At 38.9% G+C, this 243,793-nt stretch overlaps 1 protein-coding gene across 21 annotated transcripts; it reads left to right on the plus strand.

Annotated features, from left to right (window-relative positions):
* Positions 1-85,175: 85,175 nt before the first annotated feature.
* On the plus strand, positions 85,176-242,278 carry MEF2C (myocyte enhancer factor 2C). 21 transcript variants are annotated; one of them, XM_030567804.1, is made up of 14 exons: positions 85,176-85,346; positions 101,270-101,368; positions 104,321-104,358; positions 157,934-158,130; positions 171,491-171,694; positions 200,279-200,422; positions 207,408-207,594; positions 208,833-208,880; positions 225,218-225,390; positions 226,624-226,647; positions 227,526-227,655; positions 228,440-228,575; positions 232,828-232,860; positions 237,615-242,278. In XM_030567804.1, the coding sequence occupies exons 4-14, from the start codon at positions 158,077-158,079 to the stop codon at positions 237,934-237,936; spliced, it is 1,455 nt and encodes a 484-aa protein (XP_030423664.1). In that variant the 5' UTR covers positions 85,176-85,346; positions 101,270-101,368; positions 104,321-104,358; positions 157,934-158,076; the 3' UTR covers positions 237,937-242,278. The 21 variants fall into 21 exon arrangements, with proteins under 21 accessions (XP_030423664.1, XP_030423668.1, XP_030423667.1 ...); XM_030567808.1 differs by having other exon boundaries at positions 157,937-158,130; XM_030567807.1 differs by lacking the exon at positions 104,321-104,358 and adding an exon at positions 155,179-155,242.
* The last annotated feature ends 1,515 nt before the right edge of the window (positions 242,279-243,793 follow it).

Genomic DNA, 243,793 nt, shown 5'->3' on the forward strand with positions numbered 1-243,793 from the left:
TACACCTTTAAGTTTTGTACAAATCCATTTTCCAGCCAAAGTCAGGAAAAATAAATGACCCTGACCTTGCAAATGATCCAATTCCCTTGCAATCACATAGCAAAGATTTAAAAAGAAAACCACCCAAAACAAAACCCTTCTAAGACACAACACTACAGTGCACAAAGTGCTTCCCTTGGGGAGATGAAGAAGAAAATGAACCACTGTAACAGGCATTAGTCACATAACTTAATGAACTGTTGGAAGGTGCTCAGATACTACAGTATTGAGGGCAATATAAGGACCTATACAGAAAAGAAAGAAGCCTTCAAAAGAGGTTAAGAACACTAAGGCTTTTTGAGATGACATTTTAGATCTACTTTACATGTTGTTCTTCATTGTACTTTATTACTAAGTACTGTAGAAAAAAGTACTAAATATGGGAAAGACTGATGCGTTGATTAACCCCATGCACTATGTTCTACCTAAGTCACAGAAAAAATGTACATTTACTGTATTTTGTACTTTATGGGTGAAGTTCTTTCAACAGGAGGTTTTCACAAATGTATATGTTCACTGATGTTGCACATATTTTAATTGCACATGTAAAGCAGTTGATTGTGAGTATAAATGTTTAGTGAATTGCCTAATTAACTATTTGTGTGAATAATTATAACTGTGCATTCAAATGCAAGTGCACAATTACATACATCTTGTGTACGCAAGATAGCTTCCCTTTTAAAATAATTTGGTCCCATATTTTCAAAATTTATAGACATTAACAGATTACTTACAATACCCCTGTGGCATCTAGAAGCATAGATATACTCATTTAAAAGATTTGACATCTAAGGGAGAAAACACAAATTATTTGCACAAGGCCTCAAACTGAGTCAGAGAGGAAATTAGATAGACTGGAGATATAGAACTGAGTGACTACAAGCATACAGAAAACTCTGCAACCCATCCTGACTCTCTCAAGGATATCATATACAGCCTGAACAGGAAGAATGACAGTAGAGACCCATGTGGAACGCCACACTGGAGCCCCCATGGCCAAATAACCAACTGTCCCACGCTACTTTCTGGAATGGTGCCATTCAACTCTAGATAATCCTGCAAGGGTCTAAAGATTTGTCAATGGTATCAAAGATAGATCTAAAAGAATCTTCCTCAATGCTGTATCATTATCTATGACCAGAAGGGGGTGATCAACAAATAAAACCAGTGCAATCACTGTCCCACACCCAGGTCTATGCTAAAATAGCTGAGGTGGGGCAGAGGGGTGTCAAAAAGTCCTGAGGAACATGGCTGTTACTGAAGCTGTCACAAGCTCCTTAGTAATCTTTCTTAAATATCAGTAATTCAAAACAATAACTGGAGGATTTTTCAGTGTCAAGAGATAATTTCCAGAGTAAGGTATCAATAATTGCTTCCTTAAGGAAAGCCAACCTCAAGCTCTCCCTAGGGAAGGCATTAAAAGTCAATTCCAATAATGGCCTCAGCAATCTCCCACTGGATGTAACTCATTAGTGATAAATCACAGCTCCACCAGCATCCCTACAACCTCAGCAGGCAACTCCACATAGAATTCAAGCTGAGAAACCTGTATTTGTCACAAACACACAGTTCCCAAGGACATGAAGCTCCGTCTGAATTTTGACTCCTGGATCCAAATTTGAGAGAGCTTGTCCTCAAAGTATTTCAACAACTCACAGAGAACATTATTAACTTTTGTTTACCCGTTTGACAAGCTGGTCACTTTATATTATGTTTACAACAATATTTTCTCAGAACTGTGGTCACTTTATTTTTATCCTTCCAGTTAGAGGAGAATGCTTTGGAGTAACACCCTCCCTTTATGAAGCAGTCCATTTTTATGGGCCATTTGTCACCATCAGACTCCATTCCAACTTAATCTAGTCCTTTTAGTGTTTGACTCTTATATTGTTAGTTGTGGGTCAACCCCATGACTGGAGAAGCCTATCTTTCAGTATATGTACAATACAAGTTCAGCATTTCACCATCTCTTTATGTGAACATCATCAATTTCCTGCAGATCTCAAGAAAGTTTTCATACTTCTCATTCATTATAAATGCCAGATAACCAACACAGATAACATAAGTTTTGTCTTCCTTTCAATCTTGTAGAAACTGTAGGTCTTCAGAACAAGGCTGAAGCATCTAATATTCTTTCCATATAATTCAGAAAGCCCGTTCCCACAGAGATGAAAACTATGTCACATAGCTATGACTCTTCTGTTCAGCCTGATAGCCATTTAACTGTATTCTGATTGTCATTTTAATATACCTACTGTATCAGAAGATTGTGGAGAGACAATGCAGACAATTCCTGAACTAGTCTGTCATTTGGTTTGCAGTTTAGACCTCTAACTACTGTTTTACTGTATCTGAAATTATCCATATAAGCATGCAAAACAACCCTAACTCTGACACTATATCTCACATCTGCTTCTGTTAGAATGAAAATCTCTCTAAGAATCAAAGAAGAGGGTCTAATTAAATCCCTATGCCATTTCCTTTAAAACTGCCAAGCTGCAATTGTTATCTTGCATTCATTCACCTCCAATGGTGGTGTGGTAATTTTAGAAGTGGGTGTAGTTAAGCAATAAGACAGGACAGCATGCTGGGATCGTGCCACACCTTGAGTTGTGAGGTTGGAAACTGAAGGCCAAGTGCCACAGTCACTCAAGAAGATGTTGTAAATGTTTGAGACACACTGAGGTGTCTTACTGAGATTTTAAAATGCCCTGCAGCTATATTATTGAGAGGGAGAATAACACTGAATAACCTGTGGGTTAACATATTTTACATCAATAAAATAGTTGGAAATTAAAGTGATGTAAACAAACGTAGTGAAATATTTTAGGTTTATTAACATTACTTTAATTTGTTTTCTCTACTTTTCCAAGTTCCCTGGTATATGACTTCTTCATACCCTTTCCAAGCTTCTCCTTTTCCATCACCTACCAATTCCTGTCCCTCCACTGCTTTCTCTCAGTTGTCTTCCCCTCCTTCCTGGGAAACTTTTTGGTCTCAAATCCATTCTGCATCCCATGCATCCAACACATATGGCCCTAAACATTTCCTCTGAGTGTAGGAAAAAAGAAAATCCAAAACAATTCAGATTTTTTGGTTTAACTTAGAAAAGGAGCAGAGCATTTCATGTTCTTTACTCCAATTGAAGCACTACTGGGAGCTGCTTTGAGCAACTGAGAATCACTGTGCTGAGTGTCATTCACTGCATTTCCTGCTACAGTAAAAAATCTTGTTCCGCTTCCATGTCATTTTTTTAAACAAGGCTACAGCTAGTCTTTAGAGTTACAGAACATATGGTAATATTTTGTTTTTTTCCCTCTCTTTTCAGTTGATTAGCATCTTCACTAGCTAGCTGAAGATCCAGAATATGTCTCTACTTGTATTTTACAAGAACGTGCATTAGTGCCAGAATCAGAGAATATGGAGCTGACTAGTTTTTTGTAGCATTAGGAGCATCTGCCATGAGCCCATTGTGCTGAGTAGGGTGATCAGATGTCCCAATTTTATAGGACAGTCACGATTTTTGGGTCTTTTTTCTTATATAGGCTCCTATTACCTCCCACCCCCTGTCCTGATTTTTCACACTTGCTGTCTGGTCACCCTAGTGCTGAGGCAGTTTTTCTCTCATGAATCCAGGCAGTTCTTATGCATTCTACACTAGTGGTAGCTGCCTCATTGGTGGAGGGAAGGGGGGAAAACACCTCTGCAAAACAAATAATTACATAAAATTGTGAACTATTTCTTTATCAGATCAAAATAAGGAATGTTGTGTGGATTCTTTTAATATATATAGATGCTCTGAAATGTGAAGTGCTATATACAGCTAAACAAATATTTATTTGCTTTAATGCAATTTTGGTGGAAGACATGAATAGACATGAGTGCAAATGCTGCCATAACTCAGGAAACTCTCTCATGAATTCTAATAGCAAGATGTCCTATGTATTACCTTGAAAAACATTTTACACATGCAGGGTGGGATTTTCAAACATGCTTCATACTGCTTCTATTCTGCTTCTATTGAAGTTAATGGCTGATTTCAATAACAGCTGGTAGGCCAATGGTGTGTACTTTTGAAAATTCTATCTAAAGAGGAATCTAATGGAAACCCACGCTCGTAGAAAATAATAACTGTACAGTTGTACAATAATCCTGTATAGGAATCCACCACTGTGGTTCACTGTGCCATGTGGACTCCCACTGAAGTTAATGGGACTCCAACATAGCTGCAGAGGATTTTATAAATAGATTCCAGTTTAGGATTGGGCATATGTGATTTAGTTTTTCTTACATATATTTTCATATTAGATAAGATTCATTTATAAATGCAGCACCAGACAAACTGGTACACTTAGACTGCTTTGAACCACTCCAGTGGTAGCAAAGATCCAGATTGCATCAATTTCTCTGGCCAACAATATGATTAACATCTGAAAAACAAATGAGCCAGCTACAGTGCAAGCAGGTTAATTATGAAAAATAATTAGTTATGCAATTAGTCTCTGTCCAGATGAGATGCACGAAGACTAAATGCAGGTCTAGGCATTTTAGATTACGGAACACGTGACTTGCCTAGAGAGAGAAAAATAATCGAAATGTGTTATGAGCTCTGTTCTTTTAATTAGAGTCCTGTGCAGTACTGAGAGATTCTTGGTTTGTTATTTTACTTCTGGTCAAAAATCACATGGTTCGTACTGATTTTTTGGCCTGCTAAATTCCCAAATTCTGGACTAGCAAACACTGGACATTAATATCATTGTGTGTGACTGAACCCAATTTCAGCAAAATATAAAACAATTCAGTGATCGTTATTTTCAGATTTTGAATATTAATGAAGTAATAGCACTCCTGGGCATGTCCAGGACATATCAGAGCATACTTCTAGAAGCTGTGAGAGTGTCTATATTTATAGAAATCTGAACTCTACATCAAAAATATTCAAAACTGATGAAATGTCAGTTTCAATAAATAATTTTAGTAATTGTCAATTGAACTACTTGGCACAATTTCAGAAGCCCAATTATTATATGTGCACAGCTACCTCTGACTCTAGTGTGAGCTGTGAGGCTCTGGACAAAGATTTTGATCTAAAAGATAATGATAAGAATTGCAGATAGTCATTCAGTTAAACATAAATAAAAGAAATAATTTTTAAAAGAAAGATAAAATAAAATCCACTCACTATCAATTTGATGAGCTTGTCCCAATATAAACCTCACTCCTAACAAAATATCTCTCCATCCCTAAGTTTTGAATAACTGTATTAAAACAGTAAAAAGCCCTATTGTTATTTCAGACATTTTGTGAAGTACCATGTTCAAAAAAAGGTAAGGCCATGTCAAGTAGGAACCCTGAGTTTGGTTCCAAATACAGGAGATATCACTCTCTGCTCTTCCCAGCCTCATTCTCAGGGCTGGCCTTATCATGAGGCGAAATAAGGTGGCCGGCTCAGGTGCCAGACTTGGGGTGGAAGGGGAGCCGCCACTAGAGCCCAGGGTGTAGAAAATTGTGTCTGCTGCTGGTGCATATGTATTCTCTCTGCTCTAGATCTACAGAGATGGCGGAGTGCTATGCTGGGCACAAAAGACATAACAGGCAGGAAGGAGAAAAAGTGACAGGGAATAACAGAAAGCAGCAGGAGCTGCAGGGAGAGAGAGGAAGGGGAGCCTCTTATGTACCTCTCTAGCACCCTCAGGAGCTTGGACTTATTAACACCAGCTTCTCAGGGACCTTCCTGTTTCCTGCTGCTTCCTTGAACCCACTTGAGGAGAACAGGCAGTCAACTGAAGTGGTAGGAGCCAGTTAGGCCCTTAAGACGCTGATATCTTCCCTCACTAAGGCCCTGCTACCAGCCTGCTTATTTGTCACTTTCAATTGAGTGTTGAGAGCCACTACAGCTGGCACAGAACATCAGTCATGCGTGAAAGAAGAAAACACCCCTCTAGGGCAGCATTCAGAAAAAGAAAGAAAGCAAAGGAAACTTTTCTACCTAAGCAGGAAGGAACTCTCCTGAGATACATAGACACAAATGTTCACAGTGAGCCTTCCGGCCCCAGTGAGGATGTGAGTGGTGAGGACATGACTGATCTTCCAGTTAGTCAGAGTGCAGGTGACCTGGCAGCTACTGCAGCATCCATATCTCTACCTCAAATGGATATAACCATGCACATTCCTGAAGTAAAGTGTAGATCAGAGAAGATTGTGGTGGAGGCTCAAGAAACAGCTGCTGCTGAGTTTAGTTCCTTAAGTCTAGATGATCCCGGACTGTTGACCCACTTGAGCAGTAGCCTGAGGGACTTGTACTGCATGGGCCACAGCAAGTGAAAAACTTCATGTTCCCCAAAGACAATGAAAACAGAAGTTTCCATCCAACACATTGCTGGCGTGCAATTCCCAATGGTGATAAAGTGCAGAGGCTATGGCTTATGTACTCAAAAACCCAGAATGCTGCATACTGTTTTTGCTGCAAACTCTTCCAGTCTAATGTGCAGACACATTGGGTTCTACAGGAACAAAGGACTGGAAAAATCTGGCTAGAAATCTGCCATGCCATGACAAGGCAGCAAATCACCAGAGTACATTCTATAGGTGGAAAGAGCTTGAGATGACACTAAGGTTAAAGGCCACCATAGATGATCAGCATCAAGAGAAGATTGCATCAGAGTCTCTTTACTGGCAAAATGTTCTGAAAAGGCTCATTGCCATTGTGAGATTGCTTGCTACCCAAAACCTAGTACTGCGTGGCACTTCAGATCAGTTGTATGTGCCAAACAATGGAAACTTCCTCAAAATTGTGGAGCTGATGGCTGAGTTTGATGCTGTACTCCAGGAGCATCTAAGAAGAGTCACCACCCTAGAAATGTACACACATAACTACCTTGTAAAAACAATTCAAAATGAGATCATGCAGTTACTGGCAACAAAAATCAAACAGAAGATTGTGGCAGATCTGAAGTCAGCAAAATAATACTCTGTTATTCTGGGCTGCACACCTGACATCAGCCATATAGAAGAAATGACTTTAATGGTGTGTTTTGTAATAACAACAGAACCTAGTGAAAACGTCCCTGCAATGGTGACTGTCAGAGAGCATTTTCTAGAATTTACTGACATTGATGATACTACAGGAGCTGGTAGGACAAATGTGCTTCTTAAAAAGCTGGAAGATACGGGAATTGCGATAGCTGACATGAGAGGTCAGGGCTATGATAATGGTGCCAACATGAAAGGAAAGAATAGAGGAATGCAGACACGGATCTGAGTTAAACCTTCAAGCTTTTTTTGTCCCATGCAGTTCTCATTCATTGAACTTGGTGGTCAGTGATGCAGCATCAGCTTCTAGTGAGGCTGCTGAATTTTTTAGTGTAATTCAAAGCATCTATGTATTTTTCTCTGCATCAACTCATCAATGGCAAATTTTGAAGCAACATCTGCGAACATACTCTTTTACACTGAAACCACTGAGTGCCACATGATGGGAAAGTTGAGTGGAGTCAATAAAGCCTATCAAACACCAAATTGAGAAGATAGATAATGACATAGCATTATCCTCCATAATGGCAACTATGACAGGAACTGTTCGTGGGAGAACAGTGGCAGAGAGAAATGGAATCACCAGAAAGATACATAACTTCAAATTTCTGTGTGGCTTAGTGTTGTGGCATGACATACTGTCTGAAATAAATGTTTTAAGCAAGAAACTCCAAGGTGTTGACCTTGATATATCTGGAGCAATGGAACAACTGGACAAAGCAAAGTCATACCTACAACTGCAACAGTTGGGCTGCAACATCCTCCTCCCATTGTAATAACACTTCATTAAAAAACATAGAAAATGCTCACAATACTTCCATGCCTCACAATCTGTATCTGGTAAACTGATTAGAAAATTAAATGATCTGTTTTCTTCAGGTTTTTTGGATTAAATATCTATCATAAAGTGTGCAAGAATCACTTGAGTGACATGCACATCTCTAATTCAGCACATGAAACATAATTAAGTGTGATAGTTATAAGCAGTGATACTACTTTATGTTAGAGTTTGCACGTGAAAAGATAAGAAATAAAAAGAAAAATATGGCTTTTGTATTTTCTCTTTTAAAGATGTGACAACACACCATACAACAACAGAAGCTGTGTGATGATATTGCACATCATCTAGTCATCTTCCATGCCCACAAGATGATCATTCACTCCTCATGAAGTGTAAAAATCATCTCACGACCAGCTGGATAAAATGGACTGCAGCAGTGGTTCTCAAACTTTTTTTTTCACGGACCACTTGAAAATTGCTGAGGGTCTCGGAGGACCACTTAATGATCTTTCCAATTGTTGTTTGTACCATTAGTTAACTATTGTAAAGCACTTTGGATAAAAATTCTATATAAAAAAATTAACAATTAACTTTTTTTGTTCTACAAATAAAAGCACACAATTCAGATTTTAATATCAGTAATCTTATCTTTCTAATGCGATGGATGTGCCCTCTCTCCCCTGCTGCAGCAGTCCCTGAGCTGGGGCTGGGAAGGAGAGGGGTTTCTCCCTTTATCCCCCGCCACAGCAGCCACAGAGCTGAGGCTGGAAAGGAGGGGCTGTCTCTCCCCAGCAGCCACAGCCCTGGAGCTGGGGAAAGTCTCTTCTCTTTCTCTGGAACCACAGCCCTGCACATCTCAAATTCCCCACCCTGCTTCTCACCCCACTACCCCCTCCCACCACCACCACCCCCGAAGGCCACCACTTCAACTTACATGTGCATCTTCTCCAGGGTACAGGCAACTAATTTGTGGAGCCATGCCTGCGCACACCTTAGAGGGAACTATCTGTGGACCACTGAATGGAGCTCGTGGACCACTGGTGGTCCATGGACCACAGTTTGAGAACCTCTGGACTACAGGGTTAAAGTCTAAAGATCAACTTGTACCAATATATTGGGTAAAATCCTGGTCCTGCTGAAGTCAATGGAAAAACTTCCATTGACTTCAGTGGGGCCAGGTTTTCACCCCTTCTTTCTAATAACCAACTTGCTGTGGACTGGGCATTTGCCCCACTTTCCTCAAGGGTAACAGTTCATAGAATTGTTTATTTTAAGTTTTTCTTTACTGCAAAGGATTGGAGTGCATAAATGGATTCTTTTGGCTTATTTCCCCAAACCCTTTAAAATATCATTTCTACAATGCTGTTCTCAAAACTATTTAATTTATTTAGAATTTTATCTAAATAACATATAAAACAACTGCATTTTTAACTTACTGTCATGGAGTGAACAAATATTGTGAGGAGATGGGTCTCCTAAATGTGACTTCAACATGCAGTTCAGTTTGCCCAGTTCAACTAGCTGATCTTTCTAATTTAAACCAGAAAGACTTTTCTTGGTTATTGCTGAGGTCTGCATATAAAAGACATACAGTTTTCTGAAGGAATAGAGACATGTGTACCTAAAGTTGAAATAGTGACAGCCTTGCAAATCCTGTTTATCCAAAGGCTAGGTACAAGGTAGGCAGCTACCGTACAAGCATAGGGTACCTCCGTTACCCTGTCAATGACAATATTTCGAGCTGACTGGTAATGCAGTTCCCATGTCAGCTCGACACACAAATACAGCCTGCTGACTGAGTCAAACTGCCTGAGACAGATAACCATCAGTGAGGAACCTTCTCTCTCTAAGAAATCAATTCTCTTGGCGACTGCAAATTTTATACCTCCAATCCTCTTTTTTTTTTAAGAGAGCAGTGTAAATTATCCAAAATAAAATAAATTTTCTGTCAGGGGTATGAGTTTGATTTCTTTTACTTAGATGAAAACAGAAAGTCCAATGGGGCTCTTCCCCTGTAAAATGTTGCTACTTTGATATAGAGTCTGGGGAAGAAGAGCATCTTTGAGGAATCTTGGAGCAGATTCTCTGCCCCTGTTTCAGTGGGAAGAAGCTGGAATCTGATAGCAGCTGCCAGTCTGAGGGAAATTCTCCAATGGCATAAAGCCAGCAAAGCTGGCTCTTCTCCAATTGTACACCCTGACAAAGGGGTGTTCCAGGAGAGGGAAGAAGTGGATTGGTATATTGTCCCTCTCAGCTGTTTTACCTTATGTTGGGGCCAAAGCAGTTTCAGAATCATGGAGCCAAAACTGGGTCCCTGAGCCAAGAATCTGGCCCTGTGTAATCTGGGATATCTGTACTACTCCTTTGCAGCTATCAGGGGATTTCACATGCAGGGTTGGAAGGTATTAATACATACCTCCCTAATTTGAAGAGGCCTAAAAAAGGATGGCTGGATTTCAGATAGTTGTATTTTTGAGCCTCACAAGCCCATAGCTTTAGATCACAACTATCTCTGAAAAACAACTTCTTCCAAAACAACTGTCTTATTTTAGGTATCATACATGGCATATGACCAAAATACTCTGAGCCTGATTCTGATCTCACTTGCATAGCTTTTACACTGGTGTAAAATAACATACTATAGTGGAGTTACACCTGATTGACACTGGTGTGAGTGCAGAATTAGATCCTCCATTATATCTGTGCTATTTATGCTATATCTGGATTACATGCAAATTGGCACATGTACAGGGAAATCTGAATATCTCAGCATCCTTCAATGCTGCCTACAAAAATGATGCAATATAGTCATTTTCCCAATGCAACATAACATATAATATGACATACCCCATCATACTATAGTAACTGAAATGTACTTCAACCCAATGGAAAATATTCCTAAAAATAGCTCTGCCGTTTCTGGGCAAAAGGAGTAGTATTCGACATTTCCTTGAAAATGTTCCCACCTGACTCTGCTTGAACAGCAGCGCAAGGGTTCAGTGCCAGGAAGCTCTCTGGTAAGGAACTTTCTCTTCAGTATTACACCCTGCTTTCCCAAAACCACTGCTAACAGGGCTCACAGCAATTCTTTAAAATACTGGACATGAAAGTTACATTAAATTGTTTAAGTGCTCCACTGTGTAGCACTCTATTAGGAGCTTTCTGCTGCTCAAGCAACTTTATATCGTAAAGTATTATAATACTGTGCTATTCTAGTAGTGATCATTTTGGAAATACAATACAAAAGATTCTCACATGAAACTCACCTAAATCACATCAGTGAAAATAAACACCACTGCAGCAGGACTTTCTGATTTTGCTAAGACATTTTATAGCATATTAGCATAGAAATACTACTGCTGCCTTTCAGGTTCACCCATACCACTGCTTTTGAGCTTAAGAGCACTGGAGGTATTACAGTTACAAATGACTTTGGCAGCATGCTAATTTGTAAATGCATATTTGCAAACTTCAAGTGCTCTTAGTCGGCCCTGACATACACACTCAGTAACTCATAGAATTTTACATAATTGAAAGAGAGAAGGGTGGGGGGGAGGCTTAGTTAGCTTTTCCCTTGAATGTATGTAGAAATGCCACTCAGCCACCTGTCACATAAGATAGGGACAAATCCTGCCTGTCCATCCACCCAGTGGCTTCAGAAGGTCCTGAACTTAGAAGAACCAATGTGGCCCTGCTTGCAAGGGCCCCTGGGAGGTAAACTGTGGAAAAGATAATACTGCTGAGGCTGTTTGATCTTTTCTGACTGACTTCCACAGGCCTGGAAAGAATATAATATGCAGTTTCTACACTCCCTTCCCCTGCTGTGCCTATTACCTACACATGGTCCCCATTATCACAGTATCTGAGTACCTCAAAATTTTCAATGCATCCATCCACATAAAAGCCCTGTGAGGTAGAGTCTCAGTCTGTTACTCCTTCATGGAAATGGAGCCCCTCAGCCCCTACTTACCTCCAGGACCATGCTGATTCCCAAGAAACTCCAGTAACATAAACACACCCTCTCCCAGAATCCCACTGAAGGTGTGAGACTTCTGCATTGCTCTCTAGGGAGCTACATGGTAAGAGTGGTATATAGCTAGGTCCCTACCAAATTCACGGTTCATTTTGGTAAATTTCATGACAGGATTTTAAAAATCTGAACTGTAACAGTTTCAGATATTTAAATCTGAAATTTCACGCTGTTGTAACTGTGAGGGTGCAGACCCAAAAGGGAGTAGTGGGGGGGGGGGTATTAGGGTATTGTAGAGGGGATCAGAATATCGCTACCCTTACTTCTGTGCTGCTGCTGGCGGTGGCACTGCCTTCAGAGCTGGCCTCCCAGCTAGCAGTCACAGAGCTTCCTGCAGCCAGGAGAGGTTCATTGAGATGGTTCTGACCCGGCTCTGAGAGCAACCCATGTTGAAAAGAGGAAGTCCCGTACCTGCCTGGCCAGGACTAGTTGTTGAGCCTGATGCACGATAGGAACCACTGGCCAGGGCGACTCCAGCCCTGCCCCTCCCTGGCTGTGGACCCAGCACTCAGGGTTAAAGGGGCCTTGGGATGGCCGTGTGTATGTAGGAGGATGACCTTGGCACCCACCTGACCATGCTGCCCTGGGCAGTCACCCACAGCGCCCATCCATAAGGCCAGCCCTGCTTCCCCGAAAAGTGACAACCTCCCCCACCATACCATGCCATTCTCACTTCTGCTTTGCTGCTGGCAGTGGTGCTACCTTCAAAGCTGGGCACTCGCACAGCAGCCGCCACTCTCTGGCCATCTAGCTCTGAAGGCCACGCAGAAGTAAGGGTGGCAATACCAGGACCCCCCTACAATAGCTAGATTTCATGGGGGAGACTAGATTTCACAGTCTGTGATGCATTTTTCATGGCTATGAATTTGATAGGGCTCTATATATAACAGAAAAACACTTTGCACAGGATTTGCACTTTGCTCTTTTACTTAACAGATAAAGAACAAGAAAGTACAGTGTCACGCTGTCTGGAGTGGCTCACGTGAATGCCTGCCTGAGGGCAGATTGTCAGAAAATAGGGCAGACACCCTAAACTTGTGGTGTATTCTATCATTAGATTTCACCAAGCCAGTAACAAATGTGAACTCCTGGATCACTGCACTAGTCTTATCATGGAGTCACAGACAGTCCCCTTAGACTCTCCAGTCTATCTTACCACCCAGACAAACTGGACTTCATGATAAAAAAAATCACTTAAACCAAAAATCACAACAACATCAGATTCCTCCCAGTCCCAAGAGACCAGTTTCTTACTCCAGATCAATTGACACTTTAGATCTTACAAAGACAACGCAGGCAGCCAATTCTATAGTAAACTAACTAAAGGCTTATTAGCTAAGAAAAGGAAGCGAGAGTTATTGAGAGGTTAAAGCAGGTAAAATATATGTACAGGTGAGTCACAATTTGTAGTTCCAAATGATGGTAGTGATTTAATAAACTGCCAGTTTCCCAAAAGTATTTTCAGGGTTCCCAGATTGTCTGTCTCCATTTTGCATCTGGTATACTTCCATGTAAGAGTACAAACAGTCCAAAGTTGAAGGATCTTTCCTTGAATCCATACTTATAGATTCTTGTGACAGAAAACTGCCAGTGTCACTGCTCACATGGGCTTTTCCTTTGATGGTGGAGAGTGAGGAATGCACTTTGAGTCTTTGACTTCAATGACCACTTGCTTTGAAAGTAGCACTTTTCTGTTAAAGTTTTTTATTTGCATTCTACAAGGCTTCTTTCTCATTTTATGGCTTTTCGATAGTTATTTAGTTATAGGGATATATACACAATGTAAATGTTTGCTATTATAACAGGATACAGATAAGTGAAAACAATGCAAGTAGCATCCCACTAGTTTTCATGAAGTTTAAACACTTAATACATTTAACAGTCACTTTGCTCTACACTAATACACAAGTGAATTGGCCTACAGCTTCGGCATGAGCTATCACCTTGAGCTGCCAAGTGTCACACACAGACCATTTGGAAAACAACAAACATCATAAATGCAGTGCTTCTCACTGTCTCACCATTCCCTTGGGAACCCACTTGCGTTCAGAAAAGAGAGTTCTGATTGTCTCATCAGGCTTCTTTCAGCCTGAGCTAGTGAAAAATGGCCAGGGAAGCCCTGACTGAGGCATCTCCTGCCCTTTTATTATTTTCGAGTCCCCTCTGTCTGGTGACTGAGTTCAGTGTCATCAGGAGACCAAAGTCTCTCATCAGGTGATCTATTGCTTAGTTACCTCACCTCCGGAGCTCTGATCTGAAAACCTGGTGTACTCTGGACAGCAACCATCTCTTTGTTGAAAGTGCTTTATTTGAATGGATGGTTGTTAAAATTTAACAACCATCTACTGTCAGCCCTGTTCCCATTGGAATTTCAGTCTAACATGAAGGTAAAAAAGACATCAGGAAGTAGGGTTACCAAATGTCCCGATTTTATAGGGACAGTCCCAATATTTGAGGCTTTGTCTTATATAGGCACCTGTTACCGCCATCTCCCCCAACCCCAATTTTTAACACTTGCTATCTGGTCACCCTACCAGGAAGGCAAAAGCAGATTTACAGTCAAAATGGGATTTGCAGTCTGACACATACGGAGAGTTCATAATCTCACACAGAATTTATAAATAGTACAGATTCTCCAAATCACACTTTTATCCCCATGTTACAGACAGGGAACTGAGACTCAGAAAGACTATGTGACATGCCCAAGTTTACAAAAGAAGTCAGGGGCAAATTAGTGAATGGAACTTAGATCTCCTAAATCCCAGGCTAGTGCCCTAACCCCTGGACCATTCTTCCCTTCACTGGCCTAGTCATCCCACTGGATTGCCCTGCTTCTGCTCTTTTCTCCAACAGGGACCCCAGACTGTGAGGCAAGACTTCTGAAGGGTCCTGATGGACGGTGACATCCTCAGAAGGGTTAAGGTCTGTGCTTATAAAGTCCTATCCATGCATTGATCTAAGGGGCATAATCTGGCTCAGTGAGAGGAGCTGAGGACCAGGAAAGGTCCCACTACCTGCAAAGTCTCGATGTTCAATTTGACTTGTGCTGATTCCTTGTCCAGTTCTGATAGTTGGAATACAAGATATGAAATGACTTGCATTAAATTAATGCTACATGTCTCAGTCTTTATGATACACGATATTTTTAGATTATATTCCATTTCCAGCTCACAATGCTGCAGACACAAGAAGAAATACAAAATGTGACAAATCTTAAAATGTTTCTTGTTGTATATAAATCCCCAGTATTGTACATTAATGTAGGAAGAACTGGAAACAAAACATTATACATTGATACAGAATTTCACTTTATTCTTTAAAAACAAGTTTGTCTGCTTGGTTCTAGACAATAAACACCAAAGAAACTTTATGACTATAGAAAGCTTAGCTGGGCCCAATGGAAAACTGCAGACCCATATAAATCAAAGATCTACTACACAGCTTACCTGAAAACCAATTACACAAAAGTGTGAGGTACTCCTCCACTTTATGCCCTTGCATATAGCTCACCATATAGAGGGACAACTCCCCTTTATAGAGCCTAGCTCATTATTTACCTGGAAAACTTGAAAATATTAATGGAAAATCTTTGTTTTAAGCTGGTTTTCCATGCTATTTTCTTACAACCACATCTTTCCCAAGTTCCTATGTATTCAAAATCTTTTAATAAGAAATTGGATCAAGAACTAGAAATCACACTTTTTCTTATTGCAAAACCAGCCATTTCTGTTTAATAGACAGAAGCATAACTAGGCAAGAAGGGCTACATATCAAACATTTAGTGAAAAGTGAGAGAGACTAGGTATTCATTTCTTCAGCACTGCACTTGGAAGTTTTGTGGAATTCTATTTAAAACATGGATATGAAATCAGATAATTAGCTGAGACTGCTGTTAACCCTTCATGACCATTCATGAATTTAAAAAACTAAAATACTGCATAGATTTGCTGAATCATAATGAAATAAGTTGGCTAAGGAATTCTGACATTGTAGTACCACTGTTATGCATTTGTGGGCCATGTTTCACTAAATTATTACTTACAGTACATTAATGGCCAATGGCCCCTGTCATGTTCAGACCCGCTTTATGCTAGGTGCTGTCCAAAGAGTGTTAGACAAATTCCCTGCCCTGATGAGTTCTTCAGGGCAACAGTTCTGCACAGTCTTGGGGGCATAATTCTGCAACTGCTTCCACATGGGCAGACTCCTGTGCCAGGGAGAACCCCATTGACTTCAGTGGGGATCCATACAGATGCCAGGGTCCATCAGGCTAGAAGACTTTGAAAATCTGAGCCTAAATCTCCTGTATCATACAACTGATGTCAAAGTTAAACATCACTTTGCCCTAAATATATGATTGTTTTTATCCATCTTTTGTCCATAGTCTTACACTTAGACTGCGAGCTCTCTGAGCAGGAACTCTTTATGTTTGTACAGTAATTAGGGCCATAATGGGTTCCTTGCCTCTAGGTGCTAGGTCATATACATAATTAAAATAATAATAATAATATCCCTTCTGTATTTCACTCTCCAAACATATGTAGGGTCTGCTACAAAACACCAATGAAATGTAGTCAAACCGAAATGTCTGGATTCCAAGAACAGAAATAATTCATGACAAAAATTACTTAGGCAGGCAAAATTCAAGTGGTAATATGTTGGATGATTATAATGTCTGTTAACCAGGCAAGGAACTGAACTAGTAAAAGCCCATATGAGTGAATTGAGTCATTTTTTTATGTGATTATTTTAAAACTTCCTTGCTTCAAAGATAAGGAAAATTAATGCCGATTTGGAATGGTCCACCAGCATAATTTCCACATTATTACTATTTACAAAATCAAGAATATGGGTTGGTTTTACATTTTGTAATGAAGGGTTTATAATTAGGTGGAAGACAGGTACATTTTCCCAAGTGGATTGACCCCCTTCTTCCCATCAAAAGGCATTTCCTGTAGAGGAAATTCTTTAAGCAGCACTATCTGGTTTCTTGGTGAGCATGACAGAACAGTGTTAGTTACTTTGGAATCACCTCTGGTTTGTTCTGTGGTTAAGCTGTTGATGGACTGTCTGGGCTTAGGTTGGCCACCCATCTAGTTTTTGACCTGAATACCCAGTTTTATGGGTGCCTTTCTGCCCTGTGTTTTTGAAGTTGTGCTTGATTTTCACTGCCCTCCTGTCATACTGATCTCTGAAGTTAAAAAGTCAGCTCCACCTCTCATGTGCAGTTTGTGATGGTATAAAAGCAAATAAAGTGCAGGGAAGAAAAGGGAAAGCTTTTATATTTTTAGTGGAAACTGGCTGTCAAGAAAAAATAAAGTGTACAAATGCATCAGAAACCTCACTAGGACGCAAAATATATAAACACCAAGGCAGTCAGTCGACCCCTCTCATGATTTTTGGCTTCTAAGAAACACCCTTCAAGTGTTCGTTTTGAAATGAAACCCAAACACTGCTCCTACATACATGACAACATCAATTTGCACAACAGGATCACTCTGTACAGTTGGTTAATTTTTTTTTAATTCTACAAAATAAAATGACTTTAATCACTTTATTTTGTGGATACTCACAGATTGTATTCTTTAAATAGGGATGTTTGTCTGGGTATTAACTTTTTCTTACAGAATTTCTTACAGTACAAATACTTATATTTCCTTAATTCAGATTTAGGAGAAATCTAACTACAGTAGAATCTCAGAGTTACGAACACCAGAGTTACAGACTGACCAGTCAACCACATACCTCATTTGGAACTGGAAGTATGCAATCAAGCAGCAGCAGAGACGGAAAAAAACAGCAAAGACAGTACAGTACTGTGTTAAACATAAACTACTAACAAATAAAGGAAAAGCAGCCTTTTTCTTCTTCATAGTAAAGTTTTAAAGCTGTATTCCGTCAACGTTCATTTGTAAACTTTTGAAAGAACAACTATAACATTTTGTTCAGCTTTACAAACATTTCGGAGTTACAAACAACTTCCATTCCCGGGGAGGTGTTTTAACTCTGAGGATCTACTGTAAACAGCAGCTGTGAGTCTGTTTACCTTTGGGGGGTGGGAGGTGCAGGCAGACTTTACAAAGCCTGCCAATAGCAGTAAGGCCCCAATCCTGCAAATTTATGCATGTTTCATTTTATACACTCCGAGTATTCCCCACTGAGGGCAATGGAACTATTCACAGGTTCACTCTCCACCCTGTCTGGGAGCAGCTTTGATGTAGTGGAAAGAGGGGTTGCAGACAGTCCATTACAGCTCCCTGATTCAAGGCTGCTGGCCTTGACACAAGCAGAGGATCAGGTATACCTACCTGATCATGTCACACCATACCCCATGGACACCCTTTCACACTGCTTCGCCCCTTTACCTCAAGGGTGCAGAGGATTGGCAGGGGCAGTAGTTGGTAGGAATGTCTCTGCCATCTTTACACCCATGGAGAATTCTCCTCCAGAGAGGGAAATATCCACTGGGCTTACCTGGATGCTTTAAAGCCACTTTCTGCTGTTTATGTGGCATAAACAGCCTTGGTGGACCAGAGAATCCAGCCAACAGTGGTAAAATCAACTTAGCGTGTGCCTAAATCCTTAAAAGACTGGTGCATTGGTTTGAACTGTTTCTTTAATCTGTTTAGGGCCAGATTCTGGTATACTCAGATACATGTAATAATACCTTACTCTAGGAGCAGCCCCAGTGGTTTGCTCCTAGAATAAGGTACCCTTCAACATGAGTAACAATATCAGAATCTAGTTATTGTACAGGCTAGTGAAACAGAGAGTCCAGCTGGCAGACAGAAGCAGCCAAAACAGGGACTTCTGCACTGGAAGAGAGAGAAAATGGGGCCCAGCCACGCTACCCTTCCCCTCAAAACACCCACATTTGGGGAGGAGGAGGGCTAGGATCCCTTCCTCACCCTGCCACCGGTCATATGGCCTTAGGGGTAAATTTCAGAGAGGAATCAGCCAGAGACTCCGGCTGGTAGAAGCAGAAGCAGCCAAAGCAGGGGCCTTTGGACATTCAGAGAACTTTCTACAGTTTTGGCTGGACTTTCTCTGTCCTGTGAGTGGCTGTTTACTCCAACCCTCCCCTCTCTCTCTCTCTTCAGATTCTCTTCATCTCAGTTTCACTCCACACTTGCCCCTCTTTTCCCCTGCCACGATCCCCCCTCATCCCACATTTGTTTTCCATGTGGCTTATCTCCTTCTCATTAAACCCACCCTCCCCCCTCCCACAAAAAACTGTGGTGCTAACATGCCCTTTGCTGCCATCACATTGTTCGCTCTGCTTGTGTGCTCTAAACCCCCCCACCGGGGTCTGTGGTCTTGGCTATTTAGACAGTAAGGTCTTCGGGGCAGGGATCATCAACTACCGTGTTTGTACAGTGCCTAGCACAATGGAACCCTATTTTTGGTTGGCTTGTAGGCACCAGCATAATAAACATGATTATTATGATTAATAATAAATACATGGACTAATTTGGAGAGGTTTCTTCATGAGAAAAAAAGTTGCTTCTGCTTGCTAGCCAGCTTTCTATTACAGAACTGTCAGACTGTTCCCAAATCCAAACAATTTCCTGTGAACTATAGGATTTTTATAAATAACCACTGTATGTGTAAAAGTACTGAATAATGGAATAAGTTACTTTGCATTGGTAAGCATTACCCTAGAACCCACTGACACCACCTCATGATTTATATAGCACCTACAGTCCTTAGCAAACAGGCGCTGATTTATAAAATTCAAACAAGAACAAACACAAAAAACAACCCTGCACTGACAACCCACAAAGAGTGACCCATAAAATGACCACTGTGGCTGGCAAAGATATGTTAAATATCCTAATTAAGGGAATTGAGTTAACCAACCCAAAACAAGTAAAACAAAATCAACCATACGTTAAACTAAATAGCTATACCTTGCATTCACCTTCCAGACCACTGAACTCTAACTTTAATAATCGCCATAACAAGGGCCTGTACCTGCCAATGGTTCTGCTGAGTTCTGCCCCAGGAGCCATCCCAGCAACAGTATTCCAGTTATCCCTGTGTGCTATACATTTTGCTCTGGAAGGCAAATGGTATTACTAGAGTATTACAGATTTGCATTAGCAGTGCATGTGATCAGTCGGTAAATAGCAAAAAAATGAAACAAAACATTTTTCATCGTTTCATTTTTGGTGCTGATGTTTAGGGAGTTGACAATGCCCCTTTAAGAAATAGAATATAGTTGATCAAACCAATTTTAATTTTGAAACTCACCAAATTCAATCTCGTCACTCATTTTCACTTTTGAACATTGTTTGCACTCCAGCTTTGTCGAGGTTGTATTGATTTTAATCACAGAGATTACCAGTGACATCCTGTGTAAGCATACGTCTACACTTAAACTGCTACAGCAGCACAGCTGCAGTACTGTACCTGCGCCGCTGTACTGCTTCAGTGTAGACACTACCTATGCCAACAAGAGGAGTTTTCCTGTCAGCATAGATAATCCTCCTCCGCAACATGGAAGAATTCTTCTGTTGACCTAGTGGTGTTTACACTGGGGGTTAGGTTGTTATAGCTACATTTCTAAGGGGTTATAGCTACATTTCTAAGGGGTTATAGCTACATTTCTAATCTCTCACAAACCTGAGAGATTTAGCTATGCCGACATAATTTCCCAGTGTAGACCAGTCCTCAGTCCTAGTCTGGCTTTCCCCTTTCCTCTGATCACATTTATCAGTATCCTGAATGAGCTCCTGCTAGATCAGTCAGCTGACCATTTTGATCATGCTAGATCCCTCAGTTACCTCTCATATGTTTGACTTTAGGGATGTCATTGGTGTGAAGGTGATATTCAGTGGTTCAAGTCATCCCTAGGAGATATGGTTCAGTCCATAATAATGGGCAATTGTGTGTCATCACTAGGGAATTGAACCAAGCCAATCCCTTCCCACCCCCCTCATTTGTTTAAATGTCTGCATTCTTATTGTTTTATAGTATTCACTTGTTTTACGGTTTTTTACTCTGTTGTGGTGCATGCTGAGTGCCTTGGCAGGGGTGGAAGCTGTGGAGGATTGGGGCATAGGTCGTACTGCGCAAAGGTAAAGCCCAGATCTGACACCCTTACTCACAGTAATTTAAAAGACACTTCTGATAGGGTAAATTGCTACTCAATATAAGACTGGCAGAATAGGGCCCTTAATTGTCACTATTGTGGAATTTCAAGCTGACAAGCTGAAGTTCTCAGCAGTTTTTCAGATTTCAGAATTCCACACTATACTCACACTATCCTGAGAGTTTCTTGTAGGGTAGACTGATAATAAACAGGAAGAGGAAAATAGCACTACCACAGAAATACCATTCATGTTATACAGGAACATTGCAATGATATATTCTGTTATTTGTACCTAAATATTGGCCTGGAATTCCTTTTTCCTTGCAAACTAAGAAGGAGGCAAACTTGGTAAAGTACTGAACTGTTGTTTGGGAATCTTAATACATTCCCATGATCTCAGTAGTCTCTTGCTATATCCTTTGCATCTCACATAATGCTGTATCACCATCAGTCTTCCAGCCTCGGTAACTGTGCTGGGAAGACACTGATTCTTGTGTGGTCTTTTCCCACCTATCACATGGTATCTAGACATTATTCAAAGTGACAGCAGACTATGATTACAGATCCTTCTAATGTCATGGATCACATCACCTTGAAAGTAGGGGAGGTTCAAGATGACAGACTAAATATAGCTTGCCGCTATCAACTCTCTGGGATCAAATATCAACCTTTTTACTAAAGAAAAACAAACAGTATCTGTTCTGACAAACAAGGAAAGAAGGAGAAAAACCACAGGCTGAAATATTAACTTAGAGATAAAAGCCCTACCTATCACCTCTACTATCTACATTACTGTTACTTTACTACAGTACTTTGCATGTATAACACACTTCTTCCCAGGAGATCTCAAAGCACTTAACAAACTTAAATTAATTAAGCTTTGCAACACCTCGGTGAAATATTATTACACCCATTTTACAAATGGGTAAATCATAGTCAGTGGCAGAACTCAGAATGAAATCTGGACATTCTGACTGCTTTAACGACAGTTACATCAGCAAAATGAACTGAGTTACTGACAGAAAGTGTCAAAAAGCTGGAGCTAAAATAACTAAACAAAAAGCTTTGGTAGGCCAGGTGTTACAAGTATTCTGAGTCATACAGAACTTGAAAGATGAATGCTTAATATCAGCAACGAAGTCTAGGATACCATGGCCTCATGGCTAGCCATATAAGGTGACTTTAATTGGAAAAAGTTGCATATGAGAAAGGTCTAGAATTAGTTTTCAGATAACTGATACATTTTATTAAACTTGTGTTTGTGAAAATTGAAATAAATGCTTTTCTTTTGTCAATTCCAACCTGTGTAAATGATTTACACACTACATCTGCTCTAACAATCTTTGTTTCCATATTACATGTGTGATCACTAGTGACTGCTATTGCTGACTGTTAATCAAGACCAGTGGATTTAGCTTTCACAATACAAATAGTTACTTGTTCTCAACTTCTCAAAGTTCATAATTCATTCTTACTGTCATTTCTTTCCTCCTCGTCCCTGTGCTTTCATGAAAGGTAAACCTGAATAGAAAGAAACCAGAGTTATTAGCTATTGGAAACTTAAATATGCTACTAAACCAGAATTAAAAGCGATAATGAAATTTCCACTGCTGAAAGCAAACTTTGCTAACTGATGTATGTAGTGAGAAAGATGGTCACATAACCAATGAAAATAAAAAACATGCTCATTTTTAATATGCCTCATTCATTTTTGTTTGACTTGGCAGCACACCAAATTAGTGTTTACATTTTAATTTTTTGTAATTAAAATTAATAGACATTTAACCATTTGTTTTGGAGTCTTCCAAACTCTGTATTTCTGATCAAGAGGTTTGTTGACAAATCATCTCAGTTGTTTTAAAACAATGCTTACCAAAATCGATAAGCATTATTAAAACACCACATAAGAATAAAATTAATCACACGCCGAAATCTAGTCTCCGATCCTACCAAAAAATAAAAAAATAAAAAGAAATTCACAGTGGTGAGTAACCTTACTCCAGAGAATAATACAGATCTTAATAGATGAGATTTAGAAATGTTCCTCAGCGACCGAGGAGCACAACTCACTCTGAAAGACATTTTGAAAAGCCCGCTCAGTGGGCTTAATACTACAGCCACTGAATCAATAGTAGTTTTGTAATGGACTTCAATGGAAGCAGGATTTGACTCAATGGGACTTTCACACAGATGAACTTACATCAATAGTCTGATTAAGCAGTATAGCTTGTCCAAATATCCTGTCACAACTTCTTTCTGACAGAAAACACCTTTTGTACCAAAATGAAATTTTTCATTTTCATTGACGTTTTTCTCTTTCAACAATAATAAAAAAAAATCAAAACAAAAACTGGTTCATTTTAGTGGAGAAAAGAGTGAGAGAGTGTGTTTTTCTTTCTACCAAAACAAAATGAAAATGTTCATGCAATGTCCCCTACTCTAAATTAACTTAAAATTTCAAATGAAACTAAAATATATATATGAACAATATTTTTGTTTAATTTGAAATATTAAGTTAATTGTGGGAGAAGGTTTGCATGAATATATATAAATATATAATATTTAGGCCAAATGGTACACCAAGCAATAGCTTCTTTCTGAGCTTTGAATTTTCTGCAAGATTTTATCTGACAATATTGTGTTCTATTTTTCCTTATTTATTCTGTAAGAAGCTGTAAGCTATATCTCTTTACTTAAAAAAAATCATAGGGTCAATATCATAGGGAAAATATTAGGACTGTCAATAACAGTTAGTGCATATGATTAATGAAAAACAAATTAACTAGATTAAAAATTAATGCTCACTTTATATTATTATTTTTGTTACAAATATTTGCACTGTACACTTTGTATTGTGTGTTATAATTGAAATGAATATATTTGAACATGCAGAAAAACATTCAAAAATATTTATAAAACATTTGAATTGGTATTCTATTATTGTTTAACAGTGTGATTAAAACTGTGATTATTTTTTTTAATCTGGCCATTAATTGCAATTTTTTAACTCATTTGACAGCCCTAAAATAAATATTTTATTTTAAAAAAGGTCTGAAGTATTTTTCACAATACATTTAGGCTTTGTGAAAATCATCAGTTCTACAGGTTTTCTTAACTCTGATCCAAAGTAGAAGGACGCATCATTGTGGGATAGATTCTGGTATGCTTAATAAATTTCAATAGTACTTTCTTCCAGAAGTATTGAATTCAGTGGGGCTGGTCATATGGTAAAAAACTATTCAATGTGAGTAGGGGAATCAAGGTCTGGACCAGAGTGAATTGTGGTACTGATAATGGATAAGATTGTTTTTAATAATTATTTTCTAAATATTATGTTAACATTTCAAATACTGGCATTTTCCAGATTATCATCCAAGAAATATACTAAAGAGAATGGATATCCTGTAACTCAGTATCCAAAATGTTAACAAAGTTCTATAGTTGGTGTTCTGTCTTCCAGAATCTGACCATGCTCTTCTTTTCATAGCTGCCAGCTTCAACAAAATGTTGGACATGTTCATTTTACCTCTATAATTTAAAAAAAAACCCTCCTGTAGTTTTCACACAGTTCCTGCACAAACACAGGCAGTATATGAGCTAAGCTTTAAGCATACAGTAAGGTTGGCTAGTTCAGCTGTCAGCTGTGTAGAATTTTGACTGAATGGTACACAAAGCAGCAGCTTCTTTCTGAGCTTTGATTTTTCTGCAAGATTTTATCTTGCAATATTTTCTCTCACCCGCGCCTTCCTCTATAGCCTCAAAGTAAAAAGAGGAAGCGGTAGGTATTACACCAAATAAATTTCATACAATCTAAGCAAATTTTTGGCATGTCACAGAATCTGTATGTAAGTAATTTAAGATGAAACCTTGTTAAAGTTTTCAGAGCAATCAGCCTCGCTCTCATTTTTTAATGTTAACTAGGCTTTAGCTCGCCACGCTGTTTTAAACTGCCACAAGGTGTTTTCTTGTGTCTTTATTTTGGCTACTCAAAATTCTGAATCGATTATCCGAGTTAATTCATGTTTATTTCACAGAATAATTCCATTGACATAGCAAAACTCTTAATATGAGCTGTCTGTAAAATTTCCAGCGGCAAGGGATACAATGCACATCTATTATTTTGCCTCTTATTCCAACGGCAACCCCACTTCCCTATTGCTACATAGCACACAGGTGACCTTTAGCTTTAAATCATTCCATACACCTTTAACACACTGCACAGAGTTAACTATGGCTAGGTGAATGCTAAAGTGCAATTAGATTCTTTCAACTATCTATCTATATTACTGATGTTGCAAAACTGTACCAAAAACCTCCTGGTCATAAATAGAGTTCTGTCAAAGTATGTGAATTAACTGTGATTAATGTACCATCTTTAGGCCACCATCTTCAGATGGAAAAACAAACAAAAGGCAAAACACCACCAAACCAACACTGGCTACAACCAAAGTGCTGCTTTAGATTGTCTCTCCCCCCCCCCCGTCCCCCACACACATCTCCTGTGGTGGGACAGAAGGCTCAAACAGAGCTGAACCACTATAGTTTCTCTGGACTCAGGTTAGGTTGTCATGAACAGCCTGTTCAGGGAAGCTCTGAACCCCTGCTTTCTCTTCTTTCCACAGCAGAGGGGCTGGTCTTGGGGAAAGATTCATATGGTATGGTGTGGCTAATGGTTCTGTGACTATGTGGGTCCTCAAACCTCACACCAACACTACCAGAAAACCATGTGTGTAGTGTGTCCTAATAAATCCTTTTTGTAGAAAGCCTGTTTACTTGTGCATTGAATGTGGGAAACAGCATTTGCTCCATAAAAAAATACTAGCCTTTCCATGGTAGTTAAATGTTTGTACTGGCCTGAAAGTAGAAAGTTCAACTGTACTCATGCAACACCAGCCAGTTGACAGACTGAGTGGGGTTTCCTAAATCTCAAAGGCAACACTCAGATTAATGTCCTGATACTTTGGGGGTTTTTACCACTTCCACTCCAAAAATCAGAATAGATACTTACCATCTTAAGAATCACAATAGCACAATAAGTGAAGGGGAAAGCAGCTAAAGGATATGAACATATCATGATTATTGGCAACCTCTCCATATATGTAATATACATGTCTGAGCTAACATACACAAACAGGAAAAGCTTGTTCAGTTGTAAGATGGAAGAGCTGGGGAACAATGTGTTCCCCATTCAGAACCATGTAACTTACTACTAAGATGGAAATGTAAATGAATATACATGTAAATTAATGCTACTTGGAACACTGATGGTGTGCCAGGGAGTCAATGGCCAAGAAACATGTGTGCTATCATTGCTTTAGAGAAAGAGAGGCTGGGAAGTGTGCATTGGGGGTACTTACTCCATGCAATTGGACAGATATCTGACAGATACGAGGTATCTATCCCCAGGGATCTCTGGCCTGGGCAGTTGTTAGAATCTTCCCTTCCTGCCTGTTCCAGACTCCTGTGAGTCCCACCCCAGAGGAAATCATGTTGCAGTACTCCATTAGCACCCTAGTCATAGATTTATTCAGGTAAAATCTCCTCTTCCTCAAAATTTTACCTGCAGCATATAAAACATTAATTACACTAGGTGAAGGCGGAGAAAAGCTACAGTATTAGGAAATCTAGTCAATTCACATACCAGTACAGGATTGTTCCTTAATCTTTACCTAAAGAATAGGTATCCTCTTTTAACCCCAGTTGATAAATTGCATTAAACTACATGACAGCAAGTAATTCTTCTCACAATGGCAAGTTAGAGACACAGTAAGACTAGGGCACAATATGATTTTACATAACCTGTGTTTTCTGTGGAACATATAAGGGAAAAACATAGTTATATCTTCTCCTAAGATCTGCTAAGGGGGTGGGAGATATGTGGCAAATAACTCACTGTACCTTATTGCAATAAGGAATGTGGCTTTACCGAGCATTCCCATTAATAGATTTCTGCAGTCTTTGCACAACACATCCTTTTCATCCAAGGAGGGGTTGTGATGAATATGTGGATGCTCAGTCATGAATATTGACCTGTACCTCAAAATGAGTTTTATTCATATTTATGAGGTGATGTGTTAAAATGTCTGGGGAGCAGTTTCATCACACTCCCCCACAGCTACAAGGCCTGTGATTGCAAGCCAGTGAGGCTGAAGGGGTCTACCTGTAAAACAATGGCGCAACCATCAATGGGGTATGCACTTAAATGGCCTGGCTAGCAAACTGGGGGAAAAAACCCTATGGCAAAAGGAAAACTTCACCCTTAGGCTTTGTAATGAACCAATGTGAGCTATATGATAATTGGCTCAGGCATACAGAGGCAGGGTGGGGCTTAGAGAAAAGGCAATTTCCCTGAGAGAGGGGGAGCAGACTGAGGGACACACTCTTTACAAGGAAAACTGAGACCAAGCTGAGTTCCAGGAGCCACATAGCTTCCCAAAAAAATGCTAGTTGGGTCTGTTCTTTTCCTATAACCCAAGAGGGAAGCCCATCTGATTTAGCTTGTAGTAAAGCCTAAGATTAGGTTAGATTAAATATGTACGTGGGTTGTTTGTTGTTTTGAAATAATTTTCTCTAATGCTATGTTCCATATGCTAATAATGTTTAAAGAAGGCTGTTCATCACTCTTTAGCACTGGTCACCAGCACCCAGTTAGATCTGGACAGTAACAAGTAGTTGGTAGAGAAGCCTGTTGAACTTGGGTTCTGGTCTAAAAGTGGGAGAATTGCAAAATTCCATCTCAGAAAGGTAAAAGCAAAAGGCCTAGCACCTGAGGCAGTGCAACTGGAGACACCAAAAAGGGGACAGATGTGCAAGCAGCCCTGTACCCATGACATGAGTTCTCATCAGCTTGCTGCAAATAATGTGAGACCAGAGTGAAAAGTGAATTAGGTCACTTGAAATATATGAAAACAAAGGTTATAAAGGCTCCTCCTCAACCTAAAAAGCTCCAACTGTTGCTCAGCAGCTTCTGAAGAGCCTCTATATAGAATCAAAAATCTCTATTAATATTAAAGTCACAAAAACAGCCTTAGGAAACAAGAACAACAAGTAGATTGTGGATGCTTGCAGGAGATACATACACAATTGCTCTGAGGAAAGAAGAGCCTCTACATATCTGATTATAAAAGTCATAGAGAAATTTGTCTGTGCTCTTCACAGCAGTACTCAGAAATGTCCAAAGACTCACTTCTTCCAACATGATGAAACAGAGATAAAACACCAGTGAGAACTGACTATGCATCACCACTGAAATATTTACAGCTCACTGAGGAACTAAATGGGGACAGTAGGCTGACTACTGTAACAATGTAGAACATCATTTGTGAGGGAACCCTATCAAATACACTAACAATACAGGACTTTTGCTTCAATTGGGGTATGTGACAAACTTCATCTGTGACCTCTCCCACATATATATATTCAGTCACATACCTAAAAAGCTTTTTGTGGCTTGAAAGCTTTTCTCTTTTACCAACAGAAGTTGGTCCATTTAAAGATATACCTCCCCAATCTTGTCTCTAGAGTTAGAGACATTTTTCTTCTGCAGTGCTTGATGTTATGCCAAGTGGACACAGTGTTCCTTTATTTAGAAGATGTGTGGTATATTGTGCCCCATTTCTGTGTATCCCAATTTTGTTCTAGTAAAGCTGACATGCTACATGGTCATTACAGATTGATTGCATGACTCTGGGAAGTCTCTTACTGTCACTGAACCTTCTTTAGTTTGCCCTTCAGCAAAATATATATTACAATAGTTCTTAACTACGTTACTAGGCTGTTGTGAGATAATGCAGTTTAGTTGAGAAAAATAAAGGGGAAATTCTAAGCTAGGAACTCCTGAGTTCTCATACTGATTCTGCTATTGAGTTGTGTGACCTGGGCTAGAATTCAGCTCTTATATTTCATTTTCCCTATCTGCAAAGTAAACATAACATTTACTGTACTTATGTGAGTATTTTGAGGCTTCATTCATTAATAAAGTTTATAAAGTGCTTTGAGGTCCTCAGACAGAAGATATTATAGAAGGCAAAGCATTATTATATAAGTGTAAAGTATCACTAATATTTTTTTTCCTGTACTGGGTTTATACTGCTGATGTTGATTATCCATACCACATGGATAATCCTATACTGTTGTTATATTCCTTATTTTGAGATCTTATTAGGTTATGTCTTTTTCTTAACAACAATACCTTGCACTAATAGAGATCAATACATCTGAGGATCTCAAAGCGCTGTACAAAAATTGGTATATATTATCATCTCCCTACAGGACATCTCAGAGTGTAAGTGGCAGAGTTAGGAACAAATTTCAGGTCTCCTTCCTCTCAATGCCTTTGTCTAACCACCAGACTACGTGCACAGTAACATGGTTGTCAGGTGGTTGGCCTCTTCTCTCTCTCTGCAGCTTATCCCTAGCTGATCTCATACACTTTCATGGTTTCAACTCTACACTAATAACTCTCAGATTTGTCTCTTGACCCATGACCTTTCCTACTCTGTTCTATTTTATATCTGATATTATTTCTTACATAACACTTCCTGGATGTCTCTCCATTAGCAAATTCAACATAGCAAAACCAAATTCCCTATTTTCCTCTCTGACGTTTTCCCCTCTTCTCTTTTTTTATCATGGTAGATAATTTAATTATTATTTCTTTGGTCTGCAACATCAGCATCAACCCTGGCATCTCTCACTTTTTAGCCCTAAATCCTGATGATTTTTCCTTTACAACAAATGGAGAATCCATATCTTCTTATTATTGTAACTGTTAAAATTCTTGCCCTTGCTTTGATAATCTCCTCCTGCCTGATCTATTGGAATCTCCTTCTCTCTGGCCTTCTGACATCTACTTCAATTCCTAAGGATCTATTCAAAAGACTGTCTCCAAACTCATCTTCCTGGCACATATCCATCAGTTTCACTGGCTCTGCATCCATTAGTTTCAAATGCCTCACAATCACTTCCAAGGCTCTGCACAGCCCTGCCTCTGTCTCTCTGTCTACATCTCATCATTGGGCACTCACTATTTTTCCTGATGGAACTCAGTGGTCTGCCATTTCTACCTTGTTCACTCTCCCTTTATTTTCACCTCCCACAAGTGCATCCATGTTCCTCCTGTGCTGCCCTATATGTCTGGAATGTTCTCCTTGATCTTACATGCCACACAAGTTGCATCCCCTACTTCCAAATCCCTTCTCAAAACTTGCTTTTTCCTATCAGAATAACTGTAGGGATGGGGGACACAGATAGTCATGCCTAATGGTTTGAGTTAGGAGTCTGGAACCAGAGCCAAAGGTCAGAGCCAGAGTCAGGTGCCAAGCCAAGGGTCAGAACTGAGTTCACATGTCAAGGGTAGGGTGTAGGAGCAAGATCCTGGAATAAGGCAGAAATTGGGAACAGATGGGGGTGTCTGGGATCCGGGGAGCAGGAACCAGGAACAGGTTGGGAGGCAGGGCTCAGGAGGCAGGGACCATAGCAACAGCTAGATTGATATTCACCTAGCTGCTTAGAAAACTTCCTCTGCCTCTTTCTGATTTAAGTAGTGCATCCCAGCCAATCAGTGGGGCTGGACATCTCCCCTAATCTAAAGTTTTATGAGTGGGCCCCTTTGTGGGTTAGAGCTTCACTGGCCACTTTCTCTACCAATTTGGGAGAACTGCTGCATGGTGGCCACAGTCTGAGCAGTTTCTAGGCACCATGGTTTCTGCCTCTGATTACTCACAATAATGATCTAATGAATTTTCTTTAAATCGCGCAAAAAATGTGCTTTTAAAGAACAACAGACAACTAAGAACATGCATAATAGCACCCCAGCAACCCTATAATCATATCCTGTTTATTTCCTCCTCCATCCATTCACTCTACCTTAGATTCTTCTTGATAGGGACCATGTCCATAGCCACTATGCATAGAGTCATGCATATATACAAATACTAATTAATTAATGTAATAATAATAATAATAATAACAGGGCTTCATAATGATGCTGGATATCAGATGCTCCTTGACACTGCTATTTAACTACACAAATAGCTATCTACGCCACAAAGCTGGTTTTGCTAGATAGGGTGATAATCTGTACACTGAGATGAGGCAAGGTGCAATGTCATATGAGAACTCTTAGTTTGCTTTTTGAGTCCCAGGATTTTGTATCAGCAATGCACACACAAATTCAGCTCTTCACAGCAGACTAGATTCTGGTTAACTCCTGACAAGAAAGAATGTGGCTCTGGAAAGCCAGGCTAGTGAGACAGCCGTAACCATCAGACCCTGCCTAACAGACATATGACGTAGTAGGCTGCAAGTACCCTGTTGGTATACACTGATTATTTGAGTTAAGAGTCGCATGTGGATTTCCACCACATAAGGATAAAGGGCTCAACTGTTCTTCCTTTGAAGTCAATGGCAATTTTCCCATTAACTACAGTGGGAGTTGATTGATCCCATAGTCCATAATTCTCATGTCAGATGTATATATAGTATTGCATGTACCAGTTCTGATCTATGTGACCTCTCATAGTCAGAAACCTGTCCCTGACCTAGTCCACAGGGCTGGCCTTACCATGAGGCAAACTGAAGAGGCCACCTCAGTTGCCAGACTGTGTGTGGCAGGGTGCCACTAGGACCCAGAGTGTAGAAAATTGTGTCTGCTGCTGGTGCATATGTATTCTCGCTGCTCTACATGCACAGAGATGGTGGAGTGCTGTGCTGGAGGAAGGAGGTCACAAGAGACATAACAGGCAGGCAGGAGAAAAGGTGAGAGGGAATAACAGAAAGCAGTAGGAGCTGCAGGGAGAGAGAGGAAGAGGAGCCTCTTATGTACCTCTCTAGCACCTCCAGGAGCCTGGACTGATTAACATCAGCTTCTCAGGGACCTTCCTGTTTCCTGCTGCTTCCCTGAACCCACTTGAGGAGAACAGGCAGTCAACTGAAGTAGTAGGAGCCAGTTAGGCCCTTAAGATACTGATATCTTCCCTCACTCAGGCCCTGCTACCAGCCTGCTTCTTTGTCCCCTTCAACTGAGTGTTGAGAGCCACTGTAGCTGGCACAGAACAGCAGTCATGAGTGAAAGAAGAAAACGCCCCTCTGGGGAAGCATTCACAAAAAGAAAGGAAGCTTTTCTATCTAAGCAGGAAGGAGCTCTCCTGAGATACATAGACACAAATGTTCACGGTGAGCCTTCCGGCCCCAGTGAGGATGTGAGTGGTGAGGGCATGCCTGATCTTCCAGTTAGTTAGAGTGCAGGTGACCTGGCAGCTACTGCAGCATCCATATCTCCATCTCAAATGGATATCAGACTAGATGATCATAATGGTCCCTTCTAACCTTAAAGTCTAAAGTCTATGCACATTCCTGAAGAAAAGTGTAGATCAGAGAAGAGTGTGGTGGAGGCTCAAGAAACAGCTGCTGCTGAGTTTAGTTCCTTAAGTCTAGATGATCCCAGACTGTGGACCCACTTGAGCAGTAGCCTGAGGGATTTCCTAGTACTGCATGGGCCCCAGCAAGTGAAAAACTTCATTTTCCCCAAAGACAATGAAAATAGAAGTTTCCATCCAAGACATTACTGGCATGCAATCCCCAATGGTGATAAAGTGCAGAGGGTATGGCTTTTGTACTCAAAAACCCAGAATGCTGCATACTGTTTTTGCTGCAAACTCTTCCAGTCTAATGTTCAGACACATTGGGTTCTACAGGAACAAAGGACTGGAAAAGTCTGGCTAGCAATCTGGCATGCCATGAGATGGGCAGCAAATCACCAGAGAGCATTTTATAGGTGGAAAGAGCTTGAGATGAGACTAAGGTTAAAGGCCACCATAGATGATCAGCATCAAGAGAAGATTGCATCAGAGTCTCTTTACTAGCAAAATGTTCTGAAAAGGCTCATTGCCATTGTGAGAATGCTTGCTACCCAAAACCTAGTACTGCATGGCACTTCAGATCAGCTGTACGTGCCAAACAATGGAAACTTCCTTAAAATTGTGGAGCTGATGGCTGAGTTTGATGCTGTACTCCAGGAGCATCTAAGAAGAGTCACCATTCAAGAAATGCACACACATAACTACCTTGTAAAAACGATTCAAAATGAGATCATACAGTTACTGGCAACAAACATCAAACAGAAGATTGTGGCAGATCTGAAGTCAGGAAGATAATACTCTGTTATTCTGGACTGCACACCTGACATCAGCCATATGGAAGTAATGACTTTAATGGTGTGTTTTGTAATAACAACAGAACCTAGTGAAAATGTCCCTGCAATGGTGACTGTCAGAGAGCGTTTTCTAGAATTTATTGATGCTGATGATACTACAGGAGCTGGTATGACAAATCTTCATCTTAAAAAGCTGGAAGATACGGGAATTGCGATAGTAGACATGAGAGGTCATGGCTACGATAATGGTGCCAACATGAGAGGAAAGAACAGAGGAGTGCAGACATGGATCTGAGAGTTAAACCTTCAAGCTTTTTTTGTCCCATGCAGTTCTTATTCATTGAACTTGGTGGTCAGTAATGCAGCATCAGCTTCTAGTGAGGCTGCTGAATTTTAAATGTAATTCAAAGCATCTATGTATTTTTCTCTGCATCAACTCATCAGTGGCAAATTTTGAAGCAACATCTGGGAACATACTCTTTTACACTGAAACCACTGAGTCCCACATGATGGGAAAGTTGAGTGGAGTCAATAAAGCCTATCAAACACCAAATTGGAAAGATAGATAATGACATAGTTGCTATTATGGAGGATAATGCTATGACAGGAACTGTTCGTGGGAGAACAGTGGCAGAGAGAAATGGAATCACCAGAAAGATACATAACTTCAAATTTCTGTGTGGCTTAGTGTTGTGGCATGACATACTGTTTGAAATAAAAGTTGTAAGCAAGAAACTCCAAGGTGTTGACCTTGATATATCTAGAGCAATGGAACAACTGGACAAAGCAAAGTCATACCTACAGTCTCTTTCCGGTCAAATGAGGGATCTCAAAACGTTCTGAAGAGTGCACAGAAGTTGGCAGAGGAACTTCACATGGAAGCTATTTTCCCAGCCATTCAAGAATACAAGAGTCACCGAAGAAGAAGACGACATTTTGATTATGAGGCACAGGATAATCCCATAGACCCCAAACAACAATTCAAAGTTGAATTCTTTAACCAGGTGCTAAAATGTGCAATACAGTCAGCTGAAGAACGCTTTATGCAGCTCAAGGAACACAGCAGTATATTTGGGATGTTGTATGATATTCCAAAACTCCTCACTATACCTGAAGAAGACCTACACCAGCAATGCAGAGCACTAGAGTCAGTGTAGACACATGATGACATGCATGATATTGATGCGAGTGATTTAGGTGATGAACTGAAAGCCCTTTCAAGATACATTTCAGCAGGATCAACTCCAAAGGCTGTTCTGGAATGTATGTGCACAAAAAAGATGACCATCCTCTTTCCAAATGCTTTTGTTGCTCTGCGCATACTTCTAACACTTCCTGTAACAGTTGCCAGTGGAGAACACAACTTCTCCAAGCTGAAGTTAATAAAAACACATCGACACTCCACAATGACACAGGAGAATCTGTTCGGCCTTGCAACCATCTCAATAGAGCACAAGCTGGCCCATATTGTGGATCTTCAGGATCTTTGCAACCAAGAAGGCACAGAAAGCACCACTTTGATAATTCAAGATAAAATTCCAGTGTTTACTATGCAGACAAGAAAAGTTGCATTTGCTGTTCAGGCGTTTGAAAGTTAAGTGTTACTTATAATTTTTGAACAAGGCATTTTAAGTTGTTCTTCTTTATTGAGGTAGGTAGCAGAGCAGTACCATGAGAGAAGAACAGGAAGAAGGCAGAATTGAGACTTTTCAAAGTTTTGGCCCAAGTGAGGGCGTATGGGGGCTGTCATTTGAGCTCCACGCCTCAGATGCCAAAATGTTGTGGGCCGGAACTGCCAATCCAACACACCTCCCTCCACAACTCCTTCAAACCCTTTATTAATTAAAATACACTTCTTTTATGAGATTATAAACTCTAGTTCTTCTTTCAAATAAGAGTAAAAGAAATTGGAAAAGATCAAGCAGAGAAAAACCATGGAACTAATAAAATAAGTGCTCAATCACTTACCTTTTCCTTTCTGCCCACCTGCTATCATTTAGATCTATGTTGACTGTTTAGTTTGCATGCTCTTGGTGATGGAGGCCTTGTTTTAGCACACTATATGTACTATATGTTTTTAAAATAGAGACCCTATAAGAAAAAAATATGTGATCTGAGGTATAGGAAATCACTGTAAAACACACATGCAGCACTTTACTGTTCACAGGTCTAGTTAGTAATTCTTTTAGCATAAACATCAAGCTTATCCTTATGATAAGATGAAAAAGTACATCTGAACGTCATGAAAGATTATGAGTTAACATTTTATTTGCATAAAATACATTTTCAGCACAAGCTCACTCAGGTGTAGCACTGTTCACCACCAGAAATGCAATTCAGTGTGAGCTGTTTCCTAAAGGAAAAGTACATGTGAGAATTTAGATTATTTTGTCTAGCACAGCTGCTGCTGTACTGCAAAATGAGAGCTGCAGCTGATGACAAGGTAGTATGGAACTTGACACCTTTGTTGGCATTTATCCAAAAACACAGAATGTTTTAGCCAGTCTGCGGCATGTGATACATTTCTTAATTGTTGATAACATATAATTAGGACAATCTAAGCCTAGTTTAATGAATGCAATAAGTTAAACTGAAGAGCTTGACTATACTTGGATAGACTTTGTTAGTCTTGGAGCATGAATCTGCAGAATCACATTTTATAAACAGTACAAAATGGAATCTTCCCTTTACAAACTATCAGCCTAGAATTATGGCTGACACCCTAAGCCACAGGATAAATTCTGTGCACAGTATAAACCGTCAGCTGAACTTCACGGCAAAGGTACCTAAAATAAACTTCTCTCCTTAAAGATTATAAATACAAATTTTATACGAAGATTTCTGGCACATAAAAGGATGACTGTCTAATACTTCAGTTAAATGTGCTCTATTTATTTTCATAACCTCCAGTCATGTCCAGAAGGTAGGTAACCCATTCTACTGTACCTCAGCAATGGGCAGTTGGATGAGGGATAATGCAAATCACAGGGGGTTATAAAAATCATAAAATGATTAATAACATTTTATTAATATTTTCATTCCTAAGCTTTTCACATACCATAACTGTCAATTTTGTAAACACTTAATGCATTCAGGAACTTAAATACCTGTGTATCATCTCTACCTCTACCATGAATCATTTCAGCATGAGTTTTACAAAAGCTTTTGGAAGAAGAATAAAAAGCTGGTAGATAATCCAGCCTGGGAAGTAAAGTACTGGTATTTCAGTTAAATAAAAAATTACACAGGGAATAAAGATCTCCCCATTTATTCATCACATGCTTTCTGAGGCTTTTTGCTCTTTAAATTTGCTCTAATGTTATCAGAATTGATTTTTAGTCTCTGTGATCCCAGAGGAAATGTCTTTAGCGATGCTCTCAATGGATAACTGTAATGAAGAATCAGCTTGTAGAGCTGTTACTATAGTGCTCTCAATTCTAGAGCTTCTGAAAAATTTTATTTAGCTGATAAAAAAGCTCTGAATTCCAAAGCTCTAAATTTAGAAGTATTTCCTTTCCCAATTTTTGGCATAAAATGAAATTTTTTGTAATATTCCATCAACAATATCTTTAAAATTAACATTCACAAGCTTTTAAATAAATACTGAACCTAACTAAAAGCACACATACAAAACTTATAATGATACTAGAAACAAAATCTATCCACATTTTCACTTTTTTTTGACATTGTGGGACAAAAAATCTATTAGGCTTTACTACAAAATATCTATGTACAAAGAGCTCTGCTTGAATGTTTACTTCTACCATGTATTTAAGAAAGGCATTTTAACAGGGGTACTACTTTCTGGCTCTCTTGGGCAAAGAGCCCAGCTCTATTTTTAGATGTCAACGTCCTAAATTGTATACTATATCACACAGGGCAATGAAAGCAAAAATGGCAATTCAGCTTCCTATTATTTTTGAGAGAGAGCCAACTCTGCCTCATTTCTGCTGAAAAGCTCCACTTTAAGCTGTACATAATCTCCAATAAAATCACTATAAAGAATATAGGCTTCATACACACACACAATTTAATTTTACATATACAGTACATATTAGGTGGAGAAGAGTGAAGCCATAGTAGCTGAAAATAACATCAACATATACATATTTTTATTTTCTATATTGTTATGAATAAGTTTACAACAACTTTCATTTGCATCATTTTTATTAAAAACAAAATCCTTCTTCACAGTATTCAGAACTGAATCTCCCACCAGTGCACAATTCATTTCCTCAAAATCTGTTCAACTATGCACTTAATATGAAACCCTCACCTCTGTGAGTAGTCCTTACAGTAGCAGTTCCACTTTGTGGGAGTAAAACTTGCAGTACTGGGTCCTATAATAGTTCTCTTGTACCACTTACAAATAAGGCAAATGCTTGATAATGACACTTTTTTAGTGTTGGCCACCTGCACTTGTCTACAATCACTTGAAACTCTACCCACACCTCTGACAATCAAATTCCATCCTACAGATGTTTCCTAGAGAGCCAACACACAGACACAGAAATGGACAGCATGCAGTGGGAGGAAGTGAACAAAAACTTGACCACTTCTGATAATTAGACAAAGGTAACATTGAAAAATGCTGTAGCATAAGCACTATGCAATGCAATGTGTGGCAGTAATTTTACCCTCACTGGGTCCAAAGCAAGAGGAAAAATTATAATGAGATGACAATAAAATAATAACAACATTTTGCACTTACAAGAGCACTTTATGTTTTCAAAGATCTGTGGAAACAAAAACTAATTCAGACTTTTAGCATTCAAGTGAGGTAAGCAAGTATTAACTGGGAGGCAGGAATGTATTGCATATAACTCCCAAGAGGTTCCCGAGGGAGGTATGTATCATAGTCCCTTCACCAATTTGTCAGTGGGTGGGGATTATAATATTGCACTATCATCTGTAACAGCATATTCTCTGGGGTGAAATTTCCCCTTTCCCCCAGAAAGCACCATTACTGAGGTTGAGGAATGGAATTCACCACACACATACCATTTACAGGCAGGACTCAGGGCTGCATCACAGCACCTATGTGTCCTCTGTTTCATCCTACTGGTTAGAATGGTTTCCTCCACTACTGGAAGCCCCTTGGTATGACCCCTCTGCCCCAGCAAATATGGAGAAAGTGGTACTCCTGTTGTGTGGAGTCTTGCCTGGGAGCAGAAGGACTAGTGCAGTCCATCTATGGGTGAGCTTCCCACTCACTCTGCAGAGAAGCCTGCTAGCTCTAAAGCCTGCAGACCACTTATACTGCTTTGTTCTACTCTCACATTATGAACACATTCAGGATAATAAGCACTATGTCCAGTTATAAAAGTTTGCAGGATCAAGCCTTTTGAAAGCATTGTTTGTTTACTAGCTGACTTTGTGTATCCAAATTCTATTTGCTTTACTCATGTGAGTAGTTCCGTTGAAGTTAACGGAATTACTCACTTGAGAATGGGCAGCAGAATGTAGCCCCAGATGCAATTAGGTTTATGAAGAGCTTTAAAAAGCAATGTTTCTTGCCTATTATATTTGTGGAATTTAAAAATTTTACAACATACTATTTGCATTTATTTGTAACATGAGAGTACAGAAAGGTGCCTGATTTAGGTCTCAATCTCATGAAGATTTACAACACATTTACAACTTTACTCAGTGTGAGTAGTGCCACTGACTTAATTGGAATTACTCACAATGCATAACGTTAAGCATGAGTGAATGTCTTTACATCCTTTAGAATCAGGGCTCTTGTGGGGAATCAGAAACCCTGAAATCCAAAGTCACAGCAATTAAGGGGCAGAGCCAACAATAGATGAGTCATTTCACCTCTCTGTGTCTCTATTTTCCCATCTGTAAAATAGGATAACAACACTATCTCACAGTGATATCTGAAAATTAAAGTTTTTAAGCACTTTGAGATTCCCAAATAAAAGCAGCAGATAATTGCACAGTGTTTTTGTGGTTGTTGTTATTATTATAATCTGTCAGTCACTCAACAATTCAGGCTGTTTAATTAAGAAACATTTTCCTCCTGATACTTTTGCACAATGTTTAGTTATTGTAGGGTTGCTCATCATTGCTGAGTTGCAGGCATCAGGAGCTGCTCTTAAAACAAGCTTTGAAATGGTGCTTTAAAGGAAAAATCCAGAAGCAATTACATGTGTCTATGGAGTAAGTCTTCCAGGAAGTTTAGACGTACACAATAGATGCAGTATTTTGTTTCCTGGGACATACTTCTTGCTGGGGCAGAAAAAATAAAGAAGCAAGACAGGTAGTGGCAGACTGCAGCTACACCGAGGCGTAGAAAATGTTGTTACTTCATTGCTGTACATAGTCGTGTTCACAATAAAGGAGTTAGCTTGATACCAGTCTGCTTGTCAGTAACAAATAACAACATGGGCTTTGCAAAGAGATTGAGAAAATGTATTAGGTCAAATTTAGGCTTGATCAATCTTAACTTTTTTCCTTTAGAGGAAAGAGCTCTTTGCAACAAGTGTACCTATGTCCATATTGCCATACATTCTTCTGATATCTATGGAGTACAAGACAGTGGGTTGCTGGAAATAAATGTTCAGCATTTTCATGAAGAGATTTTCCACCCATTCACCCATCCAGCCAAATAAGTCTTTCCACCATGACTAGGAAGGCTGACAATTCAGCCACATGTAAAAAGCTTTAATTGAGATGTGGAAGGTGATTTCTACTCCGGCTGGGTTTGAGGGATCAGACTTCTTTTTTTGAAAGACATTTTTAGACTAGGCCTAATTTCAGTGGTTGAATAGGAGTCGGTTTCTTGTTTTGTTTTTCTCTCTCTCTGCCATATGCACCTGATTTGTGAGAGGTCTGTAAAGGATGGAATATTCCATATAATTTGAAAGGATTGCCACTACCAATGGAGCATGGCAATTTAAAAAATGTTATTTAAAACACATCCTCAGCAATGTGCTATATTTGCATGAAGCTTGAAGACAGTGCATGTTATCAACTATTGTATAAATACGTATGTGTATAGTCTACTCAGTATGGCTGATTCTCTCATCAACAATGTGCAGAACTTGCATTTATGTTAATGGAAGTTATGTATACTTTAAGAAAGGAGAATAGACTCCCACGTGTATAAATTCATTGTCTGCCTCCTTCTCTTCGAAATATTACGTTTTTAGAATCCTGGTTTTAAAAACGCACTATAAATCTGACAGTGAGCGTTACTGAAGTCTCAACTCTAAATAAATAGTTTAAAACAAAAGTTGTATAAATATCCATCTGTGCCAACGATGCGATTTGAAAGGGAGTGCTGTAAACACAAAGTAAATTAAATGGGATCGACTTTTGTGGGGTAAATGGCTACTTAGACTAGTTATTATAGAGAAGATGTTGTTGTGTGGTGCGACAGCACGTACCCATGTGGTTAACCTACAACTGGTAGAAGAAACAAGCCTCACCCATACCTAGGAGCAGTGCCATAGCCAGACCACAATTCCTGTGAGGCAGAAACTTAATTTGCTGAAAATGAAGCACAGGTACTATCACAGCTCATTAGCTGGTTACAGACATATTGCTAGGGAAGAAAGTGGAATTTGGTGGATGGTCCAACTTCCACATGTGCTGTGAATAAAACAGACTATTGTTTTTTGATAAAGAAGTATTGTTTTGAATATGCCGAGTAACTAAGTCAAGCCAGTGGAGTTTTTTTGCCAAATATAGTCTCTTGCTCACTGCTAAAAATCCTAGCTTTTAAATTAGGAGCTGAAGTCATTGAAAAAAAGGGTTTACATTCCTGCAGCCTGCTGCAGCAAAGCCAAACAAATGTTTGGTTTAATAGTCATCTCTTTCATGAGTCTCACTTAAACATCTAAGTGAGAAAATGCTATTTCTATTATCAAGTAATTTAACGCGGAAAGCATTTTTTTTCACATGTTCAGAGAGATGCAATAGGGACACTGCTGTGGTATTAGCCTATGAAACATTTTTTAATTTAGAGAAACTATGGTTTCAGCTTCTGGCCTTAAAAACTGTAGGTCACCAACACTAACAGTGTGGGTTTTTTTATACTCTCAAACCACAGAAATAGAGGAAAAGTGTCACAGTAGTCAGCTTCAGTGATATGTGCCGGAAGAGCTGGTGATATATCTAGGATTCAGAGCTCACCTAGGAAAACCAACTTTTAAATTCCATTGCCTTAAGTCAATTCTGTGTGGACGCCCTGTCACAATCTATAAAAGGAGATACTGCAGATGCTGGCAGACTGAATTTTCTTCCATAGACTGAGGCATGTATTTTGTGCTTTCTGCATTTATGGTCTCCACTAGGAGAAGCAGCTTTTCCAGGACCATTCATGACTTAAGTCTGGACTCCTGTGACAGAAAGTCAGATTCAATATCACATCTGCACAAGCTCCAATGCAGAGACAAAGGGGAAGTGGCTTGTGCTTACCTATTCAGGAGCTGCTGGGGCCTACTGGCTCCTGGAGCATGCTGGGGCAGCCATGCGATTTTTAATCACACTGGAAACCAGCCACAAGTTGAAATGAATTAACAACTCAACCAGTTAGGTACTAAAAGCATTCCTACTTAACCCTCTGTGGCTTGAAGGTGGTGTGAGGAAGGCAAAAATCTCCCTGGTCCTCTGCTAATTGGTTCCTGGGAGAAAAAATTTCTTCCTGACCCCCAAACAGCCAGACCTGCAGCCTTGAGATCAGGACTGCCCCAGCCACTGTCTTTCTTACTATTTCTCCCCTTCTATCCCTATGTCGGGAATATTCCCCAGTGGGAAGGGAGTTGCAGTGCATGTGTGAATTCTCTTTTTATAACCTAATAAACACTGCTGACATCTGTAAATAAATATCAAATGATCAGTAGTAAAACGGCATTCTTTTGTGGAAGCATCCTTTGTAGTGGGGTGCATGCTCTACCCACTTGGGGTCAGACATGAAATAGTGACGGGGGAGGAACTCAAAATATTCAGAGATCAGTTCAAATATTTGGACGTTTAAGGGAAACTCACCCACATTAGCTAAACCTTTGCCCTAAAATAGAGAAAGCAGCCTTGCTATATATCAATTCATTAGCAACTCTTTTCTTTTTCAGAACTCGGAAGTGTGGGAAGTGCTCTTGAGGCAATGCACAGACTGCCATATTGTCTCCCAACAAAGTACATTATGTGGATGGAAGCGTGTCTGTGTCTGTAGAACACATTTTTCTTTGTGCTTTCTCTGTTTTAATGCTGCTAACCAAGTTTTATTTTGAACGTTCTCAGTCTCTTGCTCGTAGCACTACAGGCTGGTGGTTTGTCTGTGTTCTGGACCTATTTGAAGGATGGCAGAGCTAGACACTGAAGGACAGATAGGAGCACAGTGGGCTTGTGCTGGGAGAACTAATTGTACTACTGCAGCAGCAATGTTTGCATTTTCTGTGCACAGCAAATAGCCAGAGTGAGCAGCTGTAGGATGCAGGAGAGTGCTTAAGCCTTGCTCACACCAACTGCAGTCACAGGGTGGTGTTAACACCTGTGCATGGTGGTAAGATATTTTGTGAGGACATGAGACATTTTACAGGCATGCTGAAGGGTTCCTATGGTGGCTACAACATCAAAATACTCTACTGCAGCCAGGGCTCTGAACACACCATTTCACCTCACTTTCTCTGATTCCCCATCTGTAAAATGGAGATAATGTCAAGATCACGTGAGTATTATTAATTAGTATTGGTACAGTGCTTTAAAATCCTTGAATGAAAGGTTCTATAGAAGTGCAAAGTGTTATTATGGTGGTAATAAAAATGCTATAATTCAAGAAGGATACTAATAAATTGGAGAGGGTTCAGAGGAGAGCCACAAGAATGATTAAAGGATTACAAAACATACAGCAATAGAGTCAAGGCCTCAATCTATGTAGCTTAACACAAAGGAGGCTAAGAGGTGAATTGACCCCTGTTTACAAGTACCTACATGAGGAACAAATGTTTGATAATGGACTCTTCAATCTAGCAGAAAAAGGTATAACAAAGTCCAAGGGCTACAAGATGAAGCTAGACAAATTAAGGCTGGAAATAAGGCACATATTTTTAACAGTGAGGGTAATTAACCATTGGAACAATTTACCGAGGATTTTGGTAGCTTCTCTACCACTGGTAATTTTTAAAACAAGATTGGATGTGCTTTAAAAGATATGATCTAGTTCAAAAGGAATTATATGAGGAAAGTTCTATGGCCTATTATACAGGAGGTCAGACTAGATGATCAAAATGGTCCCTTCTGCCCTATGAATAACAAATATTTTTGTAATATATGTTTTTACATTCATGATTGCTGTGGGTTCACTTATCCAGCCAGCTGATTCCTATCACACAGGGAAAGCTCTGTATGGCGTAAAGCTGGGGTAGACAGTACTGGGGATGAGGCTTTACCTATACCTGCACTCAAAAAGTGTGTACTCAAGTTAATTTCATTCCCCCCATCTTATTTTCCCCTTTTAAAATGTAGGAAGTTAAATACGAAATTATGATTTTATATATAAAAATAATAATAAATATATATAATCACAATCATAACGTGTGTGTATATATATGTGTGTGTGCTGTCAATTAATTGCAGTTAACTCACGCAATTAACTCAAAAAAAATTAATCATGATTAATAACAGTTTTTACTGCACAGTTAAATAACAGAATACCAATTGAAATTTATTAAATATTTTGGATGTTTTTCTACATTGTCACATATATTGTATTCTGTGTATATTATTTTATTACAAATATTTGCATTGTAAAAATGATAAACAAAAGAAAGTATTTTTCAATTCACCTCCTACAAGTACTATAGTACAATCTCTTTGTCATGAAAGTGCAACTTACAAATGTAGATTTATTTTTGTTCATAACTGCACTCAAACACAAAACAATGTAAAACTTCGGAGCCTATAAGTCCACTCAGTCCTTCTTCTTGTTTAGTCATTCGCTAACACAATCAAGTTTGTTTACATTTACAGGAAATCATGTTGCACTCTTCATATTTACAATGTCACCAGAAAGTGAGAACAGGCAGTGGCATGGCATGTCTGTAACCGGCATTGCAAAGTAGTTACGTGCCAGATATGCTAAACATTCGTGTGCTCCTTCATGCTTCGGCCATCATTCCAAAGGACATGCTTCTATCCTGATGACACTCATTAAAAAAATAATGCGTAATTAAATTTGTGACTGAACTCCTTGGGGTAGAACTTTAAAAGTGAACTCTTCTAAGGCAACTTTTACTCAGCCATATTGCAGATATGTAATTATTGTAATTCATGCTTTTTTAACTAACTTTAGGTCCTGACCCTCCATTTTTTGCACACCGGCCTCAATATACTAATGTTTATGTGACTTCAATGGTACTACTGAGAGTGTGTAAGGTTAAGCACATGTATAAGTCTTTACAGAACCAAGAACTATGTTTTAAATAGATGCCACAAAATAGAAATCACTCAGTGTGGCTAAGTTAATGTTACTGGACTTTAGGAAACAGCTTTTACATCTTTTGCCTTTATTCATTTCAGTTCTGCAACTTTAACATTGCATTAACATAATTTTATTCACTATTTGTTTCTTTTTTATGGTAGAAGATACTGCTTGTCATATTTTAAATGAGATCCTTGTGGATTTGAAAAAGTTTTTTTTTTAAATAATCTACTGCACTAATATGCAACAGTGATGCATATTGAATTATTTTTGAGATAAAATAATAAAAAGCCTGCCAATTCTTGTAATTTTATCACAAGTCTCAATATATTTGACATTTTTCTTAAAGCTTCAGCTCCTGGAATTGTGGGATTACATGACTGTCAGCTTTCATTACAAAAACCATTTCTAGACTGCCTGATTATAGAGAAAATCTTGAAAATTTGACACCAAAATGCTCAAAAGTCAGAAAGAGGATAAAAAGAACTAAAAATATATTGGGTGAAATCCTGGTCTGTCTCAATGGCATAGACTTCAACAGGGCTAGGAAGTTACTTATTTTTTAAAATCTCAAAGTTCTAAAAACTTTTAAATCTCACCTTTGGTAGCCTGACTTACGAGTTTTGAAAACCTGAGGTTTGCAACACTGCTAATACCATAACATCATTTGCTGTGTAACTACTGGGTCTCTTCCCCTCACCCCAGAGTTCCAGGAGCAGTACTGGAAGATCCATGCTATTCTTGAAATGCCTGACAAAACCCAAATGAAAGGCTCCAGCATCTGAAAGGCTAAAGTTTCTTAGATTTCAAGTAACACCGGGGACCATGAAATGCTGGCTATACCACCCATGACCACTGTATTGACTATCAGACTTTTGCTCACACAGCTGATCTCTAATAGAGAATGAAAACTCTGGTGGAAGCAGGTGATTAAAAGACTTGAAAAAAAAATTGAAAGTGACAGCTCACTCATGTTGAGTTAATAGCCTGTAGTTCTTCAGGGTGGATTAATTTAACATGAGAACATAAGAATGGGCATACTGCATCAGACCAGTGGTTCATTTAACCCAGTATCCTGTCTTCTGACAGGGGCTGGTGCCAGATGCTTCAGAGGGAATGAAGAGAAAAGTGTAATTTATTGAGTGATCCATCATCTGTTATCCAGTCCCAGCTTCTGGCAGTCAGACAGCCAGACCACGGAGTTGCATCCCTGCCCATCTTGCCTAATAGCCATTGATGAACCTGTCCTCCCTGAACTTATCTAATTCTCTTTTGAACCTAGTTATACTTTTGACCTTCACAATATCCCCAGGCAATGAGTTCCACAGGTTGACTGAGTGAAGAAGTACTTCTTGCTGCCTTTTAATTTCATTATGTGACCCCTGATTCCTCTGTTATGTGAAAGGGTAAATAACACTTCTTTATTCATTCGACACCATTCACAATTTTATAGACCGCTATTATATCCCCCCCCCCGTAGTCTTTTCCAACCTGAACAGTCCCAGTCTTTTTAATCTTTCCTCATATGGAAGCTGTTCCATACCCCTAGTCACTTTTGCTGCCCTTCTGTTTATTTGTTCTAATTCTAATATATCTTTTTTGAAATGGGGTGACCAGTACTGAATGTAATATTCAAGGTATGGGAGTACAATGGATTTATATAGAGGCATTATGATATTTACTCTTATTAGCTATACCTTTCTGAATGATTGCTAATATTTGGTTAACTTTTTTGACTGCACATTGAGCAAATGTTTTCAGAGATCGATCCACAATGACTCCAAGATCTCTTCTTGAATGGTAACAGCTAATTTAGACCCCATCATTTTGTATGTATAATTGAGATTATGTTTTCCAGTGTGCATTACTTTGCATTTATCAACACTGAATTTCATCTGCCATTTTGTTGACCAGTTGCCTAATTTTGAGAGATCCTTTTGTAGCTCTTCGCAGTCTGCCAGGGACTTACTTATCTTGAGTAGTTTTGTATCATCTGCAAACCATCTGCCACCTCACTGTTTACCCTTTTTTCCAGATCATTTATGAATATATTGAATAGGACTGGGCCCAGTACAGACCCCTGATGGACACCACTATTTACCTCTCTCCATTCTGAAAACTGACCATTTATTCCTATCCTTTGTTTCCTATCTTTTAACCAGTTATCAATCCACCAGAGGACCTTCCCACTTATCCCATGAGTACTTACTTTGCTTAAGAGCCTTTAGTGAGGGACCTTGTCAAAAGTTTTCTGAAAATCCAAGTATTCTATATCCACTAGATCACACTTGTCCACAAGTTCATTGACCCCCCAAAGAATTCTAATAGATTTAGAGAAGCATGATTTCCCTTTACAAAAACCATGTTGACTCTTCCCAAACATATCTTGTTCATCTAGGTGTCTGATAATTCTGTTTCTATTATAGCTTCAGCAATTGGCCTGGTACTAAAGTTAGGCTTGCTGGTCTGTAATTGCCAGAATTGTCTTTGGAGCCTTTTTAAAAAATTGGTGTTACATTAGCTATCCACCTGATTTCTGATACAGAAGCTAATTTATGCAATAGGTTACATGCCACAGTGAGTAGTTCTGCAGTTTCATAGTTGAGTTTCTTTAGAACTCTTGAGTGAATAACATCTGGACCTGGTAACTTATTACTGTTTATCAATTTGTTCTGAATCTGGGAGAGTTCCTCAACTTTGCTTAAAAAGTATGGCTCATGGATAGGAATCTCCCTCACATCCTCTGCAGTGAAGACTGAAGCAAAGAATTCATTTAGCTTCTCCGCAACAGTTTGGCCTTCCTTGAGTGCTCCCTTAGCACCTTGAGCGTCCAGGGAGCCCACTGATTGTTTGGCAGTGTTCCTGCATCTGATATACTTAAAAAAAATATGGCCACCCTTTTGCCAGCATAACTATTACTGATCATGCTGCCATGCCAGCACCGATCTTTTGAGCAAAGTAGTAGTTCAGAAGGAAGAGTGGTGGAAATTTCCAAAATATAGACAGTCTCTTTGTATAAAGACAGGCTTTTATATTTAATTGCTAGGCCTGGACTGCTTGGCTACTATGATTACTGGCTCTGTATGAGTATACTTTGGTCAATTTATGTCGGTGCAATCCCTCAGTGAATGAAGCACTCCCTTCCCCCACTGCCATTTACTCTTGGCATATCGCTATGGGGAGGGGTAATTAAACAGGAAGGAAATTGTCAACAACTTTGTAGTTAACATATTACACTGACTTGGAGTGTGCTTAGTTTAGGGCATAGAATGGTTGTATTGTCTCCTGTCCTAGTCAAAGCAAGGGGAGAAGGTAGGGATAAAATTGTGCTTAAAATGATGCTACTGTTAGGAGGGAAGTTTTCTCTAACACAGTGGTTCTCAACCAGGGGTACGTGTACCCTTGGGGGTACAACAGAGGTCTTCCAGGGAGTACATCAACTCATCTAGATAGTTGCCTAATTTTATAACAGGCTACATAAAAAGCATTAGCAAAGTCAGTACAAACTAAAATTTCATAAGACAAAATGAGAAAGAAAGCAATTTGTCAGTAACAGAATGCTGTGATATTTTTGTATTTCTATGTCTGATTTTTAAGCAAGTAGTTTTTAAGTGAGGTGAAACTTGGGTGTATACAAGACAAATCAGACTCCTGAAAAGGATACAGTAGTCTGGAAAGGTAGAGAACCACTGTTCTTGCACACAGAACTCTGTGCCAAGCAACAGCACATAGTAAAGTATGAATTTGAGGCTTGACACAAAGACCACTGAAGTCAAGGGAAAGCCTCCCACTAATTTTAATGGATCCAGGACATGGCCCTCATATCAGACATCTACATTCTTTATGTACGCATGTCAAGTATCATAGTGGAGTCAAAGCTATCCCAACTACCACAAATACAAAGTACCTTGCAGATGGCTCATTGATAATTTAACATGAGGATGTTACATTTTAAAATTTAAATAACAAAGTTCTTTTAAATGTGTCCTGCTTGAAAACAGAAAAACAGATCCTATGTTTTAAAAAAGGTTAAACTTAAAGGTTCTTCAGAAAAAGGGAAAGGAATCTTCACCCCTATCAGTTCCAACAGAAACCAACAGTCAGGGTTAGGGGGAGGGATAGCTCAGTGGTTTGAGCATTGATCGGCTAAACCCAGGGTGGTGAGTTCAATCCTTGAGGGGGCCACTTAGGGATCTGGGCCAAAAATTGGTCCTGCTAGTGAAAGCAGGGGGCTGGACTGAATGACCTTTCAAGGTCCTTTCCGGTTCTAGGAGATTGGTATATCTTCAATTACATTTTATATATATATTTTTAGACTCTTAAAATCTATGGCATGTTCACATTTAAAGGTTTTAAAAAATCTTAAAATAAAACTTAGCACATACTTGTTTATGCTATTTCCATGAATGCAAGTTTATCAGGGTGAGTAATGTGGCTTATAAATCACCAAACTGTATAATTCCAGGAGATCCACGCACTTAAAGGCAGATTATGATTTCAGTTACACTGATGTAAATCAGGAATAACTCCACTAATTACAGTGCAGTTGCTCTGGATTTATATATGTGTCACAGATTAAAACTGGCCACCAGTTTATACTAAATAAAAATCTCTCAGTCTTCAAAAATGAAACTTCTAATAATATGTACGATTGGAAATGTCCACAACTTTTTCACTGTAACTGTTACCTAGTGACTCCTACGGTTCTCTGGTACAAAAAGCCTGTCAGTTCTTTTTACTACCAGTCTGCTTTAATACCAGTCTGTGGATTGGGGCAGCTGAAATAGCAGTCATTGAGAACATTTTTAAGCCATGATTATGGAACTCACATCACTTATCACCATGTCAGAATATTTTCCTCAGCACATCAGAAACTGACTTTTCCTTGATGTTCTTTTCAAAGATTGCAAAGGTTCATTCACAATGTCAAGGTACTATAAAATCAGCATAATGTGAACCACTCTCTGATACTGCCTTTCCCTACTGCCTTTCAGTTGCAGAGTTCTAAATGCAATAAAAAAGAAGTTATTTTGAATGGAAGTGATACAGAAATTGGTAACACTCCTAGAGTTTAAAAATCACATAATGTTGCTAATAAATAAGGGAAGTATTTCCCAAGTTGGATGTTGGCTACATATGTTTGAATATCTGAGTAATTATTTTTAAATAAGATGATTTCAAATGCTGAAAAGGGATACAATAATAGATAATATTATCTTGTTAGCACATTTAATATAGCATAGATTAATCCATCCCCTATTTTGTCTAACACTAATGCCGAAAATAATATAGTTCTGAACAGCAAACCCAAGCAGAAATGTGGTCATGGGAAACTGGAACAAATGACCACTTTCTTGGGAAAGCAGCACACTGTGAGTTTGAAGTCGTTCTTGTTTACATAGTGGCTTGACTCTCAGCAACAGGTCATACGCACGGAAACAAGAGCAGCCTGAAATATCATGTAGGGCCAGTAAACCCAGGAATGCTCTCTGAGCTGCCAAGAGTGCCCCAAATGATCTCAAGCAGTCTGCCTTCTTGAGATTCTGGTGAATTTCAGACTTTGCTGACTGGCCCAAGGTGAGCTTTAACAGAAGATAACAGAACTGGCACACAATGTAGCCTGGTTTTTCTTCTTTCAACTGCTAAGCATCATAATGGCTCTATAACACAGATTCTGTTTACTGCTAGGGATTAATAGTATTGCCAATGTAAGAGTCCGTTTAAAAATGTAGCTAATATAAATATTTGATGTCTTTTTCAAGAGGCAAAAGAATCCACTTTGAAAAAAAACAAAAAACCAAAAACCCTAAGCTGGTCTGTAGATAACTAAAGACACAAATCTGTGTTTTCTCCCTAAATGAAAGTAAACGTAAAAAGCCAAGATTTCGTTTAATGAGTTATTGTGTTCAAATTTGAACCGAGGATAAAGGTTTCCTGTTACTGGCTCACACTTCAGGATAGATTCTCCATACTTTGCGTCGGGTGTTACACAGAGTTTTCCAACTAACAACTCTCTGTGCATCAGGCTTAAAATGAACCCCTTCATTCCTGTTCTGAGAAACAAAACAACAAAAAACTACTGTATTCTGCAGCAGCAAAATTATCCCCTGTGATAAACCGCTGCCTCTCCAGACTACTGCAAAGTTTTTTACCACTGTGATGAGTGCCTCAGCTCATTAGTTTGTAAGTCCATGCTGCTGCTCCCACATCTCCCCACCTCAACCCTTGCCACTGAAATCTTAACCAAGTCTGTGGGCCCTAACGTGACTTGCAAAGCAGCATCTCTTTTAGCTTTGTAAGTTTCATTGTCACCTCATTACACCAAGTTTACTTTGGGTAAATGTTCCCACGTCCATATCTCAAACACCACATCTGTGCCTTGTTATGATTTTCTGTCTAGTGGCATTTCCAAAAACACCGTCCCCATAATCAGTAGTCCAGGATGGAAGGAAACCTATTCTGTAAGACAATCTAGTCAAACTGTCTAATAGTGAAAAACACAGGGCTGGCACTGACTAGTAGCAAAGAACTATTCAGAGGCACTATATCGTACACATTTCTAAGAACGTTTAGTCTCTACGTTCTCAGACTGGCTGCAGAGGCTAAGTTGGGATGTAATTGAACAACAAGGCTGTTGTTTAAATTATAATGAACCTTTTGAGGATTTTGTTTAAAAGGATGGATGTGGTGACTTTTAAACAACTTAACTGGCAATAGGTTGCATGGTTTTATTTTAAAACTCTGTTTTTACATGAGTAGAGATTGGAGGAAACAAGGAACATTGTCACTATTTTTCTGCTAGGTGAAGACCTTCCAATCTCATTTTTATTATAAAATCTTTAAAAGAGACAAACAAACAAAATTGATTTGCAGGGCCCAATACCAAAAATGTTTATACAATTCAGTAAATGTAGTCAACCAAGTAGTACCCTTGAGCAAATGAAGAATTTACTCATATGCACATTTACAGCATTGGGCCACTAGGTTGTCATTTTCTGACCTTTCAGAAGTGTGCCTGATTTATACAAAGTAAAAGATTTAACAAAAGTACATTCACCTGGGTTCTTCCTATAATCAGCCCTCTGTCACAGATTTATCTAATTTGAATGAGATGTACCCTTATATGTAAAATGTACACAAGGTTTGTTGGTGTTGCTTTTTTTTAATCAGGTCTTTACCATTGCATATCTATTTGAATATTTATCTTAAAAAAAGGCATTTTAATTTGCACTGTGATCAATAGAATACATTAGAACATGCTAATAAAACACAGTACTTCATGCTTATAAAGCTTCTATTAAAGTTAAGGGATAGGTTTCATTATAGAGCTATAATATGTCCTTTTGGTACAGGATTCTTACTAACCAAAACCCAGTGAAGTCAATGGAAGTCCTTCCATAGACTTCTGTGGGGTATGCATCAAGTGTTAAGACAGTAAATATATTTAATACTCTTAAAAGTTACCTGCAAAGGAAACAATAGATTTATGATGTATACAGATCCCCTGAAAGGGGTTTTCTAAGTTAAAAAAAATAGTGAGGGGCAATGGGTTCTTCTGTTTGTTTGTTTATTTATTTATTTTACACATATTGGGAATGTCATGTCTGGCTTTCCCTAATTTTGCTAGAGGACTTATTGGAGGTTTCAGACATGTGGGCAAAGAGCTCTTTCAGACCTTAATTGAAGGGCACAGGTCTTGAAATTTCTAAAAATACCACTTTCTTCACATGAGTTTGTAGGCTGCTAATGTTAGCAAAAAATAACTAACAGCCATGCATTTTAAACAGCCCAAACACAAATCCTATCCCATTTCAATCAGATTTTATTTCTTGGTATATGTGATGTAGTAATGCTACCAGTTCCCTAGTAGTTCATAGAGTCTTCCAGGGCACACAAGAAATTTTACTGAGTTCCACTGAGTTTTCAGGCAGGTTTTAACCTAATCTCAAAGTGAAGCTTTGGTCCAGCTCATCAGGATCAAAACAAAAACAACAATCACTACAAAGCAAAACAATCACATTTTGCAGAATGCTTATCCCAGGCCCGCACAACATACGGCCTGCAGGCCACATGCGGCCTGCAGAGGCTCACTGTGCAGCCTGCGGCCAGGATTCAAAAGGCTTTGAGCTCCCCGCAGCGGCAGGGAGCTCAGAGCTCTTTAAATCTCAGCCATGACCAGGATTCATAGGGCTCTGGGCTGTCTGCAGCCGCGGGGAGCCCAGAGCTCTTTAAATCTCAGCTGCGGCCGGGATTCAAAAGGCTCTGGGCTGCCTGCAGCGGTGGGTAGCCCAGAGCCCTTTAAATCTCAGCTGCAGCTAGGATTGATAGGGCTCTGGGCTGCCGGCAGCGGTGGGGAGCTCAGAGCCCTTTAAATCCCAGCCATGGCCGGAATTCAAAAGGCTCTGAGCTGCCCGCAGCCGCGGGGAGCCCAGAGCCCTTTAAATCCCAGCTGCGGCCGGGATTCAAAAGGCTCTGGGCTGCCGGCAGCGGCGGGGAGCCCTGAGCCCTTTAAATCCCAGCCGCGGCCGTGATTCAAAGGGCTCTGGCTGCCCACAGAGATTCCCAGCCGTGGCTGAGATTTAAAGGGCTCAGGGCTCCCCGCGGCTGAAGGCAGCCCAGAGCCCTTTGAATCCCAGCCACAGCTCCAGCAGATGGTCTGGGGCTGGGATTTAAAGGGCTCGGGCTCCCGTCAGCAGCAGGAGCGCTGGGTCCTTTAAATCCCTGCCACAGACTCGCAAAGCTCTGGGTTCCCCCAGCCGCTGGAGCCCCAGGCCCTTTAATTTGCCCCTGAGGGCTCCCAGCCACCTCTTCAGCTGGGAGCCCCTGATTGATTTAAAATCAAGTATCACCTCTCCACCCCCAACCTTCCTTTTTGTCCCACAGCTGTTTTGGTGGGGCAGCGCTGGGGAATCACGGTTTGTTTCTGCAGGGCTGGGCGCTGCTGGGGTGGGGTGTTTCCGCTGGGCCGGGAGGTGCTGGAGGGGGGTGTGTTTCCATGGGGTTGGGGGGTGTCGGCCCTCAGCTGTTTTCTTTGGAGTAATGTGGCCCTCGCCGCTTTACAGGTTGTGCAGGCCTGGCTTATCCTAAACAGCAAAACATATCCAAACCCATAAATAAGTGTTTGCTACTATCTGCTGGTTTTAGAACAAAAAAGGAGTTAAATATTGTATGTATGCAACCTCCTTTTCAGAGATCACAGTCAGATGGTTAAGTATAGAGTAGTGTTTTACAATAATCCTTATAATACCTATTACCCACACATCTATTAACTCATAAAAAAGCACACACATTATTATTACTATTTCAGGCATTTATAATGCAGTTAACCCTTTTGTGTTGAAGCTCACTTTACACAGATTAAGAAAGTACCAAGCAACTTTGCATAAGTGGTGAGAACATATGCTCCATGACTATGTGCAGCCACTGGCTCAACTTCCTTTAGAGGACCAGAGAAAGTTGATCGCATCCAGTAAACTTAATGTCCAAGGATTCAGTATCAGAGCATTCCAGAACCTGCTATTAGCTAGTAGGCTGAATGAAATGATGTTCTTGCCTCCTGCCCTAAATATGGCTAGGTTCAGGCATGGATGTATTTCCAGCAAGGCTGAGCTCCAGAGGTGAGAGACTGCCACGAAGAATGTCCTACCCCAGACAATGGTGAATACTGTCCTTGTAGCAGACTGATGAAACATTCCTTCCTAGCCCAACAGATGCAGCAGGGCACAGACAGAGAGATGGTTTCTGAAATAAAACACATGTTGTCAGACCATGGCTGGCCTGCAGAACACGCAAGAGGCATTCCATCACCTTCAGGGCCTACTCAGAAGCCAGCCACAACCTCAGTACAGGGACTGCTCAAGGCGAGCATCACAGAGGGAACCTGCAGGGAAGGACAAGACCAAAGCTGGGCTGGTGCGGGACAAATACACAGTGTACCTCCCAAAGGATGGAGGACCTGCCCCACAAGCTAGTGCACCCCTAAATCCCCAGAAGGTGGCAGTCAGAGTTCCTACTTGGGCCCCCATTTCAGTGTAACCCAGCCTCTCACACACAAACACCATAGAATAGACAATAAGGCAAGCAGGACAGTATTTTATAGTTATTGCCCACAGAAGCGTTCTCATTTTACTTTCCCAAGGTATGAATTACTCTGCTTATCACAAATACAGTGGCCTCTCACAGTCTGAAATGTAGCTGTCTTTTCACCCCTTCCAGGAGCTATTTTGCTGGGTAAACACACAGTTAGCTTCAGCTCCAGTATTCTCTGTCATTCTTTAATTAGAGCAAAGCAGTGTCTTCTTCTTAATAATGCCTGAGTGCAAACATGAGATATGGACCTGGCACCAGCAAGTTCAAGCTTATTCATTGTATTATACTATGTAATTGTTTTGGAATTGTATTATAAATTTGGAGAACAGTACAAGAGAGATATTGGAGGGGGGAAAAATCTTGTAAAGACATTCTTGTGAGTAACCTCACTATGTCAAGCATAATTAGCTCTTGAGGCAGAACAGAGCCAAAGAAATCATGCATCCATTAAGCTAAAAAAAACACGTTCACACACAATTTAGTAAATTCAGTTTGCTCTGGAATACTTAGAATTCCCAATTTTTAACCCTAGCCTTGTTTTCAAATTATTCCATTCTTGCTCCAAGAACTTAATCCTTCACTGCAGCTGTAAACATCTCCATGTGGCCTGTACATACATTTTCAAGACATGCAACCGTGCTTTTACAGAGCATAAAATTTTCAGATATTAACTGCCATTATCTCTCTTAAGTAGATAATAAAGTTGTAAGTAGGGACAGACGAACCAATACAGAAAGAGCAAGGCAAACCCTGGAACATGGTCCAAAGCTCAAACCCCAAACAAACCTCTTCTGAGCTTCTGAAAAATTTGGGAGAGTGACCCTTACCTCCACCTCTCACCTAAAGAAAACTGAGGAGATTTCAAATGGTCTCCACAACTCCTTATTTCCACCAGCAACAGACACACATATGCTATTTATTTGGAGACAGATATTGCGAGAAAATACCCTGCTACACCTTTGCAGCATCTGGTCTTTGGTCTGACAGGGAGTCATTGGGCTGCTTCTTCTGGTCCTCTAAGAACATCCTATAAACCTGCTGCCTTTTCCTTAATTTTATGTCAATGGATGATTAGTCTATTGCTCCTCAAATTCATATGATAGTGAGCCAGCAGCCAGTCATTCTTCATGGCAGTAATCTACCAGCCAATTGTCAGGAGGACATGTAAAGGCTTTGTACAATATTGATGCTTACCAGTGAGCTAGTCCTTCAATATTTAAAGCATTCAGCCATGAAATACCTCAGCATGCTGTAGGCCAGTCTCAAATTTCTTTTCTCGTGTTGGAAAATCCTGCTATTAAATATCTAACCCTAAAACTCCTGTCTTCTAAATTTTCCAGTTTTTAAAATTATTTTCAACAACATGCATCAATATCCCACTCCCATTATGAAAAGTCTTGGAAAACTTGTTCCAGCCCTCTTTGTCCTTTAAAAAGCCTGTATTATGCAAATATATAAGTATATATGGATCCACTCATTAGGAGGTGCTCGTTCTGGCTGCATTTTGTTTAAACACACTTTTTTCCCCATGAATGGATGCTGTTGAATGGCAACATTTCAAGAACAATTTATCTTGGGAATAGATTTACTAATGTATCCAGAATAACTTGTATAAGATATCTGACAGATATTCTGTCTGATAGAATATCAGAGAGGCTGGTTGTTTTACATATTTGTAATAGTTAAAACACTGATACTGCAGAAGAGGGGGCCTTCCTTAATCTCATCATTAGCAGCCGGCTGGAATGTCTGCAGCTCTTGGAAGAGTGGTTTATTTAAAATTTTGCTCACTGCGATAGAAACTCACATTTTGCTTATCTGAGGGCAAAATAATAAAATGCACACCCAACAATCTGTCTGATTTGGCAGATTTTGGGTGCTTGTAAGTAGGTATGACAGTAAAGATGTGCACTGAAGTCAAAGTGCAACCCATTGCAGAAGGCACACACAAGGCCTTGTGTGACATGGTGCACTCACTGCCTCACTTCTGTAGTGGTGGCCTCCACACCAGCTTCAAATAGGTGGAACAGAGAGGGAAGTACTGGGGACAGGCTGGGGGAGAGATCACTATTTCAGCTGTAGAGTGAATCTGCAGCCCCAGGGAACTATGTGGCAGCCCTAGGTCTGGGGGTGGATTATCCTCTCCACTCCTTCCTCCTGACCCTGCTTACTCTTCTGCATAACATTCCTTAGGGAGACGAGCCATTAAACAGAACCCAGATGAATTAATCACAGAATCAAATAAGTTAAGTGTACATTATACCAACTAATCCAGATTCCTGCCAAGGCAGGATTATTCTGGTTTTAAATGTCCCAAACAAAGGACTTCCCTTTGGATGACTATGATCAAGGCTTCCCTCCTACTGGCCCCTAAGCATTGTCTATACTAGGTTTTGTTCTGGAAAATTCTCCACTGTTGCTATTACAGGTGCAGGTCCACTGGTGATGGCAGTGTTTAGACAAGGTGACACTGGTCATCAGCATATTTTCTGCTGCTTGTGGAAAGTTTAGACAACATCGTGCTGAACACGGCAGCAGTTGTCTGGAGTCATTTCTACTCTAGCAATCCCACTCTTGCTATCACCAATGGTCTTGTATCTGTGTTAGCAGTAGTGGAACTTTTCTCATAAAACAAACCTCGTGCAGACACATCCCAGGACTCTGCTTTTGACTGTTTTATGTTGCAGAGTAATGATCCTATCCAGGACTAAGAGATTTGTCCCGAGGATGAGACAAACACAGACCAACCAACAGATAGTATGTATAAAATTAAAGAGGAGTTTAGGTCTTTTGGTTATCAATTTTGCAAGTGTGTTCTTGAATGTTTTGTCTTCAGTACCATCACCCAAGTTAAGAAAATTAGATCATTTCCCTCCTTTTATCACAGTATTTCCCTGTAGGAAGTGTTATCAATATTATGTCTGTTAGCTGCAGCCTGTTAGTTATAGCCATGCCTGTTAGCCTTGAATATTTAGAAAGTTAAAACCAATGCCAATATATTATTACTACAAAGAGGCTCTGCAAGAGTAGAGATCTACCTGTGCAAAGCAACTTGCTAGATCAAGGCCTTTTTTATATCTATAATTACTATATTTTGTTCTTCCATATTCACACTTCCTTATGCTTTCTAGGCACCATGTTGTGAATGAGGTACTTGATCAGAGAGCAAATCTAGGGTCTGATCCATAGCCCAGTGAAGTCACTGGAAGGATGCCAATTCAACTGTGTGGACTTGATGTCAAATGTTTTGAAATTAGTTTTCTGTCTTCTGGAAAATATTCTGGTTTGGCAAGAATTTGTGTATAGAACTTCAGTTCCTTAACATGCTTAATTGACAATAGAAGGGAGACAAAGCATTCAAAGGTTATTGTAATTACATCTACTTACATTTTCTTTCCATTAGCAACATTTTGTTAGCTTTCCAAATTATGCAGTGTTGCTTTGACCTATTTTTTTAGATGCCTGAAAGGATAATAAAGGATCTGAAAGGCAGTAATTTTGGACTTAAAGTTCGAACTTTGAATGCTTGTATTTTTAGTACATAACCTAAAGGATGCTTGTAGAAGGAAAAAAAGTAGATCTAGGTCAGAAAAGTAAGAGAATTGTTTGGGAAAGGCAACAGCTCTTCATGGGTTTTGTTTTCCATTCATCTTTTATTTTTCCAAATACACTACTCCTTTTTAAATTAATAAGTATGCAATATCACTTACAGACCAAAAAAAGCTATTATTAGTACAAGCATCAGTAGGGTTTTATAGTTTCTTCAGATCTTGTGAATATTTCAATGTAACAATGAAAATACATGTACAGTAAAGGCACCAAACTAACATAAAATGATATAATGACTCGTTCAGAGTGGATTCTAATTTGCTTCTTGGAGATTTCCAATCCAAAGACTATCTGGTTATACGTTAGTCTCTTAAGAAATATTTGGAATTCAGAAATCACAAGACATGCTAAAGTTCTTGGAAACTATGCGTCAGCATTAGTGGCTGATGGCTTCTCTAAATGGAAGAAAGGGCCACAGAGATATCTGATCAACACGAAGCAACTGTTCTAAAGAATGCGGCTTAAGATTTTCAAAGTAATGCACACAGCTGTATTAAGAGAACAGAGAAAGCAGAGACTAGAACAGTGGAGTAACAAATACTCCCATGTCATCAATTCTGCATGAATGATTTGCTCTGATAACACATCCTGATTGAAAATGTTCTTGAGTTAATTGGCCTTAAAAATAATCACTGATATAAAGGTTTACTAGCTGATAATCACAACTCTCAGACTTGTCCTTATGAGATTTAGAGTTTCAAACAGGGAGAATGTGAGTTTCAAAGAATGTGAATGAGAGGACAATTCTCTGAATTCAAGAGCATCTTGAATGAGAGCTCTTATGTTTGCTTCTTAGCATGAAGAAGTTTATTTGACAAGGTGTTACATAAATGAACATATCTTCTTTCTTGAATTTATTTTGCATTGTAGGGCCTGATTTACTCCATCAAAGCCCAATGGAAAACTCATATTGGCTTCTGTAGGGCCAGGAGAGGGTGCTACTTGTAACACACGACATGACTTGTAGTTACCACCTATAGTTAAGGCTGTCTGACACTTTCCTGCATAATATCCTGTTTTCAGTTGCTTAAAATCCAGAGGTCAAGGATGTAGTTTTTAATCCTCATGAAAAAATGCCCAAATTTGGCCAAGTTACGAGCCTTTGAAAAATTGCAGTTCATACATGCTCAATAGATATTTGTTAGAGTTTATCAGCTATATTCTCTGAAAAGTCCATCTGTACTGAGCAGGTTTATCCTCTCATAGCTATCAGTACTACCCAGACTGTGCATGTGCCATCCCCACAGAGCAACTGAGCGTGCTCCATGCCACAGCTTTATGGACTGAGCAGGACTTTTCTCTGCTATGGACTTTTGTGGAACCGGGCATGGGAACTGAAAGCAGGGAGACTATATTTCCTTGGTTCTCAATGCTTCCCCTGCTGGTGCCCAGGCATTAAGGAGAAGGAAGCAGATGACTCAAATGCAGAGGGTACATGAACCAGATCAGGGGGCATGGCAAAGGAGTGAATAGATTGGACTAGGAGTCAGAGGGATGGGGAGGAGGGAAAGCACTGATGAGGAGCCTGGGAATGGGCGGACTGGGACAAGGAGCATAGAGGGAGACAGAGACTCAAATTGGAAGTCTGGGGGTGCAGAATGGCACTGGGTTGAGGATCCCTTAGGGTGGAAAATTGGACTGGCTGGGCAAGGAGACTGGGGTTGAGATGAGAAACTGGGGCGGGATAGAGCCAGGACTGGAACAGGGACAGATCGGAGGGGACAGGGATAGATGGGTCTGTGACCACTTGAGCACACTTCCCTCCAGAACCTGGACTGGAACCCAAGATTCCTGAGCCTCAATATGTCTCTGCTGTCCACAGATATCTATGAAACACACTGGCAGAGTGTGTGTCTCATCCCTTTCCAGTTCCTAAGCCACATATAAGATGACTGCTTTCATTTGCTCTATTAATTCCACTGGCAGAAGTCTGCACTTTGGATCTAACGGCTCTGATCCGGCTGATGACCCTTTGACACGTGGGTGTCAATATGCTTTCACAGGACGAAATATCTGTTTTTTATGACTGTTCTTATAAGACAATTAGGAAAATCCACACAAAAAACCTATCTTAAGAGAACGCTAAGGTTGCAAAATCTAGCACCCAAAAGTAAAACACCATCATTATTTAGCTTGCCTGCACAACCAGAATTCGCCCTCTCCCTATTTGTATGCATTCTGATGCACTCCTTAATTACATACAATTTTTTCCATAGGACCTCTGCCTCATTCAGTGCATAAGGATGGATCATGCTCTGGGGATGAATCAAGACTGGGTAGTGAAGGAGGCTGTCTGTAGGATCTGTCTCATTTGTTGCAGAAGTTAGAAGGTATGTAGTGAGGGTGGCAGGGGACTGCAGGAAGAGAAAGGGGGAGTCTCCTAGTTAAGACTGAATGCTGTCCTGGAGAACTGGATTCTATTCCCGCCTCTGCCCAGGGCCGGTGCAAGAATGTTTCATGCCCCAGGCGAAACTTCCACCTTGCACCTCCGCCCTGAGGCGCCCCCCCTTGTGGCAGCTCCCAGACTCCACCCTCTACCCTGAGGCACGCCCCCCACCCCAGCTCACCCCTGCTCCGAGCACGAGAACTCCAAGCACGCCATCGCTGCTTCACTTCTCCCACCTCCCAGGCTTGCAGTGCCAATCAGCTTAGGCGCTGCAAGCCTGGGAGGTGGGAGAAGTGAGGCAGCCATAGCGTGCTCGGGGAGGAGGCGGGGCAGGGGTGAGCTGGGGTGGGGAGTTCCCCTGCATGCCGCCCCCCTCCTTACTTGCTGCAGGAGGCTCTCTCTGCTCTCCCCTGCCCCAGCTCCCTCCGACTAAATGCTGGCGGCCACCGGGGTGGCCGAAGATCCGGTTGTCGCGGTCGCTGCCGAAGAAAATGATGCCCCCCAAATCCCAGCACCCTAGGCGACCACCTAGGTCACCTAAATGGTTGCATCGGCCCTGCTTCTGCCACAGAGTTCCTATGTGATGCTGAACAACTCACTTCAACCAGACTTTTCAAAGGTGGTCATTAATTGTGTGGCCAACTTGAGATCAAGGGGTCTGACTTGCAGAAGCTATGTATTCTCAGCTGCAACTGAAGTAAATGAGAGCTGTGTTTTGAAGATATAAAATGTTATATAATGCTAAGTACTCTGAAAAATAAGGCCCAGGGCATCTCAAAGCATTCAAAATGAGTGGAGACTTTTGTCCTTCATCGCTCTATGCTTCAGTTGCTCATCTGTAAAATGGAGATAATGCTACCCCTTCATCTCACAGGGGTGTTGTGAAAATAATTTTATGAATTTTTGAAGCACTTGGATACTGTAGTGATGAGCGCAATAGGAAAGCCTATGAGGAAATTAATAGTTATTCAGAGCAGGGTTTAAATGGTGTACAGTATATAAAGCATAGGGCCCACACATTGAACAATATGGATAAACCAAAATACAGATAGGACACATTCAGCATACACTGCTCATCCTGTGTATTGAATGAGACTAGGGTCCAGTGGCAAAAATAACATTCCTTTAAAGTAATTTTTGTGTGTAGTATTTAATTACACAGATATTTATTAGTTTCTCAGATTAATTTATAGAATCCAAATAGGCAGTGTTAAAGTATGCTATTAAAAGTGCACATCCTTCAAGCATATAATTCTCCTGACTCATCAAAATCCCAGTGGGTCAAATCATGCCCACCCGACATGCTAGTCACCTGTGCTCTGTGTGCAAAAAATGCACAGATGGATTACAGCGAGCAATGGAAAACCATTGACTTTAATAGGAGCAGAGTTAGGATGGCATTGAGCACGTCTGAAAGCCCAACCTACAGTGAATTTCAATTGACAGTTTCTTCTAAGTCATGATATCCCGAGACCTGCAGTACCATGCCCAGGACTCAGGACACTTGTGGTATGTCAATATAAATGCCTCATGTCTCCATGTTACTTCCCAGACCTTGTCCCGCATTCATTCCCCAGTGCTGAGACAACTCAAAAATCACCCTCACAGACCCAAAAGCTTTCCAGTAGAGTTTAAGAGACACAAAGTGGAAGTCTGTGTAAATTGGTACTGACAGAGGTTGTATTAACTTACATAAGAAAATTCCTGTGGGTTTGTTAGGAGATGATGCATTGGCTTGCTCTCTCTCCTTTCACACCCAGCTATGCCAGTGAAACTGCTGAGTCTCATAGGCCCATCATACATTGACATCATACACAGGGTCACGGGGATTGAGGATGTTACTGTGTTAGCTCAGCCCCTTTTCCTATGACAAAATTCTGGCTAAAGAAGCAGGTTTTTCACTCCTCTCATCTGCTCTGTGAGGGAAAAAATGGAAGGGATAATCAATGCCCTAAGCAGAAACAGAAGCAGGAGTAATTTCCTTAGCATTGTTTTTCAAGCATCCGCATGAAATATTCTCAGGTGAAAAGACTACATAAATTGTTTGTGGAAATTAAATTCAACATATGGTGGGCAGAAACTACAAGGACAGGGTGGAGCTGGAGGAATGGTGAGTATGCATGTAAAAGTATATAATATGTTTAGTCTCATCCAGATAAATCTCCTTTTACAAGGACACCTCACTATTCCCCTAGGAAATGTGTCATCTATATTGACCAATACCAATGAGAATGGCAAATATGAACTGTTCTTATCCAGAACATTAGGTCAGCAGCAGATGTAGGTAAATTCCTACAGAATGCATGTCCAGAGCGAAGGATATTTTTAAAAAAATGGCAGAAATCTACTATCTATTCTTGCCTTATCTGCAACAGCTGAGCAATCTTTCGGTGCCACAAGGAGATTGAAAACTTGGCTCATATCTAGCATGGACAAGCTTGCCTTAATCACATTGCTCTTTTACATGTGCACAAGGACATCAACATTGACAGTACTACAGCGAAGCAACCATTTGCTGAAAACAACTGTCAACGTTGTCAAGTTTTTGGAACCTTTAATAATGTGATTTGTGTGGCAAAGCTGGTATCGTTCTGTTTATCACCTGTAGTAACAAATTTCCATAAAGGGGGAAATATGCAGAAATGTGCTTGAGCTGCATTTTATGTTACCTGCTTCTGCCTGATATACAAAAGAAAAATGAATGAATTATGAAAAATACATAAATTAATGAATTACAGCAGTGTGGGTTTCCAACACTCAGCTGGAGTCATTTCAAGAGTTCTAGCAGATTTGTTACAAAAAATAGAAGTCCAGAGATTTCCCCTTTCCCTGAAAACCCACGATTTTTAGAAAATTCTTTACCTTTTCCTTTTACATTAACCCTGCCATGGTACCGGTGAGGAAATAATGATTCAGAAAACCTTTCAGAATTCAACCTCCATGTAGTGGTAAATTAGAAGGTTGGATTTCCAAATGCCAACACTAAGGGCTCAGTTCTGCTATCTGATATCTTAGCAAATCAGCTACAGCACTTGTACAGTAAGCACACGTCTTCCAAATACATGGGGATGTGTATCAGAGGGTGGGACTGAATCCTTGCTATGGATTAGTAGCTCATGACTAACCTACAGCTCCCCCTGCAAGTCCTGAGCCCCACACAGTTCTGCCAATGCACCTCAAATCTGATCTCTTAGCTCCTCCTACTATTCAAATTGTAGGATCTCTCACACAAGTCTGCCAATGCCCCTCAGCCCTGAAATACAATACTCCCAACAATTCCCCTTCTCATCCTTTCCTAGATACTTAGATTTAAAACAAATAAACAAACAAGCAAAAAACCCTTTTGTCATATTCCCACTGCTATTTGGGTTGTTTATTGATTCTATATACATGAAGTATAGACATTTTCTTAATAACAATATGATAATATGTGAGGTTTTGTCTGTCTGCCTATCTATCCTACTTTCTTATACCATGCCCATCAATGCTGTATCTGGTCACATAATATCTCATCACACCCCCTTTCAACCTTGGCTTTCAAAAAAAAATTCTTCCTCTTCCTTACTCCTCCATTCTTTCAATAGTGATCTGTAAAAGAATTTGTGATGCTGAAGCAAAATGTTAAGCCACTTCTCTCTATGGGTATCCCATCTCAAACACTGGATGCATTAGCAAGAGACCTTTGAATTTGCTCCAGTCATTCACTTCAATCTGTAAATTAATACTGCAGACCCTTCAGGAGTCACTGGGCACGTAACTTGCGTACTGTTCCGGTGCAATACTAATAAGTTATGATCAGTGCACTAAATGAGGCATTTAAGAAGGAACTTTCTCAGTATCATCTTAATCACAAATTCTAAAGATTCCTTCTACATATCAGCTGCAGCCCTGCTATCTCAGCTATTCTGATTGATTTTTCTAACACATACTTGCAATGTCTGTGAGATATCTCAGTACATGATGTACAATTATTGGTATTTATCTTGAGCTAAAGAAAGGGAAAGAACTATATGTATTGCACACATCTGGTTCAGAGAGTTTCATAATTCCCAAGAGAATCTTGCACTCACTGTCAAACTGAATGGTGTCTTTCAGTTAATTTGTTTAGTGGCCAGCGACTACAAAAATTTCTCTTGTCCACAGCCAAGGTTAGTCAGCTGTATAATAAGGACTAAAGCTTTTGCTTCTACAGACTCAGGATACATGGACATAATTTTGCTACAGATAATAGGAAAAGTATACTTTATAGAAGCTTGAATAGGTATTCACTCAGCTTACAATAAGACGAATTTCTAATTGTTTCTAAAGTTTAGGAAGGATAAAATGGTTAATCTTTGTGATGACAAAAGGAAGCAGAAAATAAAGTGACACACTCGAATGAACTGCGAGGAAATAAAGTGCACAACATGTGATAATGCCATGACTCTGTGTTATTGCGCATTTCTGGGCTGAAAAGATATGGCTTGATGGGTAATTTGTCATGCTGTGCAATAGAGAACAACAGTAAAGAGATTTCAGACAGAAGAAAATTACACAAATAGTAGGGTGGAAAGGTATAATTGAAGATGGCAAAAGATTGAAAGAAAGACATTTAAAATTACTGTACTGACCTACTAAATGCACTTGGGCGTGGAATCCTGGCCTCAGAAGAAGTGGCATTAAACGACTGCAGGCTGTGACACTACTACAGGATAATGCCAATCTTATGGAGCTTGTAGAGGAGAAAAATACAATACACGTTGTAACTGAACAAAATCAGACCTGGTTTTTTGCATGCATACATATATGTAGGAGCTGAAGCTCTTGATGAATTTTCAGTAAGAGGCTAGACTCTGATACTTTTGCTCAATTGATTTCTTTTTAACTTTTCCCTACTGTCCCAAATACTTTTATTTCTAAAACTCAGTAATGTTATTTAGATATATGGAACCGAAATCTTACCTCCTTTTTTGTACATTACATAGGGACCCATCCCCTCTTATTTGGGTTTCACCTGCATTATAAGTGTGGGAAACTGTAGCTTCCTCTTCATTTTTTTGCTGGGAAGTGGAATGCACCCTCCTGCCAGGGAAGAGGCAGACATCCTAAACCCAATGATATCACAAAATCCATATTGATCTCTTAGGCCTACAGCAGCAAGGCCTTCAAACAGAAACCCCTTTTCCATGCACTTTCAGATTACTGGCTCCCTCTGCATAGCTCCTTATCACTTAGCTGTGACTGCCCTCAGACTTTCCCTTTAGGATGGGGTGGGGGTTTCATGACATAGAGGGGGAACCGGCACAAATTACGTCAGACTCTGTCTGCAGTGAATTGCTTGAGTTTCTCCTTTAGGGCTGTGGGGATGGAAGAATCCGGTGAGGTGAAGCCAGCTCTCAGCCCTGCCCCATTACATGGATCCAGATCCCCACAGACCACCTCCACTCCTGAGGGGTTTCCCAGCTCTTTCCCCTATTGTGCCTCCCACTGCAAGATCTCTCTTCTGGTTTCCCTACTCATGCTGATGGAAGCAGAAGGGAGACCTTAAGATAGTAATTTAATCTTGCTATGCTTCAGTTTATCATCTTTGAGGATAATAACAATATCAGTGGGGATAAGGATGATAATACCTACCCTATGTTACAAGGGTGCTGTGGGATAAATGCATTAATAACTGATCCCCACATAAATATTATGGTGATGACAGCCACTATATAAGTAGCTAAACAGATGTTCAACATGTACTGAAATGAATGTAAATGCTTTGTATCGTTTGCTATTCTTTCAGCCTATTCATTGATATATTGCTGAATAACACATAAAAGAAATCCACTGTCTGCACACTGATGGAGGAGATAGGTTTCCCTTTCAATTTAAAGAGTTTTTAATTAGACCTAGGCAGCTTTTCACTGTCACTGTCAACAAAGATTACTGTGCACTCCCCCCTCAGACCCATTTGGCCCATACTAGCGGTTGTTCCCAAAATGAGCTTTCACAGGTTTGTTGCTGCGGGTACAGTACATTGGAACAATCAAAAAACAACTTCTGGCTAGCAGAAGAGTGGTTTTAAAGTTTGCCAGTTTCCTAAAGCAACCCACCCTGCATGGAGCCTAAACTAAAGAAAGCCAAAGCAGCTGCAACATGAGTAGATATGCGAAACCATTTTGCTACTGTACAAACATTTAAACCATAAAAATAAATGATCTAAACTGTGAAGCTGTAGTTACTCTATTGTCAAGTTAAATAAATATTGAAGAATAGCAGAGATCCAAACAGTAATTGCTATATCACGACCTATGCTTTCCAAAAGGCCACTTCCAGTGCATTAAAGCACTAACTGAAGGAAGTATGTTAATAAAACAAGTTTCTGTATTTATCAACCAATTTGGCAATGGCCAGGGGCCTGTGGCAACAGAATTTGCTAAAGAATCCACCCACCATTGCAGAATTTTGCTGCAGGATCTCAGCTCTCATTATTCAAGATAAAGTATTTTTTTTAGCCTTATAGTGGCAAAGAAAACAACTGAATGTAAACTCATGAGGTGATGTGTGCCTGAGTTTGCAGGAAAAGTAAAAAAAATAGCTCTTGTAGGTGTGAACTGCCCCATTAATTTCACCTGTTGAATTATCTCCGGAACATAATAATGATAATTTAAATGGTCAACACTGTCAACTATTTCACAGCTGCTTATTTTTGCAGAAACATCCAGTTTATCCTGCCTCAACTGCCTACAATACCTTCCCAGGTATTAAAAGCCCCAGCTTTCCTTTACCTAGCTGCCAAAACCTCTATCTTTCCCTCCAAGTTTCAATACCAAAGTCTGTAGCACAATCAATAATGAAAATGTTTGAGTTGTGTAAAATCAGTGGAATGCAATATTAAAATAAATAGCACAGGGATACTATATTGCTCATATTATTTGTTTTCTGTAATTAATTTAGTAAAAACCTCCATTTATAATTTGCCTGAAGCTACTGCAGAACTTCCAGCCTGATGCAACAAAAAACTGAGAATGTTGCAGCATAATTTAGGTCAAGCTAGCAACAGAGTACACAGGGCCTTGAAGACAATGCTTCATAGCAGACCAGCCACAGTCCCTGGGCAAAATTATTCCATGTTATAGTGTGCTTATATGATCTTATCCATTTCAAAAAACAGTGATCTTGATTGAAGTTTCAAAGATTATTATATAAGGTGTATGAAAGTAACAGAGTATAAGATCCAGTTCCTCAGTTGGTGTAAACTGGTGTCACTCCATTGTGGAGTAATGTCAATTTACAGTTGTTAAGGCTCTGAGAGTAGAGGAAAACTAGAAAAATGTACAGGGAATCATATATTTCCTATAAGTAACCTCACACACAAACAGAGCCAAGGAAGTGATGGGTGTCTTCTGTAGCCCTGAGAATTGATCATCTTCCATCAGCCACAGGAGTCACTACTGACTAATCGGCAGGCAGTTATAACCACAGCACTCCTAACCCCTGCAGTAAATTACCACCCCACTCCACCCACTGAGCAATCAGAGAAGAATTGTGCCTCAGCAGGATTGTCTCAGGTGCATACAGGTACACTCTAGCCCTAATTTATATCACCATATCCTTAGAAATAAGCCATAAATTGAAGTGATGCATTATTATCATATGAAAGTTTGGCCTTCAACATTTTCCCCTCAATGATTAAGTACGAAAAATCTGCTACACATTAGAGAAGGTTCTTTCATGTTTATTTTACAACTGGGAGTAAAATTTTCACCATGGTTAGAACTGGCAAAATAATAACACTTCATGAAATGCTTGGACTCTCCTTCTCTCCCTACCCCACCAAGATTTTTTTCTTTTTTCAGAAACAAGATAGCTTTTACTTGGGAGAAAGAGTGTCATTTTCCTTCAAAAAGTTGTTTGAAAATGATGAACTCTCTGTGTATTTGGCTAACATCCATTCAGGACTAATTAAAAAAAAAATCAGGATTTTGGCCTGTGTCTCTGTTTGACTATATTCACTGGCCAAATGGCAACGACATTTTGCCCTTAATAGAACTGCTGAATGTGCATGAATCTATCATTTTTCAATTGAAGAGAGACAAGAAATGCCTAGGTGGTAATAAACTGACCTCATGGCTTTATATTTTAAGTAGGGTGGTTTAAGGTGGTAGAATAACTCAGCTGGAAAAATGGTTGCAGTCTGCAAGGAGTTTTTCTCAAGGGACAGGGTCTACCATGTACATTGAATAAAACATAAACAGAAAATTCCCCAGCTTGAGGCTCAGCTCAGTCCTACCACACTGGATCCAAAACCCTATCTTCCCAGCAACATTTCCCCACCCCTTTCTTGAGTAGCCACTCTTATAGCTGTGGCTATAAGTGCAAGGGTGGGAGGAAGCTGAGCTGAAGTTAACCCTTTGGTCACTGATATCCCTTTGGTCACAGGTATCTTGCCAATCACAGCTGGCACCTTGTAATATGAATAGGGAGTGAATATGGAGTTTACTCAGCCATGGTGAACAACTGTAACTGAAAGCCTTTGGAGATCTAGTCTATTTGGACTGAGGAGACATCTCTAAGTTTATTTGTCTGTATATGCAAAGAAGGATCACTTACTTGGGGTTTGAAATGACATACTTCTGGCCTTTCTGACAACTAGTTTAGGAAGGACAGTGAGTAGTAGAGAGCTGAGAGTGAAGGATATACTTCCAAGACCACCTGTCTGTGCCCACCTGCTGTTTTCAGGTGCTGGCTTGGCAGCAGTAGTGAAAAAAACCTTTGTTAGTGACCGCAGAAGAGCTGCCTCAAAACACCTGAGAAAAAATGTCTGTATTTTTATACCACAGTCATTACCATGGTATCTGATTGTGGACTTTGGCCCAGATTCACAAAGGGACTTAGGTGCCTAAAGCCTAGATTTCTACGGCCCAGATTTGCTCAGCATTTCAATGTCTAGAATTCCTTTGTGGATCTGGGCCTTTGTGACTCTGAAGAGTCCAGACATAAAGGATGTCTAAAGCCATCGTGAAGAATATCTCTATAAGGCATATGAAGCCAGCAGGAAACGCAGTAATGGAAGCCACAGTGCTAGTTAGCCAGCCTAGCAGACACTGGTTGAATACAATCTAGAAGATGGGGGTAGGGCCTATTTATGGAGCATTCTTATGACTTTTATATGAAAAATTAGGTCTCCCTACTTAATATAGATTTAAAAGCTCTGCCATAAGTGATAACTAAAGAGGGAGTAGGGTACACAAAGAGGGTTACAAAATAATCTGAAGACCTCCACCAAAACATGTCAGAATAAGCAAGAAAGACAGAGAAGTGCTTAGAGGACCGCACTAGTGAAAAATAAATGTAGCTTTATTCCTCATTTTATAAACTAGATTTTCCTATACTGAATAAAAGAAACAATATTAATAATATTTTCTTTACCTGAGGACTGCTGTGCACTTAAATATACATATATAATAAAATATACCTATCTCCTAGAACTGGAAGGGACCTTGAAAGGTCATTGAGTCTAGCCCCCTGCCTTCACTAGCAGGACTGAGTACTGATTTTTTGCCCCAGATCTCTAAGTGGCCCACCTCAAGGTTTGAGCTCACAACCCTGGGTTTAGCAGGCTAATGTGCAAACTACTGAGCTATCCCTCCCCCAAAAAACTTAACTAACATTACTTAATCATACCATTATCCTTGTTAGTCAAGTTATGAAAACTGTTCACTGGGACATTTGGAGGCGAGAGGCAAGATAGTTCTGCCATTTTTATAATCAGGCAGCAGTGGTTCTCAACCAGGAGTACACGTACCACTGAGGGTATGCAGAGATCTTCCAGGGGGTACATCAACTCATCTATATATTTGCCTAGTTTTACAACAGAGTACATAAAAAGTACTAGTGAAGTCAGTACAAACTAAAATTTCATACGACAATGACTTTTGTATACTGCTGTATATGCCACTGAAATATAAGTAAAATATTTATATTCCAATTAATTTTTTAAAATTATTATATTGCAAAAATGAGAAAGTAAGCATTTTTTCAGTATTAGTGTGCTGTGACACTTTTGTCTTTTTGCCTGATTTTGTAAGCAATTAGTTTTTAACTTCAGGGTATGCAAGACAAATTGGACTCCTGAAAGGGGTACAGTAGTCTGGAAACTTTGAGAACCACTAGCTGAGACGGCCCCAATGTATTCTCAAGCATTTCGGTATACAGTCAGCCCCCAATGCATTATGAAAGGAAGGAATGTGCACTTTAGCAGGTTTCCATTAATATAGAAGATTTTTTAGAATCAGATTCCTGTCTGAATTTTGCTCACGCTTTTTCATGTAACAACATTAATGCTACATTGCCAGACAATGACAACAATAAACATGGGCTAAGTAAAAAGGAAGAAACAATACTATCATTCAATGGACAATGCTGTGTTGGTGGCTAAAGAAGCTCTCACTTTATTATATAGTGTTCTTCCTAGTGGGATGTCTGATTTTCTCTGAAAGGCTAACCAGGGCAGATCAATGTATACTTACCTCTTCAGAAGGCTAAAACGTGTGTAGTGCCTGGGTATCATTAAAAATTTACTTGACCACAGGCATCAAATGGCCATGATTAGATGAACCTGGTAAGCACTCTATCTTTCCATTTTACACGTCATATTTAATATATATAAACCATTGTATATACTGTTACAATGACTCTAGCTTCATTACAGCTGATGTCTTACACATGTTTGGGAGGGAGGGATCAATTAACTACGTTATCTATAAAGCTATGCCTGCAATTACTAGTACTTCATAACTTATCATTAGTGCATCCGACAGGATTTTCACAACGTAACATTTATTTAGAGGTTAATGAAAATTCTTAAGGCTGTCATTTATTATAATCTGATTTTGGATAATTGTCCAAATCAGAGGCTCTTAAAGGAAACAGTCTTGTCTCAATCTCAGCGAATATGTGCATTAATGAAAGAACACCACACAACCCTCAAAGAAATGGAATTACATGCTATAAATAAATGGTCATTCAACGTCTCAATATTTCAAAATATACCAATTCTATCTGAGATTTTTCTGAGATGTCAGTTAGGGGCACATTGTCCCTGGGGCCTGCAGGGGTGTAAGGAGGTATATGGGAGAGAGTAAGATGAAATACACCTTCCTACTCATAGGAAGGTCCAGGGGAAATGTGCAGGGACTGCTTCATCACACCAGCCCCAGAGGTACATGTAGTGGGGGAAATAGAGGCAAAGACAGTGCAGCCTGTGTATTCATTCCTTTGCACTGGGAATCTGGGTCCATGGGCCTGGTCTACACTACGCGTTTATACCAAATTTAGCAGCGTTAAACTGATTTAACCCTGCACCCATCCACACAACGAAGCCCTTTTTATCTATATAAAGGGCTCTTGAAACCGATTTCTGTACTCCTCCCCAACAAGGGGAGTTGCGCTCAAATCGGTATTGCCATGTCGGATTAGGTTTAGTGTGGCCACAATTCGACGGTATTGGCCTCTGGGCAGTATCCCACAGTGCACCATTGTGACTGCTCTGGAAAGCCATCTGAACTCGGATGCACTGGCCAGGTAGACAGGAAAAGCCCCGCGAACTTTTGAATTTCATTTCCTGTTTGGCCAGCGTGGACAGCTCACCAGCATAGGTGACCACGCAGAGCTCATCAGCACAGGTAACAATGCAGTCTCCAGAGAATCGAAAAAGAGCTCCAGCATGGACTGTATGGGAGGTACTGAATCTGATTGCTGTATGGGGAGAGGATTTCATGCTAACAGAACTCTGTTCCAAAAGACAAAATGAAAAAACATTTGAAAAAATTTCCAAGGCCATGATGCAGAGAGGCCACATCAGGGACTCAGTACAGTGCCATGTGAAAGTTAAGGAGCTCAGACAAGCCTACCAGAAAACCAAAGAAGCAAACAGAAGGTCCAGGGCAGGGCCCGAAAATATGCCGCTTCTACGCTGAGCTGCATGCAATTCTAGGGGGGTCCGACACCACTACCCCACCCCATCCGTGGATTCCGAGGTGGGGGTAATCTTAGCCATGCCTGAGGATTCTGTGGACAGGGAAGATGAGGAGGAGGAAGAGGAGGACGAGCTTGCAGAGAGCACACAGCACTCCGTCCTCTCCAACAGCCAGGAGCTTTTTCTCACCCTGACGGAATTACCCTCCCAGCCCTCCCAGCCACTATCCCAGACAATGATGCCATGGAAGGGACCTCTGGTGAGTGTACCTTTGTAAATATAAAACATGGTTTAAAAGCAAACATTTTTTAATGATTAATTTGCCCTGAGGACTTGGGATGCATTCGCGGCCAGTACAGTTACTGGAAAAGTCTGTTAACATGGGGATGGGGCGGAAATCCTCCAGGGTCATCTCCATGAAGCTCTCCTGGAGGTACTCCAAAAGCCTTTGCAGAAGGTTTCTGGGCAGGGCAGCCTTATTCTGTCCCCCATGGTAGGACACTTGACCACACCATGCATGTAGCAAGTAATCTGGTATCACTGAATGACAAAGCCTAGCTGCGTATGGTCCCGGTGTTTGCTGGCATTCTGGCAAGTAACATCTGTTCTTTATCTCACTGTGTTATCCTCAGGAGAGTGATATCGTTCACGGTAACCTGGTTGAAATTCAGGAATTTAATTAAGGGGAAAGAGATGGCCATTCCTACTGGGCTGTTTGCCTGTGGCTTAAAAGAAATCCTTCTCTGCAGGTAGCCAAGCAGGGGGAAGCGGAGGCGGGGGGTGATTGGCGCTGAGCTTTTCCACGTTTGGCTAGCAGGGATCTTCCCTGCTACCAGCCAGGCGGTGGGGTGGGGGGACGGGGGAGTTTAGCAGTGATCTTCCATGATACCAGCCATGCGGTGGGGGGAGGGGTAAAGCGATCATCCCAGAGAATTGGATGGGGGGGGTGGTTCTGCTGCTGCACGTTAACAGGAAAGAAGCAGCACTCAACGGGTTTTGCTTGCTATTTGGAAAAGGAGGGCACTGGATATATGAAGGCTGCAGAAGACGAAAGACAATGGCTTACCATGGCTGCATGCAAGCCGAATTCTGCTGCCCGGACCTGTGTCTGTGAGATCTCTAACACCAGAGATGCAGGCACTCAATATCAAGATGCAAAACGAGACCTTGTAGTGAAATCACATGCTATGTAAGGTGAATAGTGTTGTTCACTGTGAAAGAGTATAACCATTGTTCTGTAAAATGTATCTTTTTAAATACTTCTCTCCCTTTTTTCCCTCCTCAAGCAGCTGCAAATTATTTCAAGCCTCCCTACTCCGTCCCGAAGGCTATCTCAGATAAGGCGGCGGAAAAAAAAGACGCAAGACGAAATGTTCTCGGAAATCATGGAAGTGACTGGCAATGAAAGAGCTCATCTGAATGAGTGGAAGGACATGGTATCAAAGTACAGGAAAGATGCCAGTGACCGTGAGGACAGGAGGAACGAACGTGAGGACAGGAGGAATGAACGTGAGGACAGAAGAGACGAACATGAGGAGAGGAGAGACGCTCGAGATGAGAGGAGAGATGCTCGAGATGAGAGGTGGCGGAGGAAGATCAGTGGTGGCGGGATGCAAATCTGGGGCTGCTGCGTGATCAAACTGGCATGCTCCGGCATATAGTGGAGCTTCAGGAACGGCAGCAGGATCCTAGAGTGCCGCTGCAGCCCCTATATAACCACACTTCCCCCTCACCATGTTCCTTAGCCTCCTCACCCACCAGACGAGTAAGAACGCGTGGGGGTAGGCTCCGTGCACCCGCCCACACCACCCCAGTGGACAGCCCAACCAAAAGGTTGTCATTATTATGAAATTTTTTTAGTGGCCTTTTCTTTCCCTCCTATCCTCCTCCCAAACCCCACCCAGGCTACCTTGTCAGTTCTCTCCCTCTTTTTATAATTAATTAATAAAGAATATATGATTTTTAAATGAGAGTGACTTTATTTCCTTAGAAAGCAAGCTGTGTTCGAAGGGAGGGGTGGCTTACAGGGAATGAGTCAATCAAGGGGTGGTAGGTTTCATCAAGGAGAAACAAACACAACAGTCACACTGTACCCTGGCCAGTGATGAAACTGGTTTTCAAAGCTTCTCTAATGTGCACCACTTCCTGGTGTGCTCTTCTAATCGCCCTGGTGTCTGGCTGCATGTAATCAGCGGCCAGGTGTTTTGCCTCAGCCTCCCACCCTGCCATAAAGGTCTTTCCCTTACTCTCACAGAGATTGTGGAGCATACAGCAAGCGGCAATAACAATAGGGACATTGGTTTGGCTGAGGTCTGAGCGAGTCAGCAATGTGTGCCAGCGTGCCTTTAAACGGACAAATGCACATTTTACCACCATTCTGCACTTGCTCAGCCTGTAGTTGAACAGCTCCTGACTACTGTCCAGGCTGCCTGTGTATGGCTTCATGAGCCATGGCATCAAGGGGTAGGCTGGGTCCCCCAGGATAACTACAGGCATTTCAACATCTCCAACTGTTCCTTTCTGGTCTGGGAAGTAATTCCCTTGCTGGAGCCATTTAAACAGAGTAGTGTTCCTGAAGACGCGAGCGTCATGAACCCTTCCCGGCCATTCCACGTGGATGTTAGTGAAACATCTCTTGTGATCCACCAGTGCTTGCAGCACCATTGAAAAGTACCCCTGGTGGTTTATGTACTGGGTGCCCTGGTGCTCTGGTGCCAAGATAGGGATATGGGTTCCATCTAGCTTCCCACCACAGCTAGGGAATCCCATTGCAGCAAAGCCACCCACTATGACCTGCACATTTCCCAGAGTCACAACCTTTCGTAGCAGCAGCTTAGTGATTGCTTTGGCTACTTGCATCGCAGCAGCCCCCACAGTAGATTTGCCCTCTCCAAATTGATTCCCGACTGACCAGTAGCTGTCTGGTGTTGCAAGCTTCCAGAGGGCTATTGCCACTCGCTTCTCAACTGTGAGGGCTACTCTCATTTTGGTATTCTGGCATTTCAGGACAGGGGAAAGCAAGTCACAAAGTTCCATGAAAGTGTCCTTATGCATGCGAAAGTTTCTCAGCCACTGGGAATCATCCCACACCTGCAACACTATGCGGTCCCACCAGCCTCCTCCTCGCCTGGCTTTGCAGGTCCCGGTTCAGCATAGACTACATGAGAATGTGCAAGGTCTTTAAAACATTCATGATTGCTGTCTTGAGCTTAGCAGAGTCCATGCTTGCCATGGTATGATGTCTGCATAGTTCATCCAGGAAAAAAAGGCGCGAAACGGTTGTCTGCCACTGCTTTCACGGAGGGACAGGTGAGGCTGTACCCAGAAGCACCAACGACAATGTTTTTTGCCCCATCAGGCACTGGGATCTCAACCCAGCATTCCAATGGGCGGGGGAGACTGCGGGAACTATGGGATAGCTACCCACAGTGCAACACTCTGGAAATTGACGATAGCCTCAGTACATGGACGCACACCGCCAAATTACTGTGCTTAGTGTGGCCGCGTACACTCGACTTTATACAATCTGTTTTAAAAAACTGGTTTCTGTAAAATCGGAATAATCCCGTAGCGTAGACATACCCCATGTAGAGTGGGAATAGGCTGGCTGCTGAGGCACAATCCTTCTACCAGAGCCCACTCAGAGCAGCCAGCTGAACCCCACTCCTAAAACCACTACAGTAAAGGAATGCTAAGGTTGCAAAGTAAAACACTCAAATGTTAGAAAATGCCAGACTTTAGTAGCCGATGCCACCTTAATTTGGGCCCCTTGTACATATGAATTACAATACAGTCTTTAATCACTTCCTCCTCTTAGCTGCCTGGGTGTCAAACCAGTCTCTACAGAGCATGTGCAACAGCTACTTTTCAGAGGCTTATTGCTTGGCCAAATTTGGGTAAATTTTCACAGATACAATAAAAGGCACAATCCTGACACAAGGGTGACATCCTCACTCATGGCAAACAACAAGTCCCTGCTCCAAAACATGGAGGTGCTGGGTCTTCTCAGTGAAACAACTGCAAGAATTTTTTTTAACATGGACAAAATATAGTATTTTTTTTCTAATCTCGATCTTGGGAATGGCTGGACCATTTTAGCTGAAGCTTTCAAAAAAAATAATATTCTGATGCAGACACCCAGCTTGGAAAATTTCAGCCTGAACAATTACAGTTAGGCATACAGGATCTTATAATGGGAAGTGTCAAGCAACCTTAAGTACAGGCTGTGCTACCAGCTCCATCTATAATTATATTTTTCAACTCAGCTATTCATATAGCATGAAAAATCATATATTAAGACAAGCAGGAGGTCCATTTACTAGTTCATTAGTAAGTACCATTAGTTCAGGTAACAGGGCAGACCCAAAACAAGTCCCTAGTACTCTGAACAGGGCATATTTAGAAAACTGGACCTTGCAGCAACTTAGGAAAAAACAAATAAGTATGGGTGACTTTTAGCAAGAATAGGAAGTAATTAACTCTGCCTGTAAATGGGAATTTTAGTGGAATCCTTTATTCCCCACTTACATAAAAATGGAGCCTCTACAATGTTTGTTCTAAATATTTCTATTTCAAATACTGAAGTAAACCTAAATAATGAACCTGTCAATAACCAAGTTATTAACTTCACAGTAAAATTCTTTAGTTTTTGAAGCACCTAAATGTATATGTGTGTGTATATATATATAATTTCTTTTTAAAATATGTCCCAATTAACAAACACTTACTTTCACATCTATGTTTTATCTCTTGGTAAGTTAGACAATTCATAAATGAAACCAACAATATAACACAGAAAAAGAACCTTGCAGATCACAGTGTTTTGAAAGAGAAAGTTAATACTAAATTAATTATTGTAAAATGTCTTATATTCAATTTATTTTGGGGGGCTTAAATAAAATTAGTTCTCAGGCATTCCAACAGAAGTTTCTTCTTTTCTCTCCAACTACAGTATAGTGGAGATTTTCAAACTAGCCTATAGGATTTTCAGACATTAATTTAAATTACTGGAAGATATGCATCCCAAACACCATTTGGGAAATCTCTGTCTATAGCCCTAACAATGTTTTCATTTCTTCAGTGCTGTGGTACACAGGTATTAGCCAATCCAGGAAAATCTTTGTCTTTTTACCCATAAAGAGTCTAATCCTGCATGGGGGTTTGCAGAGCTAGGTCTTTTGTTTCTTCTTGAGCAGACCAGTTGTGCACCACGTACTGAGCCAGATCTTCAGTTGGTGTAAAATGGTGTCCCTTCATAAGGCCCGCTACGTGGACCCACTGTAACTGAAGCTACTCTGACTGCTGCGCTGAATTGTACAGACCCAGCTGAGCTATAAAAGGATGCATGTTGGTGCTTGCCATGTCACCTTTCCTCAAGGTCATATACTCTGCATGCTGCACATTTACAGTGACTGTCTAGTATTCCTGTATGTGTCTGAAGTTACTTCATCCCCCTGACCAGGAGTAACTGTTCCATACAGTTTCTTATAATGATGGTCTAAAATTGGGGAATGTAATGTACTTGTACAGATATATTACTGCTGCAGACTTGGCAACCTGTTCCAATTCCCTCTCTAATATATAGTCAAATTCCACTCTCTGATATGTACATCCTCTTCTCCTATTTTTGATGTCCCAGAGGGTTCTGTTCCTCCCCTTTTCTTTCTAGTTTAACTCTCTCCTAGATCTTATATCCTTCCATGCCTTCAACTTCCACTGCGTTTATGCCAGTGGTTTGCAAGTCTATCTTTTTACCTTTGACCATTCCTTGTCCAATATTGCATTTCTAGCCACATCTCCTCTTGGCTATGCAGCCACCATCTCAAACTGAAGCCCTCCAACTTAAATTTCTTATTTTTCTTCCTAAGATGTTTCCTCTACCGCTCACCTTAGTCTGCACTGACAGTTCCACTCTCTTTCCTGTCTCAGGTTTGTAATCTTTGTGTAGCTTTGACTGTTCTCTGTCCTTCCTCCTTCACATCCAGTCTCCTTCGAAGTCCTGTCTCTTCTTTCTTTATAAATGTCTAAAATCCACCATTTCCTCTTTGTGCCATTGCTGAAATTCTTGTTGATTAACTGGCCATCTCATCTTAACTACTGTAACTTTCCCTTATCTGGCCCTTCTGATACTCAACACTTCCTCCTCAAGACTGTTCAAAATGCTGCTACTAATGTAATTTTCCTCTCTGACCACATCCCCTCCTGATACCTTTATATCTCTCTATTGATCATATCTTGCTGCATAAAATTCACATTCCTCATCTCTACCTATGAGGCCCTAATCTTGTCTCCACTTACATATCTACTCTCATTTCCTCTTACTCTTCTTCTCTTTGCTTACACTCTTCCCAGTCCTCTGCTTTAGGCCCCAATTTGGGAGAGCACTTCAGCCTGTGCATAACTTTAAGCATATGTATAATCTCATTGGTTTATGGGATCCACTCACGCGCTTAAAGTTAGTCAGATGCTAAAGTGCTTTACTCAGCAGGTTGCTTTTCCCAATATTTTGTCTTCTGTCTTTCTGCTTCCTACACCTGTGTAACCCGCTTCTAGAGAACTCCTCATCTCCAAGAGTGGAAGAGCCAGCTTCTTTCTCTCACCTCAGTGGCTCTCCTTAGGAACCATGGACCCTGAGCTCTCTGTACACCTTTCCTTCAAGAGCACGAGAAGGATTGTGTCTCCCCCTGTTGATGGCAGTGCACTCCATGCAGTCAACACCTTTTCCCCAAATACTATTTGTCTCCAGACACAATTCACTCTGGGCAGTTGCAGCAATGTGCAAGATACCCAGGGTCTGCAGTTGATTGCCTGGCATGTCAATCTGGCTTCTTGTCTAGCCCCCTGTTCCAAGTTTCAGGCACCTGAATAGGCAGATCTTTGGAGCCTTCTCCTTTCTGGAGCCTCCAAAATATCAGAGTCAGGAGGCTCTGCTTGCAACACTCTTCCTGCTCTCATCCGTCTGCACCCTCCTTATGCCTGTCCTCCTTAAAAACTACCTCTTCAAACAGTCCCTCCTGCTTGCCTCTTCTCATGAATGATCCCCAGATCTCTCCCCATTGCTTGAACTGCTGTCCTGTTTTTCTTTTCATGTTAGTGTGACCCTTCTGCCAGGTAGAGCCAGCAACAACAAGGGCTGGGTTCAGTATCAAGGGGTTCCTTTTCAACAATATAACACAAAATCAGCTCAAGCCACCACCCAGTGACCTGGGACAATTACACACCACCCCCTGGGCACCTCTAAGACTCAATACTTCCCCTCTCGCAAGCACAGTCCTGAGTGTAGCAAAATTTTTAATATAAGGAAGGAAGTTACTCAGCATTAATTTGGGAAAACACCACAGTTAGGGTTCATAAACATAAACCATGAGCAAAAGAACCACCCCCAAGTAAGTTGGGCAGTGTCCTTTTCCTCTCAGGGTCTTAAGTCCTGCAACCCAAAAGTCCCTTTAACACGCCTGTCCCTTCTCTGCACCCCACTCACAGTTGCTATCCTTGGCTAGTGCAATCCCAGAGTTCAGAGGTTCATCCACAGAGTTCACCTTCCACCCTGTGGTGTGGGAGGGGCAAGGAGGCACCTTACATGCTCTGCAGTTTGGGCACTCGCTTATCACCTCAACGGCCAATTGCCATGCCTCTCTGCGGGGCTCTGCTCTGGCCCTCTCCACCAGTCACCCTGCTGTCCGCTTGCCGTGCCTCTCCACCAGACACACTGTTGTCCACTTGCCAAGATGTCTTCCAGGCCCCCTACTTAACACAGTTCCCAGTGATTTCAGCTGTTAGTGGGGGAGCCTCACTGCTTGTGCACACTGGGCAGTCTTTTGCAACAGAGACAGTATTTAGAACTAGGTATCAGTGATTTCAGCTCTGCAGTATGTAACAAGACTCTCAACTGAGTCTAAATTAGCTCTTTTATTATACTGTGGAAAGAGAAAGGGTCAAGTGGTGTCTCGGACCCTTAAACAGGTCCCACAAACCAGGTACAAGTACCTCTCCCCACCTTCTTTCAACTCATTGGGCTTTGAAACCTACATCCCTTGCCTAAGGAGTGCCATTCAGTTGAGGGTGAGTCCCTCCATCGAGGTTTGCCAGGTACAGTTCTGCTGCTCTTGGTTCACACAATAAGGATAACAACCCTTTATTACTCCTGCCACAATAACAAGGAGACTGGCGATCCAACACCAACCACAAGTGATCATTTGGGCAAGCAATCCCATCATATTGAGCACTTCAGCAGGGTGGGTGCGTCCATTCAAACGAGATCAGCCTCTGAAGTCTTTTTCCACAGCTCACCATTAGATGTCAGGGGAGAGCTAATTCAGACTCTGCTTGTATCTTCCTCCTAGCTGAGAATTTGTTGTACCGACAGATCACACTCCATATTATATCAAATTCATTAGCTTCCCTCAAAGAGCCTCAGAAAACCCACTATGGCATCCACAAGCCTGTGAACTAAGCCTGTGTATTGGTTCTTCACTAGCCAGCCCAGATGCATCATAAGTTAACTGACTTAATGGCATTATAACCCTGTCCCGCCTATTGAGAGTGAGCATTGCAGGAGCAGAGGATCCCTTGCCTACTGGCATAGGCCCCTGCATCTCTGATTCTAATAGTGGAAGGCCCAAGGCATCCAGGAAACCTTCTACCTATATGTTTCCACTGTCCAATAACCTTGATGTGTCATCACAGGTCGGTCTCATTGGTGGCATGAGTGTGTCAGCAATGGGCCTAAATACTTCCACCATGGAGTTTAGGGCTGAAGAAGTGGCACTCTCCCTTAGTTCATCTGGATATACCATGGTAGTGTCTTCCTCCTCAGGCTCACTCTCAGATGTGCTGAGTAGGGGTAGGTTAGCCGCAGGGGGCCCACTGTCCATGTTGGCTTTGGTCTAGCACATTTGTTCTGCCCAGTTGCCATGTTGTGGTCCACTTATAAGCCGATCAATTCTCCCACAAGGATTTGTCTTATGTGTCTTATTTGTCTTAAAGTGTTCAGGGCTTTATCTGTGGTTGTAAAGTGTCAGATAAACTGATGGTGCTATCAAAATGATTTATAAAAAACAACAAAATTGTAATAATTGGACATGTGCTGATGATCTAGCCATCCAGAGTTTTATACTGTACCTATTATCATGCTCTCTGAGCGCTTTTGCCATAGTTTCTGAGCATCTGAAAGCTGAAATTTGGTCCAAAAGTTTTCTCTCTATTTTGCAGGATAAAGAGGGACTGCAATATGCTTCAAGGTGCCTTTCTAGCATTTGGAAGCAATTCTCTATCAAATGCTAGATAAAAGGTATCCTGGAATTAATGACTTAAAATCAAAGATCTGAAAACTATACCATTAAGATAAAGCTTTATGTGTCCAAACGATCCCTTTACCTGCCCAAGATCTGGGACTGAGGAGATTCAGACTGTACTCTATTAAATAGTGATAAAAGAACTGATTTTGCTCTCATTAAGTCAATGATAAAATTCCCATTGATTTCAAATTCACAGGATCAAGCCCAATATGTATCACATGCACATCCTGGTCTACCTGGAAAACCTTCCCACATCCAGTTATTCAAATATACATATGGCATTTTTAAAGTTCAAGATGGGGAGTAAGGTTAAGATTTCATGTATATGTAGGCTGAATTCACAAAGTTTTGGAGTGGTGCTACTGTCTCATTCTACTTCCCAATCGTACCCCAACAACCTTGACCTTTGGACAGGGACAGGCACATGATGGAGAGGAAAGGTACAAAATTGTTGTATGCCCTGCATCCTTCCCAGAGGCTGAGAGTTTCACCTCGCCAATATGCCTAGCTGGCTCAAAGAGTGAGAGTTCCTGAGAGCAATCACAATCCTAAATGTCATGTGGCAGTCCACAGAACTATCTGCTAAGTGAATAGGCCAGCCCACATACAGATTTTCTACCAAAGCTCTAATAGAAAGTCAAACAAGTTCATAAAGTCTATGTTAGAATCATAATATTTAAATAAAACTGTCACACTTCTGTAAAGTACATGTACATATATAGATGTACAGACTGATACAGAGATCTTGTTTTAGGTATGTGATAAAGTAACAATTTTCATTATAGTTAGTGGAGTTTAACATGGAGTGTCTGCAAATGTCGTTCTGGCTTAATCAGCAGAGAGATCATTTGTGCCATCTGCACTCACCAGGGACTTGGTTGCTGAGACAAGGTAGCAAGTGAAAAAAAATAATGGGAGTAAATGAAAATGATATGAAGAGCTATAAAACTTAAAAAACCAGGACTCTAAACCAGTTGACTTTCAATGACAACTACTGGATCTTTCTAGATAGAAATGTGTTTTCTGATAATTGTTGTAATTAACGGAACATTTTAGAACTACAGGCTGGCTCAGGCGGGGAAAATATATTTTTTATTTACATGACTGAGTTAGCACTTTTAAAAATACCTATCAAATGTTAATTATACCCAATGGATGGTAATCAAACTATACTTGAGTAAAATCAAACTGTACTGAGAAATGTGTTTATCTTAAATCAGATATATGACTTGCTAAACAATTCTGAGATTGAGCTGAGGCAACTTTGGAGCAATCTGTTCCCTTTATTTTGGATCTCGGCCTTCTGAAGGATAATAGGTTTTGAAATAAATTTAGTTAATGTCTGAAATATTTTCTCTATATGGAAATATGAAGATGTAACATTACTTTTCTTATACTGTCCTTTAGCTTGGTACTTTTAGCTGAGTACGGCAGCAAGCACATGTTAATAGAAAAATTATTCTTTGACTTACTTCTAAACTAAATCATCTTCTTTATTACTTTGCTGCTAAGATGCTAACTTCAGTGACCTAACAAACAACCATATAAATGGTTATAAATATTTACAAAAACAAAAAAGTCTATTTTTATTAATGATTTTCCCCTGTATTAAGTTGGAAAAACAACTTGGGTTACTGCAATTAGAGAAGTACTTAAACACGAGAGGAACAAGAACTATGATCATTATTTTTCAGACACTAATGGGTCTTCAAAAAGTTCTGAATTCCCATTCATTAGGACATTGAGAAGGTTGTTTTGTATTTAAGAACGAGATCTGATGGAGGGCTTGAAATGAAACACGTGATTTTATTAAATATGGTGAAAACATAAGGGCTTTATTATGACACACACAAAAAACAAGAATCTGTTTCTCGTTAGCAAGCTTCTAAAAAGTACCTCCTGTATAATTATTAAATAAAACACTCAGTACTCAGCTTTTAAACCCTGAATAAGAGGAGTGCACACTGAGAGAGGTACTTACCAGGGTTTCCATGGATACTGGATGATGCCAATCAGATCCATGTTTTTATCTGAAAGTGGTGCCCCTGCAGAGAAATACAGTTTGGTGAGTGGCTGTTTATACATAGCAAGTAAACAGGGAGTTGTTTATTTTACAAAAAGCTCCTGCCCCAGACTTTTGCTCATCACTCTTTATTTTGCCCCTTTTAAATGGCAATACTGTAAAACAGATATTTTGGCAATTTTCTTTATATTTAAGTACTTCACATAATTTTTCAAGTGGAAGCTGCATACCTAGGTATACAACTGCTACTGCCGCTGTACCTATGTTGACAACTTTTTAAAACTCTGAGATAGGCATATTAATGTAAATTACCTCTTTCTATTTCATTCTGTAAAAGCCATCTCGGGTGGCGAAGGATGGGAGTGGGGGATAGGGGGTGGAGAAAGAAGAAGAAGAGAAGAAAAGTAAAGGATGCATATAAATAATGAATACCCTTACCATAATCCAATAAGAACAAGACTGCCAAATTCTCCAAAAGTCATCTCCGGGAGGAGGAAGGAAGGAAAAAGAAGAAGAAGAAGAAAGTAAAGGGTGCATATAAATGATGAATACCCTTACCATAATCCAATAAGAACAAGACTGCCAAATTTAGAATGCTTAAAAATCTAATGGCTTTCCATGTATATTAGCTACCATTTTAAAAGTCGTTGGTTCCTAGATTCTCAAAGCATAAGTGTTATGAACAGTTTGACATCCAGTCTCTCAACACTACATGCTTTCTAATTTTGGGAGTGAGATTAATACCTCCTATTTGAGAACTTTTAGCCGTCTAATATTTCTTTGGATAAAAAAGCACAATGAGTTAGTGAAAAGAAAGGCAATCAACTTTAATACTTAACACAGTTTAATAGTCTGAATTGAAATATATGTGTGCTGTATTTCCATTAAAAAAGTTTCCTTCCAGCCACAATTAATAGAACAAAAACTTGTCTTGTTCTGAGATTATTCTTGGAAATGTAATTTTAACATCTATGTAAAAGAGGAAACTTCTTTGCCATATGAAAGCAATTTCATTTTTTCCTCAAAGGAGTGATTTTTGGATGAAATGACTGATTTTGATATTTTCCATTTGAACTTGCAGCATATGGGGGGACAGTAATTCTGTGTTCTTTTGCCAGCGCTGACAAAGGTCTGGTTGTCAGTGATACCTTTTACAGCTAAATTTACTCTAGAGTGACAGGAGCAGGTGCACCTAGGCCTGCCAGACACTTGTGCACAGGGATCACGCATCTTACAGGTCAACAACTAAAAGGGAAAAAGCTTCTGTCTTCATAGTAGAGGGTGAGTGAGGCAAACACAACCCAAACTGGGGGGTTTCTCTTCAAAGCCAGCTGGTCTGGCTTTATTCTACAGGAATTTTTTTACCTGTCAGTTTGGTCAACGAAGCCCTCAGCAGGTGCTGACGGGTACAACTTCCTGGAGAAGCAGAAGAAGGGCACTGGTGAGTTTTAATAGACAAAACATTGAAAAAATAATTTAAGTCTTTAAAGCTGATCTGCTCTCTACAAAGAGCTAATACCTGTCCTCCAGAATCATAGCTCAGACTTTCAAACTTTTAAAACTGAAAATAGATAAGCTCTGTAGCATGCTTCACACTCTGTTTCATGTGGTATTTTATTGTAATTTCTTTGTTCAGGAAAGGTTTCTTGAAAGTGAAAGATTTAGTTGATTCCTTTTAAACTGTTTCTTTCAAATCTGAATGCAAAAAACCTTTAGGATTACATACAGAACTACTTAGGAACACTCTCAGCCAGCAAACATGGCTGTTCATACTCTTATCTCTAAATGCAAATTGTTTCTTAACAAATCATTACCCTTTTGATTTCTAATGAGATAGGATTTTTTTGTTTGTAGAAGTCTCTCTGTATTAGTAGTTTAATTTGACATTCAAATACATTAAAAACTCCATATGAACACCATGATGGGTTAATAAAAAGAGAGTGAATTAAAAAAACTTGAAATAATTTTTAAAAATAGTTTACACTCAAAGGGTAACCATATGAAACAGTTGTTGATTTCATTGGAGTAAGAAGTCAGATCATGAAACAAAGACTTTGTGGAAGTATTTTCTTTGCACGGTGCTTTTTAAATTTACAGTTTGTTTGCGCAATGTTTAGATTTATGACACCACAAACTGAATGTATGTGTGAGGCGATGGGGAAGGAGACTAGGAGGAAAGGGGATAGACTAGGGATATTTTTCGACGACAATAAGATTTTAATTAATGTGAAAACATGGGGGAAATGAGTCCACATGTTAAAACATTTTGTAAATGTTTTTATTATGAATTTCTATTTCAAGAACTCATCCTTTTAACTTTGCTTCACAGCAATTCTTACAAACTGTTGTATTAAATGGAAAACATTTATTTTAAGAAGTAAGCAAACAGAAAACTTGAAGATGATTATACATGGTGAACATACGAAACCATTTAAACAACCAAATTCCATATTCACAAGTCACATGCACATAAAAGGCACAAAAGTAAAACAAAAGTACGGGAGCATGCTTAAATAAACAGTTATATAACTTCTACATTGGAGATTACTGTGAAAATATGAATGATTTATCAGGGCTGGGGAGCTAAAGCTGGGATGGAACACTAAAATTTAAAGATTCCACATTAGTGTATCAAAGCCTGATCCTGAACTGTTAAACTCCATGAGAGTTTTGATCCAAATGGAGCTGGATCAGGCCCTTAATCTTTGTCTGTCTTGTTCACTTTGGATCACAAGAAGGGTACAGCACAGCCAATGCAACTTTATGGACCATGCTGTGTTAAAAACAATTAATTTTTATTATGACAAGAATATTCTGTGGTTTGTGAGATGGACACAGAAGGGCTGTAGAATGTATGATACTTGTCTAAAAATAATTAGTAACACCATAAATGCAAATAATATTTTTTTCAAATCAATATTAATTTGAAACAACTTATGAGAAGCAAAAGAAATTTTTGCTGAATACCAAAGTCCTGGGGCTTCCTCTGAAATAAGAATAAATCTGTAGAGCATTGCTTTTTCATATACCATATTTTTAAAATACAGAAATCTCACTATCAAATGTCTTATACAGCCATTAAATCCCAGTACTGTTATATTCATTACATATATTTATCTTTTTATAATTCAATTCCTAGAATAAATCTGAAATAAGTACATATCACACTAGCTAAGTACTGTGCACAACCTTTGATTTAAAACTTATTTTGATAGGCTATCATTTCCTCAGCACTGCACTGTATTGATCCTAGAGCCCTGGTAACAGCAATTAATGTGACTAAATCCTAGATAATTTCATTAGACTCATAACATAGTTTAATAGAGTTGGTCTGTTCCTCAATTCATTTCAAAAAATCTTTTAATTAGGCCCTTTTGTTAAATACAACTTCACTAGAGAACAGTTCGCTTTTTGGAATGATGATTAGGCTGTACATAATGCAAAGTAGAGATTTCAGATTAGATACAATTCATACAATGAAATTCAGGATAATTAATTATCCTTTTTTGGTCACTGTGCTTGTAATTTATCCAATCAACAAATGTAAACACAGTTACAATACTAAATGAAATTCTGAAATATTTCTATTAAATGTAATTTGGTGATTAAATGCTAAATGATAAAAATCCTGTTCTCATTAAAGTCAATAAAAGTTTTTCTATTGTCTTCAAAGGAACAGAATCAGGCCATGCCATCTGGAATATTGAATACATTCATTTATTACTGTCCCAACTATTTATTAACAACTAAGAAACCAACACTCACCTCAACCTGAGTTATTTACTTCGTAAAATATTGTTGCTTATTCTGCAGCTATTTTTTAAAATCTTTCTACAAACTAGTTCAGCTTTCAACCATATGTTTGTCTTTTCTAATAAATCCGAAACTTTAGTGTCAGGGAGACAATTATATTAGTTATTCCATAGTGCGTGTAAATATAAATGTGTTCTAACCACAAAGCTTTGGCAAAAAGTACAACAGAGCTTTTCAAATCAGAGTTGAATGGTATTTTGTGCCTTGTTCTCCTCTCATTTGAATGAATATAAATCAGAAGTTCACTGAAGTTAATGGAATTATAGTGGTCTAAAACTGGTGCAAGTGAAAACAGAATAAAACCCAGTAGCTTTATATTTTGTCTAATTGGCTTTTTTATTAACGAACATGTAACTTATCCACATGTAAAATGTCAATGATTTCTGAAATAATTACATTTACAAAACATTTTTTCTTTATATAGTGAAAAAATACCTTCTTAGCCCCCTATTAAAATATTTTCTATGTAAACTTGCAGAGCCCAATCTTCCAGTTTTTTCTTAATAAAAATTCCCACTGAGTTAATAGGACACTGGACCAAATCCTGCTCCTCTACTTAAAGCTGTAATAAAAGAGCTTTACCCATGGGGATATGGATGTTAAACGGTGGTGGAGTATGGAATTCTCCTGCCTGTCAGTCTGTTGGCTCCGCACAGAGCAGCTGCTTAGTTTGGGTGCTTCTACTCCAGGACTACAGTAGTGGCTATGGACTAATGTACAACTGAAGACACACTGACCATGCCCCTACTCTCCCCTGACCTGCCCACAATTTCCTGATGCAATCCCATCACAAAGGTGCCACAGTGTTTGGCTCCACTGTGCACAATGGGACACTAAAGTCCCCTGGGTGACCTCTCTGCTGCCTGCCCCATCCCCTGAGCTGAAATACAGCATTTCTGTTGTTCACTGTGTCTTCTTTTCCTATATATATAGTGCAAAATGCAATCCTTGTATACTAATATTCATTCCTAGAGAAGTGGCTAGCATGACAAGACTAATATCAAAATTCCATTTATGATAAGACAAACAACAGAAACTTTTAGCAAAGAAAACATCTTCTAAAAAGTGCAATGTGCTCAATGTTTAAATCTGAAAGCAGCAGATTCTAAACTCAAGTTCAATATATACAGCTTGGAAAGGATAAGTGCATATATTCAAAGGTGAGTATACAGTTGCAGTTCACTGGAATCACCCTAAATAACTTTACAGATTGAATAAAATAGTCAATGGCCATTTTGTTCAGGCAAACATAGATACAATCTTTCTCTATTTATACATTTACACGGTGTGCATATTGTGCAGTTGATATCTGAAGCTGACCCCAGCATTAATATTGTTGATATATTGTACTGTATGACAGCATCTGCCAATGAAAAACAATAAAATTCCACCAAGATGTCTAACAACTGATAAACAACAGGTTCAACAAAACAAACCTTTATAAATCTTTGCTCTCTCAAAAACTCAGTTCTTTCCCTCATTAGTTCTTCTCTTTAAGTCCTTATTGACTGAAGAAAAAAGGCATTAAAGAATATGAAAATCATAAAAATGTGTAGCTTTATTACGTCTGCACTATTTGTTCTTTCTGCTTGATTCTATCAAGTGATGGCAGAACATTGTAATACTCAATATCCACATCCATCGGCAACTCTTTCTCTAATAGCCATATACTTGTCCCAATTTGAAATCATTAGAGAAAATATTACCCATAGATGTTATATCCTTGAGAAAGGTCTAGTACAGGGGTAGGCAATCTATGCCACGTGTGCCCAAGGCAGCACACGAGCTGATTTTCAGTGGCACTCACACTGCCCAGGTCCTGGCCACCGGTCCGGAGGGCTCTGCATTTTAATTTAATTTTAAGTGAAGCTTCTTAAACATTTTAAAAACTTTATTTACTTTACATACAACAATAGTTTAGTTATATATTATAGACTTATAGAAAGAGAGCTTCTAAAAACGTTAAAATGTATTACTGGCACGTGAAACCTTAAATGAGAGTGAATAAATGAAGACTTGGCACACCACTTCGGAAAGGTTGCTGACCCTGGTCTAGTATCATGCAATACTAAAAATCAAGAAAGAATCCACAAGCCATAGCAAAAGCCTTGAGTATTAAAATAATCAACCAACCAGCCTTCGGTCCTTCAAGTCTTCAGGAGGTTCCTGAATCTTTTGAAAGTTTGTAGTAGTATCAGGTCTGATCCTGCAGTCTCACTCAGTCGAAACTTGTGTTCAGTTCAATGGGGAATTTTGCCTGAGTAAGGACTGCAATAGTATGTCCATCACTAATTCAATTTTTATTATATGTCCTTTGCATTCTATCTCAACCAGTTAATTATTTGGAACTCTACCCCTACACTTTTGGTAACATTTTAGGGCCCAGTCCTGTGGTCCACATACATGCATAACTCTCACCAAAGTCAGTGGTTGTTTTGTAATCTTTGCTGTGGAACACATGCAAGTTATAATAGGTGTGCATCCTGCTTAAGTCAAAGAGCCTCTCCCTACCTCTAGTGTGGCAACGACAAAAGAGCTCCCAAACCCTCACCTTTGTGAAGAGAAAACCTGGTCCTTAACCAAAACCCCTTTAATCCAGAAATACTCCTCACAGATCCCTTCACCGAGTTAGGGTCCCTTCTCAATCTACCTTCAACCCAAACATGAATATCCAGCACCCAATCGGTCCTCTCCATACAACCACAGCCACCAAATCATACAGCTTCCTTCTACTTCAGTCGCTGTTCTCCATTCCTCACTCTTCCATCCCACTCATGGCTAAGAAGGTCAACCATTTCTCGCTCAGCCCTTTGAAGTTGGCTAGTTAGGGAGAGGGGAATCCCAGAGAGTGAGGCATAAAACTCATCCAGAGCTCATACTGTTTGGAGAATCATGGTAAGTTTGAAGTTCATAATGAAACCCAAACTTTTGGGGCCAGCTCTTTAGCTGATGTAACTCAGTATAGCTCCATCAAAGTCAGTGGTGCTACACTGAGTTACACAAGATAAGAATCTGACCTGTGATGATGATGATTATTATTATTATTATTTTATAGTAGCCAAAAGGCTTCTAGATGTTTCACACAAGAAACAGAAAAACATGGCCCCTGCCCCACAGAGCTTCTAACCTACATTTTAGAGGAGACACAAGTTTGGGTGATTAATAGAGACAGAGGCAAGGAGGGAAAGTCTTACAGCGGTAATCATGTTGTTGTTACTCGGTTTGGGAATGTATACATCTTGGTTGTTTTGTAGAGATTTGGGTTTTTTAATAATATAATGAAGATAAAGATAAAAGTTAGTGAATAGTAACTCACTTCTTGTGGTCATGGTGGAAGAAGTGAATTTTTAGGAAGAGTTTAAATGTGGTGAGGGTAATGTCTTTGTGGACCAGTTAATCTAACAACTTTCAATTTATATTTAAAGGATTCATTTAAGATAAAGAACTTGAATCAAAGCCTTTTGTCACATCTTCCTCACTTAAAACACAATTTCAACTGTCTTCTTTATCAAAAGCTAAATTTCTGAGGATTTCTATCATACTTAGAGAACCGGCTTAGTTTTCTTTGATTGGCTTATATAGATATTCACAAAGTTGTATCTCAGACATTTCTGAAGGTCATATGTCATCTGCCTGACTTTGTGTTTCCTTATGAAAGATTTTCAGACATGGCAAGATGTAGGCCAAAACTGCTATGTGGAACCCTGAATCTCTTCAAATTTCAGATAAGTCTGTCTAGAATTTCCAGATCCAAATTCACTCCAAGTTTCGGCTTGAAGCTGGATCCAAAATTTGAAGAGGCCTATTTTCAAATTCCAGTTTTGATGCAACCAGATTCTCACAGGACAACTTGTTCCCATGAGATTTCCACTATCTGAGATGGAAAATATCTTCCATGACTATCTGATCTCATGATATTCCCACCACTACGGATCTCATGAGCACAAATTGTGAATTTTGCAACCAAAGAACTGAATCTGTTTTTGCCATAGCTTATACAACAGCCATAGTCCAACTTCAGGTGCAAAAAATTTACCTAAACCTATATCCAAACACAATCTCTTCTGCCTCTCTTTCCTTGTAATCTCAATAAGTACAACCTTTAAAAAGGCCTCCACAGAAGAGTTATAATGAATGCCAGCACAGCAGAGGCTTCATGAACGTTATAACATATGTTAGCATAAGTAGCATGAGCACAACATCTGAAAGTTGTGAAGTTGAATGTTGTGCTTATAAGCATTACTGGCTCCTACTAACATATCCAACGGAGTTTTCAACTTTCAGAAGCCCTCTATAAAAAGACTAAGGAAATGGTAGTGCTTGGAGGCTAGATCCACAAAGGGGACTAAGACTCAACATTATAGCACCTACATTTAGTTGCCACATCACCCAATGGAATCCTAAGCCATGGGTTAGATATCCAGGCTCCCTATACAAAGCATGGGGAGAGTTAGGAGCCTAAGAAAGGGATTCAGAAAACCCAGCACATTAAGTAGGGAGCCATACAATCTAGCCAGTAAGAGGAGAGGGATGGGGCCTAAACTTTCAAAGGGAGTTAGATGCTTAAGCCAGGTCAGCCCTTTCTCAAGAGAAAGGAGGATGGTGGTTGTTCTCTTTTCTCCAATAGCCCAGTGGTAAGAGTACTCTAACCCATGGGCTACTGGGTAAAAGGGCATCACCACCACCTCCTCCATTGTTTTGTGCAGGATTTGATCCTATAAGTGTGCTCTCAGGCAGCCTCTGAGCACCTCTACCAGATTAGGCCCTGCCAACAAGATAGGTAAGGGAACACCTAGTTTGTGAATCCCACTGGGGCTTATGCATCATCTGGGCAATACGTGTCTTAAGCATCTTTGCACATGCCCACTGGCAGAATGTCAGACATCTAGAGGCCCTCTCACACCTGTTCAGTTCCTCCGTACCCTGTGTATACACTCAGAATATATGCAAGACACCACATTATACACCCTGTTGATAACCTGGTGAGCATACACCCTTCTAAAATAGCATTTCATTTATTCTAAATTTGATTCAAGCAAGTGGTGAGCAAATTGCAACAGATGCAAAGGGTCAGAGAAACATCCAAAAGTCTGGATGCTTATCTAAAGCGTATCCTGAAGTTTGGTCTGGAAAACTCATGAGAACTGGGTTCCTCACAAAACCTCTGGTATTTCCTTTCTAGCTAGAAATACATCAGCAGCATCCTTTCTTGTGATACTTGGAATTTGAATTTGTAGCCAAAGCCAGGAAATATAATGGCCTTCAGAAATGGGGGAATAAGTTAGCCAAGGTTTTCTCACCTTAAAAAAAATTCCATTTCTGTTTGAAATTCTGTTTGAGTTATGGCTAAGATCTACCCAAAACAATCCCCTGCATTTCTTGGCCCTCAGAAATTTCATGGACCTCATTGTCTCCAAAGTTGTGGAAGCTGCTCCTATCTGTAGTAGCTACAGAATGCTTCATTAGCAGGACCAGCGCTAGTGTTTTTAATGCCCTGGGCTCATGGCCATTTCGCCGCCCCACGCGCTGGTCCCACGGCTCCGGTGGAGCTGCCGCAGCCATGCCTGTGGGAGGTCCACCGGAGCCGCGGGAGCAGTGGACCGTCTGCAGGAATGTCTGCGGCAGCTCCACTGGAGCCGAGGGACCAGGAGACCCTCCGCAGGCACGACTGCGGCAGGTCCACCGGAGCCGCCTGCCGTCCCCCCCCGGCAAAATGCCACCCCCCAATAATCCTGATGCCCTAGGCGATTGCCTAGGCCGCCTAAATGGAAGCGATGGCCCTGTTCATTAGGCATTTTCTGACCACTTCAGGCTACCTACTTCCCTAGTGTATCACCAGAAATGGCGATGAAGTGCTCGGAGTATCAAGGTATTAACAAGGAGACGCTACCAGTTGGCTTTTCACCAAAAAATTCTTGAGTGTGAAGACAGTCAAGACATGGCCAACAACTCCATTTCAGGAAAAGAGAAGAGATACGTAGCCTGCCGAATAATCAAACTTTCCCAAAAAGAAATGGAGATCAAGGAGAAGGAAAAGGAAGATGGATGCTTCTGCCTCCTACGCTGTAGCCAATTGCACAGGCTACAGGAACCAAATGTGAAAAGTCATGTGGATCTGGAGCAGGATGATGTGGAGGGCAAGTTATCTTATATGAGAGTTCCTCCCCCTGTCAGCTGTGCAGCTTACTTCACAAGAGGCTGTTCTGCTGTTTAGCTCTCTTTGAGCCTTCTGCAGCAAACTGAACTTTCTCCTGGAGAGGCCAACCTGCTGTGAAGAAACCCTGTCCTTCTGGACTTGGCATGATCCAGAAAGCTAGTTATTCTCTGCTGGGTCAGGCCTACAGGTTATGAAAGACACTGAAAAATAAATATGACAATCATTTATAAGACAGACATTCTGCAAATAGGCTCTAAGCTATCTTCACACTCCCTGTATTCTGGGACAGTCAGAAGTCTAGCTGGCCTAGAGCAGCCTCACTGCTCTAGTTTGTGCTATTTTTATGGCCCAGAGAAAGCAGAAATAGCAAGAGCACAGCACACACCTGCCACATCCCTCTGACCTCTTGCCAACATCCTTGCCCGTACGCTCCTTCCAGTCCCCAACATGCCAGAGCAGAAATTTTATGCCAGATATATGACACCTTCCAATGGAAGTATTCTCCAGGGGCTGTCTCTGAGAGCTCTCCACCCCCGCATGCTATGCAGGGGTCAGATCACAACAGAGAACAGGGCTGCCTCCTTTTGTTAGTTAAAAAAACAGAACACAATAGCATGAGTTAAGGTCTGAATCTCCTGCCTCTTGTTAATTTGTAAAATGAAGCAAATTATTTACAGGGAGAACATAATGTATGTAGGTGGGTTGCTGCTGTTTTTTTTAATCTATTTATAAAATGCACTACTTACTTGAGAGACTGAAATTGTTGATTACTACACTACATATATTTTGTTAAAACTCTTGTTATTTAATAATAAATTCATTGTATTTCTGATGTTCACTTATCCAGGTAGATTTTAGCAGTCATGAAATTGACAGACAGATTACAGTGTATCATGGATTTATTCCACGCCAAATTTTTTGCTTTAAAAAATTGAATTATTTTTGGATTATATGAACACAAAAATAATCAGACTGGTGAATAATTTTATTACTAATTCAAATGAAAAAATCAGCTTTTAAAAAAATATTTTGAAATGTATAGACCTTGTCCTGAGACATTAGTGATGTGTAAACAAATTGATTTCAAGTTTCTATTCTAGGCCTAGTTTTAACCTGCTTCTTTATCTTTTCTAAAGAAAATCTGTGCAACCAGAAATTTAATGAATTTATACTTTTATGTCACAGGAGATTTTTGGGTGGTAATTTAAGATTAACTACAGAACCTGTCTGAGTTATGTTTCTGATGCAAAACTAGCAGATGTTTGCTTAAAGATTTTTGTTTAAAGCCTAGGAACTTTAAAACTGTTCATATGTTTCTCCTCCATAGAAAATTAGCACAGAGGCACAGATGTACATTTTTGGAGTCCATAAATCTTAAAGAATTATTTAGTGATTTTAGGTTATATTTTGCCCTAAATTACTCCCACGCAAATTCAGTGACTTCAGTGGTTGCCCCCTTTCTAAAAACAGACATAATAAACATTATGATGGGTGCAAAGAATAATGTGGATATTTAAATACACTAGGGAGAAAAAGGGTCTGGTACAGGATATGGGATCCCAGTGCTGGGAGAGCAGGGTTGGATGATCTTTGATGTAGGTATTATAAAAGTCTGAGCTGCCATTTTAGAGCCTGATCTAAAACCCACTGAAGTCAATGTAAAGACTTATTTGAATGGTCTTTGAATCAGGTCCATGAGCCCAACAAAAGTCCATGAAGATTTTGTATGGATGGTACATCAGCTCTGCAGCTTTCACAAATGATAATTCATACAATGGCCCCAATTCAGCAAGGTATTAAAACACATGCCCCATTGAAGTCAGTGGGACTATACACATGATTAAAATAAGGAAATTAAGTGTCTTTCTGAACTGGGTCCATAGACAAAAAAAATTTCTAACATTACACCTATAAAGATCAAGACTCAGGGGGGGAGTTTACAAATTCTTCCAAGATCACAACAGGTTTAAAAGCTGTCCTGATCTCTGGTTTGTAAACTCCATTAGTGGAACCATCCCTAGGATAGGAATCTTCAGAACAAAATATTAGAATCAAATACTATTTCACATTGCTTTTTACATTTTATGATGATTTTAGCAAAGTCTAGGCTCTTTTGTCAAAAGAAAACATTTATCTACAAAAGCAGCAAAGAATCCTGTGGCACCTTATAGACTAACAGACGTTTTGGAGCATGAGCTTTCGTGGGCGAATACCCACTTCGTCAGATGCATATAGTGGAAATTTCCAGGGGCAGCTATATGTATGCAGGCAAGCTAGAGCTAATGAGGTAGTTCAATCAGGGAGGATGAGGCCCTGTTCTAGCAGTTGAGGTGTGAAAACCAAGGGAGGAGAAACTGGTTTTGTAATTGGCAAGCCATTCACAGTCTTTGTTTAATCCTGTTCTCCTCCCATCCAGGGAGGTTGAAGTGTTCTCCTCCCTGGCCACACTATAGCAGACCTTAAGGTGGCCATCCTGCAGCAAAAAAACTTCAGGACCAGACTTCAAAGAGAAACTGCTGAGCTTCAGTTCATCTGCAAATTTGACACCATCAGCTCAGGATTAAACAAAGACTGTGCATGGCTTGCCAATTACAAAACCAGTTTCTCCTCCCTTGGTTTTCACACCTCAACTGCTAGAACAGGCCCTCATCCTCCCTGATTGAACTACCTCATTAGCTCTAGCTTGCCTGCATATATATACCTGCCCCTGGAAATTTCCACTACATGCATCTGACGAAGTGGGTATTCACCCACGAAAGCTCATGCTCCAAAACGTCTGTTAGTCTATAAGGTGCCACAGGATTCTTTGTTGCTTTTACAGATCCAGACTAACACAGCTACCCCTCTGATATTTATCTATAAATGTTTTCACATTTCACTGGTTTATTTATAAATACTCTTTGTGGGAAAAAAGAACCTTAAGGAAATTCCCAGACCCCCCTCCCAGAAAAAAAAAGGGTTAGGAAATATTTAAAGGAGGACAGCATCAACTTGGAGATCAGGTTCAGAACATTTTCTGATATAACAATGTAACACCTATAAATGAAAGAAGTTAGCAAAAAAATCCTTCTTTTTTCAGTTTGTTCACTTTGTTTGTTTGATGGCACTTTGTGTATAGACATTTTCATTGTTTTGCCTGTACAGTCAGTTAGTTGATATCTTCCTTATTGCAAAGACCCTTGAAAACATCCATAAGGGAGCAGCACAACCCATGTATGGTGGAGGGAAGGAATTTTGAAAGTCTGGAAAAAAAGAGATACACCACAAACAACCCTACCATTGCTCCCTCTCTCTATCCCAGAGGTGGGCTACCTTTCCGAAGTGATGTGCCGTGTCTTTATTTATTCACTCTAATTTAAAGTTTCGCGTCCCGGTCATACATTTTAACGTTTTTAGAAGGTCTCTTTCTATAAGTCTATAATATATAACTAAACTATTGTTGTATGTAAAGTAAATAAGGTTTTTAAAATGTTTAAGAAGTTTCATTTAAAATTAAATTAAAGTGCAGAGCCCCAGCAGACCGGCGGCCAGAACCTGGGTAGTGTGAGTGCCACTGAAAATCAGCTCATGTGCCAGAGGTTGCCTACCTCTGCTCTATCCCATATAACTTAGAGACACACACTCAATATATCTTTACATACATTTCTAAATGTGAGCTACATATCCCCGCTACAACAACCCATACAGATTACATTCTTACAACACAGGAACCACACACCTACAGTCAAATTCCCCTTCCCAGAATAAGCCATCTACCATATTATACCTCATACACACTAGCTATATCAAACATCTTTACCAACTGTCTTCCCCATCAACAATATGGTTTTCTATTACAAATTTACATATTTCCCTCAACCACTCATGACTCCCATTCCATTACATGTGCTATATAGAGAACTATACTGATTCTTCCTCCCAGTGTGGTCTAAGACATAAACACTCACATGCAAATAGATATCCACTATAAACCTATTTATACTGTGCAATACTAGCTGTAACAATCAAGGACAGAGAGGTAAACAAAAATGTAAACTGCTTAACAGGTTTAGTACGGGCGCCATATCTCTGTCACGTGAGCTCATGCACAGCTAAACTCACTACGTAGTGGAGTCCGGAGTAGAGTGAAGGTTTCCGAGGAATTTTCAAGACTTTCACAGATGCAACCCTGAGTTAGAATCTCCTGTCATTCGGATCTCTCTCCCTCTCTGTTATTTTAAATAACAACAAAGTTGTAATAAAAGTTTTTAGCCCAGATAATTGACGCAGCCCTACAATCACCAGTGTTGAGGAGGCTTGAGGACGGGTCTGGGACTATTTCAGTAATCAGTGAATTTGCCCAGCTGAGTTATAATAAACTCATGAAACAAGTGACGTCTAATGTAAATGCTGAGAAACTCCCGAAGCAAAAAAGGGGTGTTACCACATTTATTCTTCTGAGTTTGCACCCAGCAAACAATGCAAATATAATTCCACGAAGATTCAAGCTACTGCCAAAAAAACCCCAAACCACTCCATCAGTTTGAATCCACTACCACAGCCAACCAGACCAATATTCTGTTTTTAAAGCGTATGTGTGCTTTCCAAACCTCCCAAATCCTGCTTGTTTGCATGAGCGCTGCAGCTGCTGTGCAAACAGAAACAGGGATGGATCTCTGCCTTGGGCAGGACTCACCGGCTGCAGCAAACCTCTTTGCACGGTGAGATGTAAGTAGGTACGTGGGATCCATGCTGGTATGTTTTAATAGCTAGTTTTAAAAATACACAGCTTATTCCCCCGCCCCATTCACCTTTCCACATCATCCCCTTGGGGAAATAGCAGGGGACTTAGCTCCACTCCCTTGCCAGCAGCCCCTGCTGAGCCTGCTCCTGCCGAGGCGCACACGACGCGTACAGATGGGACTAGGGAAAACGGCAGTAGAGGACCTGGGAGCGCTGATGGCTCCGCAATGATGACAGCAAGGCAGGCAGCCCCCACGTGTTCCTGCTTCTTTCTCTCTCTCCCCCCCGTCCCCAGCCCTGTGGGTTCCTGAGTCCAGACAGGCAAACAAGGGGCAGTGGCGGGGGGAGCAGGAGGCGAGGAAGACTGGGCAGTGGTGCCTAGTCTGGCTGAGTGACTGATACGCAGGGCATAAAGCGCACTGTGTGACTCTTGGGCATCCAGACTGTCCAGCATGTAAGTGCATTTCTGCTTTATTTTGGGGTTTGGTCCTTAATGAGCGTTTCCTCTGCCTTCTCTGGGTTTTTGTAGTCGGAGAGGGGCAGGGGACGAAGTCTTGGTTACTGTGCTGTCCCAGAGCAAACAGATTCTGCAGCCCACTCCCACCCCACCGTGAGTGACAAATCCCCCAGCCCCCTTTTTCAGTGCGCACATAAGAAGCCACAGCACTCTTCCTCCAGTGCGCGCGCGCGCGCACACACACACACACACACACACACACGCGCGGCACCCGTCCCTGCCATCGTGCGCGCACACACGTGGCACTCACCTCCTTCCTAAAGCACACACAGCCATAAAGCAGGGCTCGCCTCTACAGCGCACGCCCGCGTGTCCGCCACATGGTGCACACACCGACCGCATCGCTCCCCCATTGCGCGCGCGAGCACACTCGCACATCCCCGGCTCTGCACAAAGCTATCCATTACACAGATGATGCTCTTCTTTCACTCAGCTCAAAGGCACACACCGCCTAGGATCCCGTCTTCTACCCACTTCTTCCACTCCAAACGCGTAGGTCACACTCCTTGTACTGCTCCCGCTTCCATCACGCCTTCCTCGGGTACACTCAACACCACTCTCTCCCAGCATCCACAACACATTACCCTCCCCCCTACACACACACACCAGGGCCATGCACCCGAAATCTGCCTCTCGCCTCCCAATGTGTGTATATGCACACACACACTCTTTCTCTCTATCTTCCATGTTCACAGATGACACTTGCTGCCGTGTCTTCAGTGCGCACGCACATTTGTCTCTGTCTTCCCAATCCATGTCCATTAATTTCATCGCCCACGAACACAATGTAGTGTCAAAAACCGCTGCGGACACATTTTGCTACTAGTACCAATACGTAACACTTGTTGGCTTTTCTTTTTCTGACACTACACCGGCAACAGCCTGAAGCCGGAGGAGAGGAGGGGAAATCCGACGGGTACAGCGCGGCTGTTGCTTTACTGTACTTTTGATTGGTCTGTAATCTGTGCAGTGTCAGTGGATTGAGCGGCCATAAAAATCATCTGCTAGGGTTTGGGCTGTTTGAACTCAAAAGCAGCCCTTGGCAGTGGCCTTCCGGATGTTTGGTAAAGGCTGGCCAGTCTCAAGTTCCAGGAGGCTGAGAAATACTCCCTCCCTTTCTCTCCCCCCCCCCCATCCTTACAGCCCCTCTTTGGAATCAAGCCCACCCCTAGTATAAAGAGTTTAAAGAAAGGACCCACACTGTAGCTGCAAGGGGAAACCAGGCATATTGTGCCTGTGAGGGGGATTTTGCAGGAGGCATCCTGTATATATCCCAGTGTTTTGTGAATAACCTCAAGAGACTGGAATATACTAACTTCCTACTTGTGAACAATAATAAGCTTCTCCTAAAACTCAAACACTGTCTGGTGCAGTAATTCTTAAGCCATTTCAAATATGCAAATAAAAATGAAACTTTTTTTAAAGTATTAATAGAAAGGCAAGATATCAGGAAACTATCAGATAAGAAATGGTCCAAATGATCATTCAAATAGTCTACAGCTATAAACCTGGCCATTTACTTGATTACTTTGATGGGTGGCACATTATAATTTGGGTGAAGACACCATTTTCACAAGCAGCTGGTGTACAGAAGGCCGGACAAACAATACAAGAAGAAAAGTGTTATGATTACAGGCAGTTTTGCAATCTAAAAGGTAGGCCTTTTTGGAACCTTTCTCAGATGGTGGTTGGTGTGTAAAAACCAACAGTTCTTAAAAAAAATAAAATAAATTGATGAATACACTTTGCCATAAAATTCCAGCTTTTGACACAATAATTTTAATTGTTACTTCTGTACAGTACACCTCTTCATTAAGCAGTGAGGGAACTGTTTAAAAAAACCATGAAGACAACCGTAAATATTTTATATAATACCTACTCAGAAGATTATTACAATCTCAGATCAATAGTTTTATTACAATTCACAATTTTATTGATATTTCAGCATCCCCAAAGTAGGATTCAGATAGATTTTTCTGCAGCTGTTTAATACATAAAGGTATTTGATCATACATAGTTAAAAGTGATATGATCGTGAGATGTAAGTTCAGAACAACAAAGACAGTATTTTTCAGAAGCTGTTTCTTTCATGCATCTCACTACCACAGACCTACATTTTAATAATATGCTACTTTTGTGCTTTTAAATATCTAAGGTGCCGAATAAGAATTGTAAACTGTGAAGTAACTACTATGGAACAGATTAAGTAAAGCATTGGAGGCGGATGATTTTGACAATAAAGAGAGTGTATGTGGTGAGTGTTTAATATTTATTGCATTTAATATTATTAAGTAGTTTTTATAATTTCAAATGTTAGGCTCAGATCAAAGCCTTGATAGCAAATTCTGCTGTATTGTGTACTTGCAGGTATACCATTGACAAAGGCTTTCTGTAATCATTGCTTGCTGTGCATTACACCGTTTTAGTAATGGCATACCATTTTATTTAAAGTTCATGTCTCAGCCATGCCTTGTGAATATCTTTTAGAATTAATTCATTTGACAAGAAATTATATACATTCCAGTTCTTTCCTATGGTTTATAAAATATTTAAATTCTGCTCCTGGAATCCATATCCTATTATCTTTGAGATTTTTCAAATTTATACATTATGTTCAATTATAAAGGCATATGGATTGAAGGAATATTCTGAATGACTGTAGAACAAATACAGTACTGTTGAATAATCTTGTGGGGTAGATTAATCTATAGCCTTGATTCCTCTCAGGGTGGGTTGCTGTGGCAACCACCCCAGCTCACTTTAAAATAATTTTTTAAAGCTCACTTCAAGAGCTACACCCAGCATGGGCCAAGTTAAAAAGCAGACAGACATAGGAAGAAGTGCTTTAGTACACTGCTGTTATAAGATAGAGAGGTGGTTTTAAGAGCAAGGGGTGGAGTGTGGTAGGGCAGAATTCTGCACAGAAAATAAACTATACCACCCTAGGGTTAGAGTGCAAAGTAAGTGGATCATTTTGTCCTAATCTCAGTCATCTTCTGTTGAAATGTCACTTAATGATATAAATTGGTAGCCTCATTTCTTTTCAGAATTTTTTTGTCACCAGGTACAGAAAATTAAAAATGGACTGTACTAAGACCCTTTATGGGGGATGCTTGCTAACCATGAGATAATCACACTCTAAGAAAAAGAGACACTTGGCTATATCTCATTCTGATAAGGCTTTGGGGATCTGAGTTTCTAATCATCCCACTCATGTTATGCTTTATTGTTTAATTCAGATATGTCAGGTGATGCACTGGAAAAAGGTGCAACATTGTTCATAGTACAGGTTGCCAAAAGGCCTATGAATGACCAGTTTACAACAGGAACCATAGCTTAGATTAGACCATTTTGGAAGAAATCCAAATGGGATTCTGCCCCAAAATATTTATGAAGCATGTTTTTAAAACTTGGTACAGATAACAAAGCAAAGATTTTTCGTTGTTTAAAATTATTCCAGATTCTAAAATTAACCCTAACAGGTAGAAAGATTCTACACATATTTCAAAAGATACTGCATATTTGTGCACTAATACATGCTTTATTGAATCCTGGAGTTGATGAGGAAGCATGCCCTCTACTGTAGATCTGTCCATCTGTCTGTTTTTCCACTTAATATTTGAACTCTGTTTTAAGATGGAGGTGTCCTCTACATTGCTTTGATGAATTGTGCTCTGACAAAAACCTGGCACAGTTTACAGATACTCTAATATATGAAGGTCACAACTATTTAAAGATTAGGCCCTCAGAGCCTAAAAATGTGGAAGGCATAGTAGACATATTAAGCAGCTGTACATATTACTTTGTTGTGGTAATTGCTATCTGATTTCTTGATGTTGAATTGAAGTACCATCCAAGCTTTATCCTGCCAGCTAAAGGGTCTGCTCGAGCAACTAGACAAAAGCCTGAAAGATGCATTTAGCTTGCACAGAATGCAACAGATTACAGCCATTTTCATCTACAGCACAAAGGTGTGAGCCTAGAAACTAGATGTCCCAACGCATAATGCTCCATTTTTAAAAAAAAATAAGAAAATATTAGTTATTGCTGTTGGTAAGACTGGTGCCATATTGATAGCTGGGAAAATGAAACTCTAGCTACAGAACAGGCACCGCAACGATAGGATCAGTGCAAACTTCCCCATATTTCTTTACCAGTGTACCTCACTCCAAACCTGGTGAGACCACTAGGGCTGAAAGGGTAGTTCAGACTTCATGTTCTCCCAGGTTTTGGTCCCTCTGCTGATACTACTAACGTGGGTGCCAACTACTGTCATTTATTATATGTCTGTACAGTGTCTACCTGGCTGAGGCCTCTAGAGGCTACTGCGATATAAATGTTTATGTTTATTTATTATTAATTATTATTATTGTTGTTGTTGTGTTTTACGGGATGTGGTTCTGGATATCTGTCCAGTAAGAATTGTCCCCCTACTATTATCAAATCTGATCATGATGGAGTAGAGGGCTATGGGACTTGTAGTCATTTAAGGCACCACCTAAGTATCAAAACAGAGAACAGTCTTGGGCAATATTTTATAACTCCATCAGTTTCGTTCAGATCTGGCCATGCTTTGAGCATTCCTGCTTTAGAATATACAGCAAAATAAATAGACATTTATTAATTACCTAAACTGAAATTCTAGAAGTCAGTCAATGGCCCAATGGGATATTTACATGCAAAAAAAATTATAGGGTTAGGCCCTTGAAATAAAATAAAGTAAACCAAAATAAGTCTCACTGTTGTTTTATTCACTGCTTTGATGTTATTATATATAATCTTCAGGTATCCTTTACTCCTGTCTGTTATGGCTTATACCTTTATAAAGTATCCTGTTGCTCTCAAAGCATTATAGAAGTTGGCTATCTACATAAAAGTTAAAACAAGAATCTGCAAAGTAGTTTTACTCCCCAAGTTTTACATATGCTTATTTTTTACTTTTATTTGTGTACAGAAGAGTCCTTTCAGTACTGGTTGTAAAGGTAAATGATCATGTGAGGAAGGTTCTGTCCTATTATATAGTGTGTTGGAAATACTACATTTCTGTGGAAAAGTCTGCAGAAAGACCATCTCATGCGGTAGGGTCTGATCTGGACTTGTGCAATGAGGCAAACAGTACTTTATCTAACCAGCAACCCTGTTTTCTGAGGGAGTCTGTTTATTTGCATTCCCTCAAACGTTAGCATCACGATTGTTTCTCTCCTAGCCCCGTGCCTACTTCCTGTGCAGCTGAAGCAGCCCAGGGTAAGTGAACTCACCAGCAATTGGATACGGAAGTCTAATGCGTTTGGGAAGTTGGGTTGGTTTACAGACTGAAGGCTCCGAAGAAAGAGGCCAGTAGAGGTGCAAGGAGACGGGGTAGGAAATGCCATGCGGGCTAAAAATACACACGCCTGCTGCACAGATATGTTTGGATCTGTTTCGAAACTGATTAAAAAGTTGCCGGCCTGACAGACTCCAGTTGCTGGGATGATGATGATACGGATCTTCTCTACCGCTTGCACAGACTTTGCATTTCAGCACGCCTTTCAGCTTATTCTCCTTTAATAATTGCCGGTGTAACGACAGGCATTGTCTATTTCAGTTGGGTACCTATCCCCGCTGTCTTGTACATAGACATTGGAATGTATTGATGCCCAGATATTTTCCCCTTGAACACATATGGGAATGATCACAGGCATATCAGGATAGCAGCATTTAAAATATTTTTAAACCCCTTTCCCCTGTAACTCCTCGCATTCAAGCCGCGATTGTTTTGTGTAAGTGTTGCCAATGCAGGACATTGGGCGCCCTTTATTAGCAGCAATTCCAGCGTGCGCAGCATTTGCCGTGGCTGTTTCTGAGCTGGCCCAGAGTGTCTCTCTCCCAGAGTCTGCAGTGGTCTTGTGTCCTATTGCTGCTGAACCTCACCAGAAGGGGGGAAAGATGCACCAGCTCGCCGTATTTCCTTAATGTTGTGTAATAAAGGATTGTCATTATGTTTGCGTGTGGCATATGCCATTACCCCCACCGCCAAACTAAAATTAGCAAAATATCAGGAATGGAGAGATTGATTTACCCAAGATGCAATTATCATTTAAAAAGTGCTTGATTGAGGTGCTGCTGTTCGGTGATTTATTCTGCATACCGTATACATAATTAAAGTAGGGTAGTGGAGTAATTTATCAATCTAGTTTAGACTAGAGGGGCAAGGAAAGGAGCTGCTGCCGCTGCTGCTGCTCTATGTTTGTTTTATTAAAACGCTTTCGGGATCTGATCCCGCCCCCTTTTTGCAAGAGTGAAACTGATTATTTCTCCAGCTCGGGAGGAGAGAGTCATTCGTTTGGGATTGTGGGAGAGAGAGAGAGAAGTAGAGAGAGACAGAGAGAAGGGAGGAAGGAGAGAAGCAGAAAAGGACACCTCATCAAGCGTGTAGTTTGAATCCCTTCCTTGCCTCTACCTTCCCCCCTCCGCGACGTTACAAAGGCTGTGAGCTGCTCTCTTTTTCCCATTCGCCTTCTGTCACTTCCTTCCTGGACGCTTTCAGGACGAGTCCGGTTACTTTTAATCCAGCCAGCAGCACAGCCACTTTCTCCTCCTCCACGCTGTGCACTCACACACACACACACACACACAGATACACACACACACCCACACACACACATCAGACATCTTCTGGCTGCTATTGGATTGACTTTGAGGCTTGTGTGTGGTTCAAGGAGGCTGCACGTTGAACCAGGTGGTGAACACTTAAAAGCCTGGAAGAAGTAAAGGGTTTTTTGTTTTTTTTATTTTTTTTTTCCTAAGAAAGGAAAATATCTCAAGGACTAGTCTGCTCATCTAAATGTTTGTAATGTAAGTACATATGAAATTCAGAATGGAAATAAAATACAGTGGGGATTGTATATGAACCCCATATACACGTCCTATTGCATTTTTTAAGAATGTTATCTGTCTATGAATGTGTTCTGGGATTGAGGTTAGTTGTATACTTTTTAAATGTTTGAATCCACTAGCAATTGCCTTAAAGTAACTTTTTAGTCAAGCAACTTAGTTAAATCACCAGCCATTCAAATTACTCCTCCCCATCAATCTCTTGAGTGTTTAAAGTTTCATGAAGTTAGTTCACGTCATTAGTATGCTTGATATCGTAAAGTGTGTGTAGTTCGTTTGGTTTTAATATTTCACTAAATGCTATGACCTTGTAGTACTTGCCCCCTGATTTATCAAACAGTTCACTGAAGAAACAGTCTGGCATGGGAGCAAAACACTCTTAAACGTCATACGCCACTGCTCTTTTCAGTTCTTGCATTTAGTTTTAGTTAAAGCATGCCTGTAAGTGGATACCTTTTTGCATCTCCTTTTTTCACACTTAAGTTAGAAATGCAGAGGCAGCTTGCATTATGGCATATGGTATATTCTTCTGTTAGAATGAAAGTTCTGGTATTCGCATAATACTTGAACTAATCTTTGTATTAAGAGTGAGTAAGGTTAGATCTCCTTCACAAAACTGGCTATTTTTTACTTTTGATTAAAGTTACTTAAGGTCTAAGATGAAGTTTGGTGTAAAGGGGGAATTTAGAGAAACTGTTAGTGGATTATGGAACTGGAATACTTATATTTTCTAGATAATTTAGTATGGTGTTCTGTCATCTTGAAAACCGAACAAGAATAAAACTGTATTACTTATTCTTTTACTCCAAAAGTACATGAAAAGGGTAAATAGCAGGGCGCAAAACTTTATATCTGAATAATTTCTGTCACTTCAGGGCCCTGTGATTATATGTTTTTAAAGAAAGTTTTTATTCTCATTGGTTGTATGTGATGGTTATGATTAGCAGATACCTGTCTTTTAAAATAAAACATCTTAATATATACCTTAATATTAGGATGTAAGAATTAAGCAGAGAAAGGCACTTTGCCAATATTTTACTGGAGGTCTATGGAGAATTGCCTAGACAAAAAATGCACTTTCCTACCACATATCTGATGATAAGTTTAATGGCAGTTGCCTTAAATTATATTCTAATTTCATAGATTTATTTTAAAAGGAATGTAAAGGTGGCCAGCAGACTAATTATGTTAGACAAAAAAAATGTGACTAGCTTTTTTTTTACTGGCACTTTGCAGGGTATTGTGGTCGCAGAGGAAAGATGTTTATATGGAGTATAATAATTCTAATCCCTAGAGGCTTGGCAGGACATGGAAATATAACCACCTGTGAACCAGTTTGAACCTCTGTAGTACCAGCTGATTTCAGTTTCAAACACTCATGCAGTTGGCCACTTTGGAAATTTGTCATTTTCTAAATTATTATTGTTAGAAGATGCTTAGAACATTGTTCTGAGACAAAAACCAACCAGAAATCCCACAGTGTTCCTTATTTTAGTCATTTTATTTAAATAAATATAGAACTATGACATCATATATGTATTTTCTCTGTACTTTGATGAAATCCATAATTCATATTGGGGCAAATACTAACTCTTGTTGAAGACACTGAAAGACTTGACTGAGTCAGAACTTCAGGTTTGGGCCCTAAATCCAGAGTGTCTGTACTCCTATAATACATGTCCTTTGGTTTTAAAAATCTGACATACATTTTTAACTGTTTATCTTATGGACAGTATCTGAAGGACAAATTTAGGGCCTGATCATGCAAACCTTCATTCATTCAAGTAGTCCTTAAATAAGTCCCACTGATGATGGTAGGACTGCCTGTATGAGGCTAGACAACTCATGTGAGTAATAATTTTCAGGAACAGGCCCACAGACAGAAGAACCTAAATCAGATGTCTGTCAAGCAGTTGGCGTAAGATGTGAAAGAGTAGAGTACCACATTAAATTTCCTTATAAAAGAATACAGTTGTAACATACTGTCCCATGTTCTCGGAGTTTTTCTCTTATGCCTGTTTGACCAAGAAAAAGCCAATTTAAGTTTAAACATGCCGTTAAGTGTTGATGCAACAATAAATGATGAACAATATGTGAGATTAAAATCTTTCAAAATGATGTGTCTAGTTTGCCAATTTAGGAGTACTTTAGTGATCAGACAAGCGCTTTTTACTTTTTAAGCTTCTTCCAATTTCATGGTAGTCTGAAGATTCTTCTTAAAGCTTTTTTTTTAGTACATATATAACTTTGCTCGATAAAGTCCTTTTATTTGTGTATGTGTAAATTGCCCACAGAAAAGAGAGAGGGAGAGAGAGAGAGAGAGATGATCATGTAAACAGTTTTATCTTGTGAGTTTAAAACATTTAGTGCCTTGTGAACAAACAGAAATTAAACTTTCCAGACTTTTTTCAGAAGTTCATCTTTAAAAGTTTTTGATTGAAAATGTTTTTAACTTCTTTATATACCTATGTAATAGGAAGGAATAATTAAATAACTACGTAGAAACTTAACAGTTGCGTAGAAGTTTCAAATTAATTTTTTTTTTTTTGCCATTTTAAGTGTTTCTCTCTTTTACTCTTTTTGTAACAGGTTAATTTTTCAGCTAATCAGTAAAGTAGTACAGTGCATCCATAAGAGTATTTCTGTATCTTTTTGAGCAAAAAGTCATGCCCTGATATGGAATGCATAAAAGAATGTTTTATGATTCTCAACTATGTTTTCACCTGTTGGACCAAACTTCTAAATTACACATTAATTTACCAGAAATTCAGAAAAGATGGTTTGGTGTTGATTTAAGTACACTGATTGTGGAAATAACATAAATAAGATACTCTATAATAAAATAAAAGTTTTATTGTATTAATTGATGCAATATTTTGCAGTATAATTTGTGTATCTGTTTGTGTAATGCACTTCAGGCATCTTAAATCTCAGTATAATATAAACAGACTTTTTTCTACATCTACATATTAGTCTGTTTGGTGATTTAGAGACAAACCTCTAAAATTAAAAACAGATGTATTTGTAACTCAAGAGGTAGAAAACTTTAGCACTAAGATTAATGATATCAGGTTAGTCTATGAAAGGGTTAACAGTATACTTTGCACCTTGTTTCAAAACTAAAACATGTACAGAAGAACTCCGGTCAGCATGCACTATTTAAGTTGTAAGTGAAAAATTGAAATATTTTAAATATGCTTTTTTCATTTTATGAACATAGTAATTGCCTGGCTGCTCTGAAAGGATTTAAGCTAATCTTCTGAGAGCTGATGGTCAGTATGTTACATGTGGACAGGTGATTAAAAGCTGGTGTCTTCAGTACTGTACCTTAATCTCACAGTCACATTGACTGCAGTGGAGTAGAGCTTGGCTGTTCACTGGTATCTGTCATCTTTAGGAAATCAGACCAGCTTATAGAGACGATTCACAAAACCAACAATGACAACAAAGTCTTATGTGCCTTACAAAAGAGGGATTAAGCAGTTCTTGTGTCATTTTGATCAGACAGAGATAAAAGCTGATTGCTGCAGCATGGCAAGGCACACGTCAATTTCAATTGATTATTATATAAGGATACTATAACCCTGTTGCTTAGTCATTGTTAAATGTAATTCAAAGCAGGGAAAATTCAATTTTGAAATGATTGGTTTTATATGACGTAATAAAAAATGATCCACATGGAGCATTGTTGCATGTCTTTCAAAAAATCATTTATTCAACACTTGTTGAAATAGAGTGTTTTGGGGCTTTTTTTTTTTAAATTGGTTAGGTGATACATCCTTCAACAGCAATTAGATCATTCTTGAAACTGCCTGAGACTATACTAAATTCATAGCACTTATCTTACTAGGAACATATGCAAAAAGCATCTGCATTTTACAGTTTAGCAGAAGTGTGGCATTAAGCATCAAGTAAATTATCGTAGTTCCAGGTAGTATTCCATTATATTTTAAAATACAATATTCAGCTGCACTTTGTGTTACATCCGTAGACATCACAGTATATTTTACAAATTAATTAGCAAATCAAATGTGGACCTTTTTTCTTTTGCTACAATCCAATTTGGCAATATAGTATAAAGTGTTGGCTGTTTTTGCAGGGAATAAAGTTATGACATATATGCTATACTAACATTTGGATGTATCAAACTTTAATAGATGACTAGTTCTGGTAATTTTACCTTTTTTGAAACAGAACTCCTTTTTTTACCCAACTGATGCCTCCTAGTGTTTCACATCATAAAACACTAATGAGTCACCCATAAATGTAAACATTGCTTTTTCATTGCCTGCATCTGATGTGATACATACTTTTTCATTGCCTACATCTGATGTGATACATAAAATTAATATTTATGTGTTTAATTTTGTGTGTTATTAAAATCAGACAGGAAATTCATGTAAATGAGATGTTTCATCTCAGTGGATACTATGCACACATTTACAGTTTTCCCTTTAACATTGAGTAACTATTTTGGAAAGTTTGTATCTCAGATAGAGAGCATTTTCTGTCTCTTTTGCTTCACATGTACATTATATGAATTTTTGAAAGTATTATAGGGCTCAAATGGGGTTTTAAAAAGATGCTGATAGTTTAGCATTTCCATTTTTAAGGCCCTGAAAATATGGGTGCAGAAGAGTTTGAAATATCCTGGAGTGCCTCATAGCCAAATAAAATTAAAAAAGAGAAGGAATGTTGTGAGACATGCCATCTCACTTCAAACCCGAAAGCAGCATAAAATAATTGTTAACTTTTGTCACATTCTGTAATTATTCCTGTGTATTTTATGTCTGAATAAGTAAGAGAACTGTATTAATCTAATTTTTAAAGGTTTGGAGCACCCACAGCACACTGACTTCAATGAAAGCTGCAGATGACCAGCACCTTTGAAAATCAAGTCTTTTATATATAGATGAATAGAGTATATAGTGTTGAAAACTGAAATACAGCATTAGATTTCCACAAGTTTGATATGGCTATAACATAACTCACCAATACTTGAACAAAAATATAATTTTATTAGATTAATACCATGTGACAGTAGAGGATTTTTTTTGGAGTGGGGGGGGTCTGATTTTTGAAAAAGTTGTATAGCATCAGGGTTTTTGTGGCTTCTGAAAACTACTGTGATGAAGTATAATTTACAGGATTCCATTTGAACTGTCAGGTGCAATTTTATAAGGAGGAAGAAGAAAATAGGATTTGCAGCAGTTTTGCAAATTTGAATGTCACAAGATTTTCAGTAGGGTCTGAGAATAGTATAACTGTGACATCAGAAATATAATGTGTTACTCTAACACTTTGAGGAAAAACATTGGATTTCATAAATATTTAGCTTACCATGTAAGTTACAAATAGATATAAAGAGAGTGAGACTCCTTACACTTTCACAAATCTGAACTTTCCCAGTTAAAAAACCTGATAAAAGTTAATGACTTTTTCACAATGCATATATAATGTATGGGTGTGTATTTACATATAAAGGTATATTTTCACATATTAAATAGTTATGGACATATCCATGTATGCAGCTCTCACTGAAATAAATTGGAGTTTGGCTTTAAATCAAGTGCAGCGTCTGGTCTTTAGGTTGTATTCTGCCTCACTCACATATCTGTCAAGTTTATGAATAATTTAAACTAGGGCTCAACAGTACTGGGGTCTGCCATTTATTTAAGCCACTTGTGATCGGATAATATCCCAGATCTTCAAACTTGTTTGAATCTTGGAAACACTTTAAAGTATGAGAGAGGGTTCATCCTTCAACCAGGAAAACAAATTGCAAAAAGGGATGGAAGTCTCCCACAAGAACTAGTTGCACTGCTTCTTCCCTTGAAAAGAGAAAGTAAATTTGAAAGACCGAAGAGGAGAGTTGGACGGACAGGAATTTTTTAGGGCAGCTCAAGTGTGGGGAGGGAATATCTAGGAGTATTAGGCTGAAATTAAGCTAAACTGAGTGTCAATAAATATTTCCTTATAGTGACACATATTTAGATTGTGGAATAATATCCGCAGGAAAATGGTAGAAGCCCTATCATCTGAGTTATTTGGATTGGACGAAGTACTTGAGAATTTTTGAGACTCTGCTGTAGGGAACAGTCCTGTAATGGCAGGAGGTAGACTAGATGACCCAGTGGGCTAGATCCTTGGCACTTTGTGCCATTGCAATGTCATACAGGGGAATTAAAGCTGTGCTAGGACTCAGCAAGTTGGCTAGGGGGGCATACCAGCGTTGGGGCTAGAGAAGGAAGAGACTCAGAGATCCTGACCAGTGGAGCAGCTCTTTGGGACCCACTGTCTGTCTGCTGGCTCAAATCGAGGCAGCACTGAGGCAGCCCCAGGGATCTTGTCTTGGTGGCATGAAGTCCTCCTTCCCCTTTTCCCCCCTCCCCGCCCATGCTACTTGTTTCCTGGTGCATCTTGAGTTGCTTGAGTGAAACTGGAGCTCTAGCCTAACAGATCTTTTCTGATTCTGATTTCTTTGATTGTATGATTTAGAAGACAAAGTTAACTATAGGAATGAGTATTAAAATATATGCTGTTTCTGGAACACAGACATATTAATCATATATCTCTAATGTCATGATCCAGAGATATTCAGTTAGGCAAATCAAATTAGGGATAACACTATTTGTGTTATTTTCATAAACATAGAAAGGATATATGTCATTTGTGGAACCATTACATAGTATTTACAGTATTTGCTTTTAAACAGTCAACCAATACCAGTTAGCAAAATCTATACAGGACACGGCAGAGGATTGTGAAATTGCGTGGAAAAGACATCTACAGAGTAAACTTAATGCAGCGTATTGTCTGTGGGAAACATTACTATATAATGACAGAAAAATGCAAATACTAAGGAAGCTTTATTGATTTTAATTTGTAATAAATTATATTATTCTTAATAATAAGTTACTTGTAATAAGCTATTGTCTATATGTAAAATAATAGTGCATTAGTCTAACCTAAATAACATTAAGAAATGTCAAAGATCAGCACAAAAATTAAAATGGTCCAGATCAGGGGTAGGTAACCTATGGCACGGGTGCCGAAGGTGGCACGCGAGCTGATTTTCAGTGGCACTCACACTGCCCAGGTCCTGGCCACCACTCCGTTGCATTTTAATTTAGTTTTAAATTAAGCTTCTTCAACATTTTAAAAACCTTATTTACTTTACATACAACAATAGTTCAGTTATATATTATAGACTTATAGAAAGAGACCTTCTAAAAACATTTAAATGTATGACTGGCACGCGAAACCTTAAATTAGAGTGAATAAATGACGACTCGGCACACCACTTCTGAAAGGTTGCCAACCCCTGGTCCAGATTGTCTCTAGCGTAAAAAGCCACAGGAGGGCACTTTTCACTGAGGAGTCTGTAAAAAAGTGAATAAAGCCTGCGTATATTCTGAAAGGGTAGAGGGGGACAATGTGTCTGGTGCACACCTTCACAGGCCTGCCACAGCTCCATCCCCATCTTTTGCATGTCACATCCAAGTAAGGGTGAAATATATGGAGTTGGGAGGATTCCCATGAAGATCTTAAGGGTGTGACATGATCTGGATCAACATGTGGAACAGTAAATAAACACCCTGACTTTCACAATAAGCCAAAAATCAAGCTAATTCCATTCCGAACAAGGCCAAAACAAGCCAGTCCCTAAAAACCCCAACATTCTATGTGACTAGATCCCCCTGGTGTGAAATCAGGGACTGTGGTGGGCCTGCTGTGAAGTCCTGGTTCTCTCCCCCCTTCGCCCGTGCTTGCCCCTGCTTGTCCCCCCTTGCCCCTGCTTGCCGGGACCCTATCAAAAAAAGAGAAGCAACAAGCCAAACACTAGCCAGCTAGCAACTCACAAGTCAACTGAGCCAAAAACAAACCCAATTTCTGGATTTATTAATTTATTTATTGCGGGTTTGGTGTGTCTGATAGTGGGTCACAGCCTTTAGTCCTATGTAAAGCCTTATCCCACAGTCCTTACCAGAACAACATTTCCACAGAATTTGGCCTGCTATGAACAGGCAATAATCATGTAGAATAGGAAGGGCAACAATTTCAACAGTATCTTTAACCACAATAATTTTAAAGTGTTTTCATAGGTATGAGGAACTGATCTTTGAAGCAGTTCTTGACGAGGTCCTGCATTACCTACAGACTGTTCTGAGACAGTGGTCTGATTTTCTTCTTTTATCTTGTTCTTAGGTATAAGATGCAGATGAAGAATTGATATAAATTATGCACATGAGTTTGATTAAAAAATAGGTTTATTGCCCATCCACTATACAGGAAATAAGTGTTAAATTGCACACATACCCAAACCTCTATACAACACATTTTATATGTTGGAATACTGGGCCGGAGAATACATCCTTGCAGCATACAAGATTTATAGCCTCATCCAAAATATACATGCATAAATGCCAGAGATCAGAAATATAACCCTTACTGTTAATGAGGTACTACAGAGTGGTAGACTCATTTCAAACTAAATAGAATGAACCAGTATATTATTAAATTACTTCAGAGTAAACATTTTAAACATTCTGTAGCCTGGGGCAGTTGGATCACGGGTACTAATTTCAAATTATATTTTTAAAGAAATGCATTAATTAGAAAGTAGGATTCAGGGATTTTTCAAAAAGAACGTATGATTGGCTGGCTCCCTAATTTCATACAAAGCTGCTTCCTGTTATATATATTGAAACTGTAGGGCTAGATCCTCAGGTGGTGAAAATCTGCATAGCCCTGCTGAGGTAACAATACGACTGAGGATCTGGACCTGAGTTTTTTATCCTGATTTTAGCAATAATTATGTGTAGTATAGTATCAGAAGAATAAACCTTTTTAATTTCTGATAACATCTTTAGTGAATATTGTGGTGTATTTTTGTGCTTTTGAATACTAGGGTTTTGGTGCAGCAAAATGAGAGCTTTGTCCTGTCTGCATATCCAGATATAGTACTGGATATCCCATCACAGATGTCATTTTCTACTTCCTACAGTTCTTTCAGCACTGAGCTCAGATATTACACTCTTTGGTGATCAGTAGCACGGTTCATTTTCCACTCTAGCTCACTCACTGATATCTTTGTGGAAGTTTACTTTTAAAAAAAAATGTATTTAGAGAGAGGATACCATGTGAATGGGTGTGATAGAAATCCCTAAGACAGATAAGAGAGATAGAAGTAAATTTATTATTTAGCATGGTGTTTTTAATGCCTGTGATTTTATGCTCTGCTTCTGCACCTATGGGAAAGAACATCACTGTTATCATTTCACTGGACACTCAGAGTGCATTCCTCACTTAGCATCATTCTACATTACTTAATAACAATGTAAAGTGATACATGATACAGCAGTTAGGTGTGACAAAAAGGAAATATTCTGTGGTCTGTTTCAGAAGAGCAGCACTTTTCATTATTCTGGCCTCTTTTTGACAGATCGTATCCACCGTATTTGAAACAAGTGGTGACTTTATGATTCTGACTATTGCTACAAGTCACTGTATTCTGTTCTGTAAAGCATTAGCACTCTGTTCTACCTTATTTTTTAACATAGACTGTTCACTGAGGACTAAGGTTAGGTCAATAGTGAGACCATTCAAGTCTATGACTATCACAGATAGGACCTGAAATAATGCCGTTCCAGATTGCTGAGGAAATGTAATTGTGTAGGCATTGGGGGAGAACGTGTTTTCCTTCTCCTTTCCTGCTGACTGTAAGCCATATGGGCCTTTGATCATTGCCTTTCCTTTGCTGGATCAGAAGATTGGCCTGTAATTTAAATGTTATCCTAAAAAATGGCACTTCCATATTTGATTGGTATCACTTGAAAATGAAATGTAAATATTTCAAATAGGAACTCAACCATGCTTCTCCTAGGTAAGTACAGATTTGTGAAGATCTCCCTACTGAAACATTTACAAAGCAAGGAAATGCGGCATTCTATTTTCAGATATAGGTCCAGACCTTAATCTTAGGTAAAAGATACAGTTAAATGAGTAGCTGATATTGTGCATATACCCATAGTTGCAGATATTTTGAGCAATGCATCAATTCAAGCTAGATATCTCAGATTAGAATCTGGCTCTTCCACTGAAAATGTGAAACAACATATATTAATTTCAATTCTGAAACACAATGCATATTTAATTCTTATTTCTTTTATTTGGCAAAATCATCCATATCTGGAAGAGAGAGTCTCCAAGAGTCACATGCAACTCATTCTCATTTATTTCAATAGCAGTTGAGAACAAAACTATCATCCCTAATTAGAATTTCTGACACTTCATACTTTGGGGGACAATACTACTTTATAATACAGACATCTTCTAAACTTTCTTTTACATATTAATTCAATAACCATCATTCCTAAAAAAGTACATATACAATTGATGTCTTTTGAGGTAATAAAAGATATTATTTAGAAGATATACTGCCTGTAAGGTAAGAAGGATGGTCTAGTGGAGAGGATGTTGGACTAGGAGTCAAAAGACCAACATCTAATTCCAACTCAGATACAGACTGACTTTGGCCAATTCTCCGAATCTGTCCTGTGCCTCAATTTCGCATCTGTAAAATGGGTATAAAAATTCTGTATCTCAAAAGGAATGTGGGGAGGCTAATCCATTAAGGATGATGTGAAGTTCAGATGGTAATTGTGGCCGTATATGTTCTTATCTAGATTAGACATATTGAGCTGCTAGGTTCAACATAGCCTACAAATTTAATTTCCCAAACACAATTTCCCTTCTACTTATATTACCTGAAAAGTGTGTTTCTTGTTTCATTTGTCTGTCAAGTACAATGGACAAGAAAGAAAATGCCTTTGGTTTTGTTTTTCAGACTTCACTTATGGACCCTCCCATCTATATGCAACTGCTTATTTTACCAGTAGTCAATGGGAGTTGATGGTGCCCAACACCTTGTGGGACTAGGCCCTGCAGAAATACTGTTGTATCATTCTTTTTTTTTTTCTTGACTTGAGAAGTGTCACGTGCCATAGCTAGCAGAACTCGGAGCTCTAGGTATAGGAATTACAGATTCACATAAGTGATTAGATACCATGACAATGAGTGTGCTATAAATGACTAATAGATAGATTATATATTCTTTGAGACAGGAAGTGCCACTTCAGGGGAGGAAAAAATTGCTTAAAGAAAACTTCCTCGTGTAAGAATGTTAAATAAACCTGATGAACAAAATGTGAGAACAAATAACTCAAAACTAGTCATTACATGCCTGATTTCAATCCTCTTCAATGGAGACCTGGGTGGTCCGTTAGGAAAGATCTTGTGGCCTTGCAAGCATGCCTCCTCAGCCAGTTTTTGAGACAGTTAACATTACTGTAGTGCATACATAGGTATAAATCCAAACCTGACTTCCTGAATGGATTATTATGCTTGAATAAATGAAGAAGAATAACAAATCTGGTTAAAAATTGTGCAGATTACTCATTCTTAACCAGTATTTATCTAAAGAACTGTTTAAAATTGAAACAGATTATGTGGTAGGAATATTGTGTTGCCATGGTGAGTTTTTTCACTTTTTTCTATAGTTGAGAAATTCCTTCCCATTTCACAAATATGGAGAGGACCACCATTCACAGATATTTATATGTGTATTTAAAAAAAGTATACCGAATGTAATTGAATATAAATTGGTGTAGCTCCATTGACTTGAGCTCCAGCTGAGGATCTGTCCCATCATATCTTGCTCAGAAACTCTTGTGTATACAGAAATGTCAATTAATTCTGTTAATTAACATCCTCCTGCTTTCCCCACCTCCACTCTGACTCTACGTCCAAATTTGGTAGAAACAACAGTACCACTGGAATGCAACATTTCAGAACAGGATGACCCTTGCTTTCTCTGCCAGATCCTTCTTCTGGTATGAAACACTGTGGGAGCATGTGTTGATATCTGTTGTGACTGCCAATCAGTGGTCAAACATTCCAAACAGACTTTTAGACAGTTAGCAGAGTCCTCATCCTGTGACTGCACTTGCTATGTGTGCGTCATTCATATCCCTTGAGGTGGGATGAATCCTTATGGTGCCTAGTCAGTGTGAGCTATAGTAGAGCATCCTGCTAGCTGAGGCAGTAGGAGTATGTATATGCTCATCTCAGCTGAATGGTAATGGTCCTATATGATGATATACATAAATTTTTCATTTTTGCCTATTAATTTCCTTGTATATCGTGTCTATCTGTGACCTTATCTTTGTATCATACTTCAGAGAATGACAGTTGAATAAATTAACTTCATTATTTGCACCCAGAATGAGAGACGTTCATTTTAGAATACTCAGCAAGATTCCTAAATCCACTCCTGAACATGGAGTACAACAACCCTGTTGCCATGATGGGCTATTCACTGGGATTGTTATTTAAACAGCATTGGAGGCCAGATAATGCCTTTGTATTTGGCATGCTGTCATAAACTTTAGTGCAAGCCCTGGCTGCATCCACTCCAGTGCAGGTTTTGATCCTTGGAGGATACATTGTGTCACACTGTGAAGTAGGGCAACAAGTATCCCCATGGCACATGACCTACAAAACTGGACATTGTTACCATTGCTGTCAAGGTGGATTGCTTGCCATTTCTTGGAAGGGAAATATATAAAATATTCCATTAAAAAACTACATGAAGAAAACATTATGGTTGTATTGTTAAACATTTGACTCCCGCAGTTAGGGTTGCAAACTAATGAGCCCTCCAGAGCAATCCCAATAGTAATGCTGGAATCTCTGCAGACATAGATACACACCTTCAACTCTAGAACATCAGAGGTAATGAGGTTGTAACAAAATCAACTTACACACCAGTTTTGAATGTAAAGATATGTCAGTTCAAACTGTCAATCTAAACCTTCACTACTTTACTATTGTTAGATTGATAGCAGGGTATTTGCTTAATGTCAGTTTAATAATACAAGAAAGTTTTTGACTGAGGGCATACCACAGCAGAGGAAGGATGGGGTAGTGATTAGCATGTTAGTCTGAGACTTGGATGAAGTGGGATTAATTCTCTGCTCCTCCCACAGAATTTCTTTGTGACTTTGTCAAGTCCATTAGTTCCCCATCTGTAAAATTGTGATAATAGTACTTCCCTACCTCTTAAGGGTGTTTTGAGCTTTTCAGAGCTAGGGTAAAGGAAATCATGTACATACAATAGAGAGCAGACATGGCAATATTTAGCATACAGTTTCTGTTAGGAAATTATTTTATGAAGTAAAGCATACAGTCTGCAATTGTATAATTCTAGTCTTTTAACTAAAGTTGAGAACTTTCTGTTTCTTCAAGTCTATTTTTTTCTATTTCTTCTTTAGTTGTTGTGCCAAGGTATCCATGTGTGTTTCTTCCACTGTCATCTGGCTTATTCCCAGCAGATGCACACAATCTGTTTTGCTGTCACTAACAGGGTTCAGTTTATGGAGAGAATGTGTCAGAACATGCCGCCATAGTCATTTATACAGGATTCTTTTTTCTAAAGCGTAACTGAGAGTGTATTCTTACTTTATTTTTATTGTACTGTCATAGGGCTTTATCACATATGTTAAATACTAGCCTATGCTGGGAGCAATGCAGAGTCACCTTATCCCAGTGGGAGATGAGGGAAGCAGACTGAATCCCTGAAATCCCTGAGTGTACGTGCTCATTGCCTCACCTCTTCATGGAGTTCACATACTCACTCTGCTGTTGCATGGTTTGGTACAGAGGGAGTGTGGCCATGGTCCTCACTTCTTTGGGGTTACCTGTACTCTCAAGGCTGCACAGAGGAGGTCATCACAGCACTCCTTGGAATACAGCAACTGCAATCCTGACAGGCCCTCAGGGGGCAAGGAGAAGCAGGGAACGACTCCTTGAACATATCTCCATCCTGCACACCCACATGAGGCATCAAAATCTGGCCCATATACAGATTTGTAAGAAGGTTCAGTAGACCAAAAATATGCCCCATTTGTTAGTTTAATTTACTGTTTTGTCGGTTAATTTCCTTATTTCTTAAATGGAAGTATTGGGAAAAATCCTTAGAAGTATGTTAAAGTTGATGTAAGAGAACCGAAACCTACATATCTGGAAAATTTTAGATGCATCTTCTTATCCTTTCTGTCAAAAATATATCATTTAGTATATGCGCTTTAGTAGGTAGATAGTCACAACTCCTTTGTTATGACATTCTCAGGCATTGTTTTAAAGGACGGATTGTTTAGAAAATGTTAGACACTATACACTTATCTTGTGCAAATCCTTCTTAGTTTGTGGATTATGGACCTGATACTAACTAGTAAAGAAATTCATCACCATTTTATGCAACAGTGAATATTTAAAGAAACCTCTTGGATTTTAGTCATGCTGGCTACCATAGGCTGTTCTTGAATAAATGTCACTATATTCCCAGGACAAGGAAATTTTTATTCACAGGTGATTATACTATCATTTTTTTTCTATTTACCAATTTAGGAATAGCAGCAAAGAATCCTGTGGCACCTTATAGACTAACAGACGTTTTGGAGCATAAGCTTTCGGGGGTGAATACCCACTTCATCAGATGCATGTCATGTAGTGGTTATTCACCCACGAAAGCTCATGCTCCAAAACGTCTGTTAGTCTATAAGGTGCCACAGGATTCTTTGCTGCTTTTACAGATCCAGACTAACACGGCTACCCCTCTGATACATTTAGGAATGTCATCTATAACCTGAAAACCTGGGTTCCTTACATTAAATAAATTGTAAACATAAAAATTTATGAAATATGGGTCTAAAAGGGCACTGTGTATAAAAATAGGTATGTCTTCCCCCTAAAATAGACCATAGGTCTGATAAAAAACTGACTAGCAGCCTGAACTTTGGCATATTCAGGCTCAGATGACTACTAGAAAAATCTTCCCCCCCCCCAATTATTATTGCATTTGTTTTCTGATAGTGCTAGAAGTCCCAATTTAGATAAAGGTCCCATTATGCACGACACTGTACAGACACATAGTAACATATAGTCCCTGCTCCAAAGAGTTGACAGCTAAAGAGTGAGAGGAAAGAGAAGCATAGGTAGGTTCTAAAAGTGACGACACTTCATTAAGAATGCCTTCCCATTTATCCCACTGTTCAGCTCCAACAACAGAGCATCATTATGTCAACAGGTAATAAAGAGAGATGGCAATCCCTGAGGCTCTGATTCAGCAGGGTACTTAAGCACGTTTGTAACTTTAGGCACAAGTTGTTCCATACTGGTACAGCTTTATAGACTGTCACTAATGAACACCTTGCAAATAGGTAGCCGGAGCAGAACAGGAAGCACTAATATAATGCCTTGCCTGATTTGGAATTGATCGACAGCTAAAACTTACAGGTGTTTTGCAGGCATAACTGTGCATTGAGCACAATGCTGTCATCTAGCTTTGCAATTACAAAGGGGGAAGTTACTTTGGTAGAGTCCACATTGGACAGGAAGGGTCACAGCCTCCAGCTGTTAAAAAAAGTTAACATTAAAAAATGTATGGACACAATAGATGTTTATTAAAGAATCAAATTTGTTTTACAAGTTACTGTTTCCCAGAATTCTATTATTCTCATTCTTAATCATCTAACTTCAATCTTTGAATTGCCCTTTGTTCAGAGGAGTTGATTTCTCTGGGCTTTTTTGATAGCTAAAAAAATTAATTCTTCAGCAGTAGAAATCTCCATTAATTCCCAAAATCAAAGACTGACTTAATGAGCTTAGTGATTTGGCTACATTTGAAGTAGCTTGCATATATATATATTTACATAAATTAAATAAATTTAAAGAAATTTGATCTCTATTTTTAGAGGGATTTAAAAAATATTATTTTACTTTGAGTGGGGAGTCTTTATAAATTTACAACTCAAAATTACTCGTGCTATAAAGATAAACGTCACTGTGTAGTTCCTCATACAAGTTCAGATTTTATATTCATGACAGGGTGTATATGTTAAAAAAAGCTATTAGATAATATTAGAATGCCACATTAGTAAAACTTGATCTGGCCTCTCTGTAAAATCAGTTACTATGCCCATATGTACATTCATAGGAATGATTTTATGAGATATGCTGAGATAAATGCATGTGTGCCTCAATTCATGGTATCGCCTTTGTAAATAAAATTTTCTATGTATTGTCTCTGCACAATTAAACAGTGTAAAATACAATTAATCCATAAACCCTGTGATGCTGTTTATGCATGTGCACTGAGATGCTATATGTGAGTGCTGTGCTGGTGATTTGGACCTGTCATCCTAATATATCATGCAGTAGAAATATAATTAATGTTTTGTAGATTCTCTGCCTTTTCAGTGTATGTACTTGTCTGTTTATATGTGTGGACACCATATAAATAAGCATCCCAACATATAATTTTGCTTTATTCTAGATCTTCAGGTTGGGTAACTTGCTCTGTTGTCTGCTGCTGTGGACTTTATAGATAAGTTGGACTAGAGAACAGTAGAAACTAGTTCCAGAATGATTTTTTTGACAATAGTTTTTATTGTTTTTGTCTACAGGCTAGAATTCTGCATGAAGATTTAGTCATTCCTGAACTTTCATGCAAATAATTTTGACCTTATTGAATTAGTCCAGAAATTAATTTTTATTGGGAGTTATGAACATGATTTCCCCTTATAAAGGTTAAATAGTTGCAGTGTGCACACTCATTAGTACACATATAGTAAAAAGGAAATTGTTAGGAAATTGCTGGTTCAGAGGAGTTGTGCTGGTACTGTTTCCCTTTGTTGCTAGATAGTCAGTTCAAATCCTACAAGGTTGGTAGTGACCAAAAACTATTTTATCTGTTCTTTATATAAGCACTTACAAGATCCTCATTGCTGTAGTATGAGAACTTCTCCTGCTATCTGTTAGCAGTTTGACCTAGGAGAAATAAGTCAGAGATCTTAATTCATTCTCAATGGACAATGTCTACATCATAAAAAAATTTCACCATCTCTGGGTACGAATTGGCACTCTTTGACAGTCTAAAGAGGCAAAAGTATGAAACTCCCTTCCTCACTTGGCCATATTTTTATTTTGATGTCTTTCAGCCTCTCTTCTTAGTTATACCATGTAAAATTAAAACCCACAAATTGACCTGCTGCAGAACAAAGCAATATCACATTTCAATCACAATAACAAAAAGCACAGGAACCTTACATCTGCCTCTGTCTCTCACCCCATTCTTTTCTCAAATGTCTGAGAACAAAGATAACCTTTACAACATGTGCAGAAACTTAGTAGATTCAGATGGACCAAAGCGGGTAACAGAGTCCAAGCTGAAGATACCTAATGGATACCCTGCTAGCAGCTTCCTAGCCCAGAGATCCTCTATCTCAAGCACCTCAAAACATGGTGACATGACAGTGTGGAGAGATTTGTGCTCAGGCTTCCCATGATATACTTGTTTTGTAGATAAACTGGGGACCTCAGTCTCAATTGCTATCTGTAGAGGAAGGATTGACCAGTGATTAGGACATTCCTGGCTCTGCCACGGTCTCCCTGTGCAATCTTGGGCCAACTCCCTTAGTACCTTGCCTGCAATATTAGCACTATCTTACCTGATAGGAATACTGTGGGGATAAGTATATTAAAAATTGTGAGGTGCTCAGCTACCATGATGATAGGGGTCATATAAGTACCTGAAACAGATAGACAGAAGTTGCATCTTTATAACTGACAATATCTAATGATTACTTAGGTCAGTGCAAAGCTTTTGTAACACTTTTAAAGAAATGAGACAAAATAGAACTATTATTTTTCTTTCATGCTTTCTGTGCATTTAACTGTAACTTCATAAAATCTGAAGAGATTTGTGAAAGAGATTAGCTTTTTCTATGATTATACTTTGGAAACTTAAGGGAAAGACAGCACTGAAAAATACAGTTTTCTTGGTGTCCACAGGATACAAACAGTGTGGGCAATTTCATTTAAAAATACTTTTCAATGGCTTGCCAATAGCCTCAATTTCCGATGTGGAGGGACCACCCTCCTTAATGGTAAGAGACAATTCTTTCACTGTGTTAGCTTAGTCATGGGCCTTTCTTGGGCAGAGACAGTTTATTTTTGTGAAACTGTCCCAAAATATGTATTATCCATGGACTAGGACCCATCAAAGAGACTTGTTACACTTGTAATGATAGGTTGGACCTTTACAGCCTGTACAGGATCTACTAAGGTCTCTATTTGAGTTTCTTTTTTTAAAATTAAATATGCACATATTTTTTCTCTTTCTGCATCGACATGTGTTAGCTGCACAGTATTTGCCAAGAAGAACCTATGAAATACACACCTATGTTCTTTCCGCGGGTAATGATGGCTAGTTGGAGATACACTTACAGGGATTTCTGCTGTACTGCCCTAAGTCCTTCTCTGGCATCAATGGAAGTCGTATGCATTAGTATAATGTAATACTTGGCCACGAAGGAGTTGATTTTGGTCCTGATCTAATGCTATACTCAGTATTCAATAAAGTCAGAGTGCTACCCTTCCTTATTAGTACTGTTGGAATTTCATTTTCTGTGATTTTTTTTTTCCAGTACAGATGGTGTTTTAATGATTATGTTTGAGGGGCGTGGCCTTTTGAAAAAAATATGAATTTTATTTTTTGAAAATATTTGCAATGTTAGTGGTAGAAATATAGTTGCTCAGAAAACACATATATACTTGTTCATTAGCCTGTTCGCTTATAAGCCAATCCTCCAAAATGGTTACGTAAAAATAGCAAAAACTGTATGACCCTTTCATAAGCTGACCCTATATTTCAGGGGTTGGCAAACTTTGGCTCCCGGCCATCAGGGTAAGCCGCTGGCAGGTCAGTATGTTTTGTTTACTTGGAGAGTCTGCAGGAATGGAGCCCCTCAGCTCCCTGTGGCCATGGTTTGCCGTTCCCAGCCAATGGGAGCCACGGGAAGTGATACTCCAGGTAAACAAAACGACAGTGTATTAGATATTCTATTCAATGATTCCATAGAATTTATAATCATCAAAAGTTGGTGTAAATCCATTTATAAGCTAACCCCCACTCTTTGATGCGTCACTTTTTTACCAAAAATATTCGGCTTATGAACCAATATATACGTTAATTCTTTAGTAGTCGCAGTTGTAGGCTTCTTTAAAACTGAGCTGACCTAATATGATAGATTTCCTAAGATACTGAATGTCATTTTAATATTTTAGAAATTAAAATATTTTTAAGCTTTGAAATACAGTGTGTGACTAGCTGTTCCCATTCCCGACTTCTGCTGTCTAAAAAAATTTGTAATATGGTAACAGGTAGGTATGTTTGGTGTCTCCAAAGTCATAGCAATCCAGTTTTGATTATGAAAAAAGTTAACTGTTAAAATGGATCATGAAATATAAGCAGTAAAAAACATTATACAATACACTCAATAAATACAACTCCCTCTATACACAGAAGACTTCTATTGAATAGAAAAGGCACCTTTGACAGAGTAACATAAATTTTTTAGCATTTTATTAACAGTGTGAATTGTAGGTCCCCTGACAAGCTGCTTTTTTTATGTTTCCACATACCATTGGGTAACAAATCAGGTACCCAATCCTACAATAGTTAGGCACATAAGTAACTTTCTTCAAATGAGTCATTCACTTGAAGTATTAGCTTCCAAAGATATATTTCAACTAAAAACATGCTTAGAAAAGACCTGATGGGCATCTCAAGTATTGGTGGAACATGACATCATGATAAATAAAGAGTTTGGTCATTCCTGTCCAAATAATGGAGTTGATCATAGATACAGTTCACCGCAAAGTATTCATCTGCAAGGAGAAAAAAACAGATGCTAAGGAAACTTCCTTATTTGAGTCTTATCACTTGGCTGTAAAAAGGAAAAGGTCTTCATATCTTCCATATCTGCTTGGATCACTTGGCATATATCCAAGGCACACAGGGCAAAGAGCTTGTTTCCTTCTTCTGGGCTCAGGCCACACTTCCTTCTGAAGCAGGAAGCAGCTTCATGGGCAGAGAGATTATAATGGTCTTTATAGAGATTTTCAAGGCAGCAAGCTGATCCTTGATGTTTCTGTCACAAAAGACATGCAAGCTTCATCCAGTGCTGCATTCAGCCAAAGGTGTTGCACACAGTAGTCCCTTAGTAAATCAGGAAACAGCGTACGTGCATCATTATTTCAGTTTCAGTTGTAGATTAGACTAATGTTTTCCTTCCTTTGCTATCCACTATAATATAAAGCCATTGAAGGATCTCTGGCTAAAAAATAAGGTAACTTATCCATGCTTACCCAAAAATTCCCTCTCTGGAAGCAATATCGTCCACTGGCTGTGGAAGTTATCTCAACTGCCAGCCTCTTCAGCAGAGGAGGTTTCTCTCTGAACCAGTGACCAAGAGGTTTGAGTTTTGCCCCCAAACTGAAGACCTACTGTGAGATCTCTATTCAAGTCTAAGAAGGCCATGTCTTCTGCTCAACTGGATTATTTACAAAGTCTTCTGAAGAACTATCACTGTTGTAGTTTAAGAATTACAGCTTTTAATATACTGAAACCTGGAGAGTTTGGGGCACACTTTCAACATGTTAAATTACTCGTGCAGTTTCTGCCACAGTTAACAGAAGTTCATTATCTAATTCACTCTACTCCATCCTGAACTTTTTCTCCAGTCGGTATTACCACTCCAGTCGGGCCACATATATACAAGGAGTTGCTTTTAGTACTTATGATACTCAATATTGCCAAACAATTTGTTTGTCACATACAGTTGCTTTTTAAGAAAGTAATTTATTTTTCATTATGGAGACAATAAATGTTAACATTCAAATATTGTAAGTCATGATAAAGTGAATAATTAAAATGTTTTCAGGATCAGACTCTGATTTTATATGATGAAGTATAAACCTCAAATAATATATGTTTTATTTACCTTAATTCAATTTGGTAAATTGTAAACCCATTTTTAGTCATCAAGAGAAATGCAAGGCCTTAATGTAATGCATGACCACAACTAGTTTTTGTGTATGTCATGTAAGTACTACTTGCAGTTTATAGTCTAGCTAAATACATACAAATGCACGGAAATCTCTGTTTGCACATGTGTGGGGAAATCAAATGGTTTATATTAACAAATGCCAAGCTTTATGCCTGAATTAGCCAACTATTTTGTTGTGCCGAATATCAAATTAATGATAACAGGACTTTATTGAGCTTCAGAGTGTTGCTGAAGTTCAAGGTTAGCTTGGCAGACAGCGGATTCAGGTCACACAGTTTATGTGCTTACAGTGGCTAATGTAAGAATGCTAAGTAGCAAAGCCATTGGCAGAACACTGATGATACCCAACTGTATATCTCTTGCCCATGGATTCTGCAAGTACAATCTCCATGTTGAAGGAATGCTTGGATGATATTGTCAGCTGCCTCTTCCTCAATACAGAGAAAGCAAAAGTTTTGCCAGTGGCTACAGATCATCTTTATGAGGATATTTTTCTTTATGCATGTCTCTGCTTATTGAAGTGATTTCAACACAAGTAGCCAAGTTAAGAATCTTGGTATCCCATTCATCCACGTCTTCTTTGTGGAAATCTATATGCTGAATGAGATAGAAAACTGTCTTTTTTAGTTGTATAGTTCATGGAGATTGCACCCTTATTTATCCTTTGATGATCTTGTAACAGCAACACATGCCCTCGTGATGGGAGAAGATTATTGTAATTCCCTCCTGGAAAGGCTTTCAGCAGTGCAGCTCTGTCGTTTGCAGCCTCTTCAGAATGCAGCAGCATATTCACTCCTTGTCTTGAGCAAATGTGATAGTCTTACCTCCACATTGACTCATTTACATTGTCTACTCCAAAGAAGAGGTTTGATATTAAGTTGGCCTTGATTTTTTTTAAAGGACTTAATGGCGAAGATAATGACTGTTTTCAAGACTTCTTTCTTGTGCATCATCTTGACAGATATCACTACCCAGATGCCACACAACTTTTAGGAATCTCATCATCCCATCTTGATTGGCAAGTTATGTCTTTTGCTATGGTGGGCTTTAGGCTATCAGGCTCCCTCACTAAATCTGCTTTATATTTATTCCTGCAAAGATGATTTTCAAATCCTCATAATCTCCATAGGTATAATCTTCATCCTCAATAGTTTCTTTTGGGTTGTAAGAAGAATTATTTGATTACTTTTTATTATTGTACCACAGAATTGTTTTTATGATGCTGTGCCACACTCTGAGGATCTTGGGGGCAGAAAGTAGGAGGACTTTAAAAGTAATATAATTATTATAGATAACTGTAATGACATATTAATTAATTAACTGGTCTATAATTAATTGTATAGTAGTTTTAGAAGCCCGATGCTGTTTACCTTTCTCATGTGAGCACACCAAGTAAAGTCAATGAGACTACTGACTGAAGCAGGGGCATGCAGGATCAGTCCCCCCCCCCCGGTGTAAATTTAGTATAATAATACCTAGGAAAGACAACTTGTAAAATCACTCTAATTGAGGCTTTATTCCTTTCTTTATAAGGATAAATCTTGTCCCTAGTGCACAGCCCAAGTCACTGAGATTTGTGCTAAGGTGAATTTAAAATGGGAATGGATCATCTTCTTAGGTTATTCTGCTGTTACTACTACGGATCTTGTAGCTCCTGTGCCTTTGATTGGAGAATGGTCATAACAGATCCACTAATCCTTCACTACAGAGCTCACTAGCACCTAAATTAGCTGTAGCTAGGTCCCATCAGATCTCACAAGTTAAGCAGAGTGAGCTGGATAAATGCACGGAGGCAAGATTTTTCAGAGACATATAGCTGCTGCAGAAATTCATCTTTTGGTGATTCAGAAGGCAGAATTCTGTACTGGATTGGTGTTCCAGTTTGGTTCTAAGGCCACCGGAGCTGACTTTTTGAAGAGACTTACAAGTTAAGTCCTTACCACATAAAGGTCCCTTGGCACTTTGTGCAGTAGTAGGGGTGTTTATTCCAATGTTCTGGCTAAATTTTTGATCTAGTATTTACATTTCACCTACCTACATCCCCCCTGCACTTTCAGCTGGAACATTCTTCACCATTTCCTGCCCTAAACAATTACATAGTGTGCGTTGATAAACAGCAGTCATTTTTCATCCCAGAGGGGCCTACATTTCAAATGTGTATAACTTGATGCCTACCAGTAGTTTGTAAAACATGTTACGTGTCTGGTCCTGCATTTCTTATGTAACCATTGATTTCAAATTTTCAGTGCACAAAGAGTGCAGGGAAAACCTGAACTAGAAACCCTTATGCATATGTTTAATTTTAAGTACAAGAGTAGTCCCCCTGCCTTCGGTGAACACTTAAGTTCTTAAAGTTAAGCATATGCTTATGTGTTTTTATATTTGGAGCCTATCCTGCAAAGACTTACCCGTGTGCTTAACTTTACACACTGTGAGAAGTTCCTTGACTTGAATAGAATGAATGGGGAAAGCTAAGGACATGCATACGTTTTTGCAGGTTTGAGGCCTATGTTTATAAGTATTTTGGAATCCTTTGAGATGAAAGGTACTATATAAATGTGACTTATCTTAATAACATGATGATGGCATTCAAACTTCCCATCACATTTTCTAACCTGTATATCTTATTACATGGTACACTTTACTCTGCAGAGTGAAAACACCCTTGTTTTTATCAGGTTTTACAAATGCGCTATTTAAAGCAAAAAGAAGGAACTGGAGGAAGCTGACATGATACCTGACGCTGTACTCCACAATATTCAGCTCTTTCTAAATGGAGGTTTAATATATTCTTCTTGTCTGGCCAGCTCAGATGGTGTAGATTATAGTTACTTTTTCACATGTCTTTAATTATATTATTTTCAGTAATGTTTTGATGGATTAAAATAAATTTAAAAAAACAGAGAATATCATGTCTATTGTAACTCCACTAAAGCAATGGTGTTATACCAGGGATGGATTTGACCCATTATTTTAATATTAAATTGGGAATTTGTTAAGTCTTATTCCCTGGAGAGTCTTCAGTGTTCTATATTCTTAATCTTTAGATGGTAAACTGGCATCCAAACAGAATATAGTCAATTTTTAATAGCAATGACTCCTATGAATAAGTTTTATTGTAGCATCCTGGAATATCATTTATTCTTTTGCTTTATGATTTATTCGTTCTAGGTACAAAACTGTAAAGGAAGTATGTTAATCACAAACAATAGTTCTGCTACAGTTTAGGGACAGAATAACCAATGTGGACATGCTACTCATTATTACTTATGCTATATCTTATGTTAACAATAAAGGATATTGATAAATTAAAGTAACAGATCTTCTGCAGAACTTAAAGCATTGATGAGCAGAAAATTATTCCATTCCATATGATATGTTCCAAAGGATTACTGTAAATAAAAAACATAAGATTCCTTTTTTTTTTTAATTAAAAGAGATGATGTGCTTTAATGCAGTATATGCTAATATATTTGCAAAAATGTTCACGATGAACTGTCTCAGAATTATCCATAAGAATTACAATATTGTATATGATTTTTTCCCCTTGACTGAATACCTAGGACACAGTTCTGCAGGGATTTGTGCCCTACATATGTCTGAATTTATACAATTAAAATAAAGTGTGTCAGAATGCAACTCTCCTCTCTAAATTGTGGGAAATTGTTATTCGCCCACCTGGATTTCTCAGCATGCAATTAGGAATGGGCCATTATGCAGAGCGGGAAGGGAATTGGAGGCAGCTTTAACTTGGGTGTCTGGCTCTTTCTGTACATGGCTGATAACCCAGGCAGACCTTGACCTTGGCAACATTACATGAGCAATCTTTAAGGATGAACTGTTCTTGAACAATTTCTCTAATATATTTGGCACAAAAAGGTTTTCCTTTTAACAACAGGCATGCATGTTTTGTTGTTCTGCTTTCTTTTTTATCTTGAACAAATGTATTCAAAGAAGCTACTGCAAGGAACCTCCTGTTTTCTATTTCTCCTTTCAGTCTCCCTAGATTCCTTTCATAGTATACTGGTGTTTGGTGGAGGGCATGAGTAGAGGTTGTTTCCACAGTTGTCGGGTTTTATTTTTTGGGGTCACATTCATGTGATATCTTTAATCTGGAATACTTAAACTTGGATAGAGTAGAAGGAATTGATGGTTATTTTCCATGTTTTAGTATATGCAAAGCTAAAGTGTGAACTTTGCCTCATCACTAGAGGCTGCGCTGTACTGCAGTCAGAGAAGGTGGAGGTACAGTGACATCATGACCATTGTCATTAGTTCAGATACGAAGGTGGTAGGCACCTTATAAATTCATAAGTAAGCTGACTGAATCAAGGCTCATCCTGTATCATCAGAACTAATGCTTATTAGTTTTTAGGTTCTAACAGAGGCTGTACCTATTGTAGAATACTGTGTATGACATTTGCTCTGATCCTCCATATGCACAAATTGGAGCACGGTAGCAAATTTTCCATTATGGTGTTTTATGGAGGGAGGTTTTTTTTTTCTTTTTCTTATTTTCCTCTTGTTATTGTTTGGTTTTGTGGTTTGTTTTTTTACTGCTGAATATAGTATAGCTAATGCATTTATGTGACTGCATAGAACTGCAGGGGAGAAACAAGATACACATGTCTGGATGCAAAAAATCAGAACACAGCCTTAAGGCTATAATCTAATCAAGGGAATCTGCTGCTATCATAATCTCAGGCTGAGTGGTTGATAATCAGTATCTGAGCCTGAGAATGCACTGCAGTTCTGGCACATATTTACTGAAGGGTTATGCTGAAGAAGATATTTAAAAGGTATGTTAGTTTAGTGAAGAGGACAGTGGCAGGCTGTATGCTGTTTTGGTACTGTGTTAGTTATTCGACATGTTGCAAGTAACCCTGCAAAAACTCCTGTACCTCCCAACAAAGGTGGTACTCACTCATCCTTGAGTAAAGTAGGTTCTTTTTTACTATTCCAGGGTTGGGGGAGTTAATGTGGAACTATATTTCTTGTCATTATTCCCAGAACAGGTGGGAGTTCTCAGGAATCATATCACAACACAGCAAGTACATGGCATTGTTGAGGGGAGCTTGTCTTAAAGCCACCATTTCTATACAGTATGCACGTCTCCTGCTCACCTTTTGATTTCACAGTGTGAGTGAGGTGTAATCATGTGGTAAAAGACTCAGAGCAGGAACAGTGGGCTCATTTTCTGTAACAAACAACACAAAAGTACATAATTAGTAGACAGCTGTTTGATTGTTTAAAGTTAATATCAATTCAGTGGAATGTAAAGGATGGACATTTATATTGGTTTTAGAAAAACAGAACAAAGTTCAGAATACAAGTGTGAGAAAAGTAAAGTACTCCTAATTAACCCACCAATAATCTTAATATACAGAATTCAGAATATTACATTGACCTCAATCTGTCTCTTTACTAAAGATAAAATTACTCTATTGCAGAGAGCTCCATCCGGCCTAATAGTAAGATGTTAATTGTGTACTGAAGTGATTTTCTCCCTAAGGGCTTAGTGATCTTCCATTGACTTCAATGGAAACATGATTGGGTTCTGTTAAAAAAAAAGAAAAGCTAAAATCCGTGCAGCATAGCAAATATTTCTACCATATTGTCGTATTCATCTGGATTTAACACCATTGCAACCTTCAGAATCCAAAGTACCTTTCCACAAGGTCATGCTAGCAGATTTCTTATCAGTGAAGATTGCAGTCTATTATTGTATTATATCTTGGAATTCTTAAGATGAAGTTGTTTAATTATAAATTTATGGTGTCAGGTTAAAAAAAGTTATCAATGGCAGTAGAGTTTAAATAATAGAGTTCAAGTCAAGTTGGCAATTGGCAATGGTTTGAAATTCAGCCTTGAAAAAGTGGATTTGCTCTTGAAATTGAAGAGTACTAAGAAGTGCAAACTTGTGATCAAGTCCCCTCTTTAACCAGTTTTTTTTCTGTTGTTTGCAATTAGAGGCCAAATAAGAGTCTGACCAATTTTCAGAAGTTGAAGTGAAAAACAAGCTATCAAAATACAGTCTGATTCAGACTTTGAAGTTTATTTTGTGCAGCTATCAGGAAACTAAACTGACTGAGTATGCTTTAATGTGCAAATTTTACCCTTCAGATTATTTTCAACTTCTTTTTATATGATTCTTTTACTCAACAGTTATTATTTCTGACTTTTCTGCTGGTCCCAGCATCAGGAAGCTGTAATTGCGGTATAAAGCCAGTTTTGCACTTCTTCTACTCCTTGGGTCCTGTGCCAAACAAACACAGCTCAAGACTCAGACCCAATAGATGGTACTATTGTGTGACAGATTGTGATGTTTAAACTTCAGGGAAGGTTTGGGACATTTTGTAAAATGTGATCAGAGTACTTCAGTAAATTCAGGATGCACATTGCTACATTATGGAATGGTCCTTTGACCTGACTTGCAGATAAAGGATTGTTTAGACAGATATCTGGGAAAGCGTTGGGAAATGTGGACAGCTGTAGTTCTGATTTATTTCCTCTCAATTTCTGCTCTTTTTATCTCATATCTGTGGCACTCAGATATTATCTTTTCAGCATCACTGGTGTGAGATTCTGCATTGTGAACTGTAATAAGAACGAGCAATAATCTTTCCATTGCTGTATCTTAATCCATGATGCCCTAATTCTGCAAAACTGGAAAGTATCATCTTGGACACTTCTTGTGTTCGACCTCTTCATCTAGTGTATTGTGTTGATTTTGAACCTTATATTTACTTTTATTTCTTTTTGCTCGTAACTGTTGTGTGCTCTAGAGCTTACTCCATTGACTCTGAAGAAGCAGTTGATTCTGATGAAATGGAAAAAATCCATTTCATCAGAGGAAAGGAGGAAGCAAAGGAGGAGGAAAATTCCATCAACTCTCCTCCCCATATCTCCTTCCTATGGAATAGTCTGGAGCCCACCAGCAAACACCATAGATCTCTAGCAAACTGCTGTCCTTATCTACAGTCAGATTTTGTGGGCCACCTCCCTCCTCAGTGGCAATAGATTAACATCCCTGTGGCAACTATAGCTATGTAGCATATGTGACAAATTACTATTAGGAAATATTACTAATTAATAATAACTAATTATACATTTAGCTCTCTTTCGGTGTAGCAGATGGAAACAAGGAAGAAAGTAATGTGACTAGCCAGCTCTTTACTGACCACTAACAATAGCTCTGTGGATCATTAATGGTTCATAGACTGCAGTTTGAGAACCTCTGTTCTAGGAAGTTGTTGCAAACACTGGCTGGTAAGGGTAATTTTTCACCTGTGTATATGGTTTCTCCATGTCCTACAGAAATTGGATTTCATGTACCAAACATACATGTGGTCATGTTAACGAGAAATTACAGCTTCTAGCATTCATCTTTCTCAGAATGCCCATGCAAGAAATGAGGAGACACTCAAGGAAGGGGAGGCTTCCCCTCCATTTGCTGCATATCTTGAATGGAGACATTTCTGATCTGCCCTGTGTATGGTGTCAAAACCAACTGGGTAAAGTGAATTTTCACTTCCACTTCTTTAGCAGGGTCTGTGTATGTCTCTTGTTAATGCATTCCTGTGCCAATGAGAATTTGTGCTCTTGGAGACTGTCTTTTCTTGCTTGTGACTTCTGAACAGAACAAATAATTGATCTGACCTTCTAAATGTTATTTTCTGGTAAATCCCACTAGTTCTGCCTAACAGTCACACAATGGAGTCTCTCTTCCTTCCTGCTGTTAGAATGTGGACACAAAGTGGGCAGTCACGCCTCCTGGTTCAAATGAAATTGGAATCCTAATTTGGGTTAAAAGTAAGTAACATGTTTGAAGTGAAACATGTTTGGATGAAAAACTAGATAAGGAAACCCTGCTGCACAAAAGAAGTTTTCAACTTTTCTACCTGTCTGGCTGAAAACACTGAACCAGGAACGTCGTTGTTAAGGAACCTTTTTTGAGATGCCCATAAAAGACTTTGAAGGAGATTTCTAAAAATGCCAAATATTAAAATAAATTCTGAAGGAGGAAATGTTGACCTGACATGAAAAACACCGTTTGCTAAAAGTTATCAGGCATCTGGCTACCTCAGGGACCAATGTCACAGTTTCTCTCTCATGTTATTGAGAGTTTTAGCCTCTCCTTTCAGAGTAATAACATTGAGACCCTATCTAGCACATTCTGAAAAATAAAACATCTGACATGTCTTGAATGTTGAGACTTTCCACAAGGTCCAGTTTGCAGATATATTTTATTGAAGGAAACAATATGAACACAAAGGAGAATATAAAAGGGCAGTAATAACATTGGGCATTTTGGATGTGCCTTTTCAATAACCATGTTATGAGACACAGATAATTGGGATTGCTATGCAACATTAGTCCATGATATAGTAGTAAACCATCTCACAGGAGCAATGAGCAGGGAAGAAGATGTATGGAACTCTCAGTGAACTTGGGCTACCATAACCTCCTGGGCCAGTCAGGAACTATTAGACTCAAGGTCACCTGTTAGCTGGACAGTTGCTATACACTGACTAAACTATATATGTAGGGCTGACTCTCCAAGCAATAAAGACATAATCTTAGGCACTTAGACTGTTTACATTTTCAGAAGTGCATGTCTGCCTTCTAGTTCATACTCACAGTCATGAAATGCCTCTGCTGCGATCCTCTCTCCCCCGACTTAATAACAGAAATTATATAGGACACAACTCCCCTTGCCTTAGATTTGTGAAACTGAGTTTGTTGGCATGGCAACTCAACACTTCAGCTACTGGAATGGATTGCCATAATCCCTAGGAGACTGATATTTGCCTGGATGAGAAACCTCTGTGCCTCCTTTGCCATTCTCTGTTTGGTGGAGGCATTGTCTGTCTATCTCAGGACTACTCGCCTGACCAGGAATGGACTGAAATGGGAAAAGGCATTCTGCCTTCCCTTGGTCTGCAAGCAGTGGATTTATAACCTCTTTTGAGTGGACAGTGGTCATTTTACTCATGTGTGAGCCCACCTGAGACACCCACAGAACTCTGAAAATATACAAATGATTGTTGCCTGCGCACCAATGTGAATGCTAAGAAAAATTCTGAGAGAGAATGTCCAGGATCCATAGGTCTGTGATAGTATGTGTGAAGCCCAAAAGCTCAGATAGAACCTTCATCACCTTCATACAGGAACATTTCTTGGTCTGCAATTGATCTCTGTTTTGACCAAAAACACTGGACTCAGTGAAATGAGATTGTATATTTTCTGGCCTATAGGACTTGTCTTTTCAGAATATAACATTATTAGATCACTTGATGTTAGAATTATAGGTTAGTTTAGACTTATATTGAGGAATTGCAACTGATGGGTTAACTGTGAGGGATAGGACAGGGTACTTTTATTATGCTTTTCTCAAAACTTATCCAAAGAGGGAGTTCTAGGATGTCATAAGTGGTGTCACAATGAGAAATAAGCTCCCATTTCTAAAAGAGAAACTGAAATAGGCATGACCCCTTTGTCTTTTTGTGGAATCTTGGTTCTATATTGTAACTGAAGCAGCGCTGAAATGGAGTAGAATGTTGTATATGGTGTATACACTCTCAAAGGCTTTTTTTCATAGTGTTTGATGGCATCATGGGGTCTATGGCTCCCTCCACCAATATGACAGTACTACAAAAAACTCCCAAAGTCCTAACTAGTAAGTTGGGGGAGGAAGAGGAGGAAATGTGAATGTTTTTCTTTGAGTTAAGCATTCATTTCTGGAATACACTTGAAAAAGAGTCTTATCAGTATTTGCTCTTTCTATGTTCTTTTCCTGAAAAGAGTGATGAAAGACCTTGCTGACCTTAGAAATTGCTAATCTGCTATTAATAGAAATGCTTTATAATTGTATAGTACCTATTGAGCTCAAAACACTTTATTAATATTAATTAATTAAGCCTCCAAGCTACCAGTGAGATAAACAATGGCTATATAATGATCAGCGCCCCTGGCACTAAAAATGCAACCACCTTTAGGATGGAACATTGCAGTTGCTTAATAGCACACAGAGACACTGCATTTGTCAAAGTCAGGAAGCAAAGAGAGCCTTATTCAATTGCATGAGAAAAGGGAGCAGAATGTAATAACTCAAGTCGGAATTTAGCCAGGATACCAGAGTTAACATCCTTAACCTTTTGGCTTTAGATTTCATTTGAAGCATTGTCTCCTATATCAGTATAGTGTCCTCTCATACCATTGATTCAAGATTGTCTCAGATGGGAATGCAACTCGCCACTTCCTATATTATCTACTTGTTTTTTGGAGGTCTCACATTCAAATACAATTAATTAATTAAATAAATTGAGTAATGGCCAGAGGCCATGGGGGCCCATTGTGCTAGGTGCTATATAAACACATAGAAAGAAACAGTCCCACCTATGAAGAACTTACATTCTTCAAATTTGACCCAGCCTGACCCTGATTGGCTTGTGAGAGCTGACAAGATCATAACATATGGTATGGCTACAGGGAGTTAGGAAAGTGTCTCTTGCACTAGCCAGGGCTGCCCATATATCACTCAGATTAAAAGTAATTGACACCTGTTTAATTGAGGCTGACAGGTCATGAAAAAGATGAGCATCTAATCTTGTGGTTTTACCTGGGAGAGGAGTTCCTTACTGAAATAAGGCTGAAGAAATAGAGGCAAATATACTATCCTTCGATATCTAATTCTGTCTTGACATGGAGCGTGAGTTGTTTCTAGCAGGTTGAAAGTCTGTTTCCTTTTGACAGAACCCAACCCTTTTTCCAGACACAGTAAGAGCAGTAATATTGGAACTCCTGGGGCATTGGCTAAACACCCTTATTTAGATCCTTTGCTTCTGCTCTGGAATGACAAAGGGTAGGTTGGACTGCACCTTCCAAACTAAAATAGCTGCAGAATCTGCTCTTTTTTTTTTTCTATTTTGTGGGATCAGTCAGCTTCTATGCATCCGAAGCACAAAGAGACCTCTGACACATTAGCTTGCAGACATATTTCTCCATATTCCATGACATCTAAACTGAAATTCCATCTTCTTTAACTTGTCTGCTATGGGTGGGATGTTGCATTTCCTCTCCACCATATTTTCAGTCGGGCAGCTGAAATACCATATTGGCTAGGGCCATCAAAGGACAGGTCACTGCTCTTCTACCTCCAGTGTTTCTTACCTGCAGAACAGAATGTCATGAGGATGCAAGAATCAATTTACGTGGGCTTGCATCCAGACCACCAATCTTTAGCTCCCCTTTTTCTTATTGAGAGTTATTTCTACAGGATCAGACTGCAATGAGGCTGCCAAAAACAAACTACTGCGGGCATGCAGCCAGGCCATCCACCCTCTTAACTTCTTGTGCTAAATGTGAGAGGTTTGAGCAGGGGTCACTGACTTACTGGTGTGTGTGTCTCTTCTGAAGAAGTTACTACATGAACTGGAACAAATTATTTAGGAATCTAACATCAAAGGCAAAACAGACAATAAATATAAAAATAAAGATTCTGGCCTATAAATGGTCCCAAAACCACACTAAACAGAAAAAAACAGCAAGAGAATTGCTTCCATCTACTGGAGCCAAAAAACAACTGACGAGTGAGTTCCTAATAAAAGGAGAGTTATATCATTATAAATCAGATTTTGCTTCTCTCCAGCAGCTAGTGTGGAAAAGTCAATCTCTGGGCTGATATAGAATGATGCTGGATAATTCAAAATGACGTAAAAGTATCTTTCTAGGCTTTCAAGGACCTGAGATTTCTACCTAAGAAAGTGAAAAGTAGCTCTAGTTAGTTATTATAGAACATTTGCAGCATGTTCTGTACCTGTTCCATGGAATGGCTATGGAATTGAGCCCTTAATTCCTAACTGTCCATCCTGACTAGATACAATATATTTTGTTTTTACTGGTGTTAACATTTGTATTTTGGGCTATTGATGAATCAGTATTTTTTAATCATAAAAGGACAATAGTAGTCCACTCCTTTCATCTTTGTAATCTCATGTTACCGTAGAGGCTTTATGCAAATGCGATGATTTGTGGCTTTCCATGGCATGGTTAGTCAGGATCCTGGCTCCAGAGCTGCCCAACCTATTTTTCAGAAAGGCTGGCCAGCAACAGAAGCCCTTTCCTTTCCTGAAGCAGGATGATGCTGCAAAGATCTGCAGGGGTATGTCTACACTACGGGATTATTCCGATTTTACATAAACTGATTTTGTAAAACAGATTGTATAAAGTCGAGTGCACGCGGCCACACTAAGCACATTAATTCGGTAGTGTGCGTCCATGTACCGAGGCTAGCGTCGATTTCTGGAGCGTTGCACTGTGGGTAGCTATCTTGTAGCTATCCCATAGTTCCAGCAGTCTCCCCCGCCCTTTGAAATTCTGGTTGAGATCCCAATGCATGATGGTGCAAAAACAGTGTCACGGGTGATTCTGGGTAAATGTCATCACTCAATCCTTCCTCCATGAAAGCAACGGCAGACAATCATTTCGCGCCCTTTTTCCCTGGATTGCGCTGGCAGACGCCATAGCATGGCAACCATGGCGCCCATTTTGCCTTTTGTCACTGTCACCGTATGTGTACTGGATGCTGCTGACAGAGGCAGTACTGCAGTGCTACACAGCAGCATTCATTTGCCTTTGCAAGGTAGCAGAGATGTTTACCATCCCTATTGGACCATCTACCATTGTAAACTGGCGATGAGATGACAGTTATCAATCATTTTGTACCATTTGCAATTGGAAAGTGGTGATGACAGTTATCAATCATTTTGTACCGTCTGCTGCTGTCATGGGTGCTTCTGGCTGGCCTCGCTGAGGTCGGCCGGGGGCGCATGGACAAAAATGGAAATGACTCTCCAGGTCATTCCCTTTTTTATGTTTTGTCTAAAAATAGAGTCTGTCCTGCCCAGAATATGAGACAAGTCTACTAGAGAGCCAGAGAGCACAGCCGCTCCGGATCAGAGCCCCAGAGATCCTGCAGAAATGATGAGCTGCATGCCATTCTAGGGGGTGCCCCTGCAACAACCCCACCTGTTGCTTCCCTCCTCCCACACCCCTCCTGGGCTACTATGGCAGTGTCCCTCCATTTGTGTGAGGAAGTAATAAAGAATGCAGGAATAAGAAACACTGACTTTTTAGCGAGATAAAATGAGGGGGAGGCAGCCTCTAGCTGCTATGATAGTCCAGAGAGTACAGAATCTTTTCTTTAGACACGAAAGGTGGGCGGGCTGATGGAGCTCAGGCTCCAGCTGCTATGATGAGGATGGTTACCCAGCATTTTGCACTGTCTGCCAGGAATGATAGGGAGTCATTCCCATTTTTACCCAGGCGCCCCCAGCCAACCTCACCAAGGCCAGCCAGGAGCACTCACGAGATGATGACGGTTTTCCACCATTTTGTACCGTCTTCCATCAGGAAAGGAAGGGGAGGGGATGCTACTGTTCAGCGCCACAGCACTGCATCTACCAGCAGCGTGCAGTGGACATACGGTGACATTGAAAAATGGCAAGAAACAATTTTTTTCCCTTTTCTTTCACGGGGGGGAGGGGTGGTAAATTGACGAGATATACCCTGAACCACCCGGGACAATATTTTTGACCCTACTGGCATTGGGAACTCAGCCGAGAATGCAAATGCTTTTCTGAGACTGCAGGGACTGTGGGATAGCTGGAGTCCTCAAGTCCCCCCTCTCTTCCTCCATGAGCGTCATTTGATTCTTTGGCTTTCTGTTACGCTTGTCACGCAGCACTGTGGCCTCTGTCTATCATAGCCTGGAGATTTTTTTAAATGCTTTATCATTTCATCTTCTGTAACAGAGCTCTGATAGAACAGATTTATCTCCCCATACAGCGATCAGATCCAGTATCTCCCGTACGGTCCATGCTGGAGCTCTTTTTGGATTAGGACTGCATCGCCACCTGTGCTGATCAGAGCTCCACACTGGGCAAACAGGAAATGAAATTCAAAAGTTCGCGGGGCTTTTCCTGTCTACCTGGCCAGTGCATCCAAGTTCAGATTGCTTTCCAGAGTGGTCACAATGGTGCACTGTGGGATACCGCCCGGAGGTCAATATCGTCAATTTCCAGCCACACTAACCCTAATCCGACATGGCAATACCGATTTCAGCGCTACTCCTCTCGTTGGGGAGGAGTACAGAAACTGGTTTAAAGAGCCCTTTATATCGATATAAAAGGCCTCGTTGTATGGACGGGTGCAGGGTTAAATCAGTTGAACACTGCTAAATTTGGTATAAACGCGTAGTGTAGACCAGGCCCAGATGGAATAATAAGCTCTGCACCCTCTTGTCTGCTTTTCTTCTGCAAAACTCCAAAACCACCTCTTCCATGAAAAAAAAAATCAACCTTATAAACCCTCAAGACTCTGGAGAAACTACAAGAATCTACATAAGGGTGCTTTTGGACATTCAAATTGGCCCTTCAGCACCCAAATGTCTATTTAGTTTCAGCATCCAAGACCTTGAGCCTACTCCCATTGAAGTCACTGGTAAAATTGACATTGACTTGCATAGGTACATCATTAGGCAAATGGCACAGAATTGGATACCCTAACTTAGGGACCCTGTTTTCAAACTTGAGAAACTAATTATTAAAATAATTGGAGAAAGAACTATAAACTTCTTCCTGAATTAGGTTATAATGTGCCATAAGTGGCACTCGTTAGCAGAGGTCATCACTGAATGATCTGAATTGTCACTGAATTAGGCCCTAATATAAGGCCTAAAACAAGAATAGATAGGAAAATGAACATGTTTAAAGTACTTGATTTTATAGAATTTGTTACTCTGAAGTAAAGAAGACCATGATGTAGATTTCTCATCTTGAGATATTATGATAACTAAACAACACCTCCAATCTGGTTATCTTCATTCTTGGAAAACATGTTCCTTAAAGGCAATGGATTGAAATTTACTTTTATTTGTTCTTGGTTTCATTGTAAAGGTCTCTGATTATAGCTACACAGAAAGAAAAGTTAACTTTACAGAATAGGAAATCACTCTGTCAGACAGTATTTCCTTGGTATGAGTAACACTTTGCTTTTTGATACTCTGTTCTTAGGGTTGGTAGCAATTTTATTAAGCAATCTGATTTTCAAGAATAAAGAGCAAATTTGAAGCTGAGTTCTCTCAACCTTGTAGTGTGGTTGCACAAGAAATTGTCAGAGGAAATATAATGGAAAAAAAAAACCATAGTATTTGTCTGACTTTTGTTTATTTTACCATTTATAAAGCACTACTTGAATTGCACCTTGAATTTTATTATTTCTGTTTCAAAAAAACTCGAGGGGCAGAATTGTGTTTTCGTTATTAGCTGTAATGATGCTGTTAGTATTAATGTGTTCTGTCCGGTCTTTTTGTCTATTCGTTCCAGAATGGAAATTAATCTATTTAGCTAGAGGCTACAGAGTTTACTGTCATTAGTTGGGGACTGTCAAAGACATGTGACTGTTTCAACTGCAGAAGAGCTTTGGGATTTTCATCTATTGCTGATATCTTAATCAAAAATGTTACTAAGAGTCTGTGAACACACCCTTGAGTTGAGGGAAAAAAACAGCATAACCCAAAGATTATTCAAGCTATTTTAATAAAAAGTATATGTGTAATGTTTCATTCCTGCCTAAGTTTAATGTAATAAAGCACTGTAGAGGATGTTAGTAAATTTTACACCATATAAATGGGATTAGAACTTGGCCAATGCAAGAAAAGGCAGAAATGTTGAGCAATTTTAGATCCTGCTCTCAAAAAAAACGTACACACATGCTTGGCTTTAAGTGACTTCTCAGTGTGTAAAGTTAAGCATGAGCAGAAGTCTCTCTAATCGGGACCTAAGAAGCAAGGATTTAGTTGTAACAGATGGTTGAGCCCCAGCGCAATAAGCAATGTTTTAAGAGTCTGATCTTCCCATGATGAGTGAAGAACACTGCACACACATTACACACTCTAGCATTAAAAGATGCTGCACTGATGAATCTTCAGTGTTTCAGTGGGAAAATAGACCACTCTCAAGCCCATTCTATTTTTGTGGACAGCACTGTATTTCCATTCTATCAATTTTACTGTTTTAATCAACTTGAGATTTTTGGGGGTTTTTTTTACTGAAAATTAAAACCACATTTTAAAATGAATTAACTAAAAACTTTGTCTTTATTGGATTTCTTTCAGAAAGAAAGTGAGGAAACATTTCCCTTTACAATACTATGTCTTCACACACACATACAAACAAACAAACAAACTAGGTAAAATAGATTATTTTAAAATTACTGAGGCTATTGATTGGTACATAGTGATCTAAACATTATAAAAGAAAAAATATCTGACTTTTTAAAAAAAAATAACATGCTAATCATTCAGCTGGACACCTACAGGGGTCAGGCAGGACTCCCCACCTCATCTCCCCAGTGTCTTCTGGTGGGTTTGTTTCTTTTTCCACCTCTGCTTCTGCTGGAGCATCAGGGGTGGACATGGCTGGAGATGGGACATTGGATGGAGAGGGCCAGGGCTCTGAGGTGGCACCAAGTATTCTCACTCTGAGGTGCTTGGCTGGCTAGTCCTTGCTCACATGCTCAGGGTCTGACTGATTGCCATATATGGAGTCAGGAAGGAGTATTCCACAAGGTCAGATTGGCAGTGACCTGGAGGGAGGGGTTGCCTTCCTCCACAGTATTGTGTGTAGATCACTTGCCAGGATTATCTGGGTATCTCTGATTTAATCATATCCCTGACACTGTGGGGGTTTCAGGCACTTGTCCACATCAGTCCCTCCTATTCTGTGCCCATAGCCCAGAATGGTCTAGTGGGCTGTAATATTTTGGCCTAATTTCGTTTGTTGGGTTTAGTGTGTGGGTGCTGAGTGGTGTTAGTATCTGTGATATGCAGGAGATCAGACTGGATGTTCTGGTGGTACCTTCTGGCCATAAAGCCTGTGACTCTAAAGGTTTAGCCATGCAAGGGACCTAGAATGGAGATTTATCAAGAAGCGGTTTAGGGGTCAGTTACATCACCATCAGTGTAAAAAGTGTTAGCAAAGCACTAAGCTCCACTTCCCACACATATACACACATTCAAAACACACGTTTTGTTTTATGTTGTGCATATCTTTATTTTAACGATAGCTGAGGGCCAGATTCTTATCTCATTTTCAACAGTGTAGCTACAGAATAACTTTATCTGTTGAGTAGAGTTACTCTGGAGTTGCTGTGGTGTAACTGAGATCACAATCCTGGCCCTGAGGCAGCAGTGCAGTTTCACAGAACTGTATTTTTGTAAAGATAAAGGACACGCTGTGTTTTCAGAGGAATGTCTTGACAACAAAGTGCATCACTGAAGGCCACCTCACTCACAATGAAGGTCTGTATTTTAAAATAGCACTAAAACAAAATAACTGCTGTGTTTTGGCAAAGGTCTTAACTATTTACAGCACTACATAAGAATAGTAAATAGTGCTTCAGTACCCAGATTGCCCTAGCTGTAACCCCAAACCTGGAAGAAATACTATGATTATGTTTTTCATATTTTTTAAATATAGTAGCCATTATCAGTTTAAATATTGTGAAGCCCAGCCTGATAGCTGCTTTTTAAAAATGCAGAATTTTGATTTCCAACAGCTGCATTGGGTATTAAATCATATATTATCTTTACGGAGCTTTTTGCTAACATATGTTAATTGGCTGTTTTCTGTGACAAATTATGAACTCTTACTTTGATGAGGTTCAATTGCAATCATGTTGAAGTCGAGTACGTAGAATTTCCAGCCCCCACTGGCTCCTCAAACCACTACAAACATCTGCACGTCACTGCAGTGCTGAGTAATGGCAGGATTTGGGTTGGTCTGATTTCTCTACAGATTTTTTTCCACAGGATATTTTCAACTCTTTGCACTAAATCTGTTTCTGGGTTTGCCCTTTTTAGCAGAAGTATGTTCTAAAATTAACATCATGTCTTTATATAAGATTATCAGAATACAATGAGAAATCGTTTACAGCACAATACATTCAGAATCTGTTTTGATTCTACTGAAACTTGAGTGCAGTTGGTTGAAATGAAGACTCAATCATTATTCATTCTGTATGTTACAGTTAACATTTATTGGGGTCATGTAAAATTTGTGGGAGCATAAGTGGTACCTGTGTTTTAAAGTCAGTATATTTTATTTTCTGATCAATTGCATTTACTAGATCAAGGGTTGAGATTTGTTTTATTTTTAGAAAACTGGGAAGTACTGTATCTATTTTGTGATTTTTCACTAAGAAAACTGTGTTTCCCTTCTGGAGAGGAAACATATGTCTGATTATGTTTTGCATAACCTTGCACATCTTCCTACCAGTAAATGAAAGATTGCATTGCAATTTCAGTGTCTTTGTATCTTCTTCATGTCTAAGTACTATTGTGATTACATTTGTTAAGCATGTGATGAAAAGAATAACAAATAGAAAACACATTTTCCAGCATGGTTAATGAGTTAAAAAGATATGGAACCAGTCTTGCTCTGAGCTTTTTTTAGTTTTTACATACTACTGTGATGGCACAATTTGACAATACACCGCTACCCCGATATAACGTGACCCGATACATCACAAATTCAGATATAACACGGTAAAGCAGCGCTCCGGGGGCAGGGAGGGGGAGAGGCTGCAGACTCCGGCAGATCAAAGCAAGTTTGATATAACATGGTTTCACCTATAATGCAGTGTTTTTTTTGGCTCCCAAGGACAGCATTATATTGGGGTAGAGGTGTACTATTAGTTTTTGATAATTCATTCATTACAAGCATTGCAACATACAACATTTGTTGCATGTTGATAGGTTATCATCCACAGTATGTTACATGTGGAGAAATACAAGAATACATGAATACAGAGGGAAAGAAATCTAGTCATTAAGTGATTTGAACATCATCCTTTTAAAAACTGTGTCAAACTATGTCAATTGCATTGCAATTAATTTAGCAGAACATCACATGGTTCAGCCTTGACCTAAAGCAAATGGCTGTAGATAAATCTGTCCTATTTCTTCTTCAAAGCGAAAGTTAAATTTCGAGGCAGGTGTTAGAGTTTAAAATAAGGAGAGCCAGATGTGAATAGAAGCTACTTCAGTCTCATGAGGCTGGTTATAATTTAGCCCTTTCCCTGGGGTGGCACACAATCAATGAGTTCCAAATCCTGGGGCTACCTGCATTTATGTGAAGGCATGGGAACATTGCTTCACAACTTACTACTGAACATATGTGAAAAAATTAGAGCAGAAATTAAGGGTAAAAAGGTTAATTTCAGAAGTTATTCATAAGCACCATGTTCCTTTGAAGCTGTGAAATTAAGATGATATCTGAGGGGAAAATATTGAAATGAGGAAAGTGTTCTTGTAATAGCATTGTAAACAATCTAAAAATTATGTTATGGCTATTAAATAGTTTCCTTTCGTCAGTGTTGTTTAAATATATACAGTGTTTTAAAGGAAGTGCTATGTAGGTCATATGCAGCACAAGTGAATACATTTAAGGATTTCTCTTTGCTGGAATCTAAGTGAAACAGGGAAGACTTAGAAGGATATGACTTCAGAATTCTTGTCAATACCTTAGTGTGTCTGCACTGTAAATTGATACATTGTGTCTTGAGTTAGTCTACACAATAGCATTCAGTTCCACTTGATAAGACTAGCTTAATTGGCTTTAAGAAAATAAAGCAAGGTAAAGAAAGATGTACAAGTGAAAGAGAGGACTTGGCATTTTATTGGATTTTGAGGCCTGTGAGCCATGTGTCTTAATTGGGGCCAGTTGGGATCAGTTAATAATTGCTGTCAGAAGATCAAATTTAATTCTCTTTATAAAAAGACCACAGTGGGATAGAGTTAAATAAATTGTCATCTGAGGTTTCAAGTGAACAAAGCTTTAATTAGGTTGATAAGGATGCTGTAAGAGAGAGAGAGAGAGAGAAACAGGAAATTGATGAATGTGCTATGTACCATATTGGGCCATGTATGACAGTACTGTCAAATATCTTTATTTTGAGAGGATACATATTAACATGTAGGGTTATTTTGCTAGAATAGTGTATGTATCTAAATGCTTTTGACAAGTAATATAATTAGAAACTTTATCTTAAATGATTGGGACTAGAGATTGTGACTATTAAACTTTTGCTATCTGCTTTAGCTTAGGGAGCAACTTCATATATTCATGCTTTTTTTCATTATCTGTGCCAGAGGAAAATTGCAGAACCTATTTATTAATTATATTAAGCATATCTGTAGCTTATGACAAATATTCAAATTAACTAATTATTCCTCAGAACACTTGTATAAGGTAGGTGGGTATTATCCCCATTTTATGGATGGGAAACTGAAAGCAAATTCCAAGATGACTTAATTTATTAGTGGCAGTTGCAAGATTAGAAGTCAGGAGTGACTGCCTGTGAGCCTTGAGCATGCTCTTCTATACTGTGCTGCCTTTCAGCTTTACTGCAGTTTTCTGTTTCTAAGGCTATTTTATCAGAAATGACTTTGTATATCAATATGATTATAAAAGTGCTTTTTTCTGAGTAAACATAATGTACATTCAAGGCCACAAAAAAGATTAGCTAATGTATCTTTTTATTGATTTTGTTTTGTTTTTGTTCAGCTTATTGCTATGATGATAATAAAATGAACAATGTTGACGATGATCCATTAAGAAAAATATTCTCTTTCCAGATGGAATGGAAATTGGCAAACAAACTACACTTGGTTACTAAGGATGAAATCCACAAAGGTACTTAGGCACCTATATCCCATTTTTAGGCACTTCTGTGATCCACAGAACTGCTTGGATGCAACCTAACCCCATAGCCCCTAACTTTGCTCAGGACCAAAGTTTTTGCCTCTCAGCATGCATACTGCAGCTTCATTTGAGGCTCCTGGGTGCCTATTTCCCTCCTGAGCTGTACACTATTGCCTTATGCTAGGTGTCCATCTAAGCCCCAGAGCAATTCTCAAACTGGGAATAGACGTTCAGCTGCCTTAATTTCATATGAGGATCTGATCCATTAAGTGAACTTAGAGGCTACCTACTGGATCAGGTCCCTCAGATGAGTTTACACAAAGTGTGTGGGGGTGTGTGATCGCCCATATAATCTTTAGCACAGTGGTTATTGTACTTCTCTAGGATCTGTCTCAAGTCCCCTGCCCCTCTCTCCCCTTCCTGGAAGGGGAGAATGAATTTAAACAGGGATTAGCTGGCTCTCAAGTGTGTGCTTTACCCACTGGGCTTTGGGCTATTCTGATGTTGGGTTTCCCTCAATCTTTGCACTATAATGAAAATATTAATTGGGCAAGTGAAGGAATTAGAATGGCTCTGAGAGGCAGCGGATCTCTCTTCAAATCCATTTTTCCCCTTGGGAGGAAGGGGGACTTCAACTAAATTTCTCTCACATCCTAGGTAAGTACTAAGCTACCGGTTATAAGGAAGGTTCTCCTTCACTCTCTGGCCTTTTGCTTTTTGGGTGGGAGGGCCCTATACATGACTTAGGTGTCTGAACACCTATCTTCCTCCAATTCATGGATCATGAGCAGAGATAGGTGCCTAAATCCAAGGTACAGGGAAGCACCTATCTCCAAGGGAGGGGTAGGGCTTAGCACAGACATCCCTCATTGGTGTGTCCCATTGGCTAGCTTAGGTGGCTCCCTGTCTTGTGTGCTGCCTTTGTGGATTACTGTCTAAGGTGTCTTTCTCCCCTTTTGTTGTATAGAACCTTAGGAAACTAACTCAGGCTTTGTGGTTCACAGTATTGTTCCTGTGATTTTCTAGGTGTTGCAATGCCTAAGTCACTTTGTAGGTCTGGGCCTAAAAGCAGTAACACAGCAGCAAGATTTCCTTGTACAAATGAAGTGTATTTTGTATATCAGTCTTCAGATGATATTTGTCAGGGATGCTGACTTTTTGCATTAGATGTTGCCAAACATGCTTGGGGGGGGCGGGGATTGGGAGGGTGAGGGGGTGGAGGTTAAAAAAAGTAACCAGCTATATGTGCAATGGAGTGGTTACAGCTGGGGATCTGTAGACAGACTGTGATGCTAGATAGTGGCTTTTATTCTTGCAGACAATGTTGGGTTTACCTTTGTAGTAAACACCTTCTGAACTAGTAGAAATTTGCTTCTTCAAGCCTTGAGGTGAAAACTGCTAAACATCCGTTCAATGACGAATTAGAAGAACAAATCCTCGTATGGAAAGTATGAATTAGTTACCTAATGTAATTCTCAAGACTAAATAAGAACTATGATGTGCTTGAGCAGCATGCTAATTAACTGATTCAAGATGGATCTTAGGTATCTCAAGTAAATCTCTTTTAACCCTTTAGAGTACTGAAGTGTAATGATCAATGTTCTAGATTGAGTTTCTGAAGACAAGTACATATGTCTTAAGCTTCTCCACCTCTGCCTCTCACCCACACAGCTGCTGCTTGCTCCCTTCCTCCTTTCCCCACCCGCCAAAATACCCTTAGCCACACTCCCAATGCAAAGCACCAGAAGATGTCCCCACCCCAAAGCAGACCAACATTCTCAGGCTCCTTGTCCACTGCTTCTTAGTCACTGGATCCATGTCTCTGCTTTCCCCCACTGCCAACACCAGGCTGTTTTTTCCCCTCTTCTGGCAAGATCTTTTCATGCATCTCCTCTTTGCTGATACCCACACAGAGGGAGATATCAGGAGCTGTTGATGGGGGAGGTGACTCATGTCAGGAGGCCAGTCATGCGGAGGAACTAGATAGCTTTGGAAGGTAAGGGATGGTGTAGGGCTCACTCCACCAAGTATACCTATTTATCCTGTCTCTCAGCACCCAAAACCCTTCCTCCTTCTGGAACAGTACCCTGCTGCAACCCAGAAACCCAGGAGTAGAGGCAGATCCTGAATAACATACACATGGAGAATAGCCCATATCCTAAGGCTTAAATGGGATATTAAAAAATCCTCCATTATCAAATGGTTATATCAATGTCACTGAATGAATCTGGCCCTTTGTTTTGTAAAGGAACTGACACCTGACTTCAGGTGTTATTACAATTGTATATACTTCACCTGTTTAAAAGAGATTTTCTATCCTAATTTCTGAGCTGCATAGTAAAAAGAACCTTTTTCACAGACAAAAGCAGATTTCTCACTCCTATTTAACTAAGAGCTGGTGTTTTGAGAGCAGTATTTTCTGTTAGCTTTATTAAATACCTGACATACTTTTCATCTCCTTTTGTCCTTGGGAATGGAAGTCTTAATGTAGAATTTTCAGCCGTTGTGTCATTGGGAAGAGGGGGATAGTTGCCTTGTCATAATTGAGTTTTGGAAGCTTCATAGTTTTTATACCCCTGCTACGTTTGTCAAATTAACACTTCTGTATAATAAACTATCAGGGCCATGCATGAAATGCAATTTGTGATTTTCCTTGTTAATGACAATGATGATAGAATAAATGAACAGTTAGCATCTCAGCACATTATCCACCGTATTGTGCAGACTACTTTATATTTCAGGAAGATCACAGTTTAATACCTGACATTACTAGTGGAGTCAGGTACTATGGTCACCTCACCTTTGTCACCTTTGTCTGGCTTGTCCTCGTCCGTTTCTTCATGAATGCAAGTCCATAGCACCCCAAGGTGCTATGGTAAAGGACAAGTTTCTGGAGTTGGATACAAAGAAGGAATGGGACAGTCTTCTGTTTGATTGTTCTCTGATAAGAAAGGAAGTGCCACATATAAGATATGCCAGGTATCTTAGTTTGTTAAAAAGTAACAAAAATATCTGGATAAAAGTTATGTCTTTTAGGTCTGTGATGTAGGATAACATTCCTTTTTCTGTGAACAATCATAGTTCTGAATCTGATTCTTCTCTCACTTACATTAGTATAATTGAGAAGTAACTCCACAGAAATTAGTGGTGTTATGTTGGTGTAAAACTACAGTTAGTGAAGAATCAGGTCCTGAGAGATGAGTCAGAGATATAGAAGATTCTGTGTCACTGTGGGTGGGTGGAGGAGCCATCTAAAAAAGATGTGTATTTGATGCAAAAAATGATCTAATATAGCACCAAAATATGTTCCTTAAGAATCAGACTTTTCAAGTTGAATGAGATAACTACAAGTTATTATATATATAATATAAAGGAACCATAATGTGCCCCTATGGAGAAATACCAATGGAGGGGGAAGGAAACTGTGCAGTGACCCCTTGTGGACCTCATTGTGGGTGCAAGATTTGCCCTTCCATGGAAGAAAGCAGGAGTTCTCACTCATGAACCCCTGGATCTCCCAAGATTTGCTCAGATTTTGAGGATCCTCTGGGGTACCAGTTCTCTGCCATTTGCCTCATTTCCCTGGCAGCACAGTTTCAGTGCAGCCACTGTGATAGAAACTCCCCAGACAGTGCCCACCCTGAGACACCTCTTCAGGGGGTTAACCAGTACAGTGCATGTGCGTCAGTGATGTTAATACAGTCCTAGACTGTCTCACCTCTACCCTATCATTCCAGCAAATGTCCTGTTCATTTCACCTCCCTCCAGTTGCAAATTATTGGATTCACACAGAGCCCCTGCACAGGATCCAAGGGAAAGGAATGTAATTGCTACAGAGATAGCTGAACCCCCTGATCCCTTTCTGCACAGAGAAGGGAGATCCACAATTTGAGGGTCCCATTCTCATGTCAATCCTTAGAACACAATCTGTCCCTAAATTTAGAAACTTGCTGCGCTACCTAGTAGACTGGGCTCAGTAGGCAGTGTAACAACATGGATTAAGTTTAGGCCAGACTCCAGATTTAATATTACCTGCAACCTGTTTTCACGTTTTCGGTCCCAAATGGCAGCAGTTTCACAGTACTAGTTCCTCTCATGCTGTTTCCACCATCTTGGGCTCAAATCCTATTAGAATGGGATGAAAATGAACATCTAATCTCATATGATTTCAGCAACACCCATACTGGCACCTGAAAATAGACCCCTTCCAGTTTTGCATCTGACTTGGAATGAAACCAAGAGGAGCAGTTTAGATCCAGGGATCAAAAATCACCCCAAACATTTGAAAGGGTCAGAGTCAAGGTTCCGGCTTGGCCCTTCTCTACTTCCGAGGCAGCTTGGTGGTGATGTGTTACATCATTTTTAGAACTTGGGAAGCGCGACTGTATTATGAACTTTTGACTAGGCAAGCTCTAAAACAGTATTGATCAGGAAGAAAGCAGCTCAGCTTCCCTCTCAGCTAGAGGAATAATGCAACAAAAATATAAGGGATAAGGAGTCTAAAGTAAAATGGAGGGATTTTCCAGGCAACATGGCTATATTCAGGAACACATCAGACGTAAAGTCAGACATCAATAAGAATAATAACTAGACTATTTCTTTTGAAGTGGAGACTTAACTGTTGAAAATAAAGTAGACATGTTCTGCTCCCCTTAAAATAAATAAAGACAATATTAATTAGGTAAGAAAACCTTATAAATTCAGCAGGTGCCTTCAAAGTCAGTAATAAAATTAGTAAAATCAGCATATCTAGATAAATTATTAAAATTTTCTCTTAAAATGATAATGAATCACCTAAATATGAGAGAGAATTGATTTTGCAGCTAGTGAGCTTGTGGCTATTTTGCCATTTACTGAATGCACAGCTAGCATTCTGTAGTTCACTTTTTTTTTAAATTAATGCCAGCTTTTTGCAAAACGATGTGTAAAGAATATGTTGAAACTGGTTAGGTTTTACTTTACAAAAGACATTTTACCTCAGATAAGATAAACAAATGAAAGGATCAATAAAATTGTTGCACTCACTAGTCCATGCATCAGGATTAATGTTTTTTCAGTTTTACATATGCTAACTTCAGTAGTCTGTATTCATATGTTATGACTATTATGATTTAAATGTTTATTTTACGCTTCCTGTAGAAAAATGCATGCTCTCCTGAGATAAGTTTAGCAGATTAGAATGAATTCCCTCTCACATCTTTTAATGTGGTATTCTGACCATAAGATCAAAACACATAAATGTAGGTTATGTTCAATTTCTAAATCAGAGTGTTGTGGACAGATGTTTGAAATCTTAAAATGACTCATTCATTTGTTGCATGGCTTCTTGCCCAAATGAACCATACAGTAGAGTGCACTATTTCTGTATCACAGATATATTGCAACGATGATGACATGAAATATGTAATTCTGTTATAAAAAGTTGCTGTTAATAAGCCAAATTCTGCCCTCAGTTACACTCATGCAATCGCATACAATCTTAAGGGCCAAATTTACCACTGGTGATATCTCTGTTGACATTGGTAGAATTATATCAGAGACAAATATGCTCAGTGCAGAATTTGGCCCAGTGACTTTTGCCCTTGTGCTATATTTATTGCAGTACTAAACAGTACAAGGTGTGGGATTCAATAGCATCTTTATTTGATCCAGCGTATCTCTTTTTTAAATGGTATAATTCTATTTATCTGTACATTGTGCCTGATCATCCAGTCCTTGTACAGGTAAAATTTCAGTGGGAGTTTTGTTTGAATAAGGACTTCTGGGGATTAACTGTTTGTTTCTTTGTCTGTTTGTTTGCTCATTATTTTAATTAAAGAAAACAAATTTTTCTCAGACACCAGTCATTGTTCAGTATTATAGGTATATTTAGCTCTTCCTTTAGAGCCTGATGCAAAGCTTATAAATTGTGTCAATGAAAAGACTCCAATTGATTGCAGTGGACTTTTGAATCAGGCCTTTATCTGTAAAGGTAAAGGATTTTTTTACAGCATCTCTCATTTATTTACTTTTTTCATAATATACAGGATGTTCTGTTTGTTTTTGTTTGTTTGCTTGTTTTTTAAATTTTTAATCTAATAAGCCTACTCAAGAAACATGCTGCCTAAGAAAAGAGAAAAATCTTTATTGCACGTCTGTTTCTTTTGTGATGAAACCATGAAAACTTTAATCAGCTAAATCTTTCTGGGGTCACCTTCTTGTTTATAAAATAACTATTTTGATTCTCCTGTTTAGATACTCCTTACTACCCTTTCTGTGACTTGTTCAAAGAACTCTGTCTGGGGTGTTGCAGCCGTACAGATTCAGACAGTACTGTTCGGAGAAGGAAGTGGAGAGTTTTGGTTCCCATTTTGCACTTCTGGAACAGTTTAGGGAAGGAAGCACCTTTACACCTTTTATTGTTCGTGGTTGCTGACATCATATCCTTCCCTGACCACTCTGTGCGTGTTTCCTGCCATTCTATCAAGATTTTTCTGTGTTGCAGGGAGGGAAAGGGAGAGTTTGTGTGTGTGTGTGAGAGAGAGAGAGAGACAGACAGACAGACAGAATGAGAGGTGGGAGTGGTTGAATGATCTGCAGCATTTTTCCTTTACAACTTTTTCCTTTTTTTGAGGCTCAAATCACTCTTCCATCAGCTATCTCTGCCTGTGCCAAATCATAAAGTGAACAGAAGCCCGCCAAAATGAAGTTCCTCTTTTTAGTAAGCAGTCTGATTTTTTTATGTTTGGGTTTGCAAAAAAGAGAGAAAAAATGCTGAAGACTGTAACTCCACAGCATGTAACTATGACATTTTAAAAAAATGCAGATTATTTATATGTAACTATGTCATTATGTTGGAAGGTTTCTTTTATGTGGAAAGTTATTTCAGCGAGGCTTCTGGAATTATTTCAAGTCCCTTTGGATAATGAAAGCCTGCAGGACAGCTTAAGTTTTGTACTGTTTGCAAGTTTTCTACTTAGTGTGCTTTATTTGCGTTTGGAAAATATAATTTGATCAGTTAACAAGAACTTTAAAAATGTAATACCATAAACTGTATTCCTGCAGGAATATAGAAAAAGTATTGTGAGCATTACTGAAATTCCTAGAGCAGGTGGAGGGCAAATGATAATACCCATATTTCTTTGTATTCTGGTTGACACAAAAGTTGTCAGTCCTTTGAAGGATATGACCCATGAATCAGATGTACTGATTTACTCATCTCAAGATACATTATACTTCATCGATATAGTTGCTTTTATATATGTTTGTAAAGTGTGTGTACAGACACTCAAATGTGAAATATACAGTTTAGAACAATATATGTGTATGTGGGCATATTTATATGTATGTATATAGAGAGACAGATGCACAAAATACCATATATCACAATTTATTTGTATTTGCAATAAAAATAGCAAATTATAGAAAGGCAAGAAATTCACTAAACAAGATCAATAATTTTTATTTGTCATTAGGTTACTAAACAAAAAGCAATCAGGAGAATAAACAAAAAGCACCTCCAGGTGAATTCAGTAAAAGGTAACCTGTTGCCTTTGGGTAACACTTCTTGCATGTCTGTGTAATTTTGAGATAGATATCTATGTATGGGTTATCATAATTTCTTCTCCCTCAGACATCCTGTAAATAATGTGCTATCTTCCGCATTTGTTTTTTCTTCCTAATAGATTGTTTCTTCAAACAATGGGACAAATTTTGCTCCCAGTTACACTGATGTAAATTTGGTGTAGTCAGTGAATTTGACATCCATGTAACTGAGGGCAGAATTTGGCCCAAAAAGTATTGTGTGACTATTTTAAGAATAGTTTGTAGTGCCATTATTAAGAGTTCTGTACTCTGAGCTGTCTATAAAAGTTTTTGTTATTTGAAAGATTGGTCTGAAATGTGGACCTGATAACTATGTAGGAGAGGGGCTCACCATATTGTTATTTCACCAGGAGCTGGCTGTGCCCTTCCTAGTAGATTTTCAGCATTCACTGATTTTTCTGCGCTCATTCAGCTTCAGAATCTTGATCTGTAAAGCAGCTCTCATCCTCGCTAACCCTGTCACCACTTCTCTAATCTGTCCACCCTGACCTTCCACCTTGAAATGAATAAGAGCTTAGGCAAGCATAGTGGTGTAAGCCGATAGTGCCACCAGCTTCAGTTGAATGAAAGGAAAGGAAATTGTTCCATATGCATTTGCTGTGGATTAGTGTATTGGCTTATTATTACAGAGAAAGCCTGTTAGACTCCTTTGGGTCCTGTATGTGCATGGGAAACACCACTTTAACTTGCTCTTTGTATTGGAGGTAAGACTATGGGAAAAACAGGAAAGAAACTCAGTCCAAGGAAATTTAAGACTGTTTCTAAAAATAGCCTGGGTTTGTTTGTCAACAGTGAATATCAGATGGGACCATGGCTCTTAGATTTGTTTAGAAAAAAGTTTGTATAAATACATTTTAAATAACTTGTTTTAATTCACTGTTTGGCACATCTAGTTTTTTATGGTTAATATGGCCTGGTAACTGTCATTTTAAGTAGTAAAAAAATTGCTGAACTGTTTCAAATGCGCAAAAAAGCTGCAGAAATACTTGTGCACTTTATTTTGATGGCATCACAAATTACTCCATCTTGCATGCCATATACCGTAAAATAATATTGATTAGCGATATTAGGATCTATACCTTGTTTAATCCAGCAGAATTGATTATATCATAATAGCTAGTTAAAAAATTCTAAACAGCTGATTATCTTTTAGCTATGATCTCAACTCTTCTTAAACTAATAAAATACTGAACAGCTTCAAGTTAAATAAATACAAAGAAAATCAAGAGAGAATTGAAGATCAGACAGAGTGATGTCCAGCTTTTCTATCTCAGTAGCTTTGAATCAGAGCCAAATAATGGATTAAATGGCCAGGACATCGGCTTAATGTTACATAACATATTGTGGGAATTTATCAAGTTGGCTGTGAGAGCACCAGCTTAAAATAAACAAGAAAATGCCAATTTGTTGTAAAATTGATACATTTGGACAAATGAAGAAATAATGTTAGTATAACAGAACTGAGGTAAAAGTGGTGATGCACTAATCATTTTTATTTGAATCCTGTTTAGATTGTGGGATTTTTTTTAAAGTATTTACAAATACTCTGTGCTGTCATACTCAGCTGATAATTATGGTAAATCTTAAGGGTGATAAGAAACAAAAGGAATATTTATATTATATTAATTTTATTGTTGATTTAACATAATATGTGTATGAACTTTTTGAAAAGTTTTTCTTTTGTTTGGTTTGGTTTGGTTAAACAATGTTTTACAAGCCTTTAGAATTACTCATGAAGTTTTTGGCATTTTTTGGAATATTTTCTGTGTGTTGTCATATATTTATATATTTACTGTAACAGTTTTAAATTGTATAATGCAACTAGTTTTTGTAAAGTGCAGAGGACTAATATGTGGGCTTATCAGAAATGTGAAAATACTAATTCAAAACATTCTTTATGTAGCAACTGTTCCTATTATTCTGTTCTGCATAGATTAAGTACCTTATGCAAATATTCTCAAATGGAAAAATTTACGTTAGCTAGTTACGTACCTGTGGGATAGATAGTTTAGAACATACTTTGAAATGTAGTGGGATAAAGAAGTACTACTTTTCTCTTAAAATATTTTAAGTAGTACTTGAATTAACTGTAGGTTTTTTAAAGAATGAGATTAAAGGATTTAGATTTAAACTAGCTGACATTTCGCATATATCAAATAGCACTTTAATAATGGTCCATCCTATTTGCATAATGAGGGGCGTTATCACCCCTGCTGTCAAAACACAAGATTGTTTTCCCTTCAGGAATGAGTTAGCTGGCCTACTTAGCATACACAGGTACAGAAAGGTTTGTTACCTCTCGTATTTAGGTAATTTTTCATATTAGCACAATGAATAATATTTTTGAAATAGAGATACCTAAATCCATGACAATTATAGAGACATTAATTTCAGTCATCTTAATCATTTCTTGAAAGATTTGTCGGGTCATTTATAACTATGAAAATAAACTTTCAGTTTACTACTATTAATATTGTCTTATTTACTTTATAACTGCAGAATAATTTGGTTGTACACTAGATTCTATTTAGGGCACTTGGTAAACTCCCTGTAGTAACTTTTGTCTATTTAGCTGGCAGTTTTTATCAGTTTTATAGTAAGAGTTGATTTCTTTTGTGTGCTTAGCAGGAACGGATGCAGGGGTCTGTGAACTGAGTAGTGCAAGTGCTGAAGAGGGAGATTTGTTTTGAGGAAACGGGAAAAAGGAAGAAAAGAGAAGGAAAAAATACATAATTTCAGGAACGAGAGAGAGAAGAAAAACGGGGACTATGGGGAGAAAAAAGATTCAGATCACAAGGATTATGGATGAACGTAACAGACAGGTGAGTAGCAAAAATGACTGTGTATTGGAGCTTCATGTTATAGTATATTGCTGGTGTGGCTTCCTCAAGGCATTGGTAATAAAGAAGATAAAGATTTTTTTAAATATTTTACTCTTCTGTTACACAATATATGAATAAATGGATCTCTAAGGTGCTTTTGGAAACATCAAGATGTCTGACTTGTATATTTTTGAAGTTTATTAATATGTTACAGTTAGGAGTTTGATGACATAGGCCCTGATCCTGCAAAGACTTATGTGCGTGCTTAACTGTACACACACTGGGAGCAGTCCCTTTGACTCATGCACAATGCATAAAGTTAAGCATGACTGCAAGTCTTTGCAGGATCCAGGCCATAGCACCTAACCCTGCAAACCCTTGTACACATGAACAACTTTATTTGTGTGAGGAGTCGCACTGAACTCAGTGAAACTCCTCACATGTGTAAAATGATTCATGTATGTGCATTTTGGCACAACTGAGTTCTTATCTATGGTACAGGAAAGTACTTGTTCATAATATGTTGAAGTCTTTGTTGCTTGTGTGTTGGACATGGATTTTAAAAGGGATCTGCACAGCATAATGTGGCATAATAATCAAGACCTAATAATGCTGGTATGTTGCATGCACCATGAAACAAAGAGTCTATACTGATATTGGCAGGAAATAAGTCTGCCAGGGTCAGTCACCAATTTTTTTTTTAAATGTGCTGGACAGTCTGATACAGATATTAACAGCAGTACATCCACTGGTTAAATGTGATCATAAGCCAAAATTAATGTTTCTCTATTTTAAGAAAAATAAAAGTATCACTATTCAGTGTCCTGAATTAAAATCTGTCAATGTATACTTAATTTGTACCTGAGATATTGTACTAAGATTTAAGGGCCACAAATCCAGAAATAAAATACATAACATTATTGAACTGTATAACTAATTGCCTATTAAGAGTGTGGCTACAATTTAGGATTACCCTACTGTAATTATTTTCTATACATCAAAAAGCATTTAGTACTCAGTTAATGTTAATATACTAATTACATATATTTGATTTATTATTTTCTTTGTATATGCAAATTTGTATGATAGGAAATTATTATGTTGTCTTTAGGGCTTAAAGTCTCATAATACCATCCAAAAGCAACCCAGTAGAGGACTGATATAAAATTTTAGTTTTCAAGCGTGTCTTCCATTGAATTTGTAAGCGCAGTAGTATGAGTATGCCTTGTACTCTGCGTGGCAGAAAATCGAGTTTAAAAAGCAAACAATACTAGGATTTATAATGGATACAGTTTTCCCTACAGGTTGCTTATTGCTGTGGGCCAAGCCAGAAAGCAATAATGCTGTCAATATAAAACCACCATATTTGTTTTAATTGCTCTGTAGCTTGAAATTGAAATTAAAGTTGAAATATTGAACTGTATGTGTCATTAACCATTTAGACACTGGTTGTTCTGGCCAATTCCATGATACCACAATTTCTTCCAAAGCATGTCTGAATTAACATGGTGTAAATAAAGCTACATAATTTTGCCATTAGTAACATTAATTTATATTGTAGCTTTAGTATCCACTTTCATGTGTTAAGAGAAGCCAATAGAGGACTTCATTCTCCAGTGCAGTCAATCTGGCACCTTTCATAAGGAGAAAATTTACTTAAAATAAATAAATAATACAGATCTTTAAATCAGCAAAGAATCCTGTGGCACCTTATAGACTAACTGACGTTTTGGAGCATGAGCTTTCGTGGGTGAATACCCACTTCCTCAGATGCATGCATGACATGCATCTGAGGAAGTGGGTATTCACCCACGAAAGCTCATGCTCCAAAACGTCTGTTAGTCTATAAGGTGCCACAGGATTCTTTGCTGCTTTTACAGATCCAGACTAACACGGCTACCCTCTGATACTTGATCTTTAAATCGTTTACTGTAGTACGCCAAGATTTTTAACACCAGTTCTCAGAATTAGTGAATATCTAAAAGCCTTTCTTCGATTTATATATATTTCATCAGCAATCTTGCAGCCACTTTTAGTCATAGCACTGGAAGACTAACAGCTATAGCATTACTATCGAAAGGGTTTATTTTTCCAGTGTTTGGTTATTTTCATAATTTTGGTAAACCAGACTTAATAACAAATCTGGAAGGATAATTATATCATCCTTTAGCTGCCACACACTATAAGTGGCTTGATGCTGTTGTCTCAGTGCTAATAACATTTTGAAAACTCCAGTAGTAAACTGTTTCTATTGGTTTTTCTCCTTTCTACATTTAGGGCCTGATCCAGAGCCTGGATCAGGCCCTAAAGATTTCTGTTGATTTCAGTGGGTTTTGAATCAAGCAGCTGAGGTCCAGCAGTACTACTAGCAATTCAGTATGACTGGATTTTCACTGGCTTTGCTGATTGTTCTTTTAAAAATTTGAACAGGAAGTACTACTTCACAAACATGGGTATTTGTTAAAATATTTCACATCCTGTCAGCTGTTGCAGCTTCTGAGCACACTGAATTTTTCTAATGTATACATTTGTGCATTATGGTTTTTTTAAGTCTTCTATATATTGATTTCTACTACTCCATTATATTTGTGAAAACAGAGGAACCAAATTAATTTGGATGCACAGAACAGGGAATTCATAAACTATAAGAAGTTTTTTAATATTCTTTTATTTTAAGTCACAGTTAGAGCCCATTTCTGCAAACCTTACTCATGCAAGTAGTCCCATATTCTAGTCTAATGAGACTACTACTGAATGAGTGATGACTGTTCACCTAGTTTATGGATTTGGGCTCTTAGCCTGTTCCCAACATAAGGAAAGATTTTCACAAGGGACACAGGATGAAACCAAATCTGTTTATCTGAACCTGTCATATAGTCAGTCGTACTGCAATTTTCAGTGTAGTTCTGAGCAAGGACGGTTGGATGCAGAGGGTCGGGGAGTGTGCTACATGTGGAGTGTTCATCCCATGTGCAGATCGTGCTGTGCCTGAATTCTCTGCAGGGCAGCACATAACACATGGGAAGGCATGAGGGCATGTATCAGGGCCAGAGGACCTAGTGATATATAGACCTTCCGATTCTCTCCCCAAAGCAGGGATGCCCCATAAGTGCTCTCTGCGTCTTCTTCAGACATTTGGCTGGAATATCTTCAGCAGGAGGACTCTGCAGTTGCTCCACGGCCTGGAGAAAATGATTCCTCTCCACAGTCCCCCATACATTTACCCTGCCTGACAAATCAGGTGGGGACATTGAGCAGTGGATTTTCCCCCATTGGGATAGAGATGGCAATTGTTTGTTTAACAGATAACTACTTGCTGTAGTAGAAGTCTCCTGTGCTGTGAAGAGCGCTTTTGTGAGCAGCTTGCAACAGGCAAAAATGGTGTCTTCAAGCAGTAAAAGAGTATCTCTTTCTAAAAAGAGTTATCTCAATGGATATACTTGGATACTTGATTGCTAATCTGGCCTTAAATGGAAATTAAAACCCTCAAATTAAAACGAATGCGTGTTAGAAGCAGCCAGTGTGATCAGTACCTTTCTTCATTAAATGTTTGATAATAAATTCTAGATAAATATTGAGGGAATGAGAAATGATCAGGAGTGCTGTTAACAGGCATTTGTTTCTGTCTGCAAAGGAGGAGAGAAGTGTAACATGGGTATATGATCTGTGCTTTTCTTGAAACAGTTGGAACAATTAAATCTTTCAATAGTTGAAGAAAAATTAATACAAATTACTCAGAGGCATGATCTTGAACTATTACAGTCAATGGGAGTTTTGCCATTGACTTCAGTGAGGGCCACCTCAAGTCCTGTAATCATGGGGAAGCATACATTGAATTTTGTTTGATGGGTGCTGGCAGGGGGCCAGGTTCTGCTTGGCCCTCACATTGGTGCACAGTGAGAGAAGGAGAGTAAAACAAGTCTTCTCCTTCCCTGGATGGCCCCAGATTTATCCCAGTTAGGGAACCCATTGCATTTGGCCAGGGCCATTTCTCACAAGCCTTTTCACTATGCTTTAGACCAGAGAGATGAAGAATAAAAATACGTCGCAGCCTCATGGCTGATGGTTGGAACTCTGCCGTGGGCTTGCTACTATAGCAGTCCTAGCAACTGGGAGGCCAGTAAGGGTTATCTGCATGCTCAGATTCTGTGGCACCATCAGTTGAGGTGGTAGCCACCAATATCAGCCTTGTTCTCTGACTTTGGACCATAAGTTCCAACAGAGACTAGCCAGCGAATCAGATTTTTGAGGGTTGTCAAGATAAGGGCTAGAAAAAGGGGGGGAGGGTGTAGCAAAAACATAGATATTTTTTATATTTTTGTTTGTTTATTTCAAAGCCCCCCCACCCCCAAATCAACTAGCTCTACAATTGATTGTAATATGGGAGGCAAAGGATATTTTCCAAACATTTTGTTTAAATTTCCCCCCATTTATTTTTCAAATTTTGAAATTTGAAACATTTCAATCAGTTGTAGCGAGGGCCATTTTTAGTTGCACCGGTGTCCCATAGAGAAAGGTGAAATGGTGGGTGGCGGGGGAGGTGGAATAGCTCCAGAAATTCCCTTTACACTACCCAGACAAGGCAGGCAGGCTTAAAGGGATGGCTTTAGTTCCATAATTATTTTATACTACTGTTATAATAGGACATTTTGCAATACCTAATCAGAGTGCACACTGATTCAAAAATACTCTGGTGTCAGATTTTGAACAGCTTCCAAGACCTTGCTGTCTATCTCCATCACTTATTCTTATTATTAAGAGTCTAACCATGCTGGACTTCACTGTGACAACTTGCGTGATTGGGACAAAAAGAATTTGGCCTTAAATGTGGTCTAATCATTTTCATTCCTGCAATCTTCTTTCTGATGTTTTATGTTTCTTTATTTTCCTAGTTGTGAAGCATGCTGATATCCATATTCCTAATTTTAACTGCGCTCTGCTTAACTAATAACTCTGCACATTTTGCTTGAAACATCTCCTTCAGTTTTGTTGTGAGCTGGGGAGGGGTAGGTAGAGGACCATCAGATACTACAAGAAATACGTACTCAGATATTAGACACTCTCCCCAAAGTACCATGGCTCTGTAGCTGGTTTGAAAATGATATTAGAGGCACTTGGAAAACACGTGCAGAGAATCTTTTGCATGTGTATGACTTTTGATAATTCTTAGCTCCCAGAACGTGTGAAACTAGGTAAAACAAGACTTGCTACAGTTATCAGCTGAACAGAGAACAAATTAAAGCAGATAAGCAAAGTGAGGTTACAGGGCAGGGAAGAGTATCCTGGAGGGAAATGTCCATTTGCAGGAAGACCTAGATTTGTTCGACTGACTCCAATACCTCATGCGGCTAGTTTCAAAACTAGTTTCAGACTTACGGGCATCTATTTTTATCTACATTAGCTCTGTTGAAAAGAACAGACTACAAGATCGTCATCTCAATCAGAATGTCATCTGTAGAAGCAGAAAAGGTAGCCTGATGATTTAGTGCAAAAATCGGCTCAAATTTAGGATGACATTTTGTGAGATCCCCCCCCCACCACCACCCCAAAAAAAAAAATTCAGTCTGCTCTCACAAGTTAACTCGGTTTTAGTCTAGTTTTGAGATTTTATGAGGTTGGTGGGTTGCCCCCCCATTACAGTGCTTTATGAAGGGAATTCCCAATAACATTTAATAGTGCAGCTCTACACCACCCTTTTCAGTGAGATGTACCTTAGAACCATGATGTAGCCCTTCATTTCTGCAAGCCTGATTTGCCATCCTTACTCACATTAAGTAGTAATTTACATCATGAGCAATGGCACTGGAATAGATTTTCCTTGTTAGGCACAACTCCTAGTTTTATCAGAGAGGCTACCTCAACTTTTCTCTCTCTTTAAGTAACAGAAGATGTACACTGAATTTTAATGGCCAGGTTACTAATTTTAATGGCCCAATTGGCCCTGATTCCATTTTAATCTGAAATTCTTTCATGTTGTACTAATCTAATTGATATTCCATACATGGTAGAGAAAATATTTTACAAGAGATGCAGACTTAATTATGAATTTCATGGCTGTATTATATTTAAGATTAGGTATGCTTGTATTTCCAAAATATACGAGAGTATAATTTAAAGTTAATTAGCTTTAGGTAAATATTTAGGCCAAATTACTTTTAATTTGAAATATGAATGAGCAGCCTAAGTAAGGATAGTCCAATAGTAATTATGGTATCATTAAACATTGCTGTGTTGAAAACTAGAGCAGATACAGCCACTGCCTTTCTGTCTTGTAAGGATTGATTTGGAAGGCCCTGAGGGAGAAAGAGCTGGAGGTGGGAAGCAGAACTGAAGCCATTGTAGAGAGGAAGAAGTTACACTCTTCCTGTTATGACAGGAAATGCAGACAAATGTGCTTCCTGACCATTTGCTCAGCAGGGAATGAAATATTCTTTGACCTTTATCTTACGAACATTTTAGTTTTGTTGAACTAGTAAACATGTTTTTTACCCTAAACATTTATTTGTACCTGCCAGACCTAGTGAATGTGGTATAGATAAAAAGTCAGTTTTATTGTACTTTATATTATCTAGAATATATGTATATGGATAGAAAGGATATATTTTCTCACTAATAAGATGCCCATGTCTATACATCTAGATATAAGTGAGTTAATTCAATCTGTCTTAATGAGTGAAGAGGAGTGGTATAACTGAGATTTACCATCATTATGCATATCATTCAATAGAGAAAAAAATAATATCCAGCCTTTCTTCACGTCTGAATATGATATAGGCTATATTTTGAAGAATTAGAACTGTTTAGAATATATGGGAATAAAAGACTTTGAATATTGCCTACCCTAATAATTTGTGAGTTGCTGTACCATCCATTACTTAACATACCTTTGAGTTATCCCTCTCCTCTTTATTCATGAAGACAAATGTCATAACAAAGATCAGGCATTATGGTCTAAAAAATGTAGGACTTGTGAAAGAGTGAATAATCTCATAGTTTCTGCTCCATTATTTGTGTGCTGATACACTAACAATACAGTGTAATGAAAAAATACAGCACCTTCATTTTTGTGAAGCTTAATCATGAGATGCTAAAGAACCCTGTTTTATAAGATAGGGCCATTTAATATATTACAGCTATAATTTTAGGTCATTCTGCTTAGAGCGCCTCTTTAGTAATGCTGTTCAGCAAGTCAAGGCTCAGTATGCTTGAGGCTGTCAAGCACAATAGTTCTTTTTGCAGCATAACTCGCTGCTGTGTCATCCCTATAAGTTATGCCGGAGAGTTACAAGAACATAGAGCAGGCTGCTGAAGAGTCCCTTACTGCTCTTTAAAGGGCCTTTCATTTAATATGGCATGCCTAGTCGTCACATAAAGGAGGGTTTGTCTAGAGGGAATCCTGCAGTGCTGCTGCTTCCCACTGCCATCACCACTGAACATAGTCATAAAGTTTGTTGCAGGAGAGCCTTTTAAAATGACAAACTGAGCTAAGCAGAATAAAATAGTCGGGAGTGGGAATAGAAAGGGGGTTGCAGTTTTTGAAGAGCTGTCGGGGTTTGGCTATACGATAAGTAGAGATAAGTGTCTACCCCTGGCACTTTAGTCAAAAGTCACATGGCTCATACATAGCCATCTTGATTTTATGATGATGAGGGTGCTTCACTTGATGCTTCCTGTTTCCCAGATAACCTATGTCAGCTCACTCCACTCAGATTGAGGAGGGACAACCAGCACAACACTCCCCCATAGCCAGGTAGAAGGCATACATCAAATGTTGGATGCATGAGCTGCCTCCGGTTTCCACAGGCCATCATGTTAACGTATACATAATATCAGGAAATGTATGGGAGGGAGGTTCAGACTCCCGCCTCTTTTCCTCCTTTCAGTGCCAGCAACTGCACAGCCTTATGTGCAACTGCACAGCCTCATGTCAGGACAGGAAGAGGTGAGGGAAGACCTGACATACTGTCCACGGATTGAATTGCTGCTGGAGGGCAGGGCAGAGCATAGGCTGCTGTTTGGAAAACAGAAAAAGTAAGCCATAGACTCTGTGTCCCCCAGTGACAGATACTGAGTACCAATGATGGCACCGCTATTACAGGACAGTCACTCAAAATCAATCTCTCAGATTATCTCAGATTTAAAAGTCAAAAGTGGAAGAGTCCAAAGGAAAAGAAATGTAGCATCAGTGCAGCAGAAATAGGTCATAGACTAAATCAGCAGAATAAAAGCTTCTACCTCTCAGCAATGATTTCTGCTCTTACACTGTTCCATTCACATCTACAAGCAGCACAACAATTTTGGCATAATTTTAGATAAATAAAAACAATTGCAAGTAGATTGCTGTTTCTTTCTGTTATCACAGTCTGTTTGTATAGTGTCTGAGTGGAAAAAGCATACATACATGTTGTGTTATTCATTCCAGTATGTGAAAGGACTAGATACAAAACCAACTAATCTATCTCCTAATGTATTTAATTTAAACAAACATTACTCACTACAAATAGAATGCCAAATTCTGGCACTGGGCCAAATTACCTTCCTAGTGAGAGCATATTGCAGCTATGAAATAGTGTGAATGTGCACCTGCATTCTGGCTGGCTACAGCTCCATTCACAGACATCACAGTCCCTGATCCCAAGACCATGCCTCAGGAAGCCCCTTCACAGCTTTGACCTTAGAAATCCTGAAGAATTTTGTTTCTGTAGTTTTGGAGGAGAACCAGAATTGGAGATGGAAAATGTCCTCCCCAAATCACCTTTGGTCCATGCTTTCCTTCTTGTGCATACAGTAAGTTTAACCTCTAGCCAGAATTTGGTCCAAAATTCACAAAGACCTAGCCTCGATTTATGGGAGGTAAGCTAAGAACTGGCTTTTTCACTCTTTTGTTTTTGTAATATTTAGAACAAGTGTGGTTTTCTCAAAGCCTGGACAATCATCTTTGCATTTAAACTTCCTTCCTTCACGTACCCAAGTACTGCAGACTTTCAGGGCCTAATCTTCTGAGGTGCTGGGCATTGCCATTGTGTTCAATGAAAGTTCAAGGGCTCATCAGCTCTGAAAAGCAGGCTCTAAATGAATAAAGCAACCTGTATTCAGAGCTTATGTAGAACACATGCAACATGATTAATTTTCAGCATGCTGCACAAGTACATGCTCCATTCCCTGCACACTCCACTGGAAATGTTGTCTGTGAAACACTGCTTGGCCACACTAGTTACACAGTACTTATAGAATTGTACTTTTGAAAACTTAAAAATACTGACAATTGCTTTTATACTGTATGGCTTATGTATTTTGTGTGTGAGAGGCTTCAAGGTTTTAAGTGGATAAATGCTAACCTCCTCATTCTAGGCAGCCATTTTATATTTCTGGACACTTAATTTCCCAGTTATATCGCTGTCATCATAGACTAGTCCAAGAAGCTAGGACTTCACAAATTGTCCACCTGAATACAAAGAAAAATATGGAAACTTGAGGACAGTACTAGACATCCACTGGTCCAGAAAGCAGAAGGGATAAAGCATGTCCCAAATCTGATTTGGACAGCAGGCTCAATTGTTAATTAATTAATGAACTAGTCCTTGGTACAGTCAGCAGGGGTAAGAATATGAAATTATTCAATCTGTGCTACTGAAAAATACATTTAATATTAATCAGATATGATCAAAATCCATGCAAATAGGTCAGTTTTATTTTTAAATATGTCAGTAAATTGGCAACACATAGTTAGATTTTACATTATAAGAGTTTTCCTTCCTGAGAAATTGTTCCTGTAGTCTGACAGATTATCTCGCTGCTTATATGGTTTATGATGTTTGTAGTATCCGAGTTCCTGATCAGTTATCAGAATTATTCCTTTTAGAGATTTTTTTAGCCCTTGTAAAGTAAAGTAATCATATTTGGATTGTGAAATGTTACAGTAAACCCCTTCTCCTCAATATGACCAGCTACAGTTTATTAATACAATCATTAAGCTACTCTGTAGTTTGTGTGCATGCAACTGTGTTTAAGAAATGTCTGTATTTACTTCATGTTCTTAACTTAGCACAAGTAAAAGTTATTTAAGTACAGAATTATAGACTTCCAACTATAGGTTTCAGTTGGTTTTCACCTAGACATAAAGAGACAACATATTTTTAATAAATTACTGCAATCTTTAATACTCAGTAAAATCACTGTAGTGCTAAAATATTGTATCTATCATCTTAGTCAACATTTATTAGCTAATTTTGATTTAGGTGAATATAGCTAGCAACATATTGGACACAAAATACAAAGTCAAATAATATTTTTGTTGTTTGTTCATATTACTCACCTAAATATTTTAGAGGATAAATGAGTACATTCCTCTTCTTGATGTGGCTACATAAAGGAAATTGTCTGAAAGAAGAATGTATTTTTAAATATCTTTAAAATTACTCTTAATCTCTCCTGAAGGTCTTGACCCTACTGCACATTTATTAAATAAATAGGCTCATCCCTAATACAAACTATTGTAAAAGTATGATAAATTACATTATTACAATACATTATTAGGTATAAGTGCAAAAGCTCCGAATTGCAATCAGTCAATGAGTGGAATATTTTAAAAATAATATTCTAGATCATTTTAGAAACAGTAATAGCTACAATTGTTTTTATGTCTATGAACAATGGCAAAAAGCATTATGTAATACATTTGAAGACTGTTAAAAAGGACATGGAGATAATAGTGAATCAAATTCAGAGCAATTAAGATTACATTTTAAAGAAAAGTTAATAAAATCTCTAGCTTCTCTGTTGTCTTTTTTATTTTCAATGTTCGTGAAAAGACACTATAAGTAGTATCTTTTTTGTGATAAGTGTTATTAAATAAGTATGTGCTATGCAGTACATCTGTGCGGTTACCCAAAATGTGCAGGAGCACCTAACAGTAAATACAAACAGTGGCTTTAAAGATATTTCTGTGCTGAAGTATACTTTGATGGTGAGGAGCTGTAACATGCTAAATACTGAGGTTTCTGTGCAACAGAAACCATATTGTATAGATACACTCCACCTACAGTACTGTGGTCAACTAGTCTGATTGAAAATAGTTTTACATGCAGAAAAATGTGTCGGGTTAGTATATTCTCCCCTCTGCATGTGATCCATTGCTTGTGTAGCCTTTTCTAAAAAACCATATAGATGTTCATATTACTGTGTATAACATTGCATCAAAAGACAAAAGACATGTTTGGCTTCAAGACTAAGCTTAATAAGTTTATGGAGGGGATGGTATGATGGGATAGCCTAATTTTGGTGATTAATTGATCTTTGACTATTAGCAGTAAATATGCCCAATAGGCTTGGTGGGATGTTAGATAGGGTGAGATCTGAGTTACTACAGAGAATTCTTTCCTGGGTGTCTTGCTGGTGAGTCTTGCCCACATGCTCAGGGTTTAGCTGATCACCATATTTAGGGTTGGGAAGGAATTTTCCTCCAGGGCAGATTGGCAGAGACCCTGGGGGGGGGGTTCGCCTTCCTCTGCAGCATGGGGCACAGGTCACTTGCTGAAGGATTCTCTGCACTTTGAAGTCTTTAAACCATGATTTGAGGACTTCAGTAGCTCAGACATAGGTTAGGGGGTTGATATGGGAGTGGGTGGGTTAGATTCTATGGCTTGTATTATGCGGGAGGTCAGAGTAGACAATCGTAATGGTCCCTTCTTACCTTAAAGTCTGTGATTCTATTATCACAGTTTTCTGCAGGCAGATAAAGTGTTTAAAAGGCGTTTGAAAGATTGATCAGTTTTTCAATGTTAAGATGAGTTTTTGACTGTGTATTTGATCAGTCATGCCAAATAGCAAAAGCCAGCTGGACCTTATCCATTTAGATATGTCTTAATATCAGCTCGTAACCAAAATATAGACTCAAGTCTAGTGCTATGCAAACTGTTTTTTTTAAATGCTCAAATAATCAGATTTAATACTAATCTATCTGTTGTTCATAGATTATATAAAGGTGTTACAATGATCGAGACAGCAATAAAAGTGACTTCATTCATGATACATTGTGGAGAATAAATGTACAGAGGATTGGCATACAGCCACATCTCTTTGAGATAGACTAGCTGGTAGGGATTAGAAGGTACTTAAATGTCACGTTTTCCATAGCATGACCAGCTGGGATTCCAAGGTAGACTGGGGTTGCAGTTAGCATTAGCTTGCATTAGGAGTGTAACAAGATAAAACAACAGCCTTATGAACCATGCACAATGGAATGTTTTTTGCCTCAGTGATGAACCATGTGCATAGGTACTTTTACTGATGGTATTAAAGAATTGGTAGCACTGAGTGTCAGATTAAGCAAGTCTACACTACCTGATTAGTGCTTGTCCTTAAGTGTCAAATACCCTCACTGCATATTTGATTTGACTGATAATTATTTTAGTACCATACGTTTATTCACTTTCAAAATCCATCACAGAAAATTACAATAGAGGAAAATAGCTATTAAAAATAAAATATCAATTTATGTGTTTAATGCAAACAGAATACAGGAAAAAAAGAAACAAGTCAGGTCTTACTGTTAGATTAGATTTCTCATGGTAAGAAACTCATGTACTACTTTGAGATTAATAAAATGTGTTGACAGGTATGTATGGATAAGAGCTCACCTCAATAATGCATATATATTACTGGCTAGTCAGTACTTATATAACTTGTTCTTCACTCCCAATTTATATTCTTCATTGTACTGACACTTGAGAACTTGAAAGTGAAACAAAAAGGATTTTTTAATATATCTGGTAATTTTTCAAAACTGTTACAGATCTGTGCATCTCTACATCAAATATTTTTTGATTAATTAAATGTGATAGAACTTTTCTTACTGGTAGACAAATTGGGGGAGGGAATTCAACTGGAATTAATATCTGTTAAATAAGAATAGGCTGAATCTTTTGTTAAAAGTTTTCTAGAACTGAGGTGTGATGTTTAAAATGTTGTGAAGGTGGGAGGCAAAGACATCTATTATGCAGGATAAACATAATAGCTTAGGTGTGGGCAAAAGATTAAGTGTACTGAATTAAAATATTTTGGGAAGAATCCAGTGTCGATGTTTTAAACTGGTTCATGAGACAGGAAAAATTCACAGCTCAACTAATGGAAATGCCCCATACTTTCTGTAGCTTGAATTGTGCATTGAGGCTTATATGCATTTCCCTCAGTTACTTAGCATTCAGATATTTATATTCTGTATGTTTTGATTTATTTGCTTTCTGGATGAACTTATTCAAGCTCAAAGACTATAGCAATTGCAAGTTATAACTTCGTAAAAGAAAAGAGACTTTAAAAAGAGACTTAGGGTTTTTTGACAGACCTGTTTTCCTTTTTCCAGGTGACATTTACAAAGAGGAAATTTGGGTTAATGAAGAAGGCTTATGAGCTGAGTGTTCTATGTGACTGTGAGATTGCTCTAATCATCTTCAACAGCACCAACAAACTGTTCCAGTATGCCAGCACTGATATGGACAAAGTGTTGCTGAAATATACAGAGTACAATGAGCCACATGAGAGTCGAACGAATTCAGATATTGTTGAGGTAAGAATTTATGTCCTGTGAGGACTAATTTTTGTCAGTGCTCATCTGAGACATCTGATCTTGATGAATGATTTCTGAAGTTGTATAGTTTATTTTTAAGAATATCGTCATTTAAAAGAATTCAAGGAAAATTGACTTAAAAGTTATATAACAAATGTTTGCACTTTCTCTGCCACTCAAAAATGGTTGAACATTGGAAAAAAATCCAGCTTTGCTTAGAATGCTTTTACCAAATATGTAAAATTAGAACATGAAAACAACATTTATCAGAATGTTATTGACACCTTATAACATTATTATAGCAATATTATTTAATGTAGACTGTTAAATGTAGTAGTCTATATTTTAATTGTTCAAGAATATCAATTCAAACTTAAAACATTCATTTTCAGCATCCATTAATTCCATTACTATCATAGCAAGTTAAACATAGTTTAAGACTCAGACCCAAGTAATTGTGACTTTTATGGATTTTGTTAATAAAATAAAACAGAGTAAAATTTCCAAAAGTGCCTAAGTGACTTAAGGGCCTACAGTAACGTTTTCAAAAGCACTTCAGTGACTAGGCACTTAAGTCACTGAGGTGCTTTAGAAAAGTTTACCCTTAAACTCTTAAATCACTTAGATGCTTTTGCAAATGAGACTTAGATGCTCCTGAAAATGCTATCCTTGCTGTACACTAGTCAAGAATTTTGAGCGCTGCAATAGAAGAGATTAAATTTAATGTGTACATTTTAGATACTTTTGATGAAGAAATAGTTTATGAGCCTATAGATTGTATTGTACTTGCTGCTAGAGATTCACAATGCAGTCACATGAAACTATATTAACAAATATTGTAACCAAGAATATAATCCTTTTTGCAATCTAGTTTCATGTTGATGTACAGGGCTCTACTGTTTAGCTACCTCCCAGATCCACCTGCACATCTCCTTGCCCCCATTAGGAAGGGGAGTGAGTTATCACCAAAGGGTGCTCCATAGGTGCTGGAATCCATGTGAGGTGGGACCATGAAGGGCATGGGATGAATAACATTCCCCCACCTCTCCAAGCCCCCATTGAAGCCTCCACCTAGATGGCCAAAATCTCCTGCTGATCTCTGGGGATTCAGCCCTGGGATTGATGGCCAGTCCCATGTGCTGTTCTGCAGGAGACAAACCTTGACCCCCAAATTATCCTCCTTCCTCTCCTGACAGAACAAAAAGAGTGCATTCTTAGTGAGGAAAACCTTTTTGTGATATGTTCCCTTTAAGCTCCCTCTTTCAGGTTTTCTTATGGAAATGGGTGATTAGGCCAGTAGGTTGGGATTTAGCTGAGTAATATTCTGTGCTTTACAATGAGTGTATATGTCCTTTGATCAAGAAACTTCAATGTAAAAATGAACTTTAACCTATGCTTATGTTGCTGTAACTTTAAGGGGTAGATTTTCAAAGGGAATGATATGCCCACCTGCAAAATCCTTTTTATTTATTTATTTATTTATTGCATTGCATTGCATTAAAAAAATTATCTGATTTACTCACATGATGGCCAGTTTGCATTCGAATGTGTAATTCTGTGGGACACACAAACTTCTGTGGATAACCCAATTGTTTTCAACCCTTAGAAAATTTAGCCAAAAAATGAGTAAATATAATTATAATTATTTAACTGGAATGAAGTTAGCAATAAAGAGAACAAGCCAGATAAAGTGCCATTCATTATGTATCTTCCCATATGGATTAGCTGTGATAGTAGTTTAATCAGTGGGCAGTTTGAGTGATATGGTTTCTAGCATTGAGAAGTGCTTAGGCCTCTCCAGTGACAGTATTGTTACAAGGTCGGAAGAAATAGTTAAGCATCATGTTCGTGTTGAAAAAGATTTCTTATATTACCAAAAAAAATCTGTGCAAGGATTTCTTTACTTGATCATTAACTTTCCTGTTACCAGTACAATGGGGCAAAAAAACCAGAAAAGAGCAGACAGATGGGTTTGCACTCACTGTAGTTTTGATATATATTAAGGTACAGAATACAAAACTGCCACATTTTAAATATTTAAATTGATCATTTAAAATTTTACTGCATTATGAGTATTTCCTTGTGGGGAGTCTGCTGCATTTGGCTGTGTGACATCTAGACTTCATATAGCTTTTAATTTTGTTCTTCCTAGGCAATCAAAAGCAGCCTAAGGATTGAATGATATTATTAAGTTTGTTCATTTTCACCTTAATGATTGTTCAATAACTATACTTCAGCAAAAGTACAGAGCATAGCTCTGCTTGCAGCTTTCTACAGAACTAGAGAAGAAAATCTTTTAAAGTACCATTGTTTTAGAAATACATGCAAGGTAACATGTAACATTCTCTGTAATTAATTTAGAATCCCAATTTCTCCTCACATGATTCATAGTAACGTCTGTTTAGTTAGTTGTTTTAATTCTGCTCTTGGTCATTAGCTCATATCATGACTTCTTCAAATGGTATATATTCCTATAATTCAAAAAAATATGTAAATAAGAACATTAGTATGGCCATACTTGGTCAGACCAATGCTCTGTCTAGCCCAGCATGATGTCTTCTAACAGTGGCCAGTGCCAGGTGCTTCAGAGGGAACGAACAGAACATGGCAATTATCAAGTGATCCATCCACTGTCGTCCAGACTCAGCTTCTAGAAATCAGAGGTTTAGGGACACCCGGAGCAGGGGGCTGCATCCCTGATTATTTTGGCTAATAGCCATTGGTGGACGTATCCTCTGGGAATTTATTTAGTTCTCTTTTGAACCCCGTTATAATTTTAATCCTTTCAGTATTTTCAAATGAAATTATTGCTATTCAGATTTATGCCTAAATTATTTTTATATAGCTCTAATTAAAGATGTTAGTTTTATTATCAGCCATTTTAAATGCATTTTACGGGAATTAATTATGTATTTAGTATTATTTATCTAGTATTTATGAAGATACCACTCTTCAGATAACAATTTATTATTTGAAGTAACAGAAGGCACAGGACTTTGCATTTCTAATAAGTGTTATGCTGTTTTTCAAGGAAGAAATGACTTGGAATGAAGTTAATGGGTGTTCTAATAGTTGGCAATGTTATTGCCAATCACACCAAGCTATCTCAGTGCTGCCCAACTTGTACATATAGAATTCAGAGTACAGCCATGACACAAAGTAGATTAGATTAAGAGAATTTATAAACCTTTTAAACCCAGTTGTGTTTGTCTTTTTTTCAGACTTTCTAATTTATCATATTAAAAACAATTATTCCTATAATGTTCTTTATACATAACAATCTTAGTTCCATATGATACCTATCTCTGAAATTGCCTGTACAACTTCATTTCACTCAGTACGCAACAGATCCAATGTTACCTTAGTTATAAAAATGTATTCTGAAACACAAGAGTGGGAGTTCAGAGTTCTTCAAGTTTGTAAAAATTATCTGATAATTGGGTTGATTTCAGGCATTACAGTGTAAATTTCCTCTGACCACTTGCTGTTGACCTAAACTCTAACATGGAGGTATGTCACTTTTGAGAGAGAAAAGTGTATTCACCCTCCATGTTTGCTCATGTTTGGATCTCTTCTAAGCAGTGAATGACAACTATTCCAAATCCTGTTGAATTATGTGTGGCAGTTTTGGGATGTGTATTGGTTCTGCAAACAAAGGTTCACTTTGAGGCCTCAGTTTGAAGTTGGACTGTGTTCCTAAAACTGAAGCCTCAGTGTCTTTAACCACTAAACCACCCATCCCACAGTCTTTCATTAAACCTTATTTCTGTTAATAACACACATCAGTTATTGGGATATGACAATTTATTTTAAGGAATAGTATGAGCTATGTAAGATTTGGTTCTCGCTAAACCTTTTGGTTTTGATGGCAAAGATGAACTTCTGCATTATGTAAACTTCCTAATGCTGGATGATAGGTACCAAAAACAATACACTTACTATAGTTGTTGGTCTAAAAATAGAATTATCTTGTGCGATAGAAAATTTTAGATTACTGGAAGTCTTATTATTCTTTACTTTAAAGTGGGATAACACTTTCTCAGAATAAAAACTCCTTTTGCGTTTACTACACATTTTTGTTTAATCTATAAAATAGTATTGTTACAACTATGGGTTTCACTCCATCTTTAGTCATATACAAAATACCTCAGATTCCCCCTTTCTTTAATTGAATGGGATCTATAATAGGTATCTCTTACTTAACATGCACAAAATCATAGTCCTCCAGTTTTGGTTACTGAGATCATAAATGGCTGTATTGGTGTTTCTGCTTGGGGATGAGGAAAAAATGGGATTAAGATAAAAGTGGGCTGGGATGATTTACTTAAGTGAGCAAATTACACTTTTCTACAGTAGAACAGAGATCTCAATGTTTGTTCAAAATCATGGGGTCTGATTCTCCTCATTTGTATAAGTTTTACACAGTTGTAACATCACTGACTTCAGTGGAGTTTCTCTCGCTGTACAGCAGTCTAAGAGGAAAATCAGGCCCATGGCTTGTGAATTTGAGCTGCTTGTGTACACTAGCTCTGGGCCCCATTTGCTGCCTATGTCCCTAAAAAGTAAGTGGGTCATATGTCATAAATAAAGGATGCATGCATCTCATAAAGATACCTCTAATGAACTAATCTTTACACACCTTGAAAACATGGCCTCAGTTAAAATAGTTTAGTCTGTTAGTATAAATCTGATTAAAATGCATGGAAAACACCAGTTTTGATTATTTTGACACACAAAGTCTATGGGCCTTAATTTGTTAGACATAATACACATATTACAATTATAATAGGGAAATCTTGTCTGCAACTGCCAATTGTACCAAACTTTAAGGTCTATGATTGCTACAGAGCCATGCCTAAACAGCCGTTTATCTGCAAGAAGAACTGATCTTCTTTGCCTCTTTTTTGTGCCTGATCCTGCTTTTCCCTATGGTTTACTCTGTTCCTCTTATCAGAGACCACTTTCCAACATTACCTTCAGGTTTTGGGCTAATAGACCTGCCTCTGTTACCCAGTCTTATGAGCATCACTTAGCTTTCCCTCCCACGTCACTCCCTTTTAACTTTTACCACAACTGCAATACTTGCTTACTGCCATCTGAACAAGGGAGAAGGTGGGCAACACTTCACCATTGATAAGGATGCATGTATGAAGGACTGCTCCATGACACACGGCTATTTATTATCCTCTGTTTAGTCTAATTTATACAGTCTAGTGCATTTGTTCTCCATTTGTGCAGTACTCATTGACTTGAAGTGGAAATCTTGCCTGAGTAAGGGATACACGTCCTAGCACATTCAACTCAGCCAATAATGCCAAAACACAGTGTCATTACTCCAGGAGACTGGAAAGGCCATTGTCCTTTGTTTGTATGGGGACTATTTTTAGAGTTATCTTGGCTGCAGACATAATTACAGTCAAAAGTGTATTACAGAAATCCAGTGTGTTTGTTTAGCTAAGCCATTAGGCTTTTTGCAGATTTAAAGTGAAGTCTCCTGCCTGCCTTCCCCCATGCCATTACAGCCTCAGCTACTGTCTCATCTTCATCAGGTCTCTCATGAATCCAAGCCCTGTTCTTTTTCAGTCTCTCAACCTCCTAGTCCCCTCTCTCTGATTCCCACTCTGTCCCTATGCACATAAATCTCTCCCTCCCCCAGCCTGCCAGTTCATCACTCAGCTCTTTTGTGATCTCCAGTCCATCAATCTCTCTGACCCTTTGCTGCCCATACTCCCCCCTTTCCCAAGCTGACCTCCACCTCTCTGTTGATTCCGTGGTCACTACCTTTAACTCAAATTCTCCTGCTCAGTTCCTCTTTCAGATTTGTCCCACTGACTCTCTGTTCTGGCTCCACACTTCTCCACCTCTTCTCTTCCTCATACCACTGAGCACTTGTGGAGAAAAAACAGAATTCCTCCACTATCATTTGTTTTCTGTTCATTCAACTTTGTCATATTCTTTATAGAAACAGATCCACTTCTCCACACTAACCATCCAGCTGCTCTTCTCTAAACTTCTACCTCACACACATACACTCATCTGTTCACGATCTTAGCAGTTTTTAAAACAGTTTTGATGTTATCTAGCAAGAACTTCTTTTCCCTACTCCAGCATCTTTCTTTCCTCACAATCTCATAACTTTGAACTGTCTCTCCTGCTATCAACTCTCGACACTTTGACTCTCTCTCTTCCTAACTCCTCCCCTTCCCTCTTTTTTCTAAATCTTTGTTACACACACTGAACCCTGCTTCTTTCATTCAGCCTTCAAACATACGTTGGTAGCCCCCATCTCCAAAAAATCTCTCCTTTAACCTCACTTGCCTGCCTCATTACCACACTGGCTCCCTCCTATCCTTCACCTCAGAGTTTCTCAAGCATGCCATATCCTCCCACCCGTATTTTCTCTTTCCCTGTTCTCTTAATGGATTATGGTCACTATTTCTACAGCAGACAAAAGCATGATAGACACTTTACTGGATAAGTAAAAGACAAATCCCTGCCCAGAGAACTTACACGAGTGAGGCAACAAAGAAAAACATTAGGGTAAAAGATAAAGAAAGGAAGGATTACAATGATAAAGTCACATGGTTACCCAAGTAAGACACATCTGAATTCTCTGCAAACTCTTTTCCATTTCACGACACTTAAACCACCCTTACTAAAGGCCATCTCCTGACCAGTTCTAAGGGTCTCTTCAGCTTGACCTCCTTCATGGTCCCCTTATCTTTCTTAATCTGTCTGTCACTTTCAAAACAATTGATAACTTCCTCCTTTTCTGCTGTCTTCCTTCCTCGGGGGGTTTTCTCGTCCTGTTCTCTCCTTCTCCTGTATTTCCAGCTGCTCCTTTAGTGTCACTCTCAGTGACCTTCTCCTTCCATCGCTGCTGATACCCCTTTGTCCTCACTCCCCTCCTCTTTATCTCTGGATGACCTTACTCTCATGGCAATATAAGTGACATCATCAAGAGGTAGCTTCATTCAGAGTTCATTATAGCAGGAAGATTGTGATATTCCTTGGCTTTTGAGGGTAGAGGGGCATTGTTGCAGAATGGCCAGTGGAAGAGATGATCATTCTATTTTAAAAGCATAAATCACAATTTCAAAAAGCTACACACACTTTACTTACAAGATCTTTTTTAAAAAGTGAATCAAAACTTTGCATGGTTTTTAAAATGTGTTTTGCCCAGAGTCCTGTGGGCTTGTGGCATTGGACAGGGACAATAAAGTGAGCATAACCAGAGATAGATGTGTGCCAACTGCAGCAGCAATTTCCACTTGATCAGAGAGAGCTGAGATTGTGAACACATAGAACTCTTCTTGCAGCCTTCATGTCCGGTGTATTTTACAACACACAGAGCCCTGGTTATATGATACAATGTTAAAATTGTAGGGATGAAAGATAATTTCTGAAAGGGAAGAAATTCATAGTAATAGGAGGCTTTATAAATGGCAGGCTTGGTGCAAAAAAAAAAAGCGCACTTTGTTCAGCTAAAGCGAATGAGCCCAAATTTTGTATAAGAAAAATATACAACAAGTGATAGTCCATAATATACAATATTTATTTAAGTATAAGAGGACTAGCTACAGTTGAAAGTCTAATTGGTTTTTAATAGAACCAGCAACATAGTGTAGTGAAATGCTACTAAATCTACTGTGGGATAATGCAGGGACTTGAGAATTAAGACTTAGTGTGGCTTCAGTGCATTGAAAAGCTGGAGATGATTAGGCTAGCGTTCAGGTGACAAAACATGAACGCATGTGACAAGCTGCATGGGCAGTATATTGTGTCGCAGAGAAATGCCACAACTCCATTTTCCTAATTGACTTATTACATATTATCCCATCAAATCTTAAAGACGTGCAGTTGGTCCTTTAGCACACCTAAGATTAGTCACCTGGCGAATGAGCTGAAGGGGAAAAAATCGGCTCTGTCAATTATTTCTAAAGGTCACAGAGCTAATGACTAGCTGGGAGGTTAATTAGATTTTGAAAGCCTCTTGATATCAGTTAAGACTCTGATCTGTATATTTGTTGTAAATAAGCCCCGTAACTATTTAAATCGACTGTTTTCAGAAAAGAAACAGGACAACTCTTGTAGCGTATGTAATAAGAGTATTTTCTTCTCTTGACATCGGAACAGAATACTGTATACAAACAAACGGTGAAATCTAAGTTGGGTCAGATTCAGAGCTGGTGTAAATCATCATAGCACCATTGGAATCAGTGAAGCAGCCAGCTGAGGATCTGGCCCATTAAATATAGAGTAAGCTTGTTAGGCAACAAAAAGAGTCAAAGTGATCTAAGGAAGCAGTGCTTTAATGAAAAGAGCATTGGCTTGGGACTTATGAAACCTGAGTTCTGTTTCCAGCTTTGTAGACAGAGTTCTGGGTGACCTTGGACAAGTTACTTAACTTTCCTCTGCCTCGGTTTCTTCATCTGTAAAATGGAGACAGTGAGACTGACTTCCTTTGTGAAATGGTTTGAGATCTAGGCATGAAGAGTGTTATTTATACACGTAGTAGTATGAATGATCCACATTTAGTAGCTTCTGCAGGAAAACACTGCCTTTAGATGCACGTGACTCACACTGAGTTCAATAGCTACACTGTGTTCATATCTGAGGATAGAATTTGGCCAAGGCACTTTGTTATTATGGTGACTTTAGGAACTTTCTGAATGTTTGGTTCTTGGTTTATGATTATTAACTGTGGGCCAGATGCTGGGAACTAGTATTGCCAGCCCTAAGTGTTAAAAAATCATGTCAGTCACCCTCCCACCCCCCCACCCCCAAATCATTTTAATTCCAATTTTTTTGACCAAATAAGTTAGAAACATACTTTTTTAAAATGAAAGATAATATTCTTATATAATCATGAGACTCCAGGATCTCAGGCTTTAAGAAAAATATTAGCTGTCTCAAGAATCATGATAAAATCATAAGAGTTAGCAACATATAGTGATGGATTGAGAAGGTTTCCGAAAAGTCTGCCATGATGTCACCAGTATTCAGACATAGAGTCATAGATCATTAGGGCTGGAAGGGACCTCAAGAGATCATCTAAGTCCAGCCTCCTGCTCAAAGCAGGACCAATCTCCAAATGGCCCCCTCAAGGATTGAACTCACAACCTTGAGTTTAGCAGGCTAATGCTCAAACCACTGAGCTATCCCTCCCCCTATACATGAAGGCAACACTGGGAGTTGAACCCAGGATCTCCTATTTAGGAAGCAGGTGCTTTAGCCAGCTAAGCCATGGTACTTCACTTGGACTTCACTTACTTGGCAACACTGATTTCTGCTCTATGCAAAATGGTTGCTGAACTGAAGGATCAAATCCAGTGGATAATGGCCTTCTGTTCCACCTTCCCCTTCCACATGCACATACGGGATTTTGGCCAGTGAATCTGTGCACTGCATGGACACATTAATCAAGTCTGAAGCTCACCCACAATCTTCCCCTCTACATTAAACTATTTAAACTCACTATGAAGATCTCTGAAGCAGGCAAGGGGTGTACAGCCAGTCTGTGCCAGGATCTCCACTGTTGCTCTGCAGCCAAATGAAGGCTTTTTAAGATGCTTTAAGGCCTGCCACAAGGAACAAAAGTAGCCCAGACTTCGGCCTTATACTTTTTTACTTTGAATATAGTTCAGATTAATCCAATATGGGGAATAATACAGCTAGGGGAAAGTTGCATAATGAGTTGTTTTTCTTAGAAGTGACCAATTATTATGATTTCTCCACAAGTGTTTGGTTTTCATGCAACACATTTCATAATCTTCAAGGATCCCAAATGATAGTGAAATACTTCACCTGGTAGATTATTTTTGCATAAAACAAAGAAAAAGCGAGAGAGAAATGCAAGTGCTATGGATTCGTTAGTGATTCTAAACAGCTTTTTGGTGCAAACTTAGTGCAACATCTGGAAAGTTGTCTTTAGCCTTTTCTTGGAAGCAGATAGTGACTTGCAGATTAATCCAAATCTGTTGCTAGAGATCATCATGTGACAAACAGTGCAAGGCTGACACTGGAAAACACTGTTTAAAACATTTTTAAGAGTTTCCTTTTCCTGAAGGTGTTTTTGGTGGGTCTGAAGCAATGACAGCTGCAAGGCATGGGCCTGATCCAAAGTTGGTGTAAATTGGAGGTGCTTTCTTGACATCAATTGAGCTATGCTGATTTACATCAGCTAAGGATTTGGCCCTAAAATTTTGGTGGATCCCCCTTTAATTTTTTTTTTTGTTATTCCACGCTCACTAATTGCTTTCAAAATGTTTAAGTGTCTCTGTCATAAATGTTTGGATGCTGTGTAAAAATGCTACAAGAACAAATGTGAAAAATATATTCGCAATATAAATGTGCATCAGTCTTGATTCATGATTCTCTTCCTATGTAAAACTGGGCCCTTAAATCTATATTTCAGAGTAGTAGTTCTACTTCACAGATGCCTGTTTCTTTCTCCAAAACATGATATATCTGGCTGAGAAGCTGGAAAAATCTTATATGTCTGTGTAACATTCTTATAGCCTAATAGCTCAAGAGTTTTTCTCCCGATCTAGTCACTGGAGAATGTTCTTTGTTTTTGTAGTCACTGTTTCACATAGTAACAGCTTGTTGCATTTTGGTCTGCTTGCCAGAGGGTAGGTTTATTTTTAAATCCCCGAACTCTGAATTTTCTTTATTTTTCCAAGATTGGAAGCAGCTGAAATGCCTGGAGTTATGGGTTGAAGGGCCTGCTTTACAATATGAGAAAGGGAAGTTCCATCTTCTCCCACTTTTGTGTTTTTTCTTTTTTTTTTTCTTTTAATTTTTCCTAACCAGTGTCTCTTAACTGGTAGTTGTCTAAAAATAGAAAACTGCCTAACTAAAAATAGCTTGGCTCTCAGCCTTGCCAAGGAAAATGGAGAGGAATAGGCGTGGAATAGAAGGCTGAGTAATCCAGCTCTATTCATTCAGAGATGCCTTTGAGAATGCAGGGAATGATAAAGTGCCCTCAAAAAACCACAGGCCTGACTTGCTCTCTTCAGACTCCTAGGTGCCAATAAACATTTTAGCCCAGGGATATATTTTTTCTCATAGATCGTAAACACTTTCTGAAAGACAGGACTTTGTTTCACATGAGCTGACTTACCGTCGAAAATAGCTGCCTTTCTTAGGGTCCTTTTTTTTTCCTTTCCACGGTGTTTTTAAATATATTTTCAGATGAGCAGTGAGTGTGGTGTCCTGTTAAGAAATACCATGAAACTTTACAAGTCTAGTAGCCATCAATGAAAAAAAATTGATATATGTCACCAATTGCAGACTTGCTGTGATTGTACCCTCAAAACTTTGCAGATGTCCCTGAGGAGAGAACATTTCTCCTCTGTATACAGTAAAAGTAAATGAGTTAGATAGCCGCTTTATTTAAATAAACAATTAGACTAATTTAGCTATATATCTGTGTATTATTTAGGCCTTTATCTTGTAGTTCTTCATTCATCTAATGCTCACAAATTTTGAGGATTTTTAACTAACTGAAAAATGTATTGAGAGCTTTGGCAAGGGTTTAGAGAAATTCTACTCTATTTTATTCTGTCGAGGTTTTTATAGCATCGCTGGTGGATTAGAGTGCATGAGGCAGCAGTGAACAAATTAGTTATACTGGGAGAGAGGATTTAAGGGAGGGATTGGGGTAGGTAACTTAAAACAGTTGGGAATTTTGTTTTTGTTTTGTTTTTTTGGTTTGTTTTTTTGTTTGTTTTTTAAGGAATCTGAATACCCTGCACAAACACAGTAACAGGGTGTGGAAATGTCAGCACAGTTCACAGGGTTATTTGGGCCTGAGTATTGTTCTGCTCAGTTCCTGTAATGCTGCTGGTGATAAGGCTCTGGAGACAAAGGACGATAATTGATGGAAGGGGACTTAAATCACTGCAAGAAGAATCAAGGTCCTTGTATCTGTGAACATTGACTCTTCTGGTCTCCTTCCTTGTAAAGCATTTTGTCTTCTTGCATGTTGGCCCCCAACTGCTCTTTGTAATGGAGGCAGACCACAAGTGATTCCTTTGTGCAGTATACAGGGTATAATTGTGTCTGTGTGGTGTATTAGTAATTACCAAGGCTGAATTCCCATATTGTATCTTTACTGCAAGCATGGAAAAATAGGACACACGACGCAGCACAGCCATTTTCAACCTAGATAGTGAGCTACTTATAGCTACATTCCAGAGACAAAGGTTTTTGTGAGCAAACCCATTTTTCATTTTCATCAAGACATCCCTGCTTTGTAAAATGTAGTTATTTACCTGAACTCTTATCCAGAACTATTAATCAGAAGCCTAGAAATACCATACCTTTTGCTAAGTCACAACCGTTCTTAATTCAAACTGCTAAACATCCCCCTTCCTCCCAAGACTTTTTGTTGTATTTAGGTCCTGCGCGATGCTTTGTGCTCTCAGTCAGTGTGGAGGTGAGTATTTGACACTGAGCTCCTTGCATAAGCAGCCTCTTCAGATACTTACACATAAGAGTAAAGTTAATGAGTGTGTAAGTCTTTGCAGACACAGGCCCTTCGCCACTACCATATAGTTTTATTAGGTAACCTAACAGATTATTAATTGCTAAATAGTTCTGATGTGTGAAATTCACCACTCAGAATTAATTAAGGGCCTCATTCAGTGCCCACTGAAGTCAACAGGGGTCTTTCTATTCAGAAGATTGCGGCTCAAGTTTACATGCAGCCATGTCCATTTTAAGGAGCCATTTCTGCCACCATCGCACACAGTGAGTAGCACTCTTAGGCCTCAGTCCTGCTAATACTTACAAATTGTGCTTAGCTTTAGGTAGGTGAATAACCCTATTGGAGTCAGTGGGACGACTCACATACATAAAATTAAGTGTCTAAGTGTTTGTTTACAGAAGTAAGGCCTTACTGCTCAAGTGTGTGTCATAGTGACAGGACGGGCTCTAAACAGTTTAGAACATGGCTCGCCCTTACATGTCTGCACAGGAAAGTAAGGATTTCCGCCTCCCTTGCATGGCCATGTTGAGTTGACCACAGTTGCAGTCCCAACTCCTCAGGCAGATGGGTGCTGCGTACAAGATTCTTTCCCTGGCAACAATGGGGCAGAGAGTGTGTGTAAATAGGGCTAGAGAGTAAGTGGAGCCGTGGCTTTGCTGTCTACTTATCCTCCACATGGGAGCTACCCCTTCAGGACACATCTACACCGCAATAAAAGACCCGCGGCACAGCAGTGGCTGGCCTTAGACATCTGACTCAGGCTTGTGGGGCTTGGGCACTGGGGCTGAAATCGCAGTGTAGATGTTTGGGTTTGGGCTCTGGAACCCTGTGAAGGGGTTGGATTTCAGAGCCCAAGCCCTAATGTCTACACTGCAGTTTTTAGCTCTGTAGCCCTAGTCCGGCCACTGGCCTGAATCAGTTGATCTGGGCTCTGAGCTGGGTGCTGCAGGGCAATGTACAAGTTTTTATTAGCAGCAAAGAATCCTGTGGCACCTTATAGACGAACAGATGTTTTGGAGCATGAGCTTTCATGGGTGAATACCCACTTCGTCAGATGCAAAGATCTTCGTCTATAAGGTGCCACAGGATTCTTTGCTTCTTTTACAGATCCAGATTAACACGGCTACCCCTCTGATACTTGACAAGTTTTTATTGCAGTGTAGACATACCCTTAAATGCTCAGTCTGGAGCACCATGCCTCCCATGCTCTCCTGCACCAATGCACCTTTCCTTGCTCTGGACTGCATGCAGATAACAGTCTCCCCCGAGGCTCCTTCCCACAGTTTTTATGATTGTGGCAAAAGTTCTGCTAAACTTCAAAGTATGCTGACATTTCTTCTTTGTTACAGTAAATAGATTTCAATTAATTATTTATTTCTGTGCTATAAAATGTGCATCCATCCTGTATGTATTATGTAGCTGATATTGATTGGACTCCATTTGCCTCACATTCAGAGAGGCCCCCAGATGCTTGTGATACGGCGTACATAAAACAAAAATGAAACTAATGTAAGTTTATCAAATTTACAGCCATGTAAAACCTCAAACATGTTTGCTTTGTTATGCCACATTTGTAATAATCATAAGCTCAGTGACCAATTGTGAATTAATGTTTGTGGTAAACAATTAACTATAACTGATGTTTATGTATAAAATATTCATTTTTCTTTGAATAAAAACCACCTTTTGTTAAAGGGGGGGGCACAGTTGAACCAACATTTGCTAGATGTTCTATTTTAGAAACCCGCTCTGATGGGGTCATTTTGTTTTCCATCATTAGTTTCCATATGATTGTTTTTATACATAGTCAGCAATTTATGAAGAAGTAAATATTCTAGTAAAAGAGGTTGTGCCAACTTTATCTAAATGGTTTGTTAATGTCTTTGCACTATAGGGACTGGCGATAAGGGGAAAAATCTTTAAAGTATTGGATATGCTTGCATTAAAAAAAATCTCAAACCTATTTATTTATATCATCCTGTGTGATCTATAGACAACTATAATTACGTTTTATAGTGCACTGTTATAAAAATGTGCATGCACTTTACTTTGGGTTGTTAAAGTATACGTTTATATCTTTGATCCAACATTATAGCACACAGACTGTTCAAAGGAAGCAAATTATAGAAGAGTCAATACGAGTATTTTAAACAACACACAGCTGCTATAGATTGACTCAAAAGAGATCAAAATCTTGACAGACAAGCAATTACTAATGGAGTGTGCTGAGTTTAAAATATGTTTTGTTTGCTTCAATAGGATTATGGATATAACGTGATAAAACGTAAAAACGCTCAATTTATACTTTATCTGTTGTAATCTAAGGTTTGATTATTACATAGTTCTTGCATGTTCAAACATGTAATAAAATGGGATTTTTACGATTTTGTCTCCAATGGCTATAATAAATATATGCCTTAGGATTTGAATTATATTTTTGCGGCATATATGAAAAGAGATTTGCTCTCTAAATTTCCACTTATCCCACATCTATTAATATTAACTTTTGAATAATAATTCTCTCAATTACATAGTCAGACTTAGTGCTTTTCATTGATAGAATTGCAAGCATTTTACGAAGGTAGGTAAACATTATATTGTAGATGAAGCAAGCGAGGTGATTTAACCAAAGGCAAGTGCAGAACCCAGGTTTTATAAACCTAAAAGCCAAGGCTTAATCCCCTGGATCACACTGCTCCGTTTTAGAGGCCAGTACTTCTTTCCTGGCATAAGTCTCTTCCCTTCAGCAAGGGACTTGGGTGGAGGAGGGGACATACAGCTCTTTATAGCTGTTAGTTGTTAGCTTAAACTCTTGGGTGTATGTCAGACAGACTACATGCCAATTTAGGAAAGACAGTCCTTGTTTTTTCAGCAAAGCATTGATTCTTTTCCCATGCTCTCCTTCTAAAAATCTCTCCTGTTCCAGTGTAGTTCAAAAGAGTTAAAAGGTGTGTTCCTATTTTTCTCTCTCCAGATGTCTCCATTAATAGCTTTCAAATGTTGGCAGGTATAGGGGGTTCCACCTAATTGGCTTCATTAGCAGAACCCTTGAACTGTCAGGCCCCCTGCAGATAACAAGATTTGACAGATTTGATTTGAAGTGCATCAGTGGTAAGGAGTTTGCTTTCTGGAAGTAAATCAGGCTGACAGCAGTACCTGTAAAGGATTCGCTACTGGGGCTATGCTAACTTTTTGCACTGTAACTCAAATGGGGGTAAGATGCACCTGGCTTTGGACTTTAATGAAACATTACCAACCTCTCTGCCCCTCCCACAGAATTCATTTCCATCCAACAAGTCTAGGATCTGCCCCTCCCCCTCTGTTTACAGTCTTCATTTCTCCTCCTGCTGCAGTGGAAATGAGGCAAGTTCTAGTGAAAAGTTCCACTGGGAAATGGGCTGCCTGACTTTCAGTGTGGGGAGGGGCAGTGTTAAATAGTTCTCTGCCCTGCTGCCTGTGAACAGATCCTAGGTCTGCCGCTGCTGCTGCCCTTCCCAAGTAGGAGTAATAGCATGAAGTTGACCAGGTTCTTGACAGTTTATTTGCTGCCTACAGGCTTCTGCATAACCATAGTGAACACAACCAATGTCTTGTTAATTTTAGTCAGTTTCTGCTTAACAAAGTCATGAGCATCAGCAGCACTGGAGCTGTCTTGCTGCAGATTTAGTAAGTCACTATTGCATTGGCCTATGCCCAGCTTGTGTTGAGAATCTGTCCACGTGAGATACTTATATGGCCCACATTGCCATAGTATCGTCCAATCTCACAGTCTTTTACATGTATTCATCCTCACAACAGACCTGTGTAGTAGGGAAGTGCTATTATCTACATTTTTAAGAGATGGGGACTGGTGGGAGGGGAGACCCAGAGGTAGAGGCTGGGTTCACTAAAAATATAGGCATGGTAATGCTGAGCGTTGCCACGCCTAACTTTTAGACACATAGAACATCACTTGGATTCACAAAGCCTGTGTCGGGCATCTAGGCTCCTTATAAAATGAGTGGGGAGAGATAGGCACTTTAGAATGGGATTCACAAAAGCCAGCACCTAGGCAGCTCTTTGCCTAAAACAGCCAATGGGAGATGCCAAGGCATGGGATTGCTCAACACCTAAATCCAGCCTCTGGATTCTAAGCTGCAAACCCTCTTGGAGTTAGGCACCTATTGTGTTTTTTCAAGAAGCTGGAGGGGAGAGGTCGTAACTCCCTCCTAACTTTTATCCCAGTGATTCAGGTATTTACCCGGGATGTGGAAGACTCTTTGTTCAAGTCCCTTCTCCAAGGGAGAAGAGGAAAGTGATTGAACAGGGCTCTGCCCCCTCTTACATGAAAACCCTAACCACTGGGCTATGGAATATTCTGAGATGGGTCTCCCTCAGTTGCTTCTGTTGAGGTTTTGTACTGTGGGTTAAATAAGAGTCGCCGGGCCAGAGAGAGAGAGCAAAAATAAGCAAAAGAATGACCCTGTGGACTGGTGAGTAGGACATCCACCTGGGAGACCCAGGATTCAGTCCCACCTATACAATGACTTTTTTAATTATTTAGCCAGAGTGGAACAGGTTCAACAAGAGAAACTGAGGGTCTAGCCTGCCCTCAGTCAGAATGTTCCATAGCCCAGGGGGTGTTGTACTTACCTGAGAGATGGTAGAACCTGTTTAAATCCTTTATTGCCAACAGGCAGAGGAGGGACTTGAACTAGGATCTCTCACATCCTGTCTGAGTGCCCAAAACACTGGGGTGAAAGTTATGAAAGGAGGGAGTTTTGTTCAAGTACCAGCTCAGACACCACAGGAGAGACAGGTGGAGGAATGCCTATCTTCCACCAGTTCATGCGTCACACTGGGGCTGAGAGAAGCAGTAGTGTGTACACAGAGGCAGAAACATTGGCAACAAGGGAACATTTACTGCAAAAACTTAGTACCAAGAGAACTTAGGCACAGACAGGATTCAGCAGCAGTTAATGGGGATTTTGTGAACCCCAATGGGGCCTGATTCTGGGATTGAGGCGCCTAAGTCCTTTTGTGAATCTAGCTCTAAATGACTCGGCCAAGTTCACAAACAAAATCCATAGCAGCTAGAACCCAGGGTTTCTGAGAGCTAGATTAGCCCCCAACCACTGGACCACCTATCCTTATAGCTTAGAAGCTTATCTTTTTATGCATAAGAGCTAGTAACAAACAGATTCTGCAGCAGTAGATGGTTCTTGTATACGAAAGCTTCTCGCCAAGAGGATTTTTCAAAATCTAGCCATGGGTTCTTTCTTTTTGCTCACACATCCCCTTGGAGAGTGGTTATGACCTAGGTGAGAGCAGAGTGGCAGTAGCAATATGTCTTCTGAAGGAATCATGCTGCAGGAGTGGAGTAGTGGGAAGAGGACTGCATTTCTAGGATAACCATATAGCCGGAGAGCTGTACCCCATCTCCCTAGAGAGGCCAACAACCCTTACTCCCTCCCCACTTAATGAACGTTTAGTTAAGAATCTTTCAAGTTTCAAATGGCAGTTTCCAGGTGTATTGCATGTCTCCTGTGGGATTTTCCATGAGAGTATATGATCTGGCTCATTGGTTGTAACAGAAGCAGTGCTAGTGAGCAGATGAATGCATGTCATGGTCTAGAGACTTTAATAGCTGTTTAAAGATAAGTTCTATTATGTACTAGAAACATTTGTATGAAGTGTATTTAATGTACATTACTAAATTAACTGAAAAATCTTAATAGATAATAGGTCTTAAAACAGCTATGGAAGTCTCTGTCTTTTCTCAGCCATCTGCTAAATGCGTCCATAGTAAAAAACTGTGGACCAGATTCTCCCCGCAGGTATGTAATGCACACATTGAAATGAATGGGATATACTTGTGTATATCCTGAGGTCAGAACTTGACTCTATCAGCAAACTGGCAAGTTGGTGGCTTAGTATTTCTTTGGTAACTAAAGCGTGGATTCTGCAAAGAGACCTCCCATATGAATTCTTTTTAAGGGATTAAATCTTTCATTTGTAACAAATCATGGTTTTAAAAAAATACTGATTTGTACATTTTACAGCTGGATGAAACAATTATACAATTATAAAAATAAATGGCAGTTTTCCTTTGCATTTGAAAGACACAGCTATTCAGAGGTGTTTGCTGCTTGTCATATCGATAACATCGTTATTTTAATTCTCTGTAATTTGATCCTCTGTAACATAAATTTGCAAATTCTTCAAAAGAGAAGTCTGTACTAACATTGATACATTCATTATTTTCATGAAGACCTCAAGGAAAACCTAGGTGCTGCAGGAAGTGGTGTTGGTGTCTCAGTGGGTGGCATTTTCACCGCTGAGTCAGTACTGCACCAGTTCCCCAGCACACTGCTACTGGATGTACTGTCTTTCAGATGAAATGCATAACCAAAATGTTGTAGTCATCAAAAATTCCATGGCACTTTTGTTTGCCCCACAGTCTAAGGAAAATTTAATCTCCAGTGATTATAGTCTATCCTACAACTTCAATTATACATCAATTCTTGTCCTGCAAATAGTCAGCTGGTGCTTTCTTACACAGGATTACTTTGATATTTCCACCCCAGAGGTGGTTGCATTTTAATGGATGGGAATGCAATCTCTATACATACAATTCCTGCAAGCATTGTAGAATCCTTTGAAATGATAGGTAATATATACATGCAAAATGCAATTCATAGCATCTATAATTCTTGATGCAAATAAGCTCTCATTGACAAATGTTCTTTTATGAAATATGTGGTTTGGTTTTTCCCAGTATCTTTCATATGGAATTGTGTATTAAAGGTTTCAGTTTAGGTCATGAAAAACCAGCAGCTGTCTTTGAATGAAATAGTTAACTTTTCTATGGTCATTTATATTTAGGCCTACAAATTTAAGGTATTATACATGTGAAGAGTTAGTAATACAGATGTAATAGACTTTCTGTTATACTTATGTAAATTTGGAGTAACTTCACTAATCTCAATACAGTTGCTCCAGATATACCCCTGTGTAAATGAGATCAGAATCCAGCCTCATGTTTCTCTCTTCTGCTAATTTACACAGGTGAAAATGTTGCGAGTGCTGCTCCAGCTTGAGGTTGGAGAAGGATTATAGACAGAGAGACAGAAGGAGAGGGCGAGGGAGAGTAACAATCAGTGTTTATTTTGTAATGGCCTCATATTCCGTAATAAAGCTGAGCTGATTCTGCTGAACAACTGTAATTTTTGCTTTCCATTCTTGCTGTCATTGCAGTAAAACCTAACAAAAATCTCAATAGCCTCTTCTATTTCAAATAGGGCTAACCATGAAGAATTCTCCATACAGCACTCTGCTCCCCATTATAACCACATAACTAGATTAAGTTTACACAAAATCAGGCATTTTCAGTGAATTTTTACTTTGAGACCTTTGACAGGTGCTGTATAACCATGAGTATTATTTAGAATAAGGTATTATTTAGAAGGCTGAGATGAACTGAGTGCAGGAAGAAGGGCAGTGAGAGTGCAAAGATAACTTAAAGCCATCTTCTTGCCTCCCAGTATTCTGAACCTGGCCAGGGGTTTCCCTGGTGTAAAGGGCTATGAGCAATCAAGAATAGCCAGAGAGCATAGCTATTCTCCTGGCACACCCACTATGTCTGGGGCTCTGTGGGAGGCCACAGAGAGCCGTTTGCAAGCTCTGTGCCAACTGGGGAGCCAGCTTGTGTTGGGGCTATTCCCCAGGAAAATGGAGAGCTGATGCCTTTTAAGCCCACCTTAGGGCAGTAGAGAATTGGAGACTAAGTATTTATCACTACTTTGTTGCATTAATTTTTGTCACTGAACTGAAGCACATGAAACATAGATCTATGGGCCAAATTCTGGCTGGACATTGTATGTAGGGACATGCCAAAAAAAAGTGAGGGGGGAGAGGTGGGCCAGACTTGGAATGTGGATGTAGAGGTTTTCCTCCCTTATTCTGTTTTCCCCCAAAACTTGCAGAGATGCTCCTCTACAAACCCTGTCACAGTAGCTGTGAAGAGCTTTCTAAAGTGAAGGTCTCCCGGTGGACATATTGTTTGCAGTGGTCACTATTCAGTCCTTAACACACAAATGCCCCCTGATTAATCCGTCTCTGCCCACTATTCTTGGCACTATATTTTCATAATGGAGCTGACTTTGAAAGTGCACTTCATTTTTAGGCAGTGTTTTTAAAATTGTTACTAACATCTAAAAATTAATTTTGTTTGTCCAAAATTATATTGTCAAAGAATACAAATATAAAAAAAAATTGAAATATCATTTACATTGGCTGTTGTCAGATTGGTAGCAGTTCAATGAAATGCTGTGATCCCAGTTAAAACAATAGCATAATGATAGCAATAAATCTTTACAGCATAGATTTAATTGCTGCATAGCCTGAATATATACATTTCTTATTTAAAGAATATCCATGTTGTATGAAAATATACATTGTAGTTTTTATTGCCCCAATATAGCATACTTTGGAAATAGTAAGTTTGGATCTAATGCTGTATTAGAGTAACTGTTTGTTTGTTTTGAGAGTGGAGACTTAAAAAAAAGTCTTGTCCGATGTGGATCTAGATTTGGACAAAAAATTAAACTGTATTGAGAGCTGATATACTAGGGGAGCATATACACAAAGCGTAACTGTTATATTTTTATACCCTTTACCCAGATAAGAGCTGAAAATCGTGACAATATTACGAGTACAAAAAGCAGACCACTGAAATACACAGAGATTAGCAGCCCCAATCAGCAGAGACACGACAGAAAAAGCCATCTATGGCCATGTTGCAGCACAGGCAGTTACGATTGGCTGTTGTCATTTGGCCTTTGCCAAATTAGACAACAGGTGCAGAATCGCTGACAGGTGTGGATATCTAGGATGAGTAAAATTGCTGATGGCCAGTGATGTATCCTCGTGTCAGATTGTAAACTGCTGAGCTCTGACAGAAAGAGAAGCCAACTCGCATGTCTTCAGATCACTTGATGTGCTCTCAGTCTCCCTCCCTCCCTCTCACATTCTCTCTCTACAGTTTCAGTGGCCCCAGATGAATTCCTGGGTGACTAAACTCAGACCCTAGCAGAACCCAAGGTTGTTGTGATCTGTGTGTTCTGTCAAAGCCTGGGAAATGTGATCTTGTCAATTGAGAGTTAGTGTAAGAATTCTGAGCCAATTGCCTGGTAAAATTTTTTTACAACCTTTTATTGTATGGCAAGAGCTCAGCTTGAAAGCTCAAATTAAGCTTGAAGGATAAGGAAATATGTTCCTTAAGATCAGAGGAATAATTCAGATTTAAAATTTATATAAAAATAATTTACAAATACAATAATTGAGAAGAGAAACATTTTGGATTCACTATGAAATAAATATGAACTTTGTTTATCTATGCATAGTGTACATGGACATGATTTAGCAGAAATAATATAAAAGTTTATGACAATCTCCTCATGTGGTCTGTTTTTGTTTGCTTGTTGGATAATCCAGAAAAATACATGGTTGAGTTTTGTTAAGATGAGATCCGTGAATCTGATATATCCGTTTTCTACTTTTTTTCATGAGCCCAAAATTGCTCTGCTTAATTTAAGCCAATACCAAATTTAAAAAGTGTTTTACGAGTGGATGAAATCGAACAATGAGGAGTGGATTGTGTCTGATCCCTGCTCTAGTGTACAGGGCACAAGGAGCCTTCCCTAACATGCACCCCCCATAGAAAAGCCACACACAATAGCAGTCCCTGCATGCACGATGGAGAGCAAAGACTGCTCCCTCTGAGGGCTGTGAGAGGCACAAATTGCCCATAAGAGAGCAAGGAGGAGGCAGCCTTCTATGACAGGCAGACACACCTTTCTGACTCAAAGTGGGGCAGACACACTGGAAGCAATGGTGGAGCTAATAGGGGCAGCAGAGTGGACAACTTCTCCCCCCCTCCAGCAGCCTTCAGATGTATGTGTGGCATCGGCGCTAGCATATTATGCAATTGGCAAGAGGAGATGTATGATATGAATTTTCACACAGGGTTGGAGAGCAAGTCAATTCCTTAAGCAATCAATCCATGCTCCATGTCGCAATACCACTCACTCAACTTTAATACAGTTTCCCTGATTCATAACAGAAAGATGGCCAAGCCAGATCTGATTGGCTTTTCATCTCCATGTACCAGGTCACAATGCCCAGAGAGGGAAGCCAGGACCAGGCCTGCAGGACAGGAACCGCCACTGCTGGGGAAATGCGGAGCAGGCTTGTTCTTCAGTCCACCACCCTCAGTTACAAAATGTAGCTCTACCAACAACTGGAATGCACAAGCTGCACCATTCTAAGGGTATAAATTCCCTTAGAATGGACCATGGACCTGGACATCTCCTAGAATGCAGGCCCTTCCAGAGTTCCCCTGGGGCTTTGTGACTCTTCATCACCAACAATATGGGTCAGTGCCTAAATGACATAGCCTGGCCCCAGGAAAACAAAATAATTCTGCCTTGCCTGTGATGTGTCAAAACACCATGCTTCATTTTGGTTGGATAGCCCTTGTTTATTTGACTGGCACATTACTAGAACCTGAATAGAATAGAACAGAGTCCACAAGAAATTACAAATATGTAGAAACACCCTGCCCCGAGGAGCCAATAATCCGATGTGCATGTAGACCTGACAGCTGCTGGTAGTTCAAAAGACAAGAGGAACAGATACTATTGGCAAGGTTCACCATATTATTTAGTTCCACAAAAAGTGTGATTAGAATAGGTATGCGGAGGAGGAGAGGATAATCACTTGGCACACAAAAGTGGGAGGCAGTTCCAAGCGTAGGTGGTTGGCGTATTGCTATGAAAAGAATGCTCATATGCATTAGTTTAAAAGAAGGGGACAGAGGATGTACGTAAAGACTAGACAATGGTTCGTCTTTGGCACGTAGGTGAAAATAACATAGTAAGAGTTTAATGTGTGGTTATTGAAATACAGCTATATTTGCATAGCTCTATAACTTGTTTCAAAGAGACCTTAAACCACACAAGCATTTTATAATTTATACCACAAAGGTGAGAAATTTTCCAGTTTGGGTGTTTGTATAAAGTTGTTTGTCTGGAGCAGATTAGGCGACAGTAAGAGTAATAGTGTGCTATTTGATTCTCCGAAACATACAATTAAAATACATTAGTGCCAGGATACTAGTTTCTATTCACTATTAAAAGAAAAAAAAAACCCAAATCCTACATAAATGAAACATAAAATTTGACATTTAGTCGCACAGAAGTTGGGGAATTCAGATGGACAGTTCCCTTAACCCTTTCTCTTTGTGCTTATCATTTCACTAATGTCTTTCATTACATAATTGCACCACAAATCGTATGGTATCAAAAATTTCATCATAATGTATATGAGAAAGGGGACTGAGTGAAGGTTGACTTCACTTTACATTTCCTGACAATGCTTCTGTTGCAATAGATGTTCAGATGAATCTAGCACATGGTTTAAATATGTGTGTCCTGTTCTTTCCAGAGCGTCCATGAGTGTAATTGGCCTTTTTGAAGTGGCTGTTTCAATAGGGCAGTTCAAAATATGAAAGCATTACAACTTATTACTTTCTACCTCTCCAGGTGGACTACATAGCCATCAGGAGCAGCAGAGGGTTCAAACCACTTGTCGCTGATAGCTTGAAGGTTTCCCATGGCCACATACAGGAAAGGGAGGGAAAATGAAGAGCACTCAGGTTGTTGTTTTTTTTCTGACAGCTCAATATAATTTACCAGAATTACAACTGGATGGGTAGTCCTGGTTAGTAATGGGAGTATCAGATAAGGAACACTGTGGGGGGCTCCTTTCAGAATGTATCACAGGAGTGGGAATTAGTGGGTTCTACATTTGGCCATTCTGGAGTCTTGCTTGTATGAGGGTTTAAATCCTTACACAGGAAGAGTCCATCATGGGAGCACTGTACTCAATATCACACAAAGGAAAGTGGCTGCTGGTCCAGTAGTAGATTAGTAGGTCATTGGGACCAGAGCAAAGAAATCAGCTGAATCTATATAGAAAAGCTGAATTGTTAGTTGCATAAAGTCAGGCCCTGTTACTTTTCATCCCTATCTTTCATGTAAAGTGTTTTCTCTGCAATTTGCATAGTTGACATAACAAGTGGAGCTTGGCTCTCTCCAGAACGAATGTATCTGCAGCATGTCAGGCCACAGAAGGCGGTGGATACTGGCTCCCCAGCACACTGTATTGAGAAGAAAAGTCCGTCCACTGCAGAAGGGTAAAAGAAAACAAAAAGCAATGCAAAAGAGAATTATGGAGCTGGCTGAAGGAGGGGAGCTCATGTACTTAAATCCACAACTCACTGTTCTGGCCTTCTTCTCTTCCCCTTCCAGCTAAATTAATGCTACTGCAGAATTATGAGAATCTTCCCTACTAGCATGTTGCTTTGTAAACTTTTAGGTTGTAGTGACTATGTGCTGCCCTAGTAGAGTAAGAACTGGCTGATAGTACAGTATTTTTTGAAACAGCTGTAAACTTGTAATGTAATGAAGGTAAAACTGTTTGTGCCACATTCACAGCATGGTAGTTAGCACAATGTCAGCACTTCCCTTTTCAGAAGTTTATAGTGCAGGGTTTAGACGAAATTGTTGTCATATGAGATTTCAGCCAAGGAAATTTTCCTTTAACAGTTTTGTTGTTAAAATGCCATGGTTGTTTTTCTGGATTATTGGAATGCAAACTAAAAGAGATGTTAATTGCTTGGGAAAAGTGGTGCTTCCATAGCACAAAATGACTTGTTTTCTTTTTTTAAATAATTTATAATTTTGTTTGGGATTCTCCGTAATATAATCCAATCTACGATTGTTTAATTTCATCCTATAAAAATTCCCTAAATGGAACTTGTGCAAACTAGCTAATCACCAGGATGATGTCAGAGGACTGGCCAATTTCCAGGGTTTGGGGAAGGATACTAGGGTTTAAAAAGAAAGCCTTTCAGTGGCCAGGTACCTTCCCTATATCTCATGTCATGCCTCTGGCCTGCTGTGAGTCCCAAATGGCCCCAATTATCCCATGTTGAGAACCATCCTCCCATTTTTAGTCTGTCCTTTTGGTATGTCTTTTCTCCCCCAGCTGCTGGGTTCAGCCCCCATACTCATGTCAAACAATAGCAGAGAGCAGGTGACAGAGTGGAGACTAGGGAAGAGAAGTTTACATGGAATCTAGAGCAGCTCTGCACTAGGAGGCTTGTTGGGAGATGCAGGAATTGGAATAAGATAAGTGGGTACCTGTCCAGAGATCATGAGAGGTGGGGGCTGGAAGGCGTACAGAGATGGTATATTTTTGGAGATGAGAAGAGAAAGAATGAATCAGAGCAGGAAAGAGAGTATTTCTTGTGTTGGGGAGCTTGAGACAATGGGAGAGCTGCTCAGGACCATTATTTTGTCTGGAGTACCACAGTGCAGAATGCTGAAGATGAGATTACTCACTCCTGATATATGTGTCTGTAGCTGCCTGCAGCTGTTGCCTCACACACTGCAAGCCATCAGAAGCAGCTTTCTTGTGGCTATGGACCTCTGGTGGCCCTGTCAGCCAGAGCTCCAGCCTAGCTGGCTAGGTTGCAGTCCTGTCTAGTTCTTTCACATCACAGGGCAGGATTTAGCCCTTAATTTATAAAAGACTAAAGTTTAATTTGTGGGGACTAGAGGCAAGAAGAGTTTGATGATCTTTGTCCAACCCATTATACAAAAACTTGTGCTTCAAGTGAGCGTTAGTGAAAATTTGTGGCCACCACTTTTCAGTCAGTTGTGATGGCTACTGTAACCCTCATGCACTGTGCCGCCTTTCAAATGTTAATGTTTTTTCTAAATGTTTTTTATTTTATATTATGAAAAAATTGAAATTATGATATTAGGCTGGAATCCACTCCCTTGACAAAGACTGGTGCAAGGCCCTTTATGCCAGTGACCCCACTCTTCCCTTACCCACTGTATTTTTACATTTGGAGATGGCGATGGAAAGGAAGCAGAATATTTCTGCTCACCATAGACATGAGCACCATGCCAGCTTTGAGTAAGCCAGCATGCAGAGGGCATTGGGGCTGAGTTGGGGAGGGGACACTAGTCTGAGCGCACATCTGATCACATGAAACCCCACAACAGGGGCACAGAGGGGTAGGGAACATTCTTCTAGCTGGGGAAGGCTGGATTATAGTCCCGAAGCCTGCTCGTCTGTTAAGGGTGGAATCTTGTCCCACCCATTGCCACTTGCAAAAAGAGCCTGATCACAAGTCACCTGAAGTCAATGGGAATCTTTTCATGACTTATATGGGCTTTGAATCAGGCCCAAAATCTGTTCACTTAGGCTTTGTGCAATGTCCATAGAGAACTGAATTTCACCCTTGGTGCTAAATATTCTATCCTAAGATCCTTATAGTGGATCTTGTCACCAGTACATTGCACATGTATAGAGAATTCCTGTTTTATATGAATAGCAGAGTCAAGACTCACTGTTCCACTCGGAAAGGAGAATTTCACTCTTAATGTCTCTAGTTATTTATAGTAAACACAGCAAACAACAAACATTTCAGTTTTTAGTCAATCCTTTTCCTTCCCATTGGCATGGCTCAGCTTCTTGTCAATGATAAGTTGGTGGTTTGATGGAGCTGGAAATGGCTGTAGGTCTCTGCTAAAATGCAATACAAGAACTCTGACCTTCTAAGACTGAGATATAATTATTATGAGAACCAAAATATAAAATAATGATCGATTCTAATAGCAGAGGGCAATACAGAAGGTAATAATGCACCAGGTCACTGCCATAGTCAAAAAGACTTCGCGAATTCTGACTGTTCCAGCTGGAGCAGAGATGAAGGCACTCTGAGAAACCAAAGAAAACAGTTGTTCCTGCAATGAGCATCCTCTCCTATCACATGGGTCAAGCTCAGAGCCAATTAGCGACATGAGAATACCAGGTGCCTCTCCCTCTCCCCCAAGGGACAGGTTTAAATTCAAAATGCACCACAAGTTGGTGCCTGATAATGTTTGTGGGTACCCAAATGAAAGATTTTTGCAAACCTTTTGCTCTAGGGACTGTTGAAGCAAAATCTGAGCAAACCTATGAAGGCTGGTTTTGTGTATTCTTGCTTTTGCAGTTCATATGGATCTGGTTCTGATATATTTTCAATTTAATCTGGCAAGAGACTCTTCCCTGATGATCCATGCAGGTCAACCAATTAACAAAAAATATCTGAGGCAAGGCATTCGTGCTAAATTGTTAGTTGCTGACTTGGTTGTGTAATGTTTGATGTTTTTTGTCTCCATTACTTAGCTCATTGATGATGTTCAGAGTTATGAAGGTTGCCTGGAGCGGCTGAACCTTAAACTCATATGTTTTGACTTTTCAGTCAGCATCTGTTTTAACAGCGTATTTCCCTGTATATTAAATTTCAAACTTCATATCAGTGACACTGTAATTAGAGTCAACAAAAAGCAAACATGATGCCTAGAAGCTCTCAATCAGAGCAGCATAAGCAATGTCCTCCTCCCCTTTGTCCTATCAAGAGTAAGGAGTGGCAGGGCACCATTAGTGTCATCCTTTATGTCAAATTCAAATCAAGGATTTAATTTAAATGCTCTTCCTTCTTCTGTCAAGATCATAGATTCTTAAATCCATGGGCAATGTTTGCATTTCTTCCTTCTGTTCCTTTTTTTTGAGGGGTAGGGGCAACATTGCAATACTCCAATTTAAATGTACTCTTGTTTCGATGTCTCTAGTCATACATTTGAAATGCATAAATATGTTATGTGTTGAAACTAACTGCACATTGTACATCTTAAATATGATCAGTTACAGTGGGAAGTATGTATTATAGCATAAGACACTTTATCAGATTGCTTATTCCCATAGTTTATAAACTGATTCTGATTTCAGAAGGAAGAAGTCAGAATGGTTGCCCGTTTGCCACTGGCAAGGGGAGCTCTATAGCGTTGACCTGGCTGATCTGTATTCACTTTCTTTGCCTAATGGCAAATGTAGCAGCCTCCAACTACGGGGCAGTTTGCAGCAATGTAACACCCCTGAATCTCTCTTGCTGCGTGTGTCAAGATTTGAACTTTCCAAATTATGTATTTCAGACATTGAGAAAGAAAGGACTTAATGGCTGTGACAGTCCAGACCCTGATGCAGACGATTCAGTAGGTCACAGCCCTGAGTCTGAGGACAAGTACAGGAAACTTAATGAAGATATTGATCTAATGATCAGCAGGCAAAGATTGTGTGTAAGTACTCTGAGCTCCTTTCATTTTTTTTTTACTTTTTGATATTTCTCTGAACCTGGCAGGCATTGAACAAGAAAGAAAACAAAGGCTGTGAAAGCCCCGATCCTGACTCCTCTTACGCTCTCACCCCACGCACTGAAGAAAAATACAAAAAAATTAATGAAGAATTTGATAATATGATCAAGAGCCATAAAATACCTGTAAGTACCAAAGGTTAGATGGCTGTCTGCTGATAACTGCTGCAGTAACATACCTTAACCCTTTCAGTTCTGAATTCTTATTGAGAGCATTTAAACTAGAAACAAGCTTTAATGGCCCTCCCATAAAATCAAATAGAAAAAAATCACAGACATATTTTTTCTCTTGAATTCTCTGCATTTGACACATAGTCAAAACCTCCTATAGGTGAAACCTACGGAAGGAAGTGAAATATACATATATACATTATATTCACTTGATTTACAGAACTGTTTACCACACCACTTGCCCAAATTATATCTAGAAAATAACGATGGAAATCTTTCTTTGTGGATAGGCTAACAAACCCGCAGAATACTTTCTGTGGTGATATAGAAAAAATGATGTAGAACTGAAATTCTTATATATATAGTAGCTAATGTATTTTGTACATGTCACTTCAGTTCTTAAGCCTCAATGCTAAATTCAATTACAGCACTGAAGGGTTACAGCTAATTGCTCGCTGCAGAGAAACAGCCTGCATGAGAGCCTAATGGTAGGATTCAGACATGTTTGTGTGCTGGGGTGATTTTACAGCTTTATCAGAAGATTTGCTTTGACCTCATCAGCATTTCTTTTAATGCTTTAACATGAGCTAAATTTTGTTTTAACCAAGTCAAAATTTCTAACAGTCAGTCATATGCCTTGCCAGATACGTAAGAGAAATAACTCTGCATGTGCTATTTTGTTTGTACACACATACAGAAAAAAAGTAAGTATTATAACTGTTTAATAACATTACACTGGTGATACAAACTGACAAAAGTTCAGAAATTCATGATTAAATCCAATATACCTTGTATAAGAAAGAGAAGCAAGCTGTATAAATAGAATAAAAGCGTATATAACTTAATGTACAGCCACATTTTTAGCCAGTTTCAAGCAAGCGTCTGAATTTGCACATCAGTGTTTGCACATACTGTTGATTGCACCTCCAAAAGTGAGCATGCAGCCATTTTGCATGTGCAAAACCTAAATGTGTACATGCAAATAGGAAGGCTGGATACCAATAGCTTTTTATGTCCCCCAAAGCATAGGCCTCTTTTGCAGTCACAATTTGTTGCACATGCAAAAGCTGATGTCCAAACTGAAGAGACATTTGTCCTTAAGAATTTTCTGATTCTTCTTTCACAACTTAAATATTGTTTCAATTACTTCTTGGATAAAGAGTTTTTCATATGAGTTAAGGAAAACTTGAATGAGCTGTTCTGGTATCTCTGGTAAAATCATGTTTTGGCAAATCTTTAGAAAATAAATATTTATCCAAGAGACCAGAATAGCTTTAAATTGAACAAATATTCATTTCGAACACATTGTTAAAAATGCTTAGCGTGTATGAAACATTTAATTGAATACATATACACTTTATATTTCCTTCCCTCCTTCCCCACCTTCCTATTTCCTCTCCTCTGTCTAATTCTGTTTGTCAGTAAGAGAGCTTTGATACTGCCACCATGATTTTGCTAAAAGACTTGACACAGATCTTTTTGGTAAAGTGATGGCTTCAATTTATTGAGTCAGTTATTAACTCAGATCTCTAGTCCTTTACCTGGTAAAAATCCTGTCCACTGCAGTCCCTTTCCCCTTTCAGATGATGGATACTAGTTGATCAAACCCCCAGGTGATAGAGGCCTTGATCCAGAAACCAAAATCCCTCAAGTAATTCACTCCTCATGTACAGAACTGAGTTTCACATGCTCCTTGAGAGGCAGTGATCTCATGTGCTACTTGGTTTTGTTATTCCAAAGCACTATATCTGTAACTGCTAAACTTTTTGAAATCCTAAAAAATTCACTCGTGGCTGGGTGTCGATCCTGGCAGCTTTTTAACTCTCTGCAAGCGTAGGCAACAGTGACCAAGAGAGATTCTCACTAAAGCAGGTAAAAACACAGGACAAAATTTTCTTACAAAAGTGTCACAAAAATTTTGTCTATTTTTTCATCAAAATTTTGAAGAAAAAATTTACCACCAGCTCTCTTCCTGCATTATAGTCCCAGCTCAGCCATTGACTACTTATTTGGCTAAACTTCTTTCTGCTGCAGTTTCCTAAACTGCATGTTGGATATAATATTACTTACCTACCTCCCGAAAATGTTGTGAGGTTCAGTTTATTAGTTTTTGTGAAATGCCTTTGAGATGGTCTGAGGAAAGATGCTATAGAATCGCAGGTGTTACCATGATTATATATATGGCAGGATTCTGACATGCCCTGATGTGGATGCTCAGGAGGAAGACCCTCAAAGAGTCTCACTCCTCCAGTGCACGCACTACACAAAGATCTGACACAGTTGCAGTCCTACAAGTCCAAGGATGGCTCCCTCTGTGCACACGAGGGACACCTCCTCTCCACAAATGATTCAATTCTCACCCTCCACACTGGTCGGCAGAGCAGCACCAGCATGCAGGAGATACATCCTCTGAAACAAAATAGCAGCAGACAGTCTTCCTTTGTGCAATGGGAAGTGCCATCCCACCCAGTGAAACCAATGTCTAACAGGCCTGATGGAGTTCATAGCTAATCCATAACAGAGATTTGTAAATATGAGGCCAGATCTTCAGCTGATGTAAATCAGCATAGTTCCAGGGAGTTCAATGGAGCTCCAGAAATTTCTATCAGCTGAGGAAGTGGCCCACAAAAGGCAAGCAGGAAGGTGGGAAAAGAAGCAAAACTAGGGGAGAATGGGTGGAAGGGGAGTGAAAACAAGTCAAACTTTTAATCATGGCTTAGAAAAATGTATGGTACAGGTTAGGCCTGCTCCTGGACTTGTAATTAAACAAAAATACTGCAGATGAAAAGAAACTTGGCTTTTCCTCTTAATGAAAAAGGCCAATAATATTTCCACAAAATATTTCGGGGATGAGTATTTATATGATTCTAAAACATCTGATGATAATTATATATTTATTTGTAGTTATTAGAAGAGTGCTGAAAGCATATGGGACAGAAATAGTCCACTAGAAAGCAGCTATGAATCTCTGTCTCTGAATGTGTGTAGTGCTAAGTCCTGGTTGAAACTGGCAAAAAAACATTAGCAAAATTTAGCACAAGAAATTGTGACCATAATTTCTAGCTCAGTGTGTGATTTCACCCATTTGAAATTTCACATCAAATTAACCCACAATTTGATTATGGAAAGAAGGCCGGGCAAAGTAGAGCAATATGCAAAAAGTCACCCACACGTTTGCAATATATCATACGCACAGATGCACATCAGTTCAGGCTGAAATAATGATACCATGCAATGTTCACCCCCTTGTTTCACCTCCAGAAGTGGTGTGAGGATCTGTACCAGGTCCGGCACAACCCAGTCAAGAAAATTTGTGACTGTAAACAGAAGTTTTAGGCAGCCAGAACCACAGAAACAAATTTGAAGCTGGTTGTTATTGGTTCTGCAGTGTAGTATTATACAGCCAGCCTTGATGCCCAGGAGGACCCCACAGTTTACCCAACTCATTATTGATTTTTATGTCCCATATATTTTGACTTCAGAAGGAATAAAACAAAATTCCAGCATTAACATAGCCAAACTGCATATAAAAGCACCAAATAAACAACCTAACCATTTCCAAACCGCATGCAAAATGTGCTGTAAACTAGCCCTACAGTATCCAAATTACATAAAAGCATGCTAAGCCAGCCGCAACATGTACATGCAGTAATGAGGGATATGAATTCTGCAGCGCATCTAAGAATGCCTTTAGAGAATGACAAAAGAGGACCTAATAATTGCTTTGGCAATGCTCATATGTTTCAGTGATAATTAGTCTGTACAGTAATATAGTAGCCATACTAATAGCAGCAGTCAGGATTGGGGACCCATTGTGCAGAACAGAGACAATCCCTGCCTTGAGGTGCTTGCATGGACACAAATGGACAAAGTGCAGGAGATGAGGATACAAGCAAATGAATCTGGTGAAGAATTGGCACAGTGTTGTTGGTCATATTTCTATCTGGGTGTTTCTTTTAATTGGGAGGAGAGATAGGGATTAAGGAGATAAGAAAGGAAAAAAGGGGAAGCGGAATGGACACTGCTCATTAGCTGTATAGCCATGATCAACAGCCTGTGCTTTGTCTGCATCATGGCAAAGGTGAAGCACACAGGATCATCCTGCATACACAGTGGGCAAAATTCTGAATTGGGGGAGGGCACATGCAAACCCATAAGCGTTGCTTGGCCCCTACAGAGCTGGAAAAGTGGGCAGATTGAGCCTGTAGGGGAATTGCCAAACCTCCTAAACATGCTGCCAGGATAGGGGGCTCCTAGTCAACTCATTAGGAGTAGGCTGGAAGTATAGCTAATGGATCCCCCTTGACAGGGATTCAGTGGGCCAAAACATTTTGGAAAGACAGCAGCCATCAATGCGACACATAGGCTGAAATAGCTGTTGAAGAGAGGCTAATCTTGCAGCCTAATGGCTTGCCTCTGCTGTGGAGGATGGATTCCATTTTAGGGAGTTCCCCATGCAAATTGCTGTTATTTTGGCTTTGTGCCAGGAGGGATGAATTTCACCCATTATGTTTCTAAACATATCTACCTACTTATATACTGTTTTGAATTACCTACTATGTATGTGTTTCCAAGGAATCGGTCATAACACACTCGAAAATGCTAATCTGTGTTGTGTGTGTTGAAAACTTCCTTTTGCAGAAAAATTTTACATGTAGGCAAAGTTTTGGTTATTAACATAACAATTCAGGTTAGGGTGCTGCACAGAGAAAGCACCTTGTCCCTAAAAATGATGCAAAGCACTCTAATGTATTTATCCGTTATCGTTTTCAGTATATATTTATTTTATTTCTTTTTTATTTATGGAATACAAGCTATCTAATATAATTCAGGGGCTGGATACAGAATGTAGTACAACATACAGTTTTACTTCTTGTCCACTAAACAAAAGGAGAAGGATATTCCTCAAAATAGTTCTCTCTTCCCCACAGACTTAAGCCACCTCACTGAACAAACTCTTCAGAAAATTGACCATTAGGGACAACAGACTTCAACTCTGTTGTAGCAAAGGGCACGTGAATTCCAGAGTCAAGGGCTCTCCACTGAAAATGCTCTGCCAGCTGGCCTAGACTCTTAATCTGGGGTCAGTTAGCTGGAGTACCCCAGCTGCCCTCAGCTGTCATGGCAGCATGAGGGGAGAGAAAGAGTCTTTTTCAAGCCAGGACCCTAACCACAGACAGTGTTAGAGAACAAAATTAACACCTTGAATTATATCTGGAGTCTGGAGGTACTCGTGTAACATGTCCTTTGCATCCTGCCCTGAACTGAAATCTTGCTGTGCACTATTATTCAGTGGTAAATAAAATGATTCCTGTATATTTAGGGCTGAATTATACTTCCCCTGCGAGGTGAGACAAGGGCAAAGGGAGCGTAAGGCAGCCATAATTTGACTGCTACTCTAGTACACAAAGCAGGGCATTTAGCTCGCACTGCCTGCAGAACTGAATAGCCAGCCCCAGAGGATGGTTTATGGGTGGGACATGGATCAGGCTATGTATCCCCTGTCCAGCACAACTGGATTGTTGCAGTATGGACATCTTTCATCACAGTGCCTCTAGGTCCCAGGTCTGTCCTACCAGCCCCAAGCATTCCCAGAACTTGAGTCAGACCCCCTCAAAATTCATGAGATTTAAAAAAAAACAACACGTTTGAGGTTCCGTTTAATTGCTTCTGGTTTTTGAACCTTTAAGGTGCACTCAGGTCACATTTTCAAGTTTTTCTCTGCAACCAAGAGGACTGAAAACTCGTTATTTTTTTAAGAAACAGAAGCTGGAATTCTCACATATTCACAGAATTCCAGAACCTTAGGGTTCAAGAAAACAAACAAGACCCCGGAGAAAATCGTGAGAATTGGCAGCACTAGATTGTGCCTTTTAAATGTCTAATAAATCCTCTTGGCACAGCCACTCAGGCACTGCACCTTGTCTCCTTCTTCCATGCTGTTTAGAGTCATAAGAGGCATAATTTGGCCGAAGTTGCTTCATTTAAAGGGATCCTTCAGGATGAAAATAACTATGTGTATGTATGTATATATGTGTGTGTATATATATATATGTTACTTTTAAATGAAGATAAAAGCATAATGAAAAGGCGCTACAAAAAAAGAACTGTCAGTTAAAGTTAAAGATCCTGGATATGTATATTTTACACTATGCTTTGATATGTCCTTGGGGAACACTTTGTTTCTTTAAAGCCCATTCCAGACTAAGGAAAAACTTTTTAAAAAGTAATTCAGTTGTTTGTGCCTTTAACATGATTCTGGTTGCTAAAGCAACGCATGCGGAAACTAAAGCTTTCTCCCTTGCATTGCATCCCTTCTCATTTTTCTCCATGCAATGAAGTCATCATAATCATGTACCTTTGATCTTACAGTCATCTGTGACACCAATTTAAGATATCACAAATGAACAATTATGACTTCACTGAATGGAACAGAAGGAAAATGAAGCCTAATGAAGAGGGGTTTTGTTTTAAACAAAGTGAAAAAAAAAAACCCTTCCAATACTCACAAAGAAGATGTACAAGCTGCAGGAAAGGAATATTGAATCATGATTTGTAAAGCCATTTGTAAAAGCCTTTCTTAGTGCCTTAAATTCTTCTCTTGATTGTTAAGGTGTTTTTTTTTTAATGTTTTAACCACCAGTTACAAAATATTTGAACTAAATATAGAGTAACTGTACTTGAAGACTGTTGTGCTTCTGTACTATTCTTGTCTTTGTTTCCCTTTTTCGCTTGTACAGGCTGTTCCACCACCCAACTTTGAGATGCCAGTTTCTATCCCAGTGTCCAACCACAACAGTTTGGTATACAGTAACCCAGTCAGCTCGCTGGGTAACCCCAACCTTTTGCCACTGGCCCACCCTTCTTTGCAGAGAAATAGCATGTCTCCTGGTGTGACACATCGGCCTCCAAGTGCAGGAAACACAGGTAGGCTCTGTTAAATCCCATTTCTTTCAATGTTCTTTATTATCAGAATACCAGCGCATCTTCTGTCACTTTAAACTATACTCAGAAAAGCAGGATTTTCTTTTACCAGTCATAACAGGTTGCCCAAAATTGCTGTGTTAAAAAATCAAAGAAAAAGCCTGAGAGGTTTCTAACCCAGATATATAAAATAAAATAAAGCCCTGAAAATAATGTCCTGGAAATATCTGAGTATTATTTAAGAATGAAGGAAATCAATAAAGGATGAAAGGCAGACAATTTGCTCTTACATAAAAAGGGAGCTGAACTATTTGTGTCATGCAGAAAGCCACTGCACTGTTTTTCATAAGCTTGAAAAATTAAGTCTGATCAGGGCAACCTTATCTTTGAAAGTAAAATAGGCCTCTAATACTTAAACAGTAGTTAAGAGGCTAACTACAAGATTTGTGATTCTGTATGTATTCATAAGATCATTGATTGGTAAATGGTAGGCCACCTCCAAGCTGAAGTGTATAAACAAAAGGTTGCTTTTCATGCTGGTGATGATTCAGGGTCACCTCTGAGCAGGATAAATGGGGATTAGGATCATTCACTCAGTCTGGCTGAAGCAACGTCAGCCTTAAGCATTCAGAGTTCAAAGAACCATACAAGGTCTCCAGCCAGAGGAAAAAATTAAATAAATAAATCTGCAGAACGAATGTCTGCAAGAAGAACAAGAATATTATAATCAACAGTTACACAAATGTATTACAATCATTCTTTAGCATTAATGTGTTCATAGAGCTACTTGCAATATGTCATTGCCTGGCACCAACCTGATGCAGAATTATCACCTTTGGTTTTTCTAATGTAATTAACAATGAAATAATGATTCTTTCAAATAATCCAGTATCATCAGACCAAGTCAGATTTTTTTAAAATAAAAGGATGCTGCTTAGACTATGTCAGCTTGAAAAAAATTCTGGAAAATGTCAGCTTCTTTAAAGTGTCAGCTACTCCACATATTTTTGTGTTTGCATGACATCATGACACAAATATTGTTAGCTGTAAAACCTTACAAAGAGCATTTTGCAGTTTTAAGATTATGGGCTTGATTCAACACCTGCTGAAGTCAATTAAAAGATGTTCAGTGGCATTGGAACGGTCATCTGAGAGAAAACATGTTAATATTGTTTAAAATGTTTGACCTTTGTGGTTTATTTTAGCCATTATCCTTTTGACTATTTTATTTGCACCCCTAGGTGGTCTGATGGGTGGGGACCTCACAACCGGTGCAGGCACCAGTGCAGGTAAAGAGAAGAGAATTTTATGTTGCGTAATATTATTTTGTATTATGCACCACAACAGATCATTACCACAGGCTTGGTCTTAAAATAACTGTATGCTTAGAACAGGACTTTCAAAAGAGCTCAGCCCTGCCAAGTCAATGGGAGTTCTACCATCAACTTCAATGGGAGCAAAATTAGGCCACCACTGAGAAAACCATACCCTTAATAGATTTCCATGTACAAAGTGTCCTCAAGCTTTTCCTTTTAACCAAAAGCCTTTCTGTAAAAATCTTTAGGCCCAATCACACAGCCCTTATTCTGCCAAATCTCCCTTTGAAGTCAAGGGGTGAAATTCCAATCCTATTGAAATCAATGGCAGTTTTGCCATTCACTTCAATGGGCCAGGATTTTGCCCAGTGAGTATAAACTTGAGTAAAGACTGTAGGACTGAGTCTCTTAAGAGGACCTAGATTCAAGAAAGCACTTAGGCACATGTTTCATTTTAATCATATGCATAACTCGACCCCTATTCAGCAAAGCACTTCAGCATGTGCTAAGTTAAACACTTGCCATATGTATTGATTTTGAGCTACAAAAATTGCAATGAAACAGCAGAAAATGAAACATTTACTTAATTGCTTTATAGAATCAAAGATTAACAGACAAGGAATTTTCAAAAGACTTTAGGAGACCCAGGCACAGAAAAACATTGGATTCAATTGATTTAAATTGGAGCTATGCTTGGTAAGGACTGCAATATCAAAGTGATGTTGCTTTTATGTTGTAGGAACTGCTCTTGGGCTCAGTAAATGCTGCAGTATACTACCAGGACAGCGATGCTGCATTATCATGTGTACCATACACCAGTGGTAGCAATACTTGGTGGTACATATTCTGAAGCTCTGCTCTCTTACACGATATCATTAGGGTACTTACCCAGGGTCCTAGATATAATATTTTGCTTTTGCCCCCCAACTTCTCCCAGCTTGCCTCAGACCACTCGTTTTTCTTTTTTTCTTTTTCATTTTGTTGCATACAAATATATCACAGATTTTGCATGCTGGATATGTTCTGAAATTGAAACAGCATAGCAGTGGACCAAGTAGGCATTTTCAACTGGCACTGTAGCTTGGAGAAGTCATTTTGTATTACCATATGACTACAGCATGCAGAACACATGAACATATGTCTCTTAGCCTTTAGTCTCTCCTATTCTCACAAATCCCATGCTAGAAAATTACAATTTTCTTATTATCTGTTGGTATTTTGCATAAATGCAGCTAAAGAAGAGTCTTTTTGGTGATGTTTGATGGTTTCATGTCATACTCTTTTTTGACCATGTACATAATTGAAGCTTCAGGCACCACAGCCATGAAACTGAGAGGAAGTTTGATTGCCCTATTAATGAGCTCCCTCTACTGACCTGTTAAGATATGTCATGGTAGCACCATCATTGGTTTGCCTGTTCTCTTCATTCTTACAAAGGTGCTGGGAAGCAGTAAGGAGGGCAGTGTTTCATTCTAAAAATGTTTGTGTCTACTAAAGTGATTGCTGTTCTACATGTATAGTTGGCTTTGTCATTCTTGGTGCCCATTAAAATCTATACACATTTTACTGTCTAAAGAAGACACACTCAACACTAAGTACAGGGACCATGCTTTCTTAATGTGTATTTTTCTTTTAAGTTAGGTATAATAAAGAGGACAGAATGACCCTTTGAGAATATAGATTGCTCATTCTATTATTACACACTTGGCTTTCAAGCAGTGTATCTCTGGGCTGGTCAATTGATTTAATTCTGTGTAAGAGGGACATTACCAGAAACGCCTCATAAATATTTAATTATATGAATAGTCTTTGTTCTTTATCTGGCAATAAGAGCCAAAAACACCAGTACAGATATGTGTTCCTCATGTCTTAAATGCAAAACAGTAGGCGGGATTTGATATAGCGCCGAAGGACAATGAGAGGTCATATATGGTTGAATCGTCTGCCTCAGTAACTTCATTCAACAATGCCACTATTTTGGAAAGCCTTCTCTCTCATAAGGGTACAGAAGAATAAACATAAAAAGTTCTCTTTGTTAACCATTTTTCAGACAAAACAGAGACCCCAGTGTTTTTTCCATTTGGCATCTTAGATGGGGGCACGATCATGTGGTTTAATTTGTTAGGATTCCTATTTCTTGCCAAATTAGAACTTTATGAATTTGCATTTTTTCTGCACCATCCAAAAATAGCATATATTCAAAATAATGCGCTCCAAGAAGAAGAGCTAAGTTGTTCAAAAGTTTAATTTCAGTCACTACAAAATGAAACTATTTTTGATTGGCAACAAAAAGGGCAGAAGTGTCTGGCATGACTCTAACAAATTACATGATAACTAGAAAATGGGAAACGGAAAAAGCTATGTAAGTTAGTTACATCCATGTTTTGAAAACTATGTTATTTTGGTGGTTTGGATTGTTATGTGTAATAACCCTAAAATCATCCATAGCTTTACCTTGTGAGTCAACCCAAGACATAAACTTAAGAAGGCTGACTACATTTTTATTATTCTGCACAATGTAATACCAATAGTGGTAGTTTTAAGCTAAAATCAAGATTACCATAGGTTTGTTAGAATAAATTTGTTCTTAGTCAAATTCTAGTGGGACAGTTTATGCAGGGTGGGTGCAAGGATGTTTTGCGCCTTAGGCGAAACTTCCACCTTGCGCCCCCCGCTCCCCAAGCTTGTGGCAGCTCCCCACGCCACCCTTTGCCCTGAGGTGCCCTCCCACAGCAGCTCCTCCCCTCCACCCTGAGGTGCCCCCCCCCGCGGCAGCTCCCCACGCCCCAGTTCACCTCTGCTCCGCCTCCTCCCCGAGCATGCTGTCGCCAATCTAATTCTCCCGCCTCCCAGGCTTGCGGCGCCAATCAGCTGTTTGGCGCCTCAAGCCTGGGAGGCAGGAGAAGCAGAACAGGGCGGCATGCTCAGGGGAGAAAGTGGAGCAGAGGTCAGCTGGGGTGGGGAGCGGTTCCCTTGTGTGCCACCTCCCCTCCCCGCTTATTTGCTGCAGGTGGCACTCCTCGCCCCAGCTCCCTCCGCCTAAATGCCAACGACGACAGGGGTGGCCGAAGATTCGGCCGCCACAGTCGCCGTGGAAGGACCCGAAATGCTGCCCCCCAAATGCTAGAGCCCTAGGTGACCACCTAGGTCACCTAATGGGTTGCACTGGCCCTGAGTTTATGTCATGTCATGGGAGGTGGTGGAATCTTCATCCTTAGAGGTTTTTAAAGCCTGGCTTGACAAAGCCCTGGCTGGGATGATTTAGTTGGGATTGGTCCTGCTTTGAGTAGGTGGTTGGACTAAATGACCTCCTGAGGTCTCTTCCAACCCTGATATTCTATGATTCTATGATTCTTCTATGATTCTTTGTGAGAGTAGCAACTGTCAACAAAATTAGAGTGAACTTCCCGTTTAGTATAGCTGCTAAATTATAAATATATCAGTGGCATTGGTGCTGTTCTCTTAAACCAGAGATTTTTGAGTGAAAAAAAAGAATAAGAACTCTTGGGACCTAAATCAGTATGTTGTAAAACGCCTTTAGAGTTACACCTTTCATAGTAACCGCTTAATCAAGTGACATGCTACCTGTTTACATAGTAAAGTATGTAATGTTTTAATTTTTAGGGAGCATATTTACCCTTAAACATAAACCAGTTAAGTTGCGGGGAATTTGACAAGAAACTAATAATGAGACCGAAGTGTTTTTGTTGCTGGGCATTATCTGGAGCTATAATTTTGTGTAGTGGTTTAACATCGTTGAAAGCCTGACAGAGGATAAAGATTTCAAATAATTGTTGACTGCTCCTTAAAAACTTACTGCTACAATTGCTTTTGGCCGCCTTTCTTTGCCCATATGTTTTGAGTTCCTGGTTTTCACTACCTCTGAAGTTGGATTATATTTTGCATTTCACACCAGTATTGGGTCTTCATATAAGGAGCACGTAGTTTTATGTTGTTTTTAATTTTTCCATTGAATATAACTAGAAAAATATTGTGGGACAAGTTCTGCTCTGTTACACAGGTGTGAATCTGGAATAAGTCCACAGATGCCAACAGAGTTATTTCATGTTTACACCACTGTAAATAATAATGAAATAGGAGCAGAATTTGACCCTGAACCTTTAAATCCAACCTGAGATTCTCCAAAAGGGGTAAGGTTAGCAGTATTTTCAACAAAAATGCCATTTTAACTGTTTCTTTTCTTCTCTCTTTTTTTGTAATTGTTTTTCTCATTACTGTTTCTCACTTTCTCCCTCTTAAAGCCAATATCAAAAGAAAAGGGAAACACAATTCAAAAGTAACTAGCAATTTGTGGCATCAAAAACACTTTAATGGGGACTGATTTTCAAATAGTACTGAGCTCTCTTCTATAAATCCAGCCCCTTTATGTCACTCAGGTTGGGCACCCAGAAATCACTAGTCATTTTTGAAAAACTTATCCTGGTACTTTCAAAAAAAACAATCCCATATTAATCTATGAATCGGCAGGCAGTCAAGCAGGAAGTACTTAAGGGGGCATGTGGCAAAATCCCCTCTTCCAAAAATTAAGTACAGCATACCAGAGGCCATCTCAGTTTTTGCCAGATTGGGTCTTGGATCTCTCTCTCAGCCAGTATCATAACTCGCTAGTGCTACACTACTAATTTTACTTCACCTAGTCATGATTTTACTTCACTTAGTCCTACTGTGTACAAATGGATTATACATTCTATTACTATTTCATATCAAATAGAAATGTGTGTAGTAGTTATTTTTAATTTCTGAGTCCTCAGGCTGGAAGATTTCTGGACAACACCTTTTAAAAAAATACAACGAAAACAAAGATTTATTAAAAAAAAAGAAAAAGAAAAAGAAGAGGCAATGTGCCCAAATAAGCCTGTGAGCAGGAGAAAAAACCTCCCTTAGGTTCTGGTGAAAATCCAAACTGAAACAACCAACCTAATGTGAAAGGAAACAGATTAAAAGGATTACACATGAATTCTTATCCTTGCTCTACAGATGTGCTTTGGTGAATGTCAATGGGAAAATATTTCCTGGGCCATAAATGTGGAATATGTTAAATAAAGAAATGCATTAAAAATTATTATTATTAGCATAATTGTTTATACTGTAGTATATCTAGAAGCTCCCATCAGATAGGAACCTCTCTGGGGTACATGCTGTATAAATGTATTGTAAACAACAGTACTTGCCCCATAGAGTTTACAGTCTAAAAGAAAGAACATAAGAACTGCCACACTGGTTCCTACCAATGGTTCATCTAGTCCAGTATCCTGTCTCCAACAATGGCCAGTACCAGAGTTTCAGGGAGACAATGTAGAGCAGGGCAATTTTGGAGAGAAACTTCTCTGTCTTCCTCTGGCAGAGGTTTAGGGTTGTCTCAAGCATAGGGTTCCATCCCTGACCATTTTGGCTAATAGCCATTGGTAGACTTGTCCTCCATGAACTAATCGAGTTATTTTTTTAACCCAGCTATACTTTTGGCCATCACAACATCCAAAGGCAATTAGTTCCACAGGTTGTTTGTCTGTTGTGAAAAAAAAAGTATTTCCTCATGTTTATATTAAACCCGTTGCCCATTAATTTCATTGGGTGACCCTTGTTTTTTTGTGTTGTGGGGAAAGATGAATATCTCTTCTCTATTCCCTTTTTCCATTCCATTCCAGTCACTATTTTATAGAGCTTTCTCATGTCCCTCCCCATTAATAGTCTCTTTTCTAAAATGAACAGCTCTAGCTTTTTTAAACTCTCCTTTCTGGAAGTCATTTCATACCTTTTGATCATCTTTGTTGCCTTTCTCTGAACCATTTCCAGTTCCTTTTTTAGATGGGGCAACCAGAACTGGACATAGTATTTCATGTGCGGGTGCACCATGGATTTATATAATGGCATTATGGTATTTTTCTGTCTTGTTTTCTATCCCTTTCCGTATAGTTCCTAGCATTCTGTTAGCCTTTTTGACTGCTCCTTTGCATTGAGCTGAAGTTTTCAGAGCACTATCCACAATGACTCTAAGATCTCTTTTTCATGACTGGTAATTTAGAATCCATCTATCTATAGTTGGGATTATTTTTTTCAAAGTGCATTACTTTGCACTTATCAGTGTTGAATTTCATCTGCTATTTTGTTGCTCAGTCACCGAGTTTTGTAAGACCCCTTTGTAACTCTTAGTTTAGTCCAAAGCTGACTGCAATCTTGAAAAATTTTGTATCATCTGTAAACTTTGCCACTTCACTGTTCACTCCCTTTTCCAAATCATTAAGGAATATGTTCAGCAGAACTGGTCCCAGTACAGATCCATGGGGACCTCACTGTTTACTTGTCTCCATTGTGAAAACTGGCCATTTATTATTTCTTATCTTTTAACCAGTTACTGATCCATGAGAGGACCTTCTCTTTTGTCCCATGACTACTACTTAGTTTGCTTAAGATCCTTTTGTGAGGGACCTTGTCAAAGGCTTTTTGAAAATCTACCTACACTATATCAGCTGAATCACCCTTATCCACATGCTTGTTGACAGCCTCAAAAAATTCTAATTGATTGATGAGGCATGATTACAAAGCCATGTGGACTCTTCCCCAACAAATTGCGTATATCTGTTTCAAGTTTACAGTCGTTCCGTATACAGTCCATCCACTTACCGAGATGCATGGTGGATCTTTGGTTAATCTCAAGACCTTTTTACGCCATAATTCATTAATTTTTCAATATTGCCAACTTAAAGCATTCAAGAATCATGAGATTGTCTTAAAAAGCATGAGATTTTAAAATAAATAAAATAATTGTTAGGTTTTTTTATTTGCCTTCTGGGGCTTGAACTTTTATTTGTCACATTTTCAAGCTTTTCTGCACAACCAGGAGAACAGGTTAGAAACTTCTTTTAAAAAATATTTTTAATGACAGCTGAGATTTTCCCATAATCCTCTGACTCCAGGAGCTGGGGCTTTAAGAAAAACACCAAATAGTGAGAGACTCTTGATAAAATCATGACAGTTGGCAGCACTGATCTTGCCTAGCAAATATAATATATAGTATACTGAAAAATTTGTTTCTCTCAATGATTGAAATTCACACCTTTGCAGAGGCATGGCAGAAGGCCTGTGTACCATTTAAGTCCCACTTGTGCTCTGGGTGACTGAAGTGGATGTCGACCTGGTGCTGAGGTGAACTGAACCCAGTCAAACCTTTGGAGAACAGATTTTCAAGAGTGAAAGCTGTGGTCCATACACAAAAAACAGAAACATATGCTAACAGCAATTGCACACAAAAATGTTAACTGATGTACAATCACGTAAACAGGTGCCTGAGAGCAACTCCATTTTTCTGTGTAGACCTCAGCCTTAATTTTGCAAAAATGTGGCCCTTTGCTGGGTTTTGAACAGTTGTAGAAATGTTAACAGATGATCTCTGAGTTATTCTCTGTCTTATCTTGTCTCTAATTTATAGTGTCTCAATATTTGTATTTATAAAAAGCTAGATTGAAAGGATAAATGACTGAGTCAATAATGAGAACACCCTCACATCTCTTCTAAAGAGAAAGCCTAAAATCACAAGTAGTGAACAATTAAGTGAGTCATACAAGCTGCAGTTCTCTATAAGTAGGATTTTAAAGACAAGCATGATCAATTTCATTTTTATTTTTATGACAAGCAATTAAAAATATTCCTTTAGAAAATCCATGCTCAAACAGTAACATGGAGTTATTGAGTAAAATCCTGAAGTCAATGGGAGTTTTGCAATTCACTTAGTGAGGCTAGGATTTTATCCTTATATTTTGGTTACATATCTTCTTAGGAGGTATCATGCTGTCTTTTTCCACTGTGCAATCTGTATCTTGGTTCAGAGAAAGAGAATATAAGGAAGTGTTGCAAGTCAGCAAACATCTGGATTTCATGCTTACCCTTGAGTACTGAAAGAGATAGTTGATGCCTCCTAGATCTTGGAATGCAGCTATGGGTTTGCTCCAGGAAGAAAAGCAAGAAATGCATTTAACCCCTTGGAGCTGGGAATACAGATTTTGCAGGAAAGGAGCACTCAGAAGCTCCTGGCAATATTGAGTTAATGTGCCTCTTGCCCATTAACTTTCAACATGATTCCCCAGTTAAAGTATTCAAGCTGTAAACTCCAGTTATTGTCCACATTTTTTGCCAACTGATTTGTCCCCTGATAATAGCAGGAACTGTTACTCAAAGTATCAGAGCAAAATAAGAGGAGATAGGGCAGGGTCACTAACTCTGTTTTTGTCTTGTATTTACAACTGCTTGCACAGAACTGATCTTAAAATCTTTCTTTTATCTTTATATAATATATGCAAACTTACCTCACGTGCTGCCCTTTTCTGAGAAGATTTAATTTAATAACATAGAAAGGATGGAGATTTAGGAATATGTGATTTGTGTTCCAAATATGCAGTCACTAGTTTTTCTGAGCATGAATTTGAAACCATGTGTTCTTGTTTTCTGCAGCAGTTATGTATGTACGAAGAAATATGTAATTTAGCAAATATACCACTTATCACTGTTTATGAAAAAGAAATAGTAACCAATATTTCTAAAATTTCCTTGGGGGAAGCTAAAAATTAAGGTGTTTTTTTAATTATTATATAGTCATTTATATTTGGAGTTAATTATTATCTTGAAATATTTTCTCTAAAATATATAGTGATATTTTCCCCAAAAGGTCATTGATTTAAAACAGCTGAAGAAGTAAATGAATTGCCCTATGTTTTAAAAAGGTTTTCAAGGAGTAAAGTGGGGATAAATACCAAAATATTATCTCCAGATTCAAAACATTTTCCCCTTAGTATCTTCAAAAAGGGTTATATTTTCCAATAATGTATTTTCCCCTATTATATAAGCTTCTTTGCTCTTTCTCATGATTCAATACTCAAGGGCAGTTCATACAAAAAGAAAATGTAGTTTCTTTGCATACAAAGGGCTAAATTGAGGCTGTCCATCTGTGAATGCCCAAGATGGGGGGATGAACTAATCACATGCTTTAAAGTATGCATGTGCTTAATTGATTCCCTGGGACTAGGCATTAATTTCCAGTGGGCATTTTGCAATCCAAATCCATGAAAATCTGAGTCCTAAAACCAAATTTTGAAAAGAGCTGTGGGCCAGATTTTCAAGTGCTCAGCAACCACAATTGGGGCCAGCTTTTCAAAAGAGCTTATCTCCCTTTTAAGCACTTAGATAAGGGACAGATTTTCAGAAGAGCTAAGCACCCAGCAGCTCCCTGTCACTACATGTATACTGCAAAGAAAAAAACACGGGAGCAAGTCTCAGAGACTGGGTCAACTGTCTTGGGCTCATGGGGCTTGGGCTGTGGGGCTAAAACGAGCAATGTGGACGTTCTTACTCAGGCTGGAGCCTGAGTTCTGAGACACACTCCCTTCCTTGGTTTCAGAGCCCAGGCTCCAGCCTCAACAAGAACATCTACATTGCTATGTTTAGCCCCAGCAGCCTGAGCCCAAGTTTAAATTGACGTGGGCTGTGAGATTTGCTGCCTCGGGTCTTTTTTTGCAGTGTAGACATACCCAATGTGACACTGAAGGCCCAATTTTCAGAAGAGCTGGCATGCTGGCTGAATGGGAGCTGAACTTTTCTGAAAATCGAGCCCTGATTTTGCGTGCTGAGCTTCTTTGAAGTTCTGGCCTCTAGTGTACAAGAATTAGATGTTTCTAGCGCTGACTGTGGCACTAAACTCCACACTATGTCTGACCCTCACTTTATCTCTCACAACCCAAAGGCATGCTGGCTATCTCAGTCAGGGCCAGTCACCTCACCATGACCATCTGACCCCTGCTACCCAACAAGAGCTTTGTCTTTAAACACTTGAAGAGCCCATAGTGTAAAGCTTCAGGTCTCTTATTCCTTGAACTGTCCAAGACTTTTTAAGCTCAAAAATACTATAAATTAGTGCAAATATGAAGATCAGCATGTAATAGTCTTAAGTGGTTTTGCTTGTTAATTAAAATGGAGTTGCTGAGTTGATCAGGTGAAATTCCAGGACAGATAAGATAATGTGATATATAAACCAGAAAGCAAAACAATTTTGTGGAAGTGGAAACATGTAAGTCAATACAATTAGAGACAACAAAATAGGAAACATAATGTTTTCCTGTGTTCAAGGAATATATTCCTAAATTCCCTAAATCAGATGGTAAGGAATTACCAAACAATGCAAATCGTATGGACAGTCATTATGAGAACTGATAATAATATTGACAATAGCAGCAATGTTGGGGGGTGGAATGTGCACAAGGGTTTTGATTGTGTGTTGTTCCATTTCTGCATTTAGCTGGGTGGAGAGGACAAAACTGGATTGAAATATCTAGTGTGCTCCCAGTATTTTTATTATTTATTATTTGTGTTGCTCTGTCATAGACTAGGGCCATATTTTGCTCGATGCTGTACAAACAGAACAAAAAGATGGTCCCTGCCTCATGGGGCTTACAAATTATGTATTAGACAAGAGACAATAGATGGATACAGATAGACAAAAGAGTGCAAGGACAAGGTCATTCAGACCTTGGTGTAACCTTGGCTGCAAAGTTCCCCAAAGGTCTGCCCACCCACCTAGAATAGCCAAAAGCATGCTTCTCTCTCATCCCCTTACACGCCCCTATTCCAGGGGCTGGAAGAGGGCTGACATACAATTTTCTCCTCATGGAAATCATCTTATTCCCTGAGGAGCAGATCCTCTCCACCCACTTTCCTATTCCCAAGCCATCGTAGGTCTTATTAATATTGTGTGTTACTGGGCTGGTTTGTCAAATGCATTCACACATTTCTTGTTAGTTATGTTTTAAAATTATACTTTATTTTCATTGGGACATCACTGGTAGGTTCTTTGTCTATCCAAAGATTTGATCATAGCCCTGCAGCGGCAGCAAAGGAAAACTGCACAGCCCCAGGGGAGCTCCACTAAGCATTTGCCCTTTAGAGTGTAAGAAGGAGTAATTGCACCTTCTCATTTTGCACGCTCTCAGCCATAGCCTGTTGCTAAATTGTTTCCACCGCTCTCATCATCATCGTATCTGTACAGCCCCTAAATCCTTACCTCTCCCTTATACAGCAGAACTGCACTGTGGCTAGGACCCTATATTCCTATTGAGGAAAGGGCAACAATTTCTCATTAATGATCTTTAAGCTACTTCGCCAGGATATAATGTAATATCACATCACATCATACAGGCCTTTTTATCTCTAAATTTACATAGTCACTTTTTAAGGAATGATTATTTTTAAAAAATCTTTAAAAGACAGAATTGTTGAGCTATTTTTCTCTACTTTCCTAAAAATATTTATTTAGCTCCATACCCTTCTCCACTTCAGGACAAAAGTAGCTGATATTTCATGATATGCCTTAGAATACTTTTCATCCAAAGTCAGTAGATTTTATACACCACATCTATCTTGGTCTGCTCCTTGTAATTCAGTAGAGAAGGTCTATTCGTGTAATAGTGTGGGAATGGGCAGATACTTTAATGTAAAGATTTTCTTCCTGTCAGATAACATATTTCCACTTCAGTTTTCTTCTATTGCTTGCAGTTAGCCAAGGTAATTTGCTGTGAAATGATTAGCATATGCAACATGTGAGTAAAAACCTTCAGTCATTAGCTCCTTCCAAAATTATGTTGTAGGTGAGCATGATTTCCTGAGCTGTTATGCATTAGGGTGAGTATCCATTTTGTTTTGGTGGTAAAGTATAAGCTCTGTTCTGCCATCAGTGCACATGAATTAAAGGAAATAAGAACTATATACGTGGACTAAGAGAAAAAGAGACACCTTAGTCCTTAGAGGCCTGTATATCAGCATTTAATTACTCCTTATTCAGGCAAAATTCCTTTTGTAGTCAATGGGAGATTAGACTGAATAAAGAATGTAGAATTGGGTGTAAAATTAGCAAGATTTCTGTTACTCTCTGCATTCTCATCTCACTTATTCTTTGTGTTTTATAAATTTCAAGGTAAAATACAGCATAGGCGGCTCTCTCTTTTATATAGTGTCATTCTGAATTTCACATATATTTTCAGAGGTTTGCTGGTCACATGAGTCAAGGTTGTGCAAATGACTATACATGTCCAAAAGTAACCCTGTAGGTGAATAGTAATGCTGGCAATTTGAAAATATCACTGAGGTTTTCAAACTCGCCTCAAGAATTTGGACACTACATTACGATTAAAATGAATTGGAACTGGGCATCAAAAGCTCTAGACAGCTTTGAAAATCTCGGCCTACGTGATAAGTATTTCTCTTTCTTTGTCTTCTTCTTCGTTGTTGTTCATTTATTATTTTTATTTCCTTGCATTTTTAATGATGAAATGAAACTAATTAAAATTTTCAGAAATCTAAACAGGAATCACTGTCCAACTTGGTTAACTTTGAGCCTAAAATTCTTGATGGTGCCATTTTAGAATAAAAAAATGTGCGCCGAATCCTGCTGTCCTTACTGATAGTGCCTTAAGCTGAGTGAGGGATACGGCATCCATTCTTAAATTCTGTTTACTGGCTATTAAAGATGAAATTTTCAAAAGTATTTAGCATTGGCCTAACTTTGCTTGCTGGGCACTTTTGAAAATTCATCTTAAAGTTCTTACAGCATAGAAGTGAACAATTAAAAATAATTAATTTGAAATAACTGAGAAAATATATCTCATATAGATCAAGTAATATCTTTCCTTTAATGGACTAACATTTTGTATTAATTATTATTGATTAACTAGCTCCTGCTACATAGAAATTTCTTGCTTGGATCTGACAGAGTTTCAAAGGTGATATATAAGGGTCAGTCCTGCAATCTTTACTCAAGCAATATTTTCTCAGAAATCAGTGGGAGTTTTTCCTGGTTGATGGGCACAGGAACATGCCCAAGAAAAGGAGTCTATACTCAGAAAGAATTTTTCTTTATATTGTGCAGTTAATCCGAATACAAAATCTTGCATTACATTTAGTGGTGTTGTGCTACTCTTCTATTTTACTTCGCTATAAGCAATTTATTTTTATGTGCAAAATCTTTTCTCTCTTTAAAGTCAAAAAAGCAAAAACAAACAAAACACAGGAAAAAATTTGTGCTTAAAGTTTCTTGAATTGAAACTGCTGTAAATTTGAACATTCTGACATATGCCCTTTAAAATTTGTACATCTACTGTTTTTATTTTCACTTTGCATTATAAATTATATCCATAATGTTTTAAAATGTTCTATTCCAGTGAAAATATGGCTTTTAACCAAATAAAAATGTAAAGCAAACTTGCGCTAAAATCCATCTGTTCTTCATTTTCTTATAATCTATAATCAGGAAATCCATTCATACATGACATATAATTTTTGTGCTTTCTAGTGGGTAGTGGAATGTGATATTCTGCATACAGTCACATCGAAATTGATAATTCTCCAGGCAGAGTGTAATTTTAAAGTATAGGATGAAGAAAGGTTTAATCTGTATATTAGAAGGCTTATACAGTTCTTTTGCCTCTGAATGTAAATTAGACCATTCTCTTTGGTGGATTTATCTGAAGGTGGGACAGCTGCCTCAGAGCAGGCCACAGCTTTGTGAGTAAGAAGGAGGATGCGGTTTAGAGAGCTGGTTTAAAAGCAGGCTCTTCTTCGCTGTAAACCGCATGCACGTATTCATCATTGATTTTCAAATGATGGGTTCCAATATCATTGGTTTAGAGTCCACAGTCTTACATTCCTGATTCCACGTTATGCCAAAAGAAAAACAATTTGGTGGCTGGAAAGAGAAATGGTCATTATATGGCTCCAAAATGCTAGCTGGCATAATATGCCAAGAACAGCAGAAATCCACTGGTAAAGAGAAGATTGCAGTAGTTCTTAAAAATAATTTGATGTTCTAAAAATATAAACCTAAAAAATATCATCAGTGTTCAAAATATTTTATATCAGTAGGTAAATACATATTAAAAACCTGATTTTTTGAATAGCATAATTTCTAAATGATGGAAAGATATTCCTGATATTAAATTCTTTTCATTAAATAAACTAAATTCTTTCATTGGGTTGATAAAAATCTTTTCTGGAAAATTGTACTGTTTCTGTTTTAAACATTTCTTTTCTCCAAAAATCAGAAGCAGAAAAAATCTGCTATGGTACATGGCCTTGGCTGGATTGTCTCAGAAAGTTTATTATAGAATATTTAAAAGAAAAAACAAAAAAAAACAAGCATACAGTTTTTATAAAACAGCTTCATTTTCACACATGGAACAAATGCTTGTCATATCATATTACAACACATTTCACAGGGCGGTTTTACTTCCTTTTAACAAAATAGCTCCTATATGAAAACCAGTATCAGAGAAAACCTTGCCTATGCTTCAGCTTCTTCTGTAGATCACTTCACCACACATCTTAACAGTTTTTTTAATGCTGCTGCTGCTTTTTTTTTTTGCAATTACCAAGATAATTTTCCATTTGATTGTTTGTTTAAACCAGATCTCACATGAGTAAAGCATATGTTGTGTTTGTTAAACTGAACTTCATCTAAAGAAAAAAGCACTGCATAGCTTCTAGAAAAATACCATCCTTTCAATCACCATCTCTCTAATAACCTATAGCATTAATTAAGGCTAAAAATATAGCAAATACACATTCAAAATAATTGTTCATTAAAAAAACCTGTATGATACTAAATGAAAAATTCTTGCAGTGCTCTGTTACTTCAGTTTTGATGAGTGTAAAATTCACTTTTTAATTAATACATATTTTATCTTGCTACCTGTAGGATGCTGTTGAGAAAAGAAACAGCCAACTTAACTATGAACTAGACTTTTTAAAAATTTAAATATATCCAAAGTCATTTTGATGTTTTAAAGTCTTTATCTTAATTTTTTCCAAGTATCTGGAAGAGCATTATACTTGATATAATGAATACTATTTAGCCTTATGTGTCTGCAGATTAACATTATGATTTAATATTCTTAGTAATCAGACACATTTTAATTACACAAATCAACACACTACATTACACCAAGAGGATGCATTCTTTTATTTATCGGTATTCCTATGGTGCACCCTATTTAGCCTCAAATACACCCCTGCGAGGTACGGGAATCATCCCCATTTTAAAGATGGAGAAACTGAGGCCCATAGAGGTTAGATTACTTGTCCCTGATCAACTTCCCTGATCATGCAGGAAGTTGGTGTTAGTACTAAGAACAGAACCCAAGTTTTCCAATTTCTAGGTCGGTGCCTTGCTTACAAGCCCATATTCCCTTGTTATTTTTAATGCATATCTCAGTCTGCTAATTCTAAACTAAACATGAGCCCAGAATTGAATATTTTGATTAATATTTGCTTTCTTGATATTCATATGTGAGAGTTCCCTCTCTGTCTGCATTAAAGATTTAATATTATTTACTTCAGTGAGGCTGTGCATTGTCTGTCCCTTCTTTGGTCCCACAGAGCCAGAATTTGGAGAGCCATTACAAAGCCGTCTCCTTTCCTAGGCTTTCTCTGTGGGTATGGGGTGGGGAGGTTCATGGGTGAGAGGGGAAAGGTCTTGTTTTTGGTGGGCTGGGAAGACATTAATTGCATTGCTATTCAAGCACTAGCATTATTGCAGTTATAGAGGAGAAACTGCTTCCAAATTAGCACAATACGAAGCATTTGCCTGTCAGAATTGTTTCAAGGATTTGCGGAAGCAGGAGGAAAGATATCAGGCATTTTCCAAATAAGGACATGCTCCTTCTCCCATTGAATTTATTGTTGACAAGATCAGGTCCTAAAAGTCAGGGGAAGAGAGTAGAAAAGCATTTAAGAGTCTTCCTATTCCTCCCCCGGCTTTTTCTGGAAATTATAGCCTTGCTATACTTGTTCTTTGTCTAAAAACAAAACAAAACCATGAACTGGAAAGGAGTGAGTCAGCCAAGTCACAATCCTCTTGTATTTGTCCATGAAAGCACAGCACAGTTTTCTGGATTTTTTTCAACTGTAAGATTGTCTGACTTTTCCTGACTCTTCTTTGTAACAAAAGTTAGGTTTTAGCTGGTCTGAGTGCACAATACTGTACAGTGTATCAATAGTGTCAGATAATCACATTTTACTTCACTGCATCATTGAAAGGTCAACTGCCACAAGGGAAAGTGTCTCAGAACCAATTGTTCCAAATACCAGATGGGTTATATTTTCACACATGGGCACTTACACTGCACCCATAGTAAGCTTTGTCAGTTTATGTGCTGGTTTTAGTAATATCAAGCTTTAATTTTCATGTACAACCTTAGGAAATGTGTTTGAGTCTCTACTCTTCTTAACATTTTGTTCTGTTTTTCCAAAAAAAACAGGGAATGGGTATGGCAACCCCCGAAATTCACCAGGTCTGCTGGTCTCACCTGGCAACTTGAACAAGAATATGCAAGCAAAATCTCCGCCCCCAATGAATTTGGGAATGAACAACCGTAAACCAGATCTCCGAGTGCTTATTCCACCAGGCAGCAAAAATACAATGCCATCAGTGGTAATGCATTCCTTAGGCATTTCTTCTTTCCCTTCAAACTATGGCTATTTCTCTGTGTAGACTCCCATTCACTTCCATGGGCTTTGGATCAGGTCCTACATTCTGACATTGTCCAATCCGCTCCGGTTGTAGACTGGTTCCACGTCTGTTTATATTTTTTATTAAGTCATTTTTACTTCCTTCTCTTTTCTCTTCAGTTAGAAAAATGGTAACTGTTTTCTGCACACTCTCAATTTCTTAGCACTCCTTCCTAGTGACTGGAGAATCCTTTCCTAGATTTGTTACAAGACTGAACTTAATCCTATACATGGTCTGCAATTAACAACTTTGGTTTAGTTTCCACACAATCAGAGCCTCAGCAAATGACAGATTAACCAGAAACAAATGAGTTGGATATCTGTCGTGTTGGGAACAAGGGTCACATTTTATAATGATGAGAAGCAGTAATTATTCCTTAGATGTAGTAAGAAAGAGTGAAAGCATCTAACCTGGGAGCTATGCATCTCCTGTCTGTTAACAAAGCTGAAGCAGAGGACTATGATATAAGGTTGAGTCATCAAGCATTTCATGTTAGTGTCTTTCTATTCCCTACAAAAGAGTAAATCTTTCATGAGTGATGTAACATTAAAAGTGAGGATGATTAAGAAAGGATCCTGATAGTGCTGTAAACACATTTTTCCATTATGTAACAGACAAGCTATTAAAACAACTTGCAAGTTGGCTACTTTAACCTGATGCATTATAAATTAACTTTGAATATCACACTAAAACCCCAGAAATGTGACACTCTCTTCTTAAAAGATGAGGAGTAATAAATACAGTCTTCTATGAAGCTACACTCAAGTAGACCAAGGCTGTGACAAGCTGTCTCCATCAAATGATTTATGCCAAGGACCTTAAAACTGATACTTTCCAAGGGATTCTTTGACTGGTCAGGTCTCTGGCAACAAGGTGCTACTATACAATCTCTGCAGCCACTGAGGCTGGAGAGAAATAATGAATAATGAGACAAAGACCTGTGCTGAAAACTGGATAGATTGTCTTCACAATTGAGACAAATATCTCATTAGGCGGACAAAGAATGTCTTTATGAAATGTTATTTTTGTAGACAGTGTTCAAAAATTATTTAACCTGTTCTACCTATCAGATAAAGCTATTCATTGTGCTTGAAAGCTGTCTGCTGATAAATATTTACGTTTACTAATTATTAACACTCCTTTCTATGCTCTCAGTCTGAGGATGTTGATCTGCTTTTGGTAAGTGGTAGTGATGCTCATCCTAATAATACGAAAACAATTGTTTTGTCTGTTTTTATATGGAGTTAGTGGTTGAAATAAAATTAAGCATTCCCAGTATTATCGATTTGGTATATAACATAGGTGACAAGAATGAAATTGTTACCTATATTGTTCAATCTCTGCATGTTAAAAAAAATAAAAAGCCTTTGAGAAGGAAGCTTAGCCACTGTTAGTATTTTGCTAGCATGCTAAAAGTAGACTACTTTTTTTGCAATTGGCACACCTTATTAGGGGTTTTTTTAAGTGGTTCTCTGGACATTTTATCCTTTTGCTCCTAGAATTTGAATTCCTTGGTGTAGTTTGTGCATTGAAATATCCAGAATTAAAGAGAAATGTATAACTGCTTTCCTAGGTAATATTTTTGAAGTTTGTTTTACTGTGAGAAAGAATAAAGTAGCCAGAGCACCATCTGCTGGATAGAGTTTATTATGCAGCACTGCAGCAATATTGCTTACTGAATTAAACATAAAATCCATTATTGCTGATTTTAATAAAATTTTTGCATTTGAATGAAAAGCAAAACAATAGAAGTTGAGTTTATATATTTCATCATTTTTTCACGTGGTCTCTTTTCTACCCACAATAAAGCAATCTTACTTGTTACAAGTTTGGTTTCCTAGGAGATACTGATGTAATGGGTTACTATGGTGACAACTAATCTCTTGAAGGATTGTAAATGATAGGGTTGACAGAGTTCATAAAAGCCACATGTTAAATCATTAATTTCATGAAACCTGTATTAAGTTGTATCTCATGCACAAGACGTACCCTGAAATCCTGTACATTTAACTGATTTAAACCTGTCAATAATTTGTTTATTTTACTTACTTTAAAAGAATCAGAGGATAAATAACTCCCAGTCTGCTCAGTCATTGGCTACCCCAGTGGTTTCCGTAGCAACTCCTACTTTGCCAGGGCAAGGGATGGGAGGATACCCATCAGCCATTTCCACAACATATGGTACCGGTAAGTATCAATGTAAGATGTGAATAGCAGGGGAGAGCAAGATACTGACCTACACAGTGGCTCAGTAGTAATGAAACTCCTGTATGTATGCTGCACTAAAGAGAGGAATTTGTATTCTGTATTACTTTAGGTGATTGAAAGCCTCATTATCTTACTCTGAGTCTATAAATGACTTGAGACATAAAGGGATTCAAGAAGCAACTGCATTGTTATAATGGAAAACTGCTCTATAAAGCGTTTTCCGAAATACTTTTGCTAAGCAGTATAACTTAAAAGGGGCACCTCTTTGGTTCACACAGCTAAACATTACAGAAAATCACATCACACCAGTACTGCATAGATTAGATGGATATATAGACTGGATGCCTTTCTGGAAGATACACTGTAGTCAAATGCAAGCTCTGGGCTCAACACAGACGTAACGGTGAAATTCTATGACTTGCACTATACAGACTAGATGAGCTAATGCTCCCTTCTGACCTTAAAGACTGTGAAACTATGACTATTTATGCATGGCAATGATGACTGTATGGTTCAAGAACATTTCTGGATCTTTATGTCCAGAAATGCCTCCATAAATTAGAGGATGTTATTTGTGCATTATTTGTTCCCAAACTGATTAGTTGACTTAAAAGGCTCCGGTTTTGTTTCTGCAATTTAATACCACTGGCATAATGAAGATAAAAAAGCTTATTATATTGTGTATGTAAATTTAAATTATGGTGCTACTTATTGTTTAATTATTTTCCACTTAATTTAGCTATTGTCCTGTTTTCATATCTAGAATACTCACTGAGTAGTGCAGACTTATCATCTCTCTCTGGGTTTAACACAGCCAGTGCTCTTCATCTTGGTTCAGTAACTGGCTGGCAACAGCAGCACCTACATAACATGCCACCATCTGCCCTCAGTCAATTGGGGTAAGCAATATTCCTTAGATTATCCTATCATTTTACATTACTTAATGCTGGTTTGCATGAGAATGGCTTCTATAACCCAATTAATCCCAAATCATAAATGAGATAACATATCAACAAAAGTCTACTATGTGAACAGCTCCGCTTTCAAAATCCCAAACTTGAAAATTGGTATTGCATCAGAAGCCTGGCAGGTAGCTAAACTACAGTCTTCTATTTCCTAGTGCTTTCTCAGTGTTGTAGGAAAGTGTACTGTTGTTTATCTAATCCTTCATTTGTCTACATGATATTTAATTTCCAACACAGGACAAAACAATACACTCATAATTGTGCTTCTTTTCTTTTTGTTTCCCTTAAGCTTTTTGATTCCCTGTAGTTCAGTGCACACTTTTAAAGTAAAATTTGCAAATTTTACATATTTTTAAATCACTGATAATCAAGAATGGCATAATGATTTGACCTGAGATGAATCCATAACCTTGTCTGATAATCACATAATTCCATCTGTTCAACTGTGACTTGCAAGTTTCATTTATTTGGAACTGCTTTATAGAAGTATAACATAATTGTGACTAAGAATCTGGCAGCAGATAAACCTAATTTTGGTTTGCCTGTGTCTAAGAGAATATGTATTTGTGCCCTCTAGTGGCATTTTCAAGATATTTCTCCAGTAGATTTGAAGCCTACAATAAAACAGTCCTGTACGGTTTAAATATTTTATAAAATGTGAAATTCATATGAGAAAAACAATCTAATTCATTTAACAAACAAACAAAACTATTGACTAATTGAAATAAACTTTAAGGGCCTGATTTTCAGAGATGCTGAACTCCTGCAAATGCTAGTGAGCTAGGTCCTAGGTGTATGCTGGCACTGCAAACATTGTAGATGAAGATATGGCCAGACATACTTGAACTGGAAGTTGTTCATTGAGAAAAGTACAAATTAAAATATCTTGAATATATAAACTAGTAAAGTTTTAGTTCACTGGCATTTGAAAGCATCAAATCAACCTTTTTCAAAAAGACAAATGTTACACAAAAGCTTTAATATTTTTGCAAGACTGCTGCCATATTCTGAAAGTATTTGGCCTTGTAAATGTGGTTTAAACTTCAAAATTCTCTTTATAATTTTTTTGACCTCTTGTGTGCCATTGGCTTGGGCTTTTAGAGGAATAGCTAAACAAAGTTTTAGGAGAAACATATAGTTTTTGAATACCACTTCTGTAAAAAAAAGTTACATAGTTACAGATATTAACTGCATAAACACATACAACCAAAAATGTGCAGATTTAGAAAAAATGTTGTAATACATCTTCATTATTCCTTCCTTATTGCTTTTCTTTTTGAGGCATGTACTGTTTTGGGGCAAACATGTTAACTGTACATCTAGGGATATAAAATCACAAAGAAATTGAAAACTCACATGTTAGCTATCAGTGTATAACTTACTGTGAAGCTGATTATTTTCAATGGTTTACCATAATAAGACTATTTGGTTAACCAAACAAAGTATAAATGAAATCCTAAACTAACAGCATGCCTTTTTAGATATGTCACACATCATCATGTGTTTCTAATTCATATCACAAAAAAGTTGAAAATTAATGGCTGTGCCTAGTGGAATGTGTTTTGGGCTTCTGGTTTTAAAATTATTTTTTCAGTGATTTTCAAGTGAAGTTAGTACTATGAAAACTGCTTCATTGACAGCCCCATAGGAGTCTTCCACTTATGCAGAAAATATGCATGATGTCTTTGTTTTATTTTGTATATTGAGATTTATATACAAAAGCACCTTTCCTAAGCTTTGGGTGATTTTAACAATTTCTTTAAAATGCACAATTCAAACACAAATTTATAAGAACAAACCCAGCCTACGTGAGCAGAAGAATCAGCTAACTAGAACTTCCAAAAATATAAAGAAATGCCCCACTCTAAGAACCCCAGGTACCCAGACCCCTCAGCCATTCTCAGAAATTTGAGCAAACCAACTGAAAATGTGGTTGACCTGCTTCCAAATTCTTATACTATACTAGAGGGAGGTGAGTTCCAGGGGATGCAAAGGTAGGGAAAATAGGTTAATATGTTCAGAACTAATATGTTTATTTGGAGGGACTTAAGAGAACAGTGAATGTGTGTTTTTTGTTAAACAAGCTTTGGGAAAGACCTATGATGTGCCTCAGACAGGGCAGTTAACAGGGGAGGCATGCAGATTCTCCAGGGGGCTCCATCACCAGTGCCTATAGCAGTACAGAGCAGTTCATGTTCCACTCCACATGGCACAGGAGCATAGGTAGTATTACAGCTTGTCACAGGTGGCCTGGGTCCCCATGAATCTGTGCTCCGCAACAGCTGCTGTTTTGGCAGCATCATCTGAACAGGCTCTAAGACAAGTGCAGAAGAACCACTGCTCTTTATCTTGGTCCAGTCACTGACTAGCAACAATACTAGTGCCCATGTTCCTGAGCAGTCTTCGGGGATAATTTCTAAGGACATCATAGTAGTACAGATCCCATGTCTGTTCAGTTTTGGGCTTTTTTTTTCTTTTCTTTTCTTTTTTTTTACCAGCTCTATAGCTGATTGAAAAAAATTACATTTTGCATGAAAAGGTGTTCTTCTTTTTGACACCTCTCCTCTATGAACTACCTATTTTTAATTGATCAACAAAAGCCATGAGTTGTTGGTTACTACTGACCTGAAGTGGGTTTGAGCTCTAACCTACAGGTGAAAGGTTCTGTATCCAGTTGCCAATTTCTTGATCCACATGACTCCCCTACGTAGCATACATTCTTCCATGTCCATAATTATCAATCTAAGACAGCACATTTTCTGCTTTGAATGTTAGCTACAGGCAAAAGAATGGGTTTCATAAATAAAAATGCAGACTTCAATACTCAACCATAATATTTATTCAAAATAATTTTATATAGACAGTTATTTATATAACAGTGGAAGTGTCTCCAATCTTTTTTCAACCCTATGGAACAAAGAATTGGCTGAGATCCATAAGCTTGCTCCAGGATTCTTGACTAACAGACTAAATAGTTAGTAGTTATAACTATAAATTCTCAAGGTCTTGGTTAATATCCACTGCTAAACCCTAGGTACCCTCACCCACACACATGTACAAATAAATGTATTCTGTGGCAAGGAGGAAAGCAAAACCAGAGACAAAGCCCTGGTGGGCGGGGCATGCCATCTTCCCCACTCCATGAAAATCTGTGTTGTCAAGGGCCGTTGGTCATAGATTCACCACTAATACCCATGCCTCTTCCCAAACCCACCCTGACTCAAATTCCAACTGGAGGTTAGAACAGATGGAGACCCATACAGAATATACATCACTGGCATACAAAGTCAAAGCTTCTTTGCAGATTCCTTTCATCCTGACATTTCCTAGCCCCTTCACAGAAGAGCCATGCTAACTGTACTTCCTAATGAACATCCATACCCAAAGAGGGAATCGTATTTGCCCTAGCTGATATACATCAAATAATCTCTGTGTGCCACTCATATTGATTTGAATGTGAATTGAGGTTTAATATTTCAGGTATATTTCCTTTATTATTCGTATGAAATTAAATGTTTTCTGTGCAATGTATGAAAAAAGATGACCACATTAATGTCAATGTGAGTGGATTATAAGAACGTAAGAACGGCCATACTGGGTCAAACCAATGGTCCATCTAGCCCAGTATCCTGTCCTCTGATATCAACCAGTGCCAGATGCTTCAGAGGCAATGAACAGAACAGGACAATTATCAAGTGATCCATCCCCTGTCATCTAGTCCCAGCTTCTGGAAGTCAGAGGTTTAGGGACATCCAGAGCATGGGCTTCATCCTTGACCATCTTGACTAATAACTTTCAATGGATCTGTCCTCAACAGACTTAGTTAATTCTTTTTGAACCTGGTTAGACTTTAGGCCTTCACAGCATTCCCTGTCAATGAGGTCCATGGGTTGACTGCATGTTGTGTGAAGACGTTCTTCTTTATGGTTGTTTTAAACCTGCTGCCTATTAATTTTATTGGGTGACCACTGGATCTTGTGTTATGTGGAGGGGGGGGTGAACAACACTTCCTTTTTTTCACTTTCTCCATAGCAATCACAATTTTAGAGACTCTGTTATATGCTCCCTTAGTCTCTTTTCTAAATTGAACAGTCACAGTCTTTTTAATCACTCCTCATATGGAAGATATTCCACTCATTTTTGTTACCCTTCTCTATACTTTTGACAATTTTAATGTCTTTTTTAGATGGGTCGACCAGAACTGCATTCAGTATTCAAGGTACTATGAATTTATATAGTGGCATTTTATTTTCTGCCTTATTATCTGTCCCTTTTGTAATGGTTTCTAACACTGTTAGCTTTTTTGACTGCCACTAGACACTGAGCAGATGTTTTCAGAGAACAATGACTCCAAGATCTTTGTCTTGAATAATAACAGCTAACTAAAACCCTATCATTTTGTGTGTATATTTGGGATTATTTTTCAGTGTGCATTACTTTGCATTTATCAACACAGAAATTCATCTGCAATTGTTTTGACCAGTCACCCAGTTTTGTGAGATCCATTTGTAATGCTTTGCAGTCAGCTTTGAACTTAACTATCATGAGTAGTTTTGTATTGTCTGCAAACTTTGCCACCTCGCTGTTTACTTCTTTTCCCAGATCATTTATGAATATGTTGATGAGCACAGGTTCCAATACAGATCCTTAGGGGACCGCTCTATTTATCTCTCTCTGACCACTTATTCCTACCCTTTACTTTGTATCTTTTAACCAGTTACTAATCCATGAGAGGACCTTCCCTCTTATCCCATGGCTGCTTACAAGCCATTGGTGAAGGACCTCGTCAAAGGTTTTCTGAAAGTCCAGAGACATTATATTGACTGATTTCAGTGTGGTAGCCATGTTAGTCTGTATCAGCAAAAACAACGAGGAGTACTTATGGCACCTTATAGACTAACAGATTTAACTCACCCATGTCCACGTTTGTTGACACCCTCAAACAATTCTTATAGATTGGTGAGGCATAGTTTCCCTTTACAAAAGCCTTATTGACTCTTTGTCAACATGCTGTGTTTATCTGTGTGCCTGATAATTCGGATCTTTTCTATAGTTTTAACCAATTTTCTGATATTATCTGACAAATAATGTTTAGTAATTGTATAGAATTCTTTAAAATTAAATCATTTTCTTTTGCCCTTTGGATTTTCTACATTAAACCTCATTTATGTTTCAGGGAAGTTCTGTTGTTAAAAAGGCAAAGATAATATTAGCCTGGGTCTATATAATGCATTTTATATGAAGGTAAAATAAGCATTTGTGTAAAATAGACATTCATATTTGCTCCATTAACATGTAAAGGCAAAACCAGGTATTAGAATCCCATTAATAATTTGGATTTAATAGTGAAAAGCACCTGTGTCCTACCCTTTTATAATGAAGAAATCGGAACAGTCCTTCATATAGCTGCAGTCTCCCACCTTGCATTCTAAGTCTTACTCACACTTGCAGTATATACCTGTGCATAGTGGTCTATCGTCACTTATAATGAGCCACATCAACTTATCACTCACAAAGTTTTGGCTAATGAAAACTAAAGAGGCAAGTTATCACACTGGTTCCTGAACCTCTGTACCAAGAATAATGCACATGAGATTGCAATAATGCCAGCTGAATTTCTCAAGAGTTATACTCATCCTACGTGTCTTTCAGAAATAGGGTGACCAGATGGGACAATCCTGATATTTGGAGCTTTTCTTATATAGGCTCCTATTATCCCCATCCTGTCCCAATTTTTCATACTTTTCTATCTGGTCACCCTGTTCAGAAACTTGCTGCCTCTGGAGACTGTAATATATAATATAGTACAGTGTATGTAAAGAGATACAGATCAGTGTGTTTCATCAAATCATGTGAGAAAATTTCACTGATATACTTGCCTTACACTGGATTGAAGAATTATATTCCTGTGTTTTAAAAGTGTCCCAATCTCTACAGAACTATATATCAAGGGTCTATATCAAAGGTAGTCCCAAATCAAATCTCCAGGTCCCAACACCCCATATGTTGAGTAATTTCAGATTCAGAGTCAAGTTTTGTATCCACAGTGACCTCTAGTCTAAAACATTTATTAAACTGTCAGCCTACTATCCCAGGCAAAGCCCGAACCTCTCCTAAGGGGATACAAGATTAAATCCATAGGAAAATGAAAAAAACCAGGAGTATATTTTTATTTCTTGTTGGATTTTTTCCATCAAGGTCTCAGCAAAAGTAGAATATTTCACTGAATAAGTAGAAACGATCACGTCTGAAATTAACAAACAGTTCTCTCCACACATTTAAAACATACTTCCAAAATGCAACAGAGTACCCCGTTTGCCTTCAGAATGTATTTGGGAGTGCATGAGGGAAGGAATTGTACACTTCACTGCACTTTTTAAAACATTTGCACCAATGAGCCCTGCAATATGCTAGGGGGAGAGTACAGTAGCAAATTTTGACAAACTGTTCTAAATGAATGCAGGGTAGATGAAAGCAATCATTGTTGGAGCACTTTGTTCTGTCTTTATTGTCTAACAATAGCCATCCATTATTAAACATTGTGACAATTAGTGATAAAAGTGTTTGATATAATTTCAGTAGAGAAGTCAAATCGTTTGAAGTATAAATGTGCCAAAATAAGCCAAAATACTGTTTTGCCTTTCACTGGAGTTATAGTAGATGTAGCATAAGTAAACCTCTCCCTCCCCCAATATTCCCTCACTTTTAAAACCCTTGAAATTATGTGTTTGAGGACTCTAACTTCAGCCTGTTTTATGGTTCTTAATTGGAACCATGCCTCAGAATATAATAAGAATTACACACTAAGAAAGATACTTTTGAGATATGTATAATAAAAAATGGAAATTCAGTTTTGGCCAGTAGGTGGTGCTTTTGTACAAAACATTCTACAAAGGCAAGTGGCATCGTTTCTCCCTTATTTTAGAATAATGAACATTTTTCCTATTTTCTCTCGCTCCCACACATTACAGCTTCCCGCTGCCTCTAACCTGCACACACAAATATACAAACAAAAAATCAAGTTAGAATAAGCATTTAGCATTCTTTCTTTCTTTCTTTCTTTCTTTCTTTCTTCTCTTAACAATAACACAGTAAGAACTATAACATTTGTTGGTATTTATGACACTCTTTATTTGAGTTGGGTGTGCCCACATGCAAAGCAATGTATTCCCCTGACATCCTCAATTACATTTCAACTAAAAGTCTCTGGTAGCTTATTGATCAAAAGACACAAATAATATTTTGAATTTAGGATTCTTAAATCTGTAGCATAGATTAATACATCAAATCCTAACCTGCCTAGGATAATTTTTTAATATTAATACCTTTCAAGGTTCAGCTAATTTAAAGTCTTCGTTTTTGAAGTTAAAAAACATACGTCTAGTATATTGCTACTCATCAGTGTGAATGATGGTGATGCTTTTGTGCATCTGAACTAATCTGATTGAGCTCAACAGAAACTCCTTGCTTCCCCTGTCACCACCTGTGCATGCATGCGTACACATATGCATATGGATCAGTAACTGGTTAAGACAGGAGACAAATGGTAGAAATAAATGGTTAGTTTTCACAATGGAGAGGGGTAAATAGTGAGGTCCCCCAAGGATCTGTACTGAGTCCAGTGCTGTTCAACATATTCATAAATGATCTAGAAAAAGAGGTAAACAGCGTGGCAAAATTTGCAGACGATACAAAACTACTCAAGACAGTTGAGTCCAAAGCTGACTGCAAAGAGTTACAAAGAGATCACACAAAAGAGTGATTGGGCAACAAAATAGAAGATGAAATTCAGTGTTGATGAATGCAAAAGAAATTTACATTGGAAAACATAATTCTAACTATACATGCAAAATGATGGCATTTAAATTAGCTGTTATCACTCAGAAAGCGTCATCATGGATAGTTCTCTGAAAACATTCACTCCATGTGCAGCAGCAGTCATAAAAGCTAACAGAATAGAAACCATTAAGAAAGGGATAGATAATGAGACAGAAAGTGTCATAATGCCTCTATATAAATCCATTTAATTCCCACACCTTCAGTACTGCATGCAGTTCTAGTCGACTCATCTCAAAAAAGATATATTATAGTTGGGAAAAGTACAGAGAAGGGCACCAAAAATTAGCTTCCACATCAGGAGAGATTAAAAAATCTGAGACTGTGCACCTTAGAAAAGAGAAAGTAAGGGGAATATGATAGACATCTATAAAATCATGACTGGTGTGGAGAAAATGAATAGGAAAGTGTTATTTACCCCTTCATATTACAAGAACCTGGGATCATCCAATGAAATTAATAGACAGGTTTAAAACAAGCGTAAAGTACTTCTTTACACAGTGCACAGTGAATCTGTGGAACTTGTTAACAGAGGATGTTGTGAAGGCCAGAAGTATTGGGTTAAAAACAGAATTAGCTACATTCATGGAGGATAGGTCCATCAATGGTGATTAGCCAAGCTGGGCAGAGATGCAACCCCATGCTCTGCGTATCCCTAAACCTCTGACTACCAGACACTGGGACTGGATGACAAGATGGATCACTCGATAATTGCCCTGTTCTGTTCATTCCCTCTGAAGCATCTAGCACTGACCACTGCCATAAGACAGGACACTTGGCTAGATGGACCATTAGTCTGACCCAGTAATGCCATTGTTATGTTCTAATGTTCATCAGTTATAAAAAAATTCTAGTGGTTTCATCAGTGCAAAGGCTCAGCATCCAAAATGTATCAAGCACTTACAAAAAAAGTAGACTTTCTTGATAGGGTATACCATAGAGCCATTCAAGAGAGTCATGTCTGTTGTGATGCCTCTTTCACTGGGTCTCAATATTTCTTACAGAATATTCCTCACATTCCTGGCATGCACTGTTATCCATAAGAGTCTTTAAACTGATGTTTTGGGCAACTGTTTGTACGTTTCTGGGGGCTCGATGCCTCCTCAGTCTGTAACTGGGTTTCCTTTCCTCCTACAGAGCTTGCACTAGCACTCATTTATCTCAGAGTACAAATCTCTCCCTGCCTTCTACTCAAAGCCTCAACATCAAGTCAGAACCTGTTTCTCCTCCTAGAGACCGTACCACCACACCCTCGAGATACCCACAGCACACGCGCCACGAGGCGGGGAGATCTCCTGTTGACAGCTTGAGCAGCTGTAGCAGCTCATATGATGGAAGCGACCGAGAGGATCATCGGAACGAATTCCACTCCCCCATTGGACTCACCAGACCTTCGCCGGACGAAAGGGAAAGCCCCTCTGTCAAGCGCATGCGGCTCTCTGAAGGATGGGCAACATGATAACATTATTACCTATTAGTTTTTTTCTTGCAGTGTGTGTGTGCTATACCTTAATGGGGGGGGGGGTCGATATGCATTATATGTGCCGTGTGTGGAAAAAAAAAAGTCAGGTACTCTGTTTTGTAAAAGTACTTTTAAATTGCCTCAGTGATACAGTATAAAGATAAACAGAAATGCTGAGATAAGCTTAGCACTTGAGTTGTACAACAGAACACTTGTACAAAATAGATTTTAAGGCTAACTTCTTTTCACTGTTGTGCTCCCTTGCAAAATGTATGTTACAATAGATAGTGTCATGTTGCAGGTTCAACGTTATTTACATGTAAATAGACAAAAGGAAACATTTGCCAGAAAGTGGCAGACTTTACTGAGAGAGAAAGCAGCTGTTATGCAACATATAGAAAATGTACAGATGTTTTGACAGACCCAGCAATGGGTGGCCATGAAGAAATGTTAGAAAGAGTCTGGGTCACCTACCATACCTAAAATGCTCACAAACATGCAGGCATATCATTGGAGTATGGCACTCAGTTAAAAGGATCAAAGACATGTAAAAGAGGACCATACTTGTAAAAATGTTGTGTTTGAGGGCTAACATATTTAATTTTTAAAATTCTGGGTCTGCATTACTTATTAAATAAAAAATAGAAAAATATGTACATTACATTTTGCTTATTTTCATATTAAAAAGTAAGACAGAGTTTGCAAAGCATTTGTGGCTTTTTGTAGTTTCCTTAAGCCAAAATGTGTGTTTTTTTCGTTGATAGCTTCGCTAATATTTTAAACAGTCCTGAAGAAAACAAACAGAGGACTTTTTGTATAGAAAGCACTACCCTAAGCCATGAAGAACTCCATGCTTTGCTAACCAAGATAACTGTTTTCTCTTTGCAGAAGTTTTGTTTTTGAAATGTGTATTTCTAATTATATAAAATATTAAGAATCTTTTAAAAAAATCTGTGAAATTAACATGCTTGTGTATAGCTTTCTAATATATATAATTATGGTAATAGCAAAAGTTTTTGTTATCTTAATAGTGGGGGGGTTATATTTGTGCAGTTGCACATTTAAGTAACTATTTTCTTTTGGTTTTCTTTTACTCTGCATACGTTTTACAGATTTAAAGTCAGCTGTCAAAAAACTAATCTGTAAAAGGTTAGAATTTACCCAAGATCTAACAACCTAAATCATTTTAATACAACATTTACAAATCATTGAGTGAACTGAGATCCATTGTATATACTGATTAGTTCTTTCATGCTGTTTTGTGCATTGTAACAAGTTCAGGGCCCTGATATTACTTATGTCCTGCATATCTTGTAATTTCCACAATTAAATGACAAAGTGGCATAACTTGGCCCCTTCTCATAAATTAAATGAAGCTGATATTCTGTCTGCTAGAATTGGATGTGCATCTCTTAAGGCTGCCAGGTAATTAAGTGGAGGTGAAGAGCTCCACAAGTAGTGGAGAAAGAAGTCAAAAGTGAGGAGTTGGCACATAAACACAAGTTACAGAATTTTAAAAATCTTAAAGAGATTTGGGTGGTCAATAAAAGAAGCATTCAAAAGCAGATTTGTCTTGTACAACCAATACTTAGCCAACAAGTCACCATCATTCTCGCAGCCCTTATTGGTCACATTATCACACAGAGGGAATATTGTTGAACAATGTCTCCTGTGTATTTCACCCAAACAAGTTTTGCATGGAGCATCCACCATTTTCTCCTACCATATATTTTTCTTTAATTAAAATCTTGTAGACAGAAAGAATATCCCATTCATTTTAGTTCCTCTTTGTCGCTCATGTACTGTTACAGGAAAATGGTGGAATACAGGATTTTTAGTTCAGCATTTATGTTGGGTGGGATTTGTTGGGTTTGTTTTTTTTGTGCGCAATTCCCCATTAAGATTTTAGTCCATTGTACAACTGATAATGTTTCTTCTTTTCAAGAGTAGTTCTGTCTCCCACCTAGATGCATTGACACAATAGGGAATCTAGCTGCAATAGCTGTCTAAGTATTAACACAGAGAGGTTATGTTACGGGAAACATACCTTCTATTTCCCATCTATACATGCAGTTGCTGTGCACTGCTCATTGATAAAGTCTACCTCTCTGTGGTAGCAAATGGGGTATAGTGTACATTGTGCATCATGACTTGGGCTCTTCCTTTATATGCAACCTGACTACAAGTGCACATTGGTCATGCAAAGGCTAGTGCATTGCTACGTATTTTGAATGCTCTCTAAGCAGAACATGTTGCTACTGCAGCCATCCTGTCTTGTAGAACAATCTGTGGAATCAGAAAAAAGATACGTGTGCATAACAAAAAGTGAGACTAGCGCCCATAATCAGTTTTTTAAAACACAAAACTCTTTTTCAGAATACATTTCTTCACCTTAAAATGAATCTATTCTCAGTCTGAAATTTTTAAAGTTTAATATGTCTAAAATATGCAAATATATCACAAATGTACCTTGCCATTTCAAAAAACTGAGGTTTATGAGTATTGTTAGTAGTAACTTGTCAATAGGGGCAGGGGAGTCAGTCTATTGAAATATGAAGAATAGCCATATTAATAGTTTACCTTACAATTTGCCTCAGCAACACAAGAAAAAGGAAATTTGAGATTCTAAGACAGTAGTGGTATAACATACATTACCTTAAGTAACTAGCAGAAAGTAGCATGAAAGGTATTGCCGTGGCAATTTTTAGTAATTCTAACCATGGTTTTATACAAACACAAATCGAATCACATGAATACGGATGCCAGTCATTCCTTTTGTTCCTGCTACTGAGCTCAACGAAAGTATAGTGGCAAGATAGTGGGGGATAATACATATTTGTAAACTGATCTAATTAAAAGAAGCACAACTTTGATTGTGAAGTAACTTTCTGTAAATTATAACTGTCTACTTTTACCTTTTCCTTTATCTGTAACTTACCATGTATTGTGTTGCAAAGGTAATTTGGGTTTATCGTGTGAGTTCTTTGTATTTAAGAAGTTTGGGGCAGAGCCCTAAAAGAGTATTAACATTTACTTTACATTAATCCATGCTATATAATGTTTTAGGCAACATTCTTAATTGCAAGTTCAAATACCTTAAGTGGCATTTTGTACATCTCCAAATATTGTTATAGCTAAACTAATCCTTCTTTAAAAAGGTGTTTTCAGTTAGCCCAGTTGCTGGCAACAATGATATGATATACACAGTTGCACAATCTGTATATTGTATGCATTGTTGCCTTTCACAATGGAGCTGTTATCATTTCACCGTTTTTCAAAAGTTGTGTTTTATAACAAAATGGCTTATATTTTTCCCAAAAGTGGAATTTAATCGTTTTTAATGAATAATATAAAAATATTTGTTCTTAGATCTTTTTCAGGTAAAGCTAAAGGAAGAATAAAACAACTCAATATACTGTTTTCAAGAATGTCATTCCTTTTGTATTGTATGTATTATCCTGTATACCCATCTTTTAACTGTACCAATGCTGTTTTGTTTTCTTTTTCCTCTTCTTCTCTTAGAAAGTAAACGCTTTGTAATTTTTAAAAGCCACTTGAAACCTCAATAAAGGCTGTTGCCTAAACATGGCATACTTCATCTGTTCCTGTTTATGCCATCTGCTGTGATGTTGTCACTTATATGGCATTAATTTCCTGCCACTGCAGATCTCTTGAAGGACTGATGGAACATAGGTGTCTGTTAGAATGCTTCAGACTGTAGATGTAATCAAAGGCTTTTGTTAATATATTTTAACCAAAGATGTGGAGCAATCCAAGCTTTGAGCCACACCTTCTGCTCAAAATTCTCCATTTGATTATTTTCATAATCAGGTGTTGCATTTTCCCTTCCCTGCTCATACCTCAGACTGATCCATACCTCAGTTTGATTCAAAGAGGTCAGTTCAACGACAAATAAAAAATGCAGTACTTGTGTCCTTTGTGGAGTAAATAATGTAAAACCTGAGTTACCTTAGGCATTATACTTGGATTGCTTCAGATGGTTTGTTGTATCCTTTTTATTTCCTGCTTCTTCTTTTTCTGGGGATTTGTTTCCATTAAACAATGGTAATTAAAAAGCAAGCTTGTAAATGGGGGGCATATACAAGCATTTGCAACAAGTATTAAAATAGAGGCTCACAGCGGCATAAGCTGGACTTTGTCGCCACTAGATGACAAGATGTTATAACTAACTTAAACTACATCTGTGTATCTCAAGGGACTTAATTCAGCTGTCTGTAGTGAACAAAAATGGGAAAAATTCACAAGTTTCTCCTGCTGGAAATAAGGTATAATTTGTATTTTGCAGACAAATCAGTAAAGTTACTGGCTTTCTTAGTGATACCGTGTCTGTGGTGCATTTTTTAGTAATTACATAATGTTTTGTTGTTTAATTATATGCCATTGTAGTACTTTTAAAAGCAACACTGCAACAAACAAGTGCAGCTGTTGTCAGTGGTCTCTATATTTGATTCCTAAATGGGGTAAACTGTTAATTACAAATCTATATGCTTATAGGGGCCTCTTCACCACAGTATCTCAGGGCCTCACGAATGTGAAATTATCACACACACACACACACACATCCCTTTACAGACAGGAATCTGAAGCAGAGAGAGATTACAAGCCAGATTCTGATACCTGTACTCATTTGGGGAGAAATCCTGTCCCATTGAAGTCAGCGTGACCTGGAGTTCACCCACTGAGTATAATTCCTTACTCTGCATTGGTCCTTTTGATTTCAATGGGACCACTCATGGAGTTGGTGCTATTTAGTGTATATAAGGTTATCTGAATTTGGCCCCCTAAATGACTTGCCCAAGATCAAATCAGTCAGGTATCTTGAGTGCTAGCCCAGTGTTTTAGCGACAAGACCATCCTCAACATGAAGTGCACCTTTTTTTTTGCTTAACATATTCCCTGGGTGACATTCTTTTAACAGTTGTGGCAGGCAGAAGGAAGAGTAACCTATTTATTGCTGCAGGACCCTTTTCACGTTACACTTTTATTTTGGAGTCTGTGAATAGAAACCTCAGTTTATTTCGGGGAGGTATACTTTAGTGTTCGAGATAGACAAACTATTAATAGTTTAAGGGGCTTGGTGAATGTAACAATTTTAAAAATAACATTAGAAGACCTAGATTCTAAATATATTGGGGAAAGAAAACAGCCATGCCATTAGTTACTATTACATGTAGTCGGCTGCTCCCGCACTCCTACACACTGTGTAGGACTTGCTCAGTGACTGCCTCAAGGAGCAGCACTGGGGAGCCAGCCAGGATAGGAGCAGCAGCAAGCCCTGAGGTGTACCATGTGAAAAATTCTGGGGCTGCCCATGCATTGTGACACAATTGCTTTTTTAACAGAAATGTTTCTAGAGTTTGGCCCCAACATAAACATTTGTTGCTAAAGTTAAAGGGCATTATTTGTGTTGTCTCATGCATGTGTGTTGCTCATACTCAACTAAAGCACTACTTTACCTGCAGGGCTAATAACACTTCTGCACAGTTCCTCTGGGCATGTAACAGTATGTGTAATATTTTTGTAATCGTTGCACAGAGAGGTCAGATTTATGACCTCTTACTCCTTTATTCAGATTCCTATACATTTTATTGATAGTGAAATATTATCAATGAGTAGAGAAGAAAGAAGTCTGTTATTTAAAAAAACAGATTTCTTTTTTTTTTTCACCCCAGGAGTACAAAAACTGTGATTCACTTTCTTTCAATTTCAGGGATTAAAAAAATAAGATTATAAAATCTGCATCTTGAGAAGGAATTAGAAAAATCACTTTAATCCTCTCACTAAGCTCCTCATCTTACATTCATAGTGGAACCGTGCCTTTGCATTACAACCC

Source organism: Gopherus evgoodei, chromosome 6 (genome assembly GCF_007399415.2).
Source record: "Gopherus evgoodei ecotype Sinaloan lineage chromosome 6, rGopEvg1_v1.p, whole genome shotgun sequence".
Classification (NCBI taxonomy): Eukaryota; Metazoa; Chordata; order Testudines; family Testudinidae; genus Gopherus; species Gopherus evgoodei.

What these genes read in the sequence shown, in the direction of transcription:
- MEF2C (XM_030567804.1), top strand. Translation starts at nt 158,077, where the DNA reads ATGGGGAGAAAAAAGATTCAGATCACAAGGATTATGGATGAACGTAAC. An exon ending in TGGATGAACGTAACAGACAG is followed by an intron (nt 158,131 to 171,490) that starts GTGAGTAGCAAA and finishes TCCTTTTTCCAG; the next exon opens with GTGACATTTACAAAGAGGAA. An exon ending in TCCAAGTGCAGGAAACACAG is followed by an intron (nt 207,595 to 208,832) that starts GTAGGCTCTGTT and finishes TTGCACCCCTAG; the next exon opens with GTGGTCTGATGGGTGGGGAC.